The sequence below is a fragment of the Tenrec ecaudatus genome, chromosome 16, assembly GCF_050624435.1.
Source record: "Tenrec ecaudatus isolate mTenEca1 chromosome 16, mTenEca1.hap1, whole genome shotgun sequence".
Taxonomy (NCBI): Eukaryota; Metazoa; Chordata; class Mammalia; order Afrosoricida; family Tenrecidae; genus Tenrec; species Tenrec ecaudatus.
In genome coordinates, this window is record NC_134545.1 from 26,105,512 (window position 1) to 26,352,500 (window position 246,989).

At 47.2% G+C, this 246,989-nt stretch overlaps 2 protein-coding genes across 3 annotated transcripts; one reads left to right on the forward strand and one right to left on the reverse strand.

Moving 5' to 3' along the window:
- The first annotated feature begins 2,894 nt into the window (after window positions 1–2,894).
- Window positions 2,895–8,968, forward strand: C16H22orf31 (chromosome 16 C22orf31 homolog). The gene is given in 4 exon segments (XM_075533411.1): window positions 2,895–2,933; window positions 7,197–7,622; window positions 8,484–8,865; window positions 8,868–8,968. Coding segments are annotated over 4 exon segments (948 nt in total).
- Window positions 8,969–9,907: 939 nt separating this feature from the next.
- Window positions 9,908–190,864, reverse strand: ZNRF3 (zinc and ring finger 3). Of its 2 annotated transcripts, none has more exons than XM_075533612.1 (9): window positions 190,308–190,864; window positions 91,295–91,420; window positions 21,600–21,674; window positions 21,215–21,346; window positions 19,536–19,646; window positions 18,516–18,683; window positions 16,970–17,072; window positions 15,117–16,640; window positions 9,908–13,572 (listed from the first exon to the last, which is right to left on the reverse strand). In XM_075533612.1, the coding sequence occupies exons 1-9, from the start codon at window positions 190,590–190,592 to the stop codon at window positions 13,517–13,519; spliced, it is 2,580 nt and encodes an 859-aa protein (XP_075389727.1). In that variant the 5' UTR covers window positions 190,593–190,864; the 3' UTR covers window positions 9,908–13,516. The 2 variants fall into 2 exon arrangements, with proteins under 2 accessions (XP_075389727.1, XP_075389726.1); XM_075533611.1 differs by having other exon boundaries at window positions 14,985–16,640.
- Window positions 190,865–246,989: the final 56,125 nt, after the last annotated feature.

Below are 246,989 nucleotides of genomic sequence, written 5' to 3' on the forward strand. Positions count from 1 at the left end.
CTCAAGGACAAGACTTAAGGCAGCGAGAGGCTCTCCACCTGTGGGTTGAACGAGCCTATCACAGGGGTCAATTCATGACAGTAGCAAAATGACAGTTATGAAATAGCAACGAAAAGAATTTTATGGTTGGGGGGTCACCACCACATGAGGAACTGTATTCAAGGGTCGTGGCATTAGGAAGGCCGAAAACCACTGCCTTAAGGGGATGCTCTAAATGTCCATTGTTGTTTATAGAAATCGAGTTGATTTCCGATTCCTGGCCACCCCATGCGTAGTGGGCTCCTCACTGAGTGGTAATCCAAAAGGGCAGCAGTTCAAAACCACCAGCTTCTCCAGAGGAGAAACACAGGGTCTTGTACTCCGCAAAGTTACAGTCTCTGAAACTCCCAGGGCAGTTCTATCCTGTCCTTTAGGGTGACGACGAATCGGCATCTACTCCTTGGCTGTGAGTTTCCTTTGGTGGTTTTTGGTTGTTGTTTTTTTAAATCATTTTATTAGGGGCTTATACAATTCTTATCACAATCCACACATACATCAATTGTGTAAAGCACATCTGTACATTCATTGCTCTCATCAGTCTCAAAACATTTGCCCTCCACTTAAGCCCCTGGCATCAGTTCATTTTTTCTCCTCCCTTCCTGTTCTCCCTCCCTCGTGAACCCTTGATTTATAAATTATTTTGTCATGTCTTGCGCTGTCCGACATCCCCCCTCACCTACTTTTCTGTTGTCCATCCCCCAGGGAGGAGGTTATATGTAGATCCTTGTAATCTGTTCCCCCTTTCCAACCCACCCTCCCTCCCTCCACCCTTCTGATATCGCCACTCACACCACTGGTCCTGAAGGGATCATCCTCCCTGGATTCCCTGTGTTTCCAGTTGCTATCTGTACCAGTGTACATCCCCTGGTCTAGCCAGATTTATAAGGTAGAAGTGGGATCATGATAGTGGGCGGGGGGGGGGGGGAGAAGCATCTAGGAACTAGAGCAAAGTTGTATGTTTTATCATTGCTACATCACACCCTGACTGGCTCGTCTCCTCCCCGAGACCACTCTGTAAGGGGATGTCCAGTGGCCTACAAATGGGCTTTGTGTCTCCACTCTGCACTCCCCCCCTCATTCACAATGATATATATTTTTTGTTCTGATGATGCCTGATCCCTTCGACACCTCGTGCTTGCAAAGGCTGGTGTGCTTCTTCCATGTGGGCCTTGTTGCTTCTGAGCTAGATGGCCGCTTGTTTACCTTCAAGCCTTTTAGATACCAGATGCTATCCCTTTTGATAGCTGGGCACCATCAGCTTTCTTCGCTACATTTGCTTATGTACCCATTGGTCTGCAGCAATTGTATCAGGGAGGTGAGCACACATTGATATGATTTTTTATTCTTTGATGCCTGATAACTGATCCCTTCGGCACCTTGTGGTCACACAGGCTGCTGTGCTTCTTCCATGTGGGCTTCGTTGCTTCTGAGCTAGATGGCCGCTTGTTTAACTTCCTTTGGTGTTTTTAAACCTCTGGAAGCAGATCACCAGGCTTTTGTTCCCAGACACCTCTGTGGGGAGTGAGTGGTTATAAACGGCAGATTATATATATATATATATATATATATATATATATATATATATATATATATATATATATATATATATATATATATAGAGAGAGAGAGAGAGAGAGAGAGAGAGAGAGAGAGAAGAAAGCCAAACTCAAATTCATGGTCCTCTAGCCGACTCTGACTCATAGCAACCCTATAGGATGGGGTAGAAATGCCCCCGTGGCTTTCTGAGTAAACAACTCGACCGGAACAGAAAGCCTCATCTTGTTCTTGGAGGTGCTGGAAGTGTTCAACTGAACTTCTGGTTAGCAGTACAATGTGCAACACATCAGGGCTCAGGGACCTCCTAAACACAGATAGACACAGAACTCAGTCATCATGATCAATAAGATTTTAATGCTGTATCTTAAACACCTAACTGTTCATAGAGGCTACACTAGCCAGCAGGGGGGGACAATCCAATTGCCCATCAACCGATGAATGGATAGACATGGTGGTGTAGAGGACTAGGCATTGGGCTGCTAACCACAAGGTCAGCAGTTCGAAACCATCAACTGCTCCTTGGGAGAACAACGGAGTTACAGACTCAGAAACCCACAGGGGGCAGTTTTACCCTGTTTTATAGGGTCTCTATGAGTCGGCATTGACAATGGCCGTGCATTTGGCTTACACATACAGTGGGATATTTATTTGGCTGTCAAAAGGCATGAAGTACTGATACATGCTACCAGGAGGCTGAGCCGGGAAGACCCAGTAAGTGAAAAGACTCCCTGGAGGATGGTTCCATTTATGTGACAAACCTTACTCACTCACCGCCTGGGGTCCATTTTGACCCTATAGTGACCCTATAGGGCAGGGTAGAGCTACCCCTGTGGGGTTCTAAGACGAACTCTTCAAGGGAGTAGAATTGTTGGCCTTACAGCTAGCAGCCCTGTGTAACCATTCTGCTATACCTATAACAGGCAAATTCGTAGAGACAGAAAGCAGACTGAGTGGCTGCCAGGGACTGGAGGGGAGGGAGCCATGGGCAGTGGCTGATGACTGGCCACAGCATTCTCTTTTAGGCCGGAACTAGACAGAACTGATGGATTCACAACACTGTGACTCTGAGAGATACCACCGAACAGTACATTCAGAAATGGTTAAACTGATGTGAGTTTTAGGTCGATTTAAAAATCTAAGTGCAAGAGAAAATTTGTGATGCACCAAATATCAAGACTTCCAGTGAAGACAGGCTTCCTGTTACTGACTTTTTCCTTTCCGCCAGCTTCAGTCTGCCTTGGCATGGCTCTCACTACCACGGAGCCTGCCGCCCAGGTTTCTGGCTCCGGCAGCTCGGGATGGAAAAGAGAAAGCCGCCATTTGCTGCTTCTGATGGGGTGAGGAGCGGCGAGAAAGTAGTTGGTCTTGAACTTTGTGTCTGTGGGTCATCCGATAGGGCCCTGGTTGGTGGCGCTACTGGTCTGTGTTCAACTAGGAACCTAGAGGTTGGCAGTTTGAACCCACACGGCAGCACTGAGGAAGAAAGGCCTGGCGATTAGGTCCATGAACATGACAGCCAGGAAACCCTACAGAGCAGTTCTACGGGAGCAACCAAGTCCGAACTACCTCACTGGCCCGGGAGCTGGTTTTCTTTAGTTTGGTGGGACATCCAGGGGGCCTTGCCTGAGAACTCAGAGGCGGGTTGGGTTGAAAACCAGGAAGTGGGGGTCTGCCCCCCCCCACAGCCCCAAGTGACAGTGAGAAGGGCCGGTGGCAAGGGTGGGGTTGAGAGTGGGTGCACACGTGTGGCTCATGCTAGACGTACATTTGGCACCGGTGGTCCACATTGTTGCTCCGCAGAACTTGTGTCACGGGTTCTGGAATCTCTTCCCATTCTCTCGTCCCAGACTTTGCGCTTCTGAGGGAAGTGAAAGTTCTCTGCTTGAGTATTCAAATAAAGACATCTTTTGGGGAAATTAACAACAAAACCCCCAGCAACTCAACTCCACTCGAGTGCTGAGGTAGAGACTAAGAGGGGGAGAGGCGAATTAACAGCCATTGTCTCACCCTCTCCTCCGGAAGGAGAAGAGAAGCCGGAGCAAAGAGAGGCAATGGTTCAGGAAAGAGGGGAAAAAGACAAGGGAAGGAAAGAACGATTATAGGAGCTAAAAATACAGAGCAAAGAGCCTGGCTCAGCATCAAAGCAGAGCAGATGTGTTTCCAAATAGAATCGGTGGTTTAGATACATCAGGAAGTACGGCTCGACATGATGGCTGGGAAATGATGCTGATTTAGACTGAGCGCAGGGTTTTCAAAAGCTTCATGGGAGAATCAAACTGCGAATCAGGCCTTTCAGCAGCTTGGTGGCCCTTCCTGCCGCAGTCCTCGGTCTCTAGCTCAATGGCAGCGAGTTGAGAGGTTGTGTTCTCTAACTCTAAGCAACCTCCGATGGACCAAACCCGAAAAACCAAACTCACTGCTATCCAGCCATGCTGACTCATACCAAGCCTATAGGTCAGGGTAGAACTGCCCCTGTGAGTCTCTGAAGAGAGTTTACAGGAGTAAAAGCCCTGTCCCTCTTCCAAGGAGCGGCTGATGGTTTCGAACCACCAGTGCACTAGTCTCTGCTAAAGACAAGCCACTCCCCTTACCCTCTCCTCAGGTACCCACGTCCCTTTCCCTGTAAGGAACCGGGATACTCAGGGTGATGACTGGACGCCCTACTAGATTTGATAGAGCTGGCAATTACCCACCAAGGAGGCATCACCATCAAAACAGAACCATTCCTCACCTTCCCAGGGCACATTACTGGACCTCCAAACAGGGGCTCACGGAGAAGGGCTAAACATGAAAGTCTCCCCAGCTTGTGTCATGCAGACCACGTGCAAGGGGAGCTCAGGAAAGCACCAGATGAATAAATTGACCCCAGGAGTAATCAAGTTCAGCGGAATATTATTTATTGAGCAATTGCTGTGTGTGTGCTACCCTATTTCATGCTCACCAGAAGGCTGGGAGTACCATTTCAGAGATGAGAAGACTGAGGTCCAGAGAGTGAATGGACCCTTGAAGGATGGGTCTGAAATGGATATTAACTCCTGACCTTTGAGAAAGTCTTATGACGAGGCTGGGTCTAGAGTTGGGGTGACTTGTACTATGTAGTCGGGCCTCCAGCCAGAGACCAGCACATCATGGTGACAGTGGGCAGAGGGGTAGAAACAAGAGGTGTGGAGGCGTTGGTGGCATCTACCTTTGGGGGTTACCAGCTGGGGGTCCGGGGCATGGTTCTTGAGCTATCGGTGCTTTCTCGGTCGCTTTTCGTGTAGTGTAAGGATGGCAGAAGCACCCAAAGTCCTAGGACCGTTCATTTCATGAGATGAAATGCGAAGCGCCTAGAATGATGTCCCGTGTCCAGCAAGGACCCGTTACTGTTAACGGTGCAGGGAAGCTGGTGGGGCCAGAGGGGGAGTTTTAAGAAAGGTGAGGGTTCTTCAAGATGAAGGAGGAACCCCAACAGAAGGATGGCTCCTTTCCTCGCCATTGCCCTCCTGTCCCCTGTGACACAGAGTGGGAGCAGACGGTCATTTCCATGGTCATTTCCAGGTGGGCTGAGAGCCTGGTGCCACCTCTGGCTTTGATGGGCCTCCTGCCTGCTCAGCCTCCAGACATTCGCAAACCCTTCCCAGAGACAGGCCTTTTCCACCCCCGACCCCACCCCTGGTGCTGAAGCTGACCCACCTCTTGGGAGGTGAGGCCAGGGCTCACTGCTGAATGGGCTCCATTGTCCTCTGCAGCGCCTGTGGGTCCAGCTGCCGTCGGGTGGAGGTGGTGCCACCACGGCCCCGCGGTGCGGTCTGCCTGCAGGCTTTGATTTCCTCCAGGGACAACACGCCAACATTCAAACCGGCAACACATGCGATTCCAGGCACTCCTGCCAGACTCCAACAAGCTGTTTCCACTCTTTTTGCTCTCCGCCCCCTGGGAGACAGGCTCCGTTGGCATTTGTGTATGAAATAGCCAAACCACCAACAGGACAAGCACCTGATAAGAGGTGAAGCATTGCCCAAGAGTTCCCAGGAAGAGGCGGCTTTGTTCTTTGTTCAAGCTCTTGACACTGAGAACGGCTCTAATTACTGCGTTTGCCAGGGGATGTAAAGTAAAACCACATTCCAGAAGCCAGCCGGGGAGGGAGACACGGGCAGGGGGGAGGCACCCAGAGCTCCAGGGACCAGGTCCTTCACTCGTGGTAGCTGTAAAAGAAAAACAAAAAACCTAACTCACTGCCTGCCGTGGAGTCCATGCTGACTCATACCAGCCCTAGAGGACAGGGTAGGACTGTCCCTGTGCGTTTCTGAGACGGTCACCCTTGACCTGGGGTAGACCGTCTAGTCTGTCTGGGTACCTTTTTCTTGGACATGTGCACATGTACACGTGCATCCCCTCTACCTGGGGCTGCGCATCTCACCTGCCCAGCTGACGACCTTTCCGTAGCCATAGATGTGTTCTCTGGATCCTGGCCCACTGCCTCCTTCAGACAGACAGACTCAACTCAGCTCAGGGGCTCTTCACAGGAGCAGTGTGTGCTCAGGTGGGAGCTACTGGGGAATTTGAACCACTGACCTCATGGTCAACTGCCCAGGGGTTCACCACCTGGCGGACCACCAGGGTTCGGGTCTGTGGTGGGGAAGGATGTTGAGACTCTCTCAAGTTCTTCTGGGGGTAGGAAATGAGAACCCCAGGAGCCTGAGTGATGACAATAAGCACGTCAATAGAGCACCCGGCAGCCGTCATTGAACTATGAAACCTGATGATGTAACACCCACCCACCCCCACATCACAAACCACAGTGACATCACAAATACTAGAGAGCAGGGCTCAGTCCTGCCTGCACCTGCACAGGGGGGCCCAAACCTAAAACAAACTGTGATTTGCTCACATGTGACTAGGCAGAGAAACGGCAGGTGACTAGAGGGAGATAAAAGAAAAATCAGAATAAGTAAATAACCCAAAAAAAAAAGGAGAGAAAATACATATTGCTTTCCCCTACTAAGCTAGCTAAAATAAAATTTAAGGCAACCGAAAAACATGGTAAGGTGCTTTTCTTGTTTTATTTTTAATATCTGCCATGTTGTAGACAGTCAAGTCTGGAGAACTTGTGCGTTGAGTCTTGCCTATCAGCTACTTCTCATTGACCTGGTGCTCCTGGTGCTCCTGGACCCCGGGCATTTCTCTCTGTCAACTTTTCTTGGCTCGGGCATGTCTGGTGAGAAAGTGCACTCCGGGTCTGCTCTGGCAGGGCTGCAGCCACTGCCATCTCTGGGTTGCGGCACAGAGGGATGACGCCAACTCTTAAATGGAGCCTCCAAGCATCTCCGATTCCTGCCACCGACCCCCTCCTCTATCCAGCAGATAGGAATGGCCTTCTTTCCTGCCCTACAATGCTCCCCGCTCCCTGAAAAGCCCTCACTTTCCACCCCTGTAAGCTCTGTCTTCCAAGAGCCTGTGTATCCCTGTGACCTTGTGAAAGTACTAGCTTGTCCTGACTTGGTACACGAGGCTCAGGGAGGCATGGGGAGAGACTGGCTGTCGATGCTAGGCCTTTCAGCCTGTGCTTAAGAAGGGCTTTTTTTCATGGTCTCTCCTCCCTCCCCCTGTCATTCTAGCATCCAGTCTCCGTGAGACGAGACCTCATCAACCCCACCTACAGACTCCGAGAGTCCATCCTGTTGAATACCAGGCTTCAGGACTGCTATGTGGACTCACCGGCTCTCACCAACATATGGACGGCCAGGAAGGGTGCAAGTCAGACTGCTCATGCCCCCACCCCGGTCACCAGCTCTTCTTGGGAAGTTGTAAAGAATCCATTAACGGCCAGTTCCTTCTCCCTGGTGAAACTGGTTCTCAGGCGCCAACTCAAGGACCAATGCTGCCCCGGGCGGCGCAAGTTTGAAGAAACAAAACCCTCCAAGGGATTGAAGCCCAAAGACAGCCCTGCGCATGGGATCAGAAATTCCAGCAGGACCAGAAGCAAGCGGCCTGCCGGGCCGTGGCCTGGCTCACCTAGGCGCAAGAGGCCTGCCGGAGGCGAGGTAGATGCTGGCCTGTGATGGAGCAAGTGGGGTGGGCACGGAGAGGGAAGAGTGTGGCTAGAGGGCATGGAATAGACAAACAGCTCGGAGATGTGTCACAAGAGGAGGGAATCTGAAGTTTAAGAAGGGATGAGGACAGGTGGGCGGGCTGATCTAGGGGAGAAAGAAGATCTGGGTTTCCGGCCACAAAGGGACCAGGGGCTTCTAGGAACACGGATCAGAACCTGGAGTGAAGGGGAACTAGGAAACGGATGAGAAAGAAAGTCAAAGGCTGGGGCATCGTTGAGGTACATGCAAGGGCTTGTGTACATGAGTGCAAACAGGCACAGGCACACAGAGCCAGATGTCACAGCTGTATGAACTCATCTAGGGAGGACTGGGGGCCAGAGGTCTGCTGTGAGTCCATTGTTCCACGGAGGCCAGCGCTGAGGTCCCAATTTCAGCCCTGGGTGTAACTGAGGACATTGGCCTTAACCTACTTGAACCTTGATCTTCTTGCCTACAAAATGGGGAACAGCCCTCCTGGCTTAGGGTTTTACAAAGACTTGCTTTGCACACATGCGAAGGTCCTTTAAACAGAGCCATCTCTTGGGATCCTGCCTGGCAGGGAGTTTATGAACCATCCAGCTGCGTGGCCTTGGGCAAGCCAAGTTCAATCCCTCTTTAAAGTGGCCCCGCTGCCCTTACAGGGCTTCAGGGCAAACCTGCAGTGGTAAACTTGGTGTCCTAATAAGCTAGGGCACGCAGGCGAAACGTTGGTTGTTGCTGTAACCAAGACGCGGGGACACAAATCCCAGATAAGTATTCTGAGCACCCTTCTCGAGTTTTTGGCTTTGACTTCTCTGCTTTCTTCTTGGCTAGAGTAAAGAAAGTTCAAAGGAGAAAAAAGGAACCGTCCGCCAAGATCTTGAGGACAGATATGCCGACCATGTGGCCGCCACCCAAGCGCTGCCCTGGGACAGTGGGGCCTCGGCCTGGAAGGGCCAGGCCAGGCTTCCTGAAGCCAGAAAGAGATCCCAGTCGCCAGAGGATACGCTTACCATCCACGGCCTCCCCACGGAGGGCTACAAGGCGCTGTACCACGCCGTGGTCGAGCCAATGCTGTGGAATCCCTCTGGGACCCCCAGGAGGTACAGCTTGGAGCTGGGCAAGGCCATTAAGCAGAAGCTCTGGGATGCTCTGTGCAGCCAGGCCACCAGCCCTGAAGGTGCCCAGAAGGACCTGCCGCTGGGCAGGCAGCAGTCCCACTCAGTGAAGAGTCTGGGCCAAAGAAATGGCCCAAGTTAAAGAGCGGGAAACAGGGCCAGGAGTTCAAGGGGGCTGGATCTTTTCTGCTGGATGTCTGAGAAATAAACACTTTGTACCTTCCACGTGACCTTGGAGTGCCTGACGTGTTAGCAGGGACTCTCACAGCATTTCACCCACTTTCTGGGGGCTTTAGTCCCACCCGTGTTTAAGGACCTCTCAGATCTTCTGGGTAGAGATGAGGCTGGCGCTTGAACACTGGCCTCCACCCCTGCCTCAGTTTCCTGGTTGGTGCAGCTATAACACAAATATACCCTAAATGGGGCAACTTGAAAAGACAGAAGTCTGTTTTTTAGCAGCATAGGAAGCTGGCTCACTCGTTCACTCACGGCTGAGTCTATTCCAACCCATAGCTACAGGTAGGGTAGAACTATAGAACAAGCTACAACTGCCCCTATGGGTTTCTGAGACAACTTTTTACAGATGTAGAAAGTCTTTCTCCTGAGCAGCAGTTGGTGGTTTTGAACTGTTCACCTTGCAGTTAGCAGCCCCCAATGCTTAACTTATGGCATCAGGGCTCCTAGTATTCAGGAGGCTACAAGTCTAAATTCTCGGGAGTCCTCTGCCCACAAAGACCTTTCAGTGTCTGTTTCTTGGTCATATCTGTACGGGGTCCATTCCCTCCCCTTGTCCCCCCATCCCATTTTGGGGCTTGCTTGCTTCTGTGTCAATGCTGTTCTATCACTCAGAAGTGATTAACTGATACAGCTTCATTAACCTAACACAGAAAAACTCAGCTTTGGGCGAGGAGGGGGTACCACTTTTTTTCTCTTTAATTAAAAAATGTGTGAAGTCATCAACTGCCAGCTGAGGAGAAAGCATCGGAGGAGGTCAAGAAGATGAACCCCCGCAGCTCCCCTCCTGCGGTCTTGTGGGCACGCTGAAGTTAAAGGTAGACACTGGCCTCCTCACACACGCCTCTTTGTACAACGCTGGCACACTGAGCAAAAACAGTCACGACAACGTGTAACACATACTTGATAAAATTGTATTTTTTTAAAAAAAAAGTCATTTGTACAATTTGTTACAAAACCATAGAAGACTACAACTTGTTTTAAATCATTTTTTTGGTCGGCAAATATGTAACAATCTGTGTGCAATTATTATGTATTTACAGGGCCTCATGTTAGTCATTTTCAATGATTATTCCAACACTCTCAACATAAGACATGGCTTAAGATAAATATATTAGTAAATAAATATTCTGAGAACATATTTCCATAAATGAAATGTGCTGCTATACATATACAGAATATACATAGGTTGTTTTCTAGCCTTTAAAACATTTTATTTTTAATGGAAATGTTGGAGAAAAGAGCCCTTAGACCATTTTATTACAAAAGCTTTACAGCAAAATCTTTACAGAATCTCTCTTTTTAAGTGCTATGGGAGAAACAAATTTTCTTTTTAAAAAACACATTTTGAAATAGTGCTTCGCTAGACCAATAGGAAAGGCATGACATCGAGAGCAGAGACACGGCAGCTCTGCTTGAAGAGCAGCACTCCGGAGTCCTCGCTCTCTTTTTGCCCTCATTTCAGAAGCACTAGTCCTGCAGGAGCCTTCAGCTGAGCAGCCCACCAGGCTTTAGGAAAAGCTGTGGGGCCAGGGTTAGAGGGTGGAGCTGACGGGGAGGAGTTCAGGCCAGCTCCCTGGAGCTATGTCACCAACAAGGTACCTTGTTAGGCAGAACACCCAACACCCAAAGAGCCATTTCTAACTGCTGAGTTGACATGGCTGTCCTAGAGGGCTGGGCTGTGGGACCTAACCCAAGAGCCACATTTCAGCCTCAGGGAGCAGGGTTGGGCAGGGTCGGGGGTCGTCTTGCAGCCTCCACTGCTAAATACAGTAATCCCTGTGGCAGCCAACCCGTGTAAGACAGAAACCTGTCACAGAAGACAGATGCAGACGTTGTCCGCTGAAAAGACTGGGAGAAAAGTGGTTAGACCGCACCCTGTCAAAGGCAGAAAAGGCGCAAGACTGCCAACCAGGCAACCTGGCCCATTTCCGGCTCTCACAGGTTTCACCCTGCCACCCAACGCCGAAGAGTCTGCCAAGAGTGTCGTTCTTACAACTTTGAAGAAGCTGTTTGACTTAAAAGGCGAGGCCATGATACTCTGGTCCCCTGATGTGACGACACACATTTAAGAGACATTCCTGCCCCCACCCCCCCGTGGCTACCATTCCTTAAGACACACAAATGAAATGTGCTTCCCTCTCAAAGGAAAAAGTGGGGTGCATTTATTTTAATAAGCCCAGCTGAAGCCACAGTCAGCTGAGTCATGGTTATGGGTGTTGAGTAGTTTTCCAGTCAGGGCTAAAGAATGCCACTTTGGGGGTATGGTTTCAGACAAGGAAGATAATCTCCACTCGAAAGCATTAAAGACAGAGGGGAAAAATTAACCATGAGAAGCTGCTTTTTGCAGTTTATGTTCAAAGCCTTAGCCCTGTTCCCTCAAACCACACGACGCAGGCTGTTGTCCCCGGCAGCTGGGACTCCTGGCCCGAGGTATAAAGGCGGCTGGATCACATGTCAACATGTGAAGCTTAGGGCTTCTCACACCCTCACCGACAGGTGCGCGGGCACAGCCCAGAGAGCAGCCAGCCCCCAAGGGACCCTGCCACCAAGGCTGGGGGCCAACTCTCACCACAGCCGGCGTCTCTCTGTGGCTCTCAGAGACTCAATGATTGGAACCTGCAGTTTCTCCACTATCACATCCTGGCCAGAAGCAAGCAACTTCCCTCATCGCAAGCGGGGTTTTTAAGGAGCATGGTGGTGGTGAAGAATTCCTATAGAGTGGGACTTCATATAGGGTGTGCTGGCTAAGGTGCCCAGGTCGATGTCACTTGAGCCTAACTGGTGAAGGCTATCAGTCACCTGGCCACCCAGTGGTGGTCCTTGTCTCCCCACCCGGGGCACCAGGCTGCGCCATTCTCGTTCCCCAAGTGAACTTCGGCCAAACACTTTCAGATGGCGACAAGTCCCCATTGAATGAATACATAGAAGTGATGAGTTAGTGAATCTAAGGGCTAATGCAATTAATTTCTTCTAAAAATATATATTTTTTAAAGAACACGGAATACATTGAACAAAAAAAGGCAAGACTCCCTGATTTGAATCAGCTTTAAATAGACTCTCTCCCTTTAAAAATGGAAACATCTTTTGAATCTCTCTCCACCCTCTCCCACCCCTCAAAACCAACAAAACCACACACTGATTTGTGTTTTTTACTTTCCCTCCCCTTTTACACAAAGAAAGACGCTGGGAAAATATACAAAAATCTACCCTTTGGGTCTGAACTATCTCATAGTCTCTTTCCTGGAGAATGAATACATAATAGTGCATCAGACAGGATAATAGACATTTCCAGGCCAGAGGAGGAATCTCAGCCACGATGCAGAAGGCTGTCAACCTGAAGGATGGGAAAGGCTCTACCCCCACAAATCTCAATGCAGACCCCACTGGGTTCCCACTATGCACCCCCAGGAAGCAGCAGCCTCGGGGCATAGCTGTGCCTGAGATGCATGCGCAGTGTGGCCCCACGGCCCATCGTTGAGCACGTGGCAAATGCACCCCACCAAATACCAAGGCCACCAAACTACATTCCTCTTGGTGTGTGCCCCTGCACTGAACTCAGCAGCCAGGGGCTGGAAGCCCAATGTATTGCTGGGTGAGATCCCACCACGGGGCTGCTCCCTGGGGACCCTCCCTTCTTGCAGTCCCTCGGGTCAGGCATTCCAGACAGAGGACCCCGGCCCCCATGCCTGGGGCCCTCCCTTAGGCTGGGACTCAGATCTAGTGACTATGGACTCCTTTTAATCCTGGGGATGGCCAGATGTGGGACTGAGGACAGTGGGCAGAGCCACCTGCCACCTTGAGGCTTGTCCCTTGACAACTCCAGCTCCCTCTCAGCACCTCCCTCATCCTAGCTGCGTCTGCTTGTGGCCTTCGACTGCAGGCCCTTGGCTTCAGCCACGTGGACCGTGGGGTTGCCCAGGGAGAGGGAGGCAGCAGCGGCGCTGCATTGTGTTCCTCAGGGTCTGTGTCCCTATCAACTGGATTGACTTCAAGTTTCGGGTTCAGTTCTAAGGCAGGGGTAGCCCTGAGCTTTTCAAAGGCCTGAGCCCCCACAGGGGGGCAACAGTATGTACACGATGTGGTTCATTTAATGCAGCAGTGTGTTTTTTTCTCTTTTCCTTTTTCAGCAAAAGTTGGCAGTTAGGGTTCTTTAAAATATATATTTAAATAACTTTTTACATTTACATATAATATTTAAAACAAAACAAAAACCCCAACAATGCAGAGAACTCAATCCCACACACCTCGGAACCCCAAGCACACGCACTGTACAAAACACAGAAGAAGAACATGTTCCCAAGAGAGGCGGAGGACTCAGTATTTGTCTGCGGGGGAGTTAGTGGGGCAGGGGTTGCCAGGAGCGGCTCACATTCCGGGTTGAGAAGGAGGGTCTCTGTATTACCACTTTTGTGTGTTTGTCAAAGCTAAAAAAAAAAAAAAGTCTGTTTTTTGAAGGAAGTCCAAGTCTGGAGTCTACACAGTCCCGTTTCCAGATTAGCGTTCCTTCAGAGCTCAGGCACCTGAACCTCTGCCGCCTCCGCTGCCACCTGGGAGTCGAGATCCTGATCCTGGGAGGAAGAGAGCAAGCATCAGGAAAGGGCTCTGCCCCCCATTTCCCGCTTCCCAGATGGTCCCTCTATGAGCGAGAGCTCGCCACACCAGCCCACTGTGCACACGGTACGGGGCTGAGGCTGTCTGACTCCCGTCGGCTTGGAGCAGGTGGGCGTCACAGCTGTGTGGGTGGGGCCTTCTGGGAGTCACCGGGCAGCACGGGAACTCAAGGCAGCAGAGGGGTGGATCCAGTGTCCAGAGAAGATGCCCTCAGAGTTCACAGATCGCAAGAGAAACTAAGTTCTCTGGTGGCATCCACTCACTAGTGAACAGGGCTGGGGTGACCTCAGGAATTGGGCAGGGGAGGTAGGGGGGCCAGGTCAGTAGCTGTGGGTGTTTGGGGAACTAGATCGACACCGAGGGGGTGAGAGCAGAGAAGCAGGATGTGTTTGGATGGGTGGGCAGGGGCTAGGTGACATCAATCTGGGTGTGGATTTAGGCTTTTCAAAGGTAACTGCATAGAAGGTGGACTGGTGGTGCAGTGGATGAAGCATTTCTTTGAGAACAGTTTGAACCTAACAGCCAATCTGGGGAGGAAGAGGAGGCTGTTGGGTTGGTTCCGACCCATAGTGACCCTATGTGCTGTGACGAGTGAAACACTGCCCAGCCCCGTGCCACCCTCACAACTGTTTGACTTGCGCCCACTGTGCCCACCGTGTCGCTGAGGGGCTTCCTCTTTGCTGAACAACGGAGCAGTTCTTGTTTGGCCTACAGGCTCACTACGGGTTGGAATTGGCGTGAAGACTGTGGATTTTAAGGGCGAGCCAGTGAGGGGTTTTCAGCAGACACTCTGCCCCTGCACGGGGCAAGGGATGGAATGTGGCTGGGTGAAGATACATGGAGGAGTGCTAACACCTGGGAACTATTCTTGAGGGAGGACTTGTCCCAGAGCTACTCAAAGGTGCTAGAACACACCTTTTATGACTGCCTGAGATTAAATGTTTGGAGATTCCAGCAATTTGAGACTGTGTATGTGAGTGTGTGGGGTGGTGTTGGTATATGGGATTTGTAATTTCTGTCTTGTTAAATTGTGTTTCTGGGATTGCCCTTATAATTTTACCACAAGTTCATAGTTCTTGGCTGTCTGTGGAATAAAGCAAACGCTGCATTCTGCAGGCAGACGGGGAAGCCCTGACCCTGCTGGGGAGGCTACGTATTGGCGGGTGCAGTGGGTCTGGGCTTATGGGGGGAGACTCAGGGCAGAGGATGTTGAGTGCTGCTGGCACGGTGGCTGGCATGTATGAGAGGCATCAGGAGTAGCAAGCTGAGTGGGAATAGAAGGTGAAGCCCATAGAGTGCACCTCGTGCTTACAGCCGGAGCTGCAAACAGAGCCCCTGAGGACACACAAAGAGGGGCCCTGGCTCTCACCTGCAGCCTCAGGGGCCGTGCTCCCTGCGTCCCCAGTATCCTGGAAGGCGCCCTTTTCCTCGGCAGGGCAGCGTGGCTGCAGCAGCACCCCCAACAGGCCACCCAATGCCCGATCGTCTGCCTGGGCCCTACCTGGGCCCCAGTGGGCTTGTGGGGTGTCTGGACCTGGTGTCCCAGCTGAAGGGCTGTAGACCCGGGTCCCTTGGCAGTCCATGGGCAGGCCCAAGTCTCCGTCCACATCCTCGGGGATGATGGGGATACGCTGGCTCAGGTCCCCGGCCCCCAGGGGGCTGCCAGCTGGGCGCTCCTCTGTGTGTGTGTACTGCACGTGCACAGTGTAGTCCTTGGCATGGTAGCTGCTGCCACCCCCGCTGCTGCGGGCCACCTGCTTCTCTTCATAGAAGCAGCAGGGCAGGCCCTCACTCTCCACCCCATCTGTCCTGGGAAAATGGCCTGGGCGAAGGCTGTGGGGGCCCTGGGGACCTCCCCCACCCGAGGGGCCACAGCCCTCACAGAGGGGGGCGCCCACGCCAGGCTCCAGTGCAGAAGGCAGGGGCTCCCAGCAGCAGGCACACGTGAGACCCTCATGGTCCCCCTTCCAGGTCCTCCTAGGGTCCAGGGCGGCCCCGGGAGAAGCCTCGAGCCCCACTTCTGAGGGAGAGCCGGTGGGCCCATGGGGCTCCAGGGAGGAGCTGCTGCTATAGTTCATGTCCAGGCTGCAGGTGGACAGCTGGTCCCCCGAGGGCTCTCTCAGGCCAGCCCCCTGCCCAGGCGCGGCTGCCAGCTCCTCGGGCATCGGACCCTCGAGTGGCGTGGTCAGCCCCCGGCCCGAGCCGCCAGCCTCACTGGTGCGACAGGGGCTGCGGCTTCGGTAGATGAAGGGGTCGTAGTCGCTGCTGAGGGAGCTGCGGAAGGTGGAACAGCTGCCGTACACGCCCTGATTGCTGACCTCTGTGCAGTCCACCACTGAGTCGCTGGAGGAGCAGTGGCAGTGGCCGGAGCTGCTGCTGCTGCTACTGCTGTCGCTGCCAGGGCAGTCGGCCAAGTAGCCACTGCACACCGAGCGGTGGCCGTGGTAGCAGCTGAAGCTGGACGCGCTGGCGCTCTCCAGGTGGACTGGAGGGGCCACATGGGCCATGGAGGGGAAGAGCAGACCACCACTGCTGCTGGGTGCGCAGGCACGGGCTGGGCCCCGGGGTGCCAGGCTGGCGGGGGACTGCCCCTCCTGCTCTGGGTGGCTCAGGCCCTGGAAGTAGTAGTGCTGGTACACGGTCTCGTACTGGGAGAAGCAGGCGGCCTTGGAGAAGCTGCGGCCACCGAACTTGGGCCTGCGGAAGGGGTGGGCTGGGGAGTAGGCCCGGTGCTCCAGGCTGCAGCGGTGGGTGGCCAAGGGGTGGTCCAGGTGGAGGGGGGGGTAGCTGCGGACATAGGCCGGGGTCTGCGGGGCGTAGAGGCCCTGCTCCCCATGCCGGTCCATGGTCAGCAGTGTGACAGGGTTCCCCTGGGCATCCATGCTTGTCCTTGTGGGGTAGGCTGGGATGGCACTGGTCCTGTGCACGCGGCCTGGGTAGTGGACGGGCAGGAGGACGCGCTGCTGTCGACCGCTTGCCAGGTTGCTTGCCTCCACGCACATGGTGCCAGGGTTTCCCTTTTGTTCTGGGGGAGAGGAGGTACAGTACGCAGGGCTGAGTGGAGTTGGGGGTCAGCACTCAGTCTCGCAGTCTTGACTGCTGGCAAAGGCTGACCTGTTCCCGGACAGTTCACAACTGTCTCGGAGGACACAAGACCTGCTCAGAGAACCAGCAGCCTGCAGGGGGCCCTGGTCCCCCTCAGAGACATGCGGACAGGGCAACATCACCATAGCTCCCGCTGAAGCCCAAACCCCAGCTCAGCGACATCATAAGGCTTGGCTTTAGGGAAGAAAGCTTGATCGCCCTCCTCCAACATGGCAGTGGTTCTGACCACGCATCCAGCCGCTTGCTTACCTATGATGTTGTGCCGGCAGTGGGGGCAGGTGTGATGCTGCAGTAACCAGGGGTCCACACACTTCTTATGAAAACGGTGGGTGCAGGGGATGACCCGCAACTCCTGAGAAGTGAGAGGATGGAGTTCAAAGGGCGGCACCGGCAACAGGCAGCTCTGAGTAGAGCCCGAATGGACCCTGGGCCCTGATCAGCTCACCTGTGCCAGAGTATCCCGTCCCCCATCACTCCCATTTCTGTACCCCAAGCCCAGCCCCTAACTTGCAGGGACAGGAGCGTAAAGAGGCCATCTCCTTCCCTGCAGTTGGAAGCAGGCACTCAGGCTTGGCTGGCCAGACCTCCTGTGCCTCAGATGGGGACAAGTTCACGGTGCAAAGCTCTCCTGGCCTGCTCCCTGACGGAACCCTGAACACAGCCCAGAGGCACATGACTTCTGATGAGTGTGGTCGTTGTGGGGATGGAGGCTAGGCACGATGAGACAGCAGCCCCTTGATGGCTCTACCGTGGCTTTCATGCACTAGGCCAGCGTGACACAGGAGAACCCAGCCAACACCCAATGCTGGGCCCACCCTGGCTCTCTCCCCTTGTCCTCATCGCAGTGGGTGGCCTGAGGGCAGGAGAGCCTAGGCCCGTGGCACAGAGACTGGTTTGGTTCCCGGAGGGCAAAGTTCCAACATGGTTGGGCCAGAATTAGAACCCGTGTCCACACGAGACTCCACTACCCAAAACCCACCCCAAGTTGCTATAGGTTTGCCCATGTGACACAGAGTAGGGCTTTGCCCATGGCTGTCACCTTCTGGGAGTAGGGTGCCAGGCCTTTTGTCCCAGGCACCCCAGGTGGCTCTGAACCACCCACTTCGTGGTTGGCAGCCAAGTGCCTTGCTGTCAGCACTGTCTACAGGGAGTCCGCTCTCCGGAGGCTAGTGTCTGTTCTAGGTCCACACAGTGTGAAACTTCCATCAAAGGCCATCGAAATCTCTGCACCGATTCTCACGAAGTTTGCTTGCTCCTCTCCCCCAAAATGTGTATAGGCAGGAGGGGGACCTTTACAAAAGGTTGTGGGGAAAAAATGGAATGAAAAGATAATGTAAGTTTTCCACACATTTTTGGAAGCCCCTTATGCATGGCTCTGGAAAGAGATCAAGCCAGCGTGGCAAAAACTAACAATGTGGACCCCCTGGTGAGCGACAGTGAGCTCTGGCCACTTGTCTGAAGCTTTCAAAAGAAAAGGCAGAAGAATTTTTTCAAAGTGTGTGTGTGAGAGAGAGAGAGGTGTGTGGGAGGGGGACATGGACAGACACCAAAGCGCTAGTCTGTCAAAACACCACAAAGTTTCTTGGTGGAGGTCTGTGTGGGGGCTGTCCGGCCCTGGGCTTCTCAGAGGGCAATTCTGAAACAAACATGGGCTCCGGTTCTCAGGACCATATGGGTTCTCTGGCCTACCAACCTGGCACTTCTGGTCACCGTCTAGAGCACAGCTTTCCTCCAATGGCCTTCCCCGAGAGACCCGGGGCCTTGGCTGGCCTGTCCGCCCCACCCTCATCATTACCTCTCCATCGATGTACTTTTCCAGGCAGATGGCACAATCAGACGTGGAGCTGCTGCTGAGTGTGTCCAAAGCCCCACAGCTCCCCTCCCGGCGCCCCTTGCTCTTGGAGTTGAACTTCCTGGTTTCCATCTTCTCCAAGGCCTGCACGGCCAGCCTGTTCATGGAGTTCTGCAAGGCAGAACAGAGCCCATTAGGGCCAGCTTATCATCCCTACTGGGGCAGCAGGTACCAGTCCCCACAGACCAGAACAGACAGACCCTTGAACCTCTCTGGCCACAGCCCCCCTCACCACCTGGCTTCTGTCAACAGCAGGGCCTCACAGCCACCAGCCCCAGTTCCGTAACCCGAGCTGGTTGCCAGTGTATGCACGTCAGGTTTCCTGCTCTATATACTGGGGCAAGCAGGGGTAGGGGGGGTAGGGGAGAGGGGTACGTGTGAGGGTTTTATGGCTGCCCTTGAGGCACCCCCCTGCTAACAGTGACCCTCACTGTTCCACAAGGTTTGATAGTGGTGCCAGCTGGTTCTTGAAGAGATCACCAGGTCTTTCTCCCTAGTTCCCCTTGGTCTGGAAGCTCCACAGAAACCCATTCAGTGTCACAGCAGTGCACAAGGCCCTGCTGACAAGCGGGTGCTAGCTGTGTTCAAAGAGCACCGGCTGGAGCTCGGACCAGCAATGGAAGGCAGTGTGAGTGTTGGCACCTGCTAGCAATGGCCAATACACTGCCTGCCATGCTCTGCTTCTCCTAATGCTTGGGAACCTGACTTCCTGCTTATCTGCATCCTGCCCCTGCCCCATCTCTCTACCAAAACACAGGCACTGCCAGCAGGGGCTGCCCTAACCTTGGATTCGGATTCATCCCACCTGAAGCGGGGCTCCATAATTGCACACCTGAGGCCCAGTCTTCCTAGGAAAGGTCTCTTTGGGGCACAGCCGGTGGAGGTCTGGAACCCTGCACCTGCCTCTCTGGCATGTCAAGCTCTGGGCAGGCACGTCCCGGACTACGCTGGCGGGCTGGTTACCTGGCTGCGTCGCTGCTTCAGCTTGATTTTGACCAGGAGGATGAGGCAGACCAAGGAGACGACGACAAAGAAGGCCAGGAAGATGCCCATGTCAAAGTACTCGGTGGGTTGCTGCGGAAGAACACAGACAGCTAGTCCCAGCCCCGCCTCAGCCTGGTGGGTGATGGGTTGGTTGCTGGGTGGGCAGGGTGCTGGGAAGGACCTGGGATTTGACCCACTGGCACAGACCAGGAATGGATTCTCCTCACACAGGCTGGCTGCCCATGGCACAGCCTGCAAGGGCTCTTTCCACAGCAACACGAGTAGTGTACTTCAGGACAAAGAAGCGAGTGTCGGTTTTGAGGGAACAATGATTATGAGCCATGTAGTTAATGGTTTACAACAACTCAGAAAATTGCACGCTGCTGCCCCAGCTATCAGCTTCCACTACAGTGAGTCACGGTCACTTTCATCCAGCCCTGCATGCTCCTTTCCTCCTCCTCAGGCCATGCTGCTCGCCGGACCCTGGGGTGCCCTGGCACGCTGCTGGTCTCCAGAAGCTGCAGGCAAGAGATTAAACTGGGTGGGGTGGGGGTGTGTGTGTGAGAGTGAGTGAGTGATGGGGGGCGTGGTGGAAGAGTCAACAACTTGATGCTCCTGGAATTTTGGTCTGCAGTGTGGGCAAGAGGCACCCCTCAAAAGCTCCTGACCACAGGGTCCATTTGCACACTGTATTCGAGTTGAAAGTTAACTACGCCAGGTCTCCATGTGCCTCGGGGACCTCAGTATGGTCAGCTACCCTCTGGGAAGAATCGCACACAGGATTCTTTTCTATCATCCTCCCTGTGAAGGGGCCCTAGTGGCAGAGTGGGCTGCTAACCCCGAGGACGTGGTTCACACCCACCAGCTGCTCTGAGCGAGAAAGATGAGGCGATCTGCTTCCCTCCAGTCCGACCACCTCGGAGACCCACTGCCTGACGGCCGTGAGTTCTACGTGTGCAGCAGGAGCAGGACTTGGAGAGGCTGCAGGCATAGGCATGTCACCCCTTCAGGGCCTCCTTTCTGACCATGGGGTGGGGGCATTGGGTGGGAGAAAGCAGGGCCCGGCTCCCCTGGCCTGTCTGTGATGGCGACTGGGTGCCGTGTGCCCCATGCCCCTAGGGATTCCTAGGCTGCCACTGTCATGGTAGCCACTCGCCAGCCCAGAACAACTGGGTGGTTTGGACTGCAGACCTTTCTGTGGGTGCCTCTATTTGAGGCAGTGGTTCTCAACTTTCCTAAGGCTGCGACCCTTTCATTCAGTTCCTCATGTGATGGTGACCCCCAACCATAAAGTTATTTTCGTTACTACTTCATAACTGTAATTTTGCTACTGGTATGAATCGGGTGACCCCTGTGAAAGGGTCATTTGACCCCGCAAAGGGGTCACAGCCCACAGGTTGAGAACCACCGATTTAGGGTAAAGAGAGAAATCCACTGCCCTCTGGTGGCGCGTCCCCTCGTTCCTCCCCTCTGTGGTCAGCAGCCCAGTGCTAGCCACCGGGGTCCCGTCCCCATTTCTGACGGTTCCTTTAAAACCTTCCTGACGAGAGCGTGCGTGCAATGTCTCCCCGGAGCCCCATAGGAACTCAGGTGCCATCGAAGAGGCGGAGGGGCTGGGTAGGGGACTGGAGAGGGCAGTCGGCGGGACGGAGGCTCACTCGAGGCGGACGGTGCTGAATCCTCGCTCGGGCCACCTTCTGCTTGTTGACAATGTTCATCAGCTTGATGGCATCTGCACCCTTCACGTACACCACTGGTCTCTTGAGTGGGTCTTCGGAGCCCTGGTTCAGCTGAGGAGGAAGCGAGGGTTCAGGTTAGGAGGCTGGAGGGAGGAAGCCCATTTGGAAATGCTCCACATCTTTAGGTCTTAGCTCCCAGGGCCCAACTGTGTATTGGCGCTGCTGCTGGTTTCAGGATGGAAGGGGTGAGCCACAGAGTCTTTGACCTCCTCCTGGACTGCAAATCCTCCCCTCCCTCTCACACGTGGACACAATACCATGGGTAAGTGGAGGCAGCCCTGTTGGTGGGACCTGCAGCGCATACCTGGTCTATAGCTTCTGGGTTTTCAGACACATCGAAGATGACAGCGGTGGCTCCGCGCTGCACTGCTCGCTTGGCCTGGCAGAGGGAGAGAGAGCACGTGGGATGTTCTGTTAGTGTATACTGACCACATTTAAAAAACAAACACAAATAGAGCAGTGTGCAGCTCTCTGGTCCTCTCCCTCCTGGGAGCTGGTATGGGAGGCCAGATGGGCCTCGATTCAAACACTGGGCTGACAGTTCCCGACTTAGGTGACTTTGGCCTTCCCAAGCCTCAATTTACCTATCTCTAAGAATGGGGAGAATGCCACCTACTGTGTAGTTACCCTGGGGATCAGAAGGCTTGGAATAAGGGGAAAACCACTGGGCAAACATCTGAAACCAACTGCAGGTTCGCACCACGCTGGGCAGCATGGAGCACTGCCTGGCTGGAGCACACACAGTCACCGACAACCAAAGCAGACACAGTGGGTCCCTCTTGTATGGCTCCTGCTCTTGCCCTGGCTTCCCATCTTGCAGCTACCAGAGGGCATGTCTCTCCGAATGAGGACTCACAGCGGACCCCTGTGAGAACAGACAGAAGCTGGGGGCCTCTGGTAACTTTAGCTGCGGGGAAAACCATGACAAGTGAGAGAGGAGACAGAGCTGGGTTGGCTACTGAGCCTGGCTGCCCATAACCAGCCACTTGGGAAGTTTTGAAAGCCGATTTCCTGGCTCTGACCACAGAGACCGATTCAGCAGGGCTGGAGTGAGGCCCGGGAAAGTGTGTTCTTGGCGTTTCTGAAGGGTTCGGGTGACTCGACAGTTTGCAGGGAATGAGTGATCAGAGCGAGGGAGAGGGTGTCTTAAGGATGGATGAGAAGGTAAGGGATTAAGTTCAGGGAGGGAAAGAGGTCCTTTTATCCCAAGGAGCCTCCTAAATGAGAATAAGCCTAAGACTCAGGGCGTCAGATGCAATCCCACCCTTTCAATCAGAGTCCAGGCTACCTCCCAGCGACACGACAGGACAGAGCAAAACTGCTCCAAACTCTTGACAGGAGTAGAAAGCACAGCTTTCTCCCTAGGAGTGGCTGATGGCTTCGAACTGCTGACATTCCAGTTAGCAGCCCAACATGTGACCAGCACGCCCCCAGGGCTCCATGCCAGCCTTTAGGCCGTGGAACGGGCAGGGAGTGTTTTGTCCTTTTGTACAGAGTTGGAACCTATTTAATGGAACCTAACAACCAACAGCAGCACCACCTCTACCTCCACCTTGTTGGAAAATTAAGAGTGGGGGACCCGTCACCCACGAAAGGAGCAAATAGTAGCTACTGCTCAGAGGTCAATGATGTCCCTGCAGTCCAGAGTAAGTGATAAAGAACAAAATCAGATTTGTTTCCAGTGGCCTACTTGCTCCCCTCGGTTCAGCCTAAGAACCACTTTGAACATAAACCCTGTGACTGGGACTGTGCCAATGGCTCCACCAGCCCACTAGAGGGCAGTCTTGTCCTGTAACTTCTACACTGAGCCAATTGCTGTACTTAGCAGGACAGAAACCACACATTCAGTGGAATCAGCTAGGTCCTCATCCCTGTAGCTGCTGAGTTTCAGAAGCTGCAATGGTCCAGAAAGGGTCTCCTCTTGGTGGGGCTGCGACTCAGTGCATCTCAAGCCCCCACGCCTCACCAGCTGAGGAACCTGCACCAAGAGGCAGAGCAAGTCCTGGGAGTTTTCCCTGGCTATGCCACGGGCATGTAACTCCAGCTGCTAGCTGCAGAAGAGAGATCCTAGATCATTAGGTTGAAAGTGCAGCCAGGGTAATCCAGAAAGCCCTGAAATGGCGGGTGGTCTCCTTAGCCAGAGGACTCAGTGGCACAGTAAAATTGAGCCTGAGGCATCCTCAGTTCTGCACCCCCAAGCTCCCTGGGGCACAGCCAAATTTGCTTGATTGAGGTTACCAAGGCTTGAGAGTTAGGAGCGAGTGGTATCTTCCTCCCAGGTGACATTCCTGGCTTTCCCACCAGTTCTATCTCTGGAACAGCATTGACATGAGGAAATGAGCAGCAGGGGCACATCAAGAGAGAAATGTGTGCTCGCATCCCTGACTGGGGACACTGGACCCTCTCTGGAGTGTGTCAGGGCTACAGAGGAAGGATCTGGCTGGTGCTGCCCCTCCCTGGCTGCAGCCCAGCCTGGCCACACCAGGAAGCACCAAGGATTTGGAAGTTCCGATTGTGGTTAGACACAACTGCAGGTTTGCACCACGCTGGGCAGCATGGAGCACTGCCTGGCTGGAGCACACACAGTCACGGACAACCAAAGCAGACACAGTGGGTCCCTCTTGTATGGCTCCTGCTCTTGCCCTGGCTGCCCATCTTGCAGCTACCAGAGGGCATGTCTCTCAGAATGAGGACTCACAGCGGACCCCTGTGAGAACAGACAGAAGCTGGGGGCCTCTGGTAACGTCAGGTGGGGGGGAAAGATAGGTTAAAAAATCAAACCCAACCAAACAACTAGAAAGGTTGCCCCATCTCTTGATTTCCACATTGTGCCGAACAGATAAAAATAAACCCCAAATCCAAATCTGTCACCTTTGAATCGGTTCCAATGCCCAGTGGACCTTCTAGGATGGAGCAGACCTGCCCCTGTAGGTTTCCACATCTATAGAAGCAGATGCCATGTCATCCTCCCAAGGAACGGCTGGGGGTTAGGACCGCTGACCTTTCTGTTAGCAGCTGAATGGTTAACTACTGTGCCCCAGTGCACCTCAGGTCAAGAACTAAAAAGCAAAGGAAACACCACACTCGCTGCCATGGAGTCCATTCCGACTGGATGGCAGCAGACACCGCCTCAACTTCCTGAGGAGCCACGGGTAGCTTTGAAATGCAATGCCTAACCCACTGCACCACTAGGGCTCATTAAACGAAAGCAAGCTGCTTAAATTGCCTATGAAGCTCCAGTTTGGTCACATTCAAATGAGTGCGCACACAGGTTTGCCGAGAGGAAATGCTCATTCTCCCTTGTGATTTATTTTCAACAGGACATTTGAGATGTAAGAGGCTATTAATGCCCATTTGTATTTCCTGCACAAACTAGGATTGGACAGAACCGTGTGTGTGCTGGGGGTCGGGGGCACCCAGGACCCTGTTGGGGACTGTCCTGCCAGGAGCCAGTTCAGGACTGAAAATGCCCATAATAACCCCCTTTTGGAAAATGATCTATTTACTGTCATTTATTGCCCCAAGGCAAAAAACAAAACCACCCTGATTTGCACGTTCCTGAGAGGGTTTTCAAAGCTTAGGGAGGCCCCATTACACCCAGTCAGGCTTGGGCCAGAATCCTAATGCAAAGCAAATCAAAGCCACAGGCTTGGAAGGTCTTGTGATGGATCATGCCCTGTCTTTATAACATCAGATACTAAGGTCCAAAACTCTCCAGACCAGGCACCTCAAAGCCAGGGTGGGAAAGGGCCACCTTGGGGTGTGGCCAGATGAAGGTCACAGGGGATGCAGGCCTTGCTGTGGCCTACCAATCTCGTTCCCAACGCAGTGATATCTTTATATCATTCACCCTGCCACTGACCAGGGGCCACTCAGCGAAGTCTTTCCTTTGCATCTCCAGGGCAGCTAACAGAGACAATACAGTGTTCGGAGTTCCTGGGGCAAACGTCCAAAGCTGAAGGCTGGCACACATACACATTCTGCCAGGCAGAAAGCTTCAAGTCTAGAAGATAGGGCTCGATGTGGCCAGGTTGAGGCCCACAAGGTTATGCAATTCGTGTTTATTAAAAATGAAATCAGGCAAGACGGCCGGGGGCCAGAAGAGATGGCTCTTGAGCACGGTTGTGGCGCTCTCAAAAGGCAGTGCTTCCACCAGTGTGACCACATTTAGGGTTTCTCCACGCGGCTGGTGCATTCTGATGCGATGGCAGGAAAGCCTCAGGCCCAGAGCTGGCCACTAACCAGGGACACATCTCCACGGAGGTATACTTACACCCAGACTTAAGTTTGGGGCCCACAGTGACTATGGCTCTCTGGTGGCGTAGTGGATTACTCCTTGAGCTGTTAGCCACAAGGTCAGTGGTTGGAACCCATCATCTATCTTGGAGGGAGAAAGCCGTCTACTTCTGTGAAGATTTGGTCTTGGACACCCCACAGGGGCAGTCCACCCTACCCTGTCCTGTGGGGCTGGTGGAAGTGCGTGTGGTCTGTGTTCTCCCTGGGACACGGCCTCCACTTTTGCTGAGTGTTTTTTCCTTGGTCAAGCACTTGGATGTTGCTGTTCCAGGATCTGTTATGAAAGGAAACTTTAACAGAAGATGGTTTTACTAGCAACGAACCAAAGAGATCTCTTTTGTCCAAACTCCTGACCAGAGGGTGACTGAGGAGGTGGAATGTTGAAGCGACTCTGAGGACTTCAATGTTGTCCAAAGAGTTTCAACAAAGAAAGGTTGAGAGTACTTTCCCCCCACCTCTCCCCCCACTTGGGTTAAACACAGCCTTGCCCACCCGTCCTAACTCCAAAATAAGCTTTCCCGCAGACCATTAAGTATTCTTGGTAAATGTTTTTAATGGCATATATGCTAATTTAAGTATCTTGTTTGAACTATTCCAGTTACTAAAATAAATGTTTCCTCAAATAGATCCTGGCTTACATTTTTGATTTCCTTGGGATGGAGGTCCAAAGCCAAAGAATATAAAGATGACTTAACAACAACAAGAACCAAACCCACTGCCCTTTAGTCAATTCTGGCTCATAGCGACCCTATATGGTATTTCCAAGGCTTTGTAAACCTTTCTGGGAGCATTTGCTTCATCTTTCTCCTGAGGAGCAGCCTAAAGCTTACCTTACCCAATGAGCAGGACTCCTCGTAAAAAGGATTAATAATAATATATTTGACATAGAATTTCATTATCAACTCAACTGTTCTTTCTCCCCGTGAATGACCACGCAGGACTGACTGTCAACAGAATTCCCTTCTGGGCATGGGGGCCTGCATGAACTGGCTGGGAACAGGCTATCGGTTTGAGGAATACTCTGTTGATGCTTCATCGATCTCTCACAGGCATCACAGGGTGATTTGGTCACACCTACATTAGGACCATTAGTTCGTTGGGGTCAAATTCACTTCTTCCCTCCCCCAAGTTTTCGGTTGAAAAATGTAATGAGGCATATTCCAGAACGAACTTTCTTCTATTAGATCATCCACTATCTTGCCTAGTCCAGCTTGGATTGGATTATTCTGCCTCTTCCATAGAGCGAATGCTGCTGCTTCTCAGCCAAAGTGGGTTGCTTACTCCTCTCGGCAACCATGAACTTTTATAATTTTCCCTTGCTGCTTACTACCTACACTATGATGAATGACTCCCCTAAATAGGAGCATCCATTTTTAGTGCTTTTATGGAGCTTTGGTGGTGCTACAGGGTAGGTGTTAGGCTGCTAACCTCGAGGTCTATGGTTCAAATTCATCAGCTGCTCCTTGAGAGAAAGATGAGGCTGTCAGCTCCCAAGATTTAGTCTCAGAAACCCTATACCAGTGGTTCTCAACCTTTCTAAAGCAGTGTAATATAATTCCTCATGTTGTGGTGACCCCCAACCATAAAATTATTTTTTAAATCGTTTTATTAAGGGCTCATACAACTCTTATCACAATGCAAACACACATCAATTGTGTAAAGCACATTTGTACATTCATTGCCTTCATCATTCTCAAAACATCTGCTCTCCACATAAGCCCCTGGTATCATCTCCTAAGTTTTCCCCTCCCTCCCCGCTTCCCCCTCCCTTATGAACCCTTAATAATTTATAAATTATTATTTTGTCATATCTTGCCCTGTCCCACGTCTCCCTTCACCCACTTTTCTGTTGTCTGTCCTCCAGGGAGGAGGTCACATGTAGATCCTTGTAATTGGTTCCCCCTTTCCAGCCTACCCTCCCTCTACCCTCCCAGTATCACCACTCACACCACTGGTCCTGAAGGGATCATCCACCCTGGATTCCCTGTGTTTCCAGTTCCTGTCTGTACCAGTGTACATCCTCTGATCTAGCCAGACTTGGAAGGGAGAATTCGGATCATGAAGCATTTAGGAAGTAGAGGAAAGTTGTATTTTTCATTGTTGCTACATCGCACCCTGACTGGCTCGTCTCCTCCCCGAGACCCTCTGCAAGGGGATATCCAGGGGCCTACAAATGGGCTTTGGGTCTCCACTCTGCACTTCCCCCCTCATTCACTACGGTAAGATTTTTTGTTCTGATGATGCCTGATACCCGATCCCTTCAACACCTCATGATCGCACAGGCTGGAATGCTTCTTCCATGTGGGCTTTGTTGCTCTGAGCTAGATGGCTGCTTGTTTACCTTCAAGCCTTTAAGACCTCAGATGCTATATCTTTTGATAGCCAGGCACCATCAGCTTTCTTTGCCACATTTGCTTATGCACCCCATAAAATTATTTCTGTTGCTACTTCATAATTGTCATTTTGCTACTGTTCTGAATTGGGCATCACTTCTGGGGATGAGTTGGAATTGAATTGATGACAGCGGGAGTGGTTTTGAGTTTTTAATCCTTTTGTTATTTATAGGACACATACCTGACAGGAGAAAAAAAATTCAGAAATTTATATGAGCTCTGTTATTCTCTAATCCCAGCTTAACCCCTACCTAACTTATGTTGGTCCATTTTTAAATGCACATAATGAATACATAGAATGCACACATGTACTTAAAAATAACCGTATACAGACCGTTCCCCACTCTGCCACTCCCCGCCCCACCACCAACTTGATAATTTACTCAATGATATCAGATGCACAGATGTGGAAAATGGTCCTTTTTAAAGACCAGCTGCACAAATCATTCCCTTGTAGCACTGTCCCAGGGAGTGAAACCAGCACCTAGCGGTCTTTTGTTCCTTGCCATGGACAGGGATGTGTTGACACCATGGGCCTCACATTCTGGTGGCACCTGTCCTTCCACTCAAAACCAACAGCCACAGGGGGCCTGCGTTGTCACAGGGTCCTGGTTGGCATTGTGCGCCTGAGTGCCTTGCTCGGGTACTAGCTGGTCCTCTGGTCTGAGGCGCCAACGCCCAGGAGGTGGCTCTTCCTCACCCCATTTATGAGTCCCATAAAGCCTCCTCACCAAGCAAATGCCCCCGGGCATGGTCCATACACAGCACATGAACATAGGAGGTGGAACCGAGTTTAATTCTATTTGGATTACCACTTGTTAATGTATCTGCTTGACAGTAGTAATTAGCCAGCCACAGTGTGTGCAGGGCCCTGGCACATACACAGGCCTGAGTTACCTGGTTGTAGGCCTCTGTCCACGGGGACCTGCGTTCTGTCAGCAAGGTGTGGGAGACCATTCCAGGGGCCGAAGACCACTCATCATCTTCTTCTCTACAGATGCACCCTGCCCCAGTGCACTACGGGGCCGTTTCTTTTGAGAGGGGCTGCACAGCCTCACGCAAAGCTTCTTAAATGTGGGGGAAGGGATGTCTCACGTAAAATTGGCCAACAGTAAAATTTCTGAAGGTATAATGATAAAAAATCATTCAACTCCAAAGGTGTCATGAATCTGAGGTGTCTCTAGCAGCGAGTCCTTTTAGAGCTTTCTCTGGTGAAACAGACTTGTGAGTGGATAACATTTAGGAAGTACTGCTCCAGAGTCACCTCAATGTTTACAGGACACACAGACACACTCGAGGCTCTTTTCTACCCAGCACACCAAACCTGGAAACAGATCTTTTGGCCATAATTCCTATTAGGCCATGGTATCTGGCATGCTAAGATAGATGAGAGGACCAGTTGAGGGAACTCGCAGACAGAGGCCGAAGGGTGCGAGGAAGACGTGCTTTCTGAGGTAGAAAGCAATTCCTCCATAACGCACACAACGCAGTTTCAGGGACCTGGTTATTAGCGTGAACAGGCCTGATTTTCAGGCTTTGAGTCAGGAGCTGCCCGCTCGATGGCGAGGGGTTTGGTGTGGGGTATCCGACAATTTGGATGCCTGGTAGTGAAGTGGCTACATGCTCCCAGGGAGATCAATGTGGCAGTCTGCTTCTGTAAAGATTACTGTCTTGGACAGGTACAGATCAGAGCTGGAAACACCAGGGATCCAGGACAGATAAACCCCTGAGGACCAATAATGAGAGTAGCCATACCAGGAGGTTGAAGGGGAAGGTGGGGTAGAAAGGAGGGACCGATCACAAGGATCTACATATAACCCCCTCCCTGGGGACGGACAACAGATAAGTGGGTGAAGGGAGACGTCGGACAGTTTAAGATATGACAAAATAATAATAATTTATAAATTATGAAGGGTTCGTGGGGGGGAGGGAGGGGAAAAATGAGGAGCTGATACCAAGGGCTCAAATAGAAAGAAAATGTTTTAAGAATGATGATGGCAACAGTGTACAAAACGTGCTTGACACAATGGATGGATGTATGGATTGTGATAGGAGTTGTATGAGCCCCAAATAAAATGAGTTTTAAAAGACTACAAATAAATAAAGCATAAAAACAAACAAACAAAAAGATTAGTCTTGGAAACCCGATGGAGCAGCTACATTATACCCTGTCCTACAAAGTCACTTTGAGTTGGAATTAAGTCAGCAGCTAGGGTTTGCTGGTTTTCTTATTTGACTATTACTTGAAAGAGGGGCAACTGTGTGCCAAGGACCCCAACAAACTCCTTGTCATGGAGCTGATGCTGACTCGTAGTGACCCTGTAGGACAGGGGAGGGCGTACTGGCCCTGTCTTTCTCCCATGGAGTGGTTGGTGGTTTCAAGCTGATGACCTTGTAGTTGGCAGCCCAACACATCAGCACCACACCACCAGAGCTCTTCCAGGGGCCCCAAGCAGGATATAAACTTCTACTTTGCAGAAGTGTTTTCCCAGGAACACGCTTGCTAATGTCCTGCTGTCCTGGTGGCTGGGGGTGCGAGGCTCCCTCTGGGACACTCATGCCCAGCACTCAGGATGGACACTGTGAATGCAAAGAAAGAATGTAACCTGGCACCAGAGTCCCACAGGCTCCCACAACTGGGACACCAGTCACTTTCAGGCTACTCCTCACAGGAACAGAACAGGGGCACAGTCCTGGACATCGGCAGGCGCTTCCAACTCAGGGCCATGTATGCGCCCAAGATCCTGCCAGTGTCTACACGTATCCAGCCCTTGCCTTCCTCCTTGGGGAAGGGCCCTGCCTGCGGGGCCCAGCCAAACCCGGGGCCTTCTACCTCTAATGGCTTCTCAGGCTTTGTGGATTTCTCTTTTACATGTACGCTTTTTATTTCTTTGAACTTTTTATTATGAATCATGGGCAGGTCTACTGAGCAGATTTTACATTCAACACTCACTCGTGGCAGTGTACCATCATTTACCTCACTCCCCTCTGTCCATGGATAAAGGCTGCCCCTTTGATCTTAACACATTGTGGACGGATCCAGAGTTTACTCTTGTTTTGCACGCCATCTGTTACGGATGGTTACGGACGGATCACGAGATAACTCTTGAAGCAGCTTGAACCTGTGTTCATTTCAAGCAATGGAAAAAAGAAATTTCCTACCAGAGCCTGTAGAGTTTGCGCTGCCCATGGAAAAAGAAGTGAAACCAACTATATTTGCAAATTTTGTAAGGTACCACTTCACAGAGAAAAATGGTATACAAAGAACCATACATTAAAAAAGAACTGGGAACCTTTGTTTATATATAGGTCCTATGCGAACTACAATATATGAAATAATTGTAACTGCTTAGGATAAGGTCTCTACAACTAATCACACCAAAGGGCTAGGAGATAACTTTTGCAGTGTTTCAGGGGTAATATTTGCACACTGTCTTGGTTTCTCAACATAGTTTATAGTAGAGTTGTACAGTATAGTAACAATCGGACATTGTATAACAAAGGAACATAACAAATGAACACTGGGGAACAAAGAATGTATTTTTTGTTTGATATATTGTATTTATTTTACTGTTTTTCAAAGTAATATGGATTATGTTGATTATTTTTACAAGAAGTTTATAATTTCATGAAGATTATAGTTCATAAAAGTAATAATTTTCCGCATATACTGCAAAATATTGTTTCATAATGTGAGACAATGTTTTATATTCAAAAACAAAGTTACAAATAAATATGATAAAAAGTTGATGATATGTAAACCCTTTTATGGTTTAATGCAAAAAAACCCCAAAAACTAACAGCTGAAAAAATACCCAGCCACTTGGGTAAGTTGGAACAAAATTATCCAGTCTTAAATGTGTTCATTGGTTGATTATGCTAACGTGTATGAATTCTGTTTTAGGTCTGGAAGGTGACTAAAGTTTGGGGGGCGGGGGTGGTTCCACCGTCTTCATCTGACCAGTAAGTCTGGTCTCCTCTGTGATTTGGGGTTTGGTCCCACTTTTCCTTTCTACTCTGTACAGGACCTTCTGATATCTTTTTCAGAGCAGTTGCTAGCACTAACTGAGGACCATCTAGTTCTTCTGGTCTCAGTGTGGTGGCAATTGATAAAAATCCACCCATTTTAACACAGCAATTTAATATTGATATAACTTCCATGTTTTTAAAAAAAATCCATGCTGTTGTTAGATGCTCATGTACAAAGAACAAACCACTGCCAGTCCTGTGCCGTACTTTAGACTCCTACCCTTGAGTGAGCATAAAGAAATTGTCTATGCACATGTCATATGAAAATACCGAGAGATCCGAGAGTCCAAACTCAACAGGACCACTTTCGACTGCACTTACTCCTGGAAAATATTTGTATTTTCCTTCTCTGAAAACTTTCTGCCTTACGCAGGTTCTACTGTATGTGTAAGAATAAATTGGATGCATACTGATCCGTATTCCAGTGTGCCCTCAAACTCCCAAACTGACTTAAGAACGTCCAGGCACTGAGGTGCAGAAATGTTCACTTTTTCTACCAGTTTTCTTCCCAGCACCATTGCTGCCCCAGCCCCACCACACTCAGCTGGTTTAGGACAGCAGACCCTCACATGAGTCAGAGGACCACGTGTGAAAATCCTCTCCCTTGGGGCCTCTCCTCCTCGCCCACCCAAGCCAGGTTCCATGCGGCAGCAGAGTGGTAGGTTAAATCACCAAAAAGGCACCACCTGCCAGTCATGATTTCCCGCATGAGTCTCACTTCCCAACTTGGATGGCTTCTTCCCGTGGGCCCGCCCTCAGGCCCCACCCCTTTCCTATTACCTCTTGGACTGCCAGACTGTTCCCCATCGTGTTACTTCCTTTTTGCTGGCTCCTGCAGCACTGCAGTTCTACCACCATAGCCCTTGTGACATCATATTGGGAGTGTTTATGGACACGGTCACCCTCACTGCTCAGAGTCTAGTCCCTGGGGGTGCACACAGTTCAAATCCTCCCAGAGGCCCCTCGGAGGACACTGGCCAACTGCTGCTGAAAGAGCCCCTGGAAACCCTAAAGGAGCAGGTCTAACCTTCACACACCTGAAAACCATCAGTGTCTGCCCTAGGTGGGGAGAAGGGACTGCAGCTCCCTGCGGTCTGCTGGGGCCCATGCCCACCCTGCTGTGGTCTCTGCTATGGAGAGTTGACCCCTCTTGCCAGACCTCGTTGGAGCTCAGTCGTCTCACTGCAGTCATTGGATCTCTGCTGAGTATGCCCTCAGGCCCTCTCTAGGGGGCCAGCCTCCACCTCAGGTCCAGGGCACAGATGGATGTCCAAGCTCTCAGGAGGCAAAACTGACCTGAAGCACCCTTAGGACCCTAGGTGGCACACTGGGTTAAGCACCGGGCCCTTAATAACAAGACAGGTTGGTGGTTGAACCCACTGGTGGATGGGGCAGGAGAGAGGTGAGGCAGTTGCTTCTGCAATGACTGACAGCCTGGAAACCTTTAGGAGCGGTTCTACTCTGTCCTACAGGGTTGCTATGAGTGGGAGCCAACTCCATGGCACGGCAGTGGGTTTGGTTGGCACCTTCCACAAAGGAGAGCTGGCTAGATGACTAGCTCTGGGCATGTCCACAGAATAGATTGCCATCCAGCCATTCACAGGGCTGGCCACACCTACCGCCCATGCATCTCTCTGGGTGGGCTGTCCCTTCTAACATCTGTGGGGCTCAGGAGGCCTTTCACGCCCCTCCCCTCACAGCTCCCCCTGGCCCCTGCCTCACTTTGTAGTGACCACCCAGGCACTTAAACCCACTGGTCAGCTGCCCCCGCCCCCCCATGACTCAGGGAGTGACATGGGCACTCTCAGCTGGGTGGGGATGGGGGGACAGAGTCCTGCCTCAGCCAGGGCCCTGTTTTCAAAGAGAAACCTTTCATTCCACAGGAAATGAGGTCACCCCCACCATAGGGAACCGGTGAGAAAAGCCTGGTGCCAAGAGTGGGGGTGGGGGGGCCGACAGGGAGGGGACTGACAGAAGAGATGCCAAGGGAAACAAGCCCCCAACACGCAGGCCAGCAGGGGATCACCTGCCTTTCGTGGGCAGCTGGTGGGGAGCAAGGGGCCAGGGTTCCCAGCTTCTCAAACAGTCCCGTTTCTGTTACAACCCATACAGACTTCACCAAGCAAGCGGGCTTGGGGGGCAGCTGGCTGGTTCCCTTTTATCGCTAGGAGCCCCTTGTCCACTGACTATGGGGACGGCGGCGGGATCCCTAACCTGCGGGGACGGGAGTGGGGCACAGGGCGCCCGCCGTGCTGCCCGCTCCACCAGGCTCCTGTCTCCGGGGCTTGGCGGCAGCTCGGCCTGACCTTCCAGGTTTCCCTGGCAGGACATCAAAGCTCCAGCAACAAACACGGCTCAGAGCTCGGAGGCACCGCCCCCCCTCCCCCTCTAGGTCCCTCCCCCCCCCGTCGTCTTCATGACGCGCCCCCCCTTCCCGCGTCCCTCTCCGCTTTCCCTCCCCACCATCCCGGAGTCCAGCTTCCCTGCCCTCCAAACCCAGGGACCCCGCTCCCCCCACCCAGGGTGTGTGTCCCTACCCCCATTCCACCCGCCGGCCGGGCCTTGGGGGCGGCTCTATCCGCCACCGCCTCCGTCCGCCCCTCCCCACAGGGAGAGCCCTCGCCATAATTAAAGTCATTAAGCCCGCGAAGGCTCCTGGCGGCTGCAGGGTCTGAGCTCCGGAACGAAGATGAGGCATTTTAAGTCCTAGTTAAGATTATGCTGATCTATTTAGGAGACAAGTAGCAGCGAGAACTGAGCGGTTAAGTTAGTGGTTACGGCTGCCTAAGTTTAAACAGTGTTACTTATGCTCAAACTATGTAGCTGCTCCACTTAATTTCTCCTAATTAAAGGAGCCCACAGAAGCGGCCGGGAGTCCGCAGGCAGCCAGGTCCGGCGCCATTACACAGGTTGGTACCTTTTCACAGCGAGAAGATACTGGTGTCTCTTTCCTGATAAAAATAGGCACAGAATAGGGCTTTCTCAACATAATTCAGGGCACACATCCAAAACCCACAGCCAAGAGACTTCGCTTGGCGAACTGGAAGGTGGTGGTGAGGATGTTTCTTATCACTATTCCAATTATTCAACATTAAAAAGTCCTAGCCAGACCGATAAGGGGAAAAGGGAAAAGGTATCCAAGTTAGAAAGGAAGAAGCAAAAATTGTCTGCAGATGGCTCGATCTTCTATGCAGACCTGAATGCTCCACAAGCAGACCGCTGGACCGAGTAGACTTGAGCAGTGTTGCGGGGGACAAGATCAACCCACAGAGATCAATTGGGTTCTTCTACATTAACAGAGATGACTCTGAGAAAAGGAAACAATATGATTTACAATGCCCTCCCCCCCAAGTGATAAAACACCTGGGGATTAACCTAATCAGGGATTTAGAAAACACCACAAAACAGTAAAAGAGCGCAACAAAAATGAAAGGCTATCCCCTGCTCATGGAATTATAGGGAAAATGTCCATTTCACTCAAAGCAAACAGAGACATGATGTAATTCTGATACAAATCCCAACAACGTTCTTGACTGAAATGGAAAATGCTAATGAGCAAACCTCATCTGGAAGGGAGAGAAAATTTGAATATCCAAGACGATACTGAAAAGCAAACAAAAATACAATCCAGTAGGAAGCCTCACCCCCCCCAAGATCAAAGCACATCAGAGCCACTGTGATTAAGACAGCAAATGATCCACACACAGACACAGACACAGTCTCCTGCCACGGTGTGGGTTCTCATTCACAGTGAACCTACGGGACGGAGAATTGCCCCGTAAGGTTTCAAAGACAACTTGGTAAGCTGGCACAACAGAGTTCCCCCAATCAGATCTGCACCATAGCGCAGTAAGTAGCATGTAGCTCCTGGGGTCTTAAAAGCTTGTAAGCGGCCATCTAAGACAGCAGGCGTGGGGGCACTGGACCGCAGCTGTACTTATCAGGAGCAGAATGGTAAGATGACCAAAATCTGTGACAAGTCCACAGGTGTCAAGACCTCATTTACTGGTGATCAGAAGAACTAAATAATGCTACCACCATTTACCATTCGTCTTATCAGTGGTTCTCAACCTTCCTAATGCCACGACCCTTTAATACAGTTCCTCATGTTGTGGTGACCCCCCAACCATAAAATTATTTTCATTGCCACTTCATAACTGTTGTTTGCTGCTGTTATGAATCGGGCGACCCCTGTGAAAGGGCCGTTCAACCCCCAAAGGGGTTGCAACCCACAGATTGAGAACTCCTGTCATAGATGGTGCTGAATAGGATGGGAAGATTGGGAGGACTCAAATTTTTATTAAAGGAAAACTAAAACAGGCAAATTGGAATAGTAGAGAACAGTGGACTCCCTGAGACACTTTTTAAACCGAGCTCCTTAGACTAGTCTCTGAAACTAGCCTGTAGCAACATATCAGAATGGTACATAATTTTACCTGAAGATCCAAACTCTCAGTAGTTACACAAAAGCAAAGCAGAGAAGGTACAGAGGGAGGGAAACCAGAGTACTGGAAATACAGCAAACAGAATATAATGAAAGAGAATGTTGACTTAATTGTGATAAATAGAACTAATAATAATTCCACCGACAGTGCCACCAGGGCTCCACTGGGTGGTCTCAAGGGTGGTCTTTCTGACTGGAAGAGGAACTTTTGGAGCTGCTATCTCAGAGGCCTGGTGGTGCTGCTGGGTAAGCACTGGACTGTTAACTGCAGGGTCCGTAGTTCAAACTCATCAGTGGCTCATCAGGAAAAAGAGGAGGCTATTTGTTCTTTTACAGATTTACAGCCTTGGAAACCCAATATATTGGGTGGATATGAGTTGGAATTAATCTAATGGCAGTGGGTTTGGTGCTTGGTTTATCATGAGTTGAGGATCCCTGGTAGTATGTTGGGAAACACTGGACTGCTAACCTCAAGGTTGGTGGTTCAAAGCCACCAGCAGCTCCATGGAAAAGCAATGAGGTGGTGTGCTTCTGTAAAGATTTATAATCCTGGAAACACTTAACAGCAATTTTACTCTGTCCTGGTGTTTTCCATGGCCTCATGTGCATGTGAAAGTTGGACATGGAATAAGGGAGACCACAAAAAATTTGATGCATTTGAATTATGGTGCTGGTGAATATTGAAACTACCATGGATGGCCAAAAGAACAAACAAATGTGTTTCAGAAGAAGTACAGCCAGAGTGTTCTGAAGAGGCAAGGATGGCAAGAGGATAGTGCAGGACTGGGTGGTGGTTCATTCTGTTATACACAAGGTTGCTGTGAGTTGGAACTGATGACGGCATCTAACAACAACAGGGAGTTGTTATGAGTCAGAACCAACTCGATGGGTTATCTTGGGATTAAATTTCCAGAAGTGTCACTTCATTGTGAATGTAAGAAATTAAAAAAAAATTCAGCAATTAGACACATAGAAAACCAACTCACTGTCATCGAGTCAGTGGTGACTCATAGCAACCTCTTGTGGGTTTCTACAACTGTAACGGTTTATGGAAAGCCCAGTTGTTCTCCCTTGGAGCAGCTGGTGGTTTCGAACTGCCAACCATGTGCATCGCAGCCCAATGTGTAAACCACTACACTAGAGATATATGGAAGCTAGTTAATATAAACAAGTGTTAGTTAATGAGGGGGCAGAGTTAGGATTAACAAGGAACAAAGGTGGCTGAAGTCAGCGACCCTGCAGCCTCCCTTTGGTCAGCCACTCTGAGGTTGGCTAAAACTAAGCTCCCAGAAAATACCTGGGGAGATTTTTTTTTAATTAAAAAATTAAATAAGACTGTAAAAGAATCCCTAAGGCTTATGCCCAGCTCAGCCCTAGAGGTGATCTACATGGAATGGAGACTAAGCAGCAGTTTTCTGGGCACTTCTCAATCGATTTTACTATTGAGGGAGGGCTGAAGAGCATAGGGATGGTGACAGCTGGGTGGCCTGGGGCCTTTCTCCTGCTTGGGGGGGGGGGGGGCGGGGAGGGGTGTGGTATGGGCCCAGAGGCAACGGCCAGCAGCCCAGGAGACACTGGGTGACGTGCAAAGGGAGGTGTTGGAGAAGGTTTGAGTAGGGGAGTACAGGGACTGAACACAAACCCCAAACTAAGGATTATTTTGATGACACAGTTTTATTTTTATTAAGAGGAAGGTAATCTAGATGAAAGAATTTTTACATGCCCACAGCAGGTCTGCTACTAACATTTGTGGGGCTTAGGACAAGCACTGACAAGTCATAAATAAAGTAGAGTCTACCCTTTTATCTTGACACATAAAGACCTAAAAGGTCAGGTTCCAATTTAGATTCTCTTAACTCCTTGGAGTTCCTTGCCAGAACGTGTAACAATTCTGGCCCCCTAACCCACCCCGTACTTTGAAGGGTCTTGCCCACAGGTGGGTGATCACTTGGCCTTTGTGTCCCGGCTCCAACTACCTGCCTGGAAGGGCTGTGCTGCAACCAGGAAGGTGCTTCCAAAGACAAGGCCTGCTAGCTCCCAGAAACTGGCACAGGGTCACCCTGGGGAGGGACCAGGAATGGGCAAAAAAGAGGGGAGGGAGGGTGCGGGTGGTTTTCTCCTGGACCCCTCCCTCTGTAGCAACAAGCTTCATTAGTGGGACCTCGAGGGAGGACCCCTCCCTGTCTGACCATGATGCAATGCTGGCCCAAGCCCTAGATGCCAAGTGAGAATTTTCAAGTGGTTCACAGCAATTCTGCCAGCTTTGCCCTTGGTCACACAGCCAGGCCAGAGAAAATGGGACCCACACCCAACCCATTGCTATTTAGTTGGTTCTGACTCTGAGCGACCCTATATCACCCGAGGGGGCACTGGTGGGTTCAAACTTCAGCTGACCTTTTGGTTAGCATCCAGTGCTTAACCACTGTGCCACTAGGGCTCCTTGACATTACTGAGAGGGTTCTAAAATCAAGTGTGATGGAGCTGTGTACTCAGATCTACTACACAGAAGTGCTCAAATGCTCAGGCCTCCCTCCTTGCTTGGGTTTCCTAAAGCACTATAGTTCCCAGCCCTACAGGGGCATTCTAGAAGGCTTGCAGTCTGGTCTCTTTTGGTCTTTAAAATGCTCTTCACAAGTCACCCAACTGATAGTTTCAGTACAAAAGAAACCCACCACCACTGAGTTTCTGAGGCTGTTCATCATTCCAGGGAACAGACAACTTGATTGTTCAAGCGGCTGGCGGGCGATTTGACCTTGCAGTTAGCAGCCCACTGCCTGACCCACAGCACCACCAACACAAAGGAGTTTTTTTTCTCCCTGATTTGTCCCTCCCCTCCAGTTCTCCCTAGAAGGTGGAAAGTTTTCTCTGATTTGTGCACAGGCTCAGCAGCTTGGAAGCTCAGGTAGGCTTCATCTAAAACAAGAGGTTACAGTCACCACCATTTTAACCAGCATAAGTCCACAAACTACAGCCTTCCACCCTCTAGACACCCTAACACTTCCAAGACTGAACTAAATTGAAAAGAACAAAAACAACAAAAACAAAAAAACCTACGCTTATAAATAGAACATGGTCTCTCTGGATTCTGAGGGAAGGCCCACAGGATGCACGTCCATCTTTGGCAGAATTGGTGGGCTGCGTATGGCCTGTTGGCCACTGGGAGACAATTGTCTTGTGGACTCCGGTGGTTATCAGGACACATGATTCACAGGATGCACCACTATAGACAACACCCTCTAGAAATAATTTAAAAAACAAAAACAAACCCCAAACCCAGCCCATTTCTTCTACTTCAGGCTCCCCGATGGCCTCACACACACCATTCATGGAAATAAAAAAAGTACATGGGACATGTAAGTTCCATTTGGTCATAAGGGTGGGAGACTTAATCAGTTGTTTTAAAACAGTCTACTGTGTCCCCTATCGTATTGACTGCTTGAGTCCCCTCATCTAGGACTGACTCCTTTGTTTGTAGCTATGCCTTTGTTTTAAAATTTTAAAATGGCAGTTTCTTTCCTTGTCTCTCATTTATGACAGCTCATCTCTGAAAAGGGTAGTCACACGGCCCGGCAGTGACAATAGCCCTGCTGTTCTCGGATGGGTGCAATCAGTCTGATGACACCTCCAAAGTGGCCTTGAGGAGATATCCCAGGCTGAAGGTGACCCTGGAATGGAGGCCAACCTGGGCTCTTTGCAGTGCTGCTGTGGAGGAAGGGCAGAGGGACTGAATCCCACTAAACAGGACAACTCCACGAGGGGCCTTCTAGTGGATTTGGATACACAGGGACCCTGTAGGACAGGGTAGGACTGTTCTAAAGGCCCTTCCAGGGCTGGCATCCTTATGGAAGCAGACAGCCTCATCTTTCTCCCATGGAATGAAAGCCGGGGAGGTTGGTGGGGTGAAACCACTGATTTTGGTTAGCAGCTGAGTCCCTAACCATTGTTGAAATCCTATCAATGACTCTGGACCTCCATTTTTCCCTCCGTAAAATGAAGTCGTTAAGATTTAATGAGAAAATGGCGTGGTGTAGCATGAGCACTGTTTATCATCGTCCTCTCAACAAGTACCAGGCTTGTCCCCTCTGGGCCACTGGCTCTGGCCCTGGGCACTACTTCTACACAGAATTCCTCCACCAGCAGAGAGGAGGGGCCCTGTCTGATCCAGCTCACAGACAGCCTATCTTCTGGAAGGTTCAAGAGGGTAAGGATATGCTGCTCTTCATTGGCACACAACGTTCTGAGCAAGAAATAACCTCAAGGCACACACAGGTGGCAGACAGTCAGTGGCTCTCAGCCTGGGTACATAGCAGAAAGGGTCTTCTAAAGACAGGGCAGGCTACTCCCTAGGGACTGAGTCTGGGGGTGGACAGAAGCTAAGCTGGCCAAGGAAGGTGTGCACCCTCCTTGGGGTGATTCGGAGGCAAACCAAGATTGGCAGCTGCAAGACTAAGACCCTGAGGCAGTCTGATGAGATTAAGAGAGGCCAGAAATGTGCCTCTTAACCCCATCTCCTCCACCCATTGCTCCTCTCCTCCCAGAATTGCCAGATTCCTTTTCAGCACATCATTTGGCAAGTTAGAGACTTATTTAGAATATTGTAACTCAGACTTAAGGACAGCCCCAGCTAAAGAGAAACTGAGCTTTCAAGGTCATAGATACTTGAGTTTCTTAGGATGTCCGAAGGAGGGAAGGATACCGCTAAAGCAATGTCTGGGTCTCTCCAGTTGAAGGCCCTCAAGGGCACAGCCTACCACAGGTGCCCCACCACCCAGCAGACCTGTGAATTTGGGGAGGACAAAGGGAAGGGGCATATAATGACAGAGAAATTTATGCTTACAAGAAACCAATTTTGGGGGGTTTCACAAGAAGCCTTCCTGGCTAGCTCCTTGGGTCCTGCCCCAGGACTGTGCACGGGGTTCTACTTGAAACCCGGCAGGATATAGCAGTAGAGGCCAAGTTCCAGAGGCCTTTTGTGACCACAGGACTGCAAAATTCCAGCAGCTTTAAGTCCAAGGACACCACCCCACTGAAAAGTCGAATAGCTTTTTCTCTCTCAAACCAGGCCTCCTTGAATTAAGCCCTCAGACCCCTGGAGCCAAGTGAACCACTGCACAGAAGTATCCACTCCTGTAATAGAGCTCTTGAAGAAGTTTTGGCAGCTTTGTCACCAAGAGTAATTTTGGTGATGGTGACTTGGGGCTGTGGCAGGTGAAGCCAGGGATTCGACTGTAAAACACAGTATGAGCTCAATCCAGAAAGGCCATATTTTAGTGTGTAATTCGAACCTATGATCACACAGTAACAGGTTAGCAGGCAGAAGGCCATGCCAAACCTACATACTATTTCCAAATGCAGTCCAGTCCTGGAGCTCAGTAAACTGTCATTACAATAGCAATGGGATCGTGGGGAGGAGACAAGCCAGTCAGGGTGCGATGTAGCAACAATGAAACAAACAACTTTCCTCTAGTTCCTAAATGCTTCCTCCCCCCAAACACAATCATGATCCCAACTCTACTTTATTTACAAATCTGGCTACACCAGAGGATTTACACTGGTATAGATAGGAACTGGAAACACAGAGAATTGAGGACAGATGATCCCTTCAGGACCAGTGGTGAAAGTGGCAATACCAAGAGGGTAGAGGGAGGGTGGGGTAGAAAGCGGAAACCGATTATAGGAATCTACATAAAACCTCCTCCCTGGGGACGGACAACAGAAAAGTGGGTGAAGTGAGAGGTCAGACAGTGTCTAAGATACGACAAAGTAATAATTTATAAATTATCAAGGGTTCATAAGAGAGAGCGGCGAGGGAGGGGACAAATGAGGAGCTGATGCCAGGGGCTTACGTGGAGAGCAAATGTTTTGAGAATGCTGAGGGTAAGGAATGTACAAATGTGCTTTACACAACTGATGTATTATGGATTGTGATAAGAGCTGTATGAGCCCCCAATAAAAGGATAAAAACAAAACAAAAACAATAGAGGGACTGGAAAGAGAAAAGCAGGAAGGTGAGGATCTGGCCTTCCTCAGAAAGAGAGAGAGCAGAGCAGACGGAGGAAAGCAGGCCCTCGAGCAGCACCACCAAGTGTCAGGAATGCAGCCACAAACAGCTGGGAGTACTTCCACCAGAGTGGCAAAGTAGTGTGTGGGTTGGAGGCCTGGTGGCATAGTGGGTTAAGTGGGTGGAGCAAGGTCAACGGTTCAAAACCACTAGTTGCTCTGATGGAGTCAGATGAAGCCTTCTACTCCTGTAAAGAGTTACAACTCACAGGGGCAGTTTTTACCCAGGTTATAGTTTCACTATGAATCAGAATCGACTCAGTGATTGAGTATTTTTCACCCCCCAAAACCCTTTTTATTCCTAGGTAACATAGTTCAGTCACATCAAGCAGTGTTGTACAATTGCTACCACAATTAGTTTCAAAACAATCTGTTCTTAAACTCCTTGATATCATCTCCCCTTTACCCAGCCCCCTTTCTAGGAACTCTTTTGTATTTGCTCTCTCCATAGATTCCTCAATCCTGGGCTTCATATACTGAAAAACATGTAACAAAAATTCAAAAGGGTTATCCCCAATGACAAAATACATCAAAGCTAAATCACAGTATGAAGAAAAAGGAAAAAAAATCATAAAATGTCAAAAACCAGATTAGGCCCAACATGTATGGGAGAAACGAATGGACAAGGTTTTAACTGTTCAAGTCAGGTTTATAATTTTGATCTTCAACAGTCATCTCTCCAATGCCCTCTGTTTTGGAACCAGTTTATTGCCATCCCTCCATTATGTATAGAGGGAAATCACTGGAGGCATATTTCCTCTATAGAACTCATAAATTTATCTTGGGGACAGTGTTTTTTGAGTGAACGTATGTGTTAGAGTCCTGCTGGCAGAGTGGTTATTCGTTAAGCTGTGATCCACATGGTCAGTAGTTTGAAACCACCAACCACTTTGGGGATAAAGGCAGAACTTTCTATTCCTGCAGAGTTACAGTCTCAGAAGCCCACAGAGGTGGCTATGAGTTGGCATTGACTTGATGTGTTGGGGGTGGGGCAAGTCTCTCTCTGTGACAGCTTACAATCTGCCAAGTTCAAGAAATGATGGAAAGGTAGACCAATAAGGGAAACAAGTAGAGCAGGAACAGCATGGGGCCAAGTTAAAGAAAGCTCCAAAACAGTTCTGGAAGTTCTGCACTAGATGAGCACGGAAGTGGGTGGCGTGTGCTGGACAGAGACTGCCATGCTCAGGAATGGCTGCAGGCAAACACGCCCAGTGAGGAGGCAGGGAGGTTGTGGGGGCAGCCAGACATATGAGGTTGCTCAAGTGGCCCATAGTGAAGACACACATGGGAAGGAGGAGAGGTTCACAAAAGGCATTGGTTGGTTACAAGGTGCCAGTGAGTTAGCTCTGACTCAAAGCAACCCCATGTACAATAGAAAACAAGAGTACCCCAGTCTGGGGCCATTCTCACAATTATTGCTCAGTTTGAGCCCATTGTTGCAGTCAACTGTGTCAGTCTATCTTGCTGAGAGTTTTCCTCCTTCTTGCTAACCCCCTTACCATGCATGGCATCCTTTTCCAGGGGCTGGTCCCTTTTAATATATCCAAAGTACACGGGTCACATTTTTGCCATCCTTGCTTTTACAGAGCCTCCTGGCTGTCCTTCTTCCAAGTCAGTTTTGTTTGTTCTGGCAGTGCATTCAATATTCCTTATCAATACCATAACTCAAAGGCATCAATTCTTCTTAGATTGTCCTTATTCACTCACTGTACAGCTTTTGCATGCATGTGAAGTGACTGAAATACCATGGCTTGGGTCAGGCACTTTAGTCCTTCAAGTGACATCTCTGCTTAATACTTTAAAGAGGACTTCAATTGATTTCTTGACTACTGTTTCCATTATGGATCCCAGTGAAGTGAAATCCTTCCTATGAACTTATTGGCTGTTATTTCCCTCTCAGGAATCCCTGGGATGCAAACATTGGAGTGTTCAGGTTCAGCGACTAAGGGGAAGGTTGGAAGCTGAAACTGACCCGGAGCATATAACAAGAAAGGCTTCCTGCTCTAAAAGATCACAGTCCCCAGGGAGCTCAGTTCCACTCTGCAACCACCGAGTGGTCTCGGCGTCAGAACCACTGGGCAAGTGGCTTGCCCCTTTGGTTTTATTTCCCTTTCTCTCGGTAGCAGTGGCCACGGCCAGTTAGTTACTGACACACGACCATGTGAGCTGTTCCAAGGGTCTGGTGACTCGTTTGGAGAGCTAACTGAAATTCTTATTTTCTCGGGAAGGCCTCTGGATCCCCATACAAGGTTCATTCCTCTAGGTCTGTGCTTCCAGGCCAAATATTTAATTTTGAGTGACATATTCCTTTAGCACATACCTGAGGGGCTACCATGAAGGTAGGCATCCTGGTGGTATAGTGGGCTGGGTACTGCACAAGGTCTGCAGTTCCAAATCACCAGCCACTCTGGGGGAGAAAGAGGAAGCTTTCTGCTCCCATAGAGATAGACAGCCTAGGGAACCCACAGGGGCAGTTCTACTCAATCCCATAGGCTTGTGTGAGTCGGAACTGACTCAACAGCAACGGGTGTAGCATGAAAGTACAATTATAAGCCCCAAAGGGCCCAGCCCTAAATGATCTAGTAGTCCCTCTCTTCAGGGAGCTTCAGTTTAACACTTCAGTCCCAAGGAACCCTACACACAGAGCCAGAGGGAAGGGTCTCAAAGGGGAAGAAAGGCACAAGATGATAAGAACTGCTCTTAAAGGGAAGGGTGGACAGTGGCCGATGGACACTGAGTGAGCGTTTGCTGACAGGGCTGTGGGTCTCTCCGCCTCGACGCACCATTTTGTGACCTACACACCTTACTTGCTGTGACAAATGTCGTTGTTAGCTGCTGTTGAGTCAATTTTTGCCTCCTAGTGAGCCCGTGCATGACAGAGTCGGATGGGCCCAGAGCGTTTTCTAGGCTGCAGTTGTTACAGCAGCAGCACCAGGCCTTTTTTGAGTGCCCACTGGGTAGGTGTGAACCACTAACTTTCCAGTTGGCAGCAGTGTTAATCAGCCAGGGCTCCTGAACAACAGACATATGGGCAGTTATTGCTTGGAGGAGGAAGATTAATTTCAAAGTATCTTTTGATCACCTTTAACAATGTAGAAGTGTGTGTGTGAGCTAAGGCCTTTAAAAATGGCTACAATGTGAATGGAAAGGGGCCATGAACCACAGGGAGGTAGGACTGAGTGCATCCCCTCCTTTGGTCAACAACAGGCAGATAACCGCATCATTAAGAAAAGCACTTCTTGCAAAAGAACAGCTTAATCCCAGGAAAAGGAAGGAATAAAAAGGTTACATTAAGGGACTCAGGGCTAATCCTCATCAATTACACGGTGCCTTTCCGGTTGGGGCTGTCTCAAAGGGAGGACAGGAAAGGAGCTGGGTCAGGAACCCCGGTGCGGATGCTGTGTCATGACCTGGGAGATTGGCACTCTGGTTTCTGAGTAAGTGGAGAGAGCAAAGATGACAAGTGCTATGTAACCTCCCAGACAAGTCCTTTTAACTGTGGGAGAGGCCAACAAAGGTCCAACTACAGGCAGGTATTGGCATTAACAGCCACCCTGTTACGCTAGCCAAACCGCACTGCATACCTTCCAGGGGATCAGGCAACTCAAGGGCCAGCTAGGCTTACCCAAAAGGGCATCTCAAAAGGCACCCCTTTCCCCACTGGTGAGCAGAGAGGGCTTTCTGTCTGATGGGCTCAGTTAAGTGACTGAGCCTGACTCTCCCAGGAGACCATGCAGTAGACTTGAGAAGTCAGTGGTCCTTGTGCAAAGTGAAGTGGGGGTGGGGGAGTACCTCTGAGGCAATAGTGATCCAACTGTAGTCCAAGTAAATGTGCCGGTCAGCCATGGGATGGGATTAAAGAATCTAATCTTAAATCCTGGTGGCGTAGTTGTTAAGCATTAGGCTGCTAAGCCCAAGGTCAGCAGTCTGAAACCAGCAGCCACTTCTCAGAGGACAGATGAAGGCTTTTTATTCCCATAAAGAGATACAGTCTTGGAAACTCACAGGGGGCAGTTCTACCCGGACCTGTCAGGTTGTTATGAGTTGGGATCTACTCAGTAACAGTAGGGTTCTAAATCCTAGGAACCTTAGAGGTACAGCAGGATGAGCACCAGGCTTGCAAACTGTAAGGTCAGCAGTTTAGCCTCCTTGGAAGAAAGATGAGGCTATCTGCCTTAGGAATCCTCAGGAGCAGCTGTCTGTCCTGTCTTATAGGGTTGCTAGGAGTCAGAACTGACCTGATGGCAGTAGGCTTGGCAAAGAGACAAGTAACTTTCCTAAAGTCAGAGTGTGCTGGCAGCAGGGGTGTATGTATCACTAAATAACTGCAGACCAATCAAAACCCCCACAACCTCTGCCATTCTACCCTGCAGTTCTGTAATATCCAAGTGTTTGTTTGAGGAGGGTAATAATTTATGGGAGTTAAAAAAAAAAAGAATGGGCTCAACTATTAAGAGGTGATGCTGATGCAAAGTTCCAGCTGAAGGGTTGACAGTTTGAAATCACTTTGGGAGACAGGCCTGCCCATCTGCAACTAACAACAACTGACAGCTAATAACAACAGCAATCCTTTCTGTACTTACCTGAAGTAAGTGTGACTAGAACATTCTAATACGTGGAGACTGAAAGTCAAGCACAAAAGGAAACAAATGCTTTAAAGATATGAACTTGGGAGTAAAGGTAGTGGTGCTAACAAACCCAGGGACAAGTGATTCAAATCGGTGGTGAGGAGAGTGTAGGAGGCCTGGTAAGGTGTAATCAAGGGTAATGTAACCAAGAGGAATTGCTGAAATCCAAATGAAGACTGAGCATGATAGTGGGACAAGAGGAAAGTAAAAGGAAATAGAGGAAAGAACTAGGAGGCAAAGGGCATTTATAAAGGTCTAAATAAAGGCATGTACATATGAAAATATTTGTATATAAGGATGGAGAAATAGATCTATGTGCGTAATTTATAGGTTTAGTATTAAGGTAGCAGAAGGACATTGGGTCTCCACTCAAGTACTCCCTCAATTCAAGAATACTTTGTTCTATTAAATTGGCATTCTATGATGCTCACCTTCCCGACACAATCGCTGAAGACAGAGCGGGTAAATAAGCAAATGTGGTGAAGAAAGCTGATGGGGCCCGACTATCAAAAGATATAGATAGCATCTGGAGTCTCAAAGGCTTGAAGGTAAGCAAGCGGTCATCTAGCTCAGAAGCAACAAAGCCCAGATGGAAGAAGCACACCAGCCTGCGTGATCATGAGGTGCCAAAAGGATCAGTTATAGGCATCAAAGAACAAAACATCATATCATTGTGTGCTCACCTCCATGATACGATCGCTACAGAAAAATGGGTGCATAAGGAAATGTGGCAAAGAAAGCTGAGGGTGCCCGGCTATCAAAAGAGATAGCATCTGGGGTCTTGAAGGCTAGCTCAGAAGCAACAAAGCCCACATAGAAAAAGCACACCAGCCAGTGGGATCACGAGGTGTGGAAGGGATCAGGTAACAGGCATCATCAGAACAAAAATCATATCATTGTGAATGAGGGGGCAAGTGTGGAGTAGAGACCCAAAGTCCATTTGTAGGCCAATGGACATCCCCTTACAGAGTGGTCTCAGAGAGGAGACGAGCCAGTCAGGGTGCGATGTAGCCACGATGAAACATACAAGTTTCCTCTAGTTCCAAATGCTTCCCCCTGCCCCACTATCATGATCCCAATTCTACCTTACAAATCTGGCTAGACCAGAGGATGTACACTGGTACAGAAAGGAACTGGAAACATAGTGAATCCAGGGAGGTCTATCCCTTCAGGACCAGTGGTGTGAGTGGCGATACCAGGAGGATGGAGGGAGAATGGGATGGAAAGGGGGAACCGATTACAAGGATCTACATATAACCTCCTCCCTGGGGGATGGACAACAGAAAAGTGGGTGAAGGGAGACGCCACACAGTGCAAGATATGGCAAAATAATCATTTATAAATTATCAAGGGTTCATGAGGGAGTGGAGAGCAGGGAGGGAGGGTAAAAAATGAGGAGCTGATGCCAGGGGCTTAAGTGGAGCGCACATATTTTAAGAATGCTGAGGGTAATGAATATACAAATGTGCTTTACACAACTGATGTATGTATGGATTGTGATGAGTTGTATGAGCCCCTAATACAACGATGAAAAAGAAACCGACTTGTTAAAGGAAGAAGGTTGATCTTAGCTGACAAGTGTGTGTTAGTTTCAGGAAGGGGAATGGAGTCGTGAAGTGTCAATGAAATAAAACTCAAAATAAAGTCCAGTGTAAAACATGAATCTTGAAACGATCACTTGCGTAACAGTGATGGGAGGATTCCCCCAACACACTGGCTTCTCCTGGAGGGAGGGCACTCGTGTAACTCAAATAAGGTTTGACGAGAGCCGGAGGTCAGTAACTAGCACTCAGCATGCACAAAGCCCCCTCCCTCCCAACACACACACCATGCTTCTGGTCCCACATCACAGACAGAGCCCACCAGGACCAAAAATCACTGCAGTGTCAGCATGGCTTGGGCCAGTGTTTGACGGTCAAGAGGAGGCTGGATGCAGAGGGTCACGTTAACAGCTAACAGATGAGGTTATAAATTAACTGGTTGCAGGCATGTGTTGGTTAATGTACAATTTGTGGGCAACTTCAAAAGTCTTGGCCCATGTTCACAGTGGGCTCAGTGTTTCCCTTTCTATTGTAACATGCGAAAAAGATAGTAATGAACAGACAACATCACGAGTGAACTTCAAAATAATTACACAGAGGGAGGGGGTAAAGGCAGACAGATAAAGCCAAGCTGCACGCTTCCATTTACACAAAACTCTTTCAAGGAACACAAACTAATCTTTAGTAGGAGACCAGTGATTAGGGGCTGGGAAGGTTAATGAAGGATAAAAGGGATTTCTAAAAGCCCCATCCAACCCACTGCCATCGAATTAATTCCTTTTCCTGAAGACCCTACAAAACTGAGTAGAATGGCTCCTTAGGATTTCGGAGGCTGTAAATCTTTAGGGGAGCAGACAACCTTTCTTTCCATTTTAAAAATCATTTTATTGGGGGCTCTTAGAAATTTTAATAATCCAAACATCCATTGTGTCAAATGCATTTGTATACAGGTTGCCATTATCCTTTTCAAAACATTTTCTTTTTACTTGAGCCCTTGGTGTTAGCTCACTAAAAAAAAAGCACTTTATTGGGGCTCGTACAATTCTTATCACAATCCATACATACATCCACTGTGTCAAGCACATTTGTACATTTGTTTCCATCATCATTCTCAAAACGTTTGCACTTTCTACTTGAGCCTTTGGTATCAGCTCATTTTCCCCCTCCCTCCCTTCTACCCCCTCCCCTCATGAACCCTTCCTTGATAATTTATAAATTATTGCTATATTGTCATGTCTTACTCTATCCAGCGTCTTCCTTCACCCACTTTTCTGTTGTCTGTCCCCCAGGGAGGAGGTTATATGATCGGTTACCGCTTTCTACGCCACCTTCCCTCCACCCTCTGGTATCACCACTCTCACCACTGGTCCTAAAGAGATCATCTGTCCCAGATACCCTGTGTTTCTGGTTCCTATCTGTACCAGGGTACATCCACTGGTCTAGCGGATTTGTAAGGTAGAATTGGGATCATGATAGTGGGGGAAAGGAAGCATTTAAGAACTAGAGGAAAGTTGTATGTTTCAACATTGCTATATTGCACCCTGACTGGCTCGTCTCCTCCCCATGACCCTTCTGTAAAGGGATGTCCAGTGGCCTACAAATGGGCTTTGGATTCCCACTCTGCATTCCCCTCATTTGCAATGATTTGATTTTTTTGTTCTTTGATGCTTGATGTGCTTCTTCCATGTGGGCTTTGTTGCTTCTCAGCTAGATGACTGCTTGTTTACCTTCAAGCCTTTAAGACCCCAGATGCTGTATCTTTTGATAGCCAGACACCAGCTTTCACCACTTTTGCTTATGTACCCATTTGTCTTCAGTGATACTAGGGAGGTGAGCATAAAATGATATGTTTTTTTTATCTTTGATGCCTGATAACTAATTCCTTTGACATCTTGTGGTCATACAGGCTGGTGTGCTTCTTCCATGTGGGCTTTGTTGCTTCTGAGCTAGATGGCCACTTGTTTACCTTCAAGCCTTTTAAAGACCCCAGATGCTATATCTTTTGATAGCTGGGCTCCATCAACTTTCTTCACCATATTTGCTTATGCACCCACTTTGTTTTCTGCAATTGTGTTAGGAAGATGAGCATCATAGAATTCCAGTTTAATAGAACAAAGTATTCTTGCATTGAGGGAGTACTTGAGTGGAGGCCCAATGTCCTTCTGCTACCTTAATATTAAACCTATAAATGTATGCATATAGATCTACTTCCCCATCCTCATATACATATTACATATGGACATGGCTTTATTTAGACCTTTATAAATGCCCTTTGCCTCCTAGCTCTTTCCTCTTTTTCCTTTTCCTTTCCTCTTGTCCCACTATCATGCTCAGCCTTCATTTGGGTTTCAGTAAATTCCTCTCGGTTACTTTACTCTTGATCATTTTCAGCTTCTCATTTTTCCCCTCCCTCCCCTCACCCTCATACTCTCACGAACCCTTGATAAATTATATTTAGATTGATAAAATATAAATATACTTTCATATTTTACACCATCTGCTGTCTCCCTTCATCCATGTTTCTGTTGTTTGCCACCTGGGTGTGTGTAGATGTGTGTGTGTGTGTGTGTGTGTGTGTGTGGTTATACATCTATCATTGTGATCGCTTTCCCTTTTCTACCCCCATCTTCTCCCTACACCCTCATGGTATTGCTACTCCCATTATTGTTCCTGAGGGGAACCTCCTCTTTTTTTCCTTGGAGCAGCTTGAAGAGTCAATCTTGCGGTTTGCAGTCCACTGCTTAACCATGGCACTACTAGGGCTCCTTTCCAAAGGCCCTGGGGGACCTTTTGGGGCATTCAGTCATGTTTGCCCTCTTGAATGAGCTGATAGCTTCACAGATGTAGCATGTGCACCTTTGTAGGTGAAAGTTTTGAACGTTGCACTGTTTATATAGGTGCTGCTTATGACCCATCTATGACACCTCAGTAAAGATATTAGAATTAACAGAATAGGGGGGTGCAGGCACAGAAGAGAATCCACAAATGCTTTTTCCACTACGGTCCTTATTTTGAAAACCAAAGTCCATGGCACAAACAACCCTTGATTAAGTGACTGCTGCTAGTCAGTTAATGTCAGAACATCAGCCGTTATCCAGCCTGAGCCAGACAGCTCCTCGAGCGCGAACACTGGCAGCATTCTGTATCAGCCCCCAGCTCGGAGACTGGTGAAATGGGTAGGAGGTCCAACCGTGTAGAGCTGTTCAGGATTCTGGAAAATAGGCAGACCCAGAGATCCACATTCACTCAATCTGTCAGCGAGAGCTGGACTGTAGGGCTGGGGGGTATATGTATGTGCATGTGTACCTGCCACTGCTACCCACAGTCAAGGCAGCCCCAGAGCAAGTCACTTAGCATCTGTTTCCTCATTTGAACTGGGACCGGGGTGGTGCTTTAGAAAGTGGTTAAGCGAATCAAGTGCATGGGAATAGCTTGCTTGGCAAAGTTTTGGCATGCAGCCATGCTCTGTGGAAGCCATGATTACTCCTGAGAGCTAGTCTTAGGTCAGTGGGAGGACCGAGAAGCGTTGAGTGCTACAAATCAGACAAATGCGACTTTGAGTGAGGACGGACAAATGTAACTCTAAACTGCAAATATCAAGTCAATGTCTCCGGGTGCTGTTGAGCCAGTTCCAACTGATAGCTGCTTCATGTCACTGTGCAGCTACTGTGTCCATTCATCTCCTGCAGGTCCTTCCTCTTTTTCGCTGACGCTCTTCTTTATCAAGCCCGATGTCCTTCTCCAGGGAATGGTCCCTCTTGGTAACATGTTGGAAGTGCGTGAAATGACATCTTGCCACTCTTGATTCAAAGGAGACATCACTGTCTTCAGTAGCCACTTTAGGTTTATGTCATCAGACACCAGTGACACTGTATTTTCCTGTACAACCAACTTTTTTCCCTCCTGTTTTAAACATACAGAGCAACGCTGTGACATAAGGTCTTGTGGGCCACCCTTCCTTCCCTGAAGAATTCAATCTGCAGAAATATTCAATTCTTGTCATTGCAAATTGGCTCAATTGGTAATTACAAGAGACCCAGAGATCTGTAACAATAAACTCTGTGACAACCAGAACTTGTAAAGCAGAAACCTGTCAGAGAAGGCAAATGCAAACTCACCCTAACAGAGCAGAAGAGGGGTAAGCGACACCCTGCCAAAGGTGGAAAACTTGAGAGACCTGGAAAAACAAGGCTGTCCAGTGGAGTTTCCGCTCACAGGTCTCCCCTCCTGCCAAGCATTACAAGAATTCTGTCACCTGCTCTGGCCATGTGACTCTGCCAAGGCACTGCAAGCAGAGGCCTGAAAAGTGCAGTGCATTGAGGTTTGTCGTCTTGCTGGGAACCGAGAGACCACTTTGTGACTAGAAGCTTGGATAATGGAAGACACAGAATCTCCAGAGATGGCCAACCCTGCCCAGGCCACTCCGTCAACTCACTGAACTAAAAAACAAAGGCTGCCTTGGGCTTTCGGGTGGTGTGCTATGCAACAAAAGCTAGCTGATACACCTGTGTTCACTGGATGGCCAAAGCCCCCAAAGGTTGGGGTTTTGAACTCCCCCTCTCCCCCCACTCGCCTTGGAAGAAAGGCCTAGGTAAAACAGAGAAGAAAACACTCAGTCCTGTGCCATCCTCACAATCGCTCCTATGCTTGAGCCCATTGTGGCAGCCACTGTGTCCATCCATCTCCTTGAGGACTGTCCTTGTCTTTGCTGCACCTCTACTTTACCAAGCATGATGTCCTTCTCCAGGGACTGGTCTCTCCTGACATGTGCTACATACCAGGGCTATAGTGATGAAAACATGGGCGGTTAAGAACCTCACAGTCCAATGATAGAAACAAAACCAACAATGGCAAGTGTATGAGTATGACTGACTGGGCAAGCAGTGTGTTGGAGGTGAAATCTGAGGATCGTAGATGGGTGTGTACATGTGCGCACACTTGTGGGTGGTGGTGGAGAGACACACAGTGGAAACCCTATGTGCACAGACCCAGAGGAGGCCGTGTGCAATACGGTGTTACAAGGGCTCTACAGACCCAAGCAGGCGAGTAGCAGGGTGAGCACAAGGAAGCACGATTCAGTTCACAGGGCCTGGGCCTAACAGCAGCCAGCAGCGGGAAGCCCACACTCCAGTCTGAGTCCCCACATTTGCTTTCAAGAGCTTTCCAAAGGTGTCCTATTTGCATACCCCTCTCACCTGCACAACTTTCCCCTCTCTGCTGCTTTGTTTGGTTTCCTCACTTATCCCTTAGCCCAAATGTATTCTTTCTTCTCAGACAAGTTCACTCACATGCTTGGTTTCAACACCCACAATCCCCCCTCCACCTCTCCCTTGACTGCTTCCCCACATTCCATGGCTCCAATGGAAGTCACTAGGTTTCTCTCAGACAAGGTTGCTGTCTCAAGTCAGTGGAGCTTCCATCAACTGAACCTAGAAACCAAAATAATCTCTCCTCTCTCAGCAGTCTGCTCTATCCCACTCCCAGACAATTCCTTTTTTTTAAAAGTCAGTTTACTGGGGCTCGTACAACTCATCACAATCCATACAAACATCAATTGTGTCACACCCATTTGCACATTCATTGCCCTCATCATTCTCAAAACATTTGCTTTCTACTTGAGCCCTTGGTATCAGTTCCTCATTCCTCTCTCCCCCGCGAACCCTTGATAATTTATAAATTATTATTATTTTTTCATGTCTTACCCTGTCCAACGTCTCCCTTCACTCACTTTTTTGTTGTCTGCCCCCCAGGGAGGAGGTTATATGTAGCTCCTTATAATCGGTTCCCCATTTCTACCCACACCTTCTGGCATCGGCCATCGCCACTCTCACCACTGTCCCGAAGGGATCATCTGTTCAAGAATCCCTGTTTCCGGTTCCTATCTGTACCCGTGTACATCCTCTGGTCTAGCTGGATTTGTAAGGTAGAATTGGAATCATGATAGTGGGAGAAAGGAAGCATTTAAGAACTAGAGGAAATGTCCGGTTATCAAAAGAGATAGTGTCTGGGGTCTTAAAGGATTGAAGATAAACAAGCGGCCATCTAGCTCAGAAGCAACGAAGCCCACATGGAAGAACATACCAGCCTGTGCGATTGTGTGGTCCTGAAGGGATCAGTTATCAGGCATCAAAGAACAAAAAAATCATATAATTGGCTGCACACCTCCATGATACGATCGCTGAAGACAAACGGGTGCATAAGCAAATGTGGCGAAGAAAGCTGATGGTGTCCGGCTATTGAAAGAGATAGTGTCTGGGATCTTAAAGGCTTGAAGGTGAACAAGCGGCCATCTAGCTCAGAAGCAATAAAGCCCACATGGAAGAAGCACACCAGCCTGTGAGATCACAAGGTGCCAAAGGGACCAGGTATAAGGCATCATGCAATATATATATATATATATATATACATATATATATGCATATATGTGTGTGTATGTGTGTATATATATATCATAGTGAATGAAGGGGGAAGTGCAGAGTGGAGACCCAGGGCCCATTTGTCGGCCACTGGAGATCCCCTCATAGAGGGGTTTAGGAGAGGAGATGGGTCAGTCAGGGTGCGGGGTAGTACTGATGAAGAACACAGCTTTCCCCCAGATCCTGGATGCTTCCTCCCCCCAACTACCATGATCCGAATTCTACCTTGCAGGACTGGATAGGGCAGAGGTTGTACACTGGTGTATATGGGAGCTGGAGGTACAGGGAATCCAGGGTGGACGATAACTTCAGGACCAGGGGTGTGAGGGGCGATACTGGGAGAGTGGAGGGTGAGTGGGTTGGAAAAGGGGAACTGATTACAAGGATCCACAGGTGACCTCCTCCCTGGGAGATGGACGGCAGAGAAGGGGGGTGAAGGGAGACTCCGGATAGGGCAAGATATGACAAAATAACAATCTATAAATTATCAAGGGCTCATGAGGAAGGGGGAAAAAAAAGAGGACCTGATGCAAAGGGCTTAAGTGGAGAGCAAATACTCTGAAATGATTAGGGCAACGAATGTACGGATGTGCTTTATACAATTGATGTATGTATATGTATGGATTGTGATGAGTTGTATGAGGCCTTAATCAAATGTTGTTTTTTTTTTTAAAAAAAGAATTAGAGGAAAGTTGTATGTTTCATTGTTGCTACAATGCACGCTCATCTCCTCCCCACTGACCCTTCTGTAAGGGGGTGTTCCGTTACCTACAGATACCTTGTACCACCAGTTCCCCAGCCTCCCACCCAGCCTAACACACTGCCCTGCTGTTCTCTCATTCTCTTAAGTCAAATCCAAGTCCTGATGTTCAAGGCTCACGTAAGTCTAATTGGTCTACCTTCTCTCCCACGCGCTACCTCTTAGCACCTGGTGCTTTAACTACAAAATCCCCCCATTTCAGAAGAATTAAGACCTTCAAGCTGTTGCTCCTTAGAAGCAAGGACGGCAAGACTTGGTCTTGCAAGCTTTGGACATGTTATCAGGAAAAGAACAGTCCCTAGAGGAGGACATCGTACCTGGGGTTGAGTAGAAGAGCAGCAAAGAAGACTCTCAATAAGATGGATCAACACAGTGGCTGCCACTTAATAATTTGTTCAGTGGTCCCTGGGGTCTCTATGAGTCAGGACAAGTGCGACGGCAGGTGACAACCATGTGTTATTTAGGTTGTTCTTTTTATCCCAGCTGTTCTCTTAGACTCTTCTCTGCCTGTTTCTCCTGCTCCCGGATCTGCCTGGCATTCTCCTGTGCTGGAAAGCTTTCCTTGACCAATTTTCTGAGAACCATCTTGAAACTACAGATGCTCCCACATGAGCCCCACTCACAAGCCTTTATCATAACTCACTCTTGTGAGCCCCCTGCTTGCATATCTCACAGGTCTAAACTCAAAGCAAACCCACTGATGTCAATTCATTCCGACTCCTAGTAATGTTGTAGGGCAGAGCAGAGCTGCCCCGTGAATTCCCCAAGAATTGAATCTTTATGGAAGCAGATCACCACATCACCACATCTTTCTTTGGCAGAGTGGCTGGTGGGCTTGAAAAGCCAACCTTTGGGTTGGCAGCTGAGCGCTTTAACCATTGTGCCACCATAGGCCCAAGGTAGCCATTTATTCTTGGCTAGGACAATCACAGTTTATACTTGGCCCAAACTCAAAAACAAACTCACTGCATCAGTCAGTGCCGACTCAGAGCGACCTTATAGAACAGGGTAGAACTGCCCCTTGTAGGGTCCTGAGACAGTAACTCTTCACGGGAGTAGAAAGTTTCATCTCAGTTCTTCCAAGGAGTCGGTTGATTCAAACTGCTTGCTTTGTGGTTAACAGCCCATTTCAAGACCACTATGTTATCAGGGTTTCCTATGCTTGGCCCAGTGTAGCTACGGATAGCAGGCCCGATGCATCTCAAGAAATACCCACATGTGGCGGACAAATGACACGGTCACCTGCACAGATCGACCAGAGTTTGGTCAGATGCAGAGGCACAGCAGGAGTCTTCTTGGACAACCTGAAAGGAGCCCTGGTGGCGCAGTGGTGAAGTGCTCAGCTGCAAATAGCAAAGGCAGTGGGCTGAAACCCACCAACTGCTTCCCAGGAGAGAAATGCTCATATTCATTAGCCACCTAGGAGATGCAAATCAAAGCAATGATGAGCTATCACTGTATACCAACAAACTGCCCAATTCAGAAAAACCAAAAACAAATTCTGGAACCCTCATCCACTGCCGGGGGCTTTGTCAGTATGTGCAAGCAATGTGCTAAGTGATATGGTGAAACATCAAACAACTGGGAATGGACATTCCGTTTAGCCCGCAATTCCTGGACTAGGTATAGACCCTAAAGAAGTAAAAGCCACAGCACAAACAGACATCAGTGCTCCTACGTTCATCACAGCACAGTTCACAATAGCAAGAAATTGGCAACCACCCAAAGGCCCATCGGCAGAATAGTTAAAGAAACTTGGATGTATAGACACACGGAATACTATGCATCACTAAAACCCAGTGCTGAAACTATGAAGCACCTCATGACATGGATGCCCTGGAGAACATTATGCTGAGAATGAAGTTAGCCAATCACAAAGGCACAACTATTGTATGAGATCACTATGACAAGGACTTTGGAGGTTACCCAGAGGTGGAAGGGGGGGGGGGGGGGGAGTCAAGTGAGGAAAGAAGAAGCAAGGGACTAGATCAATGGTTCTCAACCTTTCTAATGCCATGACCCCCTAACCATAAAACTGCTTTCATTGCTACTTCATAACGGTAACTTTATGAATTAGGCGATCCCTGTGAAAGGGTTGTTCAACCCCCAAAGGGGTCGTGCCCCACAGGCTGAGAATGGTTGGACTAGCCGGTTGACAGATGTTACCTAGTGAAAGAAGAAAGAACTACAAGTAGAAGAGAAACCAGAGGAGTGGGGGGTGGGGGTGGGTGGGAAGATGAGTGGTTTGAATGCAGAGTGATAGTACAAAATGCAAACCCATTAAATTCATAATAAAAATGTAAAGAGGAACCCAAACCACCTAACCTGCTATTGTCAAGTCTATTCTGACTGGTAGCAAACCTACAGGTCACAGAACTGCCCCTAAGGGTTACCAATGCATACAATACCAACAGTAATTTTCTCACTGCCATCCGGCTGATGCCAACTCATAGCCACCCTACAGCCACTGTCCCTGTGAGTTTCTAAGAATGGAATTCTTGAAATAGAAAACCTCTTCTTTCTCCCTTGGAGCTTGCTGGTGGTTTTGAACTGCCAACCTTGCACTTATTAGCCCAACGCACAACCACTACACTACCAGGGCTCCTTCAACAGTAATAGTAGCCACAACAGTAGCAGCAAGAACCACCTCATCTATACCAGGTCCTTGTTCACATTTATTGCTTGAATGTCAGAAAAACAATAATCTGTGTTCACAAAGTCCACTCGCAACTTTGGGGGTCCTTCCATAGAAGTCTGAAATCCCACAACAGAGTTCACACACTCAGTTGCTGATATGGGGAACATGGGGGTAGTGGGAAGTACAGCCCACTCGACACTATGTGGGCCTCCCTTGTGGGTTGGAGGAGTATATTGGGGCTGCTGGACCTGCTGGAATTTTCTATGTCAGAGGCAGAAATGGGAACCCTGTATTTTAAACCTCATTGGAGGACACCTAATTTAAACTCACCCCACTTTGCAGCAGGGACATCCTGTGTGGCCTCAGCCCTGCATGGCTTGCCTTCATCAGAACCACAGATGTTTGCCTGGAAACCATCCCATCAGTGGAAATTAAATGCCAATTAAAGAGTGAGCTCCCGAGGCAGACCAGTCTCCCTCTGCCAGGTATCAACGCTGTCCCTGAGATCATGTCTCATATACAGGGTGCAGACTGCCTTGCCTTCTAGCCTCATGTTAAGTTCCTTCCCATTTCTAGTACCTGGACAAAACATGAGCATGAGTTCCTCTACTGCACCTGTGGACAGAAGCTCTGTGATGTATGGGGCGCTTCACCCGGGAGGGGCCCTGTCATGGTTCTCTGAGATACAGCAAGTGCCTCTGCTCCCAGCTCACACCAACGCCAGCCAGATCTCAATGAGCCAGATCTCATTCAGAAGATCAGCATGCTTCAACCGAAACTCCCTGGTAAATGTGTAACTGCTCTTGAATACTAAGAGGTCCTGAGATGTTAGGGTCTGCGTCTGTTGTCCTCACGAATCAAAACCAACCACTGAGTTTACAGTCAAGCTCCAACTGCACTAGGTGCTTAACCTTGACTGAACAAGGGGAGGATGGCCTCACTCATGCTTTTCTAGCTATAATGATTTAGTGCTAACAAGAAGGAGCCCTGGTAGCACAGTAGTTACATGTTGGGCTGCTCCACAGGGGAAAGGGGAGGCTTTCCACTCCTGTAATGAGTTGCAACCTTGGAAACCCCCAGAGACAGTTCTATCCTGCCCATAATCGACTCCGTGACAGTGAGTTTGGTTTTTGGGCAGAGCAAGGTTGGAAAAAGAACCCCCTGGAGACTCAATGGTAAGTACTTAGATGCTAAATACAAAGTCTCCGGGAGAAAGGCCTGGCGGTCTGGGCTGCTCCTGTAAATATTACAACCTAGACGTCCCTGTGGGTGCTTTACTCTGTCATGTGGGGTTGCTCTAGACTTGGCTTAGTAGAACAGTAAAAACTCTCGGTCCAATAGGACCCTTTGTCCCCCAGTATCTCACTCTCCTGCAAAGGGCTGCAATCCTACTTACTGCTAAGTTACAAGTTCTCTAACTCATTGATTACCACCTGTCCGTATGCGCTCATCTTCCTTTAAGGTGGTCACCTACTATGTCATCCTCCTACCTGCCCTTATCATGGGCTGGGGGCCATATGGCTGGCCTGGCCTCTAGGTCACCACAAGAAAGCTCATGCGTCGGCTCACTGGGAAGTTCTGGCTGGGCTCTGGAGACACAGTCAGTAGTCACTGCCTGCCCTTTTGTAACATTATTTACTTCAGATCCAACTCTCATCAGGAAAGCCAGTTTTCACTGTGATTGGTTTTATTTTTCTTTCAGGTTACCAAGAGAGAGAAAAGTCTTTTGGGAGGAAAGTTATCAAAACCAAATTCATTGCCATCGAGCCAATTCTGACTCACATCGACCCTAAAGATTAGGGTGGGGCTGTCCCATGGGTTTCCAAGACTTTCCATCTTTAAGGGAAGAGGAAGCCTCATCTTCCTCCTGTGGAGCAGCTGGTGTTTTTGAACTGCTGACTCTGTGGTTAGGGACCTATGTTAGGCCAGGTCGACTAGAGAAAGAAATCCTGAGACAATCATATGTATAAGAAAGAGCTTTATATCAAAAAGTATTTGTAATATTAAGAAAACATCCCTGTGCTTTATAAAATTGATGTATGTATATGTATGGATGGTGATAAGAGTTATATGAGTCCCTAATAAAATGTAAAAAAAGAAAAGAGGAGAAAAAAATGATTAGGGCAAAGACTGTACAGATGTGCTTTATACAATTGATGTATGTATATGTATGAACTGTGATAAGAATTGTATGAGCCCCTAATAAATTGTTAAAATTAAAAAAAAAAGAGTTGTACGGGACTCCAATAAAATGATTTTTTTTAATTGAAAAAAAAAAAAAAAGAAAACATCCCAGCCCAACCCAGATCAAGTCCATCAATCCGATATTAGCCCTTAAGTCTTCAAACTCACATCTCCACATGAACTGATGCAGAATGTAGGGAGATCACAGGCTGGTGGGTGAAAAGTCTTGTTGATGCAATGGCAGTGGGAGCATCACAGGGCTGGTGCAGGTCTCTACAAGGCTTGTCCACAGGAAGGGAAAGCAGAGAAAGTGTGGCCCACCTCCACGGAGAACAAGAGGAAGTTCCCAGAATCCTCATGAGAAGGCCACACCCATAAGGAGGCATCATCAGGCTGTGACCCACTCCACCTCCACACTTATTTATCAAGTTGACATGAAAATATGTAACTACCACAGAGCCAAACACATACATATAACCACTACCCCACACTCAAAACCTAAACCAAACCCACTGCCTTTGAGTGGATTTTGACCCATAGCAATCTAAATGGGGTTCCTGAGATTATAAATCTTTATGGGAACAGAGCAAACAGCCTCATCTTTCTCTTGTAGTGTGTGGCTGGTGGGTTTGAACCATTGACCACCTTGCAGTTAGCAACCCACTGCCTAACTTAACCCAAAGCAAACCCCAAATCCATTTTTGTGAGTTGACTGATGCACAGCAATGCTACAGGCCAGAGCAGAACTGCTGCCTACGGTATGCAGCACTGTCAGTGTTTCCGGAAGCAGACTGCCAACACCTTTCCCTGTGGGGTGGCTGGTGGGTTCAAAGCACCTTTCCGCGAGCCACTGAGCTCCATGTAAAACCATTGTGCCACCAGGGCTCCTTAACCCAAAGCAACACACCCAAACCCAATGGCAATGGAACGTTTTAGAGGTTACAATAAGCCTTAAAAGAAACCGAAACAGCATGTTCCAGGCGATGATCAGTAGATGACAGAAGGCGGTGCTTGTATAAGTATGTCCTTTTCCGTGACGAAAAGGTCTCCTGCGCAACTTTCAGAGGGTCTGGAAACAACTGTCACAAAGCAGTCAGGAAGCTAATGCTTAACAAGATTCCTAAAATAAGCATCAAGCTTACTGCAGTGCCTTCATTTGATTCTTTAGGTGACAGGGATGATGGACAAGCCCAAGAGCAGCTGTGCAGAGCTGTTGGGGTGTGAAGGCATCCCATGCCCTTCCCAGCCAGTGGCTAACAATCCCAAGCACAGCACAATCTTTACAGTTGCCTGGGTATGCATGTGTTTACCTGCTGGCTGTCTCCACGCCCCTTCTCCCCATGGCCACTTTGACTTACCACACTATCTGCAGTGTCTAGCCTGCTGCCTGGGGCAGAGAATGCTCAAAATAAACCCAAGCATGAACCCAGAGACATGACCTTTTCTTTTATATTGAGCTACAAAGAGGGGACGAGGGTCCCATATGCCTTCTCAGGTGGCCTCCAGCCACAAGGGGTTGGTGGTGGGGGGGGGCAGTGTGATGGGCTGTGTGGTAGTTACAGAATCTCATGTCAACCTGAAGATATATAAGTGTAGGGGTGAAAAGCAGCGATGAACACATGAAGCACATTGCCACATGGAAAGAACTGGAGGAAATTATGCTAAGCAAAGTAGGTCAAGCACAAAAGGGCAAGTACAACATGAGTCTGCTGAGGTAAGCTTAAAAAAATGCAAAAGGGGCATAGGGAAAAAGTTACTGTATACAAACACTCCTAGGGTGAAGTATAGTATGGCAGGGCCCAGACCAAATCCAGGGACACATATGGTAGCAGGGAAACAGGGCATTAACCCACCCCAGGATAGGGTATTGCTTATAAGTCCACATGGAAAGAGGAACCAGATTTCAACCCAGTGTTCCAAGATGTGAATGCACCATACCGGCATGAAGCAGGGAACCCAGAGAAGTCTGAGGGGCCAGTCCAATCCCAACTAGGTGGACATTTCCCCACTCCACCCCCAGAAGAATTGACTTCAGAGGAGAGCACTGAAGTTACAGCTCAGGGAGCGGGGCATGTCTGATCAGAGGACATGGGAGTAAATGAAGGGGGAGGAAGAGAGAGTGGAGCACATCCTGGCCCACCAAGCCTTGAGGATGATATCCCTGCACAGAGCAGCCAATGCAGAGAACCATATGGCCAGTCCCACTATGAGACATGACATCCCTCACTGACCCATAGCCCTATGGGGGACAACACTGGAAACAGTACAGGAATTGCACCTAATCCGACCCCACCACACCAAGGTAAAACACTACAGGTGTGCAACAGAACAGCAAGGGAAGCAGAGCAAGGAAGTCCCGAGGCAATACCAAAAATAAACTTTGGGGCCAAGGCGTGGCACTCCATCAGATTCCACGGGAAACCACTCCTATAGGTCAACAAAGAGATCTTGAATTATTTACAGGCTTTTCCTTTTGGGGTTATTGGCTTGTTGTTGTGTTCTTCTGTTACTTTGTTTTACTCTGTCTTGTTTTTGTGCATATTATTATCTCTGCAGGTTTATTTAGATAAGATAGGCGAAATAAACAATCCGGAGGTGAAAACAACAGATGGTTCGGGGGAGATGGAAGAGGGGAGGCAGGGGGGAAAGGCAGTGGGTGTCAGCAAAGGGAACAAGTGATCCAAACTCGTTTAAGGAAGGTGTAGGAGGCCTGGTAGGGCTTGATCAAGGGCAATGTAACCAAGAGGAATTACTGAAACCCAAATGAAGGCTGAGCATGATAGTGAGACAAGAGGAAAGGAAATGGAGGAAAGAACTAGGTGACAAAGGGCATTTATAGAGCTCTAAATACAGGTATGTACATATGTAAATATATTTATATATGACGATGGAGAAATAGATCTATATACATATAATTATAGGTTTAGTATGAAGGTAGCAGAAGGACATTGGGCCTCTACTCAAGTACTTCCTCAATGCAAGAACACTTGGTTCTATTAAACTGGCATTCCATGATGCTCACCTTCACTGAAGACAAAGTAGGTGCATAAGCAAATGTGGTGAAGAAAGCTGATGGTGTCCGACTATCAAAAGATATAGCACCTGGCGTCTTAAAGGCTTGAAGGTAAGCAAGCGGCCATCTAGCTGAGAAGCAGCAAAGTCCACATGGAAGAAGCACACCAGCCTGTGTGATCATGAGTGTTGATGGGATCAGGTATCAAAGAACAAAAAATCCTATCATTGTGAATGAGGGGGAGTGCAGAGTGGCGACCCAAAGCCTATCTGTAGGCAAATGGACATCCCCTTACAGAAGGGACATAGGGAGGAGATGAGCCAGTCAGGGTGTAGTATAGCAACAATGAAACATACAAATATCCTCTAGTTCTTTAATGCTTCCTCCCCCCCCCCCCACTATCATGATCCCAATTCTACCTTACAAATCCGGCTAGACCAGAGGATATACACAGGTACATATAAGAACTGGAAACATAAGGAATCCAGGACAGGTAAACCCCACAGAACCAATAATGAGAGTAAGGGGAGGTGGGGTAGAAAGGGGTACCCATCACAAGGATCTACATATAACCCCTCCCTGGGGGATGGACAACAGAAAAGTGGGTGAAGGGAGACATCAGATAGTGTAAGACTGACAAAATAATAATAATAATTTATAAATTATCAAGGGTTTATGAGGGAGGTGGGGTGGGGAGGAAGGAGAAAAATGAGGAGCTGATACCAAGGGCTAAAGTAGAAAGAAAATGTCTTGAGAATGATGAGGACAACAAATGTACAAATGTGCTTGACATAATGGATATATGTATGGATTGTGATAAGAGTTGTATGAGCCCCCAATAAAATGATTTTAAAAAGAAAAAAGTTTAGAGGGGGAGTCTCGCCTGTCAATCAAGTCACAGCCTGATGGTGCCTCCTTGTGGGTGTGACCTTCTCATAAGGAGCATCTTGGGAGCCTTCCCTCCTCTCTCTCTGCCTTCAGTTTCCTTCTGGCTGACCCTAATGCGGCCAGAGCTCTGGGATGACTCCACCACCATTGACCACAAGTCTTTGCCCCATCGGCCTATGATCTTCATGCATTCTGCATCATTGCATGTAGCTGCATGAGTGTGAACAAATGGACTAGTATCGGATTTATGGGCTAGAGTTGGGACTGGGCTGGGATGTTTGCCTGATATATACTGTTTACCCGAAAATAAGATATCCCCTGAAAATAAGACCTACTCACAGTTTTGTCTCTTGTTGAAATATAAGGCATCCCCCAGAAAATAAGGCCCCCCAAAGCTACAGTAACTCTGGGCCGTAGCAGCAGGTGCCGCCGCGCAGCTCACTGTTGGCCACAGTGCAGCCAGAGCAGACAGGAAGTGCGAGGTCTCTTTTAATAAGACAATAAACAATAAATGTGTACCGTATTCTTTTTCATGGAAAAAAAGACATTACTTGAAAATAAGACCTAGCGCATTTTGGGGAGCAAAAAATAATACAAGACAGTCTTATTTTCTGGGAAACAGGGTAATTACTTTTTTATGTAAAGCTCTCTTACACATATGACTGTCACTGGATTTGTTTCTCTAGTCAACATGGCCTATCCCAGGCTGCCTGCGCTCATCCTCACTTTGGATTCTGTGCGACCTGCCCATGGCCCACCAGTCCTCAGACAGATACATGAAAAACATCTCCCAATTGCCTTAGTGCCAGCTGGGCATTCACAAGCACGTGAGGCTGCTGATGACGGAAGAACTTTTATGATGACACCATTAGTATTACCTTAAAACAAACAGGCAGGCATTGAAAGCGGAGACACAATGGAAAAGCAACTACCAACAGTGATCGCTAATGTGACTTTTCTCAGCGCTTCTTGGGGGCAAGATGCGGTCAAAGCAGTGACACTTGGGACAGCTATGTGATGTCAACAGAAATGACCAGGACATTTCAAGGGAAAGAGACATAGAAAGGTATATTGGGAATCAGATTAAAATCTTTGCACGATGCTTCTGTCCTTAGGAGCATGAAAGCATTTTTTTTAAAACTGTGACTTAGGTGGGGTTTTACATTTCAGGTAATCAGTTTTGTATTAAATGGTTTAAAACTAACAATCCAGGTCCTCAATCGTTGATCCTACCAGCCCCCTTTTGCCTTCTCTTCTGCCTATTGTGGATGACTACCATATATACTCGTGTAAAAGCCAAGTTTTTCCGGCCCAAAAAATGTGCTGAAAAACTGGGGTTCAGCTTACACACGGGTCAGTGGTACCCCAGAGAGGTGTAACATCTCTTGGGTGAATGCCGTTCCTCCGCTGTTCATTCAAAGTCCCACTGACCCTGCAGGGCTTTGAATATTTGTTTACTCACATCTAACCAATCAGAGCCGTCCTAGGATGTGGACGGCTCCAATTCGCAGAAGCACTGTGGTGATTCACTTACGCCGGCAGCTGAACTGGTAAGGATATGTCTGTGGCTGCACTCCGTCTCTCCCCTCTGGTCTCTGTGTTAATTCACATCCTGCATTTCCCACCCTAGGCTTATACGCTAGTCAATCAGTTGTTCTGGATTCCCAGGAAATAATCAGGTACCTCGGCTTATAATCAGGTCGACTATATTCGAGTATATACGGTATTTCTTCTTGACCCAAGTTAATACCTTGGTGCAACCTTCTATAGAGCCCAGGTGTTGGCAAACTGTGGCTCTCAGGCCAGGTGCAGCTCTTTTGGTAAGTGTATATGGCTCTGAAGTAAAATTCAGATAATGGTGATTTCATTTGTTTGTGAAAGTATTTCTATAGGTCTCACATAATTTTGAAATTATTGTGAGGGACAGGATTGGCTCTTCCGTCTCAAAAGTTTGTCAATTCCTGCTGTATCCTATTGCTTTATTTCCCCTCCCTCAACCTCCTTGCCTTGGCAATATGCAGAATCTGTTGTTCCCTTTGTTATGAAAGCCTGGATCTTGTTTTTTGTGGTCTCATACAATATATGTCCTTTTGTGATTGAGAGACTTAACTCAGCATAATGTTCTCCAGGTCCACCCATGTTCTGAGGTGCTTCCTGGCACCATCATCTTTTTCCAGCAACTTACAGTAAGCACTCCACTGTGTGCATGTACCCAAGTTCATGAAAGCATTTTTAACATGATCAGCAATGCTGAGCTGTTCCAGGAAAGGAAAATAACAGTTTGTAATGCTTGATGCTACTTACAGCAGGCCTACCTCACCCCCAGAAGAAGCAACATTGCCATCAAACCAATGTTATTCCATTCACTCTAGTCACACTACCCTTACGGCTGATGTAAAGGAATACTGGCGGTGCTCTTGGGGAAGTGTTAGACTGTTAACCGCAAGGTCAGCAGTTCAAACCCACTAGTTGCTCCAGGTGAGACAAGATGAGGCTATCTGCTCGTAAAGATTTCCAGTGTCGGAAAACCGCAGGGGGCAATTCTATAGGGTCACTGTGAGTCAGAATAGACTCAAGGGCAGTGAGTTTGGTTTGGACAGTGAGATGGCCTATGTAACTAACCCAAACCAAACCCAAGGCCGTCAAATCAATCCCAGGATTGTAAATCTTAAATCTGTGCTAGAATTCCGTTCTGGACATCTGAGACCCTTCTGAAAGCCACTGTCAACACGGGTTTGCAGAAACAGAGGCAAAGCTTGCTGTCACCACAGCCAAGAGCAAACCTGGTAAGGTTGAGTAGCTCTGGAGTAGTCTTTTCAACCTTCCTAATGCCGCGACCCTTTAATACAGTTCATGTTGTGATGACCCCAGCCATAAAATTATCTTCATTGCTACTTCATAACTGTAATTATGCTGTTATGAATCGGACAACCTCTGTGAAAGGGTTGTTGCACCCCAAAGGGGTCGTGATCCACAGGTTGAGAATTGCTGCTCTATAAGGATCAAGATAGCATCTAAGGCCTCAGTTTTCCCTCAGTCCCGTTTCCCAGTGACTATAGTAGTCAAAAAACACACTGGAAATTAAACCAAGGCCGAGCACTTGGAACAGGGATAGCTCGCTAGCATGGGAAGATCGCTCTTCGTCATCTTCCCTAGGCCAGCCTGGCATCTAACAGACAGGGCCACTTTTCTCTCCAAAGCATAACCACAAGAGCAGGGCTAAAAGAGAAACGTCTCGGGATTCCCTGAAACCTAACTTTAGACAGTCTGGGCGAGTTGAGGCCTTCTGGGAAAGAGATGCAGTGGACATATCTGCCTGGTATGTGGCTGCCAAGAGTGGGTGGCTCTTCTCCACAAGGGGGCCAGTTGGACAGAAATGTGTCCATCTGTCCTGTAATGTGTAAAGAGCTGGAAGCACCGCCATTTGTGGGCTCAGCTTCTAATTCAAAGGACAGAAGAGATGTGTTGAGAATGAAGGAGGCAGGTTTCAGGTGAGCCCCTTGCCAGAGTCTCATCTGTGAAGGGGCTGTGACTTTGAAAGCCAATGTACTCAGCGTGAAACAGTCCTCCTATAACTGATTCCCAAATGCCTGGTTCCCCCGCATTTTTTAAGGCATTTAGGCCTAAGCACCCCGTGCCAAACAACTTAATGACAAATTTGTTAACAGCCCTTTAGGGTGCATAAAAATACCGTCATACACACTTCACTCAAGTAGCAAGGTGAAGGAGGAAACTTGCCCGAGAGGCCACAGGGCATCCTCACCGCCTGCTGCTTTGGTCATCTTCAGCAGATCCTGGCTGATCATCTAAACCGACCCCATATCAGCAATACCCTGGCCCCCAGAGCTGGCTCATTTGCCATTCAGAGTATAAGGAGAAGTTTGAAAGTGTGACAGACAGGGTTAGTGGACTAGGCTGTCCTTGGGGCTAACCTTGTGGTCATTTAGGGAACTCGGGTGGTCAGTACCTCTGCTCCCATCAAACCATCAGGGTATCATGTGGAGGCTAAAGTGATAGCCTCACTGCCTGCCACCCACTACCATGCGACCTTGCTGGGGAGGTGGGGGGAGGGGGAGCTGGAGATGCCATTCTCTCGCCCTGCTTTGCATTTTGTTCACACCTCTCTTCTTCTCTGGAAGGAAGTTCAGAAACCCCACCAGTAGTCTAAGAATGCATTTGAGCGCCCCAGTGGGGCTCGGGGAGGACAGCATGGGAGCCAACTTGGCCACCACCTTCTGTAGGGCCAGCCGACCCAATAGCTCCACCCCAGATCCAAACTCCCTGTTTCAGATTTGGTGGGGTGCAGGGATCCCTTCCCCCGGCTGTGGTGGGCCCACACCATAGGCTTGTTGCTTTCTTTCCCCCAAGAGGATCTGGTTACACAGAGAAGCTGGAAATTTCTTTGCACACAAGCAGAGACATGGCAGCCCTGTGAAGGCCCCGGGGTGAGGATTAAAGAAAAACAAAATGGAAACGCTTCCATCTCTAATTAGGGTCTTCATTTGCCAAAGAGCCATTCCCCAGCAGGAGGATTTACATTCAGGCCCTCGCTTGGAGTTCCTCAGAAAACGTCTCCCAGCAGGTTAGTTCTTTGGTTCAGGCTCCTTTGAGCCAACAGTTTCTAGTTACTTAGGGAGAGCTGACTGCAGATTGTTTTAACTGGCCTGGCGTCGGCAGCCAGCTTAGCTGTGTGAACAATCTCCCATTCAGAACCCAAAGATAAAAGCACAGTTTGGTTGAAAAATCTTTTTTTAAAAAAAAAAACCCCAACAAAACAAAACTTGGGAATTACAGGTTTTAGATCTAGCATTATTTTTCTCATACACTAGGGTGCTTCCAGCCCACCCCCACCCCCCTTGGTTTTCTGCCAGCAAAGCCTGCATCCTGGCATCCAGCCAGCTGCCGGCCCCTACTTCCTTGCCGTTCACACCGCTGGGCTATGGCAGCTAGCCACTGAGTGCCCGTTTACAAGAGGCTGCCTGCAGCCAACATGCCGACCCCTGAGTGCTCAGAGGGCACCCCCTAGACAGTTCTGGAGCGGCCAATGCCGCTGTAACACATGTAGCCACGGACCAGACCAGGGAAGGAAGGATTCTCTTCCTCTCTGGAATTCTCATGGTGGCCATCAATTACAAAGCTGAGATATGTTTGTATAACCCATGTTAAAAGAAAGAGTAAGGCCAGCCGGTGATGGCTTAGGGGGCAAGCCACCAGGGCAGGAGAGAAAAAGCACTACAGGGCGGGTAAATGGGGGTTCTTCGTACGGAAACAGGTGACATGGAAGGTTCCATCAGGCAGGATGGTTCTCCTTATTTCACTTGAATTTAAAGCTGTAGGGGGTCCTTAAAGTGCTGAAAGGTTTTAAATCTCTTGTTTACTTAAAACAGGGTTGAAAAACAACAACAAAAACAGCAATGGCAATATACAGAGACATCTCAGAAATGTCTGAACTGATGATCCACTTGTAGGTCTGAGAACATGCAGTTCCTGTTCCCCTCCTACACTTTTGAGTCCTCTGCCAGCCCTTCAGGGTGCTCCCTGGAAATGCCTTGCCCGGAAGGGGATGTTCTCCTGTGCCCTGAAACCATCAGGCCCGGTGCCGTGCATGCAGCCTGGCTCTGGGACATGATGTGCATGAGTTCTGCTCTTTCTGGGTCCAAGGGTGAAATTTCCTTACCTCCCTTCCTCCTTCATTCTTGGAATCCAGTCTCATCTCTCCTGTGAAGCCTCCCTCCTGGTCCTGGAAGGCTCTCAGGAAGAAGTGACCTCTAAGTCAAAAGGAAGGCATTCCTCCTGACTGCATCCCCACAATGGCCCCCAGAGCCCAACTCTGGTGGGTACCCTGCCAGGCTGCCAGGACAGCAAACGTACAGAAGGGAACAGTGGCCTGAGGTGGGATAAGTGGTCAAAGCATTTGGCTGCTCAGAGGTTAGTGGTTTTAAGTCCACCCAGGGATACCTTATTGGAAAGGCCTCCTGATCTCCATCTGAAAAATCAGCCACTGAAACCCCAAATGGTCTACTTGGACACACCTGGGAATCGTCATGAGATGAAAGTGACTCACTATCGATTAAGGAGATATAGGACATGAGGTAAAACTTAACACCTTTTACACATTCATGTCTTAAATGAGTCTAAAACCAATTGCACTGCCATCGAGTCGATTCTGATTCAGAGTGACCCTAAAGGACAGGGCAGTAGTGCCCCTGTGGGTTTCCAAGACTGTAGATCTTTACAGAGGTAGAAAGCCTCAGTGGTTTCAAACTGCTAACCTCAAGGTTAGCAGCCTAATGCATAACCCACAATGCCACCAGGACGCTTCTTAATTTACTAACTCTCACTATGTAACTAGATACAGCTTCTTGGTTACAAGGAAAATGAACAGGCTCTCATAGCCACAGACTAGAGCAAAACCAGACCTGACTGCCCTAGCCCTCCCAACAAGGCTGCCAACAAGGAGAATGGTACCAATCAGTAATCTCCTTGTAAGGGATCGCTCAGCTCAAGTCTAGAGTAATCACTGATGTCATTGTCACCCACACATCTGAACGCAGACCCAGGACGTACCTGCTTGTCTTCTTAAGGTTCTGCCCAGAGAGAAGGCACAGAAAGGAAGTGCGGCTCACTCTATCCAAGAGACTGCGCTAGGTGAGCTGGACAGTGCAGGAGAAAGGAAATTAATAGGTAAAGCCCCGAAGGTCCAGGTGAGCCCGAATGTCAATCCCATTTTCCTGGCCTCTGCTAAGGTAAACCACACCACCAATGGTTTCTGCCTGTCACGTTAGATGAAGACTCTCAGGAAAGTTAGCACAGAGCCCGGAATGAGGGAAGCCATTGCCTCCAGGGCCTCAGGCCAGAGCTCTGAAATGTGTAACCCTGGGGCCCTAGTGTGGGTCTGTAGCTCGCCCAGTCAGAGCACACAGAGTACATGGCTCATCAGTCTTTGCCACACCTCCGAAGTCTGCTGCTATTGAGTCAATTCTGACTCCCAGCAGCCCGATACAGGGTTTCCGAGGCTGTACTGCTTTATGGGAGCAGACAGCTTCACCTCTCTCCTGGTGGACTTGAACTGCTGATCTGTGAGAGTTGGCAATGCTTATCCAACAGTGCCACCAGGGCCCCTTTGCGCCACCTAGGGATTCCTAATAAAACAGGAGATAGCCAAAGTTAGCCAACTCTTTATTCTTAGAATGCTCAGATTCATCTGACAGCAGCCAGTCCCTCTGTGCAAGGCCACTGGGGCTGGAGGCTTCAGGCAGTCCAGGACACTCCCCCACTTCTGCACAGCCATGTACATGGTCCTTGAGATCATCCATGGCCTAGATCATGTACCAGTGGCACGGATCTAATCCCAGTTCCCTCCTGGGATATCACAAGGATTTGGGACCATAGTGAAAACATTTGGCCCACAGTAAGAGTGTCCCCAGGTTATCTACTATCATGGCAGCCAGTCTCATCCTTCACTGATCCCCTAGGCGTGCAATATGTGCCACCATTCCTGCCTCTGCATGCATGTCCCAAGAGAATGCCTCCAGGGGAATCCTGGGGATTTGGGGCCTAGGCCTAGATGGATCTAAGGGAATCCTGTGCTGGCATAAAAACCCTAGGTAATAAGCCTCAAGCCTGAAGTTTTAGCAAAACCCTTCAAGAAGGATGGGTTAGTTACCAGTAGGGCTTGGAGCTCACACCACCAAGGCGCATTGTCTCCCAGAAATAGAAGAAGTGCTGCCGAGACTGCTCCCTGGGTTCCCCTGCACAAAGGAGTCTAAGGCACATGCTGGGACTCCTGGGGTCCCCTCTCTGCAGAGAGACAGCCAATAGGCTGCCAAGGAGAGCCACCAATGATACAGAAAAAGAACATCATGGCAAAACAGCCCATTGAAACCACAAGACCCCTGATCGCCCTCCCACCCCCACCCCCCATGGAATTCCCCACGGAATACTCTTTCTCTCTGCAGTACAGTGAACTCAAGGCAGAAAGGAACATTCTTGGCTCCCAGCTAGGGAGGTAGGTTTGGCATGGAAAAGGTAAGCTCCTCAGAGGACTGTCACCGCTTCATTCCATTGTCACCACGCAGCAGCCTTCTGAGGGGATTAAACCACTGACCCTTTCTCTACGGTCAGCCGGGATAGATTTCATTCCCCTGCAGTTCTCCACAAACAATCAAACAGAAAACAGAGGACTGTTGGGAGTTGGTGGCCACGGATGGGCGAGCAGGTACCACCACCCCAACCCTGACTCTGGGGACTGGTGTCCCAGGCCATCTCAGCATGAATTCCATCACAGCTCAAGAGCCGAGGGGGGCAACCGCTGCATTCATTCTCTGCTGGCCCAAAAGACACAGCTTCCTTGAGAAAGTTCTGGCTGGCCTCAGCTGCCCGCCTGGCTCTTCCCTGTCCCACCTCCTATTCTGGGAGAGCTGGGGCTTTACTCTTTTCTGAAAAGCTTGCTGCAGAGAGGACTGGGGCAGTGGCCCAAAGATCTCCAAGGGGTACATGAGAACCCCAGTGCAACAAGTGTGTACTGCAGAAGCACACTCTCCTGTGGGTACGTCTGGAATATTCCAAGGCATCCCCAGCAAAGGCAAGCCTTCTCACCAGGCCAACCAGGGTCACCATGCATCCCTGGGGCAGACAGGGCTCAGCAAGAAGGGGAAAGGTTCCCTTTGAAGCACATGGCGCCAAGAGCTTCCCAGTGACCATGGAAACAGGCTCAGTGGGTTCCCAGCCTGAGAACCCAGGGGAGCAGCAGTGCACAAAACACACACAGGGCTGAAAAGAAGGGACAGGAGGGGCGGGGTGAGGGGCCGGCAGCAGCTCTGGGTTGGCAGGAACTGAGCGGCTCCCTGGTAGGAAAATCCGGCCAAAGCAGCCGGGCAGGTTCCCGGGGTTTCCTTTTCATCCCTGGTCTTTCTTCTCGCTTGGTCCTGCCCCTCATCAGATCAGTAAAGTGGGCCTTTGGCTGGCCTGCAGGCGCCTAGTATGGGGGCTGTGATCAAAGGGGCCGCTGCTCCCCCTCCTGACGGTGGCCACTGTGTTGGGCCCTTCCAAGGTGATCCTGGGCAGCCCTGGGGAGGGCGCCAGGAGAAGCGGTCTTTATGCCTGCCTTCCAAAGACACAAAGCCCCACTTCAAAGGAGGCCGGTGGCTGGCAGATCAGCATGCCTTCTAGGGTGGCTCTGTGCTGTGACAGGGAAAGCAGCCACCAAGCCTGGCCCATTTGGGGGTGCACTTGGAAGCCAGATCCTGAGCCCAGGGGCAGGCGGCATGGCTTTCCAGTGGTCATTCTCTGCCTTTCTACCATTAAGCTGACGGCAGTTTTGGGTAAACGGCTCTTTTCTAAGATCTTGCACCCCTTTTTACAGGTTACTAGTTTAAAACGGGGATGAGTGTTTTTTGTTTGTTTTCATCCAGGAAGAGGAAACAATGTGATTCCCCCCACTTTCTGATAAGACTCTCTGCCAGAGTGACGTGGGGTTGTGGGTTGGCGGAGTGAGGGAGAAGGCAGCACTGGGCTGGGCCTGTAACCTGAGATGCCCATCAGGTTCATTCTCCTTTTCTTACCTGTGTTGGGCTGCCAAAATATTTACCTGACTTCTTAACTCTAAATCTCTGGAACACACCTGGAGTGCCTAAAACAGGCAATTTTCCTATTTTCTCTAATTCACAGGAAAGAGCCCAACCTAAGCAAAGATGACAGACAATGTAGAGAGGGCTCAAGGGGGTGGCGCAGTAAGGTAGCCTGCCTACGTAACAGCACCAGACTCAAGAACTGGGTGCTCGTGCCCTTGGTCCCTGCTGTTGCAGGGGGCTTCATGGGAGGGGTGGTCGTAGAGGGTGCAGAGTGGTGGCACGGCAAGGCAGGGCAGAGCAGAGCAGAGCGCCAAGCTGACATTCTACAAGGCAATCCTTGGGCAAAACAAATCAATTCTATTTTGACCTTTAGCGAAGAGTGGATTTCTATGCCAAGCAAAAATCCCATGTGGCAGCCAAGTACATTAAAGCACACACACACACACACACACACACACACGATATAAAAGCCAATTGCATTGTAATGTTGACAGACTGAAAGACATGCCATGCCACACAGCAAAATTGAGGAATTTTAAGTGATAGAAATGACCCAGAAATAACTGCTCCCGCCTCCCGCCACCAAATTTCCTCCCCGTCAGCTTTTATGAAAAAGACCTTGGGGGACGAGTCTTGGGACACCACTAGCCCTGTCTCCCCTGGCCACGTGCACCTATCCATCAGCTCTGGCTTCTGCCCAATGACTTCTGAAGTGCAATTTGCCAAAGACAAGGGGCCTAAAAGTCATTGCTCCCAGATAGGTAGTGGTGGACGAGTAGAACAGACTGGAAGACACCCACACTGCCTGCTGGTACCGTTCCCAGGACTAGGGGAACACGCCTAATAGGCCCTTTCCCAGCCCAAGAACAAGGAAGGGCTGGCCATCAGCTGTTGCTAGGTGGCCTGGAGTGAGTTTCACTCACACCAACAGTGTAGCAAGTGCCCCACAGGGTTTTCTTGGCTAGAGCCCTGGCAGCACATCAGGTTAATCACTGGGCTCCTAACTGCAAAATTGGCGGTTCAAATCTGTCCATCACTGACTCCTGGGGAGAAAAGAAGGCAGCGTGCTCTCTCTCAGAGCCACAGTCTTGAGAATCGGTGGCACTGCCCTCCTGTCCTTGCTGGGTTGCTGTGAATTGGAATCCACGCAATAGCAGTGAGGACAATCTTTCTGGAAGCAGGTCACCAGTCTTCTCTCCCTCAGATCTTTGGGTTTGTAGCCAAGCACTAAAGTGTGCGCTCCTCACCATCACTAGGGGGGGTTCTTTTCAGTCCAGTGTTCAGCAGCAAACCTTTGAAGGGAAAATGATTTTGGAGACACTTTCCAGATTCCGAATCTTCTAAAATGGAGCTCCCAGGCTGTCATCTTTTCAAAGGTACTCAAAAAATGGAAAGTGGCAGTGGGAGGCTGACTGGCAGCTAGCTGGCAACCACCCACATCCATTCTGCAGGGTTGCCCACATCCATTCTGCAGGGTTGTTACAGAGATGACTGTGTGTTAGCAGATTGTCTTGTGTTCCCTCACTTAAGACTGATGGGGTGTAACCTTAACCCATCAAAAGTGGACCCTGCGGCTGGTGAGTTGTGACATCGGCAGCCATGGGCACCTGAGGGGATTCTGGGAAGTGGTAGGCCAGCGTCTTTTAAGACCATCATTAGTCAAAAAGAGGAGGAGGCTTAGGGTAGCACTCTGGTTGTCCCTGGTGACCGGGGGCTGCAAGAATCGCTGGCACCCCTGAGGCGCCTTGGAGAGCAGGGTGGCTCAGGTGTCCAGGTGGAGAGCAAAGGCCAGTGCTCTCTACTTCCCTTTATGCCCACTGTTGGCGGCACAGCTTCTGAAGTGAAAGAGCATAGATTCCTTCAGAGAAATCTCAGGAAGACCTTAACTAGACGACAATGTAAATTATTACAAAAAAAAGAGAATCTTAGTGATGGAACAAATCTAATAATGGCTTATTATATATGACTCCAGAAAGCAACACCACCAAAAGAAAAATGAGAGCAAGAGGCTTTTGTCAACATAGAATAGGGGGAAATATTTGCAGACCATGTGTCTGGCAAGGGACCTGTACCTAGAATACATAAAGGCTTCTTAAAATTCCATGTATAAAAGATACATAAGCCAGTTTTTCTAATGAGCAAAAGCTCTGGATTCCATCACAGACAGACAAACGACCTTATAAGTACATGAACAGTTACTCAACATCATTAGCCATCAGGGAAACTCAAATCAAAACCACAATCAGACACCACTCCATTTCCACAAGGATGGTTGGAATCAAAAAGACAGATAACAAGTGCTGGCAAGGACTGCAGAGACTGGGGCCGGCCCTCAGAAATTGCTGGTTGGAATGTGAAATGCGGGAGCTGCTGGGGAAGGCTGAAAAGTGGGAATGCTCAGAGATAAACAGTCTCCATATGACCTAGCAATTCCACTTCCAAGTAATTAAAACCTATTCACACAAAAGTGTAAACACACACAGCACCGTCACTCCCCGTGTCTATTCTCCTTGCTCTCTACCTGGATACCTGAGCCACCCTACACACCAAGGATCCTACAGAGGGAGAATGTAGACCCTCAGGTGTACCTGAAGTTCCCGCAGGTCCAGGTCACCAGGGACAAAGAGGGCACTCCCGCTCAGCCTCCTCCTCCCCCTTTCAAAACAGCATTAGTCATAACAGACAAAGGAAAGGAAGAACCTAATGTCCACCAATTGGTGAATTAGCATATCCCAATACAAAATAGGGCAAATCTATGCAAAAGAATGGACCCCTGGTGGGGTAGTGGTTACACCTTGGGTTGTGATCTGCAAGATCAACAGTTCGAAACCACCAGTTACTCCTCTAGGGACCTAAATGCGGCTTTTGACTCCTGTAAAGAGTCAGTCTCGGAAGCCCACAGAGGTAGTTCTACCCGGTCTTATAGGGTACTATGAGTAAGAATTGACTCGATGGCAGTGTTTTTTTAGAGAAAAGAACATAATTTGGCAATAAAAGGAATGAAGTACTGATACAGTGTACAATGTAGACGAAGCCTTCAAACATTATGTCAGCTAAGGGGAAAATGCCAGTCATAAAGACTTCATAGTCTCTGACTGTATAAAGTACCCAGAATGGCCAATCTATAGACAGAAAGCAGTTTAGTGGCTGTCTATGGATTGGGGCAGAGGACTGTGCTGGGGGAAAATAACTATTTCTATGCCACCTAGTTAGTTGTGTAGTAGTGCTAAGGCTTAATAGTTCAAGGCACAACAACTGCTCTCTACTTGCTGGAGCAACAGAAGGAGAGACAGGAAAAGGAAGAGAAATTGGAATGGAGGCCAATCTTCTTTATAAACAAACTGCCTCCTTTGCCAGGAGATCAGAAGAACTGGATGGTGCCCAGTTATCACTAGTGAGTATTTTGTTAGAAGAACCTTGATCAAAAGTGGGGGAATGCTCAACAAAATTTCAAATCCTCATAGAACCCAGACTTTCTGGAGCCATAGAGCCTGGGTAAATCCCAGAAACAATTGGCCGGAGAGAATACTTAAACCTTAAACCAAAAATGTTAACTTAAGTCTTCTTAAAACCAAATAATAGTTCTGCTTAACTAGTACAACTATCTGCTTTGAGCCTTATGCTCTTTCAAGACCCATCTGTATGGGACCAAAGTGACAAGAGCCTGGAAGATTAGGCAGAAAACTTGAAAGCTCATGTTAATGAGGAAGAAATCATTCTAAAAAGGACGGTGAAAACTATTACAAAATTGAAAGAATGTCAATATCGCTGAAGAAATCAGGAAGAAACGGTATCCATATAAAAAGTTTTAACTTCTCAAGAAAGCTAAGTAAAATGTAAGCAAATAAAAGAGTCGTTCAAAAAGTATTCTAAATGCCGAAGAATTAATTCCTCTAAGAAAAATCCACATTTAGGCCCATCCATGAACAAATGAGAAGGCCTGGAGCACATGCTGGTTAAGGTTCCCGTGGTGGAGGTGCCTTGGAAAAAAGATCTGGCAATCAACTTCTGAAAAACAAGCCCATGAAGACCTTCCGGAACAAATCTATAATAACAGTAAATGGATTAATAATCTCCTAGGGGTATGGGATAAGGAGCCCTGGAGGGGTAGCTGCAATCTGCAAGGTTAGCAGTTTGAAACCACCAGGAGAAAGGCTTTCCTTTCCCATACGAGTTATAGTGTTGGAAACTCACAGCAGCGGGTCTACCCTGTCCTAAAGGGTCGGAGGTATCAACTCGATAGCAGTGAGCTTGGTTTGTCTTGGAGCAGGCATGGGATGGAAGGTTATACAACGACTATAAAAAAGAAGAAAATGATTTCAAGTTGATTGTGGTGATGACTGAATACCCCTTGATATAACTGAACCACTGAATTGTATGATATGTAAATTATCTCAGTAAAACTTCAAAAACTCTAAGAAGCATATTCTATTCTGTCACAGAAGGGATTGTCGTGAGTTGGAATTGGCTCCATATCAATATTTTTGTTTTGCTTTGATAGACAAATGAGCAAGGTACCAGAAGACACCACTTGCAAAAGGGGAAACTTGGTTTAGTGAGCATATGAGAATACACTGGGGAAAAATGCGCTTGGGAAAGAAATAGAATGAAAACAACGAGGTACTTTTTCCTTCAAAATTAGCAAAAGAAATGTGTTTGTAATGACAGGTGCTGTTAGCTGTTTCTGTGAAAAGTGATTCACTCTTTTACACTAATGGCAGGCCAAAATGAGAGAATTCTCGTGAACAGCAACTTGCAATTATTTACATCGAGTCATAAAAAATATTTCATTTACTTTGATCTATAGTCTCTTTCATGGAATACACTACTGTAGGAAAATAATTAATAACAAAACAAAAACTCCAACCTGTCCTACACAAAGAAAGTTTGCAATGTATTTTACTTGCAAGGGTTAAAAACAGCCTCGATCCAATTCTTGAACCCTGATAAAACGGTCAGCTGCAACGTGCCTATGTTCTCATCACGTTCACAAAACAAACAGCCCTCATTGTCAGGGAGTTGATTCCGCCTCAGCAGCACGACAGGACAGGGAGAGCTGCCCTGCTGCGCTTCTGAGGATGGAACTCTTTGGAGGGGTAGAAAGCCTCGTCGTTCCCCTGCAGAGCACTGGAGCTTTCAAACTGCTGACCCTCAGCCCAACACGTAACCTAATACACCACCAGGACTCCTCATGTTAGGCAGACGTTAAAATCACAGGTTATGAGACTAATAGCCAATTGTGAGATAATGAACATACATGATTAAGTCTTTAAAAGGGTTGAACAGGTGCTAACACCTTCATGATGAACTACATTAGAAAGCAGGCTCAGGACAGGAGATTTGAAGTAAAATCAAATGCTGTATTGAAGAAGTACAGCGACCAGTATTTTGTCTCCATTCTCTTTCCAAACTCTCTATAATTAACCGACCACGTGTTTTTGTTTGGTACTGGAGAGTCACTCCTGACTCACAGGGACCCCCACATACACAGAATGTAAGGCTGTCCAGTGTGCCACGCTCACAATTGTTAGGTACGAGCCCACCACTGTTGCACAGGGTAGATCCATCTTGTTGAGGGCCTTAGTGCAGGGCCCAGTGCTAGGTACTGGTAATGAGGAGATTCTAACTCATGGTCACCCTTGAGAGCAGAGCAGAACAGAGCTGCTCCACGGGTTTGCGAGACTGTACATCCTCAGAGAAGCAGACGACTTCATTCTGCACTAAGGCTGCTGAGTTTGAGCTACTGGCCTACGGTTTAGCCCATTGTGTCACCAGGGCTGCTACATTGGATCTTAGCCAAAAGGCCATGAAGTAGTGCCATCCAAAATCCTAAAAGACAAAACCCACCAACTCACTACCATCTAGTCCCTTCTGACTCACACCTTTCCAGGGTTCTAAATCTTTACGGGAGCAGAAAGCCTCATCTTTCTCCTGAAGAGCAACTGGTAGTTTTGAGAACCACTGACCTCATGGTTAGCAGCCCAATGCCTAACCACTGTACCACCAGGACTCCTAGGGTACACTAGTGCTTGTAAAAAATGTCATAATGCCACAAAATAGCAACAATAATATATAATTTATCAAGGTTTCACAAGGGTAGGAGAGTGGGGAAAGGAGAGGAAAAGAGAGGAGCTAATACCAAGAATTCAAATACAAAGAAAATATTTTGGAAATGTTGATGGCAACATATGTACAAGCATGCTTAATACAATTAAATGATGGATTGATTGTCATAAGATTAAGAACCCCCAATAAAATAATTAAAAGAATGTCATAGGGCAAATGGGTACATAAGCAAAGGTAGTGAAGAATGGTGAGCCTAACAATCTAAGAGGAGTGGTGTTCCGCAACGTGCCTATTTCCATGTGAGAGATTGAAGCCACACAGTCTGGGTGCAAGTGGTAGTTCTGCCCAGGTGATCACTGGGTCTCTTTGGGCTGATGAATTTCCCTTATCTTCTTCGTTTTTTTCTCCCCACCCCCACCCCATTAATGGTTATTGTGAGAATTTTAAATGTTAATTTTTTAATATGTAAGAACCCCAAAAATATCCATTTTCTCTCTATAAATAAAAGCACTCTTTCCAGCACATGGGGAGCTCTGTTTTAAAGGTGAGCGAAGTCAGTTTTTGGTCAGAGAGGAATTGTGGAAGGCTCCTTAGATTTCGTTTTAGGAGCCCTTTGGGCATAGTGGTCACTAGTTATTCTACGATCAGCAAGGTCAGCAATTGGAAAGCCACCAGCCGCAACGCAAGAGAAAGATGGGACGTTCTACTCCCATAACATTATCTTCTCAACTCTTGGGGACAGTTCCACCCTGTCATCTAGGGTCATTGTGGGTTGTCATTGCTTGGAGGGTGTTCTTGGTTTTGGTGAAGACCTTCCATGTTCAGTTTTTTTGTTTTTGTTTTTAAGGAACTTGGTAAAATAGATCAGAAAGAAAAGATTGGCATGATGTGTAAGGAAAACTGAGGGAACACCACATTTCTTCGGAGGTCACTGATCTGAGTTGAAATTTCCAAACTCCTAATTTGATGCTTTTCTGGTACATCTAAACCTCCCAGCAACCTCTTGGTTAAAAGGATGTATTAACCCCAATTCTAGTTTTTTGTTTTGTTTTTAAAGTAGATCAGAGATTTTTTTTCAGCTTTAAGAAAAGACTAACTGAAAACCATTCTTTGCAATCCATTGGAAGCTTAGGGGGTTTGAAGAGAGAGTGAATAGAAGAAACAGCGTGTCTGCCAGCCAGAGGACACAGGCCACACTGGCCGCCTTGCTGCTCCTGCCACACTGACTGGACCAGGCACTGAGCAAAGAAGCAAGGACCACAGGCAAGGCTGCCCTGGGAAAGTTGAGCTGCTATGAGGAGCCAGCAGAAAAGCCCATCACAAGCAACCGCTGTCCTTGTCTGCTCCTTACCATTTTTAAAATCAGCATCTTAAAAAATAATTTGTTTCACTGGTCATTTGAACGTACATGCAGCAGACCATGCATCCTGCACACCTATTTGAACCGTCTCCGTGTACAATTCAGTGGGAGGCTCTTCTCTTCGAGTTGTCCAACTTGCTCCCCATTTTTCAAAGGGTTCCTCCCCCATTAGCATGAACTCACTGGCCCTTGCGCCTCATACCTTCCAGTAGCTGCTGTCAATGTGATGCACTGTTGATAGCTCTTGAAGGACAGACAGTGCTCACAACGCTTTTCTGCTTTGGAGAAGCATACACAATATGTAAAATACCAGTCCGGGGAGGTTAGCCAGAAAGATGAGTCAGAGGCCCAAAGGAGAGAGACACTCGGAGCTCCTGGTCTGTATGCCTGGCTCACAAGGTGTGCTCAAATTCCCGGGTAAATGCAGTTTCTTCTTATTTCTATCTTTTGTGTGCTTTCCACACACACACACCAAAGACTCGTTCTTACTCGATAAAAGGTTCAGGAAACATTCTGCTTGGGTCATCTTGTTTTCTGAACCAGATGTTGGGCGTGTGGTCTGAGGATGGTCTTTTGTGCTGTGTCAAGTTCCAGGCAGTCTCAACGACTCCTTTGGAGTACTGAAATACTTAAAATTCGGCATCATTTTTGCTGGCTATAAGAGCATTCATTGTTGAAGAAAATAAAACACTAGGCAGCCCACGGGAAATTAGGCTATTTCTTGTGCTGGTACTTGGCCTTCGCTATAAGACAACCTGTAATATGCAGACAGTACAACCTTGTTTGCTAAAAGTGAAGAGGACGTGAAGGATTTACCCAGGAAGATGAAAAAAATGCAGCCTTCAGTATAGGTTACATCTCAACATTAAAAAAAAAAATCTTCACAACTGGACTAATACATAACAAGTAAAGAAAGAAAGGATTGAAATTGTCAAAGAGCTTATTTTATGGATCCACAAATGCTTAGATCCCATGCAAACAGTACTTATGACATCAAGTGGCATACTGCATTTGGCAAATCTACTCTAAATGATTTCCTCAAAGTGTTGAGAAGCAAAGATGTTACCTTACAGAGTAAGGTACACCTGATGCAAGCTATCCTGTTTTCATTTATCTCATTTGCATATGGAAGATTGACAGTGAATATGACTGGAGAAGATTTGATGCATTTGAATTATGTTGAGGACGAATATTTGATGAATGAATATTCCATGGATGGTGGAAAGGATGAACAAATCCATCTTGGTAGTGTAGACAGGACACTAAGAACACTCTTTAGAAATGAGGATGGCAAGACGTCTCGCATACTCTGGGCATGCTATTACAGGGACCAGTCTCCGGAGAAGGACACCATGCTTGGTAAAATGGAGTGAAGGTTTCCAAAAAAGGAGGAAAGCCCTCAATTCGATGGATAGTTACTGACTACCACAGTGGGCACAAACACAGCAGCAGTTGTAAAGATGGCGTACAACCGGGCAGTGTTTGAATCAGGATTGACTTAATGGCACCCAGCAGTAGCAACAAGTCCCACAAATACCTGCTGTTACAGTTTTCACTATTGTATCAATGTAATCGATGTATTCTGACATTTTGTCAGAAGAGGCCAGTCCCTGGGGAAGGACATCATGTTGGGTTCAGCAGAGGGGCAGCAAAGGAGAAGAAGGCCCTCAAGGACATGGACTGACACCGTGGCTGCGACAGTGTGCTCGCGCATGCGCACAATTGTGAGCCTGGTGCGGGACCGGGCCGCGTTTTATTCTGTTGTGCAGACAGGGGCACTATGAGTTGGGACGGACTGGATGGCCCCTAACAGCAGTCCCTTTGTGTTCACTTAGCATCACATGCTTGTGTTGTGCCCAGTGTCACTGTGAGTCAGACTGACTCAATAGCACCTAACAACAGCCACGTTAACTCCAGTGCAGCTCAGAGAAAAAAATGGGAGATATACAGGGAATGTTACTTTGGCTTGATATTTAGAAAGTAAATTAAGCATGGTAAAGTGATTTATTAGAGTTTTTCTTTTATCCAAAATTTTTAATTGATTGATTCTTAATTTGAATAACCCCTCATGTTAACATTATATCCAGAATTATGGACAAACCAAAAAATGCAAACTTGCTGTCATCTAGTCATTTCCAACTCACGGCGACCCTACAGGGCAGAGGAGAACTAACTGCTTCTCGGGGTTTTTCCGAGGAGGAAAATCTTTATGGCAGTAGAAAGCCTCATCTTTCTGCAGCGGAGCGGCTGATGGCTTCGAACTGCTAATCCTGCAGTTAGCAACCCAATTTGTAACCCTCTATGCTTCCATTGCCTTTTTCACTTTTTCCCTGGAGCACCATGGGCACAGCAGAGGAAGAAGTGGTATTTCTGGTCTTCTCAGGGAGAGAAAACCTGGGCTTCGTGCTAGGACAGGTCTGTGCGTGTGGCTGCTGAGCGGGATCGCTGCTTCTACTACCGATGCCAGTGATAAGCCTCTCCGCTGGTATTTCTGACTGGAGACCTGAATATTTCCTGGGGGCAAAATCACCCTCAGATGCGAACCAGTGAAGGAAAAGGACCCCTACAGCATGCCTTAGAAAGAGTGAAATGGGGAAGGATCTGAAGCAGGTACATGGGGTGCTACCAGGATACCAAGACAGTGAGCTGTACTCATGGTGCTCACTCTGTATGCAGGTCTGTGACAACTGCTCTCCTAGCTTTGCTGACCAGAAGAGGTCTGGCAAGGCCAAGGCCCGTGAAGTTATGCAGCTGCCTAAGACCCTTATACAGCCAGCTGCCTTCTCCCCTCCCCCACAGTCAAACACACCCAAGGGTTTCATCCCCACCATCTGTCCCTCTCAGGTGGGACTCTCATATCAGAGGGCTGAGTTGGTCTTAGCCTAAGGTCTGGGACTTTGGTAGCCCCAGGAAACAGACACTGAGACTGACCACCCAATCCAAAATGAGCAGCTTCAGGACAAGTTCCCTCACCCTGTCAATATCTCTGCAGCCTCTCCTGAGCTCTCACAAGTTCCTGTTCCAAGGTTCTAGAAGGCAAGACCGAAGGTTCTAGCCCCACTGCAAACCTCAAAGATATCAAGACCTTCGTCGCTGAAGTTCAAATTTCCTGTTTGGTATTAGACGTAGAAAACAGCAATCCATTGGTTTTATTTCATTTGCTAGCCCTTCTATAGGGGCGTTATGAGTCAGCAACGACAGTGGCAGCGAGTATGAGTTTGGGGATGAGGGGCCAAGGGGGGCTTGTCTTTCTAAAGCTGTACTGCAGGACTGGTATTTCATGACCACTCACTCCTCTGAATTACCTGCTTTGTTCTCTAGTTTCTTCTTGCTTTTCTCAACTTTATGGGAGAGCTGGCTTCTCCCTCGGCTGAGTTCTATGACACAACCTTGAAAGTGAAGACACTCGTAGGCCTGTGTCCTCAAATGTTTGCTCGCCCTCTGCATCTTCAAAAATGGCTCAGAACTCCAAAGAACCTTTTATGCAGGCTGTGTCTATTGATGTTTACCATATTAAGAACAGAAACAGACATTTTTTAAAATGCAAGCACACATCCCATGGGCTATCAAGAGCAATAAAGTCATCATAGGTCACGATGCCTCTGGAAAGCCTGTGAGAGAAGACTAATGGAAATGGCAAATGGCACACTAGTACCCCTATGGAAGCAGCTCTCATCTTGTGGATTGCCCTGGAAGGGATCCAGAGCCACATTTTCCAAAGCACTGGGCTTAGCGGACACCTACACCCAACCCAAACCCACTGCCATGGTGCTTCTGATATATACTGGCCCTGGGACACAGGAGAACAGCCCTACGGTGGCTCCAAGGTCCTCATCTCCACGGAGCCAGATTGCCACACATCTTTCTCCTGTGGAGCAGGCTGATGGGTTAGAGGCACCAACATTTCAGTTAGCAGCCGAGCACTCACCCACTGTGCCATCAAGGCTCCTTGGAGATGAATGCTACATCATGATTTTAGTAGCTTTGACTTTTTACCAGAAAACCCCAGAAGAGAAAGGTCTTAGTATGTAACAACTTGACCCAAACTCTTAGGGCATCACCATCACCAACAAGCACCCCCCTTGGGCTAGTCTCTAGTCCTCTCTTCTTCTTTTTTTAAAGTGTCAACTCTTGGCCATCACTCTATTATGTATCCAAAAACTCAAAGCTAAACTCACTGCCATGGAGTCAATGCTGACTCATAGGGAGCCTCCTGTAGGTTTCCCAGACTATAACTGATAGTCCAGAATTTCTCCTGTGGGACTGATGGGGGTTTCCAACTGCCCACCACGCGGATCACAGTCCAACACTTAACCACTACACCACTACATATTAGGTTCTGCTTAATAGTTGGTGAAGAAATGCAAACTGTTTTGAATTTCAATTAGCTTCTGTTCCGTGAGATCATGAAGAGAGGATGCTTCCATCATGAGCCCCCAGCCATCATGGCTGTGCTTCCATCATCATGAGCAGGTTCTGGGCTAAGTCTTCTAGAAATGTCTCTTGGACTTTCACACCAACCACAATGGCAGCAGCGGCCCCATTTCACAGATGAGCCAAGGCTGAGTGCCTTTCCTCTGTTTGTTTTTTTTAACATTTTATTGGGGGCTCATACAACTCTTATCACAATCCATACATATACATACATCAATTGTATAAACCACATCCGTACATTCTTTGCCCTAATCATTTTCAAAGCATTTGCTCTCCGCTTAAGCCCTTTGCATCAGGTCCTCTTTTTTTCCCCTCCCTCCCCACTCCCCCCTCCCTCATGTACCCTTGGTAATTTATAGATTGTTATTTTGTCATATCTTTCCCTATCCGGAGTCTCCCTTCCCCCACTTCTCTGCCGTCCGTCTCCCAGGGAGGAGGTCACATGTGGATCCTTGTAATCAGTTCCCCCTTTCCAACCCACTCACCCTCTACTCTCCCATCCTCTGGTCTTTTTATGAACCACACTCAACATCCCCTTGATCCCCAGGCCTCATTCAGGGCTCTCCTCAAGAGTCTAGTCATCGGAGTCTTCACGGCATGCTGTGTGTGGGGAGTGCACCTAATCAGTAAAACCAACACATCACAGAACTCCTCTGCGGGGCTTCTTCCTTTACACGAGCCGATCACCAGGTCTTTCTTCTGTGGTGTTGCTCGGTCTTTTCTTGCCATAGTCAATTCTGATGCGGGGTGACCCTACCTGTTACACAGTAGTACTGTCTAGTAGCATCTTCTTGGCTGGTATCTTTAGGAAACAGATCTGTGAGTCTGTCTCCCATTAAGTCACTGGGTGGGTTTGAACTACCAATTTCTCTGGAGCTGCCTGGAGCTTCAGGTGTTGCTCCATGAAGATTCCTTGATACCAGATATAGCAGCGTTTGACTCCACCTTGAGCTGTGAGACTGGTACCAAGCGAACTCTTTTCTATATTAGAAACTCACGCACTCCTTGCAGGAACCCTACGAGATGAAGTCATTGAGGTCAAACATCAAATCTCTTACTGGGACCATACAAGATGCTTAATAAGATCATCATCAGGGGGGTATTATCTAGGTCAACTTTTACAACATAGGTCATAAAAAGGTAAGGTGCTACACCCTAGTTTGATGAATAGCATCTGGGTCCTAGAAACTTGTAAAGTGGCCATCTAAGACACAACTATTGGTCCCTTCCTATCTGAGCAAAGGAGAGTGAGCAAAGCCAAAGGCTCATGGAAGCAGTCAGTCCACAAGACTCATGGTCCACAAGGCCACAGCTCCCTCCGGCCTAAGACTACAACTAGAGGGTGTCCGGCTACCTCCACCAACAGATCTGGCCAGGCATACTGTAGAAGGGCCCAGTTACAGTGGGAGCAAAATATAGAACAACATTTAAATCAATTTTTTTTTAAAAACCAGACTTACTAGACTGATAGGAATCCTCGAGACTATCACCTGAATATGTCTTTTTATCCTGGAATGGAAACCATTGGTGGCTACCTTTCAGCCAATTAAAAGATTGGCCTATATAAACAAACACTATCATTTGGCAGAAATGTGCTCCTTAGAAAATGGGCAGTATTTGCCCAAAGCCAAAGATGAGGCAGCAAGGAGGGGCCAGAAATTTTGGGGGATGGGGTGGGTATGGGTATTGGAGGTAGCACTTACACCTGTGTTTGAATTATTGAATGGGAAATGAATTTTCTATGTAAACTGTGTCATGTCTAGGGAGAAGATAAAAAATATAAAGATGCTTAATAAACACTGACTAAAAGGAGTTAAAGTGTCCTCCACTTGGCAGGTGGCTTAAGGCCCCTACTTTCAATAGAGAGCTGCTCAAAAAGACATCACTTCTATTGTAATTTAAATGTCCTAGGACTCAGACAGTCACAGGTGAGAGTATAGCAGCTAGATTCTACCCAAGTTAAAACACCAAACAAAGATTTTAAATACAATACGGAAGCTCAATATACCAGCAGAACAAGAAATCTAGAACAGACTTCTCACAGTAACCAAAGAAACAAAGGCCCAGCGAGTTGAGATCTGCCCATGCCTGGTCCCAGGCTGGACTGGGCCTGGAACCCTAGCTACTGCCTCCCTGCGGGTGGCTCAGTGGCACCCTTTTTCAGTCTCTCTCCAGCTGCTCCTACTGTCTGCACCACCTCCCCCGGAATCCAGAAGATTACAAGGAGGAGCTCATAAATCACTTTTTGCTCCTGAGTTTTATAGTGCTCTTTTCTAAGGAGTTCAAAGGCACTCAGTAATAAACCAAGGTGATGAGTTTATGCCTTTGCTTTTAAAATGAAACTTTATTTGAACTCCTAGAGAGGCATTTACTTTTGTTTTTGTTTGTTTTTTTAATTTAGGGCAATCCCTTCTCTAATTTCAAGGTTTTGTCGGCATTTTCTGTGGGAGAGTAGTCCTGGGGGAGGGAGGAGGGCACACCTGAGGGGGCCGGCTCTGCGTCCTAACTCTAATCGCCCCCCCACTCGCCAATGGGTCTTTCTGAAGGCCAGACTGGGCCGAGGCTGGCAAAGTCCTCCCTTCTAGGTTTTCCAACAAGTCTCAACTCAGACGCGAGGAGCCCTCCTGCCCCCATATGTTGACGACTAGGCTGTAAGCTTCTGCCCCTCCCTCTTCTTGTGTGGGTCCCCAGACGTGGATCCAAAGCCACACCACCTGCAGGGTACCATGGTGCCTTTCTTCCCCGGGTTTCTCCTTGCTGCCCTCGGGAGCTCGGAGAAGAGAATGCACAGTGTGAAAAGTTAGTTTGTTTTGTTTTGATTTTTAAGGAAGCAGAGAGAGCGAGAGATATCTAACTCATAACACCTCCTGCACTCCCCAGGTTTTAAACAAATGCTCAGGGTTTGTCTGGCCCTTTTGCTAAAGACTGTATACTCAGATGTCAACCCAGTGGCTTGGCCAGCACACAGCTATAAATAGAAAGGTGGAGGGTTGCTGAGAATCTCATGCATAGACCCTGGGCCTCCATATGCAATATGTTTTGGAGAATGAATCCATTTGAAAGGTACCTAATGTTTCAATATATATCTAGAGTTTTTATTCCCTGGCTTCACAGATCAGTGGGCAAACCAGACAAAACCTGCTCTCCAAGTGAGACCACGAGGCTGTCCCAGTGGCAGGAGAGAAATGGCTGGGTTTTGTGAGCAACTCTAACAAGTCCCACCACTACGACCCAGGACAGAATGGGGTAACTTGTTGCAGGCTCTGTGCCAACCTGTTTGTAGGCATCAACATGGAGCTGTACTAGATGAGGGCATACCAACTCCAGCCCAGGATTCCAGCCCTGAAGAAAATAGTAGAATAAGGAGCGTAATGCTTACAAGGAAAGCTGTTCCCAACTTTTGGATGTAGCAGGAAAATCTCCCAGGAAAGCACTAAGATATTCTCATGGGGGCCACTGTTCTCTTACCATCACTAAGCAGCTCTGGGCAACTCTCAGGGCCTGGGCCACTTAACGTGTCTTGATTCAGATTCTCAGACTGTCAACCTAACAGCTAATAATAATTGCCATGTTTTTTCCCAAAGGGTAGGAGAACTTGACAGGCTCTGAAGGCCCTCCCTCGGAAGACATACAATTCACAAACAAGAGTGGGCCTGCAAGGGTCTCCTGATAAAAGGTCTGTCTGGAAGTGCTGGCTGGGGCGCTTTCAAATCGAGTGGTCCACAGCAAAACCAGCTCTGTCCTTGGCTGTACCTCCAAAAAGACTGTGCACTCCAGGAGGCCAGGAACTCGAACCATTTCTCCCTAACCATCTCCTTCACCTGTGCCTACAGCCACACCGCTTGAGACATTTACGAGAAAGCCTTCAGGCCAGACTCCTAAGGAGAGGCTAACTTTCCTCTAGCCAAGATTCTGCCACCTTTCTCTGAATTGTTCCCTTTATTTAACAGAGCAATCCAGGGTCCAACAGACATGACCTGTTATGCTCTAAGATTCTGGACAAATGGCTTTCCAAAGTTAGTGTACTTTTGTCTCAGGTTGGAGTCCAAGGTAATACTGACCTTGTGGGTGAGCAAGTTCTTGTCCTATTTCTAAATGAGACGACAAGAGCCAACAGCAGCAGACCTCTGTTGAGGGCTTACTATGCTCCAGAAGCCCTGGTAGTGTAGTGGTTACATACTGGGCTGCGAACTGCAAGGTTAGCCGTTTTCAAAACCACCAGCCACTCAAAGGGAGAAAGAGGAAGCTTTCTATTTCCATAAAGAGTTATAGTCTTAGAAACCCAGAAGGACAGTTCTACTCTGCCCTATAGCATCTCCATGAATTGGCATCAACTCGATGCTAATGGTTTGCATTTTGCCATGTACCAGGTAGACCTTTGGACTTCATCTCCTCTCCCAAACCATCCTATGAGTTAAGTTCTGATTAAACTCAACTCACTGCTATTGAGTCGATCCTGACCCATGACAACCCTATAGAACAGGGTAGAATTGCTCCTGTGGGTTGTTGAGACTGTAACTCTATAAGATAAGACAGTAGAAAGTCTCATCTTTCCCCCAAGGAACAGGTGTATCTTCGAATTGCTGACCTTGCAGTTAGCAGCCTAAGAATACCTACTACGCACCGCCAGGATAGGCCATAATTCCTGCTGCTCCAACACCAAAAAATGCTCTAAACCCACAAAGCTCTTTCATAATTTATTTGGCAGCCAAACAAAATGGATGTCAAGTCATCAGGAAGTAAGTCTGAGAGAGCCAAGTCTGCACTGGGTTAGTACAGACTCTAGTGATTCCCTTAATGTGAACACAGGCAAGTTTCTGCTACACAAATATGAACATGTTTGACTACTGAGTGCTGCCTGAGTGCCCAAGGGCTACTTCACATAAAGCATATGCACTAGATACCATCTCAAACCCCCAGATCTCCAATTTCTGAAATATCTTGCCTGAAGGGCATCAGATAAGGTACTGTGAATTTCTATTAACAGCCCATTACACAGATGAAGACTAGTGAATAGAAAGGAGCTTGCCCAGGGCCACACAGTGGGACCGTGGTTGAGCCAACAAGACCCTAGACATCTGGAGGATGCAAGCAGTATGCTGGTTGGTTGGTCATCACAAGACAAGACATGCTTTAGTCCTCAACCTGGGGCTTCAGCTAAGAAAGGGCACTCCACCCACACAAGTCTTCTCCATAGCCAAGTGTCTGCGGGATGGGGAAATGGAAGAAGGAGACCCCCGGCAGAATGGGAGCAATTGCTGGGGGATGGGTGCTTACCTTGCCCAGGACAGTGAGGCATGGTTTCGGGTCCAATTCTGGCTGTTCCAGCTTTACCACTCCAACCCAGCCATATTCATACAAGTCCTCTTCATCATTGTTATTACACAGGCCCAGTGGGTGCATCTACAGAGAGAGAGAGAGAAAGTTTCAATGGTCAGCTTTAAGGTTGAATGGATTATGATTATTATATTATTTGGTCTTTCTCAGCTGCAACCACCAAAACTAGCCTCAAAACTTAAAATGAATGGGGGAGGAGGGTCGTGTCAGCTTTTCAACCCACGGAAAATACTAATTCAGTGCTATGAGTAGAGTCCCACGAGAAAACAATAGAACAACTGTAAATATATATATGTATTTTCACGGTAAGTATATTTTATAGATCCTGTCTCACAGCCTTGTAAGCAGTGGTCATCATCCAAGTGGACACCACCCTGATGAGTGTTGGGAAAGAAAAATTGCACAGCTCCCATAAAAATGCCAATCCAAACAGCTGAGAGGAGACTGCCTAGATTGGTGTCCAGATTGCTTTGTTTCCAAACCGTAAGGACACAGCTACTTCAACTTAGGCTAAAACCACCTAGAAAGGCATGAGGTGCTCACTTGCAAGGCTGCAGAAACACTGACAACATTAAGGAAATCCACAGGCTGGCAGAGAATAAACTGGGAAGAAGATGGAGGAGCATAGTAAGCCTGAGGGGGAAGAAGAGTCACAGCAAGCGACAGGAGCTTGGAAATAAGAAAGGAATTTGGTCTCCAAGACACTCTCACAGGTTCTTAGGCAGAAGAATGACATAATTTCTGAACACAGACCTTTTATGACTGAACACAAGAGATAATTCTGAATGAGGGACCAGACCTTTGGTGTCCCACAGAACAGTAAGACAAGGGTTGCAAGGACTCCCGAGGCAAGTAAAGCACCACATCACTCCACCTGAACACTGGAAAGGGGCAGCTGATACAGTCCAGGACTTTACATGCGTGACAGATAACACAGGCCCTGGAAAAATTCTAAGACATAGGGAACTTCAAAAAGTCTGTGGAAAAATTCCTTTAAATTCCACTTTCCCATGAACATTTTGAAGCTGGAAAAGCCCTGGGACCCCAGTTTTTGCACGAGTCATCAGCTCAAGATATGCCTGAAGAATCAAGGCGGGTGCTACTGCAGAACTGCGAGTGTTCTGGGGTGTTCCCTGGTCCTTCAAGGATAAGCAGTTGGAGACACAGAGTCCTCCAGCAGGAGAGAGGAAGAGGGAGGACAATTTAAGACAGCCACACCTCAGCCTGCAGGAGAGGGCTCCAGGGCTGGTTCCAACCAGTATGGCGCTCACACTCCCAGCTCAAGTCATTTCAGTGGTCTCCAAACAACTGACTTTTCTCTACACTACCCCAGAGTATTCATCACCTGCTCACAGGACTCAGTGGTTTCCAGATGGATAGAGGTTCTCTGGTATTTACACATGTATTGGGTTTGGTTGTGTTGGGGGTGGGGGACATGGAGTGCAGGAGTAACTCCCAACCTAAAACTTGTAACTACACTGAAGTTTAACTGAAGCAAGATGCAAAAGCCTGCATAGAACATGATGTCAGTTAGCTGAAACTCCCAGATGAGGCAAATTCAGGCACAGGAAGCATATTAGTGACTGCCAGTATTGGGGCGGGGGGAGGTGGGGAGATCACGAGTGAGTCCATACTGGGTATGGGATTTGCTTTGAGTGTGATGAAAATGTTTGTACATTACAGATATATTAAATGCCACTGAATTGCACACCATAAATGATTTTTATGTGAATGTTAACGCACACACACAATTTTACCTAAGAGCATCTTTAGATAGGATTCATATTACAGGAATTCCTTTGGAGCAAATGTGGTGAAGAAAGCTGATGGTGCCCGGCTATCAAACAATAGAGCATCTGGGGTCTTAAAGACTGAAGGTAAACAAGCTGCCATCTAGCTTAGAAGCAACAAAACCCCCAAGGAAGAAGCACACCAGTCTGTGTGATCGCAAGGTGTTGAAGGGATCAGATATCAGGGATCAAAGAACAAAAAAATCTTATCATTGTGAATGAGGGGGAGTGAATATTGGGGACCCAAAGCCCACCTGTAAGCAACAGGACATCCCCCTTACAGAAGAATCACAGGAGGAGACAGCCAGTCAAGGTGCAGTGTAGAAACATACAACTTTCTTCTAGTTCTTAAATGCTCACACCCCCCACCCCGCCGCCACACCCACACTATCAAAATCCCAATTCTACCTTACAAATCCCGCTAGACTAGAGATACCATCTCTGTGTACACTGGTACAGATAGGAACTGAAAACAGGGAATCCAGGACAGATGATCCCTTCAGGACCAGTGGTGAGATAGGCAATACTAGGAGGGTGGAGGGAACGTGGGGTAGAAAGGGGAAACCGATCACAAGGATCTACATATAACCTCCTCCCTGGGGGAAGGACACCAGAAAAGTGGGTGCAGGGAGATGTCAGAGAGTATAAGATGACAAAATAATAATTTGTAAATTATCAAAGGTTCATGAGAGAGGGGAGGACAGGGAGGGAGGGGGGAAATAAGGAGCTGATAACAAGGGCTCAAGTAGAAAGCAAATGTTTTGAGAATGGTGAGGGAACAAATGTACAAATGTGCTCGACACACAATGGATGGATGTATGGATTGTGCAAAGAGTTGTATGATCCCCCAATAATATGGTTTAAAACAAAAACTATGAAGCCAAGCCATGGCCATCGAGTCCAATCAGACTCAATTTGACCCTGTGGAACAGAGGAACACGGCCTCTAGGTTTCCAAGGCTGCAACTCTTTATGGGAACAAACTGCCTCCTCTTTCTCCTTTGGGATGCCTAACAGATTTGAACTACTGACCTGTGGTCAGTAGCTCAATATATAACTTACTATGCCAGCAGGACTCCCTGGCACACAGCACAACTACATGCCCTCAACTGCTAAACATCTGGGATGCAAAGAGTAAAGTAGGGAGCATAGAGTAAAGGGGGAAGGCAAGATGAGGGTGAGTGAGAGGCAATGGAGGGCAGCTGAAGGGAAAGCTAGGGTAAGTGGCATGATGGGAAGGAAGAGGTAGAAGTGGAAGGGCATGCCCCCCCCTCCCCGCTGGAGCTCACGGACAAGGAGAGGCATGGCTTCCTGAAGCATGTGCAAATTTGAACTATGCTAGCCTCAAACACACCCGCGAGTCTGGTGCCAGGCCAGCTCCACTGGCAGGGGCTGGGCCCCCTCTGTAGGCACTCTGCCCATTTTTCTCCGAGCTCCCCAGCAAGTCTTCCCCTCACACTGGGGTTACTACTAGTACTGAAAATGTCAGCCCTGTCGAAAGTGTTGACATATGAACAGGGATCAAAGCTCTCAGAACCCCAGAGGAATGTCTCTAACGTGCCAGGGGGTGCAATTCGTTGGCCTGGGTAGTTGTGCTGTAGAGGGTAAAAGCTCACAGTCCTGGAGTTGGTTCTGCCTCAAAGTGACCCTGTAGGACAGAGCAGAGCTGATCCTTAGGGCGTTCTGAGACTGTAGACCTTTACAAGTACAGACAAACTCCTCTTGCTCCCTAGGAGCAGCTGGTGAGTTTGAGCACAACCTTTGTGATTCACAGCCCAGCACTTAACCCACTGTGCCATCAGTTTCCCCTTTGTAGAGAATAACCCAAACCAAACTCCCTGCCTCCAGTCAATTCTGGTGACCCTACAGCAGGGCAGAAGTGCTCCTGTGGGTTTCTGAGACTGTAACCCTATGGGAGCAGCAAATCTCACCTTTCTCCTGCAGAGCAGCCGGTGGTTTCAAACTACTGACCTTGAGGTTAGCAGCTCAACAAACATGTAACCACTACGCCACCAGGGCTTTTTGTGGATGGTAAACAGGCCACTAAACTTAAACCTGAGAGTGTCAAAAACCTTTCTCCTGATCTCTACTGTCTTCCCAGTGCCATCCCATCTGCTTCTCTCCTGAGCTCCCAATGCCATCCAGCTTGCTTCTGCAGGTGCCCCGACTGGGGCTGCCCACCTCATCTCTGCACTCAGACCTTTGCAACCCCTATACTTTTCCTGGTGTTGGGGACTCCCAGAGCACAAACCATGACAACATTATCAGCCTCCTGCCACTCCAGGTCTCTAGCTGTGAGCCCCATGGGGGTTCCTCTTTCCAAGGGCAGCAAAGTGATCCACTCAGCAGGGCTTTCAACAGAAGCAGACATTATCACATGACACAAAGTATCCATCATGGAAGTGCACCGCAGGCACAAGGTGCCAAAGAATATGGCAAGCCTGGGGAGAGGGAACAGGGAGGCAGGCAGCTTTCCCACTGGCCAAGCACCCATTATGTCCCTATGTGTACGGTTTTGGTCCCCATTAATTCTTATTGCATGCGATCTCCTGTGAATTGTGGGGATGTCAGATAGTGGTGCCTGACAAATTACTCAATTATTCATTAAGCAGAATGGCAAGTTGGCCTCCTAAAGTCTGATTAGCCAATAACTGGATCCTACTCAAAGCCAGTGGCAAAGAGCACACAAGAAGACATTTAAAAAAAAAAAAAAGAAGACATTCACCCGGGGATCTTCCCCCCAGCGTGACTGAAGGATGATGGGACCTTGGGGAAAGTGACGAGTTCTTCAATGTCCTTGGCGTTAAGGGTGAGAGAATCACAGTCATAGGTTCAGTTTTGCTGCCTGCACAGGGTCTAATCTTCTGTATTCTCAAAAATGGGTGTGATGCTGCAACGGAATTTAATGTGCTAAACTAAAAAGCAAACTATCATGTGAAGGTTCATTTTTCAAAGTAAGTCCTGGTCAGATTGCTAGACTCTTTCCTAAGAAAGACTACGCCCTTGCTTAACAAGGGTCCAAAGTCCTTTTCTGAATATCATCTACAGAAGATGAAGACCTCCTAACTACGATGTAAGGAGCCCAGGTGGTATGGTACATTACATTTGGATGGCTAACTGCAAAGTCAGTAGCTCAAACCCAACACCAGTCCTAGGGAGAAAGAGGAGGTTTTCTGTTCCTGTAAAGATTTACAGTCCTGGAAACCCACAGAGGCAGTTCTACCCTGTCCCGTGGGGTCACTTTGAGTTGGAATAAACTTGGTGGTAATGAGTTTGTTTGTTGTTTGTTTACCCCTGAGAGGGCCCTCTTGGTCATATCATTGCTCCCTACAGCAAGCAATGACTACTACATAGAACACCAGTGTGTGCACTTAATCATTCAGTATGAATTGCAAGATCTCTGCAATGGCCAATGTTCAAACATTTTAACTTTGAACTAAAAGTAGTACATAAGTGTTTGGAAAGGGATGGCCTTTTGGAGTTGTATTTTCTTCAAATGATTGTATGTGTAAGGTTTGCTTGATCAGATGTTTGCAATTTAAGCTATTTGCTTCCTTAATTACCGTATATATTCGGATATAAGCGGAGGTACCTAATTATTACCTGGGAAAGAAGAAAAACTGATTGACTCAAGTATAAGCCTAGGGTGGAAAATGCAGATGCTATTGGTGAGTTTCAATAATCAAAACAAATGAAAATAAAATTACTAAAAATCGAGACATCAGTGGGGTAATGTATTTAAATATTTATTTTAAATAAAAAACATAAATAAAAGGACAAGTCATTTAACATTAGTAAACCAGCAAAGGAAGTGGAAAATAGGTTCAACAAAAACAATTAGGTAGCAACAATGATATCGTAAGAGTACTATTCCCTGACCTCAATCAGCAACCAAGCTAAAATGTAGAGTTAAAATCCTTCAAAACTGGATTCCTCATCAGCATCCGTATCCCAATGCAGAGCTTCAGCTGGTGTGAGGTCATCATGGACGCTGTCCTCACCGAGATCGCCATCATCACCATCACTGCTGTCATTTTCATACAAAGCGCAGTCTTCACTGCCATCCACAGCATTACTAAGACTACATTTCTGGAAGGCACGTCGCACCATGTCTTCTGGAATGTCTTCCCATGCATCTCGAACCCACTTTGCTATTAACTCTATGTCAGGCTTCATGAGATTTCTTCCTTTTGTTAGTTGGGCTTGACCAGATGACATCCATTCATGCCACATCCTTCGCACACGGTCTTTAAAAGGCTTATTCAAAGATACATCCAGAGGCTGCAGTACAGATGTAAGCCCACCTGGAATAATGGCTAAAGTAACTTTACTAGATTTTGCCAATTTTTTAATGTTTTCTGATAGGTGGGCTCTGCACATATTCCAAACAAGTAATGATGGCTTTTTCTTTAAAGCTGCTCCTGGTCGTAGATTCCAAATTTCTTCCAGCCATATTTTTTGTTCCATCTTCATCTATCCAGCCTTTAACATGTGCACGCACAGTAATTCTTGGTGGGAAATTGATCTTTTTAGGCAAGGTCTTTCTTCTTAAAATAATGACAGGACACAGCTTAGTTCCATTAGCCAAACATGATAGAACAACTATAAAGTGTTTTTTTTCATTTCCTGTGGTTTTGAAAAAATGTTTTTTTTCTCCTAAACTTGCCACAGTTCTGTTGCTTGGAAGATCAAAAGTCATGGCAGTTTCATCCATATTCCCAATATCTGCCAGGTCATAATTATACATCCTTCTTTGTTTTATAATAAATGACTGGAATGACATAATTTTTTCAAGGTCTTGTGGCAATTTCTGGGAAATCTTTGTTCTTTGTCTCAAACATAGTAGGCCAAACCTATTTATGAAGCAGGTACACCATCCTGCTGATGCAGCAAATTTTTCCATGCCTGGTGCTTTATATTTGTCATCCTTAGGCCTTTGTAGAGCACATATGCGGATTCCTATGCGTGTTACGCAGTAACCATTTTGACGACACTCCATAACCCATTTATGCAATTCACTCTCTAGAGCCCCATAAAAAGACGTTAAACCACGACGAGCATTTTTTAGCTTTTGGAATCTGTTCCAAGTCAGCCTTCATTTTCCGCTAATCCCTCACTTGCTTTTTGTCAACACAGAATTCTCTACTTGCAATACTGTTATTGCTCTCTTCTGCATTTTGAAACCAGCCTCATATAATCAGTATTTTTGTTTTGGTTCAAGAGTATCCATTTTTAATAGGATAAAGAAACAAGACTTTGAAAAAGAACTTTCATGGTAATGTCCGCCCCCAGCGCAACGTGTTAGCCGGGAGGAGTGGAGGGGTTGTCCATGTGGGCAGGGGATGCAGGATGTGAATTAACACAGAGACCAGAGGGGAGAGACAGAGCACAGCCACAGACACATCCTTACCAGTTCAGCTGCCAGCGTAAGTGAATCACTACGGGTGCTTCTGCGAATGAATGAACAATAGAGAAACGGCAATCACCCGCGAGATAGAGGGCAATCATCCTGTTATCTCGGGAGGCCCCAGCAAGATGTTATCCCCCTCGCTGGGGTACCATTGACCTGTGTATAAGCCAAACCCCAGTTTATACACGAGTATAAGCGGTAATTTTTTCAGAAAAGTTTAAGTGTCTGAAAACCTGTATAAGGACTCAGAGGTATTGCTTAGAGTCCCTGAGATTGCAGGCATGCTGGTGGAATAATCCAGAGAGAGGCGGGAGAATGGTTGCACAACTTGAAGAATGTAGAAGGTGCTGAAAGAACACGTCTTGTTATGTGTGTTTTCACCACACACACACACATTCAAGAAATGAACTCTTGAAGGTCCAAATGAACAACTAATGAAAACATCTTTTACAAAAAGGCAAACAGATTTGAGAAATACTACAAGGCTCCCCTGGACAGAGAACCCTGAAGCAAGAGAAGGTGGCTTGACACTTGAAAACAAGCCAAACCCAAACTCCTCAATGAATTACTGAAGAACCTAATGCCAAAGTGCTTTAGTCTTGGGCTCTCAACAAGGTTAAGGGCTGCTGGCAACCAAGGGACAGAGGCAGGACTGCTGCTGTGCCACTGTGCTCTGTGTCTTTAGGAAGACAGGTGGGTCTCGCTTGGCTCCATGAAGGACCAAGGCCAACAGGCCAGGATCTAACCAAACTGCTGAGTGAACTTAAGAAGACCCAGAAGCTTTCCTATAGTCATTGATTATCACGTCCCCAAAGATATCTCCGGGACAAAGAAAGGTTGGTTTTTTACTGGGAATGGCACAAGGGCAATGATGGTAGCTTCTTGGTCCTGCTGTGGAGCCACCCAGTGGAAGCAGCAGGAATTCCCACCACAGAAGAGAACACAGCTGCATGTCACAAGGGCATGGAGGACTAAGCTTTAAAAGGGGGTAGAACAAGGTCTCACATCCTAAGCAGTTCCAATAAAACCCAGGAAAACAAAGAAAGGAAGACGTTGGTGTGTGAACTAGGGAACAGAGAATCCAACAAAGAGAGGTAAAGGGAATTCCCAGGACTCTGGCAATGGGAACTCCCAGGAGGGCTGCTTTACACCAGCCAGGAGAGCAACCAATCCTGATGAAGGGGGCGGGGAGAGAGCGCCGTCAAGAAAACTGACCAATAGCAAATCCCCAAGATGGCCCATAGGGTTTGATGGTACCGAGAAGGGTGCTTTCATCCTAAACATGGGAATGAAATTTGGTAGCTGTGCTGCAAACTACAGGTGGAGAAGGGACAGCATTAAGTTCGCAGACAAGTCCTGCTGGAAAAGAATACACGGAATGGCCTGGCTGAGAGCCCTGTCGCCATAAACTGTGATGCAACTACACTGAAAGACTAAGGAGGTGACAATGAGTAAGTGAGTGAGGCAGGCAGACAGACAGAACAATGGCGGGGGGGGGGGGGGGGGGAGGAGGATCTAAGAGAACAAAACCTTCATTTTCCAGAGTAGGAAGCCAAAACAATTATTTTGAAACAGACTGAAAATAAGAAGAGTTTAAGCATGTTACTTAGAACTACAGAGGTTAGTGGAAGGAACCACTGAATGATGAAAATTGCTGCCTAAATTATTATTGTAAGTTATAATCCTTTTATAAATAAACATGAATTATAAGTATACATTACACATTATAAGTATACATGCATTGCTTTAGTGAAAAACAACATTTAGTTTACTGTTCTTGTTTTCCTAGAGATGCACATGTCTGTTAAGTGTGTAAAGTAGAATGACATGTCTAGAATGTGCATTAAGATACTGTAGCACCACTACTATTCCCAGCCCCCGCGCCCAGGGGTACAAACAACAGAAACATGGGTAATGGGAGACAGCAGACAGTGTACGATATGAAAATAATTTATCAAAAAAAAAAGAAAATAATAATTTATCAAGGGATTAAGAGGGTGGGTGGGTGGGGGAGAGAGGGGATAAAAGAGGAGCTGATACCAAGGGCTTAAGTAGAAAGAAAATGTTTTGAAAATGATGACAACATATGTACATATGTGCTTGATACAATTGACCTATGGATTGTTATAAGAGCACCCAATAAAATGATTTATAGAAAACTGAAAGAAAAAAAATATTGCAGTGAAACACCAGTCTAGCCCACTTCTCACATCTATTCTCTTCTCTTGTCTTCCCTGCTACAACTCAGTCCCAACAATCACAGCCAACAGCCTGCCCCAACTCTGCTCTTGCTTCTTACAATCCAGCCTCTGCACAGCAACCAGGGTAACGGCTCAGATTTAAATCGCATCAGGGCAGCTGTGTCTTAAATCCTTGGGGGGTGCCACCACACTGAGGAAGATGGAGGTGATCTAGGAAGGCTTCAATTAGCAACCGTCCTAGGACCCAGAGGTCTTCCTTGGCTTTCTCCAGTTCAAGTTTGTCTATGCTGTGTGCACTGCCTAGGTTGCAAGCCCTGGGGGCCTGCATAGTGGGCTAGGAGTTGGGCTGTTAATATGTTAACTAAAAAGTCAGTGCTTTGAAATCACCAGCTGCTCTGTGGAAGAAGATGAGGCTTTCTGTTCTTGTAAACAGTTATAGTCCTGGAAATCCACAGAAGCAGTTCTACCCTGTCTGACAGGGTTGCTAGGGGGTTGAAATCAACTGGATGGAAGAGAATTTGCTTTTTTTGGTGTGAAAGTGCTGAGCTCAAAAGTCCCCTCCTCAGAGGTCTCATGATTAAAAGCAAAAGAGTCTTCCCACCCCTGTCCCTCACATCACCATAACAATCTACAGCAGTAGTTCTCAACTTATGGGTCTTGACTTTGGGGGGGCCAAACAGCCCTTTCACAGGGGTCGCCCGATTCCTAAAAGTAGCAAAATGACAGTTATGGAGTAGCAACGAAAATAATTTTATGGTTGTGGGGGTCACCGCAACATGAGGCACTGTATTAAAGGGTTGCAGCAGTAGGAAGGTTGAGAACGACAGCTGTATGGTGATTATTTGTCTGCTCTCTTCCTTTGTTCAGTCAGTCCTGTGAGATCTAGCCCTACAACCACTTCTGCTCACTAGTGTATCCCTACCACCAGTGGGTGGCATACAGGAGGCACTCAGACATTTGATGGTCCAGACACAGAATTCTACATATTTACTCCCCTGCTGCTGCTGCCCGCTGCATTCCCCCCGCCCACCACCCACTTGCACAGAGGAGAAGGCACTGACGGAAGGTCCCTGGCTGGGACAGTGGCTCTGGAAACTGTCCAGGAGCCTGAGGACACCTGGGGACACAGCACGGAGGGGATAGCTAAGGGTGGCATGGGCAGAAGGAACCAGCAGCCCTCACCACTCCCACACCCAGAAATAACTCCCAGGTGGCACTAGAAAATGATGTGGGCCCGGGTGGTTCAGAGATGGCAGACACAATAAACACAATGATTGTTCTGAGAAGCCCTGGTTCTCTCCCAGAAACAGAGCCATCCCACAAACTCCACAGACCGCCCCACTGGCGTTTCTGAGTCTGAACCTGTCGAGGCAAAGGCGCCCACAGACCATGCAGACACCTGTCCATCTTTGGTGCTTGGTACCGTGCTTATACCTGAGAAATAAAAGGATATACCTTCATCAGATTTACCCAGAGCCCGACGTAGTTGGACTATCACAGTTTCACTGTTTTATTAATGGACAGAGAATATCTGGAACCGTCTAAGCCAAAGAAGTAAGTCAGGCCAGGTTAAATAGCTGGAGAAACAGAACCACGCTCCCTGGAGGACGAGATGCCAAGCCAAGCTTTGAAACCACGAGCAGATCTTTAAGAAGCTTTCAGTAGAAAATCCTTGAGATATACGGGTGCACTTTCCACATGTCTGAAAGGGTAAAACTGAAACCAGGGCTGGGTGGTGCTTTTATCCAAGGTTAGAATATCTCCATGCTCCGCTGAGGGTTTAAAATAACTTCAAAAGACCGCCGCCTTCTAAGTGGGTTACTGTTACACAGGAGCCAAACACTGAGCTAAGAGGAAGACGAGACATTTCAGTCTGAAATATTATCTCATCCAAAAATTCCTGTGGATTTAAAAGGGAAACTTCCTTCCTTTTGTCCCTGCTTGCTGTCAGCCAGGGTAGAGTGTCGCTGTGGGGCAGGGTTTCACTTGAGACAGCCCCAGACCTTCTCTTCAAAGGTGCAGTTGCTAGAATCAAGGCTTATAATTTATGTGTAGGATTGGGAAGGGGTTGTTCCACCCATCTGTCTCCTGAATCACAAGGATTCCTTCCCGCTCTGCCCCCTCCCTCTTCTTTGTACAAAGAAAATGGACAACGTGGCTGTTCTATGAACAAACAGGGCCAACATTTTCTCTGGATCCAGAATCCAGAAGTACCTGAGCACAGTTCCTCCCCCAGTTGTCATAGCAACGGGGACAAAAACTGCCCCAGGCCCAGCTGAGGAGCTGGCTGCTGCTGCTGTAGGCTTGTGATCTTCTCCTTGGAATCCTCCTGGGGCACAATCAGCCCTTCATGTCTCAGACGTGTCCCTTGGGATAGAACGCAGCTAGCTGCCCCATCGGATTTTCGTGCCTGTAATCTTTACAGACCCAATCACCAGGTCTTTCTCCTTGCCTGTTGAGGACTCAGGTTTCTCAGATCTTGAGGATCACATTAAACGGAGTGTGGAGTGACACCGGAATTCTCTTTCCTTTGTTTGACACTCAACACTCAGAAGCAACAATTCTACAAAGTCAAACTCAAACCCCTCTACTCTGTGTCTGAAAATGCATACCCCTATTACAATACATTTACAAAATACAGGCAATCACTTCTGAGATTTGGAGATGCCTTACAGGCAGCCAATGGGATTACTAAAACCAGTTGGCCCTAATCTTGAGTGTGGGAGTTATACAATCTGGTGTCAATTTGAGGATATTTAAGTCAAGGGGTAGAGTTTAGCCTGTCAGTCAGGCCAGTCTGACTCTCTCTGCTTCATCTTCCTTCTGATAAGCCACATGGCGCTATGCTGATGGAGCCAAATTCCTGGAGTTGGAGAAGCCACATGGACACTCATGCCAGCACTGAGATGCTTCCACTGCCACTGGATTTACAAGACTTTCCATCCGCTGGCCTGTGGTCTTCCTGTATTCAGCATTATTGCATGTGTTGCATGAGTCTCAAGAGAAATTGATAGACTTGTATCAGACATATGGGCTAATATTGGACTTATGGACTGGGCTAGGATGCTTGTTTTAATATTCAATTTTCTTTTATATAAAGCTCTTTGTTCCACACATGTCTCTAGATTTGTTTCTCTAGTCAACCCAGACTAACACATTGAGGTTTTGAAACAGATGAGGCAGACCCGGCCTTGGAGACAGGTTCACTACCTCCCAGTCAAGAGGCTGTTCTTTTTTCTCCAGAAACTCTGTCCCTAGAGGGGCAGGAAATGGCAGCAGAGCCCCAGCATTTCCTCCATGAGTCTTCTGAGAATCCTGCACCTTATAAGTACGGTGCTTAGAAAGTAAGCACCTTAGTGTCCAGCTAAGAGCAGGGTGTGTCACTTGCAGTTGACACCACTAGGGAACTGCATAGCAGCATGGGTTCAGTGCCACCCTGGCCTGTGGCAGGGAAGTGAAGGTCCTTAGCACTGTCACTTAACTCCTGTGAGGCCTTTGAAGAGTCATGTCACCTCCAAGTTCTATTTGAACTATCTGAATGGCTGGTACAGAGTCTGTACATCCCACATTATTTTCCTGGAGATTAGAAACAAACCAGGTTTACAGGCTGATGAACAGTGTTTGAAAAAAATAGGCTTTCTGGGGCTGTAAGGCTTTACAGAAGACAGCCTTCAAGTTTTCTGAGAAGGAAGTTAGTTAGTCTGAACCACTAACCTTGGGGTTAGCAGCCCGGTGCTTTCCTGGCAACACCACCAGGGCTCCTTTAACACTCATCATGATGGCTAGAATCAAAAAGGCAGGTAATGACAAGTGTTGCTTAGGATAGGGAGAAGCTGTGGATCACCAAAGGCATGATTTCTATGATCAATAGAAAAACTAGGTTTTACAAATATTACAAACTCCTGTGCTGTAAAGGATACAATCAGGAAAATGAAACAACCACAATGAACAAGAGGAAAGAAATGCAAATGATGTATCTGTTAAGGAACGTGTATCCAGAATACACCCATTCACCCCAAAAAACCCCCACCCCAACAGCTCAACAATAAAAAGGCAAACAACCCAGTTTAAAAACAGGAAAGGAATCTGAATAGTTACTTCAGAAAGATATGTAAATGGCCAATTAGCACAGGTTGCGCATCAGTGCCACCAGGGAAATGCAAATCGAAGTACCAGGGAGACACTACTCCCAATCCCATTGCCATCCAGTCGATTCTGACTCATACACAGTGTTTCTGAGGCTGTAAATCTTTATGGGAGCAGTCAGCCTCAGCTGGTGGATTTGAAAAATGGCGTCAATACAATTGCTCCATTCTAGGTTGCCACAAACTCTAAAAAACATTTAGGTAAAATTTCTGAGTAGCACGTTAAAGCACAGACAAGACAAGGTGTGCCTGTGAATAAAAAAAGGAAGGAGCCTGATGAACCCAAGGTAGTTGGAGTTTAAGGAGCTCCAATCAGGGGGGAGCGGAGAGGGAGGGTCAAAAAGAGGACCTGATGCAAAGGGCTTAAGAGGAGAGCAAATGCTCTGAAAATGATTAGGGCAAAGAATGTACAGATGTGCTTTATACAATTGATGTATGTCTATGTATGGATTGTGATAAGAGTTGTATGAGCCCCTAATAAAATGTCACACACACAAAAAAGAAGTTCCAATCAGGAACCTCAATACCCCACCCCCAAAGACAGATAGAAACCTGGAAGAGTGAAAGAGAAGTTGGCTAGAACTGCCTCTCACCCCCATACAATGCCCACAAGGCCATGGAATCAAGCAAGAGACCCAACACTAAGAGTGCAGTTCAGGCCACCAGTGTTAAGTCCAGAATGGTCAGTGGCCTCAGGAGGGAGAGGGTGCGTGAGCTCCTTGAAGGCTCGCTGGCTACACCCACAGGCTATAGGCATGGTCAGCCCTTTTCTCCCTGTAGTCACCCTGGTGAATTTCTCACGCAAGGACAGATCTTGGTCTGGCCCAGGAAGAGACACTTGATGAGAACCACTTGATTAGAATAGTCCTGTGTTGTCTGCTACCAGCAGGAGAGGAAGAGCATTAGCAGCAATAAATTATATGCTGGGCTTCACCACCCTGCATGACCTTGGGCTGGTCACATAAAGACCCTATTCTCTCTGATCCTGAAAGCCAGGGGGTTGCCTGCCACCTGCCTACTTCATGGTGGCTTGGGGAGGATTGATGAGCTCATATTTGAGCCATGCTGTGGGTACCTTGGAGACAGCCACTATACATCAGGAACTATTGGCACCAGCGATGACTGTTCCTTGCCCATTCCTCACTTCCTAAGGGTACTTATGCTTTATCATGTCTGCTCTGGAGTTCTGCTTAGAGAAGAAGTCACACCCAGAGCTGGGTCTGCTCCGGTCTGTTTGTTCAAGTCATTCCTGGGCCCACCCTCCTCAGGAAGCAAGGGGCAACGGTGAGTGTTTAGCAGAGTGCCTAGAATCTAGTACTGCAGATGGATGATTAAAATATAAACTGGAACAGAGAAAAACTGGCCATCTGGACTGATCCTCTTCTTTATGTTAGCCCCCACCCCAACTTTATTCTAAGTTCTTTCACAGGACGAGTACCAGGTTGTTGGATCGGCGTGCGGACAGGTCCTTGGTGTTTCTAACGTATTTTGGGGACTAATTTCCTTGACAACTAAAGAAACCAGGCAGCACTTGGTTCCCATGAAATGTACTATCAATTCCAACTCATAGTGAAACTATACAAAGTATTAGCCAATAAGCAAGAATGTATGTGTACATGAGTGTGTAAAAAGCTATACTCAATACTGGTCTCTGTCTTTGAGGGTCTTTAACCACCAGTTGGGTGAAACTGACATTTATTTCTAGAAAGCCCTGGTGTGTACCAGTCAGATAAGGGAGCCAGAGGCCTCCTGTGATTGGCACGGAGACTAATGCTTGGGGGCTGGAGAGCTAAAAGGAAGGGTCCCATCGTGGGCAATGCAGGCCCCACAGCCAAAGGTTTGAAGCCAGGTTCACACTTGTCTTGATGGAATTCTTTGTGATCCTCCTTCTCAAGTAGAAGTGGGAGGCACACTTCAAGACCGCTTTGCACTTACCTCTCTGCCACCCTGGGAGGTTGTCATGAGACAATTTCTCACTGCTTTCTAGATTCTGATGAGGAGTGAAGCTGGCTGACCCATCCCCCTCCGAACAGTTGCAGAAGATAGCTCAACAATACTGTATTCTACAAGTTATACTGCAGTAATTCCACCTCTTCTGTCTCAATGGTGTATATGTATGTGGGGGGAGGGGGGAGCAGGGGCCTGTACTGAGAAATGGCACCTTTGACAACTCTTCCTTCTGTTGTCTATATTAGGGCTATATAAGTAATAAACCAATAAACTCTAACAGTTGCGTCACCAGCCAAATCAGTTAGGCCTTGGCATTGGTCTTGCTTTGTGTGCTTGACATGTGGATGAGCCCAATTCTGACCTTGAAGGCATCCACAGCTAGACCAATAAAGATAGACGTGAAAATCAAACTACCCAATTCTGAACAGTGATAAAATGGATAGTACAACACAATTTAAGTTAGTTCATGAGGCCCATTTGACACAATCTTATTTTGGAACTCAACCCTCTTAATTTAAAAAATTAAACAAAACTTTTTATTGTGAATTGGGTGAAGGTTTACAGATCGATTTTCCATTCAACAATTCATACATATGGTTTCATGTCATTGACTACAATCCTCAATAGCACATCACTTCTCCTATTTCCTCCCAGTGTTTCCTGTTTCCGTTCCTCCTCCTTTCCTAACTAACCATTTCTGACTCACTCCCTTAAGGTATCTGGTTATAGTTTAAAGGGATATATTTGTAGTACATATAAAGACCTACATAGAAAAAAATGCTGTCAAGCTTAAATATACAGTACCTGTTTGGCTTGAGTGTCTATCTACATATCCGCTCATATACAGTAGCATTTAATTTTTATACTTCTCCCATTGCCTCCCTTTGCTTTCATCATTCTTCCTGAACTCTTTTATTGTAGATCGCCTTCCTCTTCACCCAAGTTAACACTTGTCTACTGACTAGTTAGTAAATTACACCCCCCACCTTCCACCCCCGTAACCATCAAAGAATGTCTTTTTGTGTGAAAACCTTTTCTTGAGTTTTCATAATAGTGATCTCATACAATATTTGTCGATGTGCAACTGGCTAAATTCATTCAACAAAATGTTCTCCATGTATGTGCACGTTGTGAGGTGTTCCACAGACTTACTGCTTTCTTCATAGTTGCATCGTTGGAGCAAATTCGGTAGATAGATGATAAAGTTGTGTAGTACCTGGTTGTGTGTGTAATAAACTTATCCACTCATCTGCTGGGATGCAGTTACGTTGTTTCCATCTTTTTGCTATTGTGAACAGACCCGTCATCCGCATAAGTGTGTCACTGCTCTCCTCCCAGTAAAGGAAGGACTTGCGAGATCACAGAGCATATCAACCTTTAATGTTTCAAGGGAACTCCCTATTGCTTTCCATAATGGTTGTACCATTTTGTAATTCCACCAATAGTATATGAAAGTTTCGGTCTCCCCATACCCTTACATTTGCCATTTTCTGGTTTGGGGAACTTGGCTAGTAATGAAAATTTACTCTTTCATGTAGTTTCTACTCATGTTCTCTGCCAATTTTAAAATTGGATTATTTGTCCTTTTATTCTTGTGTTAAAGTTTTAGTCTCGTCTGCTGTCACTGCCAAATCCGCCCCACCCAACTCTACAGGTTCTCTTTTTCTTTTTCTGCCCAAGTATTTTGATGCACATAAATGCTGACTTTTTGGAGGTCCTAGCCACCTAGTTTGTCTTATGCTTTTGTGCATTTTAGTTTTATTTAAAAATATATTTTTGTCACGTAATAGAACCTTTGCATTTGTTCCTGTTTTTTTGTTATTGATGATCTTTACATAATTCTCGGTTTTACAATCAGGTCTTTGATAAGCCTTGAGCTATTTTTGCATGTGGTAAAATACATGGATTCTGTTTCATATTTCTGCAAATGGATATCATTTTGCCAGCACCACTTGTTGAAGAGACTATGTTTTCTCTGAACTTCGCTTAGTCCTTTGTCAAAGATTAGATGTGAACATATTCACTTCTGGGTTTTCAATCGTTGATCAGTATATCAAGACCAGGTTGGTTCAACTACTGTGGCTGAGAAGTAGGTTTCCCATGCCTGGGAAACATTCTTCTTCAGCAGTGCTTTTGCTAAATCGGGGGTGGTCTCCTTTCTTTCTACATAGAATTGGTGATTCACGTTCCATCTCTTTTAAAGAAATGTGACGGAGGTGGATTGAGATTACATTACAAATGTAGATTGTCCCGACACAACGGCTGGAGCCAAAGTGGGTGAACAAGTAAATGTGGTGAAGAAAGCTGATGGTGCCCGGCTATCAAAAGAGATAGTGTCTGGGGTCTTAAAGGCTTGAAGGTGAACAAGCGGCCATCTAGCTCAGAAGCAAAAAAGCCCACATGGAAGAAGCACACCGGCCAGTGCGATCACGAGGTGCCAAGGGACCAGGTATAAGGCATCATGCAAAAAAAAAAAGATATAAGTGTGTGTATGTATGTGTATATATGTGTATATGTATATGTATATATATATACCATATTAAATGAAGGGGGAAAGTGCAGAGTGGAGACCCAAGGCCCAAGTGTCGGCCAATGGAGAGCCCCTCATAGAGGCGATTAGGAGAGGAGATGGGTTAATTAGGGTGCGAGGTAGTACCTATGAAGAACACAGCTTTCCCCCAGATCCTGGATGCTTCCTCCCCCCAACTACCATGATCTAAATTCTACCTTGCAGGGCTGGATAGGACAGAGGCTGTACACTGGTACATAAGAGGGCTGGAGGTACAGGGAATCCAGGGTGGATGATACCTTCAGGACCAAGGGTGTGAGGGACGATGCTGGGAGAGTGGAGGGTGAGTGGGTTGGGAAGGGGGAACTGATTACAAGGATCCACATGTGACCTCTTCCCTGGGAGAGGGACAGCAGAGAAGGGGGGAAGGGAGACTCCGGATAGGGCAAGATATGACAAAATAACGATGTATAAATTACCAAGGGCACATGAGGGAAGGGGGAAAGGGGAGGGAGGGGAAAAAAAAAAGAGGACCTGATGCAAGGGGCTTAAGTGGAGAGCAAATGCCTTGAGAATGATTGGGGCAGGGAATGTATGGATGGTGATAAGAGTTGTATGAGTCCCTAATAAAATGTAAAAAAAAGAAAAGAGGAGAAAAAAATGATTAGGGCAAAGACTGTACAGATGTGCTTTATACAATTGATGTATGTATATGTATGAACTGTGATAAGAATTGTATGAGCCCCTAATAAATTGTTAAAAATTTTTTAAAAAATAAAAATGTAGATTGTTCTGGAAAGTATTGTGACTCCCTATTCATTAACATGAGTTATTATCCATTTCTGAAGGTCTGCTCCTGCCAAAGTGCATGAAACGGAAGACTCACTGTCCTTGCTCTCACGATAATTCTGACTGTGCATCCTCTAACACAGGTTGGTCTGTTCCTCTGACAGGTCCTGTATGTTCAATCGTCTTTGCAACACTGCAAGTAAAATACACCCTTCCCCAGTCTTCCTTCTCGATCGTCCAGCTTTTACATGTATATGAAGCGACTGAAAAATATTACGGCTTAAGTCAGTTGCATATTTTTCCTCAAATGACACATTTTCTTTTTTAACAATTTAGAAAGGTCTTTTATAGCAGATTTGCCAAAAATGTCATTTGATTTCTTGACTGCTGCGTCTGTAGAGTTGATTGTACATCCAAGTAAAATTAAAACCTTGGCAAATCCAAACTTTTCTCTGAGTGTCATGTTGTCTGTTGGTTCAGTAGTTAAGACTTTTTGTTTTCCTTACATTGAGCTGTAATGTCTCGTTGCACATCGGGTGGTGCAGTCATGTGTATTAATCTAAGGTTGTTGTCTGGCATTTTTGGTTCTTTGCCCAAAGAACTCCCTTTTGTATTTCTTGTAATGGAGGTCTGATTTTTATAAATTCCTTTAATTTCTTTTTATCTGAAAATATTCTACTGTTGCCATTGTACTTGAGGGGCAACTTTGCTGAGTACCTAACTCTTGGTTGGCATTTTTCTTCTTTCACAGTTTTATATATGTCATCCCATTGCCTTCTTGCCTACATGGTCTTTAGTGGGAGGTTATAAAGAAGTTACAGGTAAGATGCTCAGAGGGTTAAGTAAAGCTGCAAGTTTGGACTAGCAATACCCAACATAACTTTCAAAATTGATAAGAAACATTGTATAGAAAGTTTCAAAACGTTCTTAGAAAAATCCCTATTGTTTTATTCTATTTTTCCATGAACTTTTTGAAGTAACCTTGTATTCTTCACGGACACAATAGGAGCCCCAAGCCAAGTGTGTCATACCCTGCTGTCATCAAGTTGCTTCTGACTCACAGTATCCCTACAGGACAGAGCAGAACTGCTCCATAGGATTTCTGAGGCTGTAGATCTTTATGGTGTGGACTGCCTTATCTTTCTCCCATGGAGCAACTAGGGGGTTCAGATTTGAAGCACTAGCCTTTAAGTTAGCAGCTACACTCTTAACAATTGGGCCTTCTGGACGCGTACATGTGCTTTAGAACAGTTGAAATGTGGCTTGTACAACTAAGGGATGGATTTTAACCTCCCTGGCGGTCTAATTATGTCAGTAATTTTGTTAAGGGACTCCTGTGCAGTGTAATCCCAAGTGTGGCTCGGGGTCACCGCTTCTGACAGTTACAATTTACCCCGAGTCACACTCGGGATTACCGCCAGGGAGGTTAAACTTCCGTGTCCCCCATTTTAACTAGTTTAAATTTAAGTACATTTGGGTCTCCAAAAACTCAATGCTGTCAAATTGATTGCAACTCACAGTGACCCTCTAGGACAGAGGAGAGCTCCCCTTTTGGGTTTCTGAGGCTGCAAATCTTTATGGAAACAGAAAGCCACATTTTTATGACACTACTATGCCATAGGGGCTCCTTAAATATATCTGGCTAGTAGCTACTACATTAACTTTAGACCCCGAAACCTAACATTTTCTTACAACACTAAGGAAGGTGGGGTAGGGGTGGGGGTGGTAAACCAACAGTACAAACATACTTAGCTCCTTTCTCCTCGAGTTACCTTAAACTCAAACTTCACTGCCATTGAGTCAATGTCAACTCATAGTAACCCCATAGGACAAGATAGAACTGCCCTGGTGAGTTTCTAAGACTATAACTCTTTACAGGAGTAGAAAGCCACATCTTTCTTCTGATGAGAGGCTAGTGGTTTCAAACTACTGACCTTGGGGATTGCAGTCAAATGCATAACCACTACACACCAGGGATCCTGAGGGTTCCTCAAGCTATCTTAAAAGCATAAAATCATCAAGGTCACAACCGGCTTGACTCTAGAAGACACAGAAATGTGTTTGAAGCTACTGATATAAAAGGAAATATCCGTAAGACACACAATGAAAGCTCTGTCTTGTGATTTGAGTGAAAGTTTGACAGAGCAAACCAGTTTTCCACTTAATTTACATTTTGATTTCTGACGTCGCTGGCAATTCCCATGAATTAATAGCACTCTTCCTACTTCTTTCTTGTGTTTACTATTTCCATCCACACTTCCAAGCATGTGGAGCTTTAGCCCTGGGCATAGGGTTGCCCTTTGATCCAGTGTGGTCAACTGTTCTCAGGAGCGCTATCCACCATGTTACTGTTCATCTTATGGACCCTGCCTTGGGCTGAAGTGGAGCCATGGGGGGTGGGGAGCATTGATAATTTCACCACACAGTGCAGAACAAAGTCAGATGCTCAGGCTGGGAGCTGGGCTCCCTGTCTAATATAGCTGTAGAGCAGGGGTCCTCTTTAAACATGTGGCCGGCCGAGTTTATCCGCCGCTGCCTGTCCTGCTTAGCAGCCAACTCGTCCAGGTGTGCATAAGAATTTGTTCATAGTTTTTTTTTTTAACTATAGTCCGGCCCTCCAATGGTCTGAGGGACAGTGAACTGGCCCCCTGTTTAAAAAGTTTGCAGACCCCCTGCTGTAGAGTCTTAGGCAAATTACTATTTCCTCTTTGGAGTTCAATTTCTCCACACAATATCTAGCTGTCTGCCCCAAGAAATGTACAGAGTTGCTAAAAAAGCAAAGATAAGATAAAAGTCACTTAGCGGGCCCCATCTTTCATTCTCTTTTCTGCTCAATCTTCACTCTCCAGCTCTTCCTGCCTCTTAATACCTATGATATGAGGACTTCTGCTGTGAGGTCAGCAGTTCAAAACCACACCTCATGAGAAAGATAAGGTTTTTACTCCCATAAAGAGTTACAATCTATGGATTGTGGTGAATTGTACAAGGCCCCAATAAAATGATTTTAAAAAATAAAGGCAAACTTATAACCTAAAATACTATATATAAATATATATATATATATATGCTGCAAAGTTATAAAACTATGACTGTGATTTTTAAAACATCTCACACACTTCTGTATTTCTTCATTTTTTATTATAAAAGCCTATGGCAGTGAGTTTTTGAGAAGCTTATATGGGGAGTCCTGGTGGTGCTGTTGGGTAAGAACTGGGCTGCTCACATCAAGGTCAACAGTTCAAACCCACAAGATGCTCCAAAAGACAAAGATGAGTCTGTCTAAATCTATAAAGAATTGCATGATGGTACCCAGCTATCAAAAGATATAGTGTCTAGGGTCTTAAAAGCTTGAAGATAAACAGGCGGTCATCTAGCTCAGAAGCAACATGGAAGCACACCAGCCTGTGTGATCACGAGGTGTCGAAGGAATCAGGTAGCAGGCATCAGAAATCAAAAAATCATATCACTGTAAATGAGGGGGAGTGCAGAGTGGAGACCCAAAGCTCATCTGTAGGTAATGGGACACCCCTTCACAGAAGGATCGTGGGGAGGAGACGAGCCAGTTAGCAGGCAGTGTCGCAACAATGAAATATACAACTTTCCTCTAATTCTTGAATGCTTCCTCCCCGCCACTATCATGATCCCAATTCTACCTTACAAATCCGTCTAGACCAGAAGATGTATGTACACTGGTACAGATAGAACCAGAAACAGGGAATTCAGGACAGATGATCCCTTCAGGACCAGTGATGAGAGTGGTGATACCGGAGGGTAGAAAGGGGGAACTGATTATAAGGATCTACATATAACCTCCTCCCTGGGGGATGGACAACAGAAAAGTGGGTGAAGGGAGACGTTGGACAGTGTAAGACATGACAAAATAATAATAATTTATAAATTATCAAGGGTTCATGAGGGAGGGGGGAGTGGGGAAAATGAGGAGCTGATACCAAGTGCTTAAGTAGAAAGCAAGTATTTTTAAAATGATGAGGGCAGCGAATGTACAAATGTGCTTGACACAATGGATGTATGTATAGATTGTGAGAAGAGTTGTATGAGCCCCCAATAAAATGATTTTTTTTAAAGAAAGAAAAAATAATTGCAGCCTTGGAAACCATAGGGAACAGTTGTACTTTGTCCTATAAGGGCCCTATGAGTCAGAATCAACTCCATGGCAGAGTTTGCGTTTTAGGAAGCTGGGGGGGGGGGTCCCCAATTCCAAATGAGCAGAAGCCTGACGGAGACACCAATGTAGATGGCCTTCAGTACTAGAAACACCCTACACTTCAGAGGGTAGACTGAGCCAGAGGTGACAGCACTGTGGCTTTTGTCTAACCAAGTCACCAATGTCCCTTCTTTTTCTTCTTTTAATACAGTCCTTATCAGTATGCCCCTAGGCCGACAGAATTCACAGGACCTTTCATTAGAACACAAGTCTGAGCTGGTCCATCATTCATTAACAGTGGTTCTCTGACTTCAACCACCAATCACAAGGGGCCAGGAGGCATCATTCAGAATGCACAGTCTAGAGAAGACAAACTGTGACAGGCACATGAGAACTTTCTAGACTGATGCTTGTCATCTTCTCTATCTTGACAGCGGCAGGGACACAAGGAGATGCATCTGTCAAAACTCACGGGGCTTTACATTGCACTCTAGGCAAATTGTAGCTCAAAGACAGAAACGTAAAATAAACAACAAATGCCCACACTGCCACCTACACATACCCAATCAAATCCTCTGGTCCTGGGAGTCAGGCTTGGTTTTTCTTAAACAGACCCTCCACGTGATTTTGCTGAAGGTGAATTTCAGAGAAAGCTTTTGAAAATCACTATCCAGGCTCAAAGACAGTCGGCCAAGACCAGACAAGGACCATACCTGTAGTAGACTTCCTACTTGCCATCAGAGTTTGATGACATAAAGGAAGTCATAACTCATATTCTCAAGCAGTATTGTCATCATTGGCCCATCTGTTGCTTACCCAAATCATACTTGTACATGATTCTAGAAAATGTTATTATGGAATAAGATATTTTGAATGGACCGAGGAGATAGTGATTCGAAATCAAGAAAGTGTTTGTGCAGGTTCTATCTTTTTACCATACTTATTCCCTCTGTTTGCTGAGCAAACAATCGGACAAGTGGGACTATATGAAGAACACAGGGTTGGAGGGAAGCTTATCAACAAACTGCAATATGCAGATGATAAACCTTGCTTGCTGAGAGAACTTGAAGCACTCACTGATGAAGATAAAGACTATATACACCCTTTGGTATGGATTACAATTCAATAAAGAACACCACATTCCTTATAACTAGACCAATAAACAACATCCTGATAAAGGACGAAAACACTGAAATTGTCAAGAAATTCATTTTCCTTGGATTCACAATCAATGCTCATGGAAACCACAGTCAACAAATTGAAAGATGTATCTGTGCATTGGCAAATCAACTACAAAAGATCTCTTACCATCTTAAAGATCAAAGATGTAACTTTGAAGACTGAGGTCTACCTTACCCAAGTCAAGATCTTTTCAATGGTTTTGTATACACGTGAAAGCTGGACAATAAATAAGGAACGGAAGAAAATGTGATGCTTTTGAACTGTGTTGTTGAGGAAGACGAATACTGAAAGTTCCATAGACTGGCAGAACAAGAAGGAAATCGATCCAGTCTTGGAGGAGGTACAGCCAGAACATGCTCCTTGAAGTGAGACAATGACACTAGTTCTCACATACCTGGAGAAGGACATCGGATTTGAAAAAGTAAGGTAGGGGTTGAGAGGGTGGGGTGGAATGCCAGTGAAAAAGAAGACAGCCCTCAACAAGATGGAATGGCTCGGTGGCTACAGCAATGGGCTCAAACATAACAATCTGAGGATGCACAGGGGTAGGCAGGGTTTCGTTCTGCTCTATATAGTCACTATGAGTCAGAACCAGCTTTGATGGCACCAATCACCAAACTAGATGGCATAAGTTTTCCAGACACTAAGTATGCAACCTTGGCAAATGGGGTTAGATTTTTTAGCCTCAAAGACACCAACTTTAATTTTTAAAGAGGCTATCTCCATGCTGGCCTGCACATTCTTCTAGAAAGGAAACAGCAGGTAATGGGTGTGGCAGTCAGGAGGCAGGGCACCACTCAGCTGCATGGTTTCCACAGCTAATGGGTCACTTCCCATGTGCAGAGGTAAAGCTACTGGGCCAGTGACTTGTGTAAGCTTAGCTATCTCCTTCCTTTAAGAAACCCACTTTACCCTCTTGATTGAGCATTAGCTTGTCAACAAAGCTGGAATCTTCACCCAAGTCACTGAAAAACTGGGAAGTGATTCAGTCACTGTTCCCTTCATGTGAAGGGCCAAAGAGAAATGACTGCCCCCATGTGATGGGAGGAGGAGCCTGGGCTCATGAGGTGACACAGTCAAAGAAACACTGGGTCAATGAGAACCATGTTCAAACCCAAGCAAAGTGTCCCCCACGCTGATGCTCTTAACCTTCCTCTCTGCCAAAGGAGAAGGGGTAAAAGGCAAAATAAATTACTTTCTAACAACAAATATTGCCTGAGATCATTTGTCATAAAGACAAACAATTAAGACAAGGATTTACATACCGAAGGAAACAGTCTTTGATGGTTACCAAGCAAGGAAGAGTGAAGAAGAGGCAATGAATGATGGGCTAGAAAGTAGGCAGGTATTGCTTTAAGGGGAAGATAGTACTCCAAAGAAGAGGGATCAAGCAGGGATAGAGTAGGGTAAGCTATTGAGGGGTTTGATAGGAAGCTTAAATTGCCTAATACAAAACTAATTCTTTAAAACATAGGCACAACCCCCACCTAAATTCATAGTAACAAAATATTTCTTTAAAAATTACTTCCTTAATAATTCTCTGGATTTTGGCTGAAGTCTCAAGAGTAAAATCAATCTCCAACTTTATAGCTGACTGACTGATTGGTTGCTTAATAGACACCCAAATTATTGTGATGGACTGCTCCCCAAAATATAGCCTCAGAAACTCAGGGGGTACTTCTACTCCATCTACTAAGTCAGAATTGAATGGCTGGCAGTGATTCTGGTTTCTGATGAGACACACACTTATTTATTCACTGCCATTGAGTCGATTCCGACTCCAAATCATACCAACATTGTAGAACAGGGCAGGACTGCCCTGTAGGCTTCCAAGACTGAATATCTTTACGGTCATACACAATCTCATTGTTCTCACTTGATATTCAACATGGCCAAGGGAGTCACTGCTGTACCTGGTCTCCGCTTGGCTGCTACAAAGGACTATGACTATTAGGCTACTATTTGACTTGAATTTACTTGGCTGGTTCCAGGGCTTCTATTAGGTGCTTTGTGATGCCTACAGAGGGCTCAAGAAGCAGTCCAGGCCTCTCCCCCAGATAAGGCTCCCCAAACTCACCAGTGGCTTTGGGAAATCCAGTTATTTATTTAATTGGGGGTGAGGGCTCGGTTGAGCATTCAAGAAGGAGGCAGGGAAACTGTCTCTGTCAGATCAGGTGGTTTCAAAGCTTTCAAAGAACTGAAAAGCGGGTTCCGTGCTTTGTAGACAAGCCTCTCTTCCCAAGCAAATGAGTGGCCCCCGGTTCTCCCACACTCCATTCGAGTTGGTCACAAAGGAAATGCCAGCCCCGAAAAGAGAAGGGAAGAAGAGTTGAGGGATCTGTTTCCAGGAAGCTTGGAGTTTCGACCCATGCAAGATGCTGCTGCTAAAAGAAAACAGGAAACAGAAATTAAACCCACTTGGAAAAATCCAAGAAATGTCACTAGACACCCTTGATCCAGTGGCAGGAAGAATTTCAGGGCAGACCCACATCACATCCTCAGGCCACTTCCGTCCTAGAAACAGCTGCATACTCTGACGGTGACATTTATCCGGCAGTCATCGTCCCTAGCCATCTCAGTGTGGCTCATTTATTATATTCTAGGAGCAGGCAGGGCTGCCTACCCACCAGCCAGGTGGGTCAATGAGCTTCCTGTCCAGTAGGAGAGAGTACAGATGTAAGGGGACTTGTGGTTGCTGTTGGGGGCTACCAAGTCGGCTTTTACAGCGACCCCGTTGACAGAGTATAACCGCCCACAGTTTTCTAGACTGTAATCTTTATGATTTTTCTACCTCCAAAAGATTGACAGCCCAGGAAACTCACAGAAGCAGTTCTACTTTAACCTAGGTCAGTGGTTTTCAACCTTCCTAATGCCGCGACCCTTTAATACAGTTCCTCACGCTGTGGTGACTCCCCAACCATAAAATAATTCTCATTGCTACTTCGTAACTGTAAATTTGCTACTGTAATGAATCAGGCAACCCCTGTAAAAGGGTTCTTTGATTCCCCGCCCCCCCCCAAAAGGGCCGTGACCCACAGGTTGAGAACCACTGTCCTAGGTAATCACTGTGCCAGAATTGACATGATGGTACTACACTTAGTTCTCTGTGTTTGTTTCATCTGTACAGAAGCAAATCACCAGGCTTTTCTTCCTTGGAGCAGCAGGAGAGGTTGAACCCAAACTTTCTGTTAGCTCTCAAGCACTCAACTTCTTGTGCCACCAGGCTTCTGTCATTGAGTGGATGCCAACCCATAGCAACCCTATACAGAATGAATTTGTTCCTGTGAATTTGGGAGATTGTAATTCTTTACTGAAGCAGGAAGCCTCATCTTCCTCCCACAGAGTAGCTGTTGGTTTTGAATGGCTAGCCTTCCAGCTGGCAGCTTAGTACCATAACCCTACTACATTACCAACTACTTCCCAGAGCCTGGCCCATAGTCAGGTGGTACCAAGTGGGCTCTCTTCCCCACTCCAAGCCAATTCCTTCTGCTATCAAATCAATGCTGACTCAGTGACCCCGCCCCCTACCTATCCCCCATCCCATCTCCTCCCCTACCCCCAGTGGGTTTCTGACACTGTAACTGTTTATGGGAGCAGAAAGCCCAGTCTTTCTCCCACGGAGCTGCTGATAGCTTCAAACTGCCAACCATGAAGATCACAGTCCAACTCATAATCACTAGGCCACCAGGGCTCTTCCCCAACAGCCACCAATTTATTTCAACATGAACATCACACAGAATGTTGTGATATTTCCTTTTCCCTCCCAGCCAAATATATGTTATTATTGTTCATAAGATCTTTTCATGGAAGAGAAAAAAAAATTAAACCAGGACATGCCATGGATTTGAAGGTATTCCAACTACAGAGATAATAAAATGTAAACCAGAAAGAAAACCCTGCGGATCAGTACATTATTTTGTTTTATTAAAATGCGGTCACTTTGAAGAAAAGTAATACAAGACTATGATGCTGTGGGTTAAGCACGGGGCTGTTAATCCACCAGCCGCTAAACAAAAGATGAGGCTGGCTGCTCTTCAAGGGACTTGCCGTCTTGGAAACCCTATAGGTCACTATGTTGTCGCTTTGTTTTGCTGTCTTGTTTTTGTGTGTGCATATTATTATCTCTGCAGGTCTATCTAGATAAGATAGGCTGGATAAGCAATCTGGAGGAGAAAATAACGGGAACGATGGTTCCAGGGGGACATGGGAGTGTGGGAGGTGGGGAGAAAGGTAGTTATGTTAACCAACCCAGGGACAAGGGAACAACAAGTGATCCAAAATCAGGGGTAAGGAGGGTGTAAGAGGCCTGGCAGGGATTGATCAAGAGCAATGTAACCGAGAGGAATTACTGAAACCCAAATGAAAGCTGAGTATGATAGTGGGACAAGAGGAAAGTAAAAGGAATAGAAAAATGAACTCGGAGGCAAAGGGCATTTATAGATGTCTAAATACAAGCATGTACGTATGTAAACATATTTATATATGAGGATGGGGAAACAGATGGACATTGGACCTCCACTCAAGTACTCATCAATGCAAGAACACTTTGTTCTATTTAACTGGCACGCCATGATGCTCACCTTCCCAACACAATTGCTGAAGACAAGTGGGTGCATAAGCAAATGTGGTGAAGAAAGCTGGTGGTGCCCGACTATCAAATGATACAGCGTCTGGGGTCTTAAAGGCTTGAAGGTAAACAAGCAGCCATCTAGCTCAGAAGTAAACAGACCCACATGGAAGAAGCACACCAGCCTGTGTGATCACGAAGTGTTGATGGGATCAGACAGATATCAGGCATCAAAGAACAAAAAATCCCCCCCCCAAAAAAATCTTATCATAAATGAGGGGGAGTGTAGATTGGGGGCCCAAAGCCCATCCATCTGTAGGCAACTGGATATCCCCTTACAGAAGGGTCTCGGGGAGGAGACGAGCCAGTCAGGGTGCAATGTAGCAACGATGAAACATCCAACTTCCCTTTAGTTCTTAAATGTTTCCTCCCCACCCCTGTCCCACTATCATGATCCCAATTCTACCTCACAAAATCTGGCTAGACCAGAGGATGTACACTGGTACAGATAGAAACTGGAAACGTAGGGAATCTAGGACAGATGATCTCTTCAGAACCAGTGGTGAGAGAGTGTGGAAGGAAAGTGGGAACTGATTACAAGGATCTACATATAACCTCCTCCCTGAAAAGTGGGTGAAGGGTGATGTTGGAGAATGTAAGACAAGGCAAAATAATAATAATTTATAAATTATCAAGGGCTCATGAGGGAGAGGGGCGGGGGAGAGAGGGGTAAAAATGAGGAGCTGATACCAACAAATGTGCAAACATACTTGACACAATGGATGGATGTATGGATTGTGATAAGAGTTGTATGAGCCCCCCAAAAATGATTTTTAAAATAAATAAAAATAAAGTAATCCTATAAAGTAGTACCACAATCATCACCATTTTCAGAACAGTAAACTGTAGCCAAGAGGTCCAACAAGAAGCGAGTACTGGGCTCTCCAGGAAGAACCTCAGAATCTTGTTAATACTCTACTCTTTCTGGCCCACCCAGTGGCAAGTTCATACAATTCACCCTAAAGTATTTAAGTGCCATTAACTAAATTCCTGACTAAGGATTGACACAGGATTGCTTGGGGTGGGGGCGGGGAATATCCTTTTAGGATATAATGAAAGCTGAGTTCCCAGCAGCACTCATACTTCAATCAAGAGCATCGGCATGGAACATTCTAGGGATATTGTCTGAAACCTCCTTCACCTTCTCTCCCAGGTTCCAGTCCCTCGAGTTCACTGGAGGAGAGGAAAGCTTGTAGAAGACAGGAGCAAAGAGAGAGACCCAGGCACACTCTTTCCTGGTGCACAGAGTAATTTTAAGAAACTTAAATAAGACAACAAATTATTCTCCAGACTGATCTTCCACTGGCTGTGCATTCACCCTGTCCAGCTGTGGCTGAGCTTGTGGCTGGAGGGCACACCTCCAGATAAAGGATTTAGTTTAAGGTCCCCCGCCAGAATAAGGGACTCTGGTGGTGTAAGAGTGAGGGGCTTGGTTACTAACTCAAAGGCTGGTGGTCCCAACTCACCGGCAGCGTGACAGGTGGCCTTTATAAAGATTACAACCTGGAAGCCAGATGGGGCTGTTCCCATCTGGGCTAGAGGGTCGCTGGGAGTCAGAATCAACGGGCAGTACTCAACCACAAAAATAGCTGGAATAAATTTCTAAAACAGTGATAAATTAATCACCCCACGAAACAGGACCTCCATCCATGCTTCCTTTCCTGTTCCCACCTGCATGCAGGGCTGCACACTATCTAGCTCTGGCCAGTACCCTTCACACTCTTGTGTAATCAACACACTAAAAGGAATTCGACCCCTGGAGTTGTGCAACAGGCTAGCCCTTCCTGCATGTGTTGCAGAAGTATTTCAGGTTTCTAACAACACTGGGAAAATGCCCAAGGAAGATCTGAAGGTAAATGGAACCTGATAAAACCTGTGATCACCATGGAGGAATGCTAGGGAAAACCTGGATCTAATGTTTGGGAAATGCTAACTTATTCGGACACCATGCTTGGTTAAATGGGAAGGCCTTCAATGAGATGGATGGACACAGTGGCTGCAGCAATGGGCTCAGACATAGCAGCAATTGTGAATATGGCCCAGATGGGGTCACTATGAGCTGGTACCAACTTGTTGGCACCTAACACATCACCTTATTCTAAAATACAAACATCATCTCTTAGCCAAGGGCCCTGGTACAGCTAATACTCCTTCTGTTCCCAACACCAGCAGACCCTGACACAGGCACTGCGTATTTTTTCTTTCTAACTTCCAAAGCTCACTCTCATTATCAATACAAAACCAAACTCTGTCATTGAGTCACTTCCAACTCACAGCGACCCTATAGGATAAGGCAGAACTGCCCCTGTGGGGTTCCGAGACAACAACTCCTTATGGGAGTAAGAAAGCCTCATCTTTCTCCCATCGAGTGGCTGGTGGTTTCAAACTGCGGACCTTGTTGTTAGCAGCCCAATATGCAACCCACTACACCACCAGGGCTCCTTGTAATTAGTAATATGAGGGGGTACTCGCAAAAACCAGAATTGTGCTGGGAGGAGTGGAGCTTTTGTAGTACGCATTTCCCGCTAGGCGAGCATTGAACTCACTGAGTCAGTGTATCCAGTGGTGTCGCCTGGGAAGGTTCTCTCTGGTCATAGTGAACTTTTTTGTAAAAGCAGTTTGGCTCAAACCTTGTTTTTTGGGATGACCATTTTAAGAGAACAGTAGTGGTGCGGCTGTGAAGTTTTGTTTCCTGGTTGGGAAAATTGCTGCAGAAACTGTTGTGATGTTGAACACAGCTTACAAGTGTACAAAACTCAAGTGTGCAACTGGTTTTCACATTTCAAAAAGGGTGAAATGTCAATTGATGACAAACCTCATTCTGGACATCAACGTCCCTAACGGACAAAAATGCCGACCCATAGTACATTTTGGAGTTCATTCTACCAGGTCAGACTGTTAATTAAGTTTTCTATTTAGAGCAGTGGTTCTCAACCTTCCTAATGCCACGACCCTTTAATACAGTTCCTCATGTTGTGGTGACGCCCCCCAACCATAGCATTATTTTCGTTGCTACTTCATAACTGTAATTTTGCTGCCGTTGTGAATTGGGTGAACCCTGTGAAAGGGTCGTTCGACCCCAAAAGGACACAGATTGAGAACTGCTAATTTAGGTTCTAAAAAGATTGCGTAACAGTGTGTGACAAAAAAGGCCTGATTTGTGGCAGATGGGGGACTGTTTTTGCCACCACGACAATGCACCGGCATGCAGCCATCTCAGTGTGCCAGGTTGTGTTTTTTTTTGGGGGGGGTGGGGGTGGGGGGACAGCATGTCTCTCTTGCCCCACGCACCTTACTCACCTGACCTCACTCTGTGCAACTTCTTTTGTTTCCACAAATAAAGAGGGACATGAAAGGACAGCAATTTGAGAACATAAGAAGAGGTGGAGGGAAAAAAAACGAGGGAGGTGCTATCAGTCCTCCAAACAAATGAGCTTGAAAAATGTGTCTAAGAATGGAATCACAGATTTGACAAAAAAATTAAGTGTAATGGAGAGTACTTTGACAGGGATAAGGTTGTTTTATTTATTAAAAATATTAAATACATAGCTTTGAAAAAATTCCTGTTTTTGGGGGGGGGGCTACCCCTTGTATACCTCCACTAATTCTTAACTCCCAATAAGTCTTAAATAAACATGCTTTCTATTATGTTTCCCCCTTTTTTTAATTGTCAAAGCTCAAGCACCAGAAACATAATGGTCTCCCGCCAGAATAGATTATCTTTGTAAACATAAAGTTCTTAACAGAAATAAACTACTTTTCCCTTAAGCAAAACAGAACCCAATCATGCAGTGCCTTTTGTGCTTGGCTTTCAAAATGGGAACGGGAACCCTTTCCTGAAGTCACTGGCGACTACACAGAAGCACCAAACAAAACTATAAAACAACATGGAAATGAAACCCCTCTTTCTGCTGAAAAGGGCTGTTCTTTGTTGATAAAGGGAGGTTCGAACATATTTTAAATATTTTTAGACAAAAGCCTAGCTGATGTCCCTTAATCCACCCATCTAGCTCAGCTTTCTGCAGGGGCAGCTGCTGCCCTGGAGCACCCATCTAGCAGAAAGGCCAGGAACAGCAGTTCACAGCCTCCAGCGCAAATCCAACAATATATGTTTCTGAAAGTTTTACACGAGCATCCTGGTGAGGACCAGATGACCACAAAGGGCTATGCAGAGGGACATTGTGCATTCCCAGCAGCTCACTTTTCTTGGCCACCTCTCAGGGCCATGTGGTGCACAAGAGCAATCAACGGGGTCCCTTGGAGAAAATAAAGCCAAACACACCAGGTGGAGAGCAGTCAGGTTCATGCCTCTGAAATCATGTGATCAGGAGGGACCAGTCCCTGGAAAAGGACAGCCGCTTGGTCGACGGTCAGCATGGAAGAGGACGAGCCTGGATTGACAAAATGGCTGCAACAGAGGCCTCAAACATAATCCCAAATGTGAGGATGGTACAGGCCCAGGCAGAGTTGCATTCTGTTGCATGTAGGATTGATAGGAGTTGGACAAGACAGGGTGTCACCTAACAACAACCAATGCAGGGGAAGAGGTAAGGGCAGAAGGGAAGGAAGCAGAGACATAGTTGTCGACTTTCATTCCAAGCTAGAGAGCCCCAAGAAAGCATGGCTCTGAGTAGCACCCTCACCCTGGGAAACCAGGGTGGTGCTGCCTGCAGCACAGAGGTCCAGGGGGAGTCATCCCCCACCCGGAGCCATTGGAACAGGCAATCAACTTTGGGACCCCTTAACAGTCAGACTAAGTCCAGGAAACCGGCAGGGCCCCATGTGAAGTTATTCACACATTTTCGGTCTCCCGCCTCTCTTTCACAATAAGGACCTACATAAGCCAAAAGTCTCTAATATCACGATGGAGGAATAAATTAAATGAGTAATTTTGTTAAGTGGTGGAAAGACGTGGGAGAGAACCACAGGCAGGGTGCCATCATGGAGGGAAAAATACAAGGAAAAATGAGGTGTAAAATGATACTTTCATAGACTGTTTTGGCAGAGGCCCGTTGCCAGTAGCTATACAGTAGACTCGCAGAGAGTTTGGCAAGATATAAAAGAGGACAAGGCTCGAAATACATTAATGGTCCCTTCTACGGCTTTAGATAGAGTCATAATTGGCTGGGAAATGAGGCTCACCTTACAATTCCATGAGCAGCTAAATTGGCGCCTCAGGCCGGGAGAAGGTCAGCCCCTGGCCTGGGCTTGAACTAGATAGCCATCCTTCAAGGAGAGCAAGGTAAAGCATGGCCAGAGAAGCAGAGACAGTGGCAGAGGGCCCTTAAGGATCTATACCATTCTAATTCGAAGCAAGAAAAGAAAGGCCACTCCAGCTCTGGTAAAGGTGGGTGAGAAAGAAAGGCCTTTTCTTGGGAAGCGGGGGGTGGGGGGGGAAAAAGAAACAAAGAAAAAGCAAAGGACACAAAAGAAAAGAGGAAAATAGGAAAAGGTGCCCTTCTCAAAGGGGCCTCAATGGCTTTTGTAGCTGTGGTTCTTACACAGTTCACGATGGCTGAAGCATAGTGCTGCACAAGTAATAAACTGATTCTTACTGCCATTTACCATGTACATTCAGCAACACTGTCAGGTTACACAGAGGAGAAAGCACCTTTAACTCACCTGTACTCCCATTCTCATTAAACGCTGGTGAGCACAGTGGTTCTCAAAGTGTAGTCTACAAGCCCATCTCACTGCTACTGAGTCAATGCTGACTCATAGCGACTTCCGATGGGTTTCCGAGACTATAATTGTTTACAGGAGTAGAAATCCCAGTCTTCATCCCTTGGTTTCAAACCGCCAACCATGTGAATCGCAAAGCCACCGCTATACCACCAGGGCCCTTCTACAAGCGCTTGGAGGCCCTTATACCTTTTCAGAGGTCTTCTAAACCAAAACTATTTTTGTAGCAATATTAAGGCATCGTTTGTCTTTTTCAAGAGCCCTGGTTGGGCAATGGATAAGTGAAAAGTTGTAGGATAACCCTGCAGTTCAAACCCAAAAATGCTCTGCAAGAGAAAAGGGTGGCAGCCTGCTTCCCGAGAGTACAGTCCTGGAAACCCTATGGGAATGTGCCACTTTGTCACATGGGGACACTATGAGTACACTGGGCATGTTGTCAGGAAGGACCAGTCTCCGAAGAAACTCGTGCTTGGTGAAGAAGCATTAACTACTGCCAACAGCCATCGAAACAATTCTGATGTATAGCAATTCTGTAAGACAGATTAGAACTACTTCTTGGGGTTTCCAAGGCTATAAAGCTTTACAAGAATAGAGAGCCCCATCTTTCGCCTTTGGAGCAGCTGGTGGCTTCAAACTACTGACCTTGCTGTTAGCAACCCAACTCGTAACCCACCATGTCACCAGGGCCCTTTTGGTAAAGTGGAGGATAAATGAAAAATAAGACCCCCAATGAGATAGACTGATACAGTGGCTGCAATGATGGGTTCAAACGTAGTGGCGATGGTGAGGAAGGTGCTGGACCAGGTGGGCCTGTTTCACCTTTGGTGCACGGAGTCACTGGAAGCTGGAAGCGACTTGACAGCACCTAGCAACATGAGTTGGAATCAACTCCATGACAAGTTTGGTTTGGGACTTTTGTCTTTTTACCATGTTGATACTTGCACTGATGGCACAAAAGCAGTGGTGGGGATAACTCTCAGCACGAATCAGGATTAAAACCCAAAAAACCAAAATCACTGCCACCAAGGCATTTCTTTTTTAACATTTTATTAGGGGCTCATAAAACTCATCACAATCCATCCATACATCAACTGTGTAAAGCACATCTGTACATTCATTGCCCTCATCATTTTCAAAGCATTTGCTCTCCACTTAAGCACGTTGTATCAGTTCCTCCTTTTTTCCCCTCCCTACCCGCTCCCCTTCCCTCATGAGCCCTTAATAATTTATAAATTATTATTTTGTCATATCTTGCCCTGTCCAACGTCCCCCTTCACCCACTTTTCTGTTGTCCGTCCCCCAGGGAGGAAGTCACATGTAGAAACTTGTAATCGGCTCCCTCTTTCCAAGCCACTCTCCTTCTACCCTCCCAGTATCGCCACTGACACCCCTGGTCCTGAAGGTATCATCCGCCCTGCCACCAAGGCATTTCTGATCGCCTATATATAGGACAACAGGGAGAATTGCCTCTGTGGGTTTCTGAGGCTGTAAATCTTTACAGGAGCAGATAGTTTAATTTTTTCCCCCTCTGGGTGGCTGGTGGTTTCAAACTGCTAGACTTGCGATTAACAGCCCAACTCGTAACCCACTACACTACCAGGGCTTCCATTTCCCCATGGAAGACCATTTTTACTAGAAAGAACAGCTAATGGTTTGATGGTGCAGCTTTGGGTATAGGGTGACATAGTTTCAAAAACAAAGGATGTGAGCCCACCTCTTTGAGGAAATCAAATGACAGTATTTTTATAGGTTATGTAATTTGAACTTCCAAGCAAATAAATATAGATGGAGAGGAGAAAATGTATCTGTCACTATGCACTGAATAAAACCCGGATGCTTAGAAGACTTTTCAGACAGGGATAGGTGTGATTATATAGATCTATATAATAAAATGTTTCGACATTTGGAAGAATTGTATGATACAGTAAACCAATCTTTTCTAAACGACCCATACATGACGATACCAAATCATGCATTGGAGAAAGATCTATTGAAAACACAAGATGAAACACAATATTCCTCTGGTTCCTTGAGGCTTCCTCACCCCCCACTATCATGACCCCAGCCCTGCCTCTCACTTCATAATAGACCAAAGCATGTACTGGAGGAAGGCAACATGCAGGTGACAACTTTGCTTGCTTAAAAGTAAGGTGGGCGTGAAGCACTTGTTGATGAAGATCAAGGACTGCAGCTTTCAGTTTGGGTTACAACTCAATGTAAAGACCAAAATCCTCACAAATGGATCAATACGTAACATTATGGTAAATAAGGTTGAAGTTGTCAAAGGATTTTGCCTTCCTTGGATCCACAATCAATGCTCCTGGAAGCAGCAGTCAAGTGATCAAAAGACACATTACATTAGGTAAATCAACTACATAAGACCTCTTTAGAGGGTTCCAAAGCAAGAATGTTGCTTTGAGGGCTAAAGTATGCAGGCCCCAAGCCATGGTATCTTCAACCGCCTTCTAGGCATGTGCCAGTTGGACACTGAATAAAGAAGACCAAAGAAGAATCGATGCATGTCAATTGTGGGTCTGGGGACTACTGAAAGTACATCAGACTGCTAAAAAGGCGTACCGCTCTGCTTTGGAAATGCAGCCAGAGTGCACTTACCATAAACAAGCACAGTCACTGCCATCAAGCTGATTCCAATTCCCAGAGACCTTACAGGACAAAGTAGAATTTCTCCTGTGGTTTGCCAAGGCTGTAAATCTTTACGAGAGCAGACAGCCTCGTCTTTCTCTTGCAGAGAGGCGGCTCAACTGGCTGACCAACTCCGTAATCCACCACACCACCACCAGGGCTCCTATATATTGCTATGGTAATTAGCATAAAAGTTATCTATTTTCTTGTACCTTTTTACTAAGATGGCTAGCCATTTTATTTACTTAGGTAGGTTGAAAAAAGAATCATGTGTCTTGATTTTTGTTAGAGTTCTTTTGGGGCACCTGTTATCCCACAACTTCCATGTCCCCAACCATCCTTCACCTGAGGCAACACCACTGAGTTAAACAGAAACTCACACACTCGCTGGGCAGCAGATCCTGAGCTGGCTTCCCAGGACAAAGGCCACATTTCACGGAGTTCTGTTATTTTAAATAAAGAGAAAACTCCATGATTGGGGAGGATGCGGGAGCATTAAAATACATGGAAATTGGGGTAATTTTGTGATTTGCAGAACACCTAATACTCAGGAAGCAAGCCAGGTGTCCTCACACAAACACCCGGGGAAGGGTACAGAGGAGCAGATGTTGACTAGCCTCCTCTGATGTGGGTTCAATAAAAATGAGAATCACTGCATCGCCTGTTTTCAAATGAGTTCACATCTAGGACAATCCCATATACACTTAAAATTGTGTTTGATCTGGCACAAATTATCTCCCCAGCTTCCTGCACCCCCATCTCCATCCTGTCCCATGGCCCCCACACACCCCCAAACCTCAAGTTGGGTGAGAGAAAACACAGGTTGAGGGAGGCTGAGAACCCTGAAAGAAATGTGCTAACAGCAGGCCCCTACCCCCAGCCTGGTAAACTTCACATCTATAATTCAACACTGGGAGACAACAGGCAAACAGCAAGAGGTCATCTTCAAAGGACTGGTTGCTAAGGGCAGCAAGTGCAGAGGCAGCAAGCATGTCCCCATCAAAGTCCAGCAGCTGTGGAAGAACCACAAAGGTACAGCTCCCCTCAGAGCTAAGCAAGAATGGGGGGGGGGGGGATGCCTTCAAGGGAGGGGTGACAGGAGGAAGAGGAAGAGAAGAGAAACACATGGGCCCGACAGCAGCTGCCCAGTACAACATAGAAGCTGGTTGTGGCGTGCTTGGTGTTCAGCAAAGAAAAAAGCAGGGAGCAAACGAAACACAGGGAATGGTATTTCCTGAACTCGCCTTTTAAGTACTAGCCAAATCCTTCGACATACCTGAGAAAGATGGCCAGATAATGCCCACGGCTATGGAAAGAGAAACAGCCCCGGGAACACAGTGATAAGACGGTAAATACCAGCCAGCACCTTCTTGACATGATGATAACCTCTTGGTTAGAAAATCTCTAAATCCTTAGAGCAAATGTACCTTATCACATGGAGGAACAGACCTACTACCGGCCCACATTATCAAATATGGGGCTCTAAGTTGTGGCTGTTGCTAAGTGCCATAGAGTCCGTTCTGACTCATAGGGACCCTATGTAAAACAGAATACCGCCCTGTCCCGTGACAAGTTCACAAGAGTTTTCACATTTGAGCCCATTGTTGCTGCCACTGTGTCAATGCATCTTTTTTCTGCCTTTTTTGCTGCCCCTCTACTTCAACACACATGATGTCTTCCAGGGACTTGTCTTTCCTGACAAAGGTCTAAAAGTATGTGAAATGAAGCCTCACCAACCTTGCCTCTAAGAAACAATCTGGCTGTACTTCTTCTAAGACAGACTTGTTTGTTCTTTGGGCAGTTCACAGTACTTTGATAATTCAAATGCATCAATTCTTCTTTGGTCTTATTTATTCAAGGTAAAAACTTTCCTAATTCAAGGTACAACTTTCACATGCATATGAAGCGACTGAAAATACCATGGCTTGGATCAGGTGCACCCTTAGTCCTCAGAGTGACATTTAAAGTGCTGACAGGAGGCTCTAAGGGCACCCTTTAATACAGACAGGAGCTTCCCTCGTTTTCCCAGTAAAAGACAGAAGACACACAGATTCTGCAGGCACAATGATATGGACACTCCAAACACAGAGATGTCACAGTGATCTCTAGGGATTCTGCTGAGGAGAAACTGTAGGCTCCAATCCTGTCCCGTCTTCTCCCCAGCCCCCTCCTGAAGAAAAACCTGGGGACATCAGCAGACTGGTTCAAGGTCATCCAGCTAGATCCCAGGTCTCCCAAGTCCCAAAGTTCTTCCCACTGACTGGCTACAATCATAAAGGTCCAGGGACAAAATGTTCCTTGCAAGCACAGAGGTGAGACTTTGTCTCACATCTCCTGAACTTGCTGTCAGGAGAGACCAGTCCCTGGAGAAAGACATGCTTGGTAAAGTAGGGGGTTAGTGAAAAGGAGGGAGACCCTGGACGAGATGAACTGACAGAGCAGCTGCAACAATGAGCTCAGCCATAAAAACGATTGTGAGGAAGGTGCCAGAGCAGCCAGTGTTTTCTTCGGTTGTACAGTTACTATGAATTAGAACTGACTGGATGGGACCTAACAACAGCATAAGGAAGAGAAGTCTAAGCTGAATGCTTGGGCTTCTTTCTTCACTGTTCCCAGACGCCATGGAATAGCGCGATATACACGAAATGCAGCATCTCCCCTTCTTTTCCCAGAGAGAACAGGTGGCATGTTGCTTTTATTTAGTGGGGTTTTAGAATGGGAGTTGAAGTTCAGGCCCCATGCAGGTCTGTAAGTCCTCCAAATCTCTAAGTCTCACACAGCTGTTTACAAGCTATACCTAGAAAGTGCTAAAAGGAAAAGAAAGTGCTAAAAGGAGGCAATATTTGCTCAAAGTGATTTCTTACAACAGGTGGTAGGTTCATGGGGCTAGATGTGCACAGACCAAGGGTCCAAGCCTGAAACTCATCAAAGAACCACATGACTCCATAAAAAGCTAAGGCTAAAATAGTACATGTGATTTCTTTGAACAATGAAGGTAAAACAAGCTTGCCTTGGAAGATTTTTGCCATCTATTTTTATCAATGAATTTGTCTTCACCACATCTTACAGTTTATGTGTTAAAACAAAATGTAAATTTCTGACGCATGCTATGAGCTGGGTGAACCTTACAGATATTATGTGAAGTGGAATAAGCCAGACACAGAAGGACAAACATTGTTATAATCCCACTTACAGAAATAGACAGATGCAAGAGGAGCCCTGGTGGTGTATTGGATTATGTGTTGGGCTGTGTAAGATCATCAGTTCAAAACCACCAGCTTCTACATGGGAGAAAGACAACAGTAAAAAAAATAAAATGAAGAGTGACAGTCTCTGAAATCCACAGGGGCAGTTCTACCCAGTCCTGTAAGGGTCATTGAGTCAGAAGCGGCTCGATGGCAGTGAGTTTAGTTTTAGTTTGAGAAGCAAATGCTGGTGGTCACTTAAAAGGTTAGGGGTTCAAAACTTCCCCGCCCCCCATCACCACTGAAGAAAAGATTAGAGATCTATCTACTTCTGCAAAGATTACAGCCAAAAATCCGTCGGGGACAGCTTTACTCTGTAGCATGTGGGGCCACCGCAAGTTAGATTTGGTTGGGGTTTGGAAGGAAAGGGGAGGTTGTGCTTCAGGAGCATTGGCGTCTATAGTGTCTACACCAAAAAACCACCCAACTCACTGCCATCAAGTTGATGCTGACTCGTCGCAACCTCCTGTGAGTTTCCAAAACGCTGTTAATGGGAGTAGACAGCACACTCTGTCCCTCGGAGCTGCTGATAGTTTTTAACTCCAACCATCAGGATGGCAACCCAGCACGTAACCACTACACTATTGGGGTTTCGATAGTGTCTACAGTGCCCACTTAAAAACTCCAGACACTTAAAATGGCAAACTTAAAATATATCAGGGGCCTTCTCATTCCATCTTTTCCATGAACATACTAAACAGATTTATCTTTATTTTTAACCACAAGTTTCGTTTTTAAAATACAGGGTTTAATAGACCAAGACTTTGACTTTGACATCAGCCAAGGAGTAAGCATAAGAAAAAGCCCCACCCCCAAAACCACACACACACACCTTAGTACCACAGTTAGCAGACAAGCAACTACAAGGTAGCAGGCCCAGGGTCTCGCCCATCCTTTGCTCAGCCTTCCCAACTGCAGCTATCTAAGTTCATCCTTTCTGCAGTGATAGAATTTCTAAGGGCCCCATTCAATTCTTTCTTTTCTTTTTTAAAAGTTGAGAGGAAAGTAAAACTATGAGGAGAGATGGGGGTCTTTCTTTACATGAAGACTTCTAAGGCCCTCTGTCAATAAACATCCCAGAGAATTACAGACAGAGTGAAGGAAAGGAAAATAGAAAAGTGATGTCTGAGAGTGACTCAAGGGCCTGAAAAGGGACAACTGCCCATAAAATGAACAACTTCAGTGAAATAAGTGTCTGCTATATGTTGGCCACTTGTCTGAGGGATTTTCTTTTGGCAGGGGGTGGGGAAGCCTGCAATGAGTTATGGAGAGGAGTAAATCCCTTCTGGTTAGTCCCTATGCAGCTCATAACCAGAGATTAATTTTAAAAGAAGAACTCAAAGAATTGCACTTGGCCCTGCCCTCCCCGGAGTCTTTTGGAGAAGGACCCTGTGTGGGGCAGCCCTTCAGGCCTAGGCATCCTCTGAGGGGAAGGGCAGAGCCTGTGAATGACCAGATTACATCTGAATGGAAGAAGAACCTATGACTAAGTTTCCTGAATAGCTGGCTCTCTTGGGGGAGCAATTTCCTAAAGGAAAGGAAAGAAGTAAGGATAGAACAGAAGCCCAGGGTGGCTCTGTAACTGCCCTTCAGAAATGAGAACCCCACTCTTGGGGTGAGGAGGATTTTCACACACTCTCCAAGCCCAGTGTCCTTTCTATCTAGGTGTGCTAAGCTGATCTTCCATTGGGGGCCGTGGGAGGCATGGGACAAGTTTGCACTGCCATCCCGTAGGATACACTTAGAAACTTCTCTCCAAGTCAGTAGGCAACAAAGAGACAACCTTCATTCTTTACTCACTCTGCCTCCCCTGAAACTGTTTATCTTCCCAGCTTTCTCGTTTTTCCTGGAATCCTTGCCAGAATGTTCTTCATCCACCAAGAGACAAGGAAACGAGCAAGCAGTTCTTTATCTCATGTAGCAGCCCTGAAGACACAGACCTGCTAAGGTTTTGCTCTGGGCTCGTGTGTGTGTGTGTGTGTGTGTGTGCGTGTGTGTGTGTGTGTTCACACGCATGTGTATATCTGCTTCTGTGTGAGTGTGCACTATCAACATCAATCTCAGTGAAAGCTGACAATTAATGAATTCATAATGCAGGCTCATCATGTATGAGGATAAAGTTCACGAAAAATCTGGTTGAACAAAATGTTCAATTACCTTCTATGAAGAGAATGCCCTGAGAAGAAAGAAGCTTTGGGATTTGGAGGGAAAAACACACTGTTAGCAAGTTGATCCCAACTCACAGGGACGCTATACAGGGTTTCAGAGGCTGAGAAACTTTACAGGGGCAGACAGCCCACCTTTCTCCAGAGGTGCGTCTGCATCTCCAATCTTATGGTTAGTAGGCCAACATTAATTCAATGTCACAAGGAGATTGAGTAACTTGCTCTCTCTCTCAATTGTATCTAGACCTTTCTATGGAATTCTGAAAGCCAAGTGTCGACTCAGCAATGGATGAGGCAAGGATGATACATGCATTTTGATTAAGCCCTTTAAATATACCCCCCATAGTACATATGTATGCACTTATTAAGCCGAACAGTAGCTAGTTGTTAATATATGTGTACATTTCTGTAATCTTAACCATATGAAGTGTTGTCTTTTCTATAGGTATTCATTGCAAAGCCACAGAGAGATTCCATGTCCTGTCTATCTAAGGTCACCCAAATCAAATGCAACATCAAAATTCAAACTTGAGTCAGACCACAAAGTGAGATGCTGCATGTCCACCTGCACCACTATGACTCCAGCACCCAGCATCAAAACCCACCAGCAACTTGCCAGCTCTGGGATATGCTCCTCCTGCCATTACTGTGTTACAGTTGTAGACATCGCTCTTCAACTAGACTGTGAGTTCCTGGAGGACATTCTCCACTCTCATGGTCTAACCCTGGAACTGAGCAAATGAAACTAAACACACAGCCAACAAGCTCACTCACTGCTCACACGACGCTGACTGGCTCAGAGCACCAAAAATGCCTACAAGAACCAGGTTTGGCCAGAAATCAGCCAAAGGTTTTTGCTCAGTGACCTCTGTGACCCTCAGTTCCTTCATCTGTTAACAGAGATAATAATGATACCTATTTCATAATATTGCTTTGATAACTGAGTTAGGTAACACACACACACTATGTGGTTGGCAGAGCCACACAAGCTGACAGAGAACCTGTGAGCTGCACTGTAAGGTAAGGGCGGGGGGGAGAGACCAGACCTCACCTTTAATCTACTTGACTTGAAAATCTGGAAACTGAGAAGGTATTATTAAATTGGGCAAGGGTACAAAATAATGTGCAATGTCCACACACACACACACACACACACAAAACCAACAGAGCGCAGCTAGATATAACTAATCAAGAAACATGTTCTAAGACATATCTAACTGAAGGTGAATATCCCCAGATGAGGCAGCGTTGTGTATATGTGGTTCCATGTGTAAGTCAGAATAAAAAACTCCATCTACACAGATGGAGCCTGGTAGCTTCCTCTTGAGAAGACTGGGGGAGTCTTGTCACTTCTGTCACTTTGCAGTTGGGGTTTTGTGGAGCTGAGGATGCAAAAGGCATTCATGTGTTTGCATTAAAAACATGATGGTTTCTAACTAAGGTTAGATGGCAGTAGCACATCATGTTGATTCCTCTGTGGTAACAAACAAACTGTGGGACGTTGGCCATTAACAATAAGAGAAAGGACGACATGAGGCAGACGGAGATTGACCGCGTATCTTTTTCAACTTCTCAGCAAATCTAAAACTATTCTAAAATTAAAGCCTAGCCAGCTGGTTTGTTTCTAAAGGGAACAATAATATGAGTAGTATAAGTATAATCTTTGTTTTTAAGAATGCATTCATATACATTTCTACACAGCTTTTTTTTAATATTCTGGAAATTATACCCTAAAATGTTACCAATGATTATGAGTAGTAAAGTAGAGGATAATGTTCACTTCCTTGCACCTCCCTACCCTGTCATAGAGGGTTACTGTGAGTCAGAAATGACTCGATGGCAGTGAGCGTGTTTGTTGGTTTAACCCTCATTTGGCTGTGAACCAAAAAGTTGGAGGTTCAAACGAGGAGCGGCACATGTTTTGAACTACTGGCCTCCAGGTTAGCAGCCCATCATGTAAGTACTATGACATGAGGGATCCTAAGTGAAGGTGACTGACCAGAAACTCAGGGAAAGGGACCAGGTGATCAAAGGCACACCAAAGTTGCAGGTGGCAGCTCTAGCGCATAGAAAGTTATTTTGTACTGAGTACTAGTTTTACAGTCAAATCAACAGAACAAGGAAATCTGAGTGGAGGGGTCAGTCCTCAATGGGTAAACAGCATTTTCAGTGTCAACACATGCCCCAACACAGGATATGCCTTGGGGCACACACAAGCTCAAACTGACTTCTTCTGGGCCCCTCTCCTGAGCCCCAGCCACCCCCAGGCCCACCTCTGTGGGGGGCTCCGGTCGGTCTACAGCAATGGTTCTCAGAGAAATGTGGATCCTGATTCCTTTAAAAATCAATCTGGCATGGATTTAGATGCCTTAATTTTTTTTTTTAACTGCAAGGAAGAAGTTCATTGGCAGCACCCGAGTCTTCAAATGTATGGCCTCCAGTCTCAATTTTTATGAGCAGAACCAGCCAGGACATGACAACTAACAGTTTAAGAGGTAGCTTCATCTTTGTAATTAAAAAACAAAACAAAACACCTAAGCCCTAACCCTAAGTTAAGAGCAGGGATGAGCCCATTTCTCAATGAGAAGCCCCAGCTCTGGGATAGCCACTCAGTCTTTTCTGGGTCTTACCTGGAGGTCACAGGTACTTACTCCTTGCTCCTCTGGCTAACAGCCTTAGACTCCCTGGGAGGGTAGGGCTTCCACCTGGCAGAGAAGCCCAGGGAAATTGGTACTTGACCTCAAGTGGCTGCTTTACCATGGTCAAGAAAAGCAGAGTTCCAACCTTAAATCACTACCTCTGAGAGCCCAGGCTAAGGAGCCCTGGCAGTACACAGGGCTCAGTGTGGGGCTGCCAGCCCAAAGGTTGGAGGTTTGAACCTATCAGCTACTCCAAGGGAGAAAGTTGAGGCTTTCTGCTTTTATGAATACTTGCAGCCTGGAAATCCGCATTGGAGCAGATCCACTCTGGCTTGGTAATGTGCAGCAACAGTTCCTGAGTACAAATGGCTAGTCAAAAAGGGAGGCTGTTGGAACCCATCCAGAGGCGCCTGACAGTCTTGTTTCCAAAAGGTCACAGCCAGGAAAACCCTTCAGAGCAGTTTTCTGCTCTCGTGGGGTCACCAGCAGTCAGCATAGATTCAACACCAGCTAACCACAAAAGAGCCAAAGCATGTGTGGAAAAGAATCAGACATAGTGCGACTCAAACTCAGCCCCTCCAGGAATCGAGCTGGCTGGGCCTTGGGGTCTCCCGAGAGACACTGAAAGGTGTCTGGGAGCGAAGATGAGGCTGCAGGACAGTGCCTCACCAAACTTCACACGAGTTCCAGGCGTCGTGTGTGTGGGTGGCACGAAAGTTGCATCACCCAGGCAGTACACACAAAGATGGGGGTTGAGCCAATCAAGAAAGACCAAGGGATCTGGTCAGGCTATATCAGGACAATGATAGGGGACTGCAGACAGGGACCTACAAGACTACAAGGGCAGCAGTGAGCTTTGAAAGTCCCCAAGGGGACTAGAAATGATGGTGCTTGGGAGTGAGTATCTGGTATGGAGCAGCCAACGAGAACAGTCTGGACTGACATCTCCCGGGGAGGGCACCAGAAATGACAGTCCTTGCAGTGTCTTATGCACTGAGTGGCAAAGGATGGGTTGTGGTGCTCCTGAGACTAAACCTCGTGTATTTCCTCCCACCTGCCCCCAGGCTTAGAGAGGTGGTTGGGCATTAGGCTGACAGAAGAAGGCCTTCCTTGTAAACTCTTATGGGGAGGTTGGTGGTTTTGAACTGCTGACCTGTGGTTAGCAGCCCAATGTGTGACCCACTCTGCCACCAGGGCTCCTTTCTTGTAAACTCTTAAGACAACATCTTGCTATTGGTGAGAGTGGGTCTGCCGCAGACCATCCATCATGATAACCCAGGACTGGCCCAAGGCAGCTGACTTGGTCTATGCCAGGTCCATCATCCGTGCTTGGGCCTCACCCATAAACAGGTGCAGCCAGCCACCAAGGGCACAGGTACAAAGCCTAAAGCTTGAGGCGTGGAGTCTAGTGAATCTACTTCAGGCAAAGAATCTGCAAAGAAGAGAAATGAAGCAAAACATGGGCAGAGTTTCACCCAAAAAAATGATGCTAGGGCCAGGGAATGACTGCAAACCTAATGACGTCGCTTCCTCTCCTAACAGGGGATGCCAAGGTGGGCTACCCCTGCTGGGCCACACCAAGTGCTGAGGGATGTAAAGTCTACACCAAGCAGCGATACCTGGAACAGTCCAAACAGAGGGCAGTGGTTACTCAATGCCCCGGGGCTAGCCCACCTAATCACGGCAGGGCCAGGCTGAAGAGGAGATGCCCAAAAAGACACCCCAGAAGACAGCCAGGTGTCTTGCAGCCACTGAAGACTCTGGCAACTTTTTATTTTTCCTGCTAGTTCTTGTCTTGGCCAGCTTGTGATTCTTACTGAAGCCACCTGGGACAAAGGACAGGAACGTTGGGAAATATTAAGTAAACAAAACAAAAAACAAAAAACAAATTTACTGCCATCAAATCAATCCTGACTCATAACAGCCCTACAACTCTTTACAGGAGTAGAAAGCATCATCTTTCTAACACAGAGCAGTTGGTGGTTTCAAACTGCTGGCACTTTGGTTAGCAGCCTGATGTGTAGTCACTACACCAAGGAAACCATACAAGAAGCATAATTAAGAATTATGAGAGCAGCCATGTCCAGAAAGTGAACCATGCCTAACCTTACAGAAGATGTGAAACCCAGAGGCTTTAGGTAAAGCTCCCAATTGTTGCCAGATGCCTGGGCAGGCACTCTAATTCACACTGTCTGAACCAGAGGCCAGGCTGAGTTTTGTTAAGACGCACCTACCATCTGCCCTGCTAGAAAACAGAGGTGTGGTTTAATGGTGGAACTTTCACCTTCCAGGAGAGAGCGCCTGGTTCAATTCCCTGGAAACATTACCTTGAGCACAGTCAGCACCCACCTGTCAGTAGCAGCTTGTGTGTTACCAGGATGCTGAGCAGGTTTCAGGGATGCTTCCAGACTAGAAAGGCCTGGTTATCTACTCCCAGTGAAAGGGCTGTGGGGATCACAAGAGCGTAACCCCATTCTATATCAGGTGACCACAAGCCAGGTGCCAACTAAAAAGCAGCTAACAAAAAAAGTGTTCATGTTGCTACATTTGGAGACACCCTGGACCAACAAGTCAAGGAACCAGATGTCCAAAGGTACATGATCCATTTGTCGAGCCAGATGTGTGTACAGGACATAGGCTTCCAAACTTATCAACCTTCTTTCAGAGAAAATAAAAACTACTCAGTGGTCCCTTGGCAATTAAAGACTTTTGCAATATAGCCCATAATCCAGGATAAAGGTTAGTTATCTGATTTTGCAGCCCCATGCCTAGCACCCCCCTTGGGAAGCAGTGCTTTAGAGTACAGACAAATGCACAGAAAAGGAATCTCTTCCTCCAGCTAGTAACTAACACGTACCGATGGGAAGAGTGGGACGGAGTGCTCTAACTTTTTAATCTATATATGTTAAAGCTTGTTTTCCAAGTGTGCGGATTCTTGTATCATAGTAGTAATTCTTTTTTTAAAAAGAAAGTGAAGGCCAGGAGTACAAGAGAGCCGGAGATGGCGTCAGTGAATAGCCTTTGATGCTCAGTCTCAATGCAACTCATCAGCTCTTTTTCCCAAGAGTATTTGAGAGCGAGATAAGAGGCAGAGAGAAATGCCCACTCAAAAGCACTCTACGGAGAAGCTGTCTGGGCTTTTCTGGGGCCCTCTCTAGGCTGAGAAGCTATTAGGCGCCACAGCTCCAAAGCACCGAGGTGGCAGAGAAAAGCACTCCAGCAGTTATTCAAGAGTCTCTAAGGTCATCCCATTGGTTGTGTTTTCAAGTCCTTCTGTTGTTCTCGGGGTTGAAGTTTCTGGGGCACCCAGCCTTTTGTTAACTGCCACGTGAACACATGGGCAGGAGAGCACTACGCACTTCATTCATCGCCCTGATAGGCATGGCGCGAACCGCAGGAATACCTCAGATCCTGACACAGCACACATTGTGCTGTGTGCCTAATGACACCTTGCTCCCACTGTCCCCACAGGCCAATCTCACATTGGAAAGGAGGTAGCATTCATCACACAGCGAACACGGCAGCCCTCTCCTGGAGAGAGGTCCAGGTAACTCTATATATGGGGGCAGCCAGACAGAAGGTTAAGAAGACAAGCTCTCTGTACCCACAGGGCTGGTGTTTCTCTGGACATCAAGAGCCTTCCTTTGCTGTGGCTTAATGTGTATCTCATCCTGTTTTAACATCTCCTCTGAGGAAAAACAAAGTTGGATTGCCAGAAACCGTTCCAAGCCGTGCTTGGTAAGAGATCGCGGTGGGGGTAACGCCTTCACAAGGATTGTGGTCACTGGGAGACAGGCCCGTTGAGTCAATGGGCCCTGAGTGACTCACCAGGAACACTGAGGCCATGGGTCTGACTGCTTCATTCCAGTTCAGGAATGTTTGGGCTTTTTTAAACATCAACATATGCCTGAGAATGTTTCCATTTCCACACTGCTCCTACTTGAACTAATTCATATGAAAATAAATGGTAACAAACACACAGCGCCCCCGTTTTCAAAGTAGATCCCATTTCTAGAGAAATGAAACCACCATAGAAAGATCATGATGGGGGGGGTGTGCTTAAACGAATCCACTTGTTCATGGGGAGCTGTTAAAACACAGCTTTGCTATTCGAGGTCACACTCACTCCTTACCTGCTGACCGTTAGGTCCCAAAGTGCAGGCTGTTTTGTGAAAACCAGCATTCCATAAAAAATGCAGGATGACCTCATCAGATCACAAAATGGAGGATGATGACACCACCACAGTACTGCCACAACAGCCACATTTTCTGAGTGCCAGGCGACAACACTACGGAACTGCCAGACAACCATGGGCCATGAGATCCATGGCCCAACCAAGGTGGCACACCCTCAACTATCACGGCCAGAGTTACTCTCGGCTCGCACCTGGCCCTCATTACTGCTGGGCATCCATCAGTAGAGTAAACACAAAGTTGGAGAGAGTTTTCTGACTGTTGCTAGAAATGTGAAATGTCGGGTAGCAAGGCAGCTGATAAGTGAGGAGTAGGTATGGTCTTTAGTCTAAAATGTCGGATGAGCTACACTAGAAGGTTTGGCCACTGGTGGTGTACATACACACACAGTCTCATCCGAACTTTCACAATTCTTGCTCCTGCCTAACTAGAAAGCTTCTCTCTCTCTTTTTTGCCGTGTGTGTGTGTGTGTGTGTGTGTGTGTGTGTGTGTGTGTGTGTGTGTGTGTGTGAAGGCAGAGGAAAGGGACATGAGGGAAGCAGGGAGAAAACAGACAGGGCAGTCTCCCTCAAACAGCTCCCAAGAAGCAGGCAGGTATCTGATGACTTCACTCTGAGGACACTTAAAAAGAAACCACTGACGCCAGTGACACTGAGCACAAGGATTTACAGAAATCGATGTCCGCCCAGGCTTTCAGGGTGATTGTTGTGGCAAAGCCCTTCTCTGCTCAGTTTTGCCTCTCAGCTGGAGTCATTACAGGGGGAAGATATAATTCATCTTAGATCCAGATGCAGAACAGCCTGGTGACGGGTGGCATGTGTGCCATTGTGTGTACAACCATACGGCGGCCCAAAGTCACTATGTGGCTTCCACACACTCCCACTGCCTCAAATGCTGAACACGCAGATAGGGATCCAGCCACCAGCAAAATGGACGTCACGTACTCACTCCAAGGGTAGCCATGAACCAGGAAAAACCAGGTCCTCCTCCACTCATGCAGATCACTGATCAAAGAGGCAAATGGTTACATTCTTACTCAACAATGTTAAGACTTTTTTTAAAAAAAATCTGAACCACCAGAGAAAGACCTTTGAGATGTAGGTCTCATTTTATAGGTGAAGAAACCAGGACCAGGAAAGAGGGTAGACCTCCTTGAGGTCATACTAGTAATAACCAAGATAAGCATCCAGGCCCTTCCACCTCCTGCTACCCTGGATGACCTGTGTTGAATAAGACTGAGGTTCAACCACACCCCATACACCTAACCCCTTCGATGGCCCATGCCTGGCCAAGGCCCTGAACTCTCAGGGCAGCTCTCCTAGGCCGCCCAGTGACACGTCAACCCAAAATAGACCTCCGTGCATCTCCATCACGTCGCCTGCCTTTTCTGACCACAGGAGCCTCACCTTCGTTTTGTCATCTGGCCAAAGCTCAGTTCTTCCTCCAGCTCGTTTTCTTTGTGTGTGTGTGTAGTGCAGTGAGACTAGGGGACATGAAGCCCTATGGCTCTGGAATGGCAACATGCTAGGACCTAGCCTTCGCCAGGAAGGGGTCAGCTCCATGTTGGTGGCGGTGCTCCTACTATCTTAGACAATGCCTGGCAGAGTTGGACGGATGGTTTCAAAACCCAAATCGCTGTCATCAAGTCAGTTCTGACTCACAATGACCTGACAGGGCAGAACTGCGTCTATGAGTTTCTGATATTGTAAACCTTTACAATTTTACAATTAAAAAAAAAGCCTTATCTTTCGCCTGTGGAGCAGTTGGTGGATTCATCGTTAGCAGGCCAACCTGTAATCCACTATGCCACCAGAGCTCCTATGGAGAGGTGATTAAGTGAATGACTATGTGGATGTTTAGGTGGAAGGGAGGGAAAGAAGGAAGAGAGGAGTTCCCACAAAGTAGCAACTTCCCCCAATCTTTTCCCTTCTGTCACAACAGTACTGCTGGTCTACCAGCCAAATTTGCACTTCACTAATAAACGCCCTGGGCGAATAATCCCAGGATTATTTGCCTTGGGTGAATAATCCTGTGATGGGATGGAGGCCTTCTTCAGGTTGCACAGCTGGCTGCTTTTGTTAGCTGAGGAAGGAGGGCAAAAAAGGCTCTGTTCCACTCCCTGCAGGCTCCCTTTCTTTGATTTGTCAAGCACCACACAGCCACGGCCTTCAAGGTATGGACACTAGTTTCTAACACCTGACAGCACCAGCCTCTGGCAGGCAGCTCCAACTGTGGTAAACCTCACTGGGGACAGGGGGCAGATTTATTTAACATTCCTGTTTTCCATAAGATCCTGAGATGTTTTCTTGCAGGGGCTCAAGGTCTTCCACAGTGTCACTCACTGTGCAAGCACTCCCTCCAAGCACAGGTAGAGGACCTGGGAGGAAAACCCCAGTAGACGAGGCCCAGGGCTCCCCTCACCTGAGGCTGAACTCTGGGTGCACCCTTGAGAAGGCAGTAACCAGCACGCCCTGAGTTTTCGCCAATGGCCCAGAAACTGTGTCTTCAGTAGCAGGCGGTGAGTGTGTGCAGGAGCAAAGTCTCAATACTTCTCATTTTGTCCTAAGCGCCCTCTCCCTCTCCCCCCCCCCCCAACCCTCTCCCTCTCTCTCTCTTCAAGTGCTCCGTGGCCACACAGCAAGTACACACCCACCCTGAGGATGGGCACATTCACACTCAGACTCAGCATGAACTGGCTCATTATTAACACACCAGCATCTCATGGCACATTTACAAAGGTGTTTGATGTTACATGACATGCGTACAACCCACAAGGTAACCTGTCTGGTTGTCTAGACAGGCGTGGCCACATTCCCACTGGACAGATGAGCAAGCCGAGGCCAAGGAAGCAGTGGGAGCAGGGCCTCCAATCCAAGGGGGGAACCCAACCTAGACCATTTCAGAATAGAGGCTACCAACAGATCAAAAGGAGGGCCCTGGTGATGCAATGATTAAGAGCTCAGCTGCTTAACCAAATCGGTAGTTCAAACCCACCCAGCAGTTCTATGGAGGAACGCCTAGCAAACTGCTTCTCTGATGACCACTGCCAAGAAAACCTGATGGGGGTTCTACATGGTCACATGGGGCCACTGGGAGTTGGAATCTACTTACCAGCACCCAATAACAACATTAGATCAGTCACTGATTAGCAGAAGCCGACCCCCAACACCCCACCCCACCCACCAAGCCAGCCACTCCCTAGCACAGCGGTTCTCAACCTGTGGGTCTCGAACCCTTTGGGGGTCGGGCGACCATTTCACAGGGTCGCCCAATTCATTACAGTAGCAAAACAGTGAAGTAGCAACGAAAATAATTTTATGGTGGGGGGTCACCACAACAAGAGGAACTGTTAGAGGGTCACGGCATTAGGAAGGCTGAAAACCACTGCTCTAGAACCTCCACACACCACTGTCCCACCCCAGCTGAACTGCATTTGTCCCTCGGCCTGTTTACACCAACTTGACCTGCGTTAGTGATGTAACTAAATTAAATATTAAGCAATGCAAAAAGAGGGTTGTATTCGGCGAACGCTAAGGTACCGTATAAACTCAAGTATAAGCCGACCTGAACAAAACTGCATTAAACACCTAAGCTGGAAACTTTGATAGATGGAGAGTGAAGTGCATGTAAGACTCTAAAGAATGCAGATGGGCAGTGCCATGTGCAAAGGCCTGGACTTGAGGACCCACTTAGGAGACTTTCGTTAAAACATCATTTTAAGGTATCGGTCTTTATTAATCATTCCCTGCTTCCACTGCACTGACCTTTTCCCATTACCCAGCCACTTTCAAGTCCCAGCAGTATCAGGTAACAAAGTTTTGGCTAAAGTGTGGAAATGACAAAAAGGCATATACACACACCTTGGCTGGCAGCATTGAGAAATTATTTTGGCCCCATCTGGCATTATCTGAAGGGCTTTCAGGTTAAATGGGGTTGGGGGGTTACCTGTGGGCATCTAGTGGGTAAGATGCCAGGGATGCTGCTCAACATTCTATGATGCCCAGACCAGCCCCCACACCACAAAGACTTTTCCAGCTACAAGGTCACCAGTGCCCAAGGGAGACCCTAGTCTAAGGTATGAAGAAAGGAATCCCAAGACAGACACCTGCATTATCACAAAAGAGTCCACTTCAGAGGCAAACACAAAGGAAGACATAATTTCTCTTCTCCTCAGTCAAACATTACTCAAAGAACCTCAAACTCAAAACTCACACTCATTGCCAACTCACAGTGACAGGGTAGAACTAACTGCCCTTGTGGGTTTCAGAGAACAGAACACTTTCTAGGAGTAGAAAAGCCCTGTTTTTCTCCCAAGGAGTGCCTGGCGGTTTTGAACTTCTGACCCTGCTGATTGCAGCCCAATCGGTCTGGTATTCTTAATAAAGCCCCATACCTCTCAGCAGGAATTCTCAAAGCCCACAATTTTTGCTTAGGTGGTGAAGCAGCACGTGTTCAGTGGGTTTGTGGTTTGTTTTGTTTTCTTTGGCATCCCAAAGTAGCTACCACCAAAGCAAACTAAGAAATCTGTCCATGAGTTTTCATTCTGAAGAGCCTAGAAAAGCAAAATGGGATCCATTTGTTGTAGCACCAAGAATACAAAGAGGCTTTCCCTTTTATGTTGCTTCCCAGTAACCTTACAGTGTATAATCTAAGTACTTTGCAAATTAAGTACCAATCAGGGACCTTGAATAAAGGAGCCCTGGTGGCACAGCTGTTAAGTGCTATGATCCAAAAGGTTGGCAGTTTGAACCGACCAGCTACATCAAGGAAGAAAGATGTCTGCCTCCATCAAGATTTCAAGCAGTGGAAACTCTATATGGGCTGACCTACTGTCACATGAAGTCACATGATTCAAAATCCACTTGATTGCAATGAGGTCGATTTCAGAATGGGGTTAGCCTTGAATGGATCCTGAATTCTTTTGCATCCACTTGAATGGATCCTGAATTCTTTTGCATCCACTATAAAAGACATTACTGAGACCCCTGAGGACCAATAATGAGAGTAGAGATACCAAGAGGGTAAGGGGAAGGTGGGGGAGAAAGGGGAACCAATCACAATAATCTACATATTACCCCCTCCCTGGGGGACGGAAAACAGAAAAGTGGGTGAAGAGAAACATCAAACAGTGAAGACATGAAAAAATAATAATAATTTGTAAATTATCAAGGATGAGGGAAGGACGGAGGAAGAGAGGGAAGGAGGGAGGACGGGGAAGGGAGGGGGGAAATGAGGAGCTGATACCAAGGGCTCAAGTGGAAAGAAAATGTTTTGAGTACGATGAGGGCAATAAATATACAAATGTGCTTGACACAATGGATGGACGGATGGATTGTGGTATGAGCTCCCAATAAAATGATTTAAAAAAGACATTTCTGAGAAAGTCAACGACATTATAAAATGCCACAGTCGGAAGTGTGATGGCCTAGTTGCAGGAGTATGCCTTTACTTAGTATGGTGAAGTGCTAGAGGGTAAAAAGGTCATGATGTTGGTGACTTTCAAGTGGTCCAGCCTACAAAAGAAACATACATTGAGAGTGTAAGTACATTGAAAGAAAGAATACAAATTGAGCAATTGCTAACATTCTGCCTCATCAACTTTTCACTTCAAAATGAAAGCGGTGGAGAGGAATGAAATTAACTATAAACCAAGATAAAGGGCAGGGAGTCACCTCAACTCCCAGCTATTGCTGGATCGCAGTCTAGCCACTACCAGGTCTCTAAGCCAACTCAAAATGCTTCATAAAAAAGCTGGGTAGCTATCTCCCTTTAGGCCAACTCCCACAAAATAACATAAGCACACGGCTGGCGTAAAAGGCCAAGTCAGCATGTCAACTGCACAGCCCACATCATAGGCCTCTCGGCAGCCTGGAGGCCACTACAAAGTCAGGTCTTCTTTTTAAGACTTGGTGGCACTTACCCCATCCCACCTCACCTACCCAGAACTAAAGGCCATCTGAATCCCAGCCCCAGAAAGACCACCACAGATTGAATCTATAAAGAGAAAGAACCTGAGACCCTGAGGTAAGCTTGTCGATTCTGCAGCCACTGTCCCCAACAGGTAGAGAAAATAATGCTGCTGCTGCTGCTTCTTCCTCTCTCTCTCCCCTCCTCCCCACCCCCACCCCCCCGAAGATATAAGCCAAAACCAAGAACGAAAAAAGGAGAGTTCAGAGAAAGCCAGTCTGAACACATCAAGTTGTGGCCCATCTGACCATGGTAAAACGGGTCTCATTTCACATAGAGAAGTCAAAACATTCGGGGCTTCTGGGATCCTCTGAACAGGTTTACAAGTGAGAGCTACTGCCTTTCATTGAAAGGCTCAGGCCCACCCATACACTTCAGACACAGGAGTTGTTTTATTCACTCACACACCCATCCACAACCTTCTTTACACTGCAGCTTCTTTTAAGCCAGTTCATTTAAAATCCACCTGAGGTTCCACCTAGCTGGTGAACTACAGACTCTAGCAACCATGGCAGTCCCCATCCGACAACCTCTGAGTCAAATGTGCCCGTGCGTGGTGCAGCCAGAGGCAGGCCACACCACCAGAAGGCAAAAGGAAGGGACAGGATAAAAGGCAGAAAATGTGAATGAGCAAAGGTCATACAGACCCAGCATAGCCCCAGAGGGGCCCTTTAGCCACTACACCCTCCCAGGCTCCCCCTGGCCTTGGCCTGTCTGAATAAAAATACAAGATCCTGAGGGTTGTGTTCAAGCCACCAAAGAAAGTCAGCTCTGGTGCTGGCTCATCATCATCTTGGACCCCACCAAGTCGCAGTCTTTCTCCCACTATGCACCAGGAATCCAGAAGTGGAATTCAAAAGCGTCTAGAAAGAGGAGGAGGACCTCAAACACCTCACATCCATTCAAACATCTCAGCACCTCCAATATGCTGGATCTGTATGTGCTTGGGCTTCAAATGAAGCGCTGCTGGTGGTTCAAGTCCGCGGGTCACTCTGAGAGAAAGATGAGGTGTCTGTTCCCATAAATTAAAATGCCGATGGTAAAATAGTGGTAGTGGTTGGTGAGTCTGAATTTTTTCCTAATACAGTACTGGGGGAGGGGAGAGTACTTTTGTAGAAGTAGAGGAGGGAAGAGACGTAATTCATAATTTGCTAAAAGACAAAATATTTGCCAACCTTGCCCTCCCGGCAATGCAAAGAGCTCCCAAATCAATGAGCTATGGCCAGGACAGATGCCTACAAGACCCCAAACTTGCAGCAGCAAGAACAGCAGGGCATAGAGAGGGGCCCAGTGCTGCTGGCCAGAGGATGCAGGGGCCCTCGGGAGAGGAGGAGTCTGATGTTAGGGAGCGGGGATAGTGCCAGCAGAGAAAGGCATGGAGCACCAAGTTTCCAACTGACCAAGATCTCCCTGTAGAGGAAAGCTGTGAGGGGAATGAATGGCTTCCACCACAGTCTAGTCAGAGCGGGGAGGGGGACACGGACGGACGGACGATTTCAGAAAGCAAAAAAAGCACAAGAGAAACAGTAGGTCTTGGTGATTAGCTGGAAAGTGAGGAAGCAGCCGCCTTGGGTGCACAATGGTATAAAGCCTTCTGCTATCGAAACAAGTGATGGTGTGAACCTGTGAGCATGACAGCCTAAGAGATGCTGGGGGAGACTGACTCGGCACCTGCATTAGCAGCCCCAGAACCAGCAGCACCACTGAGGAAGAAATAGTCTAGAATGAGACACAGAGTTTTAGCTAGCGTCCCAGACAAGAACCCAAGCAAACTGGATTTAAGGGATAAAGAGAAACCTGGTTTGACATGTGTTGGGTTTAGGCACGTACAAGCGAGATATCCAGGTGGACCCAGGCCATTAAGATTAGCCTCTGACCCCCCTCATCCTCAACTCAGAGGAGGGGACTGATACCCCTGGGAAGGAAGTGAAGAGCCAAGAAATGGCTCCTCTCAGAGGAGTGTTCCGGCTGGCTACACATCCAGAAGATGATGAAGAAGAAAACAAAGATGGCCGAGTTTGACTCATGGAATATGTGTGGCATCAGATTTTCTCCCCTCTGTGTACTGACCAACCCTGAAGGAAGGTGGGAGTTCTGGCCTTGGACACAGCTTGGACTTGGAACACTGCAGAAGTTGGGCCAGGATTTCCAGAGGGGCTGTGGGAATCTTCAGGCTGGGTTTGGGAAGGTCCTGGTATTCAGCTGTATTATTGAGGACCCCCAGTGGGATGGCCCTGCTCTCCACTGCCCCTTCCACACCATGTCAGCCTGTAGTGTTTTCCAAAGCAAGTTATACCGCCCCCTGGGGGGTGCTGGAAAGATCCAAGGAGGTTGCAAAAAAAAAAAAGAAAAAGCACATCCTGGATTCTGGGCTACAAGACAAAAGTGTTTCATTGCTGCATGGGCATTGGGTTTGGTTTTGTTTTCTAAATAGCAGGTGGTAGGCCAAATATGTTTGGGAAACTATGGTCTAAGCCAGTGCTTCTCAACCTGTGGGCCACTACCCCTTTGGGAATTGAATGATCCTTTCACAGGGGTTGCCTAAGACCATCAAAAAGCACATAACACAAAATTTCATTTTTGTAATTAGAAATAAATAGAAATAAATATTTCACAATATATATTGTTTGTGATTAATCACTATGCTTTTATTATGTTGAATTTATAACAATAAAAATACATCCTGCATATCAGATATTTATATTACGATTCATATCAGAAGCAAAAATTATAGTTATGAAATAGCAATGAAAATAATTTGATAGTTAAGGGTCACCACGACATGAGGAACTGTGTTAAAGGGTAGTGGCATTAGGAAGGTTGAGAACCACTGGCCTAAGCTAAGCCTCTCATCCCCAGGGGATAGGTATGAGCCTCCTCTCCAGAGCCAGAGGCTAGATTGACAAAAGGGGTCAGAAGACACCCCCTCATCCTTTCTGGTTTGTCACTGATTGGGAGCCTGTCTAACTGGAGCCTCCCACAGGGAGCTGCTTCAGGAGCCCTGGGGTGTCGTTTGGAAATAAACCTGATCTTGCCAGCAAAGGGAAAACTTCTGGCTGCTCTTCCAAGTAACTTGTCTTTCTGGGACAATTTGCTGGCCCATTGGAGAAAATGACACCTGCTGGCTCCTGCCTCACTAGGGGTCCACCAGCCGGGAATGGAGCCATCCCCATCCCTTCAGATGCCCCATCCCATGCCCTCTGCTACACACACTTCACCTCTCTAAACAAACAAGTGATATCTTCATTTAAACTTAAACATAAATAAAGAAGAAGCCCATCTCACAGACTGTGCTAACATCAGCAGAGTAGCGTGTGCTCCAGTTCTCAGCTTCTGACTCCATCCAGGGTTCCTCCAACCCAGCTCTGAAGGGCGCAGTGCATGGTGATTTGATACGGCCCCGGTGCAAAGCCGATGTCATCAGGTCACACCAGACCTGGACTGCAGGCCAGGAGCCAGCACCCGGCCCTGTACACAAATGCATACTCCTTCATCATGCACGGACTTGGGGGGCCAAGAACCTCACTAATTTAACTTGGAATAGCACTGAGGGTAAAGAGTATGTTTCACCAAAGAATCTTCATCTCTTCAACTCTATTTTTAGTTTTTATAGACTCTCATTTGGAGCTACAGAATCTCTTGTGGGGAGAGGGGGAGATTGAGCCAATTTGCTTCAAAATCATTTGGGGATGTGGGGTTGAAAAAGGAAGACCAGAGGAAGTTGATGACAGTTGAAGCCAACAGTCAGGGTCTGGGGGTGCAGTATGGACACCACATCTTTGGATTAGCTCTTGTGTACCCATAACTTCTCTGAAAATTTTTTAAATTGGAGGAAAAAAACCTAGCCCCTAAGCCCTTTGCTATTTTTAAATTAAGGAAGAAACACAGTTGTAACTGGATGCGGCACGGCAGTGATGACACCTCACCCTGCAGGTCAGAAGATGGCCATGCTGCCCAGCAGAGCAGGTGGCCAAGGCTGAGCTTCTCCAGGATCAGCCCTGAGGAGGCGAGGGCAGCAGTGTCACCTTGAAACGGCTCTAACTCATTTGAGGATCAGAGGCCTCTTTAAGAGTTGGCTGCTATCTGCTGTTGGGTGCAGAGTGGGTTTGTTCACTATTCTTCGGGACCGTGTGGCCCCATGTGACATGGCAGAACTGCCATATTGCCGTTGCTAGGCTTTATGGAAGTGGACCACTGCTCCTTTCTCCCGAGGAGCTGCTAGATGGGTGGGCAGCGTCCATCTTTAAGAGACAAGTACTTTTACACATCTACCTCTCCAGCACATGCCCCCAAACAAACCCTACAGACTGTCCTACAAATCTGTGGCCTCATGAATGTTATTAGAAATGGCCTCAGAGCACTCCTTCCCAAAAGGCAGCTATAGGCATGTGACCAGCCAGCCCATTCCAAGAGGACAGAATCCGGCAGTGCTGGAGCTGGGCCCCACAAGACAGCTCTTGCCACATTGTACAAGCGGAGAGCTTGTAGATGCTGGCCCTTGGTTGTCATCACCCCTTCGGCAACGCACTTAGCTCAAGAGTAAGAAATTGGGGAAAGGGCCAAGAGAAGGACATGGATGGGGACACAGCACATGTCCACCTGCAGGCACAAATGCCGCACATAAACTGGGCATAAAAGAGTTAACTGGGAAGCAGTCAGGGTCCAGGTCTGCTAGGTGTGTTCAAGGCCAGAATTCCACACACAGGCCAGCATTCAGAGCAACAGGGCAGAGACAGAGATGGGGAAAATCAACACCCCTCCCCCCCCACACACACACACACACAGGTGACCCCTTTAAGGTGGTGGACCAACCAAGGTCACCAAGACTCTCAGAGCTGGGAACAAAACCACAAGTGAAGAAAGCTCAGAACTGTGAACAGGCTTTCTCAAGAAAACAAAATGTGTTATCATCATAGCTAAGGGAGTCGGCAGATATTTTTTTTAAGAGAAACACAACTGTAGCTGTGAGTGAAGATTAAAAAAAAGTTAGGTGGGGGCAGTGATAAGGAACCAATTGACCCTTTTCTTTAGGGAATTAACATTCAATAATGGGCAATTAAAAAGGACATGTTGTGTAGCTTTCATTTTAAAAGGGTCTATATCAAGAAAAAAGAAAATGTTTGTAATCGCCATCATGGACGCAGTGAAGTTACACACACACAACCACTAACCCTTCAGCAGACTCTAGGTCCTTGATTCATTCAAGAAGTCTTGATTTAGAATAAATTAATTCTGCACAGCACAGGGCCTGTAAAAATCTAATTAATCATTTTGTTTTATAAAAACAAACACTTATCCAGTCTGTTATTCCTACTAACAGTTAGCAAACTGACAGTATTTCAGCTCCAGATACTAGTAAGGCATTAAACCTAGGAAGGCTCTGGAACACTAGGTGTGGGAACACAAAGCCATCCTTTAGAAGGCAGACCTCTGACCTATCTCAGCGCAATCTAGATGCAGAAATAAAATAGACAACTCAAAGTAGTATAGTTCGGTCCCTGCCCAATGATGTGAGTAACCAGGCCAGGCTGTTTTGAGGTCAGAGATAGCAGGGTGCCGCAGAGGTCTGAGAGCTTCCTGGAGGAAGCGGCCTGAAAAGATGAGCAGAAAGTGGGCAAAACGAGGCGCTTTTTAGAACATTCAGGCAGGGCAGCTTGGGACTCTGTCTGGTCTGCAGTTAACAGTTCTTACAGATGTGTGAAGAGGGCAGAGACATCTGGCAGCCTAGCAGGAGGGGAGAGGGGATATGGGGCCCTAATTGAAACAGAGCACTTTGGAGCGGAAGGGTCTTGCTAAGAGAGAAATGAAGGCCCCTCGATGAACTACAGTCAAGGGTGTGCTCAGACTACCATGTGAGGATTTTGTTTTTTTAAAAACAAAGGGGTAAAAGATCAAAAGGAAGTGTTTACAAATGAGAGTCCTTTTACTCTTCTGACTTGTCATTTCTGTTCCTTTCATCTAGTCCACTGTTTGAAAGTCCGGTGAAAAGGGCAGGCAGGTGGTGAGGGGACTGGGAACCTGCCTGCCAGGTCCTGGCTCTGACCCTGTTGCAAGTCACTCAAGCTCGGTGTCCCCCTCTGGAGATGAGAAGGGGACTGATCTCAAGGCCCCTGAAGCAAGTGTGGAGACTGGATCCAGGTTGGGGAGAGCCCAGGGCCCACTGACTGCTAAAGATTCTAGAATGCAGGCTACCACTCAATCCCCAATGTCATGACTTTCCAGAGTCAGGAGGACACAGCCACCTTCCTTCTGACCCAGTTCCAACGGCAAATAATATGGATGATGGGGCTTCAGAAAGTCCAAGGGAAAATACAACTAAAAGAAGCCCCTCTTTGATAAAGAGAAGTAGCCGTTAAAAGGGACTGTTTTGAACAAGCACAAGTCCCTGAGAGCACTTCTGTGTATTCAAGTCTACATACTTAATCAGAGCTAGCTGATGGCTATACCATGGATTTAAAACTGCTCAAAAGAGGAGAAAAGAGGGTTCGGTGTTCTACTTCTTTCCTAAAAGCCATTTCCCGCCAGGTCTGGGGCCCAGAATTCAACCAAATCCTCCCCATCAATCACTCTATCTTCTCTAGACTAAAACCAGCCTCTACATGTGTACCAGAGGGCCCTGGGTAAGTCACAGCACTCTTCAAGCCTTCGTTTCATGCTCTGTAAGATGGAGCAGACGCACTCAACAGCAGAGGGCTGCGTGGTAGACAGGGCATGATTCCCGTGGTTGCTTAACACCATGCCCGGCACAAGTCAGTGATCTGCACCAGCCGGGTGCTAGCATTTTAATTCTGTGGCACTCATCCCTGTCTAGTAGACAGGAAGCTGTACAAAAACCATCCAAATGAGGAGGACATTCCCCAGGGGCAAAAGGACGGCAAACCCCACTTCAGAAGAACTTGTGTGGCCCCATCTGTGGGGAGAAACAGGTTGGCATACTTCTCTAGAATGTAACAGCTGCCACTCCTCCAATCTCCCCCCCCACCCCCCTACCCCCGGCTGCAAATACTCAAGGATTAAGAAGACATTCAAGCTTTGTTCCATCTCATTCCTGTTCCAGCATTCTTTGCATCAGCCCCCCTTTATTCTAAATGCCATTTCTGGCCCAAAAAGCAGACCCCTATATGGAAATGTGCCTTACACTTTCTTAAGGTACTCCTTGAGCCCACCGTTGGGTACTGCTGGCCCCTCACAACACCCTGGATACAGAAGACGCTCACCCCACTTTAGACTACATCTAAAGTTAGAAGTTAGAGAAGTCAGGGTAATGCATGCCCTTGGCCACTCGGCAAGTCCTGAGTGCCTGAACCCAGAACTGCTAATTCCAAGCCCAGTGCTCCTCTAGGCCACTGGGCTCGGACCCGAGTCACACACTGAACTGGTGCCATGAGTGCCACCCCAGCAGTAGGGAGAGAGAGCAGGGCTGGCCCCTTGAGAGCCAAATGAAAAGACACACCACACACACACACACACACACACACAGACTACACACATGCACACGCCAGGATACCACTCCTACTCCCAGCAGCCCCAGGGAGCATTGTGTTCAAAGGGATTCCTGCCACCAGGCAAACAGGCTTTGGCAGCCACATTCTGACTATCTCTCTGGTTGAGAAATATCCTTTTGGTGAAGACATTCATTCTCTCTCTCTCTCTCTCTCTCTCTCTCTCTCTCTCTCTCTCTCTCTCTCTCTCACACACACACACACACACACACACACACACACACACACACACACACACCGCCCACTGCAGCAGAGATGCCTCTGCCTCAAAGTGGGGGACTTCATGAGGGTATCCAGTCTGCCTGGAGGTTAGAAGGGGCTTGGGGGCCAGTCTGACCGCTGGCTCCAAGAGAAGTGAGCCAGGCCCCACTCCAGGTTTTGTGTGTTGCCAGGTTTTACCCTCCACCGCTTCTCTGACACTTCAAAGGAAGTATTTTTATTTTTGTACAGCCCAGGGAGGAGTGTAAACTGGCCAGCTGCTTCCAGAGCAGAGAAGTTAACCCTGAATGGGCCACTGGCCTGGGTCTGTCAGGCACTTCGGGAGTGGTGGGCGAGACAAAGTCTTGGGGAGCCCAGGGGCATGGCCCCTGTGCTGGGGTCAAGCAGACACCAAGGGCACCAGGCACCAACCCAAAGGGCCAGGTCTGGATCTTCCAAGAAGGCCAACAGCTAAGTTATAAATACCCTCCCTGCCGAAGGTTCAAAGGACCCAGAGTTAGCATTTCAATGGAAACTCCAGCTAACAAACACACCCCGTCTTTCTCAATGCTTGGGGCCTCTCTGAACTTCTCAGAACCAGGGCACTGAAGGACCCTTCAGAGCAGGGAGAACAAAACTGTCCCCCAAATAATCCTCACTACTTCAGGCCTAGGGGTCAGCAGAGAGCTCAGTTTCTAGATACTGTCTCTTCCAGGCACCTTCTATGTCCCCCAAGACTTCCTCCCAGAATGTCAGGGTGACAGTGACTGAGGAAAGACCCTACTCCCATTGGGCCTTTTTAAAGTTTCTGCCCAAACCCAAAACCGGAGTCGATTTTGAGTCATAGTAACCCTACATAGAAAGGTTTCCGAGACTTTGTTAAATCTTTAGGGAAACAGTCTCCGTCTCTAAGTGCAGCTGGTGGGTTTAAACCACTGACCTTGAAGTTAGCAGCCCAAGGCTTACCCAACTGCATGCCACAAATTCTTCTTCCTCCAGAAATTGTGTCTTAGCACACACACACCCATTTTTTAATGTAGTATAAAGTTTATTGTAAGATAAAGTAGATTGGCGTACCAGTGTAGTATCGTAGCCAAACTGAGACCCAGCACTTTTGTTGCCTCGTTCAAAATTGGGGAATCTTTCCAGGTGAGGATTCAACTGGAAGAGTGCCTAGGACATCCAGTGTTCAACAGCTGCCCAACAAGACACCCCGTACAGACGCAGAAGAGGCAGCAGGCCCAGGGGTCTCCTCGCCACTCCATCTCAAAGGCCACGGAAGTAGGAGGAAGCAGAGGGAGCCCAATGGCCTTAGTTTCCTGTGCAAGTGCCAGGTAAGGCCCTGGAAGCACTCAGGTGGGGCTCTGATCCTGCCACCTGGCTGTACGCTGCTCCTGGGCAATCATGGAGCAGCCAGTGGGCGAGCGCTTGCCCCCTCTCACTGGCAAGAGCATCCTATCATTTACTGCCACTGAACAGTTGGCTATAAATAGTTGTTGGGCCTCCAAAACAGAGGGGGCCTAACAGCTGTGTGGGGCCAGGGTTCCAGGCAGCTCAGGGCTACAATTTGGAGATCCGGGGTGGTGCATTCGGAGCAGCTTCAAAGAGAGGCACTCCTGAGTGTCACACTATGGGACAAGAGCCTAAAAGAAACCAGTTGACTTACACACCATCACTAAGCAGGAGTGTGCAGCCCCAGGGGTCTTCCTGGGGAGACCACAATCAGCAGCACAGGAGGAAAGGGGCCAGACTAACTGCTGAACCATGAGTCTGCTTCAACCGCACCTATGCCTCCACTACTCAAGGGGAGAGAGGGAAGAGGATGCCCTTCCTCAATCAACCTCTGTGAGGAAGCAAAGATACAAGTACAAAACCAGCTTTGGGACAATTCCCCTCTAGTGGAGGACCCAGGTAATAAAAAGGAAATCATGACCAAGAGTAAAGAGGCACCTTCTCATTTTCCATATAAATCTGAATCCACGGGCTGGCATCAGAGTATTCCTAGGGGCCTAAGTCAAGCAACCAAGTTACTTCAAAGCTCACTGGATCCACAACGAGCCCGAGTGGTGTAGCAGTTACTCATTGGGCTGCAATCTAAAAGGTTGGCAGTTCAAAACCAGCAGTCGCTCCTCACGAGAACGATGAAAGAGTTACGGTCTCAGAAACTCACAGACGCAGTTCTGCCTGCCTGCAGGGATGCTATGAATTGGCATCAACTCAATGACAGTGAGTTTTGATTTTGGCTCTAAGTCCCCAGAAGATAAATAAACTTGTAATAAAATAGACTCTACTTTCCTCTGCTCTCTAGAAAGAATGATTTCCATTGTATGAGGGAAGTAGTGAGCAGACTTGGAACTTAAGCACTTAGCCCTACACATAAATATATGAGCAAAAAAGAGAGTCATGGTTCACACTGGATTCACAGTTGGGGTGGGCGGGAGTGGGCGAGCATACTACATTCAAGCGCAATTAAAGACAAACACATCGAGTTGGTACTGCAACTGTGTGGGCAGACAGGCCTTACAGGTTTTCTTACATGTCTGTTGAGGTGGACATGAGGATGCAGTCCATCAAGATCCTCACATGCACTCTAGGGTATCCTGGGGCTCTTCAACAGAAGTCAAGCCAGAAGATGCTGCAAGATGGTGAGGGCCTCTAAAAGCCATCTCACAGAAGGAAGAGGAAACAGTTGGCATGCTCAGCCAGACACGTTGTGGACATGAGCAAGGAAGGGAGAGCAGTCATCTTTCAAGGCCTGTAGGGCCATAGGCTTGTTTGGCTCCCAGAAGCAGTAGTTTGGCTCAGTGTACAGAACACCCTGACACTCAGCACCCAACAAAGGGGGGCCTCAAAAAATCAAAGGGAGTTTTATCTGTATCAGGAAGAGCTGAGAGTCGCCCCCCCTCCCCCTTTGCTCGATACTACCAAAAGCCAAGATCAGGACCATTCCTAAATCCTTCCTTATTACAGTATATTAGTCTGAGTACTTTGGAGAAACAAATCCACAGAAACTCATGTATAAAAGAGTTTTGTATAAAGGCTAAGTGCACATCAAGAAAACATCCCAACCCAGTGCTGCCCAGCCCACAAGTCCAACATTAATCCTTATGTCCAATATCAATCCACAAAGTCCTCCTCCATCTCACAAAACAGACACAACGATGCTGACTGCAGGAGAAAAGTCGAGTTAGTGAATGTGCAAGCATCTCAGCACTGGCAGGGGTCTCCACATGGCTGCTCCAGCACCCAGGGCTGCATCGAGGTCAGTCCATGTGGCTTCTCCTCAGGGATGTCTTACAGGGAGTCAGCCTTGCAAGCTGAAGCAGGGAACTGCTTTAAGGTAGCTGCACCCTGGTGCAACCATCACAAAGCAGGAGACCCAAGAACTAGAAAGGCAAGGCTCACTGAGCCATTTATCTCTCTGCCCTTCAATTAAACCCACATGTGTTTATCAGCCAGGTTAGCACAATAAACTAACTCATACAGTAACAGAGTCCAGGGTATTACCAAAAGCTCCTGCGACCGAGGATGAATGCCCAAGACTAGGGAGACCTCAGCTATTGGCAATATCCCTCACTCAGGTCAATCCTAATTTAAAATGTTTTCAAGAAAGGTCCTCCATCAACATTGTGAAATACGACAGGGGAAGGATTCATACTCCTCATCACTGGAAAGTTCTCGTCCCACTCCACAGCCACGCCATCAGAAGAGCATATTTAAATGTGAATTCACCAAGGAAGTCACTCAAAGAGATGTGCTGTTTCAGGGTTCTTTTGTACAGCCCTGGTGTTGGAGTGGGTTATGCATTGGGCTGCTAATCAAAAGGTTAGACTCAACCATGCTAGATTCCTCAAGAGAAAGATGAGGCTTTCTACTCCCAGAAAGATTTACAGCCTCAGAAATCCAGAGGAGCCATTCTACTCTGTACTATAGGGTCACTTTGAGTCGGAAATGACTCGCTGGAGGTGGGTTTGGTTTGATTTTTTTTTTTTTTTTTTTTTTTGCGGGGGTACTATTCCAGGTCAGTCGCCCAAAGAGAAGGAATGGTCCTCCTATCACAGTTGAAAGACATGTCTGGCAGTCAGGGGGCGCTGAGAAGTTTCCCAATGACATGATCTTGGTCCTCATGATTACAATCCAATAGGACGCCAACCAACAAGCACAAACCAACCTAGCGCAGGCTCCCTGCAGTGGAATTTCCCCAGCACACAGGATCATTTGAGGAGAGGGAGAGGAAGAGAGAGGGGGGGTGAGGGGGATGAGAGATCTACAATAAAGTATACTTGGTGAAATGCCAGATTAAAATAGTATTGTTTTCAGTAAGCTTTCCCAGGACCATTAATTCATAAACTGTGTGGTATGAATCTCTAAGAGGGGACTATTACAAACAGCATTTCTCAAAGTCAATTCACCAGGGGACCCTTGCCAGAGTATGGTGCTAGGCTGGTGTTCTCCAGAAGGGCATGTGGTCAGAGTTGCAATGCTCCATGGGTTCTCCAGGCAGAGACTGGGGAGAATACCCCCAGGATAGTATAACCGTGGAAGCTGTCTGAAGGCGCCCTCAGAAAAGCTCATCGGAGAGTAGGGGAAGTCTGGATCCTGTGGAGAGCGCTGCATTTTGCTTCAGCAGGGACACTGAAACCTGAAGGAACTGAACTTGATGGGCTGCCTAGTGGTCCAGCTCTCAGTTTTTCTGCCTGTGGTAGGATGCAATCTTACCACTTTCCCACTGAAATGTGTTGGGGGCAGAGGGGGGTGATTTCTGTTTTCCTTCTCTGCCTTATGAGGGTTTTACCATGTATGTGAAGTCTAAAAGGTTACAACAATTCCCAAACCCAATACAAAGCCATGCAGCAAAACCCTACTGAGAAGGAGCTGGGAAATCGTCCTGCTCCTATAGGAGTAGCCGCGTGCCTGTCTTGATTTCGACCAGTCTAGCGGAGCCAGCCTCAGCCTCCCTCCACTGGCATGCTGGCATTGCAGCTGACATCTCTCTAGGAGAGAAAACAGGCAGCAATAATCACAGGCTTCGGTTGAGAGGAGGGCTCCTTGATCCTCAGTGGTAATTCGGCATAGCTAAAGATGAGAGATAAGGATCAAGCTTTCAAAAGAAAAAGTTACTTAAGTAGACAGGAGTAAAGGTCACAAGTAGCTGAAACCATGAGAAATACGGTGAGATGAAAAGGGGAAATTAAACATTCTAGAGAAAATTCCACCTTGACTGGCCTGGTTCATTCTGCACCTCTTGCCCTTAATAAAAAAAAAAGTTGACATATGCTTTGAGACTGGCTAGTGCCAGGAGCATTTTCTGGAAGGACTTCACCTTGGTTACATATTTCAACTCTAAACATTCCCAAGTTGCTGAAGGCCTCCCAGAAGCATCTGCTCCTGTTTCTGGGGAGGGAGCTGGTTCCCGTGGAGAGTGTTTGTTTAGTTTGAGTACAACTTTGAAGAGGGGCAGGAATTCTGGCCCAGAGAACTTAATGGCCTGGCCCTTCTTACATAATTTGTAAACAAACAGAGTTTATCCCAGTGTGGCTCCCGTGGCTCATCAGCTGAATTTAGAAAAATATATCCTCATTCATTTGGGGAAAGACCTGTCAATAACCAGGGAAAAAGTCTAAGCTAGCCCATCGCTTTATTGCCTAAGCTTACGGGCCTGTCCTGAGATATGACCAAGAACCCACTGCCATCAAGTTAATTCCAAGGCACAGTGATCTTGGGTAAGGTTTTAAAACTATGACTCTTTAAGGGAAGAGAAAGTCTTGTCTTCCTCCCCAAAGGTTTGAACTACTAGCCTTGAAATTAGCAGCCCACACCTAACCCACCGTGCCACCGAACTCCCTGTCTTGAGATATGAACCAGCTCTAAATCCCCTGCTAAAAACCAGGATGGTTCATGGGTGTCTGCTCAATGGATGTATGGTTACGGGCATACAGAAAGGATAGCACGTGAATGGCTACCCAGAAGTTTCTAAGCACTTGTGGTCTTGGGGGGGGGGGGGGTGATTGTTTTAATGCTAATGACAGTCAATCCTTCCTCCAAAGTGTCATGGTCCAGCATCCAGGCTGTCACTAATAACAGCGAGAGGCCAAAGTTGGTGTGTAATGTATTTATCTTTAATAAAGTGAACTGAGGGGCTGTCACTAGAATGTCACTTACTCCCTTACATTCCAGGCTCCCCTCTGCGGAGGAGCAACTGCTCAGGAGCAGCCCCTGACCTCTCCCCACTGGCTGCTGAAACTGTGCTGACCACAAACTGCAGCCGGAGAACATGGCCAAGGGAGTGGTGGGGGGCGGACATCAAAATCATGGCATTCGGCTGGAGCCAAAGTGGGTGAACAAGTAAATGTGGTGAAGAAAGCTGATGGTGCCCGGCTATCAAAAGAGATAGTGACTGGGGTCTTAAAGGCTTGAAGATAAACAAGCGGCCATCTAGCCCAGAAGCAACAAAGTCCACATGGAAGAACATACCAGCCTGTGTGATCGAGTGGTCCCAAAGGGATCAGTTACCAGGCATCAAAGAACAAAAAATCATATCATTGACTGCACACCTCCATGATAGGATCGCTGAAGACAAATGGGTGCATAAGCAAATGTGGTGAAGGAAGCTGATGGTGCCCGGCTATCAAAAGAGATAGTGTCTGGGGTCTTAAAGGCTTGAAGGTGAACAAGCGGCCATCAAGCTCAGAAGCAAATAAGCCCACATGGAAGAAGCACACCGGCCAGTGCGATCACGAGGTGCCCAAGGGACCAGGTATAAGGCATCATGCAAAAAAAAAAAAAAGATATAAGTGTGTCTATGTATGTGTATATGTATATATGTATGTGTATATATGTATATATATATCATATTAAATGAAGGGGGAAGTGCAGAGTGGAGACCCAAGGCCCAAGTGTCGACCAATGGAGATCATCTCATAGAGGGGTTTAGGAGAGGAGATGGGTTAATTAGGGTGCGAGGTAGTATCGATGAAGAACACAGCTTTCCCCCAGATCCTGGATGCTTCCTCCCCCCAACTACCATGATCCGAATTCTACCTTGCAGGGCTGGATAGGAAAGAGGCTGTACACTGGTGCATATGAGGGTTGGAGGTACAGGGAATCCAGGGTGGATGATACCTTCAGGACCAAGGGTGTGAGGGACGATGCTGGGAGAGTGGAGGGTGAGTGGGTTGGAAAGGGGGAACTGATTACAAGGATCCACATGTGACCTCTTCCCTGGGAGAGGGACAGCAGAGAAGGGGGGAAGGGAGACTCCGGATAGGGCAAGATATGACAAAATAACGAGGTATAAATTACCAAGGGCATATGAGGGAGGGGGGAATGGGGAGGGAGGGGGGAAAAAAAAGAGGACCTGATGCAAGGGGCTTAAGTGGAGAGCAAATGCCTTGAGAATGCTTAAGTGGAGAGCAAATGCCTTGAGAATGATTGGGGCAGGGAATGTATGGATGTGCTTTATACAATTGATGTATGTATATATATGGATTGTGGTAAGAGTTGTATGAGTCCCTAATAAAATGTAAAAGAAGAAAAGAGAAAAAAATGATTGGGGCAAAGACTGTGCAGGTGTGCTTTGTACAACTGATGTATGTATATGTATGAACTGTGAAAAGAATTGTATGAGCCCCAATAAATTGTTAAAATAAAAAAAAATAAATAAAAGTTTAAAAAAAAATCATGGCATTTGGAGTACTTCCCTGGCAACCCAACCCAGCCTCCTGTCGCCCATATACCAATGTGAGGACTGAGAAAGCATAGGGGAGGGAGGAGAGTGCTGGCTCACTACAATCTCACCTAAGTAACTGACTAGGAAACTCACCTGTCGCCTAGCCACTTGACCTCACCTTCCACTGCCCCCACCACTCCCCCCTCCACACACACAATGTCATGAGAGGCTCCACAGCAGGCGGTTTCCAGAGTACCTGTTGGCCCCACCAGCTTGGTAATGACCCCTTTTGGCACCAACCCTGGCTAGGTCTCAGCAAGGTATACCTTCCTACAGCAGGGGCTGGCAGGAGCTCACCCAAGTGCCTGCCTTCCTGGCACTCACCCTAGCATCTCTCCATTTCTAGGCACTTTCTCTCATTCCCAGGCAGGCAGCACAAGACCCCTGTGGTTTTCCCATACTGTCCCCATATCAAGAACATAACTTCTCTTTCCCACCCGACAGACACTCAGAGGTCCTTGGGGTGGGGGTGAGAGGGATGGGGTAAATCCATGCAGCGGCACAGAAGAAAGGCCTGGTGACCTGAAGTAATTAAGTTGATTTCAACTCAAAACAACATCTAGGACAGGCTGGAACTGCCCCATAAGGTTCCACAGGCTGTCAATCTCTACAGATGCAGACTGCCGTCACTTTCTCCTTCGGAGTGGCTGATAAGTTCAAACTGCTGGCCTTCTAGTAACTTCCACAGAGATAGCAGTATACCCTCAAACATATAGGGTTGCCATGAGTAGAAACGGACTCAATGGCATCACATTTTTTTGTTGGTTTGCTTTTGGTAACAGACACTTAGTCCAACTCTGACTCTGTGAAGACCACCAACCCTCTGAAAGAGAAAGAGGGTAGAAGGCGGCCGCTCAGAGGAGCAGAGCGCAGTCAGGCCACCCTCAGACACTGGAATGCCACCCCCTCACCAAGGAAGACCATTACGAAGGCTGACAATAGTGACAAGACTGGGGGCTCAGGTGTCCACACAGATGGGAAATGAGAAAGCGCTGAGCTAGTTTGTTCTTTGTCTTCCTACCACTATCAGATTCAAAACCTCATGGAGAAACTGAGGCTCCTGGATACAAACCAGATTCCCTCACATTAGTTGCATAAAGGAGGAAATCACTTTCAGGGAAGGTGCTGACGTTAACCCTTTCACTGTTCTACAGTTCTAGGAATGTTTGTGTATGTATACACAAATACACACAATCATTCTCTTTCTCTCCATATACATGATTGTACTATTTGGATATATGCATACTCAAGAGAACACACACACATCCAAATAGCACAATCTTTCTTTACCAAGCAAGGACGAGTTTGGGTTTGGTTATTCTCTGAGAAAACAAATACAGTGAAAATTATCCCAGTCTCAAGGTAGAGTTCCCAGTAGGGTGGGGAAGAAGCCCCGAAGGAAGGCCTAGGTACTTAAAAGCCAGTGAGGCCTCCAAGTTCCTGCCTGGTCCTAAAGAGATCCAGTGTCCCATGGAGAGCCACAGAGTTAAGACCAGGAAGGGCTTTGGAGTGCTCACTGGAGAGAGGGCTACAGAACCAGAAGGGCTTCTTCTTCAGACAACCAAGTGAGATGCCAGGCTCTCAGCTGGAAATCCTGGGCCCAGGCACCAGTGTGACTCGACTAAACCACCAGCTTCCTCCTGCCACCTCCCTCTCCCAGCATATCTACTTACTGATTAATTCCAAAATTCCACTTAGCTATTGATTATCTATAGATTCCGAATTGCTGTGACCCTGTGTGACAGAACAGAAATGCCCTGTTGGGTTTTCTAGGCTACACGCTTTATGGAAGCAGATCATCAGGTCATTCCCCTTGAGAGCCACCAGGTGGGTGTGAATCACCAACCTTTCAGTGGCCAGCAGAGTGCTTAACAGTTGGGCCATCAGGGCTCCTTTCTAATCACTGGTGTAGAAAACCACACAACCAAACCAACCAAGCAACCAGCCAACTAACAGCCCTATCTTTGTATCACCAATGGGGACTTTACTTTCCTCCCTTTAGCGAAAAGGCATCACACCCAACGGCCACTAGGCGCGTGATCCCTGATAACCCTGAACTGATGATGGAGCCAAAGTTCTAGGGCAGTGGTTCTCAAGCTGCCTAATGACTCGACCCTTGAATACAGTTCCTCATGTTGTGGTGACCCCCAACCATAACATTATTTTCGTTGCTACTTCATAACTCTAATTTTGCTACTGTTATGAATCGGGCTACCTCTGTGGAAGGGTTGTTTGACACACACACTCCCCCCAAAAGGGGTCACGACCCACAGGTTGAGAACCGCTGCTCTAGGGTCGGGTTTTGAAAGCCAAAGACCAAGACCAACACAGTCCACAGAACACAGGACAAACTGACACTATGAGGGCACCACTCCAGAAACCAAACTCAAATGTCAGCAAGTCAACTGACTCTCAGCAATGCTGTGGCCAGAGAACTGCCCCTGTGGGTCTCCCTGGCTGTGCATCTTTATGGAAGTAGGAAGCCTCATTTCTTTCCTGAAGAGTGACTGGTGGGTCTGAACTGCTCGTCTTAAGGTTAGCAATTCAATATTTAGCCCAGTACACAAGTAGGACTCCTCAGTTATCCCTAGAAAATGCACAAAATCCCTGCACCAGCCCGAGTAGAAGGCGTTCATCCTTTGTAGACTTTTTTTGGGGGGAAGCCCAATTTTGCTAGTGACTCCCACAAATCTCCAAAACTGCCTCGCACATCACCCAACACTATTCCATACATACAAGTCCGCGGCATGGTCTGAGAGCACCAAGGACTTTCTCAGGACAGGAGGCCAGACCAGCCTGGAGAATGATGTAGGTTCTGAAAAGAACTCAACTTTGCCGAGTCCTCATTTAACTACAGAGCGGATCCGAGACCAATTTCAATCATATATGACCTTCTCATGTCATTTAGCATTCTTCTGTATCATCTTTTTCCTTTCAATTGGTTGTAGTTTTCAAGTGAAATTAAACATGCTATCGAAAGAAAAAAGAGCCCGAGTGGTGCTATAGGTTAAGCACTAGGTTGCTAAATGCTAAACCTAGTTAAGCATTGGGTTCTAAACGGTAAGGTAAGGGATTCACAGCCACCAGCCACTCCCAGAGGACAAAAGATGCAGCTATCTGGTCCAGTCAACAAGGACTGTCTTGGAAACCCTCAAGCGCCAGTCAGAATCGACTCAGTGAGAGTGGATTAGGCTTTCTGGGTCTATGTAAAGAAAACATGGGACGAAAGCTGAAATTAGTTAGAGCCAACCCTCAAATCAACAGTACATCTGGAAAACACCCACTCCCCATTGAAGGTTGGCTAACTCAACAGGAAAGACAAATAAATGACCTGAGATCTATTTTCAAGAGGGCTTATTTGCGCTCTTAACTATATTAAAAAAAAACAGCAACTGCCTTTTATTTTCTCTTGTGTTCTAAATTAAACATGTGATTGATCACTCTGGTAAAACCATGAAACAAGCACTGCGGGGAGTGACAACATGCTCACCAGCACCCCGAAGCACCAATAAGGTAAGGGGCAAGGGTGAAAGACAGACACAACGGAACTCTGAGGGGAAAGGTAAAAGTGGGCAATCAAATCTGCTTATGGCACTGGGTTGTGTAAGCCCAAATCAAAGCAGTCTTATCAACAAACCCCACGGTGTCACCCCATGCACGAGAAGGTGGTCACCCCGAGAGCTGTGGGACAAAAGGATCCCACCTGCTCCCTTGGCTCGTCTCTTGTCCATTCTCAAGGGCTGTTAAATTCTCATGTGGCAGAAACCAAACCAATTAGTGAAACTTCCAAAAGCAAAACCAAACTCCCTGCCTCGGGTGAGATTAAATGACTGTTGGAGGACTGACAGCACAGGGCCGCAGAGATAATCAAGCGGAGGGTGGCTGGGCCATTTGGAGCCTTGAGAATTGATGTGAGGATAACTTCACATCTTTTCCCAGGTGGTCATAAGAACAGAAGATTGGGCGGGTGGAGAGGCTAGTGAACGGGACTGGATGGCTCCCCCAGCAGAGTAGGCACTCGGTATCTCTCTGCTGAATCAATGAATGAAAATCCAAGCCACTGGGTATCCTGAGCCCCTGCCTATCCCTCTGGTGTGGCCAACCAAGTCTTATTTTCTAACAGCTGGTTTACCTATCTTTCCCTCAGGACCTCAAACTCCTTGAAGGTGAAGATTGTAGCAGACTGTAGCAGCAGCAGTCGATCCCAATATGCACTGAACACTTACTATATATTGAACATCCATCCCCTCACCTAATCTTCGCAATCCTGTGAGGTACCGGTTACAGTGTTCCACCTGACATGCGGAAACTGGGGTTCAGGGAGGTTGGAAGCGGCCAAGGTCACAGAGGAGATAGTGGTAGCACAAAGACTCAAACCACAGTGCTGTCTGGCTTCAGGGCCATCCTCTCCACAACTGCCTCTCCCATGAATTTTGAATGCTCAGAACCCAACACAGGACAGATTTTAACCTCAATCTGTCAAAAGGCTGCAAGAGGGTAGCTGAAGCCACTGAATTTCTCTGCCTCTAACTACCCAATTATGAGGCTGTAAACACAGGTTGAGCTCCCGGCCAGGGTCTCCATTCTCTAGCTATGTTCAGCTCCTCTGCATCTGTTTCCTCACCTGATCTCCCAAAGAGCCCTGCCGAGAACCTCAGAGACAATAGTCCTGGAGGCAGTGTCCCTTCACACAGCACTCATTCATTCAGACATTTCTCTAAGCACTTGTGTGACCTTCATCCCGAACAGGCTTCCGTGTAATAGGAGGTAGAGTCAGCAGTGACGGTGGAAGCCACGACACGTCTGCCAAAGCCCAGGTGAGTTTCAGCAGCCGAGAGGTCAGTAACTTGGATTGCTTCACAGGCAGGAATGTTTACCCAGAGTCCTCTGTTCTGCCGGCTGTTTGGATTGGTACAAAGTTTCCTTTTTTCCTCAATGGCTTAACCAATCTACAGCACAGTCCTGTGTTTCCTAACTCTGAAACTGAAGTCTGGTTCTCCACAAATTTCAACTGAGAAGTCCCGCTGAGCCCAACTAGAGCAACCCTGCCCGGATGAGGGCAGAGCATCATCGCCTGTGTGCCCACATCTGCCGCTGCCATGTCAGTGCCTGTGGAGGTTCCATGAGAAATCATAACTTGCTCAACCTGCAAGGCACAGGGGGCCACCACAGGCTGGCCATTCCAAAGACACCTCGAACCACATGCCCCAGGTCACCACTGCAGATCGGAAGGCTCAGTCAGAGAATAGATTCTGGAGTTGAATCGGAAAACATTCAACTTCTAGAAAGCCACGGGACTAACCCAAGGACCCACAGTGGTCTCAAGCCGACTGGAGATACAGAGATGCGGCCTTCACCAAAGAAGCAATGAAGAGTCAACTGCATGGCGGGGGGGCGGGGACGGGGGCTGCACACAGCCTAAGTGCCTAAGTGCCTTCACCGAAGCTGCAAAGAAACAAAAATAAACTCGCAGGATAAAAGGCTGGTACATGAGGAAGAACTTTTGTTCCAGTTAAAGAAAGAGAGAGAAGAAAAAGAAAGCTGCCTATAAATATTTGGGAACATCAAAGGCGGTCCTGTTAAATTAAAAATGCTGTCACACAGATAGGAACTAGCCGCCAGCACTGCCAGCTTCAACATGTGAGCTTGTGATCTGAGGAGCAAGGGCTCAGCTCCTCGAGAAATCTGATTCACTGAAGAAAAAAACTGAACGAGCAGTTGAGTTTTAATAAGGGCATTAAATACCTTAGGAATGAGCTAATTAGAGTTTAACTCTTTCAAGGTTGTCCGAGCCCTTAAGAACGCTGTAAAGAGAGATCCCTCGAGAATCTTGTTAAATCAGTCTCAAAAACTACAATGTCAAAGAAAAGTATTAAAATAGCACCTTGGGACTTCAAAACGGACAAATCCCACCAGGTCACCTCAGACTGAAGGTGGAGGCCAAAGGGAGGGTGTTTTCTGAGGGAGTGAGGCTAGGTTGCTTGCTTATATTTAGGTGTTTGCTTTTTTTCCCCCAGTTGAAACTAGATAAAAACAAATTCTCTTTCAAATACCAGAACAGTCTTGCTTCTGAGAAGGGTCTTAGTAGAGATCATCTGAGGAGAAATGCATCCAGTAGGAGACCGTCATCTACTGGACCTCCCCACCCCCACCCCACCCACTCCTTCCTTGCCTTCTCATTCACTCCAGTGTCACCAGAAATCAGGGCTGAACCTCCCCGGACACAATCAAGGTCACTATAGGAAGTCACCCAACAGCCTTTCCTGTACATCTGGGTCCCAAGGGGAAAAAACCAACAAAGCTTCATCAAGGTAGCTGAGCTTTTCAGGACCAAGGCTGTCTGGCTTCAAAAGTAGAAAGAATTGGATTTTTTTTTTTAATTGGAAAAAGTACACACGCACCTGCACAGGAGAAAGGGACATGCATTCGTCCTCTAGAGCTGCTGTAACCAAGATAACCAAAGTGGGGGGCTTTCCCAGCAGACATGGTATTTTCTCACAGGTGAGGAGTCCAAACCCTGGGTCCTGGGTCCTGGCTCCGGAGGAAGGAAGGCTTCCCGTCCCTGTCTGCTTGGAAGAAGACCTCTTCAGCTGTTGGTTCCTTGTTCCTTAGAGAACTTCATGTGTCTCAGCATCTACCTTACTCCATCTGTTTCTTTAATCTGCCTCTTACATTTCTAAGAATAAACAAAACAGACTCACTGTGTCAATTCTAATTCATAGTGACCCTACAGTGCAGGGTAGAACTGCCCCTGTGGGTTTCCAAGACTAACTCTTTCCTGGAGTAGAGTGAGAGCCTAGTCTTTCTCCGGGTATTTCTAAGAGAGGGACTCAAAACACACCTTACACTAATCCTGTTTCATTAACAAAACCAGCAAGACAAGAATAGAACTGCTTCTTCTGGTTCCCAGGGGCAGACAGCAGCATCTTTCTTCCATGGAACAGACCATGGGCAAAAAGGTTAGAATTTAAAATACATTTTGGGAGACACATTCCACCTATTACATTCTATCCTAGGTCACCCCCCAAAATAATTTATATCCTTGCCACATATAAAGCACATTCAACTTGTCACATTATCCCCCCAAAGTTTGAAATCAACATCAAGTCCAAAACCTCATATTCTGAATCGAATCATCTGAGTCAAATAATAAATAAATAATAAATATGAGTAGAACTTAGGCATAGTCCATCCTGGGGTAAATTCTTCTTTGCCTGTGAAATCTGGACTACCAATTAGCAGCTTCTGAAGTACAGGCACTAGGGAGACATTTCAGCTACAAATGTGAGAAATTGACAGCTGAGTGGATATTATTATCAGCACCAAGCAAGTTCAAAACCCAGCAGAGCATTTGACATGAGCTCCCGAGGCTTGAAAATAATCTTATGTTCTTTCAGACCATCTGGGCAGTGACCCCCACCCACTAGATTCTGAGCGTCAGCCATACCCTCTGGATTCTGGGTGGAAGTCCCTTGGTCCAGGGCTTTGGCTTTACCTTCCAAGCTCCCTGGGGTGGCAATCTGGCTCCCTCAGTTTGAGTTGACCCTAGTCCATCTGAGGGGTGACACTTCAACCCCTTGGGCCTGACACATCCCCACCTCTCCTGGGAGGCAGCCACATCCCCCTGGCAGGAACCTAAACCGCTTCCCCACACTGGGGAAATATCTGACTCTTTGAAACTGAGGAGACTGGCACCGCCCTTCACGATCCAGGCGACCATGGTCCCACCCACTGAAACTGAAAAGGCCCTGCTGCATTATTCCTTCCAGCAGTTCTGCTGCTCTCTAAGCTAGTCCCGGGATGGTCATTTTCCTTTCTCGGAGGACAGCAGATGTCACTCCTTTGGCTTGCTTCCTGCTTGTAGAATTCCAAGAGGCAGACGGCATTCTTGCTTTCATGCTTTCTCTGTCCCCTTCAGTCTGAGCTGACAGCTTTCCTGCTGTGGGAGTCGGGCAGGTCCATTAGTCACAGGTTTAACCTCTTTAACAATGTGGGCGTAGAGTCATATCCTTGGTGGACATTCAAAAGCACGTGGCCTTCGTTTGTACACCAGAATTTTCCAGTCCGTAACTTCTGTTTTCATTTTGCATAGCTCGTTTTAAAATCCATCTCTTTCTTAACACATTTTACTACAAGTAGCAAGAAGAAACCTGCAGCTCCTTTCAAATTTGCTTAGAAATCTCATTAGCTTGACCTCCAGGTTCATCATCACTTACATGTTCTACCTGCGACCAACAATTTGAACATAACTCAGATAGGTTCTTTGCATAAAAAGTTCCACCCTTCCTCCATTGCCCAGTCACATGTTCATCATTTTCTTTTAAAGTCTCACGGGAAGCACAGTGAATGGACACATTTCTAGCAACCTTCTGTTGCTGGCACCCTATGAACTCTCTACGACAGAGCTCTCTACAGCTTCTAACTTCCTTCTAAGCCTTGCCCAGAATTACTGTGGGCATCCACAGTTCTACCAGTCTCTTCAAGGCAAGCCAGGCTTTTCTTATGAGGAACCTTAAAACTGCCTCTGCCCACTCATTAGCCAACTCCAAAATCAAGTCTATATTGTAGCGAGCTACCTGTTAAAGCAGGCCCCTACTCCTCTGGGGCCAGATTCTGCCTTAGTTCTCTAGTACGCTGTAATAGAAATACCACAAGAGGATGGCTTTCACAGACAAGTTTGTTTGATCACAGTTCGAGAGGCTAGAAGTCCACGTCCAGAGGGCTGGTTCTAGGGGAAGACTTTTTCTCTCTCTGCCCACACTGGAGGAAAGTCTTTGCTCTTCAACTTCTACTCCCTGGTCCCCTGTGCTCCCCGGTCCTCTGTATATCCATATTGACAAGAAAACTGAAGAAGCAACAGCGATAGGTTTAGGTTTGGGGCTTCCTTAACCTGTCCCTCTTATAGTTCGTTAGAGATTGACTTAAGACGCACCCTAAACTAATCCTGTCTCATTAACATAAGAAAAACTCATTCTTGAGTGAGATTATAATCCTAGGCATACAGGTTAAAATTTACAACGCATATTGGGACATGGAATCAAACACGGACACACACACACACACACACACACACACACACACACACACTTCAACCCACAACCAGGCATCTTTCTGTTACCCAGTTTCAGGAATTTGAGAGGAGGCAGACAGAAATGTCTACCTTGTCCATTCAAGGGCAGGAATGCACAGCCCCGTTTTTTTGGGGGGAGGGGGTATTAGCAAAAAAACACAGTGTACTCCTATCATTGCCATTTTTAGAAAAAGCCAATGTGTATAATTCTGGGGGCTAAGATTAATAAAGTATTTGCTTTGGCAATATAGCACACGGAATCAAACCAAGTGCTTAAGTCACTTATGCTTGCCACAGGTCCCACATAATTAGGTGCCCAGAGCAAAGCCTTAAGCGTGTCACAACATTCCACGTGCCCTTGCCAGATCCAGAAGAGCAACCAGTTTCCCTTTGGAGCAGATGCCCCCCTGTGTGCAGCCCATGTGGCCTCAGGGACAACAGGCAGGTTGGTCTAGAAACCTGAACCCCAGCCTGCTGCACACAAGACTCAATTCACATCCAGTTTTGTGTACATGCATGTGTATGCCCAAATGATAACATTCAGGGCCATGGGCAATGATCTAGATGTTGGGGCGGGGAGGGGGAGCTGGCTCACAGCGCAGGCAAAGCTGCAGCATAGTGCCCCTCCCAGGGAAACAAGTGGAAGGAGAAGCCTGAGACTCAGATAGGCCCTTAAGGACCAGCACGCTAAGGGAACAGGAACACAGAAGCAAATAGTAAAGCCCTGAGTCTTGAAAAGAGACACCCCTTTTGAGAATGATGACGGCAACATGTGTACAGGTGTGCTTGACACAAATGATGTTATGTATGGGTTGTGATGAGTTGCATGAGCCCCTAATAAAATGATAATAAAAAAAAGAAAGAGAGACACCCCTGTCAGCTAACTTCTCAATAGTGTGCTTGTGGAGTCTTCAAACCTTGATCGACTACTGCTGCTGAACAAAATCCATTTGGGGACTACAATATCAACATTGAGTGCCATTCCTGGGTGTGGCAAAAGGTGTGCTGGGCTGCTAACCAGAAGACCCTCCGCAGAAAGGGCTGGCGACCTACTTCTGAGAACCCACCACTAACTCACAGCATATGGTTGGTGTTCAGTGATAATGAGAATGAGGGCAACCATATTTGTAACTTCATGACATGCCTCACATTCTGACCAAGACAAGCCCAGGTGTACTGCTCCAGCAGAACACACTTTCATAGGGTTTTCAATAGGCTCACTGCCAGGCTTTGCTTCAGAGACATCTTAGTTTATCTCCATTTGACAGATCCAGACACTGAGATCCCAAGAGGTGGAAAAGTCCATTTCCACAGCAGGTAAATAAATGGCAGAGTCATCTGGCTCCAGACATGCTACTCTCTGCTGCCTCTGCCACCAGAGGAAACCCAGGGCCACTTCATTCTGCAAAACCTACAACATATTTCAAAGAACCTGGTAGGCTGGGAGCACCTGTAAGAGCAAAATGGACAAGCACCACTCCCAGTGGTCCATGCCAGTGCTTAGTGGCATGTCCTCCCAACCCCTCTCAAACCCACAGTTGGCTAATAGAAGTAGTTATAATATGGAAGTAAATAAAAGTGATAACAAATCAGGTTATAGGCCAGAGATCAATATAGCTATTAGGAATTCACATGTATTTTCCCATGAAATGGTGGTTTGGTAACAACCACCACCACCACCACCCCTTTCCCATTTCATTGAGGAACAGGCAACTGTTTGAGAACCTCTGAGCAGCCAAAGGCGGAGGTGCAGCCATGGCAGATGTCAGTAATCCAGCACTCAAATCCTCAGACTCCTCTGGGTTGCTCCCTTCCCTAACTTTCTAAACTGACCAGCATGGTCTCATGGGTTAATAGAAATGGTCTCAAGAAATCAGAAGCAACCCATCAGAGCTGCAGGAGGAAGTGTTGGTTGGATGGGAAGGGGGATGTCCCAGTCAAGTGTTGCCTCATCCAGCAGGGAGCTGGAGGAGAGTCTTCTGAGGGCCACACACTCTGGGGGTGCATCCACATCCCTGGTCCCCCTGGAGTCACCTTAAGACCAATTCCAATCAAGTGGAAGTCCCGTGTCTTGAGGAAGGGCCCACTTTTTCTAATTCACACCCAAGGACCCTTTGGGCTGGAGTAGGGAAAGGTTACAAGATTAAGACACAACTCCTGCCTAGAAGAAAATTCTAGTTCCCTGAACCGTCAGAGTTGACTCCAAGTCAGCAAGCAGAAATTAAAAGTGTAGTCAGTCTCCCTCCTGAGCAACTAGCTTTTCATTCACGGTGTGGGGCTGCTTTGGGGACTGGCACAAAGAGTGCAGAGCAGGGCTGCCTGCTCCTTGAACCTGGACATGCCCATCCCCGGCTTCCAGCAGCATGGGTCTCCAGAAAAGAGGCAGCTGGAGCAGTTCCTGCCCACTCCACATTTGGGGACCCCCATCTGGATCACTAAGAACCCCAAGCCCACTGCCATCGAGTCATTCCAACCCATAGTGACCCTATCTAGGGTTCCCAAGACTGTAAGCCTTTCCAGAAACAGATAGTCTCATCTTTCTCCCAGGGAGCACCTGGTGGGTTTGAACTCATGATCACACAGAAGCCCAAGGCCTAACCCCAGGCTCCTTCTCTGGTTCACCAGCACAGCAATCCCCCTCTCCTCACGGTTCATTGCACACCAAGTGCCCAGAATTAACTAGGTAAGATACTTAGAGCCAAGGGGCAAAAGGAGTTCTTTCATGGAGGGGCAAGTCCTTCTTCGCCTCATGTCAGCTCTGCCTGCCAAGAGCAGGGCATGCGAAGATCCAGTTATGGAGGGGAGAATGGCGCCCTAATCCCAGTGGTCCTGTCTGAAGAGAGACCTCATTCATCCTCCCTCCTCCCCAGTCAGCTAACCAAGCTTAGAGCTCGTGCTATTGAGAAAGAAGAGTCCCTGTATGACCTGCAGCAAGACGTCCTTTCACACAGGAGCCCAACTCAAACCAAACCCACTGCCTTCAAGTCACTCCTCACCCCTAGTGACCCTATGAGACAGAGCAGAACATGTGGGAGGCCTCACCATGTAACATGGCAGGGTCGACCAAAGGACTGTTCAAGCAGCCTTGCAGAAGTACACTGAAGACGCAGCTTAAGGAAGGCTAGGTGCACACCAGTCGGATGGGGAACAGCATCATGCTAGCCTAAGGCACAGGAAGCAGTGCTTGAGGCTCATAGAGGGGGTGTCTGAGGGGAGAGAAGGAATGTGTGCAAATGAAAGACAGAAAAGAATAGGAGCTGCACTCAATGCCTCTTGATTTAAATCTCTGTTGAGAATCCTAGACACTGCCCAAGCGTTCGTGGAACAAAGAGATTGTAGAACACTACTCTCTGCATGCTGAGTAAGAATTCTGGGCTTTTGCTACAACTTCCCTGGCAGGAGTACATATAGGGAATAACCATACTTGGAACATCCCAAACTCATCTGCTCCCATCCCATTGCTGTTTTCGAGTCTCCTCTTCCAAAAACAAGGTTGGCATGGCAACCAAAGCACCAGTCACCATGGTCCTCAGCCACATCCGCCAAGGCTTGGCATGCTGAGGCGTGTGCCAACTCTGTTGTCTGTAGGGCACTCCTGGCCACAGTACACAGCAAGCTATAATCAAGTCAGAAACCATCACATTCGTATAGAACCTGGCTCAACATAAATATTCATTAAATGTGAAAACCTACAGTGATGCAATGTTGAGACTGCAAATTTAAACACAAGAGTCAGGAAGTGCAAAAATTACCACTGCCACTGGGACTGGGAATCACCCACACAGCACATTTAACGGCACCAGCAGGTTTATATGTCCTAGAGATGTAGGCCTGAATAACACCAGTCAAAACGACATTAGCTGTTCGCCTGATTACTAGCAGTAAAGCCGCACTCACAGACGGGATGCAGAGCACACAGGCCATGAAAAGGGAGCCCTGAAAAACCCTCCACTTTGGGAGGGAGATGCACCACAGTGTAGATATGCCCTCTGGAATATTCCAGAAGGTTCTGGTACCCATCATTCCTGTTCGAACAAAAAAGGCAGCAGTACTAATAATAAATAGGTCATGCCAATGTAGACAGAATTGAGCAAAAATTTAATCATTTCCCCAAGGTTTAGTTTTGGCCCCAGAAACAGTAGGAAAGCAAATGTTAATGAAACTGAAATTTAAAATTTCTTCTACACATAGCCTGGTTGCCTCTCAAGAAATACTACCTTGGTCCTTTAAAATTCTGCTTCCCACCCAGCAGTTAAACACAAAGGTCAAGTCCCACATCAGAGATTCCAAAAGAGGAGGGAAAAAAAACACACGCACGCGAAGGAAGCAATATGGTGCAAATTCAAGTACTAATTCATAAAAAATTGTTGGTCATCCTTAAGCTATAGCACTTTTGCTGCCCCCAAAGTACCAGTTTTCAAGTGCCACCAAAATAGACTCCCTGAAAGTCTACAAGGGTTTTGAGGAGGTACAGGCCAGCTTAGCGGGACTGGACCGCAGTCACAGTCTCCTGTCTTGCTTCCTTTATCCAGGCCTCTGGAAACCAGAAGCCAGGCAGTTACTTCTGATAGTTTAGTCCATCCCTGCTACTTGGAATGGCCCTAGAACACAACCAAGTCTGAAAAGGACTTGTGAATAGTCCCTACCATCAGGGAATGTTTGGGCAGCCCTTTAAAAAGCTATGTCTTTCTTCTGGCTACATGGACATCTTCATTATATCCTGTCCCTACACATATGCCGTATATACTTGAGTATAAGCCAACCCAAATATCTGCCAAGGCACCTAATTTTTCCACAAAAACTGCATTAAAAATGTGCTGAAAAACTCGGCTTACACACACAGTATATACGGTACTTTGGGGATCTAGACAGGAAGAATTTCAGTTCAGTCACTATTAGAGAGTTTTGTTTGCAAAGCAATAGGTAGATGAGTAAAGCATGATGGTCTTTACAAATGGAGAAATTGCATTATGTTTTAATTCCATTTTTTCATGAATTTTTTGAAGCTCTTTATCTGCTAGGAGCTGTGAGCTTTCTTGTGGGAAAGAGACACTACTGATTCAAGGCACTAAGATGGGAAGTGGGCTTTCCCTGAGCAAGGGAGCGCACTGGTGAACTAGGGACATGCTTGATGGAGGGAGGAGCTAGAGGTGTGCCTGCAGTGGGAGGGAAAGGGGAAGGGAGCACAGAAAGGCAAAACTGGGATTGGGCAGGAACATCTTCCATAGGTTGATGGGAAAGAAAGCGGCCGATGGAGGAAAGGGGACAAGGACCTAGGAGGGACAGAGTGTGATACAGGAAGACAGTTTGAGGCCTATCTATCAGCAAAGAGAAAAGCAAACTGCCTGGGGTACCACACCAATTTCCTTTGGCGTAGGGACAAGTGCTTCACAAGTCAAGCTTTTAACATTCCTCACATGCCATCAGCTGTCTGCCTCCCACCTATTCCAAGGCGGAGGCGTTGTCTGAAAAGACGCCAACTCTGTCTGCATACCCAGTGCCATTTCCAAAAGCAAGGGTAGGTGCTGAACACAAAGTAAGGTGCATTTCAGTAAAACTGTGAAATGAGACACAGAGAAGGCCATTTGGGGTCAGGTCTGGAATGGAACACAAGTCTTGGCAATGACAACAGGGATGGCCCTTCTGGGCACAGTGCTGGGAACCAGCTCCCAGCTGAGGAGGGAGCAGGAGATGATGCAGCTCCAAGCACACTGGGCCCCAGGCCCACGGGAGACATTCTGGAACTCAAACTATCCCAGGAGGGTACCTCTCAGCAAGACCACCACCACAGCTCTTCTGGGGACCAAAGGCCCCAGGCCTGTGCCTGCAGTTCCCTTGTGGTGACAGATCTGAGCCACAATAGCTCTAAAAGGCACGAACATGTATAATCAATTGCCTCACATGTATGTGACAGATGGATACTGAGTAAGGAAGGCTTTAGAACAGGTGCATTTGAATTGTGGTGCTGGTGAAGAATATTAAAAGTACCATGGACTGCCAAAAGAACAAATAAATCCATTTTGTTAGAAGTACAGCCAGGTTGTTCCTTAGAAGCAAGGGTGGTGAGACTTCATCTCAGGAACTTTGGGCATGTTATCAAGAGAGACCAGTCCCTGGAAAAGGGCATCATGCTTGGTAAGTAGAGGGGCAGAGAAAAGATAAGATGGGTTGATACAACAACTGCAACAATGGTCAAAACCGTGAGGATGGCGTAGGACCGGCAGATGTTTTTCTGTTGTACATAGGGGTTGTGATCAACTTGAAATAACAATAACTAACGAGATGAAGGGACCAGAAGCAAAAGAGAAAAGACCTGTAAGATGGCCAAATGGTTCCCATCAACCTTTGAGAAGTCCGAGAGAAGAAAGGAGCAAAGCCCCCCCACCCCACACCCCCCACAACATGCTGGGGACAGTTGGGTCTTGCCCAGCAGCAGCCTCTGAGGTTCACGGAGTCCATCAAAGGGCTGTGATGACACACAACAGTTGAGAAAGTAAAAAAGGGCGCATGGGCTCAACTTGAAAAGACGGCCAACTCCAATGCAGAAGGTGGCCCATATCTGTGAGAGCAACCATCAGTGATGAAGGAAGCTGCAGCCTTGTGACCGAGGTTGAGAACAGGGGACCCTGACTCAGCTGCTGCTCCATTGTGGCAGGCTGTCGTCATGTGGGATTGTGGCTCTAATGGGGCCAAGGTTTTCATTTTTGTTAAGAAGAGCCCAAATCTCACCAGTTCCATGTGAAAACTTCTAGTATTTTAACAGGAAGTGAATAAAACCCTGAAGCTATTTTCAGCCAACTGTCTGTGTGTACCCCAGTATCATTCTCAGTGTCTGTCAGTGTCATTCTGGATATAGATTTGAGGGTGGCCTTTCTGACCCCTCCCTGCTCTACCCTACAAAGCCAGCACAGAAACCTCAGGTGCTGCAGCACTCCCTGGGCAGCAAAACCTTGGACCGTGGACCAAGGTCCTTGGACCATGGGGGTAGGTACCAAAAGCAAGGTGGTCGGTCCCTTCCATCTGCCGGGCAGCCGTCAGTCCCTGCCTAAAAAACCCCAGGGCAGCCTGCAGCTCCTGAACCAGGCTCAAAGGTTCCTATACAGAAAGGGACCCAATATGATACCAGGAACCTTCCTTTCACTCACAGAGTAATCAGAGCGCCGGTCCATGGTGTGATGTGGCAGGCAGAAAAACAAGTGTTTTGCTATTTAGGAAGTGACAGGGATATCCAGACTGTGGCATTTCAGAGGATGCAGACTGCTTCATCTTTCTTCTGAGCAGCAGCACTTCCCCTCAGGGTAACAGTCCAACAGTTACTGCGCCAGGGCTCTTCTTCTGCATGGCATTTTGATGATGCGTATCAAGAGCCTTAAAAGTGTAATGTTTAGACTGCTTGACCCAGCAATTCCAACTCTAGAAACGTATCTTATAAGGAATGATTAAGAGGAGACCTAGAAGAGGCATTTATTATGCAGCCATTAAAAATGTGGCTGAATATCTAATCAGAAGACAATAAACTAGAAGGTAAAAGATGATACACCCTATGTGGTGATTTTAAATTTTCTTTAAAACCCTTCTAAGCTTGTGGGGCAAAGAAAGGGGGGAAGTGAGGAAATACCCTAAAGGTTAACAGGTTAAGTTACAAAAGAAGTCAATTCTGCCTCAGGGTGACCCCAGGTGTTCAGACCATGTGCTCCACTGGGCTTTTTAAGGATGAGCTTCTGGTGGACTTGAACCTCCAGTCTTTCCATCAGCAGCCCAGTTATTTAACTGCAAACGCCAATCAGGACTTTATCTCAAGGGAGTGAAATAGGTTTTCTTTTCCATACTTTTCTGGAATTTCTAAGTATTCTATAATGAACATCTACTATTTTTATCATCAAAAGATAAGTTACAAATTGTTTTCTTTTGTTTTAGCCCCTGATTAAGAGGAATTCATTCCAGTTTTTCTATTCAGATCTACATTGCACCTGGGTCCTCAGCAGGCAGAGTGCAGTGAGTCATGGCCTCAGGTGACCCAAGTTCAATGCCTCCGTGGCAGCTTACCATACAAAGATCCCAAAGCCTCAGTTCCCACGGTATAGCAGGGCTAACTCAACTGCCCAAATCCTTATGTGGGAGTTTACAGGAAAAACATCAGTCCAGCTCATGGCACCTCACTCAAAAGAAGAAAATAAAATATCCTCACTGCCATCAAACTGATTCTGACTCATGACGGCCCCAATAGGACCCGGAGAACTGCCCCTGTGGGTTTCCAAGACTAACTCTTGGAGCAGCTAGCTGGTGGGTTTGAACTGCTGACTTTGTGCTTAGTAGTCCAACATATAACCACCAGGTCACCAGGACACATTGCGAGTGCATTTTAAAAGCTGCATGCTTTCTCTAGACAGTTTCCAGTTAGGATTTTATAATGTCTGCTGGCAGCATCTCAGATTAACCGAAGTCCAAGTAGAAAATCATGTCTGAATTAGATCCTTGCCACCAGATGGGACACCACACACACACACACACACACACCTCTCAAACACCATCCTGTTCTTTTATTTTCAAGGAGGCCTTTTCTGCACTAGACCCCAACTTAGGGGGACTCTGACTCATGGTGACCCCATCAGGACTTCAATAGCTGTGCGGAAGTGAGTGGCCAGGGCTCTCTTCCAAGGTACCTCTGAGAAGACTCGAACCTCTAGCCCTTTGGTTAGCAGCTCAGTATATTAACCATTTGCACCAGCCAGGGACTCCATTTCTGCATGAAGAGTCTAAAAGTCTCATTCTAATATGCATTTTCATGTCACATTTCCAGGATCATCAAAGCCTTTTAATCAAATCAACTCTACCCATCAAGTGTTGGGGAAGGAAGGGAGTGAACATCAAGGCTTACTACATATCAACAGGTAATAAAAATACAACACTCTCCTTTGAACCACAATGGGCCTGCTGATCTCATTCTCTTAACGTTATCATGAGTCAACAGAATCACTACCACACAGATTTTAAAACACCTCATTCAAGCTACAAACTGAACAAAGAACCTCTACTCTCCCCACACTCTAAAAACAAAAAACAAACGCACAGCCATTTAACTCGACTCATAGTGACCCTACTGGACAAGGTAGGGCGGTCCCCTTTACGCTTACAAGACCAACTGCTTACAGGGACAGTGAAACAGAAAACCCGACTTTCTCGTGTGGAGCAGGAACTTCAGACCTTCAGCTTGTGGCCCAATGAGTAGCCATTATGCCATCAGCCCCCACCCCCGTGTTTGACACAGGTACAAAGGCACATCTCTACAGAAAGGTTATCAGCTTCGATTTCAATGGTGGGTAACATGAGCAGGGGATGACCGCAATGTCCAGCTGGTACACTCTATTTTCATGAGGTCCCTCTCCCCAATGGGCCGGCCAGGTCTAGCCATAGCTCCAGGACCAGCTTTTCTGGCCCAGGCAATTCTTTGTGTCCTACATGTTTCACCAGACAGGATTTGTCACACTCTAAAGTACCTGCCATAAGTTGTGACTGTGCCTCGCCCATCTTGTCCTGCCAGTGCCTGGCCTTGTGTAGAGGCTGGTGGACAGCAGGCACCAATAACCACTGACAACCAGCACCCACAGCAAATTCTGATAGCCAGGAGATGGACCAAGCAGGGAGCGCTCCAGTGCTCTACATGAAACTGGAAAGCCGAGTCCACACAGCGTAAGGAAGGGATGAAGGTGGAAAGGCCCTCTGTGGAGAAAGCCAGACCCCCTCCCCAATGGCTCTAAAACATCAGCCATGGGAAGAGAAGAGGCAGAGAGAGAGGTGTGTCTCACATCAGAAATGCCCTTTAAATGTTCCAACGTCCTCCCAAGAGCCAAAACCAGTGGTCCCTCTTCCCATGTGTCAGACTGACTGTGGGGAAAAAAACAAGTTAGAATGAACCTGCCATGATCTTAGGAAAGGAAACATCGTTGAGGAGAGGGCAGTGTTTTTCAGTTAAAAGCTCATCTCTTGATTTCAGGTCTGGATTTCTACCTGACTAAATGCTACCATTAGCTTATGTAACCTCCATACAGGCCAGGAAAGAGCCTCACAAAGCAGTCTTCTGCAGAGAAAAATGCTTCTGGGTTTGAATCTCAGCTCCACTCCAACCTGCTTCACACGTGACTTGACCTCTCCATGCTCAGTCTCCTTGTGGGAGAACCTCCTCCGTTAACCATCGGGTATAAGAAAGCACTGGGCCCAGGACCTGGCACACAGTGGGCCCTTAATCACTAGCAGCTATTTTGACAAGCTTGACCAGAATGGAAGACTGAGAGACTCAAAGTCTGAATAAATTAGAAAAGTAACGGTTTAAACTCCATGTATAATTTAAGAATGCCTGGCCTTCTTCAAGGTGATCGTAGAGCACCTTCCTGGACCTGCTCTTTCTTCCCAGGTACTCCCCCAGGGTACAGGCAAGGAGCACAGAGAAACTCTGAGCCTGGCAGGCAAAGACCCTAATATTAATATTCATCTGGGTGCCCCTCTTTCACTGTGTACCTCTAAGCACACTCCTTATTGATCACATGAAACGCATGCATCTGACTTTGTTTATAGCAAAGCTTCATTGAAACATCATTTTTGTCACAAACTGCAAACCCACATCCTACAGACTTGGGACACGCCACCAAGAAGCAATATTAGGATTAACATTAGGGTCAGGTGAATGATGATTCCGAATGCTCTACGTTTATGCCCAAGGACACGGGGGTGTGGCCATGGACTGCTCTGTGCACCTGTCCATCCATCAGGGCTTTCTCCAACTGTCGGTGCTTTATCAGGAAAAGATCTTCTGATCTTTATAATGCCACACACCCTGCCCCAAATGTGTGCATACACACACACACACACACACGTCACTTTCATACCAAAAAATCAACTGCCACTGAATCAGTTCTGATTCACAATGACACAGTGGTGTCACCATGGCTGATTTTTTTTTTTTTTGCAGTAAATCACCACCTTTCTTCCAAGACACTTCTTGGTGAACTCAAATCACCAACCTTTCAGTTAGCAGCCAAGTGTAGGAATCATCTTCAGTGCTCAGGGACTCTCATGCTCACAGACCAGGGCACCTGCCAGAACCAAGAGAGAACACCATCCTTTCAACCACCAAGCAAGTTTCTGGAAATAATACCCCAAAAAAGAAAACAAAGCCTGGAATTTATGACAGAGGCAATAATATTGCTCTTGTCTATGAATTCACACTTTTAAGACCTGCCCTGATGTCCACTCCAAATACAGTTCAAGTCTCTGGTGGGTCGTGGCAGTGGGGGCCCAGCATTGGATCCAGGCCCACCACAAGGCAAGGCATGAGGAGCTGCTAAGGAGCTTCAAGATCAACGGATTCTCTATCTCACTCTCCCCAATAAATGGGACACAACAGACCATTCTGCTCGTCAACAACATTCCCATACTCTCACTGGGGCCGGCCCTCACTTTTTCCAAAGATGTTACATAGTCCCAGAAAGAAGCAAACTGAGAAATTAATGCACTGCATACAAGGCCTTGGGACCTAAGGGCTAAATTCTGCAGGGAAAACCAGAGCAAAGGTGTATTATTTAACCACGCGCCTCTCTGTCTCCATAAGCACCTGTGAACAGCAGCCATACAGATCTGACTCCGAACAGGCCTTTGGTTAAATGTTGGTTAAACAAACATGCTTGTCAGAGGCAGGAAACCTGTGGACTTCACCCCAAATCACACTGCACAAGTTCTCAGCAGTGGACTGCTACACAACTGCCCTTATGAAGGAGTCTGAGAGTGTGCGGCAAGTGATCTAGGTTTGGTCTTAAGATTCCCAAAACCCACTGTTGTGGAGTCAACTCTAACTCACACAAAGGAGTAAATTTCTCTTACAGTTCCAATAAATGTTCATAGGAGCAGACAAGCTCAATTTTTCTCCTCAGAAACAGCTGGTGGGTTTAACTGCCGACCTTGCGGTTAAGCTGCCCTGCATCTAACCCCCTGTGCCACCAGGGCTCTTTGTAGTAGTGGGTTAAGGCTATTTCTGTTAGTGGGGGAGGCCCCAGAAACTTCCAGGAGGCAAAACTGTCTGTCTTCTCAAGAAGACAAAAGTGTCCATGTATAAGACAGTCCATATAATTTCAGGGGACCCTGGGCCATCTCTGGAAGTCAGCGACCCTCGGGTTAGGAACTCCCATTCTAAATAGTACACTAAAAACTCAGCCTTGGATTCATGTCAAGGCTAACCAACAAAGTGCTGCTTATTGGGGGTTAAAAAAAAAAGACAAAGGCAACGAACCATTCTCCTGTGCTCTGAGGCCAAGCAGTGTGAACTTCAGAGGGCACCACGAGGGACTAGGCCAGCATAGGTTTTAATCCTGAGTTTACTTTCTATCCACCATGTAAGGGTTAGAGAAACCAATTGTTTCTCACGCTCAGTTTTCTCATCTGTAAAATGGGGTAACAGTAGTTGCTTAGTCTGTATTAGGCTAAGAGAAGTGTCCTGCACACAGAACATGCTTGTACACTGAAGACCTCGCCACCTTCCCTAGAGCCTACAGACTCCACCCGTACCTCCCACCCACTTCATCTCCGTCATAACTTTACTAGGAACTCCTATGAGGTCTCAGGGAATGTGATAGAAAATATGAGCCTTTGGCCCTAACTTGGCCAAAAAAAAAAAAAGAGCGTTGAAGAAAGCAGATGGTGCCCAGCTATCAAAAGATATAGCGTCTGGGGTCTTAAAGGCTTGAAGGTAAACAAGCAGCCATCTAGCTCAGAAACAACAGAACCCATATGGAAGAAGCACACTAGCCTGTGTGACCAGGAGGTTTCGAAGGGATCAGGTATCAGGCATCATCAGAACAAAAAATTTTACCATAGTGAATGAGGGGGGCAGTGCGGAGTGGAGACCCAAAGCCCATTTGTAGGCCACTGGATATCCCCTTACAGAAGGGAGGAGACAAGCCAGTCAGGGTGCGATATAGCACCAATAAAAATAAAACTTTTTTCTTGTTCCTAAATGCTTCCTCACCACCACTATCATGATCCGAATTTTCCCTTGCAAATCTGGCTAAACCAGAGGATGTACACTGGTACAGATAGGAACTGGAAACACAGGGAATCCAGGGCAGATGATCCCTTCAAGACCAGTGAGTGGTGTGAGTGGCGATACTGGGAGGGTAGAGGGAGAGTGGGTTGGAAAGGGGGAACCAATTACAAGGATCTACATGTAACCTCCTCCCTGGGGGACGGACAACAGAAAAATGAGTGAAGGGATATCGGACAGGGCAAGATATGACAAAATAATAATTTAGAAATTATCAAGGATTCATGAGGGAGGGGAGATCAGAGGCTTAAGTGGAGAGCAAATGTTTTGAGAATGTACAAATGTGCTCTACACAATTGATATATGGATTGTGTTAAGAATTGTATGAGCCCCTAATAAAAAGGTTTTTAAAAAAGCTCTTAAGGGGAAAAAAAGAGCCCCTAAGAACACATGGTATTTTCAGTTGCCTCACAAGCATGTGCAAGTTGAACATTGAATAGGGAAGACCAAAGACGTGAAACCTTTGAATGACAGTGTTACTGAGGAATCTTGCAAGTACCATGGGCTGCCAAAAGAAGAAAGAGATCGGTCTTAGACAAGTATGGCCAGAATGCGTCTCAGAGGCAAGGATGGTGAGATTTCGTCATCTCGTGTCCCTGGAGAAGGACTTCATGCTTGCTAAAGTAGAGGGACAGGGAAAAAGAGGAAGGCCCTTGATGAGATGGACTGACACAGTGGCGGCAACGATGAACTGACAGTGGCGGCAACAATGGACTCAACCATAAGAACCATTGTGAGACTGCCACAGGACCAGGCAGTGAGTGTTTCATTCTGTTGTGCATAGGGTGCTATGGGTTGAGCCAACTTGATGGAATCTAACAAGACCTCAAGAGGGAACCCTGGTGGAGCCGCAACTATGCACTCACCTGCTAACCAAAAGGTCCACGGTTCAAAAATCACCAGCTGCTCCGAGAGAGAACATTATGACAGTCTGCTTAAAGATTACAACCTAAAACACCCAATGTGGCAGTTCTATACTGTCCTACGAGGTGGCTAAGAATAGGACTTCCACTCAAGGATAACTGGGAAGGCCTTATAAAGTCACAACACACAATCTAAAATTTCTCCCAACATTGAATACTTGGTTTTAGCCTATGAAGCCCATCTCCCAAAAGACAGCATTTCCTTTCCGTGTGATTCCAGGTCAGCTGTCAGCTCACAATTGTTCTGCTAGGCCAACTCAATTGTCAGAGGCAGGCCTGGCTAAGTTCATTTAAAATGGAGATCAAAGGGAAGTGGTTGATCAAAGAAGGGACTAGGCAGGGGCATCAAGTTTCCTAAAATTCTTCTCTTTGGTACCTTCAGGGTGTCTACGGACTGGCTGGCCTTGCCCTGGTCCCTCTCCTAGAAAGCTAAAGGCACTGCCATGGTTCTTAAAGGTCCTCTGCATTTAAGACCATTCAACACTTCACCCAGGATTTCAAAGTTAACTCAGTGAGTCCATTTAGACTCACAGCAGCCCTCTGGGATGGAGTAAAACTACCCCTTGTGGGTTTTGAGATTATAAATCCTTACAGGAACAGAAAGCCTGAGCGTCCTTTGACAAATTAATTTCTCAGTATCTGACTTCAAAGAAAATGCATTTCTACTTTAAAATAATCTTTCATCCCTAAAAGATGAACATGTTCTTTGTTGGTTTAACCAATCTACCTCTCACTACACCAAATTCCGCTGCCACTGCCCACCCAATCAACTCTACTGATTAAGGACCAGAGAGTGAAAATGTCCCCATAAGGTTTCCAAGGTTGTAACTCTTTATGGAGTAGACAGCTTTACTCTCCTCCCACAGAGGAGCTAGTGGTTTCAAACAGCTGACCTTGTGGTTAGTAGCACTCCTGGGCTCTCCCTACTGCCTAAGGACCAGAGAGAGTGAGAATGGCCCCATAAGGTTTCCAAGGCTGTAATTCTTTATGGACTAGACAGCCTCACTCTCCTCCCACAGAGGAGCTAGTGGTTTCAAACTGCTGACCTTATGGCTAACAGCCCAGTATGATCCAGTACGCCACCAGGGTTCCAAACTCACTGCCACCAAGTCGATGCTGATTCTTAACGACCCTATAAGACAGGGAGAACTGCCCCTGTGAGTTTCCCAGACTGTAACTCCGTACTGGAGTAAACATCCTTGCCCTTCTCCCAAAGAAAGGCTCATGTTTTCGAACTACTGACCTCGTGGTTAGCAGCCTAACACAACCAGGGCTCCCTGAGTCCCCCCTTGTCAATGCTAATCAGGCCTTTAGTTAACAACACCAACCATGTGAACTGCAGGGCTAAGTGGTTTCTGATAAGGATCTCATTAACAGCAAACAAATTGGTCGGAAGATAAAATATGTATCAATATGTCTAATAATGCTTTACAACTCACAGTTCAGAGCTAGAGGTGTGTAATTAATCCCTCCAGCACTCCAACAGTAGCCTGCCTCACTGACAAGCATCTGGGTTTAACTGCATGAATACATAAGATAATAAAAGTAATTAATAGTATTTCCTACCCACACATTGTGGTGTTCACCATCACTTTCACAAATAGCGATGTCAAAAATTCAAGCTTGTCTGCACACAGAACACACCGATGACCTTGGTAGGCCCACAAAACTCCTGGGCGCTACTTCCAAGATGTGAATCATTACGCGTGTACCATCCCCCTTCACTCCTGGGCTCTCCCTCTCGGTACACTCAGCTGCCAACCAGAAGGCTGGTAGTTTAAACCCACAAGCCGCTCCACAGTAGAAAGATGAGGTAGTCCGTTCCTTTAAATAGTTGGTCTTGTAGTCATTGCTATCTTCAATCGGCTCACACTAATGTGAAAGCCTGACATCCAATAAGGCTGAAGAATTGATGTCTTTGCTTTGAGATGTTGGCAAAGAATACCACAGTCAGCCACTGTCAAAGAAGAACAAACACATGTGTCTTGGAAGTGCAGCCAAAATGCTCCTTAGAAGCAAGGACGGCAAGACTTGATCTCACACACGTGGGACATGTTATCAAGAGGGGACAGTCCCTGGAGAAAGCATCCTTCGTGTTTGCGAAAGCTGAGGAGCAGTAAAAAAAAAAAGCCCACCCACCACAAGATGGACTGGCACGGAGGCTCCAACAGTGAGCACAAGCGTAGCAACAAGTGTGAGAATGGTACAGGGTTGCCCACAGGGCCACGCCAAGTCCAAACTGACTGGATGACACCTCCACAACCAAGCCCATTCCCTTACAGTTCTCATAAGTAGAGAGGGGGTTCCCCTTCTGCCTCTGAACTAGGAACACAGTGCTGCTGGACCCTGTTAGAAATAACGAGAGCCATGTTTGACGACTATTATTCACTGTTTAGGTTTAGTAATAGGAAAATGAGCTCAGCCCTGAAGGTCATAAAACATTCACGGGCAAATCAACACAGAGCTTTTTTTTTTTTTAAGATAGTGAACAAAAGGAGGTTTGAAAAGTACCGCTCAGGCTTTTCAGATCAACATTCATCTGAAGCTGCATGCCCAGTCACTGCTTCTCCGTTCCCATCTCTCTCTCAGATGGTTCAAACACTCCCCATCAGCTTTTCTTATTTACAAACAAAATCTTTTTACAGGGTCAACAGGGGTCACACCTGCTCTTTTAGCCCACCACTATTTGAAGAGCCTTGGGAAGCCATGCAAAGGTTCATGAGCTCTTTTATAACGAGAAAGATATTAACTATGTGCATTACACAAACAGGTAAACTCAGCCACGCAGCTACAGCCACAAAGGAATAAAGGACTTTTGTTCCATAGGTTCATTAAGAGTCGGATTCAACTGGATGGCAGTGCACCTGAGTTTGTATTATTGATTGCAAGGACCTCTAGTGGTGCAGTGGGCTGCTAACTGAAGTGGGTAGTTCAAACCCACCAACTGTTCCTCGGGAGAAAGACAAAGTTGTCTGCAAAGATTTACAATCTCAGAAAACTTCAGTTCTACTTGGTCCTATAAGGTCACGTAACTTGATGCAGTGGGTTTTACTGGTTTTATAAGGCATCCTGGTGGTGCAGTGGTTGAAGTGCTTGGCTGCCACCCACAAGGTTTGCGGTTCAAACACACCAGCTGCTTCACAAGTGACATCAGGGGCAGTCTGTTCTCATAAAGATTTACAGCCTCAGAAACCCCACGGAGCAGTTCCTCTGTCCTATAGGGTCATTATGAGTTGGATTTGACTCAAAGGTCAGCTTGGTTTGGGGTTATTAGTTATTGCTTAACAGGGAAACTTATTAAATACCATTTAAGTCATTTTTCTTTAATTACCAATTGTTAACTTTGGGGGAGGGAGGGTTGCTATCTAGGCAAATGGGACTACCAAGAGATAGAAAAAACTTCAAAAATTTTTCAAAAGAGAATAGGTCCCTCCTGCCAAATTCACAATTATCTTCCTACCCAGAAGGATAAAATAGTTACAAATGGTGTGCTTAAATGCGCAATTTTGTATTAGATAGCCACCGAAGATTATCTCCAAAGCACAGCACTGTTCATAATGGAGAACTTGCCAGACACACAATCCTAAAGAAAGAATACAAGCTACAACACTGCAGATTTTGGGGGGATGGAGATGGGGGAGACACACAGGACAAACTTCACAGAAGTCTCCTTCAGAAAGTGAAGGGTCCTGGTAAACCAGCCCCCCCCACCCCACCCCCGCAAATAGAGCAAGGGGTCACTAGAGAAGGATTTTAAAAGCCCAACCTATTTGTGACTGCTGTGAATGAAAAGTTTAGAAATCTTCCACAGAGCTTGCACGGAGAAACTTAAGAATTAAAGACCACAGTTACATCATTATGTACGGTTTTAAAATTTCAAAAGTTTTTGGTAACATAGGTAAATCATAACCTCTAGGTTCCCCACAGGCGTTGAAGAAAGAGTTAAGAGCCCTGCAGTCAATACTGCCCATTGACCGCTAGACCACCCCCCCACCCAAAAAAAAAAAGGCTCTTGCCGCTTTGGAGCGATATACACCTCTGAAGTGGCAGCGCGCAGGTTCCCTGCCCTGCCCTGCCCACGCAGGGCTCTGCCCTCGCGGAGAAGAGGCTGCCTACAGTCTGCGCTCCCCAAGCATTCCAATCACCCTTCTCATTTTCACTCACTCGGGAGCAATGCACAGGCCCTGCAACCGTCCGACCACGCTCTCAGGAGTTCACAGGCTCAGACAGGACGACCCTTTCCAATGCCCCCGGAGGCAGCTTGCAGAACCCTCCCTCCACTAAAGAACTGATAAATCCCGGCCAGAGACGCGGGAAGGCATCTATCTGCCCATCCACTGAGGCTTCAGCTGAGACCCCGTCCCTCCTCCTCCTAAGAGAGGGCACTGCTGGGCGTCCCCTCCATACAGACGCCTTTAGAAGCCATTCCTCTTTCATCTGGAGCAAGGTGGCTGAGGCCCTGTCAGCGAGCACCCAGTCTCCCGACTTCCAGGCCCTGCGCAAAAGTGCTTGGCCCAGCGGCGGGCAGGCGGTCTCCTTTCTCCCACCCTGTGCAAGCTGAGGCTTGGCGCACACACCGCCTTCCAGCGCCACTCCACAACACCTCGAGCTCCACTCCTCGGCCTACTGCCCCTGCGCCCCTGCCCGTTCGCAGCCCAACGGGGGATCAGAGCCCAGGTGAGCAGGCGCCTCACGGAGCCTTGCTACAAGCCCCCAGCCAAATCCGGCCGATACCCAAAAGAACGCAGATAGATAGGAAAACCCAACCCGAACTAAGCCTTCATCCCCGTCGGTCCCCAACTGGCACGCAACAGGTAGTTCTCGGCACTTCCACCTGAGGCAGATAGAAATGCCCAGCCGGCCCGAGGACGCCACCCTATCGTGGGTACCTGGGCCTGGGGTCCACCTTCTGTCCCCGGGGCCACAGGAGACTGGGATCCGGACGGGGCGGGCGGGCCGAGCCCCCACGTGCGCGTGCCCCGCAGGGCGCCCCGAGGCCGCGTCCCGCCCGACAGGGATGCCGCCGGCCTCCTCGTCCTCCCCCACCCCCCACCCTCTCGCCCGCCCGCTGCGGGGTCGCCGGGCGCAGCCCCCGGAGCCATCTTGTGTCGGCGCGGGGTCCGGGCGGCGGGCGGCTACCTGCACGATCTCGCCCTCGGCGCTGAGCGTGGCCCCGGCCCTCGAGAAGCGGCCCGTGAGGCCGGTGGTGTAGGTGGTGTAGTCGCCGCTCGGGCTCGACTCGAACAGCACCACCTCCACGAACGCCGTCTCCTTGGCCCGCGCCGCGCCGGGCCCCGCGGCCGCCAGCAGCAGCCCGAGCAGCAGCGGCAGCGGCGGCGGCGGCGGCAGGCGGCGGCCGCGGGGGCGGCGGCGGCGGCGGCGGCGGCCCGGGGCCCCTGGGCGCCCGCCCGAGCGCGGCCTCATGGTCCTGCGGCGGGAGGGCGCGGAGGGCGGGCGCGGCCGGGCATAGTCGCGGGCCGGCGGAGGACCGAGCGCGGGCGGACGCCTCAGAGGCTCATCGCAGCGGCAGCGTTGGTGGCGGCGGCAGCGGCAGCGGCGGCGGCTTTGTGGATCGCAGACTCCGCTCGGTTCCCTCGGCCGTCGCGCCGCGGCCCTTTCATCTGCTCCACGTGAGAGGTTATCCCCGCCCCGGCAGCGCCGTGACCCGCTCTCTTCTCCCTCCCCGCGCTCAACCGCCGCCGCCGGAGGGAGCGGGAGGGCGGGGCGGCCGCGCCTGCGGCGGGGGGCGGGCTCCGAGCCTGACACGCCTCCGCCGTGGCCCGCCCACGTCCTACGCCTCTGGTCGTCGCTCCTCCCCAACTCCGAGCGCGGCCCGCCTCTCGTCCTCGCTCCGCCCACCTCCGTGTGCGCCCCGCCTCTCGTCCTCGCTCCGCCCACCTCCGTGTGCGCCCCGCCTCTCGTCCTCGCTCCGCCCACCTCCGTGTGCGCCCCGCCTCTCGTCCTCGCTCCTCCCGCCTTCAAGTGCACCGCGCCCCGCCCCTCGTCCACGCTCCGCCCCTCGCGATCGCGCCTTGCCCCGCCCTCAGCGGCGGACATTTCTACTCCTGGTTGCCGATGTTCGCCCCGAAGCGTCTCAACCTGTTCTGCGGTGGTTGCGCGCCCTCTCTGGAGCCCCTTGCCGCCCGACCCAGTGCAGAAGGCAGAGCAGCCGCGATCGGGACGTGAAGAACCTGGCCCTTCTCGGCTCCCCTGCCCCTGTCCTGCTTCCCCGGAGCGGGGTGCGGGCGCCCGGCGCCTCACCCTGAAGCCCACCTCCACGGAGCGGGAAAGGCATCTCGGCCACGCCAGGCCGGCCGTGTGGGGTTCTGGCACCAGTGCCGCCTAGACCACTCACCATAGGGACTGGAGGAGGAAGGAGAGCCTGTGGATGTCATTGTGCACCCGTGGGGTTCCGCACAATCCTTAGGGGGTGTTCCTAAAGACGGGGGATCGAATCTTTCAGGGCTCCCAGCACCCCCAGAAGATAAACTTTCATTCCCTACCCCTCTGCCTTCTCATCTCCCAGGCTTCTTTCATAGGCCAGATTCCCTTCCGTAGACTCGACCACCATGGTCTTGGCTTTGTTCAGATACTTGGAAATATCTCATTAAGGATGATAGGCTAACACACTCAAAAAATTGAAAGAAAAAGAAAAGCTTAAACACACACACGCAATAATTCTTTGTGAGTTAGGTGGAAGAGGCTCCATAGTTGGGAGAAAAGAAAAAGACTTCAGCGTGTGGAATGAAGAATACACCTTTAAAAATCCACAGATTTGTACCACGTTGAGGCCCTGAAGGAGAGTAGCTTTTTAGCTTCTCCAAAATCCACCTACTATATACTACCTGCAGCTGGGCATCGTCTATGCTGTTGCCTAGAGCCTGAAATGAATGTTCCAGCCCTAAAGGGGAAGATCAGTGCCACTATACCCCAAAACACTGCACTGTTTGAAATCCAAGGTCACCATCAACCAATGAATAATCAAGATATATTCATACAACCGAAAAGGAAAGAAGTCTGGAGACACACTCAAATGTACTGCCCTCGAGTCAGTGCTGCCTCACAGTGAGTCGATGGGACAAGGTAGAAGTGTCCCTTTGGATTTCAGAGACTGTAACTCTTTTAAAGGAGCGATTTTGAACTGCAGACCTTGCAAATCACACACAGCCCAATGGGTAACTACTATACCAACAGGTCACCTCACCATAACATGGTTAAACCGCGCAATGCAAATGGTAGCTCATTTCGCTATTAGCCTAAAGGCTCAAAGTTTAATTCTGCCCAGAGGGTCCTCAGAAGAAATGCCTGGCAATTGACTTCTGAAAAGTCAGCCAATGAAAACTCTGTGGAGCCTCCTCCACAAAGAATACTTTTCTTTAAGCTGGTGAGCCGCCATCTAAAGTGTAACCCTTGGTCTCTTCCTGTCCAGAAGGAAGAAGAGTGATGAAAATCTAAAGGCATGTAAATAGATGATTCATCCAATGGACTAATGGGCCATGGAAACTTCAGTCTCCACAACCCTGAGACCCAAAGAACTAGATGGTGCCCTGCTGCCACTACCAACTGCTCTGTAAAGAATCGTATTAGAGGCTCCTGGATGAAGTAGGACAATGTGGAACAGAACTCGAAATCATAAAAGAGACCAGCCTTCCTGATCAGACAGACGCTGAGAGAATGTGGTCTTTAGTCACCCTTCGGGTATGGAAATGAACTCACCCCTGTGGCTCAGTTTTTAGCTAAGCAATAGACAAGTATATAACGGAACAGTAACCATAAAGAAGTGTGTACATCTTAGAATAATCAACCATTTACAATCAAACGGGCAGCTTTGGCCTAAAGACAAAGCAGAGAAGGGTTAGGAAAAAAGTGGGGAAACACAGGGAGTGATGTTGCCCAGGGATAACAATGAATGAAATGAAGCAAAATGTATATGAATTGCTGACTGTAAAACTGATTATCTGCTCGGTCAATCTTCACCCAATTCACCATAAATAAATAGTGTTTTGTTTTTCAGTTCAATTCTGACACATATGGGGTGTCCTTGAGTTGGAATCAGCAGCAGCTCATTGGGATTTAAGTGAAAGAAAACCCAAGCCAACCCCCCTGCCTTCAAGTCAGAGGCACTTATAGTGAAGCATTATATTTCTCCTGCAGTGGGTTTGAACCACCAACCTTGAGGTTAGCAGTCCAATGCTTAGCCAACAGAGGTACCTGGGCTCTTGGTGAGAAAAGCCAGTCACAAAAAAAAATCTGAGTATGATGTGATACCATTTCTCTGAAATGTCCACAAGAGGCAAATCCAGAGACAAAAAGGAGACTCCTGGTCAACAGGGACTGTGGAAAAAGGGGCGTGGAGAGTGGCTGCTAATGAACATGCTCAACAGTGAGGTAGTGGGGAGGATTGCCTCCCCCCCTCTGCTTTAGAAAGACTACAGAATTGGAGACTTTAAAAGCAACTCTGGGGCCGCTGTGGGGTGAGTGTTGGACTGCTAAGGACAAGGTCTCACTGCCACAACGACCCCCTGGTGGTTTCAGACTGCCGACCCTGCTGATCGCAGCCCCACACCACGTAGCAGTTCGAGCACACCACACGCTCCCATGAAGGTCCGCGGCCTTGGAAACAGTGTGTAGGGCCACTGTGAGTCGGAATGGAATAGACGGCAGTGGTTTGGGTTGGGGTGGGCTTTAAAGAGTGGAGTTTACATTATATGGAGTAAATCGGAATAGAGCTGTTCTAGAAGAAGTCAAGTTCATTCGTGACGTGTTCGTGGTAACACAGGTAGCTAATGATAACCTCTGATCTGGGAAATCCTAGCTCAAAGCTCACACTTTCAGTGAGGCCTCCCTGACCACTGGTGACTTTGAGTCGATCCCAACCCACAGCACCTCTATGTGAGAGACTAGACCTGCCCTGAGAGTGTTCTCGGCTACCATCTTTCTGCCAGGGTTCTCAACCACCAAGCCTCAGGATGGATTCAAACCGCCAACTTTTGGGTTAGCAGCCGAGCCCTTAAACTGTTTCCACCACCAATTAGCACCAGTGATGCTAACTACAAGGGTTCCCCCTCCCCTGAAAACTACAAGGTGTCCCCTTTACCCACTCCCCATCTCCCTGGACCAGCTTTCCGCTCTTTCCATGTGTCTCGCCTTGTAACGGTTCCTTGGGAGAAAAAGTTATCTTGAAGCTATCCATTCCCATAAACTTGTACAGCCCAGGAAGCCTTACAGGTTCCTTAAGAGTCCGAATCAGCTCCATGGAGGTGAATAACTGGGAGCCCTGGTGGTGAACTGGGTTAAATGTTGGGCTGCTAGCCACAAAGTCAGCGGTTCAAACCCACAAGCCACTCCTTGGGAGAAAGATGAAACTGTGTATTCCTGTAAATATGTATAGTGTCAGAAACCCTATGGGACAGTTTTCCCTGTCTTATAGGGTCACCAGGAATGAGAATCAACTCGGTGGCAGTGGACATTTGGGGGTTCACGTGCCAAACAGGAGCCTTGGTGGTGCTGAGGTTAAGCTCTTGGCTACAAGTCAAAAAGTCAGTGTTTCAAACCTGCTAAAAAATGTGTCGCTCTACCGATCTGTTGTCCATTGGGTGGCTATGCGTTGGAATCGTCTCAGCAGCACCTCACACAATAAAAGACATAGCGGTCTCCTTCCATACAAAGCCCAGCCTTGGAAACCCGGTGGGGTGGTTCTCCTCTGTCCCGTTAGACTCAACTCCACCACATGGGTTTGGATTTGCTGTTTTGTAAATTTATTAAATCGCTTGCTTATTTTGTTGTTTCATTTGATTTTTGCTTATTTGTTTTTGTCTGTCCTCCACACCAACATGTACACACACCAAAAAAAAAAAAAACACACAAGTTTCTTGGTCACTCTGAGTCATTCAACTCAAGGGTAGTGAATTTGGTGAAAAACGGCAGAAGTCTTTATCTTGTTCACAGACTTAGGCTGAAGCTGCCTAGACTAATCATTCATAAATATTTCTCATATGAATTAATAGCTAAGTGAATGAGTGACACGCCATTGGACTTGGGCCCCTCCCATAGTGCATGTAATTAGGGCAGTTAGTTAACAGCTATTTTGGAGCCCTGGACTTTATGGGGCCAAGATAAATTTTGTATATGGCATGAGCACCAATCCTTCCATCAGGAACATCCATGAAATCCCAGAAAAGAAAGCAGTTTAAAATTCTCTAGAAGTTGGCTGAAAGAGGCCAATAATGAGGACATCCAGTCAGTGCTGCTAACTACAAGGTCAGCAGTTCAATCCTACCAGTCATTCCAAAGAACAAAGCTGAGACTGTCTGCTTCCATAAGGATTTACAAAACCTCAGCAATGTTACACTGAGTCACCATATCAACTTGATGGCAGTGGGTGGGCGACAAAATTCAGAAACCAAACTCACTGCCATTGAGTCAATCTGACTCCCGTCGCTGTTGTTAGGAGGTGGCCCGTCAGTTCTGACTCATCGCAGCCCTAGATGTGTTGAAGCCATTGCGTCACCCCATTTTGTCAAGGGAGAGCCTCCACTTCCACGAGCATGATGTCCTTCTCCAGAGACTGGTCTCTTCCCAGTCTGCAATATGTGAGGAAGTTTGGAGCAGTTTTACATCCATAGTGCCGTGGTCCCTAAAGACACTATCTGTGCAGATTCAAAACATGTGAACCTTCATTTCAGTGCTGTTTCGCATAATACAAGACAGAAACAACCTACGCATCCCTCAATAGGGGATTAAATAAATTGTGGTACATGCATATAAGAGAACACATACCCACTTCCACAGAGTGGATTCCAACTCATAGCAACCTTAGATGGGGTTTTCGAGGATGTCAATCTTTACAGGAGCATACAGCCTCACCTGTCTCCTGATGAGCAGCCGATGGGCTTCAATCACTGACCTTGTGTGTCCCTTCTGTGGTAGTCACCTAATCTGCTGTCAATTTAAGGATTAAGAGTGTAGGAGTGAAAAAAAAAAATTTTTTTTAAGTGTAGGAGTGGAGTCTAGACTGTCAAGCTAGAGATAGCCAATGAGACATCTGTGGGCATGGCCTTCTCCTGAGAATTCTGGGAAATCTGGGACTTCCTCCTTGGAGGCAGAAGACACCTCTCTCTCTGCTACTCCTGGGAGACATTGCAGAAGACAAGCCACATGGATGCAACCAGACCTCTGAAGCCAGAGAAACCACAGAGAGACCCCTGCCAGCGCTGAGATGTTTCCAATGACACTGGATCCAAAGACATTCTACCCGCTGGCCTGTGATCTTCTGTATTCGGTGTCATTGCACGTGTTTCATGAGTCTGAAGAGGACTTTATGGATTGATATCAGAAGTATGAGCTAATATCAGACTTATGGACTTGATCTGGACTGGGCTGGTATGTTTTCTCAATGTTCAATTGCTCTTATATATAAATCTCTTTTTTTAAATCATTTTATTGGGAGTTCGTATAACTCTTATCACAATCCATACATGCATCAATTGTATACAGCACATTTGTACATTTGTTACCCTCATCATTCTCATAACATTTGCTCTCCACGTAAGCCCCTGGCATCAGCTCCTCATTTTTTCCTCCTCCCTCCCCATTTCCCCTCCCTCGTGAACCCTTGATAATTTATAAATCATTATTTTGTCATATCTTACACTGTCCTATGTGTCCTTCACACACTTTTCTGTTGTCCGTTCCCCAGGGAGGAGGTTATATGTAGATCCCTGTAATCGGTTTCCCCTTTCTACCCCACCCTCCTTCTACCTTCCCAGTATCATCACTCACACCACTGGTCCTGAGGGGTTCATCCATCCTGGATTCCCTGTGTTTCCAGTTCTTATCTGTACCAGTGTACGTCCGCTGGTCTAGTCAGATTTGTAAGGTAGAATTGGGATCATGATAGTGTGTGGATGGGGAGGAAGCATTTAGGAACTAGAGGAAAGTTGTATGTTTCATCATTGCTACATTGCACACTTATTGGCTTATCTCCTCCCCAGAACCCTTCCATAAGGGGATGTCTAATTGCTTACAGATGGGTTTTGGGTTCCCGCTCCACACTCCCCCTCATTCACAATGATATGATTTTTTGTTCTTTGATGCCTGATAACAGATCCCTTCGACACCTCATGATCACACAGGCTGGTGTGCTTCTTCTATGTGGGTTTTTTTTTTTTCCAAGCTAGATGGTCGCTTGCTTACCTTCAAGCCTTAAAGATCCCAGATGCTATATCTTTTGATAGGCGGGCACCATCAGCTTTCTTCACCACATTTGCTTATGCACCTATTTGTCTTCAGCAATTGTGTCGGAACGGTGAGCATCATAGAATGCCAGTTTAATAGAACAAAGTATTCTTGCATTGAGGAAGTGCTTGAGTGGAGGCCCAATGTCCATCTGCTACCTTAATATTAAATCTATAAATATATGCACATAGATCTATTTCCCCATCCTCATATATAAATATATTTACATAGGTACATGCCTTTATTTAGGCCTCTATAAATGCCCTTTGCCTCCTAGCTCTTTCCTCTATTTCTTTTTACTTTCCTCTTGTCCCACTATCATGCTCAGCCTTCATTTGGGTTTCAGTAATTTCTCTCAATTACATTACCCTTGGTCACACCCTATCAGGCCTTCTACACCCTCCTCACCACCGATTTGGATCACTTGTTGTTCCCTTGTCCCTCGGTTTAACACCACTTCCTTTCCCCCCACCTCCCCCGCTCCCATGTCCCCCCAGAACTGTCAGTCCCTTTGTTTTCTCCTCCAGATTGTTCATCCAGCCTATCTTATTTAGATAGACCTGTGAATCTCTTTCTTACACACATAGATGTGTCAATGGATTTGTTTCTCTAGTCTACCCAGACTAACACAAATGCTTATCTGAGGGAGCCACCAGGGCTCCTTAATACTTCAATGTAGATAAGCAAACAAACTCACTGACATCAAATCAATACCAACTCATAGTGACCCTACAGAACAGAGCAGAACTGCCCCTGTGGGTTTCTGAGGCTGCAAATCTTTATAGGAGCAGAAAGCCGCAGTTTCTTTCCTTAGAGTGACTGTTGGGCTTGAACTGCTAACCTAGCAATTAGCAGCCCAACTATGCCATCAGGGCTTCTTGGGCTCCTCAATACCAAAAAAAAGCCCAACTAAACTAAATTCTCTGCCATTAAGAGGATTCTAACTCATAGCCACCCTTTAAGACAGGATAGAACTGCCTCTGTGAGTTTCCAAGATTATATGCCTTTTTGTTTTTTTACTGTAACTCTTTATGGGAGTGGAAAGTCCAGTCTTTCTCCCATGGATCGGCTGGTGGTTTGGAACTGATGACCTTATGATTAGAAGCCCAACACATAACCATTACCACCACCAGGGCGCCTGGGCTCCTTAATAGGGCACCTATATCCATTAAGAGAAATGAAGACACTCTATGTACTTAGTAGAACCACCTTCAAGGGGCATTGCCAAATGAAAAAGATGTGCATATGGTAATTGGTCGGGATTGAATACCGTCCGTCAAAAAATATATGTTGAGGTCCTAAATTCCAAGTCCTGTGAAAATGACCTTATTTGGAAACAGAGCCTTTGAAGCCGCTATCAGTTCAGTGAACAGGAACTGGGTCATACTGGAGTAGGGTGTGTCCTAGCCCAACATGGGTGGTGCTAGCCTCATAAAGGAGCCGAGCACACTGAGGGAAGATGGAAATGCAGATGCAGCTATGCTGCAGCTGCAAGCCAAGGCTTTTTTCTGGGGTCACCAGAGGCTGGAAATACAAGGAAAGACCTTCCCCAAGAGCCCTTCAAGGACATGGCCCTGAATTTGAATTTCCAGTCTCCAAAACCGTGAAACAAATTTCTGTCATATTAAGAAGCCACCAGTGTCCACTCTTGTGGTTGTGGCAATTACATAATCTCCTGTCAACTTGTGAAGAGGTGGAGTCTAGCCTGTCAATCAGGTCGCATCTTGATGACCTCACTTGGAGGCTTTAAGGAGATAAATAGCTCACTGGAGGCCAGATACACTCACTCTCTGGGAAACATGCTTGTTGGCAAACCACATGGAGCTAGGCTTATGGCAGCCAGAGCCCTGGAACTGGAGGGGCCATGTGAAGACCCCTACCAGTGCTGAGATGCTTCCACTGCCAGTAGATCTGCAAGACTTTCCATCCACTGGCCTATGATCTTCTTGCTTTCATCATCACTGCATGTTTTGCATGAGTAAATTTATAGATTGGTATCAGACATATGGGCTAATATCAGACTTACGGGCCTGATATGGACTGGGCTGGGATGTTTTTTTAATGTACAATTGCTCTTTGATATCAAGTTCTCTCTTACACACATATGAGTCTCTCTGGATTTGTTTCTCTAGTCTAGCTGGACTAACACAGTGGTATAGTGGTTACACGTTGGGCCAGGGGTCCTCAAACTTTTAAAACAGGGGGCCAGCTCACTGTCCCTCAGACCCGTTGGAGGGCCGGACTATAGTTATTTAAAAAAACTATGAACAAATTCCTATGCACACTGCACATATCTTATTTTGAAGTAAAAAAACAAATGGGGCAAAAACACCCAGAGGGCTGGATAAATGTCCTCGGCAGGCCGCATGTGGCCGCGGGCCGTAGTTTGAGGACGCCTGCGTTGGGTTCCAATCTGCATGGTCAGCAGTTTGAAACCACCAGCAGCTCAGCAGGAGAAAGACTGAGTTGTCTACGCCAGAAACCCACAGGGGGTTGCTAGAAGTCAGCACTGATTGAGCAGCAGTGAGTGTGGTGGGTTTGTAAGCAGCCCACTGTGTGGCACCTTGTTGTGGCAGCTCTAGGAGACAAATATAACTGCTACAGTGGATCAAAAGGTCACGTCACGATCAATGGAGAAGAGATTGACGTTGTCAAGGATTTCAGCTTGCTTGGGTCCACTATCAATGCAGCAGTCCAGAGATTAAACAACGCCTTACATTTGGGTAAATCTGCCGCAGAAGACCTCTTTAAACTGTTGAGAAGCAAGGATGTTACTTGGAGGACTAAGGTGCTCCAGACCCACTGAGGATGTGAACATTGGTCATTGAATAAGGAAGACTGAAGAAGAGTAGATGCGTTTGAACGAAGGTGCTGCCCTGGACACCCCCTCACAGAAGGGTCTCGGGGAGGAGATGAGGCAGTCAGGGTGCGATGTAGCAACGATGAAACATACAACTTTCCTCTGGTTCTTAAATGCTTACCTCCCCCCTCCCACTATCATGATCCCAATTCTACCTTATAAATCCGGCTATACCAGAGGATATACACTGGTACAACAGGAACTGGAAACACAGGGAAGCCAGGGCGGATGATCCCTTCAGGACCAGTGATGTGAGTGGTGATACTGGGAGGGTGGAGGAAGGGTGGGTTGGAAAGGGGGAACTGCTTACAAGGATCTACATATAACCTCCTCCCTGAGGGACGTACAATAGAAAGTGGGTGAAGGGAGATGTTGGACAGTGCAAGATATGACAAAATAATAATTTATAAATTATAAGGGTTCATGAGACGGGGGAGTGGGGAGGGAGGGGAAAACTGAGCTTGGGTGGAGAGCAGATGTTTTGAGAATGATGAGGGCAATGAATGTACAAGTGTGCTTTACACAATTGATGTACATATGGATTGTGATAAGAGTTGTATGAGCCCCTAATAAAATGATATTTTAAAAAGAAAGTAAATGTTTAGAAAATAATGATGACAATATATGTACAAACGTGCTTGATACAATTGATGTATAGATTGCTATTTAAAAAGAAGGAAAAAAGATTGTTATAAGAGTTGTAAGAGATCCCAATAAAATGATCTTTTAATAGCAATAAATAAATAAAATTGAGAAAATTTGGGGGGGAAATTTTTTTTAAGAATTATGGTGCTGTGAAAGAATATTGAAAGTACCATGGACTACCAGAAGAAGAAATTAATCTGTCCTGGAAGAAGTACAGCCAGAACAATGCTCCCAAGACTCGAGGGTGGCATGTACTCTAGACAGGTGATCAAGAGAGACCAGTCCCTGGAAAAAGACCTCATGCTTGGTAGAGCGGAGGGGCAGCACAAAGAGAGAAAGGCCCTCGACCAGATGGATTGATGCTGTGGCTGCAGCGATGGACTCGGGATTAGGAACAGGTATGAGGATGGTGCAGGCCTCAAGAACAACAACCTGCGGAATCAACAGATAGTGCTATTTTGTGTTCTAGCTGCACGGACATTCGATCCACTTTACTGAACAGCTAGCACATATTGTACACTGCCTTCAATTAGAACCCAAACCATGTTGGGCTGCAAGCTTCCAAGTCAGCAGTTCAAACCCACCAGCAGCTCAGTTGGAGGAAGACGAGGCTTTCAGATCCTGTAAAAATTTAGTCTCGGAAACCCACAGGGGCAATTCTGCTTTGTCCTAAAGGGTCACTATAAGTCTGAACTTACTCGCTGGCAGTGGGTTTAGGTAACCTAAAAGGTGTCAGTTTGAGTCCATGGCGGTGGTGGGCGGAAGATAACCTTGTGGAGCAAGTCTACTCTGTAACACTGGGGTCGCCATGAGTCAAAATCCTCCGGAGGGTGACTGGTGAATCGCATGCCACTAGAATAAGCAAAGTCCTTCGGGACAATGGGGTATGGGTACATGGGTAAAACGTTAAAATGACAACAACAAAGAGTGCGCAGTCATTGCGTGCAAGTAGCTGGCAGAATAAAAGTTGCCCTCCTTTTGCCTTTTCCCCACCTTTCTCCTGCAAACCTGTATTACCACACACAGCGGGAGAAGGCCGCAAGAGGTTCTCCTAAAGTAAGGCAAGTACACAGGAACTCTTTTACCAAAAAGTAATAAACAAACAAAAATCAGAGTTTTAAGAGCTTGAACTTCATCTGGCTTCTTTAAGAGGATTCCAATTTAAGACCCGGTCGCTAGCATTCATCCATAGTATTTATATCTATTTCTGGAAACTTTCGTTCATTGTATTTAAACATCCTATAATTCTCTTGGGAAGTACAATAGCTGGGATACAGACAAGTAGCGGCAATTCTTTCAAAGCTTTCAGAAGTGCCTCTTCTGCCTTTGAAGTACACCATCAATCTACATCGACTCCGAGCCTGGAGGCGGCAGCCGAGCTGGGCCCCAACTCATCTTCTGTGCTTTCAGCCTTGCTTCAACCTGCCCCTGATTTGCTGTGGCCACCCAACAGCGAGTCACTAACTCAAACAGTGCTCCAGGGGCCAGCCGGGAATGTGACTGAGCGCAGAGGCCAGGTGTAAGGAGAAAAGAACAGGTGAGAGAGCTGCTCAGTGGCCCTGGGCCTCGTCCCTGGGAGGGTGGCCTGGGAAACCCGTCCCTTGCCCCGAGGGCCTCCCTAGCCCAGGTCGCTGTGAGGTGACCCCGAAACCGAACATCGTCTGGCTTTGTTCAAAAGAAGCAAAAACTCCAAATGTGTAGCACATCCTGGTTTTCAAATGTCTGCAAGATGTGCATTGGGAGGTGCCTGGGGGGCGCCAATGTCCTCCTGCTCAGATGCTAAGGTTGAAGGTTGGAGTCCACTCAGAGGCGTCTTGGAAGAAAGGCCTGGAGATCTACATCAGAAGGAAACAAAATCAGCCACTCAAAACCCCACGGAGCACTGTCCCACTGTGACACACACGGGTCACCACGGCTGGAGTGTCCTCAGGAGTAATGGCCTGAGGGATTTTGCTGTATGGGGGTCTGACAAGAGAGATACTGCCCAAGCCTGGCAGTAAAAAACTATCACTTCAGGCTCCTAGGTGCAAGAAGAGGAGGAGGCGCCAAAGTCTGAGAAGCGTCAAGACTGCTTTTTATGTAGGAGACAGTTGTGTCTGTGGGCAATGTCCTTGACCGCAAGAGGCTCCTGCCGTCAGGATGGCGTGTTTAATTAAAGTGGAAATGGAGCCGCAGGCCTCCTCCGACCTAGAGGAGGGGGTCATTAGGTTTTGAAAGATAGGCTAGTTAGGTTGCGCTTCCACGGATTACACGTCTAGTTGAAAAAGAATTCAGAGAAAACATTAGAAGGAAATAAAGGGCAATTACTGCCTTTTGTTGTCCAACCCAACTTCTTTTAGAAGCCACTGACTCAAACATAGCTTCAGTTTGAGACGTCTATTATTTACCTTGCTGAAAAAGGCCATTATAAATGTAGGTGGAACCGCCCAAACACACATAAGAAATTAAGAAACTCAAACTCATCAAGTCGATGCTGACTCATAGCGACCCGATTGGGCAGCATAGAACTGCCCCTGTGGCTTTCTCCCAAGGAGCAGCGGGTGGTTTCAAACTGCTGACCTGTGGTTAGCAGTCCAATGTGTCACCGCTACACCAGCAGGCTGGTGGCTGGGTGGGTTCAAATGAAAAACCTCAGTTAGCAGCCATGCACTTAAACCATCACGCCACCAGGGACCCTTCATGGGTAGGTTCTCATTCACTGCTATCAAGTGGACTCCGACTCATTGGGCCCCAATCGGTCAGTCGTCCCTGGCAAAATGCTTCACAGACGGTTGGCACTTGATACGTATCTGCTACATGAGTGAGCACATGCCCTCTCCTCACACCCAAACCAAAACTAAGCTCACAGGCACCCTAGGACAGCGTAGACCTGCCCTCGTGGATTTCTAAGACTGACTCTGTGGGAGTAGAAAGCCTCATCTTTCTCCCATGGAGCGGCTGGTGGTTTCGAACTGCTGGCCTTGTGGGTTAGCAGCCCAACACATCACCACTAGGCCCCCAAGGCTCCATTCTCCTTACCCCACTTTGTCAAATAAAATCCTGACCTTCTGGGCTCTTCCTGACTGGGCCCCAAACCATCCTTCCTGCCTCTCTGGGCCTCACAGTGTCAGTAGGCTCTTCAAGCACACCAGGTGTTTTCTAAGCTTTCCTCCCAGGAGCCCTGGTGTCATCGTGGGTTAAGTTTTGGGCTGCTAACCACAAGGCTGGTAGTTCAAACCTGCCAGCCCTGAGGAGAAAGATAAGTCTTTCTGCTGCCGAAAGGACGGACAGCCTCGGAAATCCCCGGGGCCAGGTCTGCCCTGCCCTGCCCTGCAGGGTCTCTATGAACTGGAGTCGATGCCACCAGTGGATTCTCTCCTCACCCCGGCTCCTCTCCCCACATGCTCAATAGGCTCATGATAGAGAGACCTAGACATGTGGCCCAGAGCTACCCCGACACTTAACAGGACACCTAGGATAGGTAAAGTGCCGTGAGGCCAGAGTTGATTCATGGTTCCCAGGAACAGGCGCTGAGGAGCCCTGGGGGCAGAGTGGCCACATGTCAGCCTGTGAGCTGCAAAGGCAGCAGTTGGAGCCCCCCAGATGCTCCCCTGGAGGTCATAGAGGTCATGAGTGAAGCCAGCATGGGGACCCCCCCCCTTGGTGGTCAGGACCGTCGCTCTTGGCCCCCCAGAATGCAGAAGACATGCACCCCTAAAGAGATGGAGGCGGGGACGGTGGCTGTCATCAGGGACGGTGGCTGCTCTGCTTTGCGGGTCTAGCACTTGCCTCTCTGGAAGCCCAGCGTGCTTTCCAACCTTGAGTTCCTTGGTCCCTTGAACAACCAATCCTCCTTGCTAAAGCCAGTCTGTGTTTGTTTTCCTCCATCACTGATGAAGGTGACTGACCCAAGGCAGGGGCTTTTCAATCACCTCATCAGCATGTGAAAGTTGGACGTTGAGTAAGTGTGTTAGTCTGGGTTCTTTAGAGAAACAAATCCACAGCAACTCATGGATAAGAGAGAGTTTTCTATAAAGGTTAAGTGCACAACAAGAAAACATCCCAACCCAGTGCTGCCCAAGCCCACAAGTCCAACATGAACCCATTAACCCATATGTCCAACACCAATCCACAAAGTCCTCCTCCATCTCACAAAACAGACACAACAATGCTGGCTGTAGGAGGAAAGCCGAATCAGTGAATGTGTAAACATCTCAGTGCTGGCAGGGGTCTCCACATGGCTGCTCCAGCACCCAGGGCTGCATCGGGGTAGGTCCATGTGGCTTCTCATCGGGGATGTCTTGCAGGAAGTGAGCCTTGCCAGCTGAAGCAGGGAACTGCTAAGGCAGCTGCACCCTGGTCCACCCATCAGAAAGCAAGAGCCCGAGAACTAGAAAGGCGAGGCTCACTGAGCCATTTATCCCTCCGCCCTTCAATTAGCCCCACATGTGTTTATCAACCAGGTTGGCACAATAAACTCACTACCTCAGTAAGGAAGCCCGAAGAAGAATCGATGTCTCTGAATTGTGGTGCTGGCCAAGAACATTAATAGGACCATGGACTGCCAAAAGGACAACCCGATCTGTTTTAGAAGTATGGCCAGAGTGCTCCTTGGAGTCAAAGATGTTGAGAATTCATCTTACAGGCTTTGGACATGTCAGCAGGAGAGACCAGGGCCTTGAGAAGGTCCTCATGCTTGGTAAAGTAGGGGGCAGCGAAAAAGAGGACGGCCCTCCGCAAGATCGACTGGCACAATGGCTGCAACAAGGGGCTCAGGTATAGGAACAATGGTGAGCATGGCACAGGACTACCTGTTTCTGTGGTGCTTAGGCTCGCTGGGGATTGGAAGCGACTTGAGGGCCCCTAACCCCACTACTACCACTCACAGATTGTGTGACCCAGCCAACTTACTCTCCCTCTCGGAGCTTGGGTTTCCACATGGTGAAAATGAAGGACATCCCCACCATCCCTCTGAGGGTCGGTGTGATGGTACCCCCAAACTGCTACTTGGGCCAGGGAGAGCAGGGTGCCTGGCTCAAACATGACGCTAGCTCTGAGCTTTGACCCCCAGGTCTGTGTGGAGAGCAGACTCTCCCTGTCTAGTCTTCAACTCCACCATCGCACCTGGCACCTGGCACCTGGCTTGCTTATACAAGGGGCCAGGCAATTGCTTACACGCCCCAAAGGGACCCTTGAGTGACAGCCACACCACTGATAAGGGAGAGTTCCTAGCATCCACCTTGTACTCAAGTCCTAGTGCTGGGGATAAGGCCTCCACTCCTGTTTGTTTCTTCCTCGAGTTAATAATTTACCTCCCCTGTTTAATTTTTATTTAAACAGACTTAACTCCATTGGTGCCCAAGGCCCTGTCCCAGCCAAAGAGGCCCAACGATCAAAGAAGTCCAAAGACGCAGGGTCCCTCCCACTGCCGGTCCTGGCATTGTGCTTCAACCTATTGGCATCTACCTCTGACTCTGGCCTCCTTGATCTTTTCTCTCTTGGTTAGCCCTTGAGATTAGTAAATCCCCTTCTGGTGCCTTGCCATGCACCTCTGTACTCTCGGTCCTTGCCAATCATCATCCTTGCCCCTTCTTCTGTTCCCCCGTCCAGGACTTCTCTTCTGAGGTCTGTGTCCACTCCGTCACCACCCTGCATGCCTGCCCAGCACCCCTCCACCCTCTCTCCTCTGCAGATAAGGTTCCCACGGCCTCTGGAGTGGATTCAGTGATCCAGGAGGAGCCAAGGATGCTCCTAACATGGTCTTGTCATTTATACCCTCCCCTCTGTGGCCACTATCCACCCCCCACTAAGACTGGGGGAAGTAGAGGCATCGATCACTGTCACCTTTTGGCTGGCGGTTTGAACATTCTTCATCTTGCCACCTGCCTTGGCTTTGAGATCTCCCGCCTGGGCTCTTCTCCGCTGGCTCCCACCGCAGCTCCCTTTCAGTAGTGTGTCCCACGCCTGTTCTGACAAATAACCACCAGCTTGGTGGCTAAAAACAACAGCCATTCATTGAAATCCAGGGGTTGGCAGGGCCATGCTCTTTCTGGAACTTCCAGAATCTGTGCCTTGCCTCTCCCAGCTGCGGGTGGCTCCAGGCATTCATTTGCTGGCATCAGCATCTCTCTGATCTCTGCCACCAGGCTCTCACAGCCCCTCCCCCCCCCCGCCCCTTCCCAGGACCCCTTGTCATCAGATTTAGGCCCCACCCAAGGGACCCCAGGAGGACCTCAGCTTGAGATTCTTAATGCTACCTGCAAAGCCGCAGGTTCCAGGGGGGTGTGTCCTTTCCCAGCCATGAGGCACCGGTCAACCCACTCCAAGCACAAGCAATGTCAACTGAGTTCACAGGAGTACAGGTGTGCCAGACCTTAGGAACAAAACGTTGAAAGACCGGAAGCGAAAGAGAGCCTGACCTTATCTGAAATCTTCGAGAATCTTCTCCAGAGAGAGTCATGCCAGGTGGGAAAGCAAGCCGGTTTGAGGTCTTCCCTTCTCATTTGAATGCCTCCTGTTTCATTTGCTTGCCTAATCACTCTGGCTAATCAAACTAGCATGATGGCGAGCTGCAGTGGGGAAAGCAGGGGCCCTTTCTATCTTCAGGATCTCTTATTTTCTATTTCCCTTATTGATCATTTTATTGGGAGCCTTACAGCTCTTGTAACCATCCATCCTGAGACACTTTCCTGTCGCTCAGCACCGAGTCTGATGCCAGCCGTCCGTGACTTTTATCGGGGTAAGGCAGTTTCCTTCGGCTCTTGGTTTCTGGGTGTGTTCATCATGAAGGGGTAGGGGGCTTTGCCAAGCGCTTTTTCTGCATCTGGTGAGAGGGTCCCCCTCATTCTACCAATGTTGTGCATTACACTGATTGATTTTCTAATATGGAGCGACTCCTGCTTTCCTGGAATAAATTCCGTTGTGTTTTGGTGTAAGAGCCATTTCATATGCGGGTGGAACTTTTGGGGGGGAGTAGGGGTGGGACTAGAATTTTATCGAGGAGCATTCATGGATGTTGGCTTGTAGTTTTCTTTTCTTGTAGCGTCTTTGTCTGGCTTTGCTGTGAGGAGGATGCTGGCCTCCAAGGTGCATTTGAAAGTATTCTCTCTTCTGTTTCTGAAGAGCATTTGGGAAGGACTGGTGTTAGCTCTCCTAAAGGTCCTGATGTTTGATTGGATTCACCAGTAAAGCCAGCTGGGCCTGAACATTCCTTTGCTGGAAGCTCAGCCCTTGAGAAAGGAAGGCAGGTTGGTGTGGATGAGAGAGCAGCGTGAGGTGAGGAGCGGGGCTGGGTGGGTATCCGTGCAGAACCTGCACACTGAGGCAAGGAGGTGGGATCTCCTGCTCACGGCCCTGGAGAGACTGGGAAGGGTTTTCAGCAGTGATTAATGTCACTAGTGAGCATCTGGTACAGGGACAACTTGCTACCCAAACTGTGAACCTTTTTTCCCCCCCCCAAAGTGGCGTGGTGGTAGAAATCCCATTATCATGGCCAACACAAAAATCAGTTCCAAGAAGGTTAAGATCCTCAACTTGAAAAGCGAAACTTAAGCACATTTAGAAGGAAATAGACTTAGAAGTGCAAAAGGATTTCTTAAACACATCACACCCTCAAGACGAAGAGAGACCATCTAAACACAGAAGCCCGTGTCCAATGTAAGTGATAAATGCACAGAGCCTTTATTCAATGATTCCTTTTCCCAGAATTTACCCTAGAAATCCACTTGTATGTATATGATATGACGCATGTAGAGGGCTGTTCACTGGGGCATGGTTTGTAATAGCTACATAATGCAAACACCCCAAACGTGTCTCAAAGGGAGGCTTGTCAAAGAGTGACAGGGCACTGGAACACTAGGGTACTGTGGACACAATGAGGAAACTCTTTGTAAACTGATGGGGGGAAATCTCAAAGATGCACTGTCAAGTTAAACGGCTCACACACACAAAGCCATGCTTGGAACAACCAAAGACAATATACAAAAGAGAAAACATAAGGCACAAAAGGAAAGATTCTTACAACAAGTAATCAGCAAAGAGTCAGCATCAGAACTACACAAAGGAACAGGATAAAGACAAGCAACCTAATGGGGAGAAAAATGAGGAGCTGATACCAAGGGTTCAAGTAGAAAGAAAATGTTTTGAGAATGATGATGGCAACAAATGTGCTTGACACATGGGTGGATGTATGGATTGTGATGGGAGTTGTACGAGCCCCCAATAATTTTTTTAAAAGAGAGAAAAAAAATGAAGAAAATGTTCCAAAACTGGTTGTGGTCATGATTGTATAACTCTTCTTGATGTGATTGAACTACTGGATTGTATGATAATGTGAATTATATGTCAATAAAACTATTGGGGAAAATTTTTAAAAGAAAGAAAGCAGAATGGAAATGGCAAGCCACAGAAGAGGATGCAGCCACCACCCGCCTGTAATTGGAGGCTTGAGCGCTACCCTGGTCCTGCTCAGGCTCAGTGGAGCTTCTAGACTAAGATGGACTAGGAAGAAGGGTCTGATGATCTACTTTGAAAAAAATCAACATATGAATAAATACTCCTTTGGGGCAAAATTATGAAAATGTCTTAGACATAGCCAAACACCTTGAGGAAATGAGTCTCTGGGCCTGGGGACACCAGAGTCAATAGGCAGAGCATCTCCCACAGGACAATGGTCATCCTGCTTTGGTGAGTAGTGACTAGATCACTAGAGTCTTAAGACCCCATGAGGGGTTATCTAAAGTGCTCCCTGTTTAGAGGAAAGAACAGAGGTGAACATCAAAGACACATGGAAGCAATTGGGCCTACAGACCAATTCACCACTCGAATGTGATCCTCCCTGACCACAAGGTCAGCAGTTTGAAACCACCAGCTGCTATGCAGGAGAAAAATGAGGCGTTCTACTCTTGTAAAGAGTTACAGCCTCAGAAACCCACAGAGGTAGCTCTACCTTGTCGTAGAGGATTGCTATGAGTTGACATCGACTTGATGGCAGTGAGTTGGTTTTTTTGGTTTACCCAGTTCTCAAAGCCAACTTCTCAGAAAGGCATCACATTAGAAGGTTCTGAATAGAAGAGGGACATGTGGAACAGAACTCAAATCGTAACACGAGGTCCAGGCTTACTGGTCTGATAGAGATTGGTAGACCCCAGAAAGGGGGATAAGCGATGTTACACTGTGGGGAAGGCAATCAATGAGCTAAAACAAAATATGTATGACTTGTTGAATGGAAAACTGATCTGCTCTGGAAACTCTCACAATGTAGGGTTTATTTATCATTTTATTAGGAGCTCATACAACTCTTATCACAATCCATACATACATCAATTGTGTAAAGCACATTTGTACATTCACTGCCCTCATCCTTCTCAGAACATTTGCTCTCCACTTAAGCCCTTGGTATCAGCTCCTCATTTTTTCCCCTCCCTAATGTAGGTTTTTAAAATTTTAATTAAATTCAATCAAGCTGTCTAAATGTCTAAACACTTTGGGGGTGAAATAGCTCTTGAAATTATAAAGACAAGTACAAATGGAAAACCAAAAAATGAAAAATTCCTTGTAGCGCCTAAGAGTTTGTACTACATGATCCATGACTGATCATAGGGATCGAACAGGTATTGTGTCCTAAAGCCAGAGAGCCAGCCTTGAATTACAGGGGGAAAAAATTTTTTTTTAATGCTTGCTTACCCAATTTGTTCAGAAGATCTCTTCAAGTTGCTATGTCCTTGTTTGTTGTTTGCCCTTGTTTGCATGTTTATAAGGGAAACGGGACGGTGGATTTATGAAACAGGAACTGGATTAATGATGGCCTGGGGGGGCGGGCACAGAAGGGGAGGTGGGGGATATGGGGAGTCATCATCAATGAGTACAAGAAGGAAAAAAAGTTTCACAGTCGGTTGTGGCCACGATAGCACATCTCTTCTTGATATGGTTGAAAGATATGGTTGTATGATATGTTAATATAGCTCTAGAAAATAAACTGCCAGGCTTTTCCTTCCATCCTTTTTCTGGAAGCTCTGGTGAGAGCTGTCCACCACAGGAGGCTCCGATGGTTTTTGAAATACTGGTGACATAGTTTCCAGCATCACCCTGCGATGGAAGCCACCACAGTACGACACACAGATGGGTGGTGGACATATAGATTAATACTATTATGATATTTAAGAACAATAAAGCTTTGCATATTTTATTGTAACCCTTTATTGCTCCAGTTGCCCTCAGAAATCTTGTGCTTGGCTCTTTCATAATCATTGCTTCCATTGGCTTTAGCTACTCTATGTTCATGAGTGTGTCAGTCTGGGTAGACCAGAGAAACAAATCCATAGAAACTCAGATGTGTATAAGATAGAGTTTTATATAAAGGGTGATTGTACATTAAGGAAGCATCCCAATCTAGTCCAGTCTAAGCCCATAAGTCCAATATTAGCCCTTATGTCTGATATCAATATAATATAGTCCTCTTCAGACTCACGAAACACATGCAATGCTGTCGAGTGCAGGAGGATCACAGGCCAGTGAGTAGTCGTTGGATCCAGTCTTTGGACCGCAGCGCTGGCAGGGGTCTCCACACGGCTTCTCCAGCACCAGGGCTCCATCAGGGTAGGTCCATGTGGCTTCTCAGGGATGTCTCGCAGGGAGTCAGCCTTGTCAGTAGAGATTCTGCAAAGGTGGAGAGAGAGAACTGTCTCCCGTCTCCAAGGAAGAAATACCAGAGTTCCCAGAATTCTCAGGAGAAGTCCATGCCCACCCAGAAGCCTCATTGGCTATGACCTGATTGGCAGGCTAGACTCCATCCTACACTCTTAATCCTCAGAATGACACTGGATTATGTAACTACCACAGTGAGCGAGGATCAGTCTCTGCTGACATTTGTGTTGCTCTTTTCTTCCTTTCCTGCCTTTTTAATGACGTTTTGCTGACTTCATGTACAATGTGCTTGATGTCATCTCACTGGTTTTCAGTCATTATTGTTCAATGCACTCAATTCAAGTGGGACATGCTCAAGATTGTGCTTTGGCTCCCATGGACTTGTTTGAATTTTCTGCAGCTTCAACTTGAACTTGCAGATGAGCAATTGACCATCAGTTCCCCCGCTGGCCCCTGACTGTGTTCTGATTGATGATACTGAGCTGCTGCTCATGGCTTTTCCAAGCTGTAGTCAGTGAGATTCTGTGTATTCCACCTGGTGAGTTCCATGGGTACAGTCCATGTGTCTGTGGTTGCTGCTCCATCCCACTTGGTGCCTCCTAACTCCATACCCCATGTTCTTCCCACTGTCCTGGAGTCCCAGAGGGTAACCAGGGAAATAGTGTGCCAGGAAGCCCCACCTTTTTGAGATCTCCCACCGCCGACACAGCCAGAGAAGACCACTCCCCTGCTGGCCCCAGAGCCTAGCCCAAGCCTTCTTGTCTGGAGGGCTGAACTCATTCATAGAGGCCCTGTAGCTGCTCCCGGGGGCCCCAAGGCTGAGGACAGCCCCCAACCTGGGTTGCCTAGTGTTTAGCAGTAGCCTCAAACTTTCTATTTACGGTCCTGAGTCCCAGTTTTAGGGAGAAGCTGGAGTAGGACCGGACGGGAAGGGACAGCACCCCGGCGCCTTCCACATCACTGACCCTGGGCACTGTTGAAATATACTTGTTATTGTATTTCTGCTGTTTTACCCAAAATATGATGAAATAAATTGAAAAAAACTTTAAAACAGAGTATTGGCAATGGAGAAGTCATTGGTTTGTAAAATTCTATCATGTGGTCATTTCTATCACCAGTTCCCAGTCTGGTTTCCAATGCTCACACTACAACCCCCAGCAGTTATTTTCAGTGCAGCATGATGGCAGATTCGATCAACACAGACTGCAGAAGCTGGTGAAACTCTTCAAACTCTTTATCTTTAACATTAATGGTTGGTGTGTCAATTAAGAGATAAAGGAAATTTTTTCATAAGCTTTTTTGAAGCCCCAATCGCAGTCACGTTAACTAGTCTTTCTTGTAGGTATATGGATATTTATTATCTCTTACTGACTACTTCAGGCTAGATCTGGAAATGCTCATACAACTCTTATCGCAATGCATACATACATCAATTGTGTAAAGCACATTTGTACATTCGTTACCTTCATCATTCTCAAAACATTTGCTCTCCACTTAAGCCCCTGGCATTAGCTCCTCATTTCCCCCCTCCCTCCCTGCTCCCCCCTCTCTCATGAACCCTTGACAATTAATAAATTATTGTGTCATATCTCACACTGTCTGACATCTCCCTTCGCCCACTTCTGTTGTCCAGCCCCCAGGGAGGAGGTTATATGTAGATCCCTGTAATCGGTTCCCCCTTTCCACCCCGCCCTGGACAGGCTCTTTTGGATCATGAATGTGACACTGTTCCTCTTCATGTTTGTACCACGGCCAGTAACCAGTCACTTCAGCTCACTAGTGCTTAGCCTATCTGTCTTCGTGTGCACCATCTCATTTTTGAGGACATGCAGGCCTCCTGCATTCACGCTTTGTACAGTCCACATACATTTCTCAAGCTGCAAGAAAGAAATCAAGCCTCAAATGCAATGCTGAGGGATCCTATGGGCAACACACCACTGATGGCAGATTGATCTTGGACTGAAATCCCAGAAACATATTTAGAGATCCCAGGAAGATGTTTATTTTTCTGTCAAATGTTTTATAATTATGACTTTCAAAAAAGTGGTGGAGCTCAGTATTAGGGTGATAGCAATAGGCTTCGAAGGGAGTGGGGCCGGAGTGCACAGGAAGCTAGCAACTAGCATCATTTATGTCCTCTCAGCACCTGGGGACCCAATCCTTTGTGTGTGTCTCTCTACAGTGTCGCCTTCTACCACATGCTTTGGACATGCCATCAGGAAAGACTAGTCTCTGGAGAAGGACATCAGGCTTGCTAAAGTACAGGGGTGGGGAAAACGAGCAAGACCCTCAACAAAATGGGTTGACAACGCGACAGCAACAATGGGCTCAAACAAGAGTAATTGTGAGGTGATGTTTCATTCTGTGGTACGTTGGGTCGCCATAAGTCGGTACCAACTAAAACACGCCAAACAAGAACAGCCTTTTCCAGGACGTCCTGCAATTGGAGTCTTGTGATATGTAGCTTTTTCAGACTGATTTATTTCACTGAGGAGCTTGTATTTAAGATTCTCCCAAGTCTTAGTCTAACTGGATAGCTCATTTCTTGTTACCAGTGAAGGACGCCCCTGGTGTGGCAGTTGTCGCTGTTCAGGAGGATGCTCAGGGCCGCGAGGGGTTGGACGGGGCTCGATGGCACCTAACAGCGGCATGGGACACAGTAGAGCTGCCCCACAGGGTTTCCTTGGCTGTAACCTTACAGAAAGAGATCACCAGATCGCCCATCCGTGGCACCCCGGGGTGTTTGGCCCACCGATGTTTGGGTTAGCATTCCAGTGCTTAACTGATGGTGCCACCAGGGATCCATATTCTATGGCAATCTGGACTTAATTAGCATCCTCTTTCTTGGACTTGCATGCATCCCTGCTGCCTTTGTCACCTCCTGGTCCGTGCAGAGGCAGGGGAGTCTAGGGCTTGAGGGCAGAGACAGCAGTTCCAGACTGTCTGGCTTTGAATACAGCTCCCTACCTACAAACTGTGTGGTCTGAGGTCAACTACTCAGCGTCTCTGGGTTTCCCTATGAAACGCGTCCCTCGCTCGGAGTATTGTGAGATTTCAAGAAGATAATGCAAATGCAGATAGGAACTGGAAGCACAGGGAATCCAGCACAGATGAACCCTTCAGGACCAGTGGTGAGAGTGGCGATACTGGGAGGGTGGAGGGAGGGCGGGGTAGAAAGGGGGAACCAATCACAAGAACCTACATATAACCCCCTCCTGGGGGATGGACAACAAAAAAGTGGGTGAAGGGAGATATCAGTCAGTATAAGACATGAAAAATTAATAACAATTTATACATTATCAAGGGTTCATGAGAGAGGGAGGGGAAAATGAACTGATACCAAGGGCTCAAGTAGAAAGAAAAAAATTTTAAATCATTTTATTGAGGGCTTATACAACTCTTATCATAATCCAGACATACATCCATGTGTCAAGCACATTTGTACATTTATTGCCATCATCGTTCTCAAAACATTTGCTTTCTACTTGAGCCCTTGGTATCAACTCCTCATTTTTCTGAAAGAAAATGTTTTGAGAATGATGATGGCAGCAAATGTACAAATGTGCTCGACACAATGGGTAGATGGATGGATTGTTATAAGAGCTGTACAAGCCCCCAATAAAATGATTTTAGACTAATTAGTAAATAAAAATTATTATTTTAAAAAATGCCCCTGAGGTTGAATGAGTTGGGATTTTACTGGCTGCTCAAGGAAAAGCACACACCTGGAGACTGGTGCGAGGTTTCCATAAGAGGGTGTTGAAATTATCATGAGATTTGGCCTTTGGTGAGTACGCTGGAGGCGGGTTGAAGACAATTCAGGTTTGCTGTAGATTGGGTGCTGTCAGCAAACCAAACTCACTGCCGTCCAGTAGATGACAGATGACCCCATAAGACAGGGTAGATGCCTTAGTAAGTTTCTGAGACTGTACCTCTTTATGGGGGCAGAAAGCCCTGTCTTTCTCCTACAGAGCAGCTGGTGGTTTCAAACTGCTGACCTTGGGAATGGTAGCTCAATGCACAGCCACTACACTACCAGGGCTGCTGGGTGCTGTCAGTGAGCGGGAGTAATTTCATTATCCCGTGGCTCATTATCCGGTGGCTCACTACCTCTTCTCTAGAGAGAGGGCGGGCTACACCGGTAAAGCGCCGCCTCCAGTCACGTTGACTAAGGAAGGGGTGGCCTTGTTTGTGTCTATGCTTAAACGGAAAGATGATGTGGCCTTACTCTGTCACATCTCATCATGGTCCCCCAGTGACCTTGTCTGCTCTTGGTTTCATTTTATTCAAAAGGAAACTAGCACGGCCCACCTGAGAGAGTGAGGACAGGCTTTCGGAGGTCAAAACCAAGTCAAGCCAAGCCTGCTGTGGCCAAGTCGATTCTGACTGCAAGTGACCGTGTGTGTGTGTGCCCGAGTGGAACCACTGATCAGGGCACTCTTGGAAGCGGACGACCAATCTTCTTTTTCCATTGTGCCACTCAGCTGGGTGGCTTGAACTGCCAGCCTTTTGGTGGGTCATCCAGAGCAAATCATTTCTAGAAGTTTAGAGCAAACCAAACTCACCGCCACCGAGTCGGATCCAGACTCTGTGTCTGTGCGCCCCTACAGGACAGTGTCGAACTGCCTCTTTGGATTTCTGAGGTTGCCAATCTTTAGGGAAAAAGCAGCCACAACTTTCTCCCTCGGAGTAGGGCTTCTGGGTTCAAAGCCGCAAAGGAAAGTTTATTGATTATAAATTTGACAATACTTTTTTATGGCAAAACAAAGCTCATGGAGATAGAAAGCCATACAACACCATGTCTCAAACCCACTGCCATGGCGGGGATTCCGGCTCACAGCCGCCCTCCAGGACGGAGCGGGGCGGGCCCACGGGGTGTCCGTGGCTGTGCTCTCTTTACCGCAGCAGATGGCCACATCTTGAGTGTGGTGGGATCCAAGCACCACCGACTTTTTGCTGCATAGCCAGTGCTTTAACCACTGTGCCTCTAGGGCTTCACTTCAGAAATATGTATCGTTTCGTGAATTATTATAAAATGCACAACCACCATCCAAGTCAAGAAATAGAGCTTTGTCAGGTGTGACCTCCCGTTCATCATTCCCCAGGGGCTCCGTTTCCAGCATCCAGGGGTCTTCAGATATCCCCGCCTCCCCAGCTGCCTCCCCACGTCCTCGTGGAGAGTTGCTTTGTGGTGTGGAGAATTGGTGCTGGATGCCATCAAGCCAATTCCGCCTCACAGCAGCCCGGTAGGTCAGAGAGCTGGCTGTGAAGGAAGGAATCCACAGGGCATAGAAAAGTTCAAGGCCTTGCTAAGGCAACATACAGACTCAGCGTGTGATGTTTCTCTTCCAGGAGCCTCTATAAGAAGTCTCCTCTAAGAACCCTTAGTTGGCTAACTGCAAGGTCAGAGGTCCTACCTACCAGCCTCTTGGCAGCAAGATGAAGCTGTCTGCTCCCGTAAAGGTTTCCAACCTCAGAAACCCCAGGGGCCGTTCTACTCAGCCCTATAGGGTCGCTATAAATTATAATTGACTTGATAACAGTGGGTATTTTTTATTTTTATAGAAAAGGCAACTGAAGGAAATCTAGAGCCTAACTCAAACTAGGTCAATACCTCAATATAAGAGCTAAGATGTGAAATGCTTAGAGGAAAACACGAGGGTACGTTTCTTTTGACTTTAGGTATGGCAGTGGATTCTTGAGCGTGACACTAGAAGCAATAAAAGTAAAAAAAAGGATATATTGAGCTTCAACCTCATGAAAATGAACAATTTTGTGTGTCATCAGGAAATGAAAAGATACTGAATGAAAAGATGTGCAATTCATTCATTTGATAAGGGCCTCACATCCTACAAGTCAACCACAAAAAAGACCAACAGTCCAATTTTAATTTTTATTATTTATTCATTTATTTTTCAATCATTTTATTGGGGGCTGTTATAAGTCTTATGGCAATCCATCATTCAATTCTATTAAGCACACTTGTACATAGATTGCCATCAACATTTCCAAAACATTTTCTTTCTACTTGAGCCCTTGGTATCAGCTCCTCTTTTTTCCCCACCCACCCACCCTCATGAATCTGTGATCAATTATATATCATTGCTGTTATTTCATGTCTTACATGTTCTTTGTCTCCCTTCACCCACATTTCGGTTATTTGTCCCCCTGGGAGGGCTATATATCCAACCTTGTGATGGGTTCCCCATTTTTCTCCCATCCCCACCCTCACCATCCCCCTACCCTCATGATATCGCAACTCCCACTACTTTTCTTGAGAGGTTTAGCTGTCCTGAATCCCGTCAGTCCAGTTTTTAAGTAGACAAGGAATGGAGTCAACAAACGAAGAGGTACACATAGCCAGTAGTGTGGGAAAATATGCTCAGCATCATTAGTCATCTGAAAAGTGCAAATCAACCTATAAGAGCCTGCTTCACAGTCACTGAGATGGCTGTTGTAAAAGAGTACTAATACAGAAAATGGTAAGGTTTGGGGAGGGCAAGATGTGGAGACAGGAGCCCCCACACACTGTTGGTGGGCGTTAAAATGGTACCCTGGCTCTGGAGAACAAATTGACAGCCACTTAAAAGGTCCAATATGAAATGAACACGTTGCAGGCTGTCAGGTCTATTGTAACTCATAGGGGCCCATAGGACAGAGGAGTACTGCCCCATTGATTTTCCTACGCTGTGTCTGTCAAGGTCGAGTGGCCCCTCTTGTGGTGAGCAGCCAAGCATTCAACCACTGTGCTACCAGGGCTCGGAGGATCACCATGACACCCCCAAATCAAACCCACTGCCATTCCGACTTCTCATCCCGAAACTCTGTGGTTAGCAGTGCAGTGTGTACCTAGCAGCCCCAGCCTTTGTTCTGCCAGAGGTGTCAAAAGAATCGAAGGGGAGACACAAACAGACACTTGTCCACCAATGAGCATTACAGGACCGCTATAAGCAAAGGGAGAAACGGCTGGAGTGTCCATCAAGAGGCAAGTGAACAAACAAAATGAGGCACGGGGGAATGTTATTCGGCCTTAGAAATACATTTTGATACATGTAATTGCATGGGCACAACACAAGCATGTGATGCTAAGTGAACACAAAGGGACTGCTGTTAGGGGCCATCCAGTCCGTCCCAACTCATAGTGCCCCTGTCTGCACAACAGAGTAAAACGCAGCCCGGTCCCGCACCAGGCTCACAATTGTGCGCATGCGCGAGCACACTGTCGCAGCCACGGTGTCAGTCCATGTCCTTGAGGGCCGCCTTCTCCTTTGCTGCCCCTCTGCTGAACCCAACATGATGTCCTTCCCCAGGGACTGGCCTTTCCTGAAAACCTTTCCAAAGTGAGACAGAGTCTTGCTGTCCTTGCTTCTAAGGAGCATTCTGGCTGTACTTTTTCCCAGGCAGATTTACTTGTTCTTTTGGCAGTACATGGTACTTTTAAAATTCTTGGCCAGCCTCAGAATTCAAAAGCATCAAATCTTCTTCGGGCTTCTTTGTTGCATGTCTAACTCTCACTTAACAAAAGGACTAACATTATATCATTCCACTTATAGGAAATACCCAGAATAGAGACAAGAAACAGATTCGAGGCTTGCCAGGGGCTGTGGTGAAGGAAGCATGCATTCCTTACTGAATCCAGCTGGGCTGTTGTTAGGGGGAACGAGTCAGTTCCCGTTGCTGGTGACCCATCCTCACAAGCTCTCCTATGTTTGAGCCCCTTGCTGCAGGCAGTGCCAATGCAGTTCATAAGGGAGGTTCTTCTTTTTATTTTTTGTTGGCTCTCTACTTTACCAAGCATGACCCCCTTCCCTGGTTCCTCCACATGACGTGTCCAAAGCACGTCTCACCATCCTCCATTCCAAGGAGGCTCCGTTAGGGGTGAGGATGAGTTTGAGAAGTAGAGTGGCGACAGCGGCACAATTTCGTGAAGGTCATAAATGCCACCAGTGCACACACAAAATGACTAAAACGACATGTCTGATGTTCCATAGATCTGACCATGATTTAAAAAAAGTGTTTAAAAATAGAAGTGGGTTTGGCCCACAGGAAACTTACCTGTGACCTTTGACTGATACAAGTGTTGGATCTTCACCAAAGAGAAGGCTCACCTGCTCCATTTGCACGTGTCCTGGGACTTCACAGTGGCAGAACTCCAGGCAGAGGGGTTGGACCCCTGCGTGGGGTGAATGGTTAAGCGCTGAAGGTTCATAGTCCAAGACAGGAAGCTGGAACCATCCAGAGATGCCTGGAGAGACGGGTCTGGCGGTCTGCTGCAGGAAATTCGCAGCCTGGGAAGCTCCAGGGAGTCGCTCTACCTTGCACACCTGGCTTCTTCACCTGGAGTGAGAATGGACTCAGCTGCAAAATTCACATCTTCAGAAGCCAGGCATTCAAAGAGAAAGAAAGTCTTCATGCACGTCTCTGAGCGGCCAGCGGCCAGAGCAGGGAACAGACCATGAGCCAGCCTCCCGGAAGCCCTGGACTTGTCGTCCTGGTCACTCCCTCTCCCAAGAGTAACCAGTAGCCTCACATGTCACCGAAGAGTTTTTTGCTTCTCTTTAAACTTTATGTACAAGAAACCATACAATATAAAGCCTTTTCATTTAACATGATGCTTGGGCGAGTCATTCTCTTTCCGCAGGTAATTTTGGCTCCGTCATTCTCATTGCAGGCGAGAATTCTCATGTGTGACTGTACTCTAATTTGTTTGTTGGATCACTGATGGGCTTTCTGGAAGCATACGATTTTTTTTATCCTGTTCCAAACAGTGCTGCTGTAGACGCTTTTGTGTCCATCATTTGTTGGACATGTGTAGGTGTTTCTGTTCAGTGACAATTAATCATTGGACTCTAGAGAGGGTGTGTTGTCAGTTTCAGTAAATACTGCAAGTTTTCCAAAATGGTTGTTTTCTGATCAGCCCTCCTGTCAGCAGTATGTGAGAGTTCTAATTGTCCCTTCCATGCCAACATTTAGTATTATCAGGATTTTTCATCTTAGCCAATCTCATATGTGTGTCATGCATACATTTCATGACCTTTCTCTTGTGCTCTAGGTGAAGGTGTACACAGCAAACTCATTTCCCATTCAATAATTCATACATACATCATTCTTGGTCAGTGGTTGCAATCTCTGTAATGTGTCAGCACTCTCTCCATTTCCACTGTGCATTCCCCATTTCTATTCCCCTAGTTTCCCTGGCCCTCTCTGCCTTCTTTCTGATTCTGGGTAAATGTTACTGTGTAGGGCCGGGTTGACTAGTGAGACAAATCTAGTGACACTCATATAAGAATAAGACAGAGTTTTATATCAAAGAGTAATTTTCTATTAAGAAAACATCCCAATCCCATCCAGATCAAGTCCATAAGTCCTGTATTAGCCCATCAGTCCAATAATACTCTATAAATCACTCTTCAGACTCACACAGTCACATGCAATTATGCAAAATGCAGAAAGATCACAGGCTGGTGGGTTCAAAGTCTTGTGGATCCAATGGCGGTGGACACATCTTCAGTGTTCTAGCTGCCATCAGGAAGGTGAAGCAGAGAGAGAAGTGTGGCTCACTTCCAGGGAGAAAGAGGAAGTTCCCAGAATCCTCATGAGGAGACCATGTCCACAAGGAGGCATCATCAAGTTGTGACCTGATCGACAGGCTAGATTCCACCCCTACACTTACTTATCAAGTTGACATGTGACTATGTAACCACCACAGTTACATCTTGGTGGCATATGGTTGATAGTTCTAAGAAGCACATGTTTCCTCAGTGTTGTTGTCCATTACAGAGGTCAATCTGTTACTTAGTTGAAAAGTGATCTTCCAAAACAACAACAACAAAAGTGATCTTCAGGAGGGTCTCCAAGTGGAAAGGTTGTGTTCTAAAGGCGATTGTCTATAAGGTTCCCCTGGTCTCTATAAAACCAATAAGTTCGGTCTTTTTAAAGACATTTGTTTTTTTAAAAAAAATATTTTATTAGGGACTCATACAACTCTTATCACAATCCATACATACATCAGTTGTGTAAAGCACATCTGTACATTCTTCGCCCTAATCATTTTCTTTCTTTTTTTAATGCTTTTAAAAAACAATTTATTAGGGACTCATACAACTCTTATCACAATCCATACATATACACACATCAATTGTATAAAGCACATTTGTACATTCTTTGTCCTCATCATTTTCAAAGCACTTGCTCTCCACTTAAGCACTTGGCATCAAGTCCTCTTTTTTCCCCTCCCTCCCCGCTCCCCACTCCCTCATGAACCCTTGATAATTTATAAATGATTATTTTGTCATATCTTGACTTGTTCGACATCTCCCTTCACCCCCTTTTCTGTTGTCCATTCCCCAGGGAGGAGGTCACATGTAGATCCTTGTAATCCGTTCCCTCTTTCCAACCCACTCACCCTCTACCCTCCCAGTATTGCCCCTCAACCCCCTGGTCCTGAAGGTATCATCTGCCCTGGATTCCCTGTGCCTCCAGCTCCTATCTGCACCAGTGTACATCCTCTCGTCTGTCCAGACTTGCAAGATAGAATTCGGATCATGATAGTTGAGGAGGAAAAGACATTTCATTTTTGTTCCACACTTTTCTCCCATTCTAACTGGGCTCCTGACTATGTCCCCGGTCAGAGTGCCCAGCGTGGTAGCTGGGCACTATCTAGCTCTGCTGGTCTCAAGTTAGAGGAGATTGTGGTTTGTGTAGGCCTTTGTTTTTTTTTAATTAATAAATATTTTTATTGGGGCTCATACAACTCTTATCACAATCCATACATACATCAATTGAGCAAAGCACCCTTATACATTTGTTGCCCTCGTCATTTTTTTTCTTCTTTTTTTACATTTTATTAGGGACTCACACAACTCTTATCACAATCCATACATATACATACATCAATTGTATAAAGCACATCCATACATTCCCCGCCCCAATCATTCTCAAGGCATTTGCTCTCCACTTAAGCCATTTGCATCAGGTCCTCTTTTTTTTTCCCCTCCCTCCCCGCTCCCCCCTCCCAATGTGCCCTTGGTAATTTATACATTGTTATTTTGTCATATCTTGCCCTATCCGGAGTCTCCCTCCCCCCTCCTTTCTCTGCCGTCCCTCTCCCAGTGAGGAGGTCACACGTGGACCCCTGTAATCAGTTCCCCCTTTCCAACCCACTTGCCCTCCGCTCTCCCAGCATCGCCCCTCACACCCCTGGTCCTGAAGGTATCATCCACCCTGGATTCCCTGTTCCTCCAGCCCCCATATGTACCAGTGTACAACCTCTGCCTTATCCAGCCCTGCAAGGTAGAATTTGGATCATGGTAGTTGGGGGGAGGAAGCATCCAGGACCCGGGGGAAAGCTGTATTCTTCATCGGTACTACCTCGCACCCTCATTGACCCATCTCCTCTCCTGAACCCCTCTGTGAGGGGATCTCCATTGGCCGACACTTGGGCCTTGGGTCTCTACTCTGCACTTCCCCCTTCATTCAATATGGTATATATTGAATATGGTACATACATACATACATATACACACATAGACACACACATTATATCTGGTCCCTTTGGCACCTCGTGATCGCACTGGCCGGTGTGCTTCTTCCATGTGGGCTTTTTTGCTTCTGAGCTAGATGGCCGCTTGTTCACCTTCAAGCCTTTAAGACCCCAGACACTATCTCTTTTGATAGCCGGGCATCATCAGCTTTCTTCGCCACATTTGCTTATGCACCCATTTGTCTTCAGCAATCCTATCATGGAGGTGTGCAGTCAATGATATGATTTTTTTGTTCTTTGATGTCTGATAACTGATCCCTTCGGGACCACTCGATCATACAGGCTGGTGTGTTCTTCCATGTGGACTTTGTTGCTTCTGAGCTAGATGGCCGCTTGTTTATCTTAAAGCCTTTAAGACCCCAGTCAATATCTCTTTTGATAGCCGGGCACCATCAGCTTTCTTCACCACATTTACTTGTTCACCCACTTTGGCTCCAGCCGTTGTGTCGGGAGAGTGAGCATCATAGAGTTCCAATTTAATAAAAGAAGGTATTCATGCATTGAGGGAGTGTTTGAGTAGAGGCCCAAGGTCCTTCCGCCACCTTAATACTTAACCTATAAATATAGACACATCGATCTACTTCCCCATCCTCCTATATATCTTTGCATGTACATGTCTTTGTCTAGACCTCCATAAATGCCCTTTGACTCCTAGCTCTTTCCTCCATCTCCCTTGACTTTCCTCCTGCCCTACTACCATGCTTCGTCTCCACCTCGGCTAGAGTATACCTCTTCTCTAAGCAACCTTACCCTTGATCATTCCCCACCCGGCCTGCCACTCCCCCCTCTCTACCATTTGGGGTCCCATGTTGTTCCCTTGTCCCTGTGTTTGTTAACACCACTTCCTTCCTCCCCTACCCCCCACCCCAAGTCCTCCCAGAACTGTCTGTCCCGTTGTTTTTCCTCCAGATAGTTCATTAGGCCTTTGTACTTAAGGTGAATTATTTCCTTGAGTCTTTGGTTTTTCGTCACGCTTTTGCTGCAGCTGGGAAAAGGCCACTAGTTATATTTTAGATGGTCACCTTTAAGTTTTTTAAAATAAAAAAATATTGTGCAATAGATGCAAGTTTACATAGCAAATTAGCTTTGCGTTCAAGGTGCATACACAAATTGCACCGTGGTATTGGTTGGTATCCCTACTTCATGTCAACATGCTCCCTAGTTCCATCCGGGGCTCCCTGTTTCCATTCATCTACTTCCCTTGCCCCTCCCATTGCCTCATCTTTGCTTTTTGGCAGATGTTGCCCTTTGGGTCTCATAGCTGGTCGTTCCAGGCAGCATATCACACCCAGATGTGGCTGCTTTTCTTTACACCAGTTTAATACTTAACCAAAGGTGACTCTCAAAAATGATTCAATTCTAAGTTAAGGTTTCTAGGTTAAAGCTAGTCTTCCTCTTTTTAAAAAAAATGCATCATTTCAGTTTTGTTCCACATCCACTCTTACTGCGACCATTTCTTGTACTTCTCATCAGGGCAGTCTGTCGCGTAACTGGGAACCAGCTAGTGCCTCTGGTTCAGGTTAGAGAAGCCTATGGCGTGGGTGGGCCATGAGTCTTTGGACTAGCTCCTTTCTTGTCTCTGGTTTTCTTCATTCTCTTTTGCTCCACTTGGGAAGAGATCAATAATTGTATCTTAGATGGCTGATGACAAGCTCTTTTCTTTTCTTTTTAGTTGTTATCATAGTTCACATTTATTTGCAAAAAGGGGGACATTAAATGATTTTAAATAAGTGACAAAATTATAGAGACTTCTCCTGTGTTCACAAACTTTAAAAACTACAGCTACTACTCACCAAAGTAGGATGTAGAAAATCATCTATATGAATGTTATTAAGGGAGCCGTCGGACAGTGTAAGATATGATAAATGGAGGGGGGATGAGGAGTTGATGCCAGGGGCTTAGGTGGAGAGCAAATGTTTTGAGAATGATGAGGGTAATGAATGTCCAAATGTGTTTCATACAATTGATGTATGTATGGATTGTGATAAGAGTTGTTTGAGCCCCTAATAAAAGGATTTAAAAAAAAGATACACACACACAAAATGAATGTTATTTTGCCAGTTGACCTAGATGTACCCCCAAGGGTATAGTCTTTCATCTTCAGGCCCTGTAGATATTCTGTTATGTCGAAGCAGTTTCCATAACTGTGTCCCCATTGTGCTCCATTGTGCATACAGATGTACATTAACACAAGTCTGCGTGGGCTTCAAAGAGCTCAGGTAAAAACTTCATGTCATTCTGCTTTCCCAGGAGCTTTATGATGGTCTCTCATCTGGGTGCAGAAATAGCCACCGCCAGGCCTCCCTATGCATGTGGTAACTCCCACATGTTTCACTCTGTGTGTGTGTGTGTGCGCTCACACACAATCATAGGAGGGGTACCCAAAAAAGATGGAAAAAGCTCCACTAGGCAGGGCTTTCATAGTCTGCATTTTTCCCACTAGGCGAGCATCAAGCAACTCTCTCTGAGTTAGTGCACCCAGTGGCGTCACCTGGGAAGGTTCTCTCTGGTCACAGTAAAAACATTTTTGATAGTAAATTTTTTTTATAAAAAGAGTTTCACTCAAACCTCATTGTTTTTTGGTGATGGTCGATATAAGAGAACAGCAAGCCACTGTGAAATTTTGTTCCCTGCTCTGGAAAAATGCCACAGAAACTCTTGTGATGTTGAACACAGCTTACAGCACTGTGGGAAAACCTCAAGTGTATGACTGGTTTTCTCGTTTCAAAAGAGGTGAAATGTTGACTAATGACAAACCTCATTCTGGATGCCTGTCAGCTTCCCGAATGGACAAAAATGTGGACTACTAGTGCATTTGGAGTTAGTTTCACCAGGTCAGACTGTTAATTAAGCTTTCTATTTAGAGATTCTGAAAAGACTGCATAACAGTGTCTGACTAAAAAAGACTTGATCTGTGGCACCCTGATTTTGCCACCACGGCAAAGCACCTGTTCACTCAGCCAACTCAGTGCTCCAGTTTTTGGCAAAAAACAGCATGCCTCTCCTGCTACATGCACCTTACTCACCTAATCTTGCTCCGTGTGACTTCTTTTTGGTTCTTCGAATGAAGAGGGACATGAAAGGCCAGTGATTTGACCACGTAGAATAGGTGAAAGAAAAAAAATGAGGAAGGTGCTGTCAGCCATCCAAACATGTGTTTGAAAAATGTTTCCAAGAATGGAATCACAGATTTGACAAATGTATTAAGTGTAATGGAGAGAACTTTGAAGGTGATAAGATTGTTTTGTAATATATATATATATATATATATATATATATATATATATATATATATATATATATATATATTTGAAAAATGCGTTTTGGGGGAGTACCCCTTATATGCACTTCTGTCTTCCTTACTTCTCGCCATTCCCCCAATGTCTTCCCCTCACATCTACTTAACGTCCATATCTGTCTTTATATCCACTCACCAAGCGCTGTTTGGTGTTGCTGGTGCTGTGGGATTCCATAAGCGGTAGGAAGAACGTGCCGGAATTGCTCTTCATTCTCGCAGACCTCTGTGTGTCTTCCGTGGCCTTGGTCCCATTGTGCACACTTCCCAGTATCGTGTACTGCTTTCCCGTCACCAGATTGAACCCACGTCTGCTAGCTACGCAGTGATTTTCCCTCCTGTGCCCTCCCAAGTCTGGGAACTATCAAAGAAACGTGTCTTTCTGTGTTACCCGGACGTAACTGTTTGTAATAGTGTCTCACGCAGTCTTAGTCCTTTGGTGACAGACATACCGTATATACTCTTATATAAACCGAGTTCATCCAGCACATTTTTCCCCTTTTTAAAACCATTTTATTGGGAACTCATACAACTCTTATCACAATCCATCCATCCATCCATGGTGTCAAGCACATTTGTACATTTGTTGCCATCATCACTCTCAAGACATTTTCTTTCTACTTGAGCCCTTGGTATCACCCCCTCATTTTTTCCTCTCCCTCCCTGCTGCCTCCCTCACGAACTCTTGATAATTTATAAATTATTATTATTTTGTCATATCTTACACTGTCTGACGTCTCCCTTCACCCACTTTTCTGTTGTCCGTCCCCCAGGGAGGGGTTATATGTAGATCCTTATAATCAAGTCCCCTTTTCTACCCTCCCAGTATTACTACTCACTTTATTGGCTGTGAGGGGTTTATCTGTTGCAGATTCCCTGTTTCCAGCTCTTATCTGTACCAGTGTACATGCTCAGGTCTAGCCAGATATGTAAGGTAGAATTGGGATCGTGAATAGTAGAGGGGGAAAGGGAGGAAGCATTAAAGAACCAGAGGAAAGTTGTGTTTCATCATTGCTACCCTGCACCCTGACTGGCTCGTCTCTTCCCAGTGACCTTTCTGTAAGGGGAGGTCCAGTTGCTTACAGGTGGGCTTTAGGTCTCCACTCTACACTCTCCTTCATTCACAATGATATGTTTTTTTGTTTTTTGATGCCTGATACCTGATCCCTTTGACACCTCATGACACGCAGGCTGGTGTGCTTCTTCCATGTGGGCTTTGTTGCTTCTCAGCTAGATGCCCACTTGTTTATCTTCAAGACTTTAAGACCCCAGACACTGATAGGTGGGCACCATCAGCTTTCTTCACCACATTTGCTTATGCACCCACTTTGTCTTCATCGTGTCAGGAAGGTGAACATCATGGAATGCCAGTTTAATAGAACAAAGTGTTCTTACATTGAAGGAGTACTTGAGTAGAGGCCTAAAGTCCATCTACTATCTTAGTACTAAACCTATAACTATATGCACATAGATCTAGTTCCCCATCATTATATATAAATATATTTACATATGTACATGTCTGTATTTATACCTCTATAAATGCCCTTTGCCTCCTAGTTCTTTCCTCTATTTCCTTTTACTTTCCTCTTGTCCACTATCATGCTCAGTCTTCATTTGGGTTTCAGTAATTCCTCTCAAGTACATTGCCCGTGATCAAGCCCTACCAGGCCTCCTACACCCTCCTCGCCATCGATTTTGGATCACTGTTGTTCCCTTGTTCCTTGGTTTGTTAACACCCATTTCCTTTCCCCTGCCTCCCCCTTCCCCATGTCACCCCAGAAGCGTTGGTCCCATTGTTTTCTCCTCCAGATTGTTATCCCACCTATCTTATCTAGATAGACCTGCAGAGATAATAATATGCACAAAAACAAGACAGAGGAAAACAAAGCAACAAAAGAAAACAACAACAAACCAATGACAAAAAAGAGAAAAGCCTGTAAATAGTTTGAGGTGTGTTTGTTGACCTTTAGGAGTGTTTTCTGGTGGAATTTTATGGGGCACCAAGCCCTGGTCCCAAAGTCTCTTTTTGGTATTCCCTTGGGACTTGCTCTGCTCCCCTTGCTGTTCTGTTGCATTCCCTTAGTGTTTTGCCTCGGTGTGGTGGGGTCAAATTGGGCACAATTCCCATATTGTGTCTCCAGTGTGGTCCCCTGCAGGGCTATGGATTAGCGAAGCACATCACGTCTCTAGTGGGGCCGGCCATATGGTCCTCTCTGTGCATTGGCTTCTCTGAGCAGGGATATTGTCCTCAAGGTTTGGTGGGCCAGGATGTGCTCCACTCTCTCTTCTTCCCCCTTCATTTGCTCCTGTGTGCTCTGATCAGACATGTCCCTCTCCCTGAGCTGTAGCTTCAGTGTCCAGCATATTTTTAATGCAGTTTTTGTGATAAAATTAGGTGCCTTGGCTGATATTCGGGTTGGCTTATACTCTAGTATATGCAGTATTCCATTCAGCATCACAGTCTTCAGATCCATCAAGGTTATGAGAAGCTGGGCAGATTCACCATCACTTTTTATCACTGTGGCGTATTCTAGTGCATGTATCTATGTGTGTTTCGGCCATTTGTTTATCCATTCATCCATTGATGGACACTTTGGTTATTTCCATCTCTTTGCTGCTCTAAGTAAGGTTGTAATAAACACAAATATACATACACTTATTTATGTTACAGCCTTTATCTTTCAAGGACATATATCTAGGAATGGAATTGCTGGATCATATGGTTTTTCTAGATATTTAAGAAGATATCAGGCCATTTTCCATAGTGATTGGACCATTTTACAATCCCACCAGCAGTGTATAATTGTTCTAATCTCCCCACAACTCACTAGCACTTGGTTTTCCTTTTTTTGGTGTCGGAATCAGTATCATTATTGCTGAAATGAGATGCTATTTCATTGTCTTTTAATTTTATTTGCATTTCTTTAGTGGCTAAGTTTGCGTTTCTTTAGTGGCTAGAATTAATGTACTTGTGTTGTGGTGCTGGCAAAGAAATTAACATACTTGCATTGTGGTGCTGGCAAAGAATTTCATGGACGACTAATAGGGCAAACTGATCTGTCTTGGAAGAAGTACGGCCAGAGTGCTCCTTAAAGGCAAGGATGGCGAGACTTCATCTTACATACTTAGGACATGTCAGAAAAGACCAGTCACAGAAGAAGAAACCAGAAGGATATCATGCTTGATAAAGGGGGGGAACAGTGAAAAAGAGGAAGACCCTTTATGAGGTGGATTGACACAGTGGCTGCAACAATGGGCTCAGGTATAGAACAATTGTGAAGATGGGGTGGGATCAGAAAGTGTTTCATTCTATTGTGCATAAGGTCACTCTGGGTCGGAACTGACTTGATGGCTCCTAACAACTGCAGTGGCTAATGGCCACAAGCATCTCTTCATGTTTGCTGGCTGCCTGAATATCTTCTTTGGGGAAGTGTCTGTTCAACTTCTTGCCCATTTTTTAATTGGGTTGTCTTTTTGTTGTTAAGGTGCTGAAGCTTTCTATAGTTTTTAGCAGTCTTAAGAGTTCCTGAGACTTTACAAGGGCAGACAGCCTCATCTTTTTTCACTTAGAGTAGTTGGTGGTTTGAACCACCAGCTTTGTGGTTCACAGTCCAATGCTCACCCAACAGCACCGCCAGGGCTCCTTACTGTGCACTCGTATGTTGCTAGTCTTTATGTCAAAAGTAGAGTCTCCGGGTTTATCCCTATGTTTTCTTCAATGAACTGTGTTGTTTTAGGCTTCACACTTAGGCCTTTGATCCATTTGAAGTTCACTTATGTGTATGGTGTGAGGTACGGATCCTGTTTCATTGTTCTGTAAATGGATATCCAATTTTGCCAGCACTGTTTACTAAGAGATTATTCCCTATTTATCCGATTTCAGCCTTCTGTCCAAGATCAGCTGTTCATAGCTGGATAGATTTATTTCTGGGTTCTCAATTCTATGCCATTGGTCCCTGTGTCTGTCACTGTCCCAGCACTAGGCTATTTTGAGAACCGTGGCTGCGTAGTAGGCTCTGAGATCAGGAAGTGTGAGCTTTCCTTTCTTCTTTATCTCCAATAATACTTTGGCTACCTGAGCCTCCTTTCCTTTTCATGCCATGTTAGAGATTATTTTTCCATTTTATTAACGAACACTATTTGAATTTGGATCAGAATTGCATTATATTTATACATTTCTTTGTGTAGTATTGATATTTTCATAGTGCCATGGCTGGCATACATTATTTTTAAAGCCCCTCATTCCTATTGACCAAAAAGGCTTCTGGAAATTGTCCTAATTTACATTTTTATCAGCAATGTATAAAGTTAAGAAATGTAGAGTTCCTTAACTGAGTTCAAAGTGATAACTCTGTCCTAACATCCACCTAAATCACTCATAAAAAGATGTTAAACAAAAGATGGTAAGTATGTCCCCAGAGGGTCCCTAAAAATAATCTGTCTCCAGTTTCTTTGGAGTTGTGTAGGATACTGACCTTTCAAGGTACTGTCAGAGGGTTGATCTCATGAGATTCTCACAACCTGAATATGTAGGATGTGTAAGTATCCCTATTTCATAGGTGAAGAGACTGAGGTTTAATGAAAAAAAATTTTTTTGCTTGAAGAAATTTAGTAGCTTGTTTAAGCTACGTGGCTTATAGAGTGAAGCAGGTCTTCTGACTGCTCATTCAGGAATCCTCTTAATGTGAACATATTTATAGGACCGATTTTTATTTTGAGTTTGTATTGTGAATTGAGTGAAGGTTTACAGAGCAGACACTTTTTGTTCCATCATTGCCATCCCCTTCACAGAACATCACTTATCCCCCTTCTTCCCTGGTTTCCTGTCTCCACCCATCCGTCTGCCCTAACCCTCCAAACTTTGTCTTCAGGTGAAGGCTGTCCTTTGGATCTCAGACAGTCGACGATTCTGTGGTGTGTGGATCTCTCTAGTGGTACAAATGTGTTGACACAATGGATGGATGGATGGATGGATGGATGGATGGATGGATGGATGGATGGGTGGATGGATGGATGGGTGGATGGATGGATGGTGGTAAGAGTTGTATGAGCCCCCAATAAAATGATTTTTTAAAAAGAAGAACTGTAAGAGCCCCCAATATGATTTTTAAAAAGAAAGTCCCATGGACTGCCAAGAGAACAAACAAAGGTGTCTTTCAAGAAGCACAGCCAGAGTGCTGCTTAGAAACAGGGATGGTGAGATGTCACCTCGTGTACTTGGATATGCTGTCAGGAGAGAGCAGTCCTTGAAAAGGGCATCATGCTTGGTCCAGAAGAGGGGCAGTCAAGAAGAGGAAGACACTCAACGAGCTGGAGAGACACAGTGGCTGCCATATGGGCTCACCCGTAGCAGTTACGAGGAGGACGCAGGACCAACCGGGCGGGGCTGCACACAGTGTTGGGCCTGGGGTCACCGTGAGTCACCACCTACTCAACAGCTGCAGTCCCAGCCCTCTGGCCCGCGGCTTCCATTCTTATCCCCTCCGGCCCCTGGCACCCATCAAAAAATACCTCTTTTCCTATGATAACTTCTGCTTGACTTTCGACGATCGTGGCCTTACACAATATTTGTCCTTGGTGATGAACTGATTTCACTCAGCAGAGTGTCCTCCGGGTCATGACACATCTCACACTGCATTGTTATGCCATGGGGCGGGGGGGGGGGGGTGCCCCAGAGTGTGCTCATCCATTCGTCTCTTGTTGGGCACTGAGGTTGCGTCCATCTTTCAGTATTGGGATGAGCACGGGTATGCATTTCTCTCGCTTTCTGTTGCAGCCTCCAGGATACACACCAAACAGCAGGGTGGCTGGGTCAATGGGTATTTCCACACACACCCCTGTTTGAGTAAGCACCAGACCGCTTTCCCGAGTCGTTGCCCCACCTCACAGTCCTATCCGCGATGTCCAAGGGACCCGGTCTCTCTATACCCTCGCCAGATTTGTCATTTTCTGTTTTTGTTTTGTCTGGTTTTAACTTTGCTATTAATTCTGGAGAGCGGCTGTGTTTAAGCGGCTGGCAGACCCGTCACACGATGGAGATGCTGCTGCTGCTGCTGCTGTACTTTGCTGCCACTGAATTGGCCACCAACTCATGGGGTCCCAAGTACAACAGAACTAAACACTGCCTGTTCCTGTACCGTCCCCATAATTAGTGGCTGATTGGACAATTGTGATTGGTGGGATTTTCACTGGCTGTATTTGGAAAACAGCTCACCCGGCCTTTCTCCCTATCTTTCTTAGCCTGGAAGTTGAGTTGAAACTTGGTCAAGAGCATCGTAACATGGAAGCCACCATGGGTGGTAGTCTTGATGAATTGCATTGGTTGGGTACCAAACTAGGTTTGTCATGCTAAGGCCTCGTGAGAAAAATGACTCCGGAGTCACATCTGACCGCCTCTGCCTTCCCTAGTGACACGAGGTCGATGCCAGACATACCTCCAACCTCCATCCTTCAGTACCTGTTCGGACATTAACTGTTCCTCGTATCGCATTTGACGTCTATGTTGGGTTCGGTAACCCTTGCAATGACCAGGCAGAACTCACAGGCAATACTTGTGATTAAAAGGGGATTCACTAGAGAAGTTAGCAGGTCATCACAAGCCAGGACCAGAAAACATTAAGGAAACTGGGTCTCCAGCAACACCTCTCCTCGGCCAGCAGCCACGTCTCTTGGCCTCTTGCCTCTGTAGGGAAATGACTTGTCCAAATGACACAAGTCAGGAGACAAGCTGGGACTTGCGTGCTGGTCTCCTACCACTGAGCGCTTTTCCGCCCTGTCCCTGACTTCGCCGGATCTGTTCTCAGCGGGCCCTTGTAGCAGGTAGTAGTACTTTCTCTTCTAAACAGAATCTTAGGCTGCTCCCCGATTTCCCTCCCTCGGGGTGTCCATTTGTCACTCGTAGGCAGTTTTTACTTGGAGACCACCTCTCCAGGAGCCCTGGTGGCGTAGTGGCTTTCATCTTGAACTGCTCACTTCAAGCTCAACAGTTCAAAACCATCAGCTGCTCCATGGGAGAAAGCCGAGGCTGTCTATTCAGGCTGTGTACTCCGGCAAAAAAAGCTGTCTACTCCATCTCAGATACCCACAGGGGTATCTGTACTCTGCTCTATAGGCTTACTAAGGCTTACTGAATTGACCGAATGGCATTGAGTTTGTTTGTTAGCTTGTTTTGAGTACCCCACCACCACATTCAAGATTCACGACAGGTGCAAAAGTGACAGATCCCAGATGTCACTACCTTTGATGGGAATCTGTTTCTAATGAAGCTGCTAGATAGCTTGGTTTTATGGCTTTAGGCTTTCTAAAGAGTGCTTAGCTCTTCCAATCGTCTGATTGCATTGCCCCCTAGTGTAAGGAACAAGAACAACACGCCAGAAAAGTGCTATTTCCGGCTTCAAAGAACTATATCCACTACCATCAAGTCAATTTTGATTCAAAGAGATCTTTTCTGTGTAGCGTCTCCAAAAATGTAACATTTTACAGGAGCAAACAGCCTCATCTTCCTTCCATGGAGCTGCTCATGGGTTTGAACTGTAAACCTTGAGGCTAGCAGCCCAATGCTTAACCCAGAGTCAGTCACCTGGCCTCCTAAAGAGATCAGAAAACATGGGTCCATGGAGGGAAAGTGAACCCACCAGACATAGGGCAATTCAATGATAAAGTCAGGCCAAGAACCACGCCCTAAATCTCAACTCCCTATCCAGCATGCTTCCCATAGTGTGATAGTCCATGAAACCATTTTCTTATAAGACATGATTCTTAAAAGAATCATTCAAGGTGACTCTAAACACATTTGAGTACAGGCATTTGGGTGGGGGTGGGGGTAGGGAAAGTGATTCAGCATGCTACAGGCTGTGAAACACTCAGCTAAAGTGCCTGGGGGAATTCTTGACTCTCAGAACAATGCAAATCACTCGAAGCAGAAAGCCCAGGTTATGTAATGGGTATGCAGAGAATGAATAAATGGGGAGGATGGTGACCCCTCCGCCCCACCCCACTGCCAGCTTGTTGGATGGTAGTAGCTGGCAAGTTGCCCGGATGCTGAAGGTGATGTAGTGGAACCCTGGTGGCAGGACGGCTAAGCGCTCGGCTGCTGACGGAAGGGTGGGTGGTCTGAACCCACTCAGAGATCCATGGGAGACAGGTCTGGGGATCTGGTTCCTTGAGGATTCCATGAGGCGCGTGGACTCGGTTACACAGGGTCAGTGTGACTCACCAGCACCCACAGAAAGCAGCATCCACCGAGTGCCACCTGCGCTTCCAACACCGGCAAGGTTTCTGTTGGAGGCAGTGGGGCTTTCAGACTAAACAGTAGGAGGGAACACCCTCAGATTAGCCAGCAGATACCTTGTGGGTCAAAAGAGCACCTTTTCTGACTCTGGCTTTGGATTTCTCTCCAACAGGGACCCATTTGCTAGATGAAGACATCCATCATGTTTGGTCAAGGAGCGGCCAGTAAGGGCAGTGAAGAGACTGGCGAGAGAGAGTCATGCTGATGATCATAAGGGTGGCACAGGACCAGGCCTCTTGGACATCAGGTCACCATGAGTTGGTGTCAGTTCAGTGACAGCTATCATCTATCTATCTATCTATCTATCTATCTATCTATCTATCTATCTATCTATCTATCTATCTATCATCTATGATGAAAACAAAAAGAACAACCCAAAACCTATTGAGTCAAATCCAAATCATAGCAATCAAATATGGGCTTTCTAAGGCCGTAAATCTGTACAGATACAGAGAGTCTCGTGTTTCTCCCATGGAGTGGCTGGTGGGTTTGAACCGCCAACCTTGCCGTTAACAGTCCAAACGCTTACCTGACAGCACCACCAGGGCTCCATCATCTATCTAGGAGGGGACTTCAAAATATTCATGAGAAGGAAATGTCATTATCTTTTCCTTCCATTTCTCTGTGGATGTTTGAAACTCTGGCATGCAGACTAGGGCGGGGATAGTACTCTTCCCGTAATAACTACCCTGTTTCCCTGAAAGTAAGACATCCCCCCAAAATAAGGCCTACTTACAGCTTTGCCTCTCATTGAAATATAAGGCATCCCCAAAAAATAAGGCCCCCAAAGCTATTGTAACTCTGGACCTTAGTGGCAGGCGCAGCCGCACAGCTCGCTGTTGGCCACAGCGCAGCCGGAGCAGACAGGAAGTGCGAGGTCTCTAAATAAAACAATAAACAATGAATGTGTACCGTATTCTTCTTCATGAAAAATAAGATATCCCCTAAAAATAAGACCTAGCGCATCTTTGGGAGCAAAAATTAATATAAGACACTGTCTTATTTTTGGGGAAACAGGGTACTAGCAAATACTTTTTTTTCAATGTGTTTGTATCAATATAGGAGGGACTTTGGAAAGGTCATACGGGGGAAAATCCATTACTGGTCATTCCATTGTTCCCTCGGCAGGAAGTGCAGGCTACCCCTCCTCGTGGACCTGCTCTGGGGGTGCTGTAGAGATCTCCCCACGCTGTCGTCTGCTGGCCATCTTGCCTCAGCTCCCCTTCCACCATTTTTCCATGAACTCCTGGAAGGCTCCTCATGTCAAGGGGTCGCAGTGGTTCCTACACTGTGTATGTCCGTCTGTGTCTTGTTGGCCCTCCTGATGAGTAGGGAGTGAAACCCCTTTGCGTTTTTCACAGACGTTGCTTGCTTGATCCACACTAGCAAACGCCTTTTCATAGGGCCATTCCTCCTTTAGATTTGTATGCACGAGTGTGTGAAAGGGTCGTGTTTAAAGCTGGGTGGTCTCCCCACAGAATGGGAGCAAATGTCTGCAAATCTTATACCGTACACCCACTGAGGATCTAAAACAACAACAGCAGCCATTTCTACTGAGTCGATGCCAAGAGCAACCCTACGAGGCACAGTAGAACTACTCCACAGGGTCTGCAAGGCTGAGGGCTTCCCAGAGCAGGATGCCTTGCCTTTGGTGCCCTTGAACTGCAGGCCAGTGTACAGCCCGATGCTTAATCAACAGTGCCACTGGGGCTTCTTGATAAGAGGCTGTTATCTAGAATATACACGGGGGGCTTAAAAAAGATGGTGGGACAGGGGTGTGAGGGGCGAGGCTGGGAGAGTAGAGGGTGAGTGGGTTGGAAAGGGTGAACTGATTAAAAGGATCCACATATGTCCTCCTCCCTGGGAGATGGACGGCAGAGAAGAGGGGGAAGGGAGACTCCGGATAGGGCAAGATATGACAAAATAACAATCTGTGGATTATCAAGGGCTCATGAGGGAGGGGGGAGTGCCGAGGGAGGGGGGAAAAAAAAGAGGACCTGATGCAAAGGGCTTAAGTGGAGAGCAAATGCTTTGAAAGTGATTAGGGCAAAGAATGTGCGGATGTGCTTTATACAATTGATGTATGTATATGCATGGATTGTGATAAGAGTTGTATGAGCCCCTAATAAAATTTTTTTAAATTAATTTTTTTAAAAAGATGGTGGGAAAATGGAATGGAAAAAATAATGGATTTTCCCCAGGAACTTGTTGAAGCCCTCTCGCACGAAGAGCCCTTGTAACTCCAGCTGCAGGAGACAAACAACCAAATTTTAAAATAGGCAGAGGACTTGAATGGATGCATCTCCAAGAAAAGACCCATAAATGGCCAACCAGAACATGAAAAGATGGCTGTGTTGACTTCCTAGGGCCACCATAACCAAGTGCCACCGCTGGGGGCCTGGGCTGGCAACAGCAGAGATGTCGTCTCTCACAGTTCTGCAGGCTAGGAGTCCGAAGTTAAAGTGTTAGTCAGTGGCCTTTCTCTTGCTGGACTCCAGGGGAAAATCTGCTCCTCGCCTCGTCCAGCTCCTGGTGGCCCCAAGTGTAGCAGCACTTGAGTGTCTCCACATGGCCCCTTCCCTCTGTGTCTTTGCACGTATTCTCTGCACTGTGTCCTTCTGTCCTTGCGTCTCTTCCAGTACTCCTCTTACAAGGATGCCAGTCACCGCACCCCAGGTTAACCTCATGTTAACCAAACTAATGGCTTCCCCAAAGAGGCCATTTCCAAATAAAGGTGCAGTCACAGATGGGTTAGGACTTGGCCCTATCTTTGGGGTGGGTTACAAATCAACCCATAACAAGGTTGAGCTTTTTCAGTCATTCTCAAACCAAACCCACGGCTGCCTAATCACCTCTAGCTCCTGCATTCCAGAAGTCAACCTTCTTCCACGGCACTGCCGGGTAGATTTGAACCACCAACCTCCCAGTGAGTTGCAGGTGCCAGAGTTGGTTCTGACTCATAGTGAACCCTTTGTACAATGGATCAAAACATAGCCTGGTCATGCACTATCCCAATTAGCAGCCAAGCATAAACCATTTATGCTATCCTGAGGTCCTTTATTAGTTTTTAGGGAAATGCAAGTCAAAACTAGAATGAGACCCCACTTCACGTCCATTCATCCAACAAAGCCAAACCACTTGTCATAGAGTCTATTCCCATGGCAACCCCATGTGTATAGAGTAGAACTTCACTATGGGGTTCACTTGCTGGGCTGAAAGGTTCAATAAATCCTTTTTGTAAATCCAAGGTTGGACAAATGTTTGAAAAAGGCATTTCAAAATTATCACAAAACAGCAGTGGTTGATCTTCATGGGAGACTAAGATCTGATCGCATTTTAGAACTGATGAATAGACTAGAGTGCTTTGGGGTAAGCACTGGACCCACGAGGGAAGTGATTCATGCCCACTAGACAGTCTACAAGGGAAAGGGACGCTATTCGCCACATAAGGATTTACAGACTCTAAATTCTATGTGCAGAGTTGCCATGGCCTGGGCATTGACTTGATGGCAGTGGGTTGAGTTTGACAAAGCCCTATCTAGGTCCAAATGCTTTCAATGGTAGTGGGTTGGGGTGTTGTAGTTTTGTTTCGCTGAATAGAGTAGCGCTCACTTGCACTTGCAATGGCAACAACTAGCCACTAGATGGCCCTGCAGATATACAAGGTGCCGTTCTCCACCATGGTTGGTTTCACTTGACTGAACCATAAAAACCAGGAGAAAAATAGGCACAAAACAGGACATTTCCCCCAAAAGCTTTACACACTAAATTTAACAGACTTTCTCTATTCTGAGATATTTATCCTTCCTAATTTTCTGGCTTGTAATAGATGACCGCTCCTTGCAAACATTCTTCTTTGGAAAATTACAAACGTTAGGATCTTGGGTGTGTGTTACTCTACTACATTTCCGCTATTTTTAAATGTACAGTTTATTGGCTTTAATTACATTCACCATGTTGTATAATCTCTTTTTAAAATAAATATTGCACTTAACTGTGAATTTTGAAACTCTGGGAAAAGTTAGGGAAATAGAGCCAAGTCCAAGCTCTTAATTCAGTTTAAAGAGAGGCAGCCTTGGAATAAACCAGTGCCAGGTCCAGGCAACAGGGAGACGCAGACCAGGAATATAGTCATCAGGAGTTCTTACAGTGAGATGAAAAGACGTGGCTAAAAAACCAAAACCAAACCAAAAAACACTACCACCAAACTCACTGCCGTGGACTTGATTCCCAGTCAGACGGGTGCTTTGGGCTTCCGAGACGGCACAACTACGGAGGGTGAAAGCGCTCCTGCAGGTTTCCCTTCGCAGGAGCGGAGAGCCTCGCCTTTCTCCTGAGGAAAGCCTAGTGGCTTCAAACTGCTGACCTTGCAGTAGCAGCCCAACTAGTAACCCCTTCGGCCACTGGGGCGCCTTGGGTTCAGGGGAGTCAAGGGGAAATTAGTCCAGAAACGATTGACAATCCAAAGAGAAAGTGAGAATTCTCTGAGCGCGTGGCAGATCAGGGCAATGGCTGGGAAAGCCTGGAACTGACAGGGCCAGGGGCTTTCTGAGGAGGATGAGCGGGGAATGGAGAGCCAGGCAAGGGACTCCTGGGTGGATGTAATATTTGCTCTGCACTTAAAGATGCCATGTGTGCATGCTTCTGGACACCCTGTGGGCCGTGGGGTGGGTGGGCAAGAGCAGCGAGCTATGGCCACAGATGCTCTTTGTGACTGGCCAGTGAGCTGGCAGCCTGGCTTCCGGAAGACCTTGGCGACTTCTGCTGCTCTCTCGCACTCCGCAGTCCTGACAGGCTTCTTGGGGTTGCTTGAAACTTTACTTTGTCTTGTCTCAGGGTAATCATTTTCTTAGTCCCACTCTGTGCCGCAGGACACTTAAGCATCAGGCGGTTAAACGAAAAGGTGGGCAGTTCGAACCCACCAGCCAGCCACTCTGCTGGGAGAACGATAAGCAGTCCGTCTGTTTCTGGAAGGACTTACAGACACGGAAACCCTATAGGGCAGTCTAGAATGGAGTACTCTGCAGGTAGTGGACTGCTGTGGGATCCATATTGTGTCAGCTCCAGGGACCGCTACTCCCGTGAGGAGCTGGAGCCTCCACGCATGAGACAATCTTCTGAGAGTAACGTTGCCTGCTGGCCAGGCTAGGCTCCCGGAGGCAGGCAGGGCAGGGGAGGGCTGCAGCTGCCGGGTGTGGAATACAGAACTCCAGACTGAGGAAAGCAGGGGAGAGTGCATCACGGGGAGTTCAAGAAAGGGCAGCATGGTGGACACAGCGCGCTAATGCCCTTGGTCCTGTTTTTCAAGATTATGATCAGCCCCGCTTTATACCAGGAAGAAGTCTTGCCCCTGAGAGGTGAAGTGACTTACTCCACAATGGCACAGCGAACAAGTGGCCACGACAGATACTGTAGATGATGCAAGAGTGTAACGGTTAAGCAGGATGCAAATCCAGGCATCTGCCACTTGGTTTCACTTCTCAAGGGAAGGTGAGACTCGCTGTCATGTGTCAAAAGAGGTGCTTTGAGCCAGAAGTACAGTCAGCTTTTTGATGAAATTATGTAGGAAAGTTAAGGTGATTTTGACACAGGGACCTCATGTTACAGAGAAGAACTGCTCCTTTGAGGTTTCTGGGCTGTCATCTTGCCAGGAGTCGATGGCCAGATGTTTAGTACTTCTGTAAGAGAAATAACGCAAGACGGATTTGGCCAACAAAAACTTCTCTCACAGCTAAGAGGCTAGAAGCTCAAAGAAAGAGTGCTAGCTCCCCAATCTCAACTACGGGGACAGCTGCCCCTCCCCCCTGAAGAATGTGTTCACAGGAGAGCACTGAAACTGCTGCTCAGGGAGATGGACATGTCTGATCAGAGCACACAGGAGCAAATGAAGGGGGAGGAAGAGAGAGTGGAGCACATCCTGGCCCACTAAGCCTTGAGGACGAGATTCCCATTCAGAGCAGCCAATCCACAGAGAAGACCATATGCCCGGCCCCACTATGAGACACGGCATCCCTCCCTGACCCACAGCCCTACATAGGAAAACACTGGAGACAGTGTGGGAATTGCGCCCAATCTGATCCCACCACACGGAGGCAAAACACTTAGGGCACGCAACAGAACAGCAAGGGGAACAGAACGATGAAGCCCCAGGGAATACCAAAAATAGACTTTGGAGCCAGGACTTGGCACCCCATCAGACTGACCAGAAAACACTCCTACAGGCCAACAAACAGTCCTTGAACTAAGTACAGGCTTTTTTTTTTGTTGGTGTTTTGTCCCTGGCTTTTTGTTGTTGTTGCTTGGTTTTGCTCTGTCTTGTTTTTCGGCATTTTATTATCTCCGCAGGTCTGTCTAAATAAGAGAGGCTGGATGAATAATCTGGAGGAGAAAATAACAGGACTGACAGTTCCAGGGGACATGGGAGAGTGGGAGGTGGGGGTAAAGGAAGGGGTACTCTGCCTCTCCCCCCAGAATAATTAATTTCAACGGACGGCATTGAATCTGCAGCTCCGGGAGAGGGACATATCTGATCGGGGCACATGGGAGCAGATGAAGGGGGAGGAGGAGACTGTGGAGCACATCCTGACCCACCAGGACTTGAGGACAATGTTCCCAATTAGAGCAGCCAGTCCACAGAGAGGACCACATGGTCAGCCCTACTATGAGACATGATGTCCCTCACTGACCCATAGCCCTACAGGGGACAACACCGAGACACAGTGAGGGAATTGCACCCTATCGGATCCCGCCACACTGAGGCAAAACACTAAGGGGGTGCAACAGAACAGCAAGGGAATGGAGCGGAGAGGTCCCCAGGGAATGCTGAAGGTGGACTTTGGGGCCAGGGTGTGGTGCCCAACAGACTGGACTGGAAAACACTCCTAAAGTCCAACAAACAGTCCTTGAACTAACTACAAGCTTTTCTTTCTTGTTTTGTTTGTTGTTGTTTTGTTGTATATTGTTGCTTGGTTGTGCTCTGTCTTCTTTTTGTGCATGTTATTATCTCCATGGGTCTGTCTAAATAAGACAGGCAGGATGAACAATCTGGAAGAGAAAACAACAGGACCCAGTTCTGGGGGGACATGGGATAGGGGGAGGTGGGGGCCAAGGTAGTGGTGTTAACAAACCCAGGGACACGGGGACAACACGTGATCCAAATTGGTGGTGAGGAGGATGTAGGAGGCCTGGTAGGGCATGATCAAGGGTAATGTAACAAAGAGGAATTGCTAAAACCCTGGTGGGGACTGAGCATGATAGTGGGACCGGAGGAAAGTCAAGGAAAATAGAGGAAAATGCTGGGAGGCAAAGGGCATTTATAGAGGTCTAGATTAATATATGTACATATGCAAATATATTTATATATGAGAATGGGGAAATAGATCTATGTGCATATATTTATAGGTTTAGTATTAAACAAAATAATTTTTTTAAAAGAGTGCTAGCTCCAGGGGAAGGTGGTGTGTGTGTGTGTGTGTGTGTGTGTTGGCCAGGGGAAGGTGGGGTGTGTGTGTGTGTGTGTGTGTGTGTTGGCCAGGGGAAGGTGGTGTGTGTGTGTGTGTGTGTGTTGGCCAGGGGAAGGTGGTGTGTGTGTGTGTGTGTGTGTGTTGGCCAGGGGAAGGTGGTGTGTGTGTGTGTGTGTGTGTGTGTGTGTGTGTGTGTGTTGGCCAGGGGAAGGTGGTGTGTGTGTGTGTGTGTGTTGGCCAGGGGAAGGTGGTGTGTGTGTGTGTGTGTGTGTTGGCCAGGGGAAGGTGGTGTGTGTGTGTGTGTTGGCCAGGGGAAGGTGGTGTGTGTGTGTGTGTGTGTGTGTGTTGGCTCTGGGGGAAGGTTGGTCTCCTCTCAGCATCTGTGGACTTAGCGTCCCTTGGAGATCGCCATGTGCCTTGATATCAGCCGTCTGTGTCTGGAGGTTCTCAGCACAGGGAACCAGGGTCCTGCTTCTGATTTTTCTTTCCTTGTGGTGGTAGGTCCCTCTCATCTCTGCTAATTGGTTTAATCCCTTTTATTTCACAAAAGAGATTGATACAAGGGACAAGACGCATCCTGCTTGGTTAGCATCACACAGGGTAGGGTTACAAGAGGGGAACTGCATGAACACACCAGCTTTGCAGCACACAGGATAACGACATCAACCACTCTTCTGGTTTCCTTGGCCAGGAGCCCAGGAGGTCAATGGTTCAAACCCCTGGTTAGTCTTCAGGAGAAAGACGAGGGGACCCGTGTCCTATAGGATCACTGTGGGTGGCATTGACTCCATGGCAGTGAGTTTGGAATTTGTTTGGTCTGTTCTTGTTCCCCCTATGAATAGACCCATACAGATTGCTTCTCCTTCTTTCACTTAATGTAATGAGTATTGAGTTTTTTCTTTTTTTTTTTTAATTTTAACAATTTATTAGGGGCTCATACAATTCTTATCACAGTTCATACATATACATACATCAATTGTATAAAGCACATCTGTACAGTCCCTGCCCTAATCATTTTTTTCTCCTCTTTTCTTTTTTTACATTTTATTAGGGACCCATACAACTCTTATCACCATCCATACATATACATACATCAATTGTATAAAGCACATCCATACATTCCCTGCCCCAATCATTCTCAAAGCATTTGCTCTCCACTTAAGCCCCTTGCATCAGGTCCTCTTTTTTTTTTCCCTCCCTCCCCTTTCCCCCCTCCCTCATGTGCCCTTGGTAATTTATACCTCGTTATTTTGTCATATCTTGCCCTATCCGGAGTCTCCCTTCCCCCCTTCTCTGCTGTCCCTCTCCCAGGGAAGAGGTCACATGTGGATCCTTGTAATCAGTTCCCCCCGAGTTTTTTCATTGAGGTGAAATTCAGGTAACATAAAGCCAATTTTTTCAAAGCGTACAATTCAGTGACATTTAGTACATTTACAACACTTTGCAACCATCACTTCTGTGTAGTTACAAAATGTTTTCACCATTCCCCAAAGGGGAACCTGTATGTCCTCGACGCAGTCTGTCCCTACTCTCCTCTCCTCTACCTCAGTCTCTGGCAACTACTCATCTGCTCACTGTCTAACCTTTACTGTTTGCATGGTCCATCTGGTTTTCATTTGTTGGGTAAAATCTCAGAAGTAGAGAGGAATTAACTAAGGAGAAGGAGAGTAACAAATAGGAGAAAATAGAATAGAGGGCTAATAGCCTTGGTACCATTATTGAATGGCAAAAAATGTATAGATGAAGTGACCCAAAGGAGGACAATTTAGAAAAGAATTTCAAATGTTTATGGAATCGATTTTCTGGAGCCACTGAGACTGGATGAACGTAGGAAACTATTTCCTTAAAATCATCTTTAAACTTTGATTCTATCCCCTAAAGCAGTGGTTCTCAACATGTGGGTCATAACCCCTTTGGAGGTCAAACAACCCTTTCACAGGGGTTGCCCAGTTCATAAAAGTAGCAAAATTACAGTTATGAAGTAGCAATAAAAACAATTTTATAAGTAGCAGATGGACATTGGGCCTCTACTTAAGTATACCCTCAATGCAAGAACACTTTGTTCTATTAAACAGGCATTCCATGATGCTCCCCTTTCCGACATGATCACTGAAGACAAAGCAGGGGCATAAGCAAATGTGGTGAAGAAAGCTGATGGTGTCCAGCTATCAAAAGATACAAATAGGAACAGATCTTATACAGATAGGAATTGGAAACACAGGGAATCCAGGATAGATCAACCCCTCAAGACCAATAATGAGAGTAATGATACCAGAAGGGTAAGGGGAAGGTAGGGTAGAAAGGGGGAACTGATCACAAGGATCTACATATAAGCCCCTCCCTGGGGGACAGACAACAGAAAAGAGGGTGAAGGAAAACATCGGACAGTGTAAGACATGACAAACTAATGATAATTTATAAATTATCAAGAGTTCATGAAGGAGGAAGGGTGGAGGAGTGAGGGGGGAAATTAGGAGGTGATACCAAGGGCTCAAGTAGAAAGAAAATGTTTTGAGAATGATGAGGGCAACCAATGTACAAATAAATGTGCTTGACATAATGGATAGATGTATGAATTGTGATGAGAGTTGTACGAGCCACCAATAAACTTATTTTAAAAAAATAGAATAGAAATTGGGTGCACACCTCCATGATACGATCGCTGAGGACAAATGGGTGCATAAGCAAATGTGGCGAAGGAAGCTGATGGTGCCCGACTATCAAAAGGAATAGTGTCTGGGGTCTTAAAGGCTTGAAGGTAAACAAGTGGACATCTAGCTCAGAAGCAACAAAGCCCACAAGGAAGAAGCATACCAGCCTGTGCCATCATGAGGTGTTGAAGGGATCAGGTATAAGGCATCATCAGAACAAAAAATTTTTACCATAGTGAATGAAGGGGGAAGTGCAGAATGTAGATCCAAAGCCCATTTGTCGGCCACTGGCGAGCCCCTTGCACAGGGGGCTAGGGGAGGAGATAAGTCAGTAAGGGTATGATGTAGCACCGATGAAGAATATAGCTTTCCTCTAGGTCCTAAATGCTTCCTCCCCCTTCCCCCGCCCCACTATCATGATCCAAATTCTACCTTGCAAGTCTGGCTAGACCAGAGGATGTACACTGGTGCAGATAGGAGCTGGAGGCACAGGGAATCTGGGGTGGATGATACCTTCAGGACCAGCGGTGTGAGTGGTGATACTGGGAGGGTAGAGGGAGAGGGGGTTGGAAAGAGGGAACCAATTACAAGGATTTACATGTGACCTCCTCCCTGGGGGATGGACAACAGAAAGGGGGTGAAGGGAGACGTCGGACAGGGCAAGATATGACAAAATAATTTATAAATTATCAAGGGCTCATGATGGAGGGGAGCGGGGAGGGAGGGGAAAAAAAGAGGACCTGATGCCAAGGGCTTAAGTAGAAAGCAAATGCTTTGAAAATCAGGAGGCCAATGAATGTACAGATGTGCTTTACACAATTGATGTATGTATGGATTGTGATAAGAGTTGTATGAGCCCCTAATAAAACATTTTTAAAAAAAATAAAAACATTTTTTTAATTAAAAGAGGTGCAAAGATGTGAGAGGGAAAAAAGGAAAAGAAAGAAAAAATGACGGTTGGGGCGTCACCACAACATGAGGAACTGTTTTAAAGGATTGCGGCATTAGGGCGGTTCAAAACCACTGCCCTAAAGGCTTGTGTTAGTCTGGGTACATTAGAGAAGCAAATCAACAGACACCCATGTATAAGAGAGAGTTTTATATCAAGCGTGAGTGCACATCAAGAAAACATCCCAACCCAGTGCTGCCCAAGCCCACAAGTCCAACATTAACCCATATGTCCAACACCAATCCACAAAGTCCTCCTCCATCTCACAAAACACATGCAATGACACCGACTGCAGGAGGAAAGCCAAGTCAGTGAATGTGTAAGCATCTCAGCACTGTCAGGGTTTCCACATGGCTGCTCCAGCACCCAGGGCTGCATCGGGGTAGGTCCATGTGGCTTCTCCTCAGGGATGTCTTGCAGGAAGTGAGCCTTGCCAGCTGAAGCAGGGAGCTGACTAAGGCAGCTACACCCTGATCCAACCATCACAAGCAAGAGACCGGAGAGCTCGAAAGACGAGGCACTGAGCCATTTATCTCTCTGCCCTTCAATTAACCCCACGTGTGTTGATCAGCCAGGTTGGCACAATAAACTATCTCAGGTTCCTTTAAGGCAAACAATAGTTTAGCTTCTTCAGTAAAGAACGTCTGTCTTGAGCATCATGCTCTTTTAAATATCTAGCTGTGGGGGAGCAAATTGACATCGGAGACGCTAAGGGGTACATAGGAGGCGTAGAAGGCAGGGGATGATGTTGACAGAGGAGGAACAACTCAGAAAAGGAAGGAGGGGTAGGGGGAGTGGCCATGCAACTCAGAGACTTGTACACATGGACATTGCTGAATTCCTGCATATCTTGCTCTGTATAGCTTCAAAAACAGCAGCAGCAGAAATGAAATGAATTCTTTTTAAAAGGAATAAAAGTCTCCCAGGAAGGAAGGCAAGAGGGCCAACGCAGCGCTGGTTAAATAACATTAACCCCCCTCCCCCCGGTGTCCAAGCCACAAGGTAGGAGCAGGTGCCCAGCACCAGTGAGATGGAGTGGAGCCTTATCTGAAGTGGGAGGGAGGGTGAGTGAGGGGTGCTTACTTCCTTCTCAAAGAAACTCAGCCCCGCAGCTGGCTCTCTCTGTAAATGGCCTTGACGTCAAGCCCAAGGTAAATATTAGCATCCCGGACACGGCAGCAGGTGTTTCACATGTAAAAATAGCCACCGGCACTGTGACCACCTGCTGAGGATCGTCTACCCAGCATTCAGTTGGTGCCGCCGCGG

What these genes read in the sequence shown, in the direction of transcription:
- ZNRF3 (XM_075533611.1), bottom strand. Translation starts at nt 190,592, where the DNA reads ATGAGGCCGCGCTCGGGCGGGCGCCCAGGGGCCCCGGGCCGCCGCCGC. An exon ending in GCCTCACTGTCCTGGGCAAG is followed by an intron (nt 21,675 to 91,294) that starts GTAAGCACCCAT and finishes TCCCTCTGCCAG; the next exon opens with GCCAAGCGAGCAGTGCAGCG. An exon ending in CACGGCCCCTGAGGCTGCAG is followed by an intron (nt 13,573 to 14,984) that starts GTGAGAGCCAGG and finishes TCTTCCTCCCAG; the next exon opens with GATCAGGATCTCGACTCCCA.